Raw genomic sequence first — 257,060 nt, 5'->3', positions numbered from 1 at the left:
CTAGAAAACTTTATCAACTTTGCTTCCAATTTCCACCCTTCTCTCACCTTTACATGGTCCATCTCTGACACTTCCCTTCCCTTCCTCGACTTCTCTGTCTCCATCTCTGGGGATAGGTTGTCTACCAATATCCATTATAAGCCCACTGACTCCCACAGCTACCTCGACTACACTTCTTCACACCCTACCTCCTGTAAGGACTCCATTCCATTCTCCCAGTTTCTCCGTCTCCGACGCATCTGCTCTGATGATGCTACCTTCCATGACGGTGCTTCTGATATGACCTTTTTCCTCAACCGAGGATTTTCCCCCACTGTGGTTGACAGGGCCCTCAACCGTGTCCAACCCATTCCCCGCACCTCTACCCTCACCCCTTCCCCTCCCTCCCAGAACCATGACAGGGTTCCCCTTGTCCTCACTTTTCATCCCACCAGCCTCCATATCCAAAGGATCATCCTCCGCCATTTTCGCCACCTCCAGCGTGATGCCACTACCAGTCGCATCTTCCCCTCCCTTCCCCTGTCAGCATTCCGAAGGGATCGTTCCCTCCGCGACACCCTGGTCCACTCCTCCATTACCCCCACCACCTCGTCCCCGTCCCAGGGCACCTTCCCTTGCAATCGCAGGAGGTGTAATACCTGCCCATTTACCTCCTCTCTCCTCACTATCCCAGGCCCCAAACACTCCTTTCAGGTGAAGCAGCGATTTACTTGTACTTCTTTCAATGTAGTATACTGTATTTGCTGCTCACAGTGTGGTCTCCTCTACATTGGGGAGACCAAGCGCAGACTGGGTGACCGCTTTGCGGAACATCTCCGCTCAGTCCGCAAGCAGGACCCTGAGCTTCCGGTTGCTTGCCATTTCAACACTCCCCCCTGCTCTCATGCTCACATCTCTGTCCTGGGATTGCTGCAGTGTTCCAGTGAACATCAACGCAAGCTCGAGGAACAGCATCTCATCTACCGATTAGGCACACTACAGCCTGCCGGACTGAACATTGAGTTCAATAATTTCAGAGCATGACAGCCCCCCACTTTACTTTCATTTTTAGTCATTTTTAGTTATTTTTTCTTCCTTTTTTTTTACATTCCTTTTTACATTTTTTACAATGTTTTTTTGCATTTATTTCATTTCATCTTAGTTTGTTCAGTTTGCTTACCCACTGTTTTTTTCAGGTTGTTTTTCTTCAGGTTTGCACTTGCTGCTGTTCAATATTCAGTATATTCACACCTAATCTGTACTAAAGCTTTGTCTTTCAACACACCATTAACATATTGTTTGCCTTTGCTCCGTGACCTTTTGGTCAGCTATGTGGCCTGGTCCAACCTGCACCTTCTCCTTTGTTATCTCTTGCCCAACCCCCACCTCACTTGTTTATAATCTGTGACTTTTCTAATATTTGTCAGTTCCGAAGAAGGGTCACTGACCCGAAACGTTAACTCTGCTTCTCTTTCCACAGATGCTGCCAGACCTGCTGAGTGAATCCAGCATTTCTTGTTTTTGTAAACTCTTATAGACACTTATTTGGGTCCAAAGAATTGAACTAGCTTTCCCTCAAAGAAAGAAAACTAACAGAGAATATTACCATCTTTCAGACAACCTATTTTTAATATCAGTCTAAGTCATAGATATCCCAGATATTATAAGAGTCTGAGGAGCTCTCTTCAATACATATCTCTCCACTTAAAGAGACACAGAGAGGGGGTTCTTGTAGTTGTATACAGAATACTACATGAGATGATTTATTCACATATATATATATATATATATATATTTATATTAAAGAATTTAACATGTAATAAACTTCTTAAATGGATAAGTATATCACAATATCAAATATTACTGAGAGATGTAACACATATTCTTATTTCTAACATAGAATCCAAAAGTTTAACCCTGCTAATGTTACAGTAAAATATCGTAGAATATCCATCAAAATTTAAAGTAAACTTTTTACCTTAAATGCCCCTTAGTTGAGAAGCATTGTTTGAGGATTCAACATTTCTAAGTGTTTGCTTCAGAACCTCTCATGTTTATACTATTTCTAAGGTGTCATATGACCTCTTAGCATATAGGTGCTACCTTTCTATGTGTGTTTTTCTTGCTTTTAAAATCCATATTTGGTAGTATCATTAGCTAACTCTCCACTTAATGTTTTACCGAAAATCTCTTGATTTTGAAGTTGTGAGCATTTATCTGGTTAAAATGTTTATAATTGTGTTTACTTGACCTCTTGTTCCTGGAAGTCCATTTTCATTTGTTGTTTTATTATCTATAATTGCCTTTTTTATGGTACCTTAAAGCAACCTCCGAAGCCGATTTGTCTACATCAACAATCCCATAAACTAATTAAGTTTATTGTTACCTCTTACTGATGTCACACAGGATATTTCAATGCATGTGTTTATCTTCCAAATTCCCTGGCAACAGAAATTCTATTCTAACAGGGACCTTGAAATATTTAACTCCACCTTCTTAAATGGGAATTTCAGTGAGTTCTAAAAACTGACCATTTTTTCAATCTTTAATTCTAAAAGGTATAATATATTAACAATATCTAAATGCTACCTAATTAAGCCTATTATACCTATATCCCATCACAGTCTGTAGGCTTGAGGCTTTACCAGTTACAGCCGGGTCTTCTCTGGATCTTTACTGGAAATAGAGAGAGAGCTGCTCCGTAGATGTCTTTTCAGTTACCCCTCATTGCTTTCTATCTGACAAAGCTTACAGTCTCCCCAGAGCTGCACAAGCAGTAACATGACATTACCAAACCTCTTTGTGGTGTTAATGAGCTCCTTCTGGAATCTTCTCTGATATTCAAGGCTCGACCCCTCAAGCTGTCCAGTCACACTTGGTGGGGATTGGCTCTTTCAAAGTCAATGGGTGTCGATGGCCCCTGACAACCGTGTTGATAAAGCCATTTCAGGTAATGTAGTCAGAGACCACCCCATTGTTCTGGCTTGGTTGAGTCAGTCGTGTTGTCTCCAGTCTAGTCCCTTGGTGTTTCAAATGTAAATTGCAGTCGCCATCTTGGCTGCCAGTTTACTTTTTTAAAAAGTTATTTGTAAAGAATTTCCAGCAAAAGTCTAAGGCAAGGTTCCAACTAATGAAATTAATATTTCCCATTTAGCATATAGGGTTTCATGACAATATATTCAAGCAGAGTTGGCAATCCTGGGCTGGTTATAGAAGAGTTTGACAATTCAGCATTCACTGTCTAGACAGTGTCAGACCTGAACAAACTGTAGCTTTTACATCTGTATCATTCACTTCTCAAGAAGGTTCGCTGCAGATTATTTTTAGGGTTCATTTGATCTGCAATTGCAATCTCTTTGTCTAATAAATTGGATTATCTTTCAATTTTCTCAAAAATTTCACTATCTCAAACTTGCTCACACTGGCAGTGAAGTATTAAGAAGAGGAATCTCATCTGTGATAAGCTTAAAGATATAATTGCCAGTGGCAGGAGGTAAGCAGAGGACACCGATTTAAGATAATTAGCAAAAGAACCACAGGGGATATGAGGAGAATTTTCTTTTATGCAGCGAGTTGCTGGGATCTGGAACGCGCTGCCTGAAAGGGCAGTGGAAGCAGATTCAATAGTAACTTTCATAAGGGAATCGGATAAATAAAGTCATAGAGTCATACTTGAAGGGGAAACATTTACAAAACTAAGGGGAAAGAGCAGGCAAGTGGTACTAATATGATATATAATACTATTAATATAGCAGAGACATGATGGGCTGAATTACCTCCTTCTGTGCCGTTTCTATGATTCTCCGAGAACATAATCTTTGTCATAGTCTATTATGCTTCACAGGTTAATTTTCAGATGTGTTGCTTAGTATCTTTTGTTTTATTCATTCCTGGGATGTGGGTGTTACTGGCTAGGCCAGGATTTATTGCCCATCTCTAATTGCCCTTGAGAAGGTGGTGGTGAGCTGCCTTCTTGAACCGCTGCAGTCCTTGATGTGTAGGTACACCAAAAGTGCTGATAGGAAGGGAGTTCCAGGAGTTTGACCCAGCAACCGTGAAGGAACAGCGATATAGGTCCAAGTCAGGATGGTGTGTGGCTTGGAGGGGAACTTATATGATTTATATATAATTTATATGTAATATATAATTTAGACACTCAGCTACCCATCCTGAAAACATTTGAGGCCTCCGCATAGGCACCTCCTCAACACCTGAGGCCTCTTCATATATACCTTCTCAACACAATATCCAGGCTTGGGCTAATAAGTGGCAAGTAACATTCGCACCACACAAGTGCCAGTCAATGACCATCTCCAACAAGAGAGAATCTAACCATCATCCCTTGACATTCAATGGCATTACCATCACTGGATCCCCCACTATCAACATCCTAGGGTCTACCATTGACCAGAAACTGAACTGGAGTCGCCATATAAATACCATGGCTACAAAAGCAGTCAGAGGCTAGGAATCCTGCGGAGAGTAACTCACCTCCTGACTCCCCAAAGCCTGTCCACCATCTACAAGGCACAAGTCAGGAGTGTGATGGAATACTCTCCACTTGCCTGGATGGGTGCAGCTCCAACAACACTCAAGAAGCTCAACACCATCCAGGACAAAGCAGCCCACTGGATTGGCACTCCATCCACAAACATTCACTCCCTCCACCACTGACGCACAGTGGCAGCAGTGTGTACCATCTACAAGATGCATTGTAACAACGCATCCTTAGAGAGCACCTTCCAAACCCGCAACCTGTGCCAACTAGAAGGGCAAGGGTAGTAAATGCATGGGAACACCACCACGTGCAGGTTCCCCTCCAAGTCACACACCATCCTGACTTGGAACTATATCATCATTCCTTCACTGTCACTGGGTCAAAATCCAGGAACTCCCTTCCGAACAGCAGTGTGGGTGTACCTACACCCCAAGGACTGCAGCGGTTCAAGAACCACCTTCTCAAGGGCAACTAGGGATGGGCAATAAATGCTGGCCTGGCCAGCGATGCCCACATCCCATGAAAGAATTTTTTTAAAATCCTGACTGAGTGAGACCAGCGGTGATTAAAAAGAGCAGAGACAGCGGGAAAGAAGGAGACTGAGTGAGACCAGCGGTGATTAAAAAGAGCAGAGACAGTGGGAAAGAAGGAGACTGAGTGAGACCAGCGGTGATTAAAAAGAGCAGAGACAGTGGGAAAGAAGGAGACTGAGTGAGACCAGCGGTGATTAAAAAGAGCAGAGACAGTGGGAAAGAAGGAGACTGAGTGAGACAAGCAGTGATTAAAAAGAGCAGAGACAGCGGGAAAGAAGGAGACTGAGTGAGACCAGCAGTGTTTAAAACATGCTTCTTTAAAAAGGCAAACAGTAACGTCAGAGGAGAGCTGCAAGGTGATTGGTTGCTGAGTTGCAGCTGTTAGAATACCTCATAAAATAAGGGGAAAGTTGTTTTTGTTGTTAGAAAAAAAATCTCTGATGATAAGGTGAGTACCACTGAAGTGTTTATTTTTTAAGGACTTTGGATTGAAGTGGGTAGAACAAGGCCCCTAGTATAATTAGTATTTTTTTAATTAAGGGTGTAACTAATTAACCTAAGGGTTAGTCATGGCAGGAGAGCTCAGCCCTGTGATATGCTCCTCCTGCGCTATGTGGGAAATCAGGGACGCTTCCAGTGTCCCTGACGACCATGTGTGCAGGAAGTGTATCCATCTGCAGCTAGTGGCTACCCACATTACGGAGCTGGAGCTGCGGGTGGATTCACTGTGGAGCATCCGCGATGCTGAGGAAGTCGTGGATAGCACGTTTAGTGAGGTGGTCACACCGCAGGTAATGGCTGCACAGGCAGAAAAGAGATGGGTGACCACCAGGGCGTAGTAGGCACAGGCAGGTAGTGCAGGAGTCCCCTGTGGCATCCCCCTCTCAAACAGATATACTGCTTTGGATACTGTTGGGGGGATGACCTCCCAGGGGAAAGCAGCAACAGCCAAGTTCGTGGCACCATAGAAGGCTCTGCTGCACAGCAGGGAAGGAAAAGGGTTGGAAGAGCAATAGTGATAGGGGATTCTATTATAAGGTGTGCAGATAGGCGTTTCTGTGACCACAAACGAGACTCCAGGATGGTATGTTGCCTCCCTGGTGCTAGGGTCAAGGATGTCTCGGAGCGTCTGCAGGACATTCTGAAAGGGGAGGGTGAGCAGCCAGAGGTCGTGGTCCATATTGGTACTAACGACATAGGCAGGAAGAGAGATGAGGTCCTACAAAGTGAATATAGGGAGTTAGGCAGAAGGTTAAAAAACAGGACCTCTAGGGTTGTAATCTCAGGATTAATCCCTGTGCCACGTGCTAGTGAGGGTTGGAATAGGAGGATTAGGCAAATGAATGCGTGGCTGAAGAGCTGGTGTCGGCGGGAGGGCTTCAGCTACTTGGATCATTGGGATCTCTTCTGGTGCAGAGGTGACCTGTACAAGAGGGACGGGTTGCATCTGAACTGGAAGGGGACCAATATCCTTGCGGGGAGGTTTACTAGTACTACTCGGGAGGGTTTAAACTAGTCTTGCAGGGGGGTGGGACCCAAAGTAGAAGTCTCTCAGATGAGATAGTTGAGGCAAATGTAGAGGTTAAAGCAAGTAAGTCCAGTAGGCAAGCCAGGCAGGGGCAGGACAGGGAGCGTGGAAGGTCTGGTAGGCTAAACTGCATTTACTTTAATGCAAGAAGCCTTAAAGGTAAGGCAGATGAACTCAGAGCATGGATCGGTACATGGGATTGTGATATTATAGCTATTACGGAAACGTGGTTGAGGCATGGGCAACTCTGGCAGCTCAATGTTCTGGGATACCGATCCTTCCGGCGTGACAGAGGTGGAGTAAAGAGAGGAGGGGAAGTTGCACTATTGATTAGGGAGGACATCACGGCAGTACTTAAAGAGGATATCCCAGGGGGAATGTCCAACAAGGCCAATTGGGTAGAACTTAGAAATAAGAAAGGGGTGATCACTTTGATGGGATTATACTATAGGCACCCGAATAGTCAGAGGGAATTGGAGGAGCATATATGTAGGGAAATCACAGATAGGTTTAGGAATTATAGGGTTGTAATAGTAGGTGATTTTAACTTCCCTAATATTGACTGGGACTCCCTTAGTGCTAAGGGATCAGATGGGGAAGAATTTGTTAAGTGTGTCCAGGATAGTTTTCTGAAGCACTTTGTGTATGGCCCTACGAGAGAAGGGGCTACACTCGACCTCCTCTTAGGAAATGAGGCCGGGCAGGTGGTTGATGTGTCAGTGGGGGAGCACTTTGGGACCAGTGACCTTAACTCGATTAGCTTCAAGATAGTTATGGAAAAGGACAGGACTGGTCCTCAGGTTGAAGTCCTAAATTGGGGGAAAGCTAATTTCGATGGCATCAGACAGGAACTCTCAAAAGTTGAATGGGAGAGGCTGTTTACAGGTAAAGGGACGTCTGGCAAGTGGGAGGCTTTTAAAAGTGAGATAGGAAGAGTTCAGGACCGGCATGTTCCTGTTAGATGGAAGGGCAAGGTTGGCAAGTTTAGGGGACCTTGGTTGACGAGGGATATTGAGGGTCTGGTCAGGACAAAGAAGGAGGCATATGTCAGGTATAGGCAGCTGGGATCGAACGAGTCCCGCGAGGAGTATAGGGGATGTAGGACTACACTTAAGAAGGAAATTAGGCCTCTCCATAGCCACCTTCTCAATACCCAATGTCCCTCGTACAGTCTCTGAAAATATGAGACCTCTCCCCAGAAACCCTATCTGGCCCAAGTCCTCACACTCTGCAGACTTACGTTTCACCCGGGAAAGTTTCCTCATTGTCCCTTCTGCCTCTCTGAATACTTGAGAACCATCCACTGTCTATTTGTACAACAAGCTTGACCGATGAGCAGACTATCTCAAACTTGCCTCCGTTCTCCCCCAGTAGACTGCAACACAACACAAATACCAACAAAGAAAACCACAGCACAGACAAAACACAAAATTCTGTAGATGTCAGAAATCTGAAGTAAAAACAGAAAATTCTGGAAACTCTCAACAGATCAGGCAGCATGTGTGGAGAGAGCAGACAAACAGAGCAGAAAGTGTGGACCCTTCATCAGATCTGGAAAAAAATTACATTTAAAAGGTTCACAATATGGGCGTCGTATTTGACCCCAAGGTGAGCTTCCGACTACATATCCGCACCGTCACTAAGACTAACTATTTCCACGTCCGTAACATCGCCTCATTCCACTCCGCCTCAGCTTATCGACTGCTGAAACTCTCATTTATGCCTTTGTTACCTCCAGACTTGACTATTCCGACACATTCCTAGTTGGTCTCCCAAATTCTACCCTCTGTAAACATGAAATCATCCAAACCTCCTCTACGCAAATCCTAACTCACACAAAATCCTGCTCATCCATCTCCCCATTAATCGTGACCTAAATTGGTTCACAGTTAAGCAACACCTCGATTTTGATATCCTCATCGTCGGTTTAATGTCCCTCGATGGCCTCACCCCTCCATATCTCTGTAATCTCTTTCAGCTCTGGAATTCCCTCCCTAAACCTCTCCACCCCTCTCCCTCTCTCTCCTCCTTTAAAACGATCCTCAAAACCTACCTCTAACTAAGCTGCTCTAATATTTTCTCATGTTACTCGGTGTCAAATTTTGTTTCATAATGCTCCTGTGAAGCATCTTGGAACGTTATACAATATTAAAGGCCGCTATAGAAATGTAGGTTGTTGATGTAGTTACAAAGTTGGCAGACAAAGGAAAGGAGATGCCCAGAGACTGGAATTAATAATCCACAGTGAGTGAGTCCAAATACCTTCAAGTCAGTTTGGGAATCGTGCTATTAAGCTGTGCAGAAACGCCATTGTTGTGCTGTCCGTTTGTCTTGTAAAATTTTATTATGAATTTAGAAACATAGAAAATAGGAGCAGGAGTAGGCCATTCGGCCCTTCGGGCCTGCTCCACCATTCAAAAAAGACCATGGCTGATCGTCTAATTCAGTAACTTGTCCCCGCTTTCTCCCCATATCCCTTGATCCCTCTGGCATTAAGAAATATATCTATCTCCTTCTTGAATATATTTAATGACTTGGCCTCCACTGCCTTCTGCGGTAGAGAATTCCACAGGTTCACCACCCTCTGAGTGAAGACATTTCTCCTCATTGCAGTTCTAAATGGAATACCCCGTATCCTAAGAATGTGACCCCTGGTTCGGGACTCATACTAATTCTACAAAAATGTTGTTGTTTCCAATGATTGCTACATTTTGCTGAGATCATAGCAACAGCAGTTGGCCATTCAGCCCCTCAAGCCTTTTCTGCCATTTGATAAGGTCATGGTTGATCTATATTTTAACTTCATTTACTCTCCTTGCTTCTGTAGCCTTTAATACCCTTATCTAACAAAAATATATCAATCTCGGTTTTGAAATTATCAACTGACCTCCAGCCTCAACTGCTTTCTGAGGGACAGAGTTCCAGATTTCCACTACCCTTTGTGTGAAGACGTGCTTCCTGACATCACCCCTGAATGACCTGGCTCTAATTTTAAGGTTCTGCCTCCTTGTTCTGGACTCCCCCCAACAGAGGAAATAGTTTCTTTCTATCTATCCAAACATCAAGGCAGCATTTGACCAAGTGTGGCATCAAGGACAAAACTGAAGTCAATGGGAATCGGGGGGGAAACTCTGCTGGTCGGAGTCATACCTAGTACTAAGGAAGATGGTTGTGGTTGTTGGAGGCCAATCATCTCAGTCCCAGAACTTCAGGAGTTCCTCAGGGTAGTGTCCTAGGCCCAACTATCTTCAGATGCTTCATCAATGACCGTCCCTCCAACATAAGGTCAGAAGTGGGGATGTTCACTGACGATTGTGCAATATTCAGTACCATTCGCGACTCCTCAGATACTGAAGCAGCTCAAGTCCATATGCAGCAAGGCCTGGACAATATCCAGGCTTGGGCTGATAAGTGGCAAGTTACATTAGCACCACACAAGTGCCAGGCAATGACCATCTCAAACATGAGAGAACCTAAACACCTCCCCTTGACGTTCAATGGCATTACCATCGCTGAATCCCCCACCATCACCATCCTGGGAGTTACCATTAACCAGAAACTGAACTGTACCAGCCATATAATACTGTGGCTACAAAAGCAGGTCAGAAACTGGGAATTTCTTAGGCAAGTAACTCACCTCCTGACTCCCCAGTGCCTGTTCACCATCTACAAGGCACAAGTCAGGAGTGTGATGGAATATTCTCCAATTGCCTGGATGGGTGCAGCTTCAACAACATTCAAGAAGCTCGACACTATCCAGGACAAAGCAGCCGGCTTGATCAGCACCTCTTCCAGCAACTTAAACATTCACTCCCTCCACCACAGACGCACTGTGGCATCTACAAGACACTGCAGCAACTCACCAAGGCTTCTTCGACAGTACCTTCCAAACCCCCGACCTCTACCAACTAGAAGGGCAAAGGCAGCAGATGCATGGGAACACCACCACCTGCAAGTTCCCCTGCAAGTCACACACCATCCTGACTTGGAACTATATCGCCGTTCCTTGAGTATTGTTGCATCAAAATACTGGAACTCTCTTCCTAACAGCACTGTGGGTGTACCTACACCACATGGACAGTAGCGGTTCAAGAAGGCAGCTCACCATCACTGTCTCATGGGCAATTAGGGATGGACAATAAAAACTGGCCTTGCCGGTGGTGCCCACATCCTGTGAAATAATTTTTTTTAAATCCTTTAATGATAAAGTGGATGGGTCTTTCAAAGAGCCAGAATAGGAGCAATGGGCAGAATGTCCTCTCTCTGACCTGTTAGATTATGATTCTAACTCAGTGCAGACTGGACATTGAACCTGGGATTTTCCTGGAGGTGTGTGATTCAGAGACAAACTGGTGAAATTCTTCAGATGGAAATTTCTTCAGATCATTCGTCAATTCAAATATGTCTGAGTGACTCATGGCGAATGGTGTTTCTGCAAAGCAGGAAATCAGGCTCAGGAATGTAAGGCCTGAATTGTCTCATCTAATTAGATCTCCCCAAGGTGAGGTTGGGTGTTGCCAACACTTTGATGCTTTCACAGTATCCGAATCCCTGAAGTAAACAGGAAGTGGCTCTCCTTCACATTGGCAGATCTGAAGAGAAGCAAAAATGACCAGCTCCTACAAGCAGGATATTCTGTTGTTTCACTTAACCGTTATTTGCAGGCAGGAATTAATCCTGTCCCCTTGGTAAGTGGAACTGGTCATTGAAGGAGGAGCTGATGCTCTACAGAGGACAGTCCAAAACTAGCGGGCCATGTTACAGAGAAGTACAAATGCTTATCCCTGTCAGCATGGTGTTGTGTCTCTAAAGTATGGTACAAGATAGTCACTAATAAATCCAATAGGGAAATAAGGAGAAACCTCTTTACCTAGATAGTAGTTAGAATGTGGAACTCACTACCACATGGAGTGGGTAAGGTGAATAGCATAGATGCTGTTAACAGGTAACTAGACAAGCACATGAAAGAAAAGGGAAATGAAAGATATGCCGAAAGCTGTGAGATAAAGTAGGGGGAATGGGAGGAGACTCGTGTTGAATACAAACGCCAGCACTAGTTTCTATGTAGTTCTTTCTATGGGCTGGATTTTGCAGTGGGGGCGGGAAGCGGAAGTCAGGACCATTTCCCTGTCCTGAGCCATCCCCTGGGGGAGAAACATAAATGGGCCCCAGGTTTCACGGAGTGACCCCTTAATTTACATGGAGACGGGTTTGGTGACCAATTACTGGTGGGGGGGGGGGAGGAATGGAGGCGGGACAGCTCAGGTCTGGGCCCAATTTAAACTAACCATGGCAGCCATGACTGTAGTTATGTTTCACACCCTAAGCATGAAGAAACTAGACTCAAGATTTCTGTGTGTGTAGGCTTTTATTCAGATGGCTGCCCAGATCTGTCTTCGTTTCACTGTTGGAACGACGCCCACTCAGGGTTGACTGACAGCATAGTGAACAGTCTTACAAACACAGCACAGACGATCAATCACTGAGCAATCAAACACAACATATTTTCCCCCTTGTAGACTAATGAGCCTATTTTGAATTAAACCTTCATAAGCATCACTCAGATATCTATTGAATCATTTCTTAGAGTTGTCTAGGTACACAAATAATCGTCGAGATATGGAGGTCGCCTACAATGGTGCCAAGATCGTCTTGGTGAAGTAGATAACCAACATCACGATTGCTAATCTGAAAAGAAAATGTATCCTTGTGATCACGATCATTGAAATCTCCAGGTTTGCTCGCAATCAAGCGTCTCACTCTCCACTTGGTGTTGCCATCCAAGATGTAAGCGTTGGTACCGAGCATCCACTTGATCTGCTTAGGTCGCGATAGAGACGACACAAGCTTGTGGTTACGATTTAGATGTTTGACGTGAACCCAATCTCCGACTGCAAATCGTGGTTTCCTTGTGTGTGTTCACTTATCGCAGTGCGCTTTTACTTTGCCTGTCATTTCGTGATTTCTTCTGCTTTCACTCCGACATTCATGTTGGATGGCAGTGACAGCTAAAGAATGGTCAGTGGCATGCAAATGTTGCAAACAATAATAAGTTCGACCAATATCTTTCCAGTCAGAGAGTGTGGGGTGGATCAATATGTGCAACGTAAGATATGGATGGGTTGTTCAAACATTTTCCCCTCCGACTTGCGAGCCCTCAAATTCCTTGTTGAAACATCCAATGCATATTGTATTGCGATGTCAAATGGTGGTGAATTCCGTAGCTTGCTAGGAACTCCGTGAACTGACTGGAAACAAACTGCGGTCCGTAGTCTCAGTCAAACCCCACTTTGTAAATAACTTGTCAGAATGTCAATGACCGAAATGGGGAGTTTGGAATTTGTTGTAGCGATTTCTGGCCACTTGCTACGTAGATCATGAACAACAAGCAAAAAATGTTGATTGCTTGGGGCTGCATGGACATCTCCAAAAATATCTGCTTGGAGTTGTTGCCATGGTTTTGTTGGCCACAGAGTCGGCTGTAAAAGTGCAGGACATGATATGGCAGATTTCTCACTCAGTGTACATGCTACACAGTTTCTGATTGACTCTTCTATGCAGCGATTTATTGCTGGCAACTAGACTGCTTCACGGGATCATTGTTTCATCTTAACGAAATCTGGATGTCCTTCATGAAAAGGTGCAACACCCAGTGCTGTAACGTTTTCGGGATAACCACTTGAGTTCTGTGTGTGATATAGTTGTCATTGCGTACTCTGTAGTACAGGACCAGATCTTCCTATATTTCGTGAGGCCAGTTGGTTTTAAGGTACAGGCTCACTTTCTTCAGTACACCGTCTGCTGCCGATTCTGCCTTCAACTCTTCTCGCATCACAAGATTCACAGTTGCGTCTGAAATCACCACGATTCCATTGTCTTCCATGTTGCAAGGCGCGTCAATATTGCTAATGCTATCTGCGATAGTAGTGCAACTAAAACTGTCAACTACTCGAATGCTCTGACAATAGCTGAAGAATGGTCAGTGGCGTGCAAATGTTGCGACCAGTCATAAGATCGATTTTCCAGTCAAAGAGTGTGGGGTGGATCGATATGCGTGAAGTAGGATATGAATAGATTGTTCAAATGTTTTCCTTTCCGACATGTTAGCTTTGTTGCGTGAGCCTGTGAGATACTCGATCTCGAAGTTGTACTGATGAAGATAGTCAGACCATCAGCAGATGACCAGATCCTGACGTGGCGAACAATGTAGTTGGAGCTTGGTGATTGGTGCAGAGGGTGAACCTCCGACCATGGAGACACATGTGCCAAAGTTCACAAGCGTAGATGCAGGCTCGTGCTTCCCACTCTCCAGTGGAGTAGTAGCATTCAGTTTCTGACTATGAGTGTGAAGCATACACAATCAGTCATTCACTTCCTGAAATGTACTGGGACAGTACAGTTCTATTCCATTTCCTGATGCGTCTGTTGTGGCGTTTGTTTCCACATGTGGGTTCAATGCACGAGGACTGGAAGAGCTGCTCTCTCCACCTTTAACGTGTCAATTGCTGTTTGCTGTGCAATTGTCCATTCCCATTGTGTATCTTTGCACAGTAACATTCGGAAAGTCTCTCTGATCTCCGTGTACTGGGGAACAAATTTGTGATAAAAGTTGGTAGTGTCGAGGAACGATGCTAACTCTTTCACATTAGGCAGAGTCAAAGCGCATGTGGCTTTGATGTTGCCGTACGTAGGCTTTACTTCAGCCGCTGTCACTTAGTACCCAAGAAAGACAATCTCGGATGCCGCAAATGTGCATTTGTCCATGCTAAGCATCAAAATGTGTTATGTGAGTCGAGTGAGCACTGCAGATAATCGCTGATCATGTTCTGCTTTGTCCCTTCCATGGACGTCAACAAGAAGGTTGAGTGTCCCCTCGACGTCTGACAAGATTGAAGAGACAATCTTCTGGAATGCGCTCAGTGCTGAACTTAATCCATAGGGCATTCTGCAGTACTGAAACACACCATCATGTGTAACAAAGGCTGTAAGATGTCAGCTTCGCTCTGCTAGTGGTATCTGAAGACAGTTCCGTCACATTTCGAGTTTCATGGAGACTGTGCAGTCATGAAATGTTGCCGATAGTTCTTGGATCGTAGGGAGCGGGTATTTGTCTGGAATAATTGCTTTGTTGACCGACTTAAGGTCAAGGCATAGTCTAATTTCTCCAATTTTGTGTTGTGCAATGACTAGGCTCGATATCCATGGGGCTGAGTTAATTTGCTCAATTATATCGTCTGCTTCCAGTTGTTTCAGCTCCTGTGACGCTCTGGCATGGATTGCAAATGGCAACCGTCTCAAATTTCGCGAAACAGGCAGAATTGACATGTCGGCACAAGGCACATGACAGTACACCTTAATCTCTCCAAATCCAGAAATAAGGAAAGATACAGTTGTGCATACTCTGTACCATTGATCACATTAATGTGTGCTGCGGTGAGGTCCACAAGTTTGAAGCCAAGCTCATCAAACAGGTCTACCCCCATAAGGCTCCTGCCTTTGGCCACATAGAACATGAGCTTATCTAGGTTGAAATTTTGTGACGCATTGGAACTGTGATCATTCCAAAGACCAGGATAATCAAGTCATTGCAAGTTTGAAGAGTGTCTGTCGCAGGAGTGAGAGAAAGTTGCGCAAAATAGCGATGGTAGAAGTCTTCGCTCAATATGCACCCACAGCAATGAGGAGTGACACTGAAATGCCTGCGATCGCAACTGCGCAATCCTTGAAGTGACCCCCTTACATGGGACTGGGCACTTACTGTACACATCATATTTCACTCTCAGGAATAGCTCCTCCACGTGTCGAACTGACAAAGCCTTCTTCTTCGATGACTGCATACCTTTGCAAAGTGATTTATCTTTGAGCATGAGTTATACTTTTTCCTTCGCGGTGGACATGGTGTTTTGAATCCATGGCTACCCCCACAATTTGGGCACATTTTTGAGGGTGCCTGACCATGTTAGGGCAAGTGTTGATGAGCCTGCTGAGGTCTCTTTGTCCGTAACCTTTGCACATGAGCTGATGGGGCAAGCTGTGTCTGCACTGAGCCTTGAGCCTGAGGGTTTATTTCTGCGTAACATCTTCGAATCTAACATTGATTGTGTTTGATTTGGACAGCCAGGATCGTGACCTTTTCCAAAGTCAAACTATCATCCTCCATGAATAGGCTTTTCTCAATTCATGGGATTGAAGTTTTTTCAATTAGTTGTCTTGAACTAGTTCATTAGTTAATGTGACAAATTTGCATGCAGAAGCCAACTGCCACATACTGTTTTATGGACTCACCATTTCCTTGGCATCTCCGCTGGAACTTGTATCATTCAATCATCATGCTTTTCTTCGAGCCAATGTATTTCTTGAACATAGACATATTATCTGTTAGCTGCTTGAACATACACTGGCCCTCTGCTCCGAGACAATGCATGAGTATTGCCTTCTTGCAGGTGGCTGCTACATCCAGAACATCCACGCCCATTACGAACAAGTAGGTTTCAAACCCAGAAATCCGTCTGTCCCGCGGAATGGGAGGATTTCCAAGCGATGACAGGAAAGGCACTGGGGCTGGTAAATTTAAAATACTCATCACCTTCATCACCAGATGTTATATTTCATACTCCAACCATGAAGAAACTAGACTCACAATTTCTGTGTGTGAAGGCTTTTATTCGGATGGCTGCCCCGATCGGTCTTACTTTCACTTTTGTAACCAATCAGGGTTGACTGACAGCATAGTAAGCAGTGCAAACACAGCACAGGGCAATCAATCACTAAGCAATCAAACACAACAACTGTGGCTACTGGTACTGCAGAATGGGAGATCTCAGGATTTGCATAATGTCTCAGCCGAGCCAGAGGCCTGGACATACGAATTAGGAACAGAAATAGGCCATTTGGCCCCTCGAGCCTGCTCCACCATTCAATAAGATCATGGCTGATCTGTTTGTCTTTCGAATTCCACACTCCCATCTACCCCAATAACCTTTGATCCCCTTGCCTAACAAGAATCTCACTACCTCCACCTTAAAAATATTCAGTGACCCTGTAGCAAGCAGGGCAGCCCCTCTACTTTCAGATGCAGACCTGGAGGTCAAGCTGGAGGCCACGAGAAAGAGGAGGGAGGTCCTCTTCCCGGTGGGTGGCAGGAGGAGGCCACTCACCCAGACCAAGCAGACATGGCTGGACATTGTTGCCACAGTCTGTGGCAGAAATGTGATCAGAAGAACTTGGATCCAGTGTGGGAAAAGGTTCAACGACATGATACATTCTGGCAAGGTGAGTACAACCCCCAACCCTCAGGGCAGGTCTCTGGGTATTCACCCTCCAGCCAGGGCGCATGCTGCTCCTGAACATAGGAGGTGTCTGCGCTCACAGCATATACTCACCCCTCAGAATGGCTCAGAGCCATAGTCCTACTGAGGACCTGTAACCAGTGATACATGCAACTTCCTGCCCCTCATCCCTCTCCCCTGCCCTCCTGATGCCCGGCATTCTGGTCTTCCTGCGGAGGGTGTCACTACTCATCGCCACTGGGTCCAAGATCTGAGAGTCATGCCCCCATTGCCCCCTGCAGCCTTCCTTGTGGTGAAGGGGTCTCCCAAATATGTTTGGCAGCCTTGCCCCTTGCTGTTATGCCCCCGCAAAGCCAGAAGGGTGACGGCCCCTTGCCCACTCTCCCACAACTTGCACTGACCCACTGTCACCTGTCTCCCAATGGGACAGCCCCCTTTGCACCATTCATCCTTTTAAGGGGCCCAGCTAATTTCGTGGGGCCGCCATAGCTGGATCCCCACTATGTGTCCGCCTCCACTCAGCTGGTCTGCCACAGACAGCGGGTATAATCCATTCGCCTGGGTGAAATCACATTCCCCGTTAACTAACTCTTTATGAGCTCTTCAACAGCTTAATTGCCCTTAATCATGGACAGCCAGGATCACGGGGCTGCTCTGCACCCGCCCTGGTGAAAATAAAATGGAATTCAACCCAGAGAAGTGTGAGATGATGCATTTGTGAAGGTCAAACAAGGCAAAGGAATGCACGATTAATGGGAAAATACTGAGAAGTGCAGATGAAGTGAGAGACCTTGGACTGAATGTCCACAGATCCCTGAAGGTAGCAGGACAGGTCGATAAAGTGGTTAAGAAGGCATATGGAATCCTTTCCTTTATTAGCCAATGTATAGAATACAAGAGCAGGGAGGTTATGCTGGAACTGTATAAATCATTGGTTAGGCCACAACTTGAGTACTTGTGTGTAATTCTGGTCACCTCATTGCACTTAGAGAGGGTACAGAGGAGATTTACAAGGATGTTGCCAGGACTGGAAAAATGCAGCTCTGAGGAAAGATTGGATAGACTGGGGTTGTTCTCCTTGGAACAGAGAAGGCTGAGGGGAAATCTGATTGAAATGTACAAAATTTTGAGGGGCCTGAATAGAGTGGAGGGGAAGGGCCTATTCACCTGAGCAGAGAGGTCAGTGACAAGAGGATTTAAAGTGATAGGTAGAAAAATTAGAGGGGAGAAGTGGAAAAACTTTTTCATCTAGAGGTGGTGGAGGTCTGGAACTCACTGCCTGAAAGAGTAGTTGATGCAGAAACCCTCAACTCATTCAAAAGGAGTCTGGATATGCACCTTAAGTGTCGTAATCTGCAGAGCTACGGACCAAATGCTGGAAGGTGGGATTAGAATGGGTGGATCGTTTATCGGTCGGCACAGACATGATAGTGCCTTAATCTTTCTATGACTCTATCATAAAAGAACCAATCGGACAGGTTTTCTTGAGTTTAAACAACAGAGGTTAGTTTATTGTACTTAAAATCAAAACCCGATCTCAGTAAAAATAATAAACTATGCTCCAACTTTCACACACACACACACAAACACACACAAACACACACACACACAAGAATCACACACAAGACTGGAAAAATAAAAATGAATATACAATCTATGGAGTCTGGTAATTCAGTTGTCTTCCAGCTGAACTCGTGGACCTGAAGTTTCTGGCTGGTAGAGGTGGCCACCTAGTTCAGGGTTTTCTTTGAAACAGTGATGAAGATGGTTTTCTTCCTGGAGTCTCTGTCTGCAGCAATGATAGACTTGGATGTTTTGCAGCCCACAGGCAGGGTTTCAACTTACTGTTGCCTGGAGAGAGAGAGACAGACAGATAGACAGACCCACTTGTGCCCTGCAATTAGAAAAACTTAGAAAACTTGTCTGATGTGTCCAAAAGAAACTCCAAGTTTTCACACAAATGGAGAGACTGTCACATGATTATCCCAATGTATGCTCATTTGCACTTAAGTGAGCTCCAGGTCTAAGAATTCCAATCTCTCTCATGTCTCATTGTTTCAGTGCTGACTCTTTGAGGTTCGTCTCCACTAATGTTAATGTTCCAAGATGGCTTTGAATGTCTTGCTAATGCAGGTGATACCAGGTAGCTCATTCAAACTGCCCAAGCCATTGTTCTGGATGAGGGCTATTCAGACATGCACTTTCACCTTGGAATGTAAGGTATTTCAATGCAAATTGCGGTTGCCATCTTAGCTGCTTACTTTTTAAAAGTTTAGTTTTGGTTTCCAGCCGATGAATGAAATATCGTCATTCACCATAGCACATTCATGACAATACTCAATGACCGAGTATCCGCAGCCCTCCGAGGTAGATATTCCAAAGTGGCACTCCACTTGCCATCCCAATGGTGAACGATTTATCCCTCCTCTCTGCTTTCTGTCCAGTAACAAATCCCAAATCCATGCTAATATATGATCCACAATCCCAAGAGTCCTAATCTTATGTAACAACCTCTTGGGTGGCACCTCATCGAATGTCTTTTGAAAATCCCAGACTACTACATCTACTGGTTCCCCCTTATCTACCCTGCTAATTACACATCCAAAAAACTGTAATAGATTTTTCAAACACAACTTCCCTTTCATAAACCCCTGTTGACTCTGCCTAATCATGTTATAGTGTTCTAAGTGCCCTGTTAGCACATCCCAAATGACAGAACCAATCTGTGATGTTGGCCCATTAGCTTGAGAATGAAATCTCCATTCGCTCACTACCCAGACACAGGCCTGTCTGAAATCAATACAAGTTTTTCCTCACCATAGATTTTATTTTATTTTTATTTTGGTTAAAATAATATTCTGCATCCCTGTTTTATTCCTCACACTGCCTCTTCCAGTGTCTCCATTTTTCTCAAACTCTTTGCCACTGCCTCTTTTTTTGAAACTTTGTCTTATCTTGCACTTGCTTCTCAAACCTTTGCCCAATTTCTTTAGTTTTCAAACTCATTCCCATCACCCTTGCCAGTGACAAGATGATGGATTCCAACAAACAAAGGAATAAAGTGTTTCAAATGCTTCTCCGTGCATACAGCACCCTTTAAATATCAGAGACACACAAAAAACAGATCTGACATTCATGGCCTATAGCTAACAGCTTTATAATTCAAACTCATTTCACCTTCGTACCTGTCCTTTTATTAAAACTTTAAGTTTCAGCTGAGTGAGTAGACAAGAGGAGGAATCCCAGTTCTCCCCAGAGAGAGATCTTCTGGGATGTCAACCAAGAGCTTAAAACCACAGATGGAGACGTTGGAGTCTCACAGCCATTCAGGTGAGTGGCAGTTAAGGGAAGATGATGAGAGGTTTTGATAGAGTTGAGAAAGAATTACTATTCCCTTTGGCGAGTGGATCTATAACCAGAGGTCATAGATTTAAAATCATTGACAAAATATCTAAAGGAGAGATGAGGAGAAATCTTCCCACCTGCAGAGTTGTCGGGATTTGGAACACTCAATCTGAAACGGTACATGCGAGTTAGGAACAGGAGTAGACCACTCGGCCCCTCGAGCCTGCTCCGCCATTCAATAAGATCATGGCTGAACTGATTGTAACCTCAAATCCACATTCCTGCCTACCTCCAATAATCTTTCACCCCCTTGCTTATCAAGAATCTATCTACCTCAGCCTTAAATATATTCAAAGATTCTGCTTCCACTGCCTTTTGAGGGAGAGAGTTCCAAAGACTCACGACCCTCTGAGAGAAAACATTTCTCCTTGTCTCTGTCATAAATAGTCACCCCTAGTTCTAGATTCTCTCTCAAGGGGAAACATCCTTTCCACATCCACCCTGTCAAGACCCCTCAGAACATTATATATTTCAATCAAGTCGCCTCTTACTCTTCTAAACTCCAGCGGATACAAGCCTAGCCTGTCCAACCTCATAAGACAACCCGCCCATTCCAGGCATTAGTCTAGTAAACCAAATTCCATAAACAATTTTTAAAAAGAGTGTCACAGGTACTTGAGGAGGGGGAACCTACCGAGATCAGGCAAAAAGTGGGCATATGGGACTAAGCATGACTGGTCTTTCAAAGAGCCAGCACAGGCATGATGGGATGAATGGCCTCCTTCTGTGCAATAAGTTTCTATGATTCTATGTGAGAAGATAGGAGAGATAGCTGGGAAGGAAATGAAAAAGTTGTACATTTATATGGCACCTTGTCACTTCTCGTAGCACTCCACTTCCCATGGATTACTTTGGAATGCAGTGATTCTTGTCATTTAGACCAATGTAGCAGCCATTTTGTACACAGCAAGATCACAAAACACCAATAAGAAGAAACAATTCTTTTTTTTTGGTGTTGGTTACTAGAGGATACTGGAGAGAACATGTCTACTCTATGGGTTCACTAGCATCCACCCAAGTAAACAGAGGCCTTTGCTCAGAGATCCCTTACAGTACAGGACTCCCTTACTACCATGCTGAGCACCAGCCTAGAGTATGTGCTCAAGCCCTAGGACTAGGACTTAAACCCAAAATCTTTAGTGAATTAGAAACCCAACATTCGCTCCCAACTAAGCTAAACTGACATTTATAAACAAAGCTGAAAGTTAAATCTCTCTACAGCGATAAGGGCCCTAAGTCCTGAGTAACGTGGAGTGAAATAAGTTTGGTTCAGTCAATGGTGTGAGGCAGTCAACAGTAAATCCAAAGGGGAGGGGGCACAGTTCAAACTGGCAAAGAACCAACAGGAGGTTCTTCTTTATACAAAGTGCATGTGGAATGCACTTGTAGATAAAGCAGAGGCAGAAAAAAAACTGGTAATCGTTAAGAATGGGTTGGGAGATGGAAAGTCCTTTGGGATGAACGAGATAAATTGGCCTACCTCATCAGGATCATTTGCGTGATTTGAATCAGTGCTGTGACTCATTGCAGTAACTGGCCCAGAAACGTTACACCCATATGCTACCAATCTCCCATTGCCATTGTTAAATTCCTAAAGCAAATAAAAATGCTAACAAAGCACTAACATTTATTTCTAGAGGTGTAGTGAGGTTATGTTATGTTATTGTACAGGACTCTGGCCAGGCTCCATGTACAGTACTGCACACAGTTCAGGTCTCCAGGCTATAAAAAGGATATGGAAGCACTGTTGAAAAAAGATCGACAAGGATGGTAACAGAACGGAGAGCCTACAGCCATCAGAAAAGATGAAGCAGGTTGGGGCTTATTTCTTTAAAAAAAGAGAAGGCTTGAAGGAGATCTGATAGAGGCTTTTAAAAATTATGACTGAGTTGGACAGGGTGTTTATGGAGAGAAACCAGGAGCCATAAATAACAAGATAGTTCCTAATAAATCCATAGGTAAATAAGGAGAAATGTCTTTACTCAGAGACTGATTAGAATGTGGAACTCATTACCACGGGGAAGTGGTTGAGGCAAATAGCATAGATACTTTCAAATGGGAGGAGACCCATGTGGAGCACACGCTGAGGCCAAATGGCCTGTTTTTGTGCTGCATATTCTATGTAATTCTATGTAAATCAATGTTTATACCTCTTTTTATTCAACCAGAAGGTTGCCAATAAAGAGGAACTTAGTGACCCTTCTGAAAGGGGCACCACTAATATACTGTAACAAAAGGGCAAAGCAGCCCGCTTGATTGGCACCCCATCCATCATTTTCAGCATTTGCTCCCTCCAACACCAACACACAGTGGCAGCAGTGTGTCCCATATACAAGATGCACTGCAGCAACTCACCAAGGCTCCTTTGACAGCACCTTCCAAACCCGCAACCTCTACCACCTAGAAGGACAAGGGCAGCAGATGCATGAGAACACCACCACCTGCAAGTTCCCCTCCAAGTCACACACCATCCTGACTTGGAGCTATATTGCTGTTCCTTCACTGTCGCTGGGTCAAAATCCTGGAACTCCCTTCCTCACAGCATTGTGGGTATACCTACACCCCATGGACTGCAGCGGTTCAAGAAGGCAGCTCACCACCACCTTCTCAAGGGCAATTAGGGATGGGCAATAAATGCTGGCCTGGCCAGCGACGCCCACATCCCATGAACAAATAAAAAAAAACTTTAATGGAAACTTAACTAATCAAATTAAGGTGACATTTCCAGCAGTGACGATGCAGTCCAGCCACCACCCCCCCACCCCCCTTCCAAGTGCCCACCGTCACAGAAGGTCTCTCCAGGGATACACAGGCACAAACATAGCCGTGGAAGAGAGGCAGACAGTCGGGCCGAATGACAGACAGCTCGAAAGTCCAAAGGTGAGAGACCTTGAATACTGGGTTGAGAATATTCATGTTTATAATGGAAATCGCTTGGTATCTTGTCAATCTGCATCTTTTGTTGGGTAGCCATTCACCGTCTGCTTGTCAGGATAGGATTCTTGGATCTATGGTGACAGACAATCTGTCTATCGGTGAAGAGTCCGGCACACGCATTGGAAAGGCATTGACCAACTTTGGCCGACTAACAAACCAGACATGGAAAAACAACAAACTGACTCGCAGGACCAAGATGCTTATCTACAAGGCTTGAACCCTCAGCACATTGCTGTATGCAACAAAGCCTGGACAACTTACACCTACGAAGAAAAAAGGCTCAATAACTTCCATTTTCAGTGTCTATGATGCATCCTTGGCATCATACGGGAAGACAAAGTCACCAATGAAGCTGTCCTTTCTAGGGCAAACATGCCAAACATGCTAGCGTTAATCAAGCAAAGAAGGTCTCTCTGGCTTGGGCATATGCACAGGATAGAGGACATCATATCCCCAAGGATATGCTATACAGGGAGATAGCCCGTGCCCAGAGACCAACAGGGAACCCAAAGCTCTGATTCACGGATGCTGTCAGAGAGATATGAAAGCCCTCAACATCAATCATAACAAGTGGGAATCTAGCTGATGATTGATGCAGATGGCGACACCAGGTGTGGACAGGAACTCTCCACAAGATGACATGTAGGTTCAGAAGCTCCAACGCAGATACCAGTCCTGCAAACAAGGTGGCAGCAGAGATCATCCCACACCACCGGCAAGGGACAACTTTACCTGTGGCAGACTTTGCCTTTCCAGAATCCCTCTGTTCAGCCATCAAATGAAGTGCAGCAGATGATCTCGTCTGGCCTCACCAAAGTTCTGAGGCTGCATTTCCGTCATCTATCGCAGATGGAAGTTTGCCAATCAAACTTGTCAGGCTGCAATGATACCCTCCCACCAGTAGTGTCACTGCCCCTGGAGGTACTGCAGCACCACCCCCGGAGAGAGGCAGTAATTATAATGTCACCAGATTTTTAAAAAGTCACCATTATAAATACAGAACTAGGAAATTATAATAAACACAGCGACAGGAAATGCGCACAGATGTCAGATTTTTAAGATGAATAGTCACTTCCAATCTATGCAGGATCAGCCGTTTGGCAAAGAATCAAAACAAAAGAACAATGCAGTTCAAAGCAACCTGGATTTTTAAAAATATAAAAGTAAATAACTTGCATTTCTATAGCTCCTTTCATGACCTCAGGATATCCCAAAGCACTTTACAGCCAATGCAGTAGTTTTAAAGTGTCGTCACTGTTTTAATTCAGAAAATGCGGCAGTCAATGTTTGCACCGCAAGCTCCGACAGACAGCAATGTGATAATGACCAAATAATCTATTTTTCTGATGTTGATTGAGAGGTAAATATTGGTCAGGACACCAGGGCTAACTCCCCATTCTTCTTCAAAATATTGCCATGGGATCTTTTACGTCCCCAAGAGGACAGAAGGGCCTCGGTGTATTGTCTCGTCCATAGGCTGGGACCTCCGACAGTGCAGCACTCCCTCGGTACTGCACTGGGAGTGTCAGCCTGAATTATGAGCTCTCGTCTTTGGAGCAGGACTTAAACCCACAGCTTTCTGATTCAGAGACAAGACTGCTACCCACTGAACCACGGTTGACAATAAATAAGCCTGATTTTGGGGCATTGGTGTATTTATATTGCCATTACTTTGCATTCTTAATATTTCTTTCCCCAAGGCCTCTGGATCCTTACCTCTGTCCCACCTTCCCATTGGCATCAACCTCGATTCTCAGTGTTCAGCAGTGAGTGGCTGTCATGTAATTCCACTATTGGCCCAACAGGTGGCACCAATATCTGCTGGAGGAGTCGGGGCTTCACCAGCAGAAGTGGAATCATCTTTTACTCCTTAAAAGAGAACTTCCTTTCAGTCTACCTTTAGAAGAGCTCAAATTGCCAGAGGATCAAATTAATTTCTTTAATTTTCTCCCTAACACATTCTGCCCTTCCCACCACTCGCGTTTTATGGCCCACTCACAATGGAGAATGTTCAAGTTGCTTTTACAAGGCGATGCAGTGAAGTGGGAGGAGACCAAACAGGAGACCCAGGGATATTAAAGGGCGGGCGGAATTGAAAATGCGTTCAGACAGATTAATTTTTAAGTAGGTACTGAAGGAAAGGAGACAAGGCAAACGGGGAGAGAAATCCAAGAATGAAGGAGGCAAATGGTTTGAAGGCATTGTCTTCTGGTGGAATGCTATCCAAGAGTTCTTTTCTTACGTGTTAGCCAATGATGGCAGGCTATTCAGCTGTGAGGCATCACCAGTGATCTTCATCCTGCCCTCACCAGATCTCTGGATGGTAATCAGATGTAGGGACAATGGGAGCATTTAACATCTCTCACCGAGGAACATAGAAATATTTATCTGAACCACTGAATGTTCCAGCACAAGAAACCGGCCATTTGGCACATCCAGTTTGTGCTGGTATTTTACTCTGCCTGACTCACCTGCAGAGGGAAGGGGGAGAAGAACAGGTGACTGGAAAAATGGCGCAGGGCAAAGAAGGGATGGGGGAAATGAGCGAAAAAGGAAAAGAAGGAACAGAAGAAAAGAGTAAAGCAGTGGCAGTAGGGAAGAGAAAAGGAGAGTGCAGTGACGTACTCTTATTGTCAATGCTTCTGTCCGCATGTCCTGCGTCAGACTATTGGGTTTCAGTTTACACTGAAAAACAAACTGAATTGCAGAATGTGATTTCAAAACACCAATGAAAACAAATTATCTGGTCACTATTTCATTTCTGTTTGCGGGAGCTGACAGTGTTCAAATTGGCTGCTGTGTTTCCTACATTACAACAGTGACTACTCTGCAAAAAGTACATCATTGACTGTAAAGTGCTTTGGGATGCCCTGAGGTTGTTAAAGGCGTTATTGAAATGCAAGTCCTTTCTTCTCACTGCGGGTGACTCTTAACTACCCTCTGATGTATCATAACAGGTTACGTAGGGGCATCAAAGCCCAGGGCAACTTGGGGGTGGACAATAAACACCAGTCTTGCCAGCGATGCCCACATCCCGAGAATAAATAAAACAAATGTACTAGTATCTGAAGATTTGCATTCATTCAGCACTCTTAACCATAGTAAAACATCCCAAGGTGCTTCACAGGATCAGCATCAAAAACAACTGAGCCACATAAGGATTATTTGGGGGATATTAGGACGGGTTGGTTTTAAGGACCATCTTGGAGGAGCTGTTTTCCTCTTTGCAATAAAACAGCCTATGCAGATTATTGGAACAAATCTGGTTCTTTGCAGAAGCTGTACACGAACTTGTTAATGACCCTGAGAACTCAGATGTGCCCAACTATTGACTGTTCTGACGCATCATCTAACCAATGCGGAGAATTTTCACAATGAATTAACAACCGTTTGTCATTTGCCATGTGTTGAACTGAAAGCTACAGCCTGAATAAAACGCGCAGCCATGGCCTGTCAGGGACATTAGAAGAATCAGTGAAAGAACAAAAGGAAAGAACTTGCATTTATATAGCACCTTTCATGGCCTCAGGCTGTTGGTGGGTTAGGCGCTATGTAAATGCAAGATATTCTTCTTTCTTACCCTCAAGCTAAAAAGCAAGCTTCTTTGAGTAGTTATCTCTTTCAAATACAACTGGGACACTCTGATTGGCTCGATAGGGAGCACATAACCGAACATCCTGCCCAGCCCCCACCTCCACCCAGTATTGGATGAGTAGAAAATTCCTTCATTTATGTATTGGGAAGACCGAAGACATTGCCTTCCATCCCTGCCACAAAGTCATTCCTTAGACATTGCCTCCATTCCTCTCTCTGACCAGTCTCTGCGGCAGAATGAGACTGTTCACACCTTGGTGTCCTAATGGACCTGGAACTGACCTTACTCTAGTCCATCACCAAGACAACCTACTTCCACCTCTTTAACATTGCTAGTCTCCATCTCTGCCTCAGCTCATCTGCTACTGAAACCTTCATCCATGCCTTTGTCACCACCAGACTCAATGATTCCAATGCACTCTTGGCTGGCCTTCCATCTTCCACCATTTGTAAACCTGTACCCACAAAACCTCTGCTGCCTGTATCCTAACTTGCACCAGGTCCCGCTCACCCATCACCCCTTTTCTCACTGACCTACATTCACTCCCAGTCCAACATCGCCTCAATTTTAAAATGCACATCCACGGCCTCACTCACTCCCTATCTGTGTAACCTCCTCCAACCCTACAACCCTCCAAGATCTCTGCATTCCTCCAATTCTAGCCTCTTGCACATCCCCAATTTTCATCAGTCTACCATTGGTGGCCATGCCTTCAGCTGCCTGGACCCTAAGCTCTGGAATTCCCTCCCTTAACCTCTCTGCCTCTTTTCCCTCTTTAAGACAGTGGTTAAAATCTGCCTCTGTGAACAAGCTTTTGGTCACCTGTCCGAATATCTTTTTATGTGGCTCAGTGTCAAATTTTATCCAATAGCGTTCCTGTGAAGCATTATGGGACATTTTTATTACGTTAAAGATGCTATGTAAATGAAAGGTGTTGTTGATTTCTTTCTGTCAGTTCATCACCTCAGTGTTCAGTCTTTTTGGGACATTTGATCAGACATTACGAGTCTCGCTCTCTATTGTTAAAACCTCGGCAATAGCTCCTTTGAAAGGAAACTTCGCCCAGCTTGGTGTGAGCTGACCCATTGACCTCTCTCTAAATTTTTTTAAATTTTATATTTTTCTCCTTCCTGCCTCAGGCTGTTGTTTTTGCAGATGGTTCAGACAATTCTCAAATCTTCCCCTTTCTGTGGGGAGGGTTGGCCTCGATTGCTCAGGGTTAGACCTCCGCCCTGAAAACCTATATGCTGCATCTTTCTCTCTCAAGCCCTCCACTCCGAAACCCAAAGACTCTTGTTACTATACCCAAGCAGCCATTGCTGATGACGCTCCACAAAACTGTCTCCAAAGAGTTTAGTTTCCTCTCTTGTGCCAAACAGCATCTTGAATGGAATCCAAATTCGAATCATAAAAAAGTTAATTTCCCAGAATTTTGCTGGAGTGGGACATTTCATGGACTGTCTCTCCGACACCCCTTCACCCTCCTCTTGCAATAAGCGCGAGGAGCTCATGGATTTGTCACTAAGATCAAGATATCCAATCAGCTGCCTCTGCCACATCCCTCCCTTCCACTAGCCCACCTGCCCAAACCTCCTCCATTAATGCTGCCCCCTGCCCTAGCCCTAAACTCACATTTCTCTAGTTTCTCTCCTCTCTCCCCTGAGCTCATCTTGTCCATCAGACCCACCTCCTGTTCCATTGATCCTATTCCCACTAAACTGCTGATCACCCAACGTCCCCTCCTGATTCCCATGTTAGTTGATATTGTTAACGGTTCTCTCTCTTAAGATGCTTTCCCGCTCTCCTTTGAATCTTCCATCGTCACCCCCTTTCCTCAAAAAACTAACCCTTAACCCCACCACCCTTGCAAACTACCGTCCCATCTCCAGCCTCACTTTCCTCTCCAAAGTCCTTGAACATGTTGTCGCCTTCCAAATCGATTCCCATCTACCCTGGAATTCCATGTTTGAATTCCTCAATCCGGTTTCTACTCCTGTTACAATCCCAATATAATCTTATCAAAGTCACAAATGGCATCCTATGTGATTGTGACAAAGGTAAACTTTTCCTCCTTGTCCTTTTCGACCTGTCTGAAGCCTTTGACATGGTTGACCACACCATCCTCCTCCAACACCTCTCCACTGTCATCCAGCTGGGTGGGACTGCTCTCACCTGGTTCCATTATTATCTGTATGATCATAGTCAGAGAATCAATTGTATGGCTTCTCTTCCTGCTCCCGTACTGTTCCTATCCTTGGCCCCCTTCTATTTCTCATTTATATGCTGCACCTCGGCAACATCTGAAAGCACAGCGTTAGTTTCCAAACGTTTGCTGACGACACTCAACTCTACCTCACCATCACCTCTCTCAATTCCTCCACTGTTGCTGAACTATCAGACTGCTTATCCAACACCTAGTACTGGATGAGCAGAAATTTTCTCCAATTAACTATGAGGAAGACTGAAGCCATTGTTTTCAGTCCTCACTGCTGTTGTGGGACCACCTTAAGAGAGGGCCACCTTAAAAGGCTGTAAGTGAAGATCACCAAAGGAAGTGATGTCACGTCACACATGACCAGGGAGTTGTGGGTGTAGCCCAACAGAGTAAGATTTGTGTAAATGTGCTCATGTACTAACTTTGATATTATTTGGAGTCCTGTGAATCTTCACATACCAAAGGAACAAGTAATATTGTAGCTCCATACTCCGTTCCCTAGCTACCAACTCCATCCCTCTCCCTGGCAACAGTCTGAGATTAAGTCAGTCTGTTCACAACATTGGTATCACATTTGACCCCAAGTTGAGCTTCCGACCTCAAATGCGTGCCATCACTAAGACCACCTATTTCCACTTCCATAAAATTGCCTGAATTCGCCCCTGTCTCAGCTCATCTGCTGCTGAAACCCTCACTCATCCCTTTGTTACCTCGAGACTTGACTATTACAACACAATCCTGACTGGTCTCCCACATTCTACACTCCATAAACTTGAGGTCATCCAAAACGCTACTGTTTGTGTCTTAACTTGCAGCACGTCCTGTTCACCCATCACTCTGTGCTTGCTGACCTACATTGGCTCCCAGTCAAGAAATGTCTTGATTTTAAAATTCGCAACATTGTTTGCAAATCCCTCAATGACCTCATCCCTCCCTATCTCTATAATCTCCTCCAGCTTCTCCAGTAGAGGCAGTGGTGAAGTGGTAATGTCACTAAACTAATAACCCACAGCCCAGGCTAATGCTCTGGGGACACAGGTTCAAATCCTACCATGGCAGATGGTGAAATTTAAATTCAATTAATAAATCTGGACTTAAAAGCTAGTCTAATGGTGAGCATGAAATTATTATCAATTGTTCACTAATTTCATTTTGGGAGGGAAATCTACTATCCTTGTCTGGCCTACATATGACCCCAGACAACAAAGAACAAGACAGCACAGGAACAGGCCATTTGGCCCTCCAAGCCTGTGCCGATCTTGATGCCTGCCTAAACTAAAACCTTCTGCACTTCCGGGGACCGTATCCCTCTATTCCCATCCTATTCATGTATTTGTCAAGATGCCTCTGAAATGTCACTATCGTATCTGCTTCCACCACCTCCCCTGGCAACAAGTTCCAGGCACTCACCACCCTCTGTGTAAAGAACTTGCCTCGCACATCCCCTCTAAACTTTGCCCCTCGCACCTTAACCCTATGTCCCCTAGTAACTGACTCTTCCACCCCAGGAAAAAGCTTCTGACTATCCACTCTGTCCATGCCGCTCATAACTTTGTAAACCTCTATCATGTTGTCCCTCCACCTCTGTCGTTCCAGTGAAAACAATCCGAGTTTATCCAACCTCTTCTCATAGCTAATGCCCTCCAGACCAGGCAACGTCCTGGTAAACCTCTTCTGTACCCTCTCCAAAGCCTCCACATCCTTCTGGTAGACCTGCAGCAATGCCCTCTGAAATGGCCTGGCAAGCCACTCAGGTCAAGGGCAATAAATGCTAGCCTAGCCAGTGATTCCCACAAACAAATAAAAAAAGCTCCACAGCCCTCCAGGGTATCTGCAGTGCTCTAATTCTGGACTCTTGTGCATCCCTGATTTGAATCACTCCACTATTGGAGCCGTGCATTCAGCTGCCTAGGCCCCAAGCTCTGGATTTCCCTCCATACACCTCTCCTCCTTAAAACCTACCTTGTTGATGAAGATTTTGGTCATCTGACCCAAAATTTCTTTTTGTGTTTCGGTGTCGTATTTTGTTTTGTAACGCTCCTGTTAAGCGCCTTGGGATGTTTTATTACATTAAAGGTGCTATATAAATATAAGTAGTCATTTGGTAGTACAGAACTTGAGTATTGCTGAAAACAGAGACATTTTGTTGAAGCTTTTCATCTTGCACTCATCAGGACAATCGCAAGAATACCAATGTAAGGGAAAGCAACAAATTTAAACCGTATGGGAAGAGAGCGCTGATTAGTTGGCAATTGGACTCTACCATTGGCAACGCCTCTACCAATCAGAGTTCACAAAATGTCTCTATTTTCAGCAATATAAATCTAAGTTGTTTTTACACTTCAAAGGTGCTTCATTGACTGTAAATTGCATTGGGACACCCGGAGATTGTGGAAGATGCTATATAAATGCAGATTCTTCCTTTTCTTCTCTTATCCACCACATTTCCCAAGAAAAAATAGTCAGAAACACTCACATATGTCACCAAGTTGGCTCTGGTAAGCGTATGACTCTATAATCATATATTACTGACAATGTCCACCATTCATGTGTTCCTATCCACTAGACAAATGGGCACCATTCCCTGCTCACATAACAGAGTGAGTCCAGGTCTCATTATTCATCCCCAAGACATATTCAGGCACCAGGCAGAAGTGAATAGTTCACTATTGTTTAGTATAAACCTCACAGGAGCTGGCACAAACACACGAGCCATACAGTAATAGTCAGGAGCTGCTCTTTCACTGTTACTTTACTGTACAGTACCAGACTTAACGAAATCATGCTCTTTTACCCTCTGTGTACTGTAAATGTATCGGAGCCAACAGCGGGAAACACACGGGAGTGAATCATAGGAACATAGTAACATAGGAGCAGGGGTAGACCATTCAGACCATTCTGCCCCACCATTCAGTATGATCATGGCTGATCATCCACTTCAATGCCTTTTTCCCACACTGTCCTCATATCCCCTTATGTCATTGGTGTTTAGAAATCTGTCAATCTCTGCTTTAAACATACTCAATGACCGAGCTTCCGCAGCCCTCTGGGGTAAAGAATTCCAAAGATTCACAACCCTCTGAGTAAATAAATTTCTCCTCATCTCTGTCCTAAGTGGCTTCCCCCTTATTTTGAAATTGTGTCCCCTGGTTCTAGACTCCCCAACCAGGGGAAACATCTTACCTGCATCTACCCTGTCTATCCATTTAAAATTCTATCATATTATGATCACTCATCCCTAAAGGTTCTTTTACTTTAATTGTTCCCTTTTAACGACTATGTGTACAGGATTTGAGACCGTGATGTACAGGGGAAGTACATCCCAGGCAGGAGCGAATCAAAAGCTTGTGTCCAGTGAACATCGTGTGATTACTTTGGCAGAAATTTCCCGAGGTGTTTAATTTCTCTGGGTTAATCCTAAGGCGACTGGACTGAATTCATATTGCTAAAAAGTAATAAGAATGCCTTAAACTACAGCCAGGTGCCATGGATGTCCTCTGAAGAGAACTGCATGTCTCACAGTGGAGCTGGCAGTCAGCTTGCTTTGTGTCTATTTTTCACATGTCTTTGATGAGCTGAATTTAGAAATCTTGGCCAGTCACATAGGAAATTTTAAAATAAAATACCACCTCCAATTTTCTCTCCTAAAAATGCTGTCTGCCATCAAGCTGCAATTACCAATCACTCTCCAAGACCTCAATTAAATATCCATTCTTCATGTGCAAGGCTACACAGTGGCTGTCAAAAGCCTCTTTGACCATGGAAAGAGTCACAGTTACACCTCCTTCTGTTCTTCCCTGACATCCACACAAGTGCTCTTCCAGAAGGAGTTTCTCACAATGATGTAAACACGTAAACGAAACGTGACAGGCAGGAAAAGACCAATCAGTCCATCGGGTCTGCCGCACACACCACGATTAGTAGAGCATAGTGACTAAACGCAGTTCAAAACCCACCGTGGCAGAAGGTGGAATTTGATTTCAACTAATAAATCTGGAATTAAAAAGCTAGTCTAGCAATGGGCATGAAACCATTGTCAATTGTTGTAAAAAACCCATCTGGTTCACTCATGTTCTTTAGCGAAGCAAATTAGGGGCATAGAGTACAAGAGCAAGGAAGTTATGTTGAACTTGTATAAGACACTAATTCAGCCTCAACTGGAGTATTGCATCCAGTTCTGGGCACCGCACTCGAGGAAAGACGTGAGGGCATTGGAGAGAGTACAGAAAAGATTCATGAGAATGGTTCCAGGGATGCAGACTTTCAATTATGAAGATAGATTGGAGAAGTTAGGACTGTTTTCCTTGGAGAAGAGAAGGCTGAGAGGTGATTTGATAGAGTTATTCAAAATCATGAGGGGTCTGGACAGAGTAGATAGAGAGAATCTGTTCCCACTCTTGAAAGGATCGAGAACGAGAGGGCACAGATTTAACGTATTTGGTAAGAGAAGCAAAAGTGACATGAGGAAAATCTTTTTCACACAGCGAGTGGTTAAGGTCTGGAATGTGCTCCCTGAGAATGTGGTGGAGGCAGGTTCAACTGAAGCCTTCAAAAGGGAATTTGGCAGTTATATGAAAAGGAAGAATGTGCAGGGTTATGGGGAGAAGGCAGGGGAATGGAACTGAGGGAATTGCTCTTTCAGAGAGCCAGGGACACAATGGGTCTCCTTCTGCAATGTAATGATTCTGTGATTCTGATTTTCTGTGAAATCTGCTGTCCTTACCTGGTCTGGCCTACATGTGACTCCAGACCCACAGCAATGTGGTCGACTCTTAAATATAGACTGAAATGGCCTAGCAAGCCATTCAGTTTTATCAAACTGCTACAAAGTGGGTACGAAATCTAACAGCACTGTGGGTGTACCTATCCCACATGGACTGCAGCGGTTCAAGAAGGCAGCTCACCACCACCTTCTCAAGGGCAATTAGGGATGGGCAATAAATGCTGGCCTGGCCAGTGGCACCCACATCCCATGAACAAATGAAAAAGTGAAATAAAAACTTCTCCCTCTTCCACCCACCGCCTCCTTCCCCTACCCCATCCTCCCCTCCATTGTCCTGCTGTCGTGTAATCTCCCGGGAGAGGCAAAAAAAGAGAAAAAATCTCGGGCCAATAAGTAATATCGCTCTCCAACCAGTCAGGAGCTGGTCCTGTGACTTCTGACAAAAGGTTAACCAACTTGAAATGTTAACTCTGTTTCTCTCACCACAGATGCTGCCTGTCCTGCTGAGTATTTCCAGCATTTTCTGTTTATAGATCTGTCAGAATTCCTAATCATGATTACAATATGCATTTGCATTTAAATAGTGCATTTAATATAGCAAAACATCCAATGTTGCTTCACAGGATCGTTATCAGACAAAGATTTGACACTGAGCCAAAGAAGGAAACATGAAAACAGGAGACCAAAAGCTTGGTTAAATTGGAAAGTTCTAAGCAGTGCCTTAAAGGAGGAGAGAGAGGCTGAGAGGCTTAGGGAGAGAATTCCAAAGCTTAGGGCCTAGACAGCTGAAGGTACAGCCACTAATGGCAGGGCAAGGGAATGGGGGATGCACAAGTCCCATGTTGTCAAATAACTGAGAGATTTGTGAAACCCTCCATGTTCAAGGGATTCAAGGGATATGGGGATAGGGCAGGAAAGTGGAGATGATATAGATCAATCATGATCTTACTGAATGGTGGAGCAGGCTCGAAAGGGCATATGTTCTCATGGCCTAATAGCCTGCTAACGCACATACACACACACACAGGCTTGCAAGTGAGCAACAGAGTAGAGGAAATAAAGCAGACAAGCTGAGGGCACAGACAGAAATATGGCAGTATGATATCATAGCCATTACAGAAACATGGCTTAAAGAGGGACAGGAAATGCAGCTCACCATTCCCGGATACAAGGTTTTCAGACAAGATAGAGAGGGGGATAAAAAGGGAGGGAGGTCAGCAATTTTGGTTAGAGAAGCAATTACATCTGTGAGGGAGGGATGATTTGTGAGAAGGACCATCAATTGAGACCATATGGATTGAGCTTAGGAACAAAAAAGGGGCAGTCACACTACTGGGAGTGTACTATAGACTCCTTAACAGTCAGAGGGAGGTAGAAGAGGAGATATTTAGGCAAATCTCTGAGAAGTGTAAAAACAATAGGGCAATAATAGTAGGGGATTTTAACTACTCCAATATTAACTGGGATAGCTTTAGTGTAAAAAGAATGGAGGGAACAGAATTCTTAAGGTGTGTTCAAGAGAATTTTTTTGGCAAGTATGTAACAAGTCCTACAAGAGAGGGCATGGTTCTGGTCTTGATTTTAGGTAATGAAGCTGGGCAGGTGGAAGGAGTGGCACTGGGAGAGCATTTTGGTAGTAGTGATCATAATTCAGTTAGTTTTAACATAATTATAGGAAAGGACAGAGATAGATCATGAGATAAGTTCAAAATTAGGATAAAGCCAATTTTGCTAAGATGAGAAGTGATTTAGCAAAAGTGGGCTGGAAACAGCTACTTGAAGGTAAATCATTGTCAGAGCAGTGGGAGGCATTCAAAGGGGAGATTCAAGGGGTTCAAAGTAAACATGTTCCCAGAAAGACAAAGGGTAGGACGGCCAAATCTAGAGCACCCTGGATGTCAATGTGCTTACAGGGTATGATAAGACAGAAAAGGAAACCTTGTGTCAGACACCAAGAACTCAAAACTACAGAAAGCAGAGAGGAGTATAGAAAGTGGAGGGGTGAAATCAAAAAGGAAATTAGGAAAGCAAAGAGAGGTCATGAAAGAATATTGGCAAGTAAAATCAAGGTGAACCCAAAGATGTTTAATGATTAAGATTAAGAGGATAACTAAAGAAAGAGTAGGGCCCATAAAAGACCAAAAAGGTAACCTATGTGTGGAGGCGGAAGATGTGGGCATAGTTCTTGATGAATAGTTTGTGACTGTCTTCACAAAAGAGGAGGATGATGCAGACATTGTAGTTAAGGAAGAGGAGTGTGAAGTATTGGATGTGATAAACAGAGGGAGAGAGGAAGTATGAAGGGGATTAGCATCTTGAAAGTGGATAAATTACCAGGGCTGGATGAAATGTACCCAAGGCTGTTAAAAGAATCCAGGGAGGAAAAAGCAGAAGCTCTGACCATGATTTTCCAATCCTCACTGGATATAGGTGTGGTGCCAGAGGATTGGAGGTCTACTAACATCGTACCTTTGTTTAAAAAGGGAGCGAGGAATAGACTGAATAATTACAGGCCAGTCAGTCTAACCTCAGTAGTGGGCAAATTATTGGAATTAATTCTGAAAGACAGGGGGCTGGATTTTACAGTGGGCGGTGGGGGGACCTGTCCACCTGCCGAAAAGTCAGTGGCGATCCCGCCTCTGCTGGGCCTGGAGATCCAGACTGGATTTTACGGTCCCCAAGCCCTTAATTGATCTTGGGCCGGACTTCATTTGCGATAGTCAGCACGGTTTTGTGAAAGGTAGGTCGTGCCTCACAAACCTTATTGAGTTTTTCGAGAAGGTGACCAAACAGGTGGATGAGGGTAAAGCCGTGGATGTGGTGTATATGGATTTCAGTAAGGCGTTTGATAAGGTTCCCCACGGTAGGCTATTGCAGAAAATACGCAAGTATGGGGTTGAAGGTGATTTAGAGCTTTGGATCAGAAATTGGCTAGCTGAAAGAAGACAGAGGGTGGTGGTTGATGGCAAATGTTTATCCTGGAGTTTAGTTACTAGTGGTGTACCGCAAGATTCTGTTTTGGGGCCACTGCTGTTTGTCATTTTTATAAACGACCTGGATGAGGGTGTAGAAGGGTGGGTTAGTAAATTTGCGGATGACACGAAGGTCGGTGGAGTTGTGGATAGTGTCGAAGGGTGTTGTAGGGTACAGAGGGACATAGATAGGCTGCAGAGCTGGGCTGAGAGATGGCAAATGGAGTTTAATGCGGAAAAGTGTGAGGTGATTCACTTTGGAAGGAGTAACAGCAATGCAGAGTACTGGGCTAATGGGAAGATTCTTGGTAGTGTAGATGAGCAGAGAGATCTTGGTATCCAGGTACATAAATCCCTGAAAGTTGCTACCCAGGTTAATAGGGCTGTTAAGAAGGCATATGGTGTGTTAGCCTTTATTAGTAGGGGGATCGAGTTTCAGAGCCACGGGGTCATGATGCAGCTGTACAAAACTCTGGTGAGGCCGCACCTGGAGTATTGCGTGCAGTTCTGGTCACCGCATTATAGGAAGGATGTCGAAGCTTTGGAAAGGGTGCAGAGGAGATTTACTAGGATGTTGCCTGGTATGGAAGGAAGGTCTTACGAGGAAAGGCTGAGGGACTTGGGGTTGTTTTCGTTAGAGAGAAGGAGGAGGAGAGGTGACTTAATAGAGACATACAAGATAATCAGAGGGTTAGATAGGGTGGATAGTGAGAGTCTTTTTCCTCGGATGAGGATGGCAAACACGAGGGGACATAGCTTTAAGTTGAGGGGTGAAAGATATAGGACAGATGTCAGAGGTAGTTTCTTTACGCAGAGAGTAGTAGGGGCGTGGAACGCCCTGCCTGCAACAGTAGTAGACTCGCCAACTTTAAGGGCATTTAAGTGGTCATTGGATAGACATATGGATGTAAATGGAATAGTGTAGGTCAGATGATCGGCGCAACATCGAGGGCCGAAGGGCCTGTACTGCGCTGTAATATTCTAATTCTAATTCTAAAAATTCCATCTCATTAAGGCAGGAAGACCCGCCTACTGGAGCTGGTGGCCAATCAGCAGGCTGACAGCTCTTAGTCCCAGCAGCACCACCAGGAGCTGTGGCCACTGCTAGGACTACACCCAGCTGCAGGAGGAAGATGACACCCAGCCCCGGAAAAGAGGTAAGTTTTTGGGGCCTCGCCAGGGGCAATCGGATGGGCCCCTGCAAGGGAAGCGGGGGGGGGGGTTAGTTAAGGGAGTGGGGAGTGTTGTGTGGTGGGGGAGGTTAGGACTTTGGGGGCTGCCCTCCATGGGGCACAGGAGGGCCCCCCGCAGCCCCCCAGAAGGCCGCCCAGTTTTATTAGGTGGGTTTGCTGAGGCCTCAGCCTCCCTCCAGCCAACGTAAAATACCTGTGGTGGCAGATGGAGGCCCTTAAGTGGCAGTTAATTGGCCACTTAAGGGTCTTGATTGGCCTGGGGCGGGCTGTTGCTCGCCGCCACCCCACGTAAATTAGCAGTGGAGGCGGGAGCAGGTGGGGAAGGAAGCCCCCACCCCCTCCCCCACCCCCCCAGCCTCCCACTCCATTTTACAATTCCGCTCCCAGCCACCATCCCGCTCTTTTGGGGGGGGCGTAAAATTCCAGCCAAAATATACTGTCACTTAGAAAGGCATGGATTAATCAAGGATAGTCAACATGGATTTGTTAAGCGCAGGTCGCGTCTGACTAATTTGATTAATTTTTTTGAGGAAGTAACAAGGAGGATTTTTGAGGGTAGTGCAGTTGATGTGGTCTACGTGGATTTTAGCAAGACTTTTGACAAGGTCCCACATGGCAGACTGGTTAAAAAAAAAATTAAAGCCATGGGATCCAGGGAAATGCAGAAAGCTGGATACAAAATTGGTTCAGTGGCAGGAAACAAAGGGTAATTATTGACGGGTGTTTTTGCAATTGGAAGGCTGTTTCCAGTGGGATTCCACAGGGCTCAGTACTGGGTCCCCTGATTTTTGTAGTAAATATTAATGTTTTGGACATAAATGTAGGGAGAATGATCAAGAAGTTTGCAGCTGACACAAATATTGGCCGTGTGATTGATAGCGAGGAGGATAGCTATAGATTGCAGGAAGTTATCAATGGGCTAGTCAGATGGGCAGAAAAGTGGTAAATGGAATTTAACCCGGAGAAGTGTGAGGTGATACGTTTGGGGAGGTCAAACAAGGCAAAGGAATACACAATAAATGGGAAAATACTGAGAGGTGTCGAGGAAATGAGACATCTTGGAGTGTATGTCCACAGATCCCTGAAGGTAGCAGGACAGGTCGATAAGGTGGTTAAAAAGGCATGTGAGAGCCTTCCTTTATTAGCTGAGGCATAGTATATAAGAGTAGGGAGGGTATGCTGGAACTATATAAAACATTAGTTAGGTCACAACTTGGGTACTGTGTGCAGTTCTGGTCACCTCATTACAGAAAGGATGTAATTGCACTAGAGAGGGTACAGAGGAGATTTACGAGGATGGGGCCAGGACTGGAAAAATGCAGCTATGAGGAATGATTGGATAGGCTGAGGTTGTTCTCCTTGGAACAGAGGAGGCTGAGGGGAGATCTGATTGAAATGTACAAAATTGTGATGGACCTGAATACAGTGGATGGGGAGGGTCTATTTACCTTAGCGGGGAGGGGGGTGGGGTCAGTGACTCTAGGGCATAGATTTAAAGTGATTGGTAGAAAGATTAGAGGGGAGATGAGGAACATTCTTTTCACCCAGAGTGTGGTGGGGGTCTGGAACTCACTGTCTGAAAGGGTGGTAGAGGCAGAAAACCTCATCTCATTTGAAAGGTACCTGGATGTGCACCTGAAGTGCTGCAACCTGCAGGGCTACGGACCAAATGCTGGAGGGTGGGATTAGGCTGGGTGGCTCGTTTCTTTTAGGCCGGCGCAGACACGAAGGGCAAAGTGGCCTCTTTCTGTGTCATTAACCTTCTATGATTCTATGAATAGACACATTCTACTAATGTATCCCTTCATTAACAAAATGAACCTTAGCTCTCTCTTTGAATGTCTAAGGAAAGCTGCAGAGGGAATGGGAAAAACTCAATTACATCTTGGATCAACCTTTCCAAGCCTAAGGCTGCTCTTCCCACCATTGTAACTTGTAGAGCTTAAACCATTCACCGGTGACATGCAGTCCCTATAGTCTTTGTTCTAGTTTCTAGTTTGTATTCACCAGAGATTAGTAAACCTCACCTCTTCACTAATTGCCCCTTGTCTATCATTGTTATTATACATGGTTTCAGAGTCTCAGGCGGTCTGGTGTTTGCCTGCTGTCGCCAGATGGGATAACTGTATAGGGTAGACAAATATCTCCCCAATTCAGAGTTGCAGATGAACCTTACTCTAAGTGTGTATTCCCTCAGCTCCAGATCAGACTCAATCACCACAGGTAATTCTGAGCCATCAGCTACAGTTCTACATTTAACTCTATTGGTTAAAGTGTCATCCTTTATTTAGTGGATAGCTTTCCCTGTTGGAAGGTTGTGTGTTTAAGTCCCACTCCAGATATTTCAGCACATAGTCTAGACTGACACTTTAGGGTTAGAAACTGAGGGAGTACTGCACTGTCAGAGGTGTTGTTTCTTCAGATGAAACTTTAAACCAACACCCTGTAAAAGTTCCCATGGTACTACTTGAAGTGTTCTGGCCAATATTTATCCCTCAACAACATCATTGAAACAAAATATCTAGTTTTTACTTCATTGTAAAGGTCTGCAAAGGAAACCCGACTGAGCCCGAATGCCGGACCTGCAAGTGCGACCCGAACCGAACCCGACACATGTCGTTGGGTCCCGTTGGGGTCGGGTCGGGTAGCAGGCCTTTACTTCATTGTTGTTTGTGGGAGCTTGCTGTACACAATTTTAGCTGCTGTGTTTCACTACATTACAACAGCAACTACATCCCAAAAGTGTTTCATTGGCTGTGAAGTGATTTGGGATGTCCTGAGCTCATGAAAGATGTTGTAGAAATGCTAGTTTTGTTTTCTTTCAATGTAGAATCCTTGACAAGGCCAGGTTTATCAAAGGAAGTTGCAGTGTAACTCTCCTCCTCCTCTACCACAATTAGGCAACCTTATCCCAGAAAGGCCATCTATAACTATATCCTTCAGCCAATGCTATTGTTATTACCAGGTGAGAAAGGTGTCTAGGGTTCCCTCTCAGGCTTCACCTGGTCTTACTGTAACAGGGTTTTATTTTTAAAACACCGTGTTCTTCGCTCCCTTTTGGTGAATCCTTGTTCACCGCTTTCCAATTATAAGGCAAAGAAACCAGCACAAACAGGCTTTCTTAGGTTTAAAGAAGAAAAGTTGAAATTTATTAAACTTCAACTTAAACTCTAATTAGGTTAATGCCTACGGATACACAACGCACCCACGTTAGCATACATATGCGATACATACATACAAATAGAGACAAAGAGCAGAAGAAAAAAATAAAGTGGAAAAGTTTGAGGCAATATCTGAAGAGTTTTTGTTACTGTTCTTCGAGCTCACTGTAGAGTCCTTGATTGCAGGTACCTCTTGTTTTTCGTTGGGGCCCTGTATTCTTCTTAAACCTTGTTCACTGTAGGAGACTTTTCTCTCTTGGGGATCATGTGTCTTCAGTGGATTCAGAGGCTTGTGAGAAAGAGCTGGGAGCAGACAGGAGAGATCTTCTCAGTCCAGGAGCAAACAGACACTCTCAGTTCAAACTGTTTGTACAATTCAGAAAAACCCAGGTTGCCCAGCAGGTTAGTCATGTGACTAAAGATTTGAGGGGGTAGATACAGGTGGTCTGACCACGTCTTGGATTGTATCACCTTAGCAGTCTCTGGAATGCTCCTCTTACACACAATATCTGCACAACAAATGTGTCAGGGAATGTTCCTTTGTCCTTCCAAGCACGATCTGATAAAATGCAAATGTTTTTTCCAGCCACAGCTGATCTGTCTAACAAGTCCTTTCTTCACTCCAGTAGCAGTTTAAAATCCATGTTCATGACAAAATTAATGTGCCTCATTCTTGGCAGGCAGGGGCCTAGCATGACACTATTTTCCACACAACCTTTCTCAATCAAATTGCCACTTTTCATCCCTAATTTTGTCAAATGCTTCACCTCAGAGATAGATAAATATTATCAGCTTATTTCATTCCAGTGTGACATTTTCTGAGGCTCAAAATCAACAGGTGGAGTCTGAGAAAAGCTTCTTTGTTTCCTTTCGGGAATGTTGTGTTCATCAAAGCAAAGGATGGAAACACTAGGGAAATGTGAACATTTCAATTAGCAGACACTCAGTGTCTACCACTCCCAGGTCAGGTATAGTGCAGAACCAGGTGCATTATGAAGCTGGATCTTTGCTGTTCAAGTGACAACCCTCATACCTGCCATCTATGTGCTCTTTCTCAGAACATAAGGAGACCACTCCGCCCCTTTAGACTATTCCTCATTCATTTAGATCATGGCTGCTCCGTATCTCAACCCTATCTAGCCGTCTTGACTCCACATCCACCTCGTTCCCCGCTCTCCTGCCAGCCCCAGCCTCAACTTTTTTTGGAAGCGAGTTCAAGATTTCCACTTTCCGTTGTGCGAAGAAGTGCTTCCTGGCATGACTCCTAAACAGCCTGCCTCGAATTTTAAGATTATGTGTTGCTTTTGATTCCCCCACCTGTATCTACCCCCTCCAATCTTTTGATCATTTTAAACTCCTTGATGAAATAACCCCTCAACCTTCTATCCTTAAGGGAATACAAGCCAAGTTTATGCAGCATGTCCTCATAATTTAATTCTTTAGCCCTGGTACCAATTCTGTTGAATCTGTGCCCTCCAAGATCAATACATCCTCCCGAGGGGGCAGAGCGTAAAACTGAACTCCAGATGGGATCCAATCAAGGTTCTGTGCTACCAGACATTTTGAATTCCGACTCCCTTGAGATAAAGGCCAATTTGTCTTTTTGATTATTTTTAATACCCAGCATTGCCAACGTTAGTGCCAATCAACTTGCATTTAAATAGCACATTTACTGCAGAATAAAATCCTAAGGCACTTCACAGAGGAAGAAAAAAAGCAAGCGTGGAGACTTCATGTGCCCTCTGGTTATCAATCCTACAATCATTGGAAACAGTTTCTCTTTATTTACTCTATCTTATCCATTCATGGTTTGAAACATCTCCATGAAATATCTTCTTTGCCTTCCATGCTAAGCAACACAAGCCCAGTTTCTCCAGCCTATCCATTTAACTGTAATCCCTCATCCCTGGAATAATTCTAGTAAATCTCCTCTACATCCCCTCAAGAGCCTTCATGTCCCTCCCAAAATGTGGTGCCCAGAACTGAGCACAATACCCCAGCTAAGGCTGAACGAGCTCTCTATAAGGGTTTAACATAACTTCCCAGCTTTTGTACTCTATGCCTCTGTTTATAAAGCCCAGCATCCCACATACTTTACAAACTGCTTTGTTAACCATCTGCCCTCTCAGGTGGATGTAAAAGATCCAGTGGCACTATTTTGAAGAAGAGCAGGGGGGTTCCGCCCCGTGTCCTGGACAGTATTTACCCCTCAACCGACATCACTAAAAACGGATTATCTGGTCATTACCCCATTGCTGCTTGTGGGATCTTGCTGTGCGTAAATTGGCTGCCAAGTCTCCTACATTACAACAGTGACGACACTTCAAAAATACTTCACTGGCTGTAAAGCACTTTGGGACAGTCCTGCGAGGAGGTTAAAGGTTTAGCTGCATATGCAGGTCACTGACCTGAAACGTTAACTCTGTTTCTCTCTCCACAGATGCTGCCAGACCTGCTGAGTATTTCCAGCACTTTCTGTTTTTATTTCAGATTTCCTGCATCTGCAGTATTTTGCTTTTATTTTAGGGTTGAGTGTCACTTTAAAAGCTAGAAGTTGGAAAGTAGCTTGTATGTAATTAGTTATGTATAGATACTGTATCACATGTAGTTATTTTAAAGATGGATACATGGATGTGTTGTATACAATGTTGTCCTGTGTACTTTCCTTCAAGGTACACGTAGATATAAGGGGTAAAAAAAAAACATTCCCTGCCGCACACACTGCATGTCTAGTGTCCTCAGCAGAGGATAGTGGCGTAGAGCTCTCTTCAGGGGAAATTACTGCCTGTATTTGTACCACACGCGTCTGATGTTGAGAGAGAGAGAATGATTAGATAGGGCGGACTCCTGACTGTAGGGGGTACAGATTGTTTGTTGCATTTTCCGTGGTTGTTGGGACTGGTTATGAAGTCAAAGAGCATCTCTTGACACACACAGAGCGAGAGGCTGGTGAATCTGGTCTGGAAACTCTGAGGATTGCAGCTAATGGTAGCCTGGCCCAACCGAGACTCGAAGAGATGGTGTTTAAACGCCCTTTAGAAAAAATCCATCATCATTCCCCAGGGTTGAGACGCTCGAACTGAGTCACCCATCCCAGGATCGAAAAAAAAAAGACCAGAGAGGGAGAGACAAAGAAACATAAATATTTAAAATATATATTTCTCCAGCAAATGCAATCTTATGGATTGAGACCTGGCGCATGGAGATAATCGTATTCTTCTGTTCAGGTAAGAAGATATTACAAATAAATATCATTTTTTTTAGATTGATCAGAAACAAATTGTGTCTCTTGCACTTACACTCAAACTTCACCCCCGCCCCTGAGGCAGGAATTCATTTCTAATGTGGGATTATTCCCTGCTCTCATTATCTAAAAGGCTTTTTTTTAAATGAATATTAAATCCTGAAAAAACAAGAGAATGAGGTCGCAGTTTTATAATGAAATATTTCTTTTTTTTATATAAAAAAAACCCTATGTTTGCAATAAATGTGAAGGATTTGATCCCCACCTGCCCATGTAAATAAAAGCACGGTGTATTATTTTCTAAAGATTTAAAACTGCTTTGAATCCAAATAATTTCATGAATGGAGTCCTGGGACAGCGTGGGTGCTGGGATGTCTACAACCGGGAATTATTCCCGGGATTCGGTTTGTCAAAGTGCCCGGTCAATATGTCTGTCCCTTCTCCTCAATTATTTTCTTGTGGGTCAAATTGTTTTGTGGCTTTTTCTTTTCCTTGATGCAGGTGAAGAAGTTTAAAGGGGTATTCACACCGAGCACAGAAGCTTTACACGGGGGTTAAAGATTCCATTCGGCTGCCAGAACCTTGCTATTGAATGTCCAGATATTGAGTTCCGAAGAAGGGTCACTGACCCGAAACGTTAACTCTGCTTCTCTTTCCACAGATGCTGCCAGAACCTTGCTATTGAATGTCCAGTTCACAATATAATGCTGGGTGGTCGAATCACACATCTGACTCTGTTTAAATAATGCCATCAGCGACACACTTAAAATAAAAGCTCTTTCTGGGCATGGCAGCAAACAAACAGCAAGTGGTTAAAAATCCTGCATATCACACTCATAAAATTCTTCCGATGATCTGGTTTCATATTTTGGGGAAGATCATTTTTAAATATTGGTTTTGTAAGAAGCATCCAAGTATCTCCGAGGTGATTAGCCGGACTGCTGACCACTCACCAGTGGCATTTGTGATTTTATTAATGTCTTCAAACTGTGCTCCTGGACATGTACAGAGAGACTTTGGTTTGGAGAGAAAATGAGGATGACCAGGGCACTGCACCATTGGAGGGGCAGTACGAAGGGAGTGTTGCACTGTCACAGAGTCAGTACTGAGGGAGCACTGCACTGTCAGAAAGGCAGTACTAAGGGAGTATTGCACTATTGGAGGGTCACTACTGAGGGAGCACTGCACTGTCACAGAGTCAGTACTGAGGGAGCACTGCACTGTCAGAGAGGTAATACTGAGGGAGCACTGCACTGTCACAGAGTCAGTACTGAGGGAGCACTGCACTGTCAGAAAGGCAGTACTAAGGGAGTATTGCACTATTGGAGGGTCACTACTGAGGGAGTGCTGCACTGTCACAGAGTCAGTACTGAGGGAGCACTGCACTGTCAGAAAGGCAGTACTAAGGGAGTATTGCACTATTGGAGGGTCACTACTGAGGGAGCACTGCACTGTCACAGAGTCAGTACTGAGGGAGCACTGCACTGTCAGAAAGGCAGTACTAAGGGAGTATTGCACTATTGGAGGGTCACTACTGAGGGAGTGCTGCACTGTCAGAGGGGCAGTACTGAGGGAGTGCGGCAATGTCGGAGGGTAAGTACTAAGGGAGAACTGCAGTGTCAGAGGGTCAATATTGAGGGAGCGCTGCAGTGTCAGAGCGATAGCACAAAGGGAGCACAGTGTTGTCAGACAACAGTAGAGGGAGCATAGTACAGTGGGAGGACAGTACAGAGGAGCACTGTACTGTCAGAGAGCAGTACTGAGGGCGTGCTGCAATGTCAGAGGGGCAGTACTGAGGGCGTATAGCATTGTTAGAGGGTCAGTACCAAGAGAGTGCTGCACTGTTGGAGGGTCAGTACTGAGGGAGTGCTGCACTTTGGAGGTTCAGCCTTTCAGATGAAATGTTAAAATGAGGCCCCATCAGCCCTCACAGGTGGATGTAAAAGATCCCACGGTACTATTTTGAAGAAAAGCAGGGGAGTTCTCCCCAGTCTCCTGGCCAATATTTATCCCTCACCCAGCATCACTAAAAACAGATTATCTGATCATTATCAGATTTCTGTTTGTGGGAGCTTGCTGTGCACAAATTTTTTGCCACGTTTCCATTACAACAGCAATTATATTTCCAAAGCACTTTATTGGCTGTGTATCCCTTTAGGATGCCCTGCAGTTGTGAAAAGCACGACATAAATGTAAGTCTTTCTTTTGTCACCATTATGTTACACACAGGTCACATAACTTGTGCAATTTCCATCATTGTGTTGTGTGTTTGGCAGCGAGATGTAGGATAGAAAGGTTCAAAAATCACTCGTTGAGGAATACACTGCCCTTTAATCTATTCCTCGTGATATTCTTTCAGAATAAACTTACTGGAATCTTGTATTGAAAACTGAGGCAATGATAGTGATAATTTCAGCAGCTGAATGTTAACAAATAATCAATAACATAACAGGCGATGGTGCTCGGGAGTATTTTTATAGGAACGGGATGCATTAAAACCAACGCACAATGTAATTTTGTGCTACTAAAACGTAGCCATGTGTAACTTGGTGTGTAATTGCTTTGGCTTCCTGAGGTCAGTTAGAGACTAATTGCTTAATGGTATATCCTGAGGTCAATTAAAGGTCAGACTGGCTTTTGCCTGTCTTGCTTCACGCTACTTTTTCTTAATTCGAGGCCCCGTCTGTCCTCGCAATTGGAGGTTAAAAAAATCCCATGGCACTGTTTTGAAGAAGAACAGGGGGAGTTCTCCTCGGTGCCCTGAGCCCAATATTTATGCCTCAAGCTACATCACTAAAATACAACTTATCTGGTTATCACCTTGCTATTTTTGGGAGCTTGCTGTGCACAAACTAACTGCCACATTTCCAACATTACAGCAATGAACGCACTTCAAAAAAGTATTTCATTGGCTGTGAAGTGCTTTGGGATGTCCTGAGGTCATGAAAGGCATGATAGAATTGCAAGTTCTTTTTTTCTGAAATGTCTCAGCAAATTTATGTTGTGTGTTCCCTTAGTGTCTTTGTATTTCACAATGCAATAACAGATGTCTCTGTTTTCTCAAGCAAGTTGTGATTTTCTTGTGTGTTTTTTTTTTGTTTTACAGCTAGTCTTTTCTATCTTCCTCTCATCCTCGGGAGCTCCATCCGGATTGGTCTAGGAGGGAACTTCTCTAACCTCTGTGAGTGACTCTGGTGATGTGTTGAATGCTTTTGAGTTTGTCGGGGAACGAATTGTGGAAGGGATTTCCCATTGAACAGAAGAATGTTTAGCAACAGGAACAGACCACTACACTCAATCACTTTGTCCCTCGTGGATGGAATAACTCAATCCACCTATTAAATCCAGACATCCCCTACTTTCCATCTGAACGCATCCAGTTGACCTTTGAACCCAATTATAACATGCACTGCAATGTCCTTCCCTGGGAAGTTATTCCCAAGTTCCTTTTAGTGGAAAATTTCCCCTGAGTTCCCTTTGTACTACACTGCACAGTCAGAGGGGCAGCACTGAGGGAGTGCTGCTGTGTCAGCTGTGGCTCAGTGGGTAATACTCTCATCTCAGATTTAATGGGTTGTTGGTTCCAATCCCCTATCCAGATTTCAGCACAGAAATCTAGGCTGATACTCCCAACTGAGGGAGTGCTGCATTGTCCGAGGTGCTGTCTTTTGGATGTGATCTTTGGGGAGGTGGTGGCGTAAAATGTCACTAGACTAGTACAAAGAACAAAGAACAGTACAGCACAGGAACAGGCCATTCGGCCCTCCAAGCCTGCGCCAATCTTGATGTCTGCCTAAACTAACACTTTCTGCACTTCCGGGACCATATCCCTCTATTCCCTTCCTATTCATGTATTTGTCAAGATGCCTCTTAAACGTCGCTATCGTATCTGCTTCCACCACCTCCCCTGGCAGCAAGTTCCAGGCATTCACCACCCTCTGTGTAAAGAATTTGCCTCGCACATCCCCTCTAAACTTTGCCCCTCGCACCTTAAACCTATGTCCCCTAGTAACTGACTCTTCCACCCTGGGAAAAAGCTTCTGACTATCCACTCTGTCCATGCCGCTCATAACTTTGTAAAGCTCTATCATGTCCCCCCTCCACCTCCGTCGTTCCAGTGAAAACAATCCGAGTTTTTCCAACCTCTCCTCATAGCTAATGCCCTCCAGACCAGGCAACATCCTGGTAAACCTCCTCTGTACCCTCTCCAAAGCCTCCATGTCCTTCTGGTAGTGTGGCGACCAGAATTGCACGCTATATTCTAAATGTGGCCTAACTAAGGTTCTGTACAGCTGCAACATGACTTGCCAATTTTTATAATCTATGCCCCGACCGATGAAAGCAAGCATGCCGTATGCCTTCTTGACTACCTTATCCACCTGCGTTGCCACTTTCAGTGACCTGTGGACCTGTACGCCCAGATCTCTCTGCCTGTCAATACTCCTAAGGGTTCTGCCATTTACTGTATACCTCCCACCTGCATTAGACCTTCCAAAATGCATTACATCACATTTGTCCGGATTAAACTCCATCTGCCATTTCTCCGCCCAAGTCTCCAACCGATCTATATCCTGCTGTATCCTCTGACAATCTTCATCACTATCCGCAACTCCACCAACCTTTGTGTCGTCCGCAAACTTACTAATCAGACCAGCTACATTTTCCTTCAAATTGTTTATATATACTACAAACTAGTAATCCAGAGCCCAGGCTAATGCTGTGGGGAAATAGGTTCAAATCTCACCTTGGCAGATGATGAAATTTGAATTCAATAAATAAATCTGGAATTGACAGCTATTCTAATGGTGACCATTGTCAATTGTTGTAAAAAACCCATCTGGTTCACTAATATAATTTTTTAGGGAAGGAAGTCTGCTGTCCTTACCTGGTTTGGCTTACATGTGATTCCAGACCTGCACCAATGTGGTTGACTCTTAAATGCCCTCTGTAACAGCCTAGCAAGCCTCTCAGTTCAAGGGCAATTAGGGAAGGGCATAAAATGCTGGCCTAGCCAGCGATGCCCACATCCCACAAACAAATAAAAAAGAGTCATAACCTAAGGCCCTATCTGCTCTCAGATCCCATGGTACTATTTCAACATAGAGCAAGTAGTTCTTCGTGGTGTCCTGGCCAATATTTATCCCTCAACCAACATCACTAAAACACAACTTATCTGGTTATCATCACATTGCATGTGGGAGCTGGCTGTTTGCAAATTGGCTGCCGTATTTCCCTACATTTCAACAGTGACTGTCCTTCAAAAGTACTTCATTGGTTGTAAAGCACTTTGGGTCATCCTGAGGTCATGAACAGCAACAATAAAGTCTCTTTCTTCTTCTAAAACACCTTGTTTTTTTAACTTGTGTCCCTTGGGATTTGGGACCTTCAACACAGCAGCCAACTTACCTGGATCAGCTTTGCTAATTTCCTTCACGATCTATAAAGTAATTTATTTCAATATAAGACGGGCCTAACTTCCTCAACTTTTCCACATAATTTTAATTTTTTTACACTTGGGATCACATTTTTGTTCCTTCTCTTCCCTATAATTAAATAACCAAAACTGTACACAGTGTACCAAACAGGGTCTGACCAGTACTTTCAAGTGGCTGCCTTGACCCAGTGGCAGCCCTTTCACCTCTGGGTCCACCTCAGATGGCAGGCAGGGCCTTGGTCTAGCGAATTATCCAAAAGATGGCACCTCCAACAGTGTAGCACTCCCTCAGTACTGCACTAGAGTTTCAGCCTGGATTTTATGCTCAAGTCCTGGAGTGGGGCTTGAACCCATTACCATCTTACTTGAGATGAGAAGGTGACCCACTGTGCCAAGGACGATCACTCTTCCACTGTTTTGCATGAGGATTGTCCATGTTCGCCCGTTCCAGATGGCTGAGCAGGAAATCTCATTAGGCTTATTGACACATCCTTTATTATATTAAAATAATGCTGTTCCAAACTTTGCGAAAGGGGTATTTTTGCCCAACTGATAGACTGACGAGAAGATTGTACTTCATTAAGGAGCAGGGATTCAGTGAGAAAGATCCTCGCTGGTTCTCCAGGGACCTTCATGCCCCAGTGGGAGCTAGCCTCCTAATGGAGTTGAGATCCCATCATAGCTTTGAGAGCAAAGCACGAGTGTTAGATCAACAAAGGTGCTCCACCATCGAGAAAATGGATCAAAGAAGGAGAAATTATTAGGGATGATCAAAAGCTTAGTCAATGATTGGGTTTTAAGGAGTGGGGGTGGGGGGTGGGAATGGAGGTTCAAGGAGGAACTCCAGAGTGCTGGGGGCAGGGTTCGGCTGCCAATGGAAGGAAGGATGCACAAGAGGCTAGAGCCAATGGAACAAAGCATTCGGGGAGGGTTGTAGGGCTGGAGAAGGATATAGAGATCGCTAGAGGTGATTTAAACACAAGAGACTGGGGGATTTGAACATAAGGATGAGAAGTTTAAATTGGAGGTTCTGGTAGACTGGGTGCCAATGTAGGTCAGTGAGCACAGGGGTGATGGATGTGCAGGATTTGGTGCAGGTTGGAACACGGGGCAGCAGAATTGTGGAAGAGCTCAGGTTTACGAAGGGTGATGGATGAAATCTGGTCAGGAGAGCAATGGAGTAGTCAAGTATGAAGGTGACAAAGGCACGGATGAGTGATTCAGCAGCTGAAGAGAAGAGGTAGGAAGGGCAACCAGCAATGCTGCTGAGGTGGATGTAAGCAGTCTTTGCTTATAGAGATAGAGAGAATATATTTGTTTATCTCTAGGACTGCTAAGCTCCATAGAGGTGCTCCTAGACTTGTATTTTACACCTGTGATAAGTCATCCAGTTCCAATACAGCAAAGCTATACAGACCTCCCATTATTATCTCCTCACCATGGGACATATCAGTCAGGAAGGTCAGTGCAATGAGAAGAAAGGATTTTTCATGATGTTTCTAATGTGAAGCAACAGTCCAACACCTTTAAACAATTCGCCCCACCCTACCCTCACCCCTTGCATTTAATGGTTAGTATCAGGGCCACTGGCTTACTCACTCTGAATTAAAAGGTCATGGGTTCAAGGCCTACCCAGAGACTTGAGCACATAATATGGGCTGGCACTCCCAGTGCAGTACTGAGGGAGTGCTGTACAGTTGGAGGCGCTGTCTGCTCTCTCAGGTGGACGGGAAAGATCCCATGGCCACTACTTTGAAGAAGAGCAGCAATGTCCGGGCCCAGTATCCAACAAGCATTATTAAAAACAGATGATCTGATCAATATCACATTTGTGGGAGCTTGCTGTGCGCAAATTGGCTGCTGCGTTTCCCACAATACAATAGTGACTACAATTAAAAAAGTACTTCATTGGCTGTAAAGCACTTTTGGTCATTCTGAGGTCATGAAAGATGTGAAATGCGTGTTCTTTCTTTATAAGTCAATAAGTCTGGGACTGATATTTCCGTCCCCTGTAAGGAAACAGTGAAAGCTACACTGTACAGGTCCAAAAAACAACCGATTGATTTTCCAATTGATTTTTGTTTTCTCGGAACTGCCAAGCAATTCCATTTCCAGATTTCAGCAATGATTGTACAACAGCTGGCCTTAGACCAGTAAGCTGATTAGGCGAAAATAGTCAGCTTGTTGTTCCCAGTCCTCATAGAATCATAGAAGGTTTACGGCACAGAAAGAGGCCACTTGGCCCATTGTGTCTGTGCCGGCCAAAAAACAAGCCACCCAGAATAATCCCACCTTCCAGCATTTGGTCCATAGCCCTGCAGGTTTCGGCACTTAGGGCGCATATCCAGAGTTTTTAAATGAGTTGAGGGTTTCTGCCCCTACCAGCCTTTCAGGCAATGAGTTCCAGACCCTCTAGGTGAAAAAATATTTCCTGAGCACCCCTCTAATCTTTCTACCAATCACTTTAAATCTATGCCCCCATTCACTGACCTCTCTGCTAAGGTAAATAAGCCCTTCCCATCCACTCTATCCAGGCTCCTTAAAATTTTGTACATTTCAATCAGATCTCCCCTCAGCCTTCTCTGTTCCAAGGAGAACAACCCCAGCCTATCCAATCTTTCCTCATAGCTGCATTTTTCCAGTCCTGGCAACATCCTCGTAAATCTCCTCTGTACCCTGTATAGTGCAATTACATCCTTTCTGTAATGAGGTGACCAGAACTGCACACAGTATTCAAGTTGTGGCCTAACCAATGTTTTACACAGTTCCAGCATAACTTCCCTGCTCTTATATTCTATACCTCGGCTAATAAAGGAAAGGATTCCATATGCCTTCTTAACCACCTCATGGACCTGTCCTGCTACCTTCAGGGATCTGTGGACATTCACTCAAAAGTCCCTTACTTCCCCTACAACTCTCAGTATTTTCCCATTAAATGTGTATTCCTTTGCCTTGTTTGACCTCCCAAATGTATCACCTCACACTTCTCCATGTTGTCACTTTTCTGCCCACCTGACCAATCCATTGATCACAGTCTACTGATAACTGCTGAAAGAGGATGCGCATGTTCATCAGGACAAGGATAAGTTTGGCTGTGATGCTCTCCACAGTCCAATAGCATGCCAACACTCAGTTTCTAGACTTATACTTAAAAATATATAGCTATTGAGTGACTTAAGCATGGGGCAGGACTATCCACAATGACAGGAGACAGGTAGATTTAGCGATGGTAATGCCATTGAATGTCAAGGGGAGATGGTTAGATTCTCTCTTGTTGGAGATGGTCATTGCCTGGCACTTGTGTGGTGTGAATGTTACTTGCCATTTATCAGCCCAAGTCTGGATATTGTCCAGGTCTTGCTGCATTTCTACACAGACTGCTTCAGTATCTGAGGAGTCGTGAATGATGCTGAACATTGTGCAATCATCAGCGAACATCCCCACTTCTGACCTTATGATTGAAGGAAGGTCATTGATGAAGCAGCTGAAGATGGTTGGGCCTAGGACACTAGCCTGAGGAACTTCTGCAGTGATGTCTTGGAGCTCAGATGATTGACCTCCAACAACCACAACCATCTTCCTTTGCGCTAGGTATGACTCCAACAACGGAGGGTTTTCACCCTGATTCCCATTGACCTCAGTTTTGCTCGGGCTCTTTGATGCCATACTCGGTCAAATGCTGTCTTGATGTCAAGGGCAGTCACTCTCACCTCACCTCTTGAGTTCAGCTCTTTTGTCCATGATTGAACGAAGGCTGTAATGAGGTCAGGAGCTGAGTGGCCCTGGTGGAACCCAAACTGAGCATCACTGAGCAGGTTATTGTTGAGCAAGTGTCGCTTGATGGCACTGTTGATGACACCTTCCATCACTTTACTGATGATTGAGAGTAGGCTGATGGGGCGGTAATTGGCCCATGGCTGATATGTATCTCCATTTACCAGCCTTGATTCCATATCCATTAACCTTGCCGAACAAAATTTGAACAATCTCAATTTTGAAATTGTCAATTGACCCTCAGCCTCAACAGTTTTTTAGAGGAGAGAATTCCAGATTTCCACGATCCTCTGTGTGAAGAAGTGCTTCCTGACATCATCCCTGAATGGCCCAGCTCTATTTTTAAGGTAATTCCCTCTTGTTCTGGAGTGGCCCCCGCCAGTGGAAATAGTTTCCCTCTATCTATCCAAACAAATCCTTTAATCATAAACTGGATAGCTCTTACAGAACGGGCACAATGGGCCAAATGGCCTCTTTCTGTCCTGTTAAATGGTATAATTCTAATGCAGCACAGACTGGGCATTTAACCTGGGATTTTCCTGGAGCTGTGTGACGCAGAGACACTCTGAACAAACTGGCGAAATTCTTCAGTCAGAAATTGCCTCAGATCATTCATCAGTTCGAATATGTCTGAGTGAGTCATGGCAAATGGCATTACTGGAAAGGACGAAATCAGCCTCTGCTTTTAAGGTTCTTCCTCCTTCAGTCGCTCGCAAAACAACCTCAATGCATTGTTTTTAATTTGATGCTCCTCTGTCACAATTACTCTCCACGGGAACCCTTAATTAATTGTTTGGACTAATTAGAAATTTAAAGGAAGACTTGCATTTATATAGCGCCTTTCATGACCTCAGGACATCCCAAAGCACTGTAAAGTCAATGAAGTACTTTTCGAAGTGTAATCACTGTTGTAGGAAATGTAGCAGCCAATTTGCACATGGCAAGATCCCACAAACAGCAATGTGATAATGACCAGATGATGGCCGTAAGTCAACTGAATATTACCACAAGAATTATTGATAGTATCACCAGAAAAAAACAAAGCTAACTCCTCACAATTCCTAACTATGCACGAACGCAGATATCTCTGTGATCACTTACTTAAAGGAATACATTGATTCCCACATTGTGAGCCCAGTTTCACATGGTGAAATCGGAATTAAAGGGACGGTGACAACCTCATAATAGGGTCAATAGCCCCGGCCTCCCCATTGCAACCAACTCTGTAGCTCCTGCCATTTTGAAAGAGGCCTACCATTGGGAGTCTGAAGACCCTCTCTGTTTCAGGTGGTAGGCCCCTTTTAAGACACAAATCATGATCCCAAGACATACATAGAACCCCAATCTTAGAAAGAAAGAGTGAAAGAATTTACAAAATATTTGCAGCACAGAAACAGGCCATTCGGCCCAACAGGTCTATGCTAGTGATGCTCCACATGAGTCTCCTCCCACCGCTCTTCTCTAGCCCCATCAACATATTCCTTTCTTTCTCATGAACCCATCGAGCTTTCTATTGAATGTATCTATGCTATTCGCCTGAACCGCTGCCTTTGGTAGTGAGTTCCACATTCCAACCGCACTTTAGGTCACAAAGTTTCTTCTGAGTTCCCTATTGGATTTGTTAATGACTATCTTATATTTATGGCCCCTAGTGCCAGTCTGGGCCACAAGTAGAAACAGCTTCTCTGCGTCCATTTGCATTTATATAGCACTTTGCACAACCTTCGAAATCTCCAAAGGTGGTTGAAGTGTGGTCACTGTTGTAGTGAAGGGACACGTGGTAGCCAATTTGTGCACAGCAAGATCCCACAGAGCTGTAATGTGATAAATGATCGGACTAACGAAGCTGGGATTGTTCACCATAATGCAGAGAACGTTAAAGGGAGATTTAATAGACGTGTTCAAAATTATGTGGGGTTCTGATAGAGTAAGTATGGAGGAACCGTTTCCATTGGCAGGATGGTCGGTAACCAGAGCACACAGATTTCAGGTAAGTGGTGAAAAGAACTAGAGGTGAGATAAGGAGGAATTTTTACGCAGTGAGCTGTTGAGATCTGGAACGCGCTGCCTGGAAGGGCAGGGGAAGCAGATTCAATCGTAACTTTCAAAAGGAAATTGGATAAATACTTGAAGGGGAAAGATATGTAGGGATGTGTGGAAAGAGTAGGGGGGAGTGGGACAAATTGTTCAGTTCTTTCAAATAGCTGGCACAGGCATGATGGGCCAAGTGGCCTCCTGTTCTGTATGATTTGATGGTAATCTGTTTCAGTGATGTCAACTGAGGGCTAAATATTGGTCCAGGGTGATTTCCCCAGCTCTCCATCAAAATAGCGAAATGGAATCTTTTACATCCACCTGAGAGGGCAAACGGGGCCTTAATTTAATGTCTCATGCCAAAGACAGTGCCTCTGGCAGTACAGCACTCCCTCAGTACTGCACCAGGAGTGTCAGCCTGCATTTTCTGCTCAAGCCCATGAAGTGCAACCTGAGCCAATGGCAGCCTAACTTCAGAGGAGTGAGTGCGACACACAGCTGATAGTTCTAAGTTGGTTATTCCCATTCTGATAACATTCAAGGGCCATGGAGCCAAAGAGGCCCAGCAGAGAGAGGGTTGGTATTATTTCTGTAGGACTCGAAGGAGCAGGAGTGCTTTCCCAGAAACTAGACCGCTGCCACCCTGGGACTTCATTACATGAAGTGCTTTGAGATATTTCAACATGAAACAGCAACGTAAGTGCTGGCTTTATAATATTTTGAGCACAGTCCATTCAGGCATTTACTATCCTATGTGGATGAGATAATGTTGTGGTGCCTCGTTTGTCTACTTTTAGTTGTCCCCAGTTAATTAGTGGCCAGATCATCGTTGGGAATGTCCAACACATCGCCACTAAGAGACTGTGGTGTTTATTAGCACTGAGAAACAATAGATTGCTTCCCCAACTGCCAACCACTCTATTCATACCACTGAGCTTCACTCTCCCGGCCACTTGCTAATCAATTCCATCTCCTCCCCCATACTAAATCTCCATTTCCAGATCAGTCGTGATATTATTGAATGGCAGAACAGGCTCGAGGGGCTGAATGAGCTCCTCCTGTGCCTATCTCCCTTTTGATGTTCCTCAGGCCTCTTTCATTCCCCTCATGTTCCTTCAGTTTGCTTTGAGGTTCTCCCCGCCACCCTCCAATGATCTGTCCCTGACCCCACACGTGGGGCTGGATTTTGTTCCCAGCCTGACATCAGGTTCTATTGTCGGGGGTGGGGGAGGGGGAGGGGGGGGTGGAAACAGGAGAATCGGAGCGGCAGCAGCCGCCACGGAACCCGACCTTCCCGGGGGTGGGATAGCAGGATAGGCCATGTCGGCCTTCCTGTCCAGAGTCCAATTGAGGCCCTTAAGTGATCTATTGATGTCCAATTAAAGGCTTCTTCCCGCTGCTGCTGGGATCTTACCAGCGGCGGGGGGGAGGGTGGGCCTCTGCCACATGGGAAAGACACCTTGTATAACAAGGCACCCTCCCTGTGGGCTTGCGGGGGGGGCAGTGGTGTCCATCCTTCGTGGGCAATTCATGGCCCACGGGGGAGCCCCAAATGCCCACCTCCCCCATCCCCCGTCACCGGGGCCTTCCAGACTGGCCCCGACAACCCCACCTCACCTACCTATTCTCCGGGCCTCCAACGCTCGGCCTGGGCCCGAGGCCTCTGCAGTAGGGTGGCAGTAGGGTAGGCGGTGGCATAGTGATACTGTCACTGGACTAGTACTGCCGAGCCCCGGCTAATGCTATGGGGACATGGGTTCGAATCCCACCATGGCAGATAGTGCATTTTAAATTCAGTTAATAAATCTGGAATTAAGAAGCAAGTCTGACGATGACCATGAAACTATTGTCAATTGATGTGGAAACCCATCTGGGTTTAGGGAAAGAAATCTGCCATCCTTACCTGGTCTGGCCTACATGTGACTCCAGACGCACAGCAATGGGGTTGACTCTTAAAATGCAATGGCCCAGCAAGCCACTCAGTTCAAGCGCAAATTTGGGATGGGCAACAAATGCTGGACTAGCCAATGACGCCCACGAAAAGAAAAAAGTGGCCACCTCTCCCGGTGGTGCTGTGGATACTGTTGAGCTGCAAGCATTGTGATTGGCCAGCAGCTCTTGGGGGTGGGATCCCCATACCTATTAAGTGTTTAAACTTCAACTTTGACCCCAAAAGACCAGGGATCGTCCCGGGGGGGGGTCAGAAAAAATGCAGAGGCAGAGTTGCCCCTGTTCCCCACTGCGGCAGGAGCCCCACCTACTGCATAAAATGCAGCCCATAATGTGCTTCTGACTTCACTCTTTGCTCCATGGAGACAGAGCAGGATCCAACACCTTCCAGTACACCAGCTGGATTGGATGCTGCAGCATTTTCAGGTAAAGCTGTTGACCTCACAAATGCCCTGACTGATCCATCGAAAAAAAATCAGGGCACGTTTTAGAATTTCCAGACAAAAATGCTATGTTTTTCTCCACATGTTCAGTAGCTCAATCTAAATAAAGATATTTTAGAAAGTGGTAACCATATTCCTAACATATGGTGTCATCTCCAAGTCAGTCTTGATAGTGAGCTTTAGAAACTTGAAGCCTGTTGTATGCTTGGATCAATAATACTATATAGTTTGGTGCTTGATGGCCGGCACAGACACGATGGGCCGAAGGGCCTGTTTCTGTGCTGTATAACTCTGTGACTCTATGACTATACAATGGGAGTGAATGGGAAAGAGTTTAGTCCATTTGGATTCTTTACAATGGGAGTGAATGGGAGAGGGATTAGTCCATTGGGATTGATACAATGGGAGTGAATGGGAAAGGGATTAGTCCATTTTGATTCTTTACAATGAGAGTGAATGGGAAAGGGTTCAGTCCATTTGGATTCTTTACAATGGGAGTGAATGGGAAAGGGATTAGTCCATTTTGATTCTTTACAATGAGAGTGAATGGGAAAGGGTTCAGTCCATTTGGATTCTTTACAATGGGAGTGAATGGGAAAGAGTTAATCCATTTGGATTCCTTACAATGAGAGTGAATGGGAAAGGGTTTAGTCCATTTGGATTCTTTACAATAAGAGTGAATGGGAAAAGGATTAGTCCATTTGGATTCTTTACAATGGGAGTGAATGGGAAAGTGTTTAGTCCATTTGGATTGATACAATGGGAGTGAATGGGAAAGGGATTAGTCCATTTGGATTGATACAATGGGAGTGAATGGGAAAGGGATTAGTCCATTTGGATTCTTTACAATGGGAGTGAATGGGAAAGGGTTTAGTCCATTGGGATTGATACAATGGGAGTGAATGGGAAAGGGATTAGTCCATTTGGATTCTTTACAATGGGAGTGAATGGGAAAGGGTTTAGTCCATTGGGATTGATACAATGGGAGTGAATGGGAATGGGATTAGTCCAATTGGATTGATACCATGGGAGTGAATGGGAAAGGGATTAGTCCATTTGGATTCTTTACAATGGGAGTGACTGGGAAAGGGATTAGTCCATTTGGATTGATACAATGGGAGTGAATGGGAAAGGGATTAGTCCATTTGGATTCTTTACAATGGGAGTGAATGGGAAAGTGTTTAGTCCATTGGGATTGATACAATGGGAGTGAATGGGAATGGGATTAGTCCATTTGGATTGATACAATGGGAATGAATGGGAAAGGGATTAGTCCATTTTGATTCTTTACAATGGGAGTGAATGGGAAGGGTTTAGTCCATTTGGATTCTTTACAATGGGAGTGAATGGGAAAGGGTTAAGTCCATTGGGATTCTTTACAATGGGAGTGAATGGGAAAGGGATTAGTCCATTTGGATTGATACAATGGGAGTGAATGGGAAAGGGATTAGTCCATTTGGATTCTTTACAATGGGAGTGAATGGGAAAGGGATTAGTCCATTTGGATTCTTTACAATGGGAGTGAATGGGAAAGGGTTCAGTCCATTTGGATTGATACAATGGGAGTGAATGGGAAAGGGATTAGTCCATTTGGATTCTTTACAATGGGAGTGAATGGGAAAGGGTTCAGTCCATTTGGATTGATACAATGGGAGTGAATGGGAAAGGGATTAGTCCATTTGGATTCTTTACAATGGGAGTGAATGGGAAAGGGTTCAGTCCATTTGGATTGATACAATGGGAGTGAATGGGAAAGGGATTAGTCCATTTGGATTCTTTACAATGGGAGTGAATGGGAAAGGGTTCAGTCCATTTGGATTGATACAATGGGAGTGAATGGGAAAGGGATTAGTCCATTTGGATTCTTTAGAATGGGAGTGAATGGGAAAGGGATTAGTCCATTTGGGTTCTTTACAATGGGAGTGAATGGGAAAGGGTTCAGTCCATTTGGATTGATACAATGGGAGTGAATGGGAAAGGGATTAGTCCATTTGGATTCTTTACAATGGGAGTGAATGGGAAAGGGTTCAGTCCATTTGGATTGATACAATGGGAGTGAATGGGAGAGGGATTAGTCCATTTGGATTCTTTACAATGGGAGTGAATGGGAAAGGGTTCAGTCCATTTGGATTGATACAATGGGAGTGAATGGGAAAGGGATTAGTCCATTTGGATTCTTTACAATGGGAGTGAATGGGAAAGGGTTCAGTCCATTTGGATTGATACAATGGGAGTGAATGGGAAAGGGATTAGTCCATTTGGATTCTTTAGAATGGGAGTGAATGGGAAAGGGATTAGTCCATTTGGGTTCTTTACAATGGGAGTGAATGGGAGAGGGATTAATCCATTGAGATTGATACAATGGGAGTGAATGGCAAAGGGATTGGTCCATTTTGATTGATACAATGGGAGTGAATGGGAAAGGGTTTAGTCCATTATGATTGATTTTTTTTTTTAGAAATACAGCACTGAAACAGGCCCTTCAGCCCACCGAGTCTGTGCCGACCATCAACCACCCATTTATACTAATCCTACACTAATCCCATATTCCTACCACATCCCCACCTGTCCCTATATTTCGCTACCACCTACCTAACTAGGGGCAATTTATAATGGCCAATTTACCTACCAACTTGCAAGTCTTTTGGCTTGTGGGAGGAAACCGGAGCACCCGGAGGAAACCCACGCAGACACAGGGAGAACTTGCAAACTCCACACAGGCGGTACCCAGAATTGAACCCGGGTCGATGGAGCTGTGAGGCTGCAATGCTAACCACTGCACCACTGTGCCGCCCCTATACAATGGGAGTGAATGGGAATGGGATTGGTCCATTTGGATTGATACAATGGGAGTGAATGGGAAAGGGATTAGTCCATTTGGATTCTTTACAATGGGAGTGAATGGGAAAGGGTTCAGTCCATTTGGATTGATACAATGGGAGTGAATGGGAAAGGGATTAGTCCATTTGGATTCTTTACAATGGGAGTGAATGGGAGAGGGATTAATCCATTGAGATTGATACAATGGGAGTGAAAGGCAAAGGGATTAGTCCATTTTGATTGATACAATGGGAGTGAATGGGAAAGGGTTTAGTCCATTGGGATTGATACAATGGGAGTGAATGGGAATGGGATTGGTCTATTTGGATTGATACAATGGGAGTGAATGGGAAAGGCATTCGTCCATTTTGATTCTTTACAATGGGAGTGAATGGCAAAGGGATTGGTCCATTTGGATTGATACAATGGGAGTGAATGGGAAAGGGTTTAGTCCATTGGGATTGATACAATGGGAGTGAATGGGAATGGGATTAGTCCATTTGGATTGATACAATGGGAGTGAATGGGAAAGGACTTAGTCCATTTGGATTCTTTACAATGGGAGTGACTGGGAAAGGGATTAGTCCATTTGGATTGATACCATGGGAGTGAATGGGAAAGGGATTAGTCCATTTGGATTCTTTACAATGGGAGTGAAAGGGAAAGGGTTTAGTCCATTGGGATTGATACAATGGGAGTGAATGGGAATGGGATTAGTCCATTGGATTGATACAATGGGAGTGAATGGGAAAGGCATTAGTCCATTTTGATTCTTTACAATGGGAGTGAATGGCAAAGGGATTGGTCCATTTGGATTGATACAATGGGAGTGAATGGGAAAGGGTTTAGTCCATTGGGATTGATACAATGGGAGTGAATGGGAATGGGATTGGTCCATTTGGATTGATACAATGGGAGTGAATGGGAAAGGGATTAGTCCATTTTGATTCTTTACAATGGGAGTGAATGGGAAAGGGTTTAGTCCATTGGGATTGATACAATGGGAGTGAATGGGAAAGGGATTAGTCCATTTTGATTCTTTACAATGGGAGTGAATGGGAAAGGGTTTAGTCCATTGGGATTGATACAATGGGAGTGAATGGGAATGGGATTAGTCTAATTGGATTGATACCATGGGAGTGAATGGGAAAGGGATTAGTCCATTTGGATTCTTTACAATGGGAGTGAATGGGAAAGGGATTAGTCCATTTGGATTGATACAATGGGAGTGAATGGGAAAGGGATTAGTCCATTTGGATTCTTTACAATGGGAGTGAATGGGAAAGGGATTAGTCCATTTGGGTTCTTTACAATGGGAGTGAATGGGAGAGGGATTAGTCCATTTGGATTCTTTACAATGGGAGTGAATGGGAAAGGGTTCAGTCCATTTGGATTGATACAATAGGAGTGAATGGGAAAGGGATTAGTCCATTTGGATTCTTTACAATGGGAGTGAATGGGAAAGGGTTCAGTCCATTTGGATTGATACAATGGGAGTGAATGGGAAAGGGATTAGTCCATTTGGATTCTTTAGAATGGGAGTGAATGGGAAAGGGATTAGTCCATTTGGGTTCTTTACAATGGGAGTGAATGGGAGAGGGATTAATCCATTGAGATTGATACAATGGGAGTGAATGGCAAAGGGATTGGTCCATTTTGATTGATACAATGGGAGTGAATGGGAAAGGGTTTAGTCCATTATGATTGATTTTTTTTTAGAGATACAGCACTGAAACAGGCCCTTCAGCCCACCGAGTCTGTGCCGACCATCAACCACCCATTTATACTAATCCTACACTAATCCCATATTCCTACCACATCCCCACCTGTCCCTATATTTCGCTACCACCTACCTAACTAGGGGCAATTTATAATGGCCAATTTACCTACCAACTTGCAAGTCTTTTGGCTTGTGGGAGGAAACCGGAGCACCCGGAGGAAACCCACGCAGACACAGGGAGAACTTGCAAACTCCACACAGGCGGTACCCAGAATTGAACCCGGGTCGCTGGAGCTGTGAGGCTGCAATGCTAACCACTGCACCACTGTGCCGCCCCTATACAATGGGAGTGAATGGGAATGGGATTGGTCCATTTGGATTGATACAATGGGAGTGAATGGGAAAGGGTTTAGTCCATTGGGATTGATACAATGGGAGTGAATGGGAATGGGATTAGTCCATTTGGATTGATACAATGGGAGTGAATGGGAAAGGACTTAGTCCATTTGGATTCTTTACAATGGGAGTGACTGGGAAAGGGATTAGTCCATTTGGATTGATACCATAGGAGTGAATGGGAAAGGGATCAGTCCATTTGGATTCTTTACAATGGGAGTGAATGGGAAAGGGTTTAGTCCATTGGGATTGATACAATGGGAGTGAATGGGAATGGGATTAGTCCATTGGATTGATACAATGGGAGTGAATGGGAAAGGCATTAGTCCATTTTGATTCTTTACAATGGGAGTGAATGGCAAAGGGATTGGTCTATTTGGATTGATACAATGGGAGTGAATGGGAAAGGGTTTAGTCCATTGGGATTGATACAATGGGAGTGAATGGGAATGGGATTGGTCCATTTGGATTGATACAATGGGAGTGAATGGGAAAGGGATTAGTCCATTTTGATTCTTTACAATGGGAGTGAATGGGAAAGGGTTTAGTCCATTGGGATTGATACAATGGGAGTGAATGGGAAAGGGCTTAGTCCATTTGGATTCTTTACAATGGGAGTGAATGGGAAAGGGTTTAGTCCATTGGGATTGATACAATGGGAGTGAATGGTAATGGGATTGGTCCATTTGGATTGATACAATGGGAGTGAATGGGAAAGGGATTAGTCCATTTGGATTCTTTACAATGGGAGTGAATGGGAAAGGGATTAGTCCATTTGGATTGATACAATGGGAGTGAATGGGAAAGGGATTAGTCCATTTGGATTCTTTGCAATGGGAGTGAATGGGAAAGGGTTTAGTCCATTGGGATTGATACAATGGGAGTGAATGGGAAAGGGATTAGTCCATTGGGATTCTTTACAATGGGAGTGAATGGGAAAGGGTTTAGTCCATTGGGATTGATACAATGAGAGTGAATGGGAAAGGGATTAGTCCATTTGGATTCTTTACAATGGGAGTGAATGGGAAAGGGTTTAGTCCATTTGGATTGATACAATGGGAGTGAATGGGAAAGGGATTAGTCCATTGGGATTCTTTACAATGGGAGTGAATGGGAAAGGGATTAGTCCATTTGGATTCTTTACAATGGGAGTGAATGGGAGAGGGATTAATCCGTTGAGATTGATACAATGGGAGTGAATGGGAAAGGGTTTAGTCCATTGGGATTGATACAATGGGAGTGAATGGGAATGGGTTGGTCCATTTGGATTGATACAATGGGAGTGAATGGGAAAGGGATTAGTCCATTTGGATTCTTTACAATGGGAGTGAATGGGAATGGGATTAGTCTATTTGGATTCTTTACAATGGGAGTGACTGGAAAAGGGATTAGTCCATTTGGATTGATGCAATGGGAGTGAATGGGAAAGGGATTAGTCCATTTTGATTCTTTACAATGGGAGTGAATGGGAAAGGGATTAGTCCATTTGGATTGATGCAATGGGAGTGAATGGGAAAGGGTTGAGTCCATTGGGATTGATACAATGGGAGTGAATGGGAATGGGATTAGTCCATTGGAATTGATACAATGGGAGTGAATGGGAATGGCTTAGTCCATTTGGATTGATACAATGGGAGTGACTGGGAAAGGGATTAGTCCATTTTGATTCTTTACAATGGGAGTGAATGGGAAAGGGTTTAGTCCATTGGAATTGATACAATGGGAGTGAATGGGAATGGGATTAGTCCATTTGGATTGATACAATGGGAGTGAATGGGAAAGGGATTAGTCCATTTTGATTCTTTACAATGGGAGTGAATGGGAAAGGGTTTAGTCCATTGGGATTGATACAATGGGAGTGAATGGGAATGGGATTAGTCCATTTGGATTGATACAATGGGAGTGAATGGGAAAGGGCTTAGTCCATTTGGATTCTTTACAATGGGAGTGACTGGGAAAGGGATTAGTCCATTTGGATTGATACAATGGGAGTGAATGGGAAAGGGATTAGTCCATTTGGATTCTTTACAATGGGAGTGAATGGGAAAGGGTTTAGTCCATTGGGATTGATACAATGGGAGTGAATGGGAATGGGATTAGTCCATTTGGATTGATACAATGGGAGTGAATGGGAAAGGGTTTGGTCCATTGGGATTGATACAATGGGAGTGAATGGGAATGGGATTGGTCCATTTGGATTGATACAATGGGAGTGAATGGGAAAGGGATTAGTCCATTTTGATTCTTTACAATGGGAGTGAATGGGAAAGGGTTTAGTCCATTGGGATTGATACAATGGGAGTGAATGGGAATGGGATTAGTCCATTTGGATTGATACAATGGGAGTGAATGGGAATGGGATTAGTCCATTTGGATTGATACAATGGGAGTGAATGGGAAAGGGTTTAGTCCATTTGGATTGATACAATGGGAGTGAATGGGAAAGGGATTAGTCCATTTTGATTCTTTACAATGGGAGTGAATGGGAAAGGGTTTAGTCCATTGGGATTGATACAATGGGAGTGAATGGGAAAGGGTTTAGTCCATTTGGATTCTTTACAATGGGAGTGAATGGGAAAGGGATTAGTCCATTTGGATTGATACAATGGGAGTGAATGGGAAAGGGATTAGTCCATTTGGATTCTTTACAATGGGAGGGAATGGGAAAGGGTTTAGTCCATTTGGATTGATACAATGGGAGTGAATGGGAATGGGATTAGTCCATTTGGATTGATACAATGGGAGTGAATGGGAATGGGATTAGTCCATTTGGATTCTTTACAATGGGAGTGAATGGGAAAGGGTTTACTCCATTTGGATTGATACAATGGGAGTGAATGGGAAAGGGATTAGTCCATTGGGATTCTTTACAATGGGAGTGAATGGGAAAGGGATTAGTCCATTTGGATTCTTTACAATGGGAGTGAATGGGAGAGGGATTAATCCATTGAGATTGATACAATAGGAGTGAATGGGAAAGGGTTTAGTCCATTTGGATTGATACAATGGGAGTGAATGGGAAAGGGATTAGTCCATTTGGATTCTTTGCAATGGGAGTGAATGGGAAAGGGATTAGTCCATTTGGATTGATGCAATGGGAGTGAATGGGAAAGGGATTAGTCCATTTGGATTGATACAATGGGAGTGAATGGGAAAGTGTTTAGTCCATTGGGATTGATACAATGGGAGTGAATGGGAATGGATTAGTTCATTTGGATTCTTTACAATGGGAGTGAATGGGAAAGGGATTAGTCCATTTGGATTGATGCAATGGGAGTGAATGGGAAAGGGATTAGTCCATTTGGATTGATACAATGGGAGTGAATGGGAAAGTGTTTAGTCCATTGGGATTGATACAATGGGAGTGAATGGGAATGGATTAGTCCATTTGGATTCTTTACAATGGGAGTGAATGTGAAAGGGTTTAGTCCATTGGGATTGATACAATGGGAGTGAATGGGAATGGGATTAGTCCATTTGGATTCTTTACAATGGGAGTGAATGGGAAAGGGATTAGTCCATTTGGATTGATGCAATGGGAGTGAATGGGAAAGGGATTAGTCCATTTGGATTGATACAATGGGAGTGAGTGGGAATGGATTAGTCCATTTGGATTGATACAATGGGAGTGAATGGGAAAGGGATTAGTCCATTTGGATTGATACAATGGGAGTGAATGGGAAAGGGATTAGTCCATTTGGATTCTTTACAATGAGAGTGAATGGGAAAGGGATTAGTCCATTTGGATTCTTTACAATGGGAGTGAATGGGAAAGGGATTAGTCCATTTGGATTCTTTACAATGGGAGTGAATGGGAAAAGGATTAGTCCATTTGGATTCATACAATGGGAGTGAACGGGAAAGGGATTAGTCCATTTGGATTCTTTGCAATGGGAATGAATGGGAAAGGGATTAGTCCATTTGGAATGATACAGTGGGAGTGAATGGGAAAGAGTTTAGTCCATTTGGATTGATACAATGGGAGTGAATGGGAATGGATTAGTCCATTTGGATTGATACAATGGGAGTGAATGGGAAAGGGATTAGTCCATTTGGATTGATACAATGGGAGTGAATGGGAAAGGGATTAGTCCATTTGGATTCTTTACAATGAGAGTGAATGGGAAAGGGATTAGTCCATTTCGATTCTTTACAATGGGAGTGAATGGGAAAGGGATTAGTCCATTTGGATTCTTTACAATGGGAGTGAATGGGAAAAGGATTAGTCCATTTGGATTCATACAATGGGAGTGAACGGGAAAGGGATTAGTCCATTTGGATTCTTTGCAATGGGAATGAATGGGAAAGGGATTAGTCCATTTGGAATGATACAGTGGGAGTGAATGGGAAAGAGTTTAGTCCATTTGGATTCTTTACAATGGGAGATTAGTCCATTGGGATTGATACAATGGAAGTGAATGAATAAGTTTGGTTCAATGAGGTTAGTTAGTTAGTTAGAGATACAGCACGGAAACAGGCCCTTCGGCCCACCGAGTCTTTGCCGACCATCAACCACCCATTTATACTAATTCTACACTAATTCCATATTCTTACCACATCCTCACCTGTCCCTATATTTCCCTACCACCTACCTATACTAGGGGCAATTTATAATGGCCAATTTACCTATCAACCTGCAAGTCTTTTGGCATGTGGGAGGAAACCGGAGCACCCGGAGGAAACCCACACAGACACAGGGAGAACTTGCAAACTCCACACAGGCAATACCCAGAATTGAACCCGGGTCGCTGGAGCTGTGAGGCTGCGGTGCTAACCACTGCGCCACTGTGCCTTTGCAAAGTGAGTGAATATGAGTGGGTTTTTGCTCTATTGAGATTCTATACAATGGAAGTGAACGGGAATGTGTTGCGACATTACTGTTAGGGTGTGTTGATCAGGAGCTAATTTTGACTTGTCTTGCAGTGCAACTAATATCCACCTCCTTCAATTTAATCAGATGAACAAAACATACTGCCGTGTAAGAAGGAAGAGCTGCAATGCGGGAATGGCTTGTGCCTCCTCAACTGGCTGCGTTGTCACTACAGGAAGGACTGTGGCCCAGAGTACACCTCCATCAAGTTAATATGTTCAAGTAAGTTCTGCCTCTGAAATGACATCATGCAGTGTGTACCAGAAATAGCAAAATAAACACTGAATTGAGTCAATTCTGTTGGCCTTTCTCTCCCCATTCCTCTTCCCACTTTCCTCATTCGCACAAAGAACTCTTTTGTCTTCTCTTTTCCAGTATTGCCCCCCCCCCTCCCAAAAGTGCTGAGTGTTGCTGGCACAGGGGTCCTACGGGTGCTACTTGGAGTCAGTTCCTTAGCCAAGTAGCCATTCTTCATGCGTGAGTCTCATACGTGCAGATTGGCTATTCAACCATGCAGCTGGAGTGTTACAACCGAGCCCGATCCTGTGCTCAGAAACAGACCATTCGGCCCAACTGGTCCATGTAAGCATTTATGCTCCGCAAGAGACTGCTCCCACCCTACTTCATCTCACCGCTATCAACATATCCTTCTCTGTCATGTGCTGAAATAGATTGCCCTTAAATGCATCTATGCCATTCACTAATTCATTCCTTTTGATAGCAGATTCCAGATTCTCACCTGAAATTTCTCCTGAATTTCTTTTTAGATTTATTGGTATTTTATATTTATGACCCTCCCCCCAGTTTTGGACTCCCTCAGAAGTGGAAACATCTTCTCTACATCTACCCTATCAAACCTCTTCATAATCTTCTATTAGGTCAACCCTCAGTCTCCACTTTTCTGGAGAAAAGAGTGTAAGCTTGTTCAGTCCTTCCTGATAGTTATCACCTCTCAATTCTGGTATCATTTCTGTAAATCTTTTTTGCATCTTCTCCAGTGCCTCTATCACTTTTGTAATATGAAGACCAAAACTGTTCACAGTACACTTTTAAGTGCGGTCTAACCAAAGTTCTGTACCAGTTTACATAACATCTCTGCTTTTCAATTCTGTTCCTTTAGAAATGAGCCCAGTGCTTTGTTTGAATTTTTTATGGTTTTGTTAATCTGGTTTGTGTTTGTTGCCACTGTGGTTGGAACATTAGCATGTTTCATGTCAATGAATGTTGTTTGCATCCTGAAATAATTTCCAATGATCACTTGTAGGATGCATAAATCTGCATCCTCAGGGTACATAGATCCTCTCTATATGTAATATACAGAGTAAAAGAAAAACAGAATGCACTGTAAATACTCAGCAGGTTTGGCAGCATCTGTGGAGAGAGAAACAGAGTTAATGTTTCAGATCGATAACCTTTCATGAAATGGCCTTTGCCTCCATGCCCACTTCGTTGGCCAGGAGGTCTCCCCCTGCCCCCAACATGAACACTGTCTCCTATCTTCAGAGTTCTCGTTCCACCTGGACCCCCTCCCTACACCCACACCCTCTCATCCTCTCTCAATCTCTTCATTGGGAACTGCCAGTATGACGTCAGCTATCTCAATTTCTCTACTCCCTCACAAACTCTAACCTCCCTCCCTTGAATTTACAGCACTCCGTTCTCTCAGGTCCAAACTTGTGATTGTTGTTAAACCTGCTGACAAGGGAGGCACTGTTGTTGCTTGGGAAACAGGCCTCTACCTTAAACAGACTTAACGCTAACTCTTCGGCACCTCTTCTTACCTTCCCCTAGACTATGACCCCACCCTCAAACATCAAGTCATCATTTCCCAGACATCATCTCCTCTTGCGATCTCTCCATGGCCTCTAACCTCATAGTCCCCAAAACCTCACCCAGCCTGCTTCTACATCCTTCCCAAGATCCATAAACAGGAAGGCACTGTTGGAGCGGCACAGTGGCGCAGTGGTTAGCACGGCAGCCTCACAGCTCCGGCGACCCGGGTTCAATTCTGGGTACTGCCTGTGTGGAGTTTGCAAGTTCTCCCCGTGTCTGCGTGGGTTTCCTCCGGGTGCTCCGGTTTCCTCCCACATGCCAAAGACTTGCAGGTTGATAGGTAAATTGGCCATTAGCAATTGCCCCTAGTATAGGTAGGTGGTAGGGAAATATAGGGACAGGTGGGGATGTGGTAGGAATATGGGATTAGTGTAGGATTAGTGTAAATGGGTGGTTGATGGTCGGCACAGACTCGGTGGGCCGAAGGGCCTGTTTCAGTGCTGTATCTCTAAAACTAAAAACTAAAACTAAAACACTGGGAAACCGATCGTTTCAGTCTGTTCCTACTGGATCAGAACTTCCTATCCTGACTATTCCTTCTCCCCTTGTTCCGTCTCTGCCCACCTACATCTGTGACTGATCTGACACCCTACGTCACTTGAACCATTTCCAGTTTCCTGGTCCTAACCAGCTCCTTTTCATCATGGACGTCCAGTCCTTGTTCACCTCCAACCCCCATCAAGATGGTCTGACAGCTTTCCACTTCTTCCCCATCCACCACTATCCTCCTTTGCCTGGCTGAACTTGTTCTCATATTGAAAGACTTCTTCTTTAACTCCACCCACTTCCTCAAAATAAAAAATGTTGCTATGGGTTCCCACAGGGGTCCCAGCTATGCCTGCCTTTTTGTGGGATATCAGGTCCTTATCAGGCCTCATCTCAATATCCGTCACGCTGAAATAGAAAATTTCATCAACTTTGCTTCCAATTTCCAACCATCTCTCATTTTCACATGGTCCATCTCCGATTCTTCCGTTCCTCGACTTCTCTGTCCCCATTTCTGGGGATAGGCTTTCAACCAATGTCCACTATAGGCCCACTGACTCCTACAGCTATCTTGATTACATTTGCTCCCACCCCACTTTCTGGAAGGACTATTCCATTTTCCAAGTTTCCCCATCTCCGTCACATCTGTTCTGATTATACCACCTTCCATACGAGCGCTTCCGATGTGTCCTCCTTATCCCTTAATCAAGGATTCCCCACCGTCACCACCATGGTTGATAGGGTTCCCATGTCTTTACCTTCCACCCCACCAGTCTCCACATTCAAGGGATCGTCCTCCACCATTTCCACAACCTACAGTATGATGCCACCACCAAACATATCTTCCCCGTCCCTCTCCTTTCAGCGTTCCAAAGTAACCGTTCCCTCCACGACACCCTGGTCCACTCCTCAATCACCCTCAACGCCTCCATCCCTTTCCCAGAGCACCTACAATGGCAGGAGATATGCCTCCCTTTCACCCCCTCCCTTCCCACCACCCAAAACACTCCTTCCAGGTGAAACAGCGATTTGCTAGGACTTGCTTCAGTCTGTTGGAGTTCTGATACAAGGACATTGAACTGTTTCTCTTTCCATAGACACTGCCTGACCTGCTGAGTGTTTTCCAGCATTTTCTGTTTTATTTCAGATTTCCAACAGCCGCAATGTTTTGCTTTTATTTAAGTGCAGCAGAGGGTGTTGTACAACACTAATTATCAGCTTTGTTCAGTTGGCATTTCTGAGTCAGAAGGTTACTGGTTTGAAGTCCAGCCCAGGAGTTTCAGCAGATAAACCGAGCTGACATTCAGCATGGTAACGAGGAAGCATAGCCTTGTTGGAGAAGCTTTCAGACGCTGAATTGAGTCTGTATGTACTGAGTTGTATAAAGCTCTGGTTGGACCGCAGCTGCAGTATTGAGTTCCATTCTGGGGACCACTCCTCAGGAAGGATATTTTGGCCTGCACAGATTCACCAGGATGATGCCGGGGCTAAATGAGGACAGTTTGCATCGGCGGTGAGCTCAAAAAATGTGCAGCCCACACGCCAAAGAGACGGCGTGATGGCATGCACAGCGGCTCATTTAAATAGCCAGGGTGGCACGCGCGCCCCATCCCCCAATCACATGGAGGGCCGGGCTGTCTGTCCCTGACAATGGCATCAGCTGCCTGTGTGCAATCTCAATTTGAATTTTTAAAGATACACCCCCCCCAAAAATGTATTAAATAAATTTTGAATGCCTCTTTCCCAGCCCCAATAACAATTACATTAACTATTTGCCCTTCGCACCCCACCCCCACAGTACTTACCTTTTAATTCTGACCTTCCCGCCCCCAGACTGCACAATGTTTAAAGATCACTCCTTCCCACCATCCCCTACACCCATTACGTTTATTTGACACTGTCCACCAGCCCCCCCCAACAAAACTCCGCATTGAAAGTATTAACTCCTCCTCCCTCCCCACCAGTGTCACACCGGCTTTCCCCAGACGGGGAATTGAAGGTGCGGGAGTGCCAGCCACTGTGCCGACGATCACAGCGGGCCTGGAAGATTGAAGGTAAGTTCATTTAAATTTATGTCATTAATTTAAATATTGAAATCCAGGTCCCATTGCCCAGCGGTGGGGGGGGTGAGGGGGGGGGGGGTGTCGCCACGAAGCCTCGCCACTGCCGGGATCGAGCTGGGCCCTCCCAGTGTCGGCCTCCATGGCGGATTACTGCCGGCCCCACCTTCTCCCCCCATCCCCCCCACCTCCGCCACAGAGCCCAATGTCGAGGGCTTGGTAAAATCCAGCCATCAGTCTGAATTCCCTTGAGTATAGAAGATCAAAAGGATGAAACTAATTGGGATATTTAGGATGATTAAAGGAGTTCATCGGGTTGATATAGAGAAACTCAGTAAAACGCCCCAGGTCACATCACAGAAGTATAAAACAGGCAGAAATTTGACACTGAGCCACATAAGATGTTAGGGCAGGCGACCAAAAGCTTGGTTAATGAGGTAGGTTTCAAGGAACTTCTTAAAGAAGAGAGAGGTCGAGGATTTTAGGGAGGCTTAGGACCTAGACAGCTGAAAGCATGGCGACTAATGGTGGAGCGAAGGAAATTGGAGATGCACAACAGACCAGATTTGGAGGAACGCAGAGATCTTGGAGGGTTGTAGGGCTGCTTGCCTTACCAGGATATTGACAAGTAACATTGGTGCAGTGTCGGATTGTATCTACCTCTGTGTTCCCCAGATTCATAGCATAGAACAGTGTGCTACTGCAGGTGTATATATGTATATATATATTTATATATATATTAATGAAGCAAATTAATTTTAGAATCTCTAATCCTTTCTTGTGCTAATCAGTACAGCAGTGTGCATTTAATTAACCCATTTCCAATGGTATTTGACCTGAAAAGACGACAGATATCCTAGATGATTAAAAAACTTCAGTTAAAACACTGCTAATAAAATGCTGCTCAAAGTGGGTTAAGCACATTTTGTATTAGATTCTCTGAGAATTTGTTTACATTTGATATGTTTTGTTGCAAGCTTTCTTATCAATCATATTCGTAAGCTTCTAATGCAACTTCCAGTTAATTTTTTTTCTTGTATGAAATCCAATCCCTCCACCAGATTATCCATTTTTTTAAAAGATATACATTTCAGAAGTGTAAACTGTGGCACGGAATCAACTCCCCCTTGGCCCCTTTATTCCCTTCACCCACTTGATCCTGGCCGTCACGTGGGACTAAGTCCTCTTAATTCAGGCTCAGGCTGGGTGTTTGGGATATCGGGGTTACAGGAGAGCCACCCTCCACCTAATCCACCGGCTACAGTTAATGGCTTAGTACAAAGAGGAGGAAACTCAGTCCTTTCTTTAACTATCAATTTACTTTATTCACGTTGTTGTACAATGTAAGAATAAGGCTTATACACTTGGTTAGACAAAAGCATGCAACTCAAACTGGGTTATACAGTTAATAACAAAGCTAGCTAGAATCAATAAGCAAACCCATTAGGTTCCTTTGACCTTTCCCTGACCTAGTCACAAAAAACAAAGGATAATACCCAAGGAAGGGGAGAGCTGACGCTGGCCAGGCGTTCCATTCTCTCTCTCTTTTACGTCGTCGCCGCGTTGCTCACGCAGGGTCTTCCACTTCCACGATGGTTGGTCTCCGGAGTTTCTCACTGGCTCTATGTCTGAGATTCTCTATACTTATTCTCTTTCTTATCTCTTCAAACTGTGCTGTTTCTTTCCGGTTGGTTTAAGCCTGCTCACCTCGTTCGTATCTTCTCCTTATTGGCCCAGGCCCAAAGACCCCGGTATCACACTGTGTCCAAATAAGGCTCTATTCCTGTGATCTCTCCCTTGACTTGTCACATAAATTAATTAGTTCAAACTGGTTTTTACCAGCACAGGCCAGTGTCTGAGCTCCGGTTACTATAGTTCATGAGCTATGCAACAGTTTGTGACAGACTCTATACTTCTTGCAGCCCCTGGCCAACAGAAGGCTGCCTGACTTTATGTCAGTTCTCTGACATTTGAACCCAGCCTCTGTTAAACCAAATACGAACATACAAAAATTGAGGGATAGGAAAAGGTCAGCTGGTCCATTAAGACTGGCACACATCTCAACACATCTGGACACTTGAACTTTCTGAGCTTCTCACAGCAGGGTGAGGCTGATAGGTCAGGAAACCAGAAGTTTGGAAAACATGATTTTCAGTGGCTCTTCAACAAAGTTATGTCATTAGCATCCCCCTTCTGGGTTTCCCAAACGTTTAGCTTGGGCGGCTTAATGGCGGCCCACACTTGACTGTCAAAGGTTCACTATTTAAAGGGACCCTGCGTGGGCCAGAATGGAACTATTGGAGAACTGGCAAGACTGAGGCAGCTGCTTGAGTAATGGAGTCTCAACAAGCAACAGCTGCCCCACGGTTCTCTGATACATCCCTGGCCATCAGGCTGAAAACTGTAAGGGCCTACAGAGAGATTCTGTTCCCAGTGGACGGGACAAAGATGCCCACCTCAGAGAAGGCGCAGCAGTGTTTGGAAGTGGCAGCTTGAGTGTGATTCCTCGCCCCTGGATACAGCCTGAGTGTGATTCCTCACTCCTAGATACAGCCTGAGTGTGATTCCTCACTCCTAGATACAGCCTGAGTGTGATTCCTCACTCCTAGATACAGCCTGAGTGTGATTCCTCACTCCTGGATACAGCCTGAGTGTGATTCCTCACTCCTAGATACAGCCTGAGTGTGATTCCTCACTCCTAGATACAGCCTGAGTGTGATTCCTCACTCCTGGATACAGCCTGAGTGTGATTCCTCACTCCTGGATACGGCCTGACTGGGATTCCTCACTCCTGGATACAGCCTGAGTGTGATTCCTCACTCCTCGATACAGCCTGAGTGTGATTCCTCACTCCTGGATACAGCCTGAGTGTGATTCCTCACTCCTGGATACGGCCTGAGTGTGATTCCTCACTCCTGGATACAGCCTGAGTGTGATTCCTCACTCCTGGATACAGTGCAAGAGTTAATGGCTGCCTCATCCCTCTTTTTTGTCAAAACAGGCAAAAAGTTATTCATTCACAACCACACCCACATCTTCCACCCCCACACACAAGTTACCTTTTTGATCTCCAATTGGCCTGACTCTTTCCATAGGTATGCTCTTGCTCTTTATGCATTTATAAAACATCTTTAGGTTTTCCTTGACTTCAGTTGCCAATATTTTTTTATGTCCTCTCTTTGCTTTCCTAATTTCACCCCTGTACTCCTCTGGGCTTTCTGCAGTGTTAAGCTCTTGCCATCTGACATTACCATATCCTACTCTGTACTCTATACTCAAAGATTTTCTGCTACTGGTGCAGAATATTCCACTTCATTGATCACCAATGAGACCAGCTCCTGTGTCCAGCTGACCAGAGCTTGGAAGGTCTTGGGCCCTCCAACAGGGACTCTCCACTATTCCCCTTGTCTCGAGCACTCGCTCCTGCTCAAGTGTGATGTGTGCCTCATCATGTGACAACCTCTCTTCATGGCCCCATCAAGATGTGTGTATGTGAGCTGGTGAAGGCTGTTCATGAGTCCTGTGACAGTGCATCCTCAGAGTGAGTGACCTCCTCTGAGCAGTCTTCATCCTCAAGGACACTTGTGGGACCTGTGGGAGATGAAAGAAGTGAATTAGAATTGACACAGTGAGAGGGTTCTCATTGCACAAATGATCAATTTTCATTTCCCACTGGCATCAAGCCTGTATGAGTGAGTGTTGTACGACATGTGGCTGTATTATTTTTAACAGGTAGCTGGGAGACCCCCATCTCTCCATCTCCAGTGGCCGTACATTCCGAGACTCATCTTATCACCAATGTGTCTTCCTCTGCAGCTGTAAGGGGGTGATGACTGGAGAGCCACCCCCAGTTCTCTGCATCTCCCTGGGATTCTGTGCTAGCTCTTGAAAGAGAGAAAGAAGAGTGTTATGTTTGTAAGAAATGGTGTTTAGCATCTTTGAAAGTGGCTAATCACCAGGACTGGATGAAATGCTAAGGGAAGCAAGGGAAGAAATAGTAGAGGCTCTGACCATCATTTTCCAATCCTCACTAGCTACAGGCATGATGCCAGAGGACTGGAGGACAGCTAATATTGTACTGTTATTTAGAAAGGGAGGAAGTGATAGACCGAGCAATTACAGGTCAATTAGCTGGACCTCGGTGGTAGGCAAATTATTGGAAAAAAATCTGAGGGACGGTATAATTCATCATTTAGAAAGGCACGAATTAATCAAGTCAGCATGGATTTGTTAAGGGAAGGACCTGTCTGACTGACATCATTAAATGTTTTGAGGAAATAACAGGGTCAATGAGAGTAGCACATTTGATGTAGTCAACATGGATTTTAGCAAGACTTTTGATAAGGTCCCACAAGGCAGACTGATCAATAAGTTAAAAGCCAGTGGGATCCAAGGGAAAGTGGCAAGTTGGATCCAAAATTGTCTCAGTGGCAGGAAGCAAAGGGTAATGGTCAATGGGTGTTTTTATGACTGGAAGGGTGTTTTCACTGGGGTTCCGCAGGGCTCAGTACATGGCCCCTTGCTTTTCATGGTTTATACTGATGATTTGGACTTAAATGTAAGGGGCATGATTAAGAAGTTTGCAGGTGATATGAAAATTGGTTGATAGTGAGGAAGAACACAGTTTAAAAGTTACGGTCTCCCATTTAAGACAGAGATGAGGAGAAATTTTTTCCCTCAAAGTGTCGTTAGTCTGTGGAATTCTCTTCCTCAGAAAGTAGTGGAGGCAGGGTCATTGAATATTTTTAAGGCTGACTTTGACAGATTTTTGATTGACAAGGGAGTCAAAGGTTAATGCAGGTAGACAAGAAAGTTGAGTTGAGGCCGCAATCAGATCAGCCATAACCTTATCAAATGGAGGAGGAGGCTCAAGAGGCCGACCAGCCTACTCCTCCTCCTCCTAATTCACATGTTCATATGGAGAAAGCTGTAGACTGCAGGAAGATATCAATGGACTGGTCAGGTGGGCAGAAAAGTGGCGAATTGAATTACATCCAGAGAAGTGTGAGGTACTGCATTTGGGGAGGACAAACAAGGCAGGGGAATACACGCTAAATGGTAGGATACTGAAAATCATAGAGGAACAGAGGTTCCTTGGAATGCATGTCCACAGATCCCTGACGTTAGCAGGACATGTAGATAGTGGTCAAGAAAGCATATTGGATACTTTCCCTTATTGGCTGAGGCTTAGAGTATGAGCAGGGAGTTATGCTGGAACTGTATAAAACACTAGTTAGATTGCAGCTAGAGTACTGTGTACAGTTCTGGTCATCGCATTACAGGAAGAATGTGATCACACTAGTGAGGGTACAGAAGAGATTTAGGAGGATGTTACCAGGAATGGAGAGTTTTAGCTATGAGGAAAGATTTGATGGGCAAGGTTTGTTTTATGGATTGGAGGAGGTTGAGGAGAGATTTAACTGAAGTCTATAAAATTATGAGCAGCCTAGATAGAGAGGAGGAAGGACCTATTTCCATTAGCAGAGAAGTCAGTAACCAGGGGGCATAGATTTACAGTAAATGGTGGAAGGATTAGGGGGGAGTTGAGGAGTAATTTATTCACCCAGAGGGTGGTGGGGGTCTGGAACTCACTGCCTGAAAGGGTGGTGGAGGCAGAAAATCTCATCACATTTAAATAACACATGGATATGCACTTGAGGTGCCGTAACCTACAGGGCTATGGACCAAGAGTTGGAAGGTGGAATTGGACTGGATAGTTCTTTCTCAGTTGGCAAGGGCACGATGGGCCAAATGGCCTCCTTCTGTGTAGTAAATCTTGCTCTGTTCCATCAGCATTTCTAGCTGCTCTATGGACCATTGGGGAGAGATTGGGAGAGCCTGTCTCTACCATGAGTGCCATGATGTCTCAGGCTTTCACACTGATGTCTGCATCCATGAAAGGAGTGGCCACCTGCACGGAGCATCAGAGCCAGCAGTCTATCGACATGCTGGCCCTGACCAATGTTCTGCACACACAGTCTGCCAGCTTAAGTAGGATGGCGGAAAGTCTCACCTTGGCTGTTCAGTGCCTAACAGGGAGGTGCAGGTGGGCCATGAGAGGGACGATGGAGAAAGGGGACATGGAAGTTGGGAACTCCGCTCAAAGTACTCACACTGCTCACCACCTTGCTCACCCGCGGTCAGAGCCCCACACGATGTCCCCAGCCCCGATGGCCGAATCTGCCTCTGCACAGGTGCAAGTGGGTCATCTTTGCTGGGGCCCTCACAGGCTCCAAAACCCAGGCCACAAGCATCTGAACCGTCAGAGCAGGGGAACAAGCAGCCTGCACCCAGCTCTGCTGAAGCCACGAGGTAGCTTGACATAGGAGTAATAGGAAAAGGAAGAGAAAAAATTCATAATTACACAAGGGTAATCACTTGGGTGTTTAACACTGTGTTAAATTGTCACTTTTACTTTCCAATGTTCATGCATCTAAACTTTATTTTAAAGCTGCATTGTCCAATCATTCCCATTGTTGCCTGTTGCCTGCCAAGTGGCCTTCAGCCTTAAGCGAAATGGGACAACAAGAATCGAAGATGAGCAATGAGTGTGAGTAAGAGTAGACTGTTGACTGTGGGACTTCTTTGTGCTGGGGGGGGTGGGGGAGGTGAGCTTGTGAGGGGGCACAGTGGGTTCAGTGGTGTGCCAGATGGATAACCTGAGTCAGATTGGCTGAAATGTGCCTGAATGAGCCCATCCCGGGCATCCCTGGCAGCTAAGTGAGTGGCTGCAAGTACCCTGGCCACATTAGGCCCACCCCCCCTCCTCCCCCATTGCTCCTCCTCTTCCTCCTCCTCTTCCTGCAGCTCCAGTCCTCCCTGTACCGCGATGCACAGCAGACAGCTACCATTCCGGAGACCCTTGCTGGTATATATTGAAGGGCGCGCCCAGATCTGCCCAGGCACCTGAATCGCATCTTCAGCAACCCAATGGTCTGCTCAGTGACCATTCCCGTGCTCATGTGGTTCCGGTTGTCAGCTGTAGGGTGTCATCAGCCATGTTCTAAGAGGGTGGCTCTTGTCTTCAAGGAGCCAACCACTGACTCTGCTTGGAGATGCCAACATCTGTGGGAGACTTGACTAGCTCACGATGAAGCATCATGGCAGCTTCCTGAGTGTCTTGCACAAACATGTTTGATAATTTTTCAGTGGTTGCAGATCAGCTGAATATTAATGGACTGGAATCCCTTTTGATTGTTGAATACCGATGGATGATCTGAGGGTGTCTTAATTGTCACATGAGTGCAGTCTCTGACTCCCTGTACCTGTGGGAATCCAGAGAGAGCAGCAAATCTGAGAATCCTCTGTTTCTGACTGACCTCATCAATAGTGAAGCGATGCAAGTGACGGCCTTGGCAAACAAAGCCTCCGCCACCTGGGAGAAGCACTTGTGGGCAGCAGATTGTGAGATTCTACAGATGTCACCAGCAGATCCCTGGAAGGATCTAGAGGCAAAGACATTCAGGGCTGCGGTGACCGTGACAGCCACTGGCAATGCGTGCCCACCTGGACCACTTGGCAGGAAGCCACAAACGTCAGCAACATTGTAAGGCGAAACTCTAAGTGTCCTGAAGCCACTTCAGAGGGCAGTTAAGAGTCGAGCACATCGCTGTGGGTCCGGAGTCACATGTAGGCCAGACCGGGTAAGGACGGCTGATTTCCTTCCCGAAAGGACATTAGTGAACAAGATAGGTTTTTTTGTTTATAAACAACAATCGATGATACTTTCATGACACGATTACTGAGACTAGCTTTCCATTCCAGATTTTTATTAATTAATTGAATTTAAATTCCACCAGCTGCCGTGGTGAGATGTGAATCCATGTCCCCAGGGCCTTATTCTGGGCCTCTGGATTATTATCTCTGAGCTATGTGACCGCTACGCCACCGACTGGGGTTATTGCCTCTGCAGTCTGGCACTCTGTTGCTCTTCTCCTCTGTCCCGTGGAGCAGCAGGTGTTTGAGGAGAAGGATGCTGCTGTTCTTCCAGTCCCTCATCGTACTCCCAAGGTAGAGCTGCATAAACTGCTACCATACTGCTGTGAAGGCTGACAGCTGGGAGGTTTTAGACCAAAGTCAAAAAAACTCCGAGGTAACAGAAATGACATCCAAAGTCTCGGAAATCACTTGCCAAGCAGTGAAAGCAGGACGAACTCGTGAGCAAAAGCCTTTCACCTAAGCAGAGAAACGGCTGCCGTATTTTTGTGTTGAAAGGTTTTCCAGCCTGTCAGTTGCTCAGCCCCATTAATCCCCACTGTTCTTTCACCTTGTTCAACCTGTCGAGTAACCGGAAAACCAAGGAAACCTGCGCACTGGCACTTTCTGATGTTTTAATCTCCCACCCAAACCGACACCCGTTCACCCTGGAAGGTTAAAATTCTCCCACCTGACTAAACATTCCCTGCCCTCCCATTTCCCCCCACCCCCAGGTAATCTCCTGGGAAACACCAAAAAAAAAAAAGAGAAAGCCATGGCCAAGAACGGGAAAAAAACACTCCACTGCAAAAAAAAATCCATTCCAACCCCCTCAGGAGATCAAAACCAGTCCAGCAGATCACAGGGATCGGGCGTGATCTACAAAGCACTGAGCTCTGTCCCAGTCCGGAACCTGTCTTCCTCCATGAAGGCAGAGAGTCAGACACCAGCAGACCAGCCAGCAACACATTCCAGAGGCTCCCTACGACAAAGAACAGAAAACAGTACAGCACAGGACAGGAACAGGCCATTCGGCCCTCCAAGCCTGCACCGATCTTGATGCCTGCCTAAACTAAAATCTTCTGCACTTCCGGGGACCGTATCCCTCTATTCCCATCCTATTCATGTATTTGTCAAGATGCCTCTTAAACGTCGCTATCGTATCTGCTTCCACCACCTCCCCCGGCAGCAAGTTCCAGGCACTCACTACCCTCTGTGTAAAGAACTTGCCTCGCACATCCCCTCTAAACTTTGCGCCTTGCACCTTAAACCTATGTCCCCTAGTAACTGACTCTTCCACCCTGGGAAAAAGCTTCTGACTATCCACTCTGTCCAACTTTGTAAACCTCTATCATGTCCCTCCTCCACCTCTGTCATTCCAGTGAAAACAATCCAAGTTTATCCAATCTCTCCTCATAGCTAATGCCCTCCAGACCAGGCAACATGCTGGTAAACCTCTTCTGTACCCTCTCCAAAGCCTCCACGTCCTTCTGGTAGTGTGGCGACCAGAATTGCACGCAATATTCTAAGTGTGGCCTAACTAAAGTTCTGTACAGCTGCAACATGACTTGCGAATTTTTATACTCTATGCCCCGACCGATGAAGACAAGCATGCCGTTTGCCTTCTTGACTACCTTATCCACCTGCGTTGCCGCTTTCAGTGACCTGTGGACCTGTACTCCCAGATCTCTCTGCCTGTCAATACTCCTAACGGTTCTGCCATTTACTGTATACTTCCCACCTGCATTAGACGTTCCAAAATGCATTACATCACATTTGTCCGGATTAAACTCCATCTGCCATTTCTCCACCCATGTCTCCAACCGATCTATATCCTGCTGTACCCTCTGACAATCCTCATCACTATCCTCAACTCCACCAACCTTTGTGTCGTCCGCAAACTTACTAATCAGACCAGCTACATTTGCCTCCAAATCGTTTATATATACTACAAAGAGCAAAGGTCCCAGCACTGATCCCTGCGGAACACCACTAGTCACATCCCTCCATTCAGAAAAACACCCTTCCACTGCTACCCTCTCTTCTATGACCGAGCCAGTTCTGTATCCATCTTGCCAGCTCACCTCTGATCCCGTGTGCCTTCATCTTTTGTACCAGTCTGCCATGAGGGACCTTGTCAAAGGCTTTTTTGAAGTCCATATAGACAACATCCACTGCCCTTCCTTCATCAATCATCTTCGTCACTTCCTCAAAAAACTCAATCAAGTTAGTGAGATACGACTTCCCCTTCACAAAACAATGCTGCCTCTCGCTAATAAGTTCGTTCGTTTCCAAATGGGAGTAAATCCTGTCCCGAAGAATCCTCTCTAATAATTTCCCTATCACTGACGTACCACTACTCTCTGGGAAATGAAGACCTGTCCAACATCCAGTCTATTCCTGCTCTTACACTCTTTCAACTCCTATCTCCTGGCTCGTTCCTATTTGTTAAGCTGGAATAATTTATCAATAGGCACATTTTCCAACCCTTTCATTATTTTATACACCTCTATCAGGTCAATACTTTCTATGACAACGTGGTTATACCGAATGTAGCCCTCAGGCTTCATTCTGAAGGGTGTGGGTGCCAACCTGGCTACAGGTAGGGTTTGCCAACCCTCCAGGAATGCCCTGCTGTCTCCAGGAATTAAAGATTAATCTCCCAGACACCACTGCAAGGAAGGAAAATCATAGGAGCATTAAAAAATATATACTTTCTTCAAATGCTTTGTCTATTAAAACATTGGAGATGGGGAGAATAGGATTTCTGACTGTGCAGACTGGTTGGAGCTCATTTGATGAAACATCCAACCAGAGCTGCCAATTCTGGTGGAGTTTTGGCAGAGCAATAAAGCCACGTGAAAATCTCCCATCCCTGGAGATGAGTGCATCACCTAATGCTGCAGCTGAGAACTGAGAACATTTGTACCCATCCCACACCATCCTGCCACCCCTTCCCCACAGTGACCGGCATTCTTGGGACTTTAAACATTTCAATATGTTAACTGATGTTTTCTTCTTCTTTTCAAAAATGGCTGCCATAGGGAGACTGAAATTCCCCAGAGCTGTTGTCAGTCTAAGAGGTAATGAATTCTTTTAACTAATTGGGATGAAAGCCCAGGGATCCTGTTTGTTGCATTTTGATCAGAGAATCTGCAATTAATTTTCTTCTTTGATATCTATATAAACATACAGTACAGCTCTGTTCTACAAGGATCATTTCTGAGCTCCATATTACAAAAATGATATAGAGGCACTAGAGAAGGCACAAGAAAGATTTAGAAAGATGATGTCAGAACTGAGAGGTTATAACTATCAGCATAGATTGAACCCCAGACTGGGATTCTTTACTCTGGAAAAGAGAAGGCTGAGCAGTGACCTGATGAAAGGGTTCATTGGAATCGGCACAGAGAAGATGTTTCTATTTGTCAAAGGAGACCAAAACTAGGGACCATAGATATAAGATAGTCACTAATAAATCCAATAGGGTATTCAGGAGAACCTTTTTTTTTTACCCAGAAGATGGTGAGAATGTGGAACTTGCTACCACAAGGAGCAGTTCAGGCAAATAGCATGGATGCATTTAAGGGGAAGCTAGATAAACACATGAGGGAGCTAGGAATAGGGGGATATGCTGATAGGGTGAGATAGAGTGGGAGGGGGCTTGTGTCGAGCATAAACACGATCATAGACCTGATGGGCTGAATGGCCTGTTTCCATGCTGTAAATTCTATGCAATTTGGTATATTCGATACTGTTTATGATTTTGTTTGTCTCGGAATTGAAGTGAAGGGACCACAATCTGCCAGCATCAGGCATTCCCAATCTTTACTCAGCATTCCTGAGAAAATGTGACTTCATACAGGAACACCTCATAATTAATATTAGTATTTGCATAATTTAAACAAAGTCTCATACAACAACAATATGCCCTAGAATAGAATGATTATGCGCAGGTTCTGATAGAGCTCGTAACTCGATGGGGCTTTTTTCTGAGTGTCTCAAAGGGCCTTGTCTTTTTTTTGCGCTGAAATCTTTTGGCAATGTTCGAAAACTTAATGGATCCAACATAGAGGCCATTTGAAATAGATGCAGAGCGTAGTTATATTCACATTCTGTTCCATTTTATTGGACTCTCCAATAAAGAGATTGTCCTTTGACTACTCCTACTGACACCATTTACAACAGGAAACGAGAGAGGGGAAGGTTCAAAAAGAGTAGAGTGCCTATGGACATGGCACAATTTAGGTTTAGGGTGAGGAGTCAGTGGTTAATGTTAAGGTTCAATGGTTAAAGTGTTCGGGTTAAAATGCTAGTGTTGGGGTGTTAGGGTCAGTGCTTTGAGTTAGCGATTAGGGTTGGTGGTTAGGGCTAGAATGTCAAGGTTAGGGTTAGGGTGTTGGTATTGGGATTAGTGGTTTGGATAGTAGTAACTGGGAGTCGTGGCAACAGAAACCACGATTGATAACACCACTATGAATTAAAAGGAAATGGGTTGTGCACAGCAATGTGATAATGACAAAATAATCTGTTTTTGTGATGTTGATTGAGGGATAAAAACTGGCCAGGACACCCAAGTAAGTAGATTGGGTCTCACTTAAGCATAGATCAGTTGGAGACATGGGCGGAGAAATGGCAGATGGAGTTTAATCCAGACAAATGTGAGGTAATGCATTTTGGAAGGTCCAATGCAGGTGGGAAGTATACAGTAAATGGCAGAACCCTTAGGAGTATTGACAGGCAGAGAGATCTGGGCGTACAGGTCCACAGGTCACTGAAAGTGGCAACGCAGGTGGATAAGGTAGTCAAGAAGGCATACGGCATGCTTGCCTTCATCGGTCGGGGCATAGAGTATAAAAATAGGCAAGTCATGCTGCAGCTGTACAGAACCTTAGTTAGGCCACACTTAGAATATTGCGTGCAATTCTGGTCGCCACGCTACCAGAAGGACGTGGAGGCTTTGGAGAGGGTACAGAGGAGGTTTACCAGGATGTTGCCTGGTCTGGAGGGCATTAGCTATGAGGAGAGGTTGGATAAATTCGGATTGTTTTCACTGGAACGACGGAGGTGGAGGGGCGACATGATGGAGGTTTACAAAGTTATGAATGGCATGGACAGAGTGGATAGTCAGAAGCTTTTTCCCAGGGTGGAAGAGTCAGTTACTAGGGGACATAGGTTTAAGGTGCGAGGGGCAAAGTTTAGAGGGGATGTGCGAGGCAAGTTTTTTACACAGAGGGTGGTGAGTGCCTGAAACTTGCTGCCGGGGGAGGTGGTGGAAGCAGGTACGATAATGACGTTTAAGAGGCATCTTGACAAATACATGAATAGAAACAAAAACAAGAAATGCTGGATTCACTCAGCAGGTCTGGCAGCATCTGTGGAAAGAGAAGCAGAGTTAACGCTTCTTCGGAAGAAGGGTCAGTGACCCGAAACGTTAACTCTGCTTCTCTTTCCACAGATGCTGCCAGACCTGCTGAGTGAATCCAGCATTTCTTGTTTTTGTTTCAGATTTCCAGCATCCGCAGTATTTTGCTTTTAAATACATGAATAGGATGGGAATAGAGGGATACGGTCCCCGGATGTGCAGAAGGTTTTAGTTTAGGCAGGCATCAAGATCGGCGCAGGCTTGGAGGGCCGAATGGCCTGTTCCTGTCCTGTACTGTACTGATCTTTGTTCATTGCATCAGGAAAGACAGCACCTCTGACAATGCAGTGCTCCCTCAGTTCTATACTGGACCATCAGCCTCAACTTTTATATTCAAGCCCTGGAGTAGGAATTGAACTCAGAATCTTGAGACTGGGCAGTGAGAGCACAATCAACTGAACCACAGCTGACACAATAGATGGAAACATTGAATGTAAAAACAAGGAAGTATTATTGAATTTGTTTAGGCCACAATTGGAGCATTACATGGGATTCTGAGCAGACCAGTCAAGAAAATGTATTAGAGACATAGAATGGGACAGTGGAGATCCTCTGAAATTGAATCAGGAATAAGAGGATTATAGCTACAGAAAGGCTGAAAAATTGGTTCTCATTTTACTGGAACAGAAAGTTTTAAAGGAGAATCTAACAGACAAACATTGTTCCCACTGGTTGGTGAATCAGTAATATGTGGGCACAGACTGGGGTTCATCACTCAAAAGATAAAGGAGGAAGTTATTAAAACATGGAATAATTTGCCACAAGAGGCTATTGAAGAAGAGATTATAACATCATTTAAAAAGGTTTTGGATAGAATATAAAAGGATATAGGAAATAGCAGATAAATGCAATTAGAGCAGATTTCTGCAATTGAAGAGCTTCCACAGGAGTGAAGGGCTGAATGGCATCTTTCTACAACAATAATTTGCATTTATATAGCACCTTTGACATAACAAAACATCCCAAAGTTCTTCACAAGAGCATTATCGGACAAAACTTGATGTTGAGCCACATAAGGAGATATTAAGACATGAGCAAAAACTTGCTCAAAGAGGTAAGTCTTAAGGAGCGTCTTAAAGGAGGAGAGAGAGGTATTGAGGTGGGGAGGGAATTCCAGAGTTTAGGGCACAGGCAGCTGAAGGCATGGCCGCCAATAGTGGAGCAATGAAAATCGGGGGATGCGAGAGAGGCTGGATTTGAAGGAGTGCCGAGATCTCAGAGGTGCATGGGGCTGGAGGAAGTTACAGATACAGGGAGGAGCGAGACCATGGAAGGATTTGAAAACAAGGAGGAGAATTTTGACATTGTCAGACTGGGAGCCAAAGTAGATCATCAAGCTCAATGCTACCAAACATGTCAAACCTACAAAGCTCAAAAAAGCTGACAAACAGCTTCAAAAAAGCCAACCATTCAGACTTGGCTGCGTCTTTATGGTGGGGACATCTTCATCAAGTACTGAATGCGTACTGGATGTAAGTGTTAACATGCGGAGGAAAGAAATCTTACATGGGAATATCGGGGCAGGGAGACATTTCAAATGTAAAGGGGTTGAAGTTTGGCCAGCACTGCTGTGCCAGTGGAAGGCTGCTAGCTCTTGACTTTGGGCTCTGAGTGTGTGAATGAGGTCATTAGCCTAAAGGGGGTGGGCACCCACACAGGAGATAGTTGGAGGGAAGAAAGATACAGAGCAAAAACAGGACGTCAGTATCATTATTGACCGTGGCTCTGTGGGTAGTGCTCTGGGTTATAAGGTTGTGGGTTCAAGACTCACTTCAAGGACTTGAGCACATTATGTAGGCTGGCATTCCCAGTGCAGTACTGAGGGAGTGCTGCACTGTCAGAGATGCTATTGTTTTGGATGAGACATTAAACCATCTCAGTTGGATGTAATAGATCCCATGACAATATTTCAAACAAGAGCAGGACAGTCCCCTCCAGTGTCCCAGGCCAATATTTATCCCTCAAACAACATCTCTAAAAAAGCACCATCTGGTCATTTATCTCAATAGCTGTTTGTGGGAGCTTGCTGTGTGCAAAATTGGCTGCTGCATTTCTACACTGCAACAGTGACTACACTTCAAAAGTACTTCATTGGTTGTAAAGTGCTTTGGGATGTCGTGAGATAGTGAATGACGCTGGGAAATGTAAGTTCTTTCTTTATTTTATCTGCCATAACACATATCCCATTTCTGCCATGCTCCATTGAATGCACGAGGGTCTGATTGCCAAAACTCTCAGTCCTCAGCCCGACTGGGGAATCAGCTGCATGGCTTCTATGGAAATTAAGGTGAGATGGTCTCTGTTGATTTTCAGAATTTTAATTCAGCCTCTTTAGTTAGCTAAAAGTGTACACCAACAAGCAAACTGGAGAAAAATAACACAATTGATTTCAGCAATCATGTTCAAAGTTTCCTGAAAGGCAAGGCAGCCAGACCTGAGCTCCCTCACCGCTATGAAGCAATTAGTGATGTCTTGGTACAGACACCAGATGTCACTTAAATTCTCACCGCGCTCTTCAAAAGAAATCCAATTTTAATCGTAATTAGTGGCTCTCTTTAATTACCATTGAGGGTGACGGCTGATCTGAAGTGAGAAGGCAGTGAGGCAAAATCTGCCTTTCATAAACACAGGGCAAAATATTCACCGCTGTTAACCCCGCCACTTTTATTTTCTCTCTCTCTCTCTTAATTTTGATCTTTTAGTTGTTGGGAAACCGTCACTATGAAAACACTGTAACCTCATCTGTTTGCATGGCGTACTGTGTGTGTAATCAGAATAGGTGAGGAAAGGAACTCAGTGAGGAATATTACATCTTCAGTCTGTAGAGAGAGAAAATTAAATGAGCAAAAATTAGTGTGTGAATGTTTAATGATTTGATATTAAATCCATTAGCCTCCCTGTTTAAGAGGAGGCATTAAAATTGTTTGTTTTCAAACACGCTATCACTTCCATTATAATTCAGGATTAATGAATTTAAAACCAGTGTGCATAGCATTAATTCAGCACAATCTTTGCACAAAGGATTAAAAGCAAATAAATAGGTAGCTACTTCAGGAGTAACAAGGGAGGAGAAAAGCAAGAACATGCATTTATATAGCACCTTCCACAACCTTAGGATGTCCCACTACACAGACAGGGCCTTGGTTTCATAGCTCATCTGAAAGATGGAGCCTCCAGCAGTGCAGCTCTCCCTCAGTACAGCACTGGAGTATCAGCCTAGATTTTGTATATAAACCTCCAGAGTGGGATTTGACCCCACTACTTTTGATCGAAAAGGTGAAAGCATGACCCACTGAGCCACATGACAGCAACATAGCACTTCCATTTAGTTTGGATATGTTCTGGTCGATCTCCAGTGGAATTTCTCATGGCGAGTCCAATGATTTGCATGTTTTATATTCACGTGAAAGGTATACCTTATAATGCACAGTGGTATTATTCTACTGCTACGGTGGAGCTGTGTTTAAGGTGGCCTGTCTGTTTGTATGCAACATAATCTATTTGCTGTCAATCCTATGGTTAGTTAGAGATTAATTGTAGTCCAGGAGGGAAGTTTGCAGAGTGGCAGGTGCTTGAAAATTCCCAATTAGAAGAAACTGGTATACAATGGTTATCTTTCTTTCTCTTGGCAAGTTGAATTGTGACACCAGAAGAGTGATGAATGCGCCATAGATGCAGAATTTTTCTTATCTATATCAGTTATCATGTGCCACTGTTTGTAGCTCAGCAGAGGAGTCCTGTTCCACAAGTTCAGGGACATTCGACCATGCAGCGAGGAATGGATCATTCTGTTCTGAAGCAATGGTGTGGGCCTTCTTAATGCAGGCATGTCCAAGTCTTTAACTTCAAGGGACCCATAGGTTTACACCATGACGTCTTAGGGGCAGTATTTAAAGTTTCAGTCTATATTTGCATCCGTGTGACAGCCAGCTTGTGACGTCTGACATGTGACATTCAGAGTGTGACATGCATCATGTGACATTTACCATATGATAATAACATAAGAAATAGGAGCAGGAGTCGGCCTTTCGGCCCTTTGAAGCTGCTCCGCCATTCAGTAAGATCATGACTGACCTTCTACCTCAACTCCACTCTCCCCCACTATCCCCTTATCCCTTAATTCCCTTAGTACCCAAAAAAATCTATCAACTCTGTCTTGAATATACTCAACAACTGAGCATCTGTAGCTCTCTCGAGTAGAGAATTCCAACGATTTAGAATCCTCTGAGTGACAAAATTTCTCATCTCAATCTGAAATGGCCACCCTCATGTCTATGTCACCTAGTTTTAGACTTGCCAGGCAGGAGAAAACAGCTTCCCAGTCAAGCCTTCTAAGAATTTTAGACATTTCAATGAGATCACCTCTCATTCTTCTAAAAGCCAGAAAATATCGGCCCATTCTACTCAATCTCTCCTATAGGACAGCCCTCCCATCCCAGGAATCAATCTAGTGAACCTTCATTACATCCCCCTCTAAGGCTAGTATATCCTTCATTAGGTAAGGAGACCAAAACTGTACACTTTACTCCAGGTGTGGTCTCACCAAAATCCTATATAATTACATCTGTATGCTGATGTCCACCAAGATGGTACATCGTTTTTTTTAATGTATTCTACAGATAGTAAATGCCTTCAGTTGAGGTTGATGTTTATTGTGGGGCTATCAGTGGAAGCTTTTTCCTCTTGTGGAATCCATTTAACTGTGTGCAGCTCAGGTTTAACATGCTTTGATGCAGCGTAAATCTCCCTCTACTCAGCCCCAACAACAAGTCCTTAATCGCAGCCTCAGAAGCATCTGAATGCAGGCCACAGGATGTTCATAGGACTGGGAATTACTGGCACCACTGTAGCTTTCCCTGATTGCTTGGAGCAGTGGACTTTCGGGAAGAAGCCACAAGTTCACATCTGTAAACCACTGCAGTTTAGTTCTCCATTCGCACCTTATCACTTCGCTCAGTACACATCCCAGACTCATTCAATCCTTAATTTTCAGTGCATTGGCAGTTGTTACGTAGGCAAATGTGACAGCCATTTTGTACGTGCCAAGACCCCATGATAGCAATATGGAAAGTTCATCAGTGATGGTTGAGGGGTAAATATTGTCCAGGACATTCAGAAGACCTCCATTACTCTTTTCAAATAGTGTCACGGGATCTTTAACCTCCACCTGAACAGGCAAACAGGGCCTTGGTTTAATGTCTCACTTCTGAAGGACAGTAAGTGCTCAGATTAAGAGAGCAGGGTGCAAAAATAAAATTATTCATTACCATGGGAGACTCTTCCCCTCCCCCAGCCAGCATAAATATGGGAAATTAATTTACAGGAAATTAAAACCAGGAGGACAGGAGAGTGATACAGATGTTCGTTTGATGCTTTGGGAATATAGAATCAGTGTGCTAGCCTGGGTCCTGTCATTAAATACCAATTAGGCATATCTACCACTTTATTTTACGTATTATTTTCCAGGATTAATTTTGGCCTGGTGGATTCTATTATTGACCTGTTGACCAAAGTTGTGTATTGAAGTGTTATGTAATGGTGGCAGTGATTTTCTGGGAGTGATTATTGATCGATGACTGAAGTTCAAGGTCTGCTCAAGGTTTGAAACTTTCAGATTATCTGTTTGATGGACACCTCCTTCATTCCTTTTCAGTATCAGCAGCTGCATCTGCCGACTGTCTTCTCAAACCATCAACTGGCTCAGTCATGTGAAGGACAAGACTGAAAGTTAATGAAGTCAATCTTCGTCTCTTGGTCTGCCACAAGACTTTGTGCGTGTGTGTCTGTCTCTCTCTTACCCACACAATCACAGATATATCTGTGTGCAAACTCGTGTATATGCACAGATATATGTGTGCGCACACGTATGCAGATTGGGGTCGTAAAATTTAAGGCGATTGGCAAAGGAAGCAGAGCTGACATGGGGAAAATCTTATTTATGCAATTGGGGGAGAAAGCAGGACAGTGGGACTAACTGGATTGCCCTTTGATAGCGACAGTGCAGACTCAATGGGCTGTAAGGTCTCCTTCGGTGCTGTACTATCCTATGATTCTATGATTCTAAGGGATTATAATTAAAGCTAGGCTGTCAGGCGTGAAGTCAGGATGCACTTCTTCACACAAACGGTAGTGGGAATCCGGAACTCTCCCAAAAAAGCTGTTGAGGCTGGGGGTCAGTTAAAAATTTAAAAACAGTGACTGCCCTTGACATCAAGGCAGCTTGACCGAGTATGGCATCAAGGAGCCCGAGCAAAACTGGAGTCAATGGGAATCAAGGGGAAAGGTTAATCATCTGAAGGTCAATCATCTCAGCCCCAGGACATCGCTGCAGGAGTTCCTCAGCGTAGTATCCAAGGCCCAACTATTCTCAGCTGCTTCATCAGTGACCTTCTCTCCATTATAAGGTCAGAAGTGAGGATGTTCGCTGATGATTGCACAATGTTCAGCACCATTCGCGACTCCTCAGATACTGAAGCAGTCTGTGTAGAAATGCAGCAAGACCTGGTCAATATCCAGGCTTGGGCCAATAAGTGGCAAGTAGCATTGGCACCACACAAGTGCCAAGCAATGACCATCTCCAACAAGAGACAATCTAACCAACTCCTCTTGACATTCAATGCATTACCATTGCTGAATCTATCAACATCCTGGCGGTTACCATTGACCAGAAAATTAACTGGACTAGCCACATAAATACCGTGGCAACAAGAGCAGGTCAGAAGCTGGGAATTCTGCAGCAAGTAACTCACATCCTGACTCCTCAAAGCCTGTCCACCATCTACAAGGTACAAGTCAGAAGTATGATGGAATACTTTCCACTTGCCTGGATGGATACAGTTCCAACAACACTCAAGAAGCCCAACACCATCCAGGACAAAGCAGCTGCTTGATTGGCACCCCATCCACCACCTTAAACATTCACTCCCTCCACCACCAATGCACAGTAGCAGCAGTGTGTACCATATACAGGATGTGCTGCAACAACTCACCAAGGCTGCTCCAACAGCACTTTCCAAACCCACGACCTGTACTACCTAGAAGGACAAAGGCAGCAGACTAATGTCCTTTAGGGAAGGAAATCTGCCATCCTTAACTTGGTCTGGACTACATGTGACTCCAGATCCACAGCAATGTGGTTGACTCTTAACTGCCCTCTCAAATGGCCTAGCAAGCCACTCAGTTCAAGGGCAATGAGAGATGGGCAACAAATGCTGGCCTTGCCAGCAACACCCACATCCCATGAAAGAATAAAAAAAAGACGCATGGGAACACCACCAGCTGCAAGTCCCCCTCCGAGCCACACACAGAATCACAGAATTGTTTCAGTGCAGAGGGAGGCCATTCGGCCCATCATGTCCACACCAGCTCTCTGAAAGAGCAACTCCCTTGGTTCCATTCCCCTGACTTCTCCCCATAACCCCGCACATTCTTCTTTTTCATATAACTGTCTAATGCCCTTTTGAATGCTTCAGTTGAAGCTGCCTCCACCACGTTCTCAGGCAGCGCAGTCCAGACCTTAACCACTCACTGCGTGAAAAAGTTTTTCCTCATGTCACTTTTGCTTCTGTTACCAAATACGTTAAATCTGTGCCCTCTTGTTCTCGATCCTTTCACGAGTGGGAACAGTCTTTCTCTATCCAAACCCCTCATGATTTTGGATACCTCTATCAAATCACCTCTCAGCCTTCTCTTCTCCAAGGAAAACAGTCCTAACTTCTCCAATCTATCTCCATAACTGAAATTCCTCTTCCCTGGAACCATTCTCATGAGTCTTTTCTGTACTCTCTCCAATGCCCTCACGTCTTTCCCCAAGTGCAGTGCCCAGAATTGGACAATTGGCAGTACTCCAGCTGAGGTCAAACTGGTGTCTTATACAAGTTCAACATATCTTCCTTGCTCTTGTACTCTATGCCCCTGTTACGACCAGGTGAAAAAGAGGTCTAGGGTTCCTTTTCAGCCTTTATTTGATCTTATCGTAACAGGGTTTAATTTTAAACACACCATGTTTTTCACTCCCCCTTGATGAATCATTGTTTACTGCTTTCCAATTATAAGACAAAGAAACCAGCACAAACAGGCTTTCTTTGGTTTAAAGAAGAAAAGTTGAAACTTATTAAACTTAAACAAACTCTAATTCGGTTAATGCCTACAGATACATGACACGCCCCACACTAGCATGCACACATGATACACACATGCAGATAGAGACAGAAAATGGCAAAAGAAAAATAAAGTGGAAAAGTTTGAGGCAATATCTGAAGAGTTGTTGTTACGGTTCTTCGAGCTCTCAGTAGAGTCCTTGATTGTTCTTGCTTTTCGTTGGGGCCCAGTATTCTTCTTAAACCTTGTTTGCTGTAGGAGACTTTTCTCTCCGGGGTTTATGTGTCTTCAGTGGATTCAGAGGCTTTTGGGAAAGAGATGGGAGCAGACAGCAGAGAGACCTTCTCAGTCCAGGAGCAAACAGACTTTCTGCCCAAACTGTTTGTACAATTCAAAAAACCCAGATTGCCCAGCAGGTTAGTCATGTGACCAGCTGGTTTGACCATGTCCGTTTGTGTATTCGGCCATCTTAGCTGTCAACTTGGAATGTGAGCTCCCCCACCTTCAGTGTCTGGTGATCAAAAGTCCATTGTGGGTTGAATGTGTCAAGGAATGGCTGATTGGTCCTTCCAAACACTGTCTGTTAATATGAAAATGTCTTTTCCAGCCACAGAAACAGTTTAAAAATCAATGTTCATGACAAAATTAACATGCCTCATTCTTGGCAGGTGGGGGCCTAGCATGACAGCCCCTATTAATAAAGCCTACGATACTGTATGCTTTATTAACTGCTGTCTCAATCTGTCCTGCCACCTTCAATGACTTATGCACATATACATCCAGGTCCCTCTGCTCCTGCACCACCTTTAGAAATGTACCCTTTATTCTATATTGTCTCTCCATGTTCTTTCTACCAAAATGAAACACTTCACATTTCTCTGCATTGAGCTTCATCTGCTACCTGTCTGCCCATTCCACCAACTTGTCTATGTCCTTTTGAAGTTCTATACTATACTCCTCACAGTTCACAATACTTCCAAGTTTCGTATCATCTGCAAACTTTGAAATTGTACCCTGTACACCAAGGTCTAGGTCATTAATATATATCAGGAAAAGCAAGGGTCCCTGGGAAACTCCACTACAAACCTTCCCCCAGCCTGAAAAACATCCATTAACCACTACTTTTTGTTTCCTGTCACTCAGTCAATTTCATATTATCCATGTTGCTAGCTAAAGCCTGGCGACCTGACCCGAACCCGACTACATGTGTTGGGTTTGGGTGGGGTCGGGTCTATATGCTGTGTCCAGCATTCGGGCTGAGGTTGGGCGGGACTGTACTGGCTCTGTGTTTTATAAATAAATGCATTATTACATTTTAGCGATATTCAGTTCAGGTTGGGCATGAAAAATAATTAAAGGACTCAGGCTCCCATCAGATTTCGTTTGGCTGTGGTCGGGTTGGGACTGGGTAGGGTTTTAATTTTATACCCGAGCAGACCTTTATTACTACCGTCCCTTTTATTCCATGAGCTCCAAGTTTGCTCACAAGTCCGTTGTGTGGCACTGTATCAAATGCCTTTTGAAGGTCCATGTTCACCACAACAACAGCATTGCCCTCATCAACCCTCTCTGTTACCTCCTCAAAAGACTCCAGCAAGTTAGTTAAACATCCTGACTAGGAACAATATCGCCGTTCCTTCACCGTTGCCGGGTCAAAATCCTGGAGCTCCTTTCCCAACAGCACTGTGGGTGTACCTACACTAGGTGGACTGCAGCGGTTCAAGAGGGCAGCTGACCACCACCTTCTCAAGGGCAATTAGGGATGGGCAATAAATGCTGGCCTGGCCAGTGATGCTCACATCCCATGAAAGAATAAGAGACAATTCCTGCAAGTAGTAAATTATTGTTGAGGATGTTTTTTTAATTTCATTTTATTTACCTTACTTTTCGTTTTTACCTGTGTTTTCTCTCTCTTAATTCAATCTTTTTTTCCTTGTTTATTTCACGTTCTGTACCTGATCTGACTCAATTCATCCTATTTCCTTCTCTGTTGCTCCTCTGTTTCTTTCTCAATCTCCTTGGTTAAGGGGATTGACTGCCTTGTTCACCAAGGTCCCTTGTGCCCCATTGCCCTCACTGTGACCAGTATTAGCTCCCATTTCCAGAAACTTACAGGTCAAAGTACGTTCGAACTGAAGGATGAGGTAAAAAGACTAGCCAATGGGGCACACAGCGAGATGCCCAGCCACAAGAAATTCTGGGCCATTTTGACATTTCTTGCTTTTAACTAGACATTAATCATAGATCCCCAAAGACACATTGTACAGCGAGCTTGCCACTGGTATCAGACCCACTGGCCGTCCATGTCTCTGCTTTAAAGACGTCTGCAAATGCAACATGAAGTCCTGTGACATTGATCACAAGTCGTGGGAGTCAGTTGCCAGCATTCGCCAGAGCTGGCGGGCAGCTATAAAGGCGGGGCTAAAGTGTGGCGAGTCGAAGAGACTTAGCAGTTGGCAGGAAAAAAGACAGAAGCGCAAGGGGAGAGCCAACTGTGCAACAGCCCCGACAAACATATTTTTCTGCAGCACCTGTGGAAGAGCCTGTCACTCTAGAATTGGCCTTTATAGCCACTCCAGGCGCTGCTCCACACACCACTGACCACCTCCAGGCCCTTACCCATTGTCTCTCGAGATAAGGAGGCCAGGGAAAGAAGAATCGTAGATTCATACAATCATACAGAAGGAGGCCATTCATCCTATCATGCCTGTGCTGGCTCTTTGATAGAGCTATCCAATTAATCCCAAACCTCTGCTCTTTCCCCATAGTCCTGCAATGTTTTTCCCTTTCATGTGTTCATCCAATCTCTTTTGAAAGTTACTATTGAATCTGCTTTCACCTCGCTTTCAGGCAGCGCGTTCCAGATCACAATAACTCACTGTGTAAAGAAAATTATCATCAACTCTGATTTTTTTTGTCAATCATCTTAAATCAGTGTCCTCTGGTTACCAGCCCTCCTGTCAGTGAAAAGTGTTTGACCTTATTTACTCCATCAAAACCCCATATAATTTTGAACACCTCTATAAAATCTCCCCTTCTCTGCTCCAAGGTGAACAATCACTTCTCCATTCTCTCCACATAACTGAAGTGCCTCCTCATCCCTGACACCATTCAGGTAAATCTCCTTTGCATCCTCTCCACAGCCTTGGCATCCTTCCTAAAGTGTAGTGACTGGATTAGCTGGTCTCAACTAGGACAGCATTATGACTCTACAGTTGTCTCAGCCTAAGGGAGAACATAGGAACATAAGAGAGGGGGAAATCTGCCAGGACACCTGCTCCTGATCACTATCCAGTGATTCCAGTCAGAAAGTCTTTGTGTGTTGGGTTTGGAAGAGGAAAAAAAAGAAAAATGTCAGGCCTGGAGGTGATTCCACTACATTCAAAACATCTTTGGACATTTTTTTAGGCAAAGCTGGACAAAACCAGAACCACAGAATTGTTGCAGTGCAGAAGGAGGCCATTCGGCCCATCATGTCCGCACCAGCTCTCCTCATGAGCATTTCACCTGGTGCCAATCACCCGCCTTCTCCCCATAACCCTGCACATTCTTCCTTTTTCATATAACTGTCTAATTCCCTTTTGAAGGCTTCAGTTGAACCTGCCTCCACCATGTTCAGCAGGCAGCACATTCCAGACCTTAACCACTCGCTGCGTGAAAAATCTATTCCTCATGTCACTTTTGCTTCTTTTACCCATTACTTTAAATCTGTGCCCTCTCTTTCTCGATCCTTTCACGAGTGGGAACAGTTTCTCCCTATCTACTCTGTCCAAACCCTTCATGATTTTGAATACCTCTATCAAATCACCTCTCAGCTTTCCCTTCTCCAAGGAAAACAGTCCTAACTTCTCCAATCTATCTTCATAACTGAAATTCCTCATCCCTGGAATCATTCTCATGAATCTTTCCTGCACCCTTTCTAATGCCTTCACATCTTTCCTAAAGCGAACTAGGGCTCAGAAATATAAGCCAGTCACTAATAAATCCAATTAGCATTTCAGGAGAAACTCCCTTACCCAGACAGCGATGAGAATGTCACTCCCACAGGGAGTGGTTGAGGTGAATAGCACAGATGCATTTAAGAGGAAGCTGGATAAACACATGCGGGAGGAAAGGATAGTTGGAGATGCTGATAGGCTTGGATGAAGTAGGATGGATTGAGGCTCATGTCGAGCATGAACGTCAGCATGGACCTGTTGGGCTGAATGGCCTGTTTCTGTCCTGAAAAGTACTTTGCAATACAAATGCAAGTTGTTGTTGTTGTTGACAGTGTGGGATCTTGCTGTACACAAATTGGCTGCCTTGTTTCCAACATTACAACAGTAACTACACTTTAAAAAGTGCTTCACTGACTGTCAAGCACTTTGGGATGTCCTAAGATCCTGAAAGCTGCTGTAGAAATGCCGGTCTGTCTTACTGTACATCTGCCAAAGTGGGATTTTAACACATCTCTACATCTAACACATCTAAGACATTGTGCTTTGGCGTTGAGAATGCAGAGAGATGGAAATGTGTTGCAGAAAAGATGAGTCTGCAGTGAGTAACCCAATTTCCCTAAATACTGCATTCAACTTACATCTTCCAGAATCACTTGAACTGAACACAGGCATTCCATCAAGGTGCCTTCTGTGATAGCAAAAGCAGGATAAGGGCACAGTGAAAAGCCTTTTCCCCCACCCTCTACTCCTGAAAACTATGTTGATGTTCAGAACACCAACAACTTACAATTATGTAGTGCCTTTAATGTGGCAAAACGGCCCAAGGTGCTTCAACAAGAGCAATTATCAAACAAAATTTGACACCGAGAAAGAGAAACATGCATTCATATAGCACCTTTTACAACCACCAGTCATCCCAAAGTGCTTTACAGCCAATGAAGTATGTTTGAAGTCCAGTCGCTGTTGTAAGGTAGGAACCACAGCGGCCAATTTGCACACCGTGAGCTCCCACAAAGAATAATGTGATAATGATCAGATAATCTGTTTTTGTGATGTTGGCTGAAGGGGTAGCTATTGGCCAGGACACCGAAGAGAACTGCTCTGCTCTTCCACGTAGTGCCTTGGGACTTTTATGTCTACCTGGGAGGGCAGACAGGGCATTGGTTTAATGTCTCATCCAAAAGACAGCACCTCCAACAGTGCAGCACTCACTCGGAGCTACATTGGAGTGTTAGCCTAGATTTTTGTGCTTAAGTCTCTGGGGGTGGGGGTGCTGGGGGGTCTTAAACCCACAACTTTCAATCTCAGAAGCAAGAGTGCTACCCACTGAGCCACAGCTGACACCATGAGGCAAGATTTGCAGGTAACCAAAACCTTGGTCAAATATGTAGGTTTTATGACGAGTCTTAAAGGAAGAAGGAGTGGTAGAGAGATGGAGAAGTTTAGTGAGGGAATTGCAGAGCTTAGGCCCTAGGCAGCTGAAGGCACGGATGCCACAAGTGTGGATCCACAAGAGGCCATCATTTTTTTTTATTCATTCAGGGGATGTGGGCATCGCTGGCCAGGCCAGCATTTATTGCCCATCCCTAATTGCCCTTGAGAAGGTGGTGGTGAGCTGCCTTCTTGAACCGCTGCAGTCCATTTGGGGTAGGTACACCCACAGTGCTGTTAGGAAGGGAGTTCCAGGATTTTGACCCAGTGACAGTGAAGGAACGGTGATATAGTTCCACGTCAGGATGGTGTGTGGCTTGGAGCGGAACTTGCAGATAGTGGTGTTCCCAAACATCTGCTGCCCTTTGTAGAGGTTGTAGGTTTGGAAGGTGCTGTCGAAGGAGGCTTGGTGAGTTGCTGCAGTGCATCTTGTAGATGCCACTGCACGGTGGTGGAGGGGATGAAGGTTTAAGGTGGTGGATGGGGTGCCAATCAAGTGGTCCTGCTTTGTCCAGCTTCTTGAGTGTTGTTGGAGCTACACTCATCCAGGCAAGTGGAGAGTATTCCATCACACTCCTGACTTGTGCCTTGTAGATGGTGAAAAAGCTTTGGGGTGTCAGAAGGTGAGTTACTTGCCATAGAACTCCCAGCCTCTGACCTGCTATTTTAGCCACAGCATTTATATGGCTGGACAGTTACATTTCTGGTCAATGGTGACCCCCAGGATGTTGATAGTGGGGGATTCAGCGATGGTAATGCCATTGAATGTCAAGGGGAGATGGTTAGATTCTCTCTTGTTGGAGATGGTCATTGCCTGGCACTCGTGTGAATATTATTTGAATTGGAGAAGCACAGAGATCTAAGCAGGTTGTTGCGCTGGAAGAGGTTACAGAGATAGGGAGGGGCAAGGCCATGGTGGGATTTGAAAACAAGGATAAGAATTTTAAAATTGTGGCGTTGCCATACAGGGAGTCAATGCCGGTCAATGAGCAAAGGGGTGATGGGTGAATGGGACTTGGTGCGAATAAGGTTATCAAGGAGATAATGACCAGATAATGGGAGGAACCTTGCTGGGAAGGTAACAGCGACTTCACAAAGCATGTAGTTATCAATGCTCAAATCAGTTAGCAAGATCAGGGGGAGAAAAATCACATCCGTGAGTTGCAAATCTCCAGAACTTGCTGAGAATTTACTCCGCCCCAATGATTGTTTTGCACAAATATAACTTGCCTTAGCCTCCCACTTACCTTTAATAATTTACTGGATTTGTACCTTTAAATCGCTGCAGCAAGTTAGAGCTGGTGTGTAACAGTATATAAATACCTTTTTAACAATGTGATCATTGTTAATGCAATGTCAATCAACCTCTCTGACCCAGAAAAGGGGCAATTTAAATTTTGAGTGTTATTACTAAATTTACTTTAGAGATTTAAACAATTTTACATTAAAATGTTTTTCTTACTTTTCTTTTCTGTCTCTTTTTCTCCCTACCTTAATCCAATCTCTCTTTCCTTCCCTTTATTTCTCTTTCTGTACCTGATCTGACTCTAACTCACGCTATTTCCAGCTCTATCTTTCCTGTTTCTTCTTCAATCCTTACATTTTATTGTTTAAGAAAATAGTCTGTTGGTCCCACTGTTACTCTACTTCCCGATGCCCTGTTGCCCGAACCATGTCATTATCAGCTTGTATTTCCAGTGAGTTACAGCAGAAAAATCATTTGAGCTGAAGGGTGCAGGAGAAAGTCTAACTAAGAGCACACCGTGAGATTTTTGCTCTGCCGAGTTTAGGTATTAGTTGGGGGATCAATATTGGACAGGCACTGGGGAACAACTCCCCTGCTCTTCTTTGAAGTAGTGACATGAGTTCTTTGAGGTCTACCTGCGATGGCAGATGGGGCCTCGGTTTAATGTCTCATCCAAAAGACGGCACCTCCGACAGTGCAGCGCTCCCTCAGTATTGCACTGGTGCTAAATATCACCAGCACTTAATAGGATCAGTCGAGACTAACTTGAACTCTGATAGTTAAATGCACTGCACTCTCACGGTGTGAGATGAACCTATTGATTAAATAGGAAAGCTGCCAGATAATCTCAGCAGGAGATAAAGTCGGCAAAGAGAAAGAGAGATTGCTGGATGTGAATGTGCATTCATTGATTGCAATCTTCTGTTACTGAGGAAAAATTACAAGCTTAGATTAATTGGATCAGAAGAAATAGACTTAATTTGAAAAATTCCCTTTGGACTGATACTTTCACCTAATTGGTATTTTAGAACCAAGTCCCTGAACCATTCCTTATCATCATGAGGTATGTTTTGCAAATTGACACTGCGGGTGCAAAGCTTAGCAAGACACAAGCAGGAGAGGAATCACTAAATTGCATCTGAAACACAGCCCATCATTGGATTATCGAGATGCAGTCAGTTCACACTACAATCAACGATTTCTACACCTGTCGCTCAAAGCTGTGCACCATGAGCACTAGTTTGTGCGAACACTATATATAGAATAACACATACCCGGGACTATGTTACAGGCTGGAATCTAATCAAGAGATTTGGAGGGGGTTTTATATATAGAATAACAGCTACCCAGGAGTGTATTACAGACTGGAATCTAATTGAGGGGTTCGGGGGTTTTATATATAGAATAACAGATACCCGGGAGCGAGTTACAGACTGGAATCTAATCGAGGGGTTCGGGGGTTTTATATATAGAATAACAGATACCCGGGAGCGAGTTACAGACTGGAATCTAATTGAGGAGCTCGGGGGCTTTATTTATAGAATAACTGATACCAGGGAGTGAGTTACAGACTGGAATCTAATCGAGGGGCTCAGGTCTTTCCTATACTAATTAACAAATCTGTTATCTGTTATTCTATATACAAATCTTTCAGGTGGATTTAAAAGATCCCATAGCACTATTTTGTAGAAGAGCAGGGGAGTTCACCCCAGTCTCCTGGCCAACATTTATCTCTCACCAACATCACTAAAACAGATTATTTGATCATTATCAAATTGCTGCTTGTGGGAGCTTGCTGTGCACAAATTGACTGCCGCATATCCTACATTGCAACAGTGGTCACTTGGGGAAAAGTACTTCATTGCCTGTAAAGAGTTTTGGAACATCCTGTGATTGTGGAAGGTGTGAGATAAATGCAAGTCTTTCTTTCAATACACTATTCCGCAATTAAAAAAGGAATGTAAAACAGCAAGAGAGGGATCAAAGTAGGGAACAGTGTCCCAAAACCGGGCTACTTGGGGACTAGCAGCACAACTCTTCCATGACCTATCCTAATCGTCTTTTCATTAGGCAGCAGGGGTAGTAGGCGGGATACAATTGACGCAGTTTATTGAGACTATAAGAACAGTTTATTGTGAGACAAACTGCTCTGTTGAGATTGAGCCTCTTTCAATAGTGAGGCATCTTTCAGTAGACTTCCGTTAGCATGCTGTTCAGTAAAATAACTCGGTTCCATCCATGGTAATGTTTTCAATGTATAGCACACATATTAAACACTGAAATCCCTGCAGTCCAAAAATATGAGCAGACGAGTAGGCTTGGGTTCCAGAGAGCAGAGTTAGTCCAAATTACATCCCAATGGCTCACCTCTGGCCATGCAATATAGCCAATTGCCAAAGCTCAAGTGACTCAGTTCTGCAAGTTATGTTTTGGGATTTTTGATAAACTAAATAGGGAGAAACTATTTCCACTGGCAGCAGGGTCAGTGACCAGAGGAGTCAGATTTCAGGTAATTCGCAAAAGAACTAGGGGGAGGAGTTGAGATAAAGTTTTTTACGCAGTGAGTTGTTGTGATGTGGATTACGCTGCCTGAAAGGACGATGGAAGCAAATTCAATAGCAATTTTCAAAAACACTGGAATACTCGACAGGGAAAATTTGCAGGACTATAGGGAAAGCGCGGGGGGGGGGGGGGAGTGAGACAAAATGGATAGTTCTTTCAAAGAGTCAGCACAGTCACAATGGGCCGAATGACCTTGCCCTGTGTTGTATCATTCCATGATACTTCTTAGTCCCTTGTTTGGCATGCTTGAAATCGATGGAGATGGAGATCGGGGAATCGGACTGTTCTTGTTGGTTTTGCCTATTTGAATAAATCCTCAATTAGACTGCCAACATATGTTCATATGGGCAACATAGGGCAGAATTGTACCAGCCTCAAATGGATGTGGCTTTGGAGGTGAGGGGGTATGGAAATGTGTTCTGAGCCCTGTAAGGTCCACTCCCTGACACATTCCCATCTCCAGGAGATTTTCCCAGAGGCAGGCTTCCTGCGGCAGCAGCTTCCCACCGGTCCGCTGCAGGTAGCCAATAAGGAACTTGATAAGGCAATTAACCCTTAATTGTGCACCACGCTGTGTCATGTTTCCATTTTGAGGCCTCCTCGTGCTTTCCCTCTGCCTCAGCAGCGCCCACCTCTCCCAGTGGCCTTCTGGCTGGCCAGTCCTGCCAGCCCGCCCTTTGGGCTCCCTGTGTCCGTGTTCCAACCACCATCCTTAATTGGGCGGTGAACGCGAAGGTGGCCTGTTAATTGTCCGCCGCTCGTAATGTCGTGACGCGGGGCACACCTCCGACACGAGCAGGGTCAGGACCCACAAATGGACCAAACACCTGAAAATTTTTAAAGTGGAGAAGATTCCGCCCATAATGTTTGTACATTGATGGACCACACAGTTCCATGCAATGCACCCTAGTTACCCGCAAGGACCAAAGCTTGGACACTCCTGAGTAGAGAAAGAACAAATCAGTGGCCCTGGCAATGACATTTTTACTATCTGATAACAGTTAGAGATAGGGCTTACCAACACTCCAGGATGGCCCTGGAGTCTCCAGCAAGTAAAGTTTAATCTCCAGGAGACTGCTGTGAGCAAAAAACTAGGAGAAATCAGAGGGAGCATTAGACAAAATTGTGAGTTTCTATTTCATTTTTCCGCTCAATCTTGTTAATTAGCTATAAAAATGTTGGAAATGAGAGAAGAGGTTGTTTGAAGCATCCAATCACATAACAACGAGTCTGTTCACTTTCTAATTGTTTGGGGGAAGGTGGAGCATCGTGAAGGTTGACATGTTGGGCAACCAGTGGTGGCAGGGTAGTTGGAGGTTAGAGGTAAGGTCACAAAACCTCCAGGAATATGTTATGATCAGGTGAGGAAGGGTCACAAGGCTCCCCTTTTGTCCTTCCTCTTACTTGGCCGTGACAGGGTTTATTCTTCCTTTAGACAGTGGATGTGCTTACCATTTCAGTGAGTGTTTTACCTTTTACCTTTGCTGTGATCATAAAAGAACCAATTGGACAGGTTTTCTTGAGTTTAAACAAGAAAGGGGCGAGTTTATTATACTTAATAATCTAAACCCAAGCTAAATAAAATAACAAAATTACGCTGCACATTCATACACACACTCGCACAAGAATTATGCGTACACAAATAGATTTCAGGAGTAGATTTGTGGTTGGATTAGAGCTCAGAGCAAATAAAAATTAATACAGTCCGTGGGCTTGGGTGATTCTGTTGTCTTCCAGCCGAAGTTGTGTTCTTGACGTCTTTTGGCTGGTAGAAGTGTACTTTGTGGCTGGCCCACCTGGCTCAGGATTTTCTTGGAGGCAGAATTGTAGGTGGCTTTCTTCCCCTGATGTCTTTGTCTTGGTTCCATCACCCAGCAGCTAGGCTTTGCACGCCTCACCAGGCCTTCTGGAGAGAGAGAGGGGGAGAGACAGCCCTTCTGGCTTCTGACCAGAATGAGTCACTCGCTTGTCTGCTTTGTCTAAGGAAACTCACAGCTTTCACAGAGATGGGCCGACAGTCACATGACTACCTCTGTGTATTGTCTGGAAGCTTCTAATGAGATTCAAGTTTAGGAATTTCAGTCCCTCAGGCCTCAGGATGTTAACATATACACCTGGACAGGTTGGCCCTTTCAAGAGTAAAGTCCCAAGATGGCTTTGAATGTCCTGCTAATGAAAACAATTTCTTGTGGTTCACTCAATAGAGCAAGCCATTCTTTTGGGTACAGGCTCATCAGACATGTGTCTCCTCTTTGAGGCCTTGGAATGTGCAAAGTTTTCAAATGCAAATTGCTGTGGCCATCTTGGCTGACAGTTTTTTTTTAAAACTTAACTGTAGAATTCCAGCTCTTTTTGTATCATTAAAAGTTTAATGTAGGTTTCAATCAATGAAATAAAAAATCCTCCTTTGGCATAGCAGGTGTTTTTTGACAATGTTGAACTAGAGTTGGCAACTCTGGGGGTGGGTGTCTTGGGGAAGGCATACACAACGGACTTACTGTGCTGTTGGATGTCATGTCAATCAGGCGATGTTAGGATGGCCCCTTTACAAAGATCGTTTCCTCTCAAAGGTGCTTTCCATCTCCATGGTAATTGGTGACATCAACCTAAAGATTCAGATATCACAGAGTGACATTGATGGATATGTAATTGGTTTCCAGCCCCTGAAGTGGACCAAGAAAAATAAAGACTGGCATTTCTAAAGAGCTTTTCACAAACACCAGATGCCTCAAAGCACTTTACAGCCAATGAAGTACTTCTGAAGTGCAGTCACTGTTGTAATGTAGGAAATGCGACAGCCAATTTGCACACAAGCTTCCACAAACAGCAATGTGATAATAACCAGATCATCTGTTTTTGTGATGTTGATTGAGGGATAAATATTGGCCAGGTCACCGGGGAGAACTCCCCTGCTCTTCCTCAAAAATAGTGCTGTGGGATCTTTTACATCTAAGTTTAACGCCTCATCTGAAAGTACATTTGATGGAGTGTCAGCCTTGAGTTTGTGCTCAAGTTCTGCAGAGGGTCGTGAACCCAGAACCTTCTGCCTCAGAGGTGAGAGTGCTACCAACTGGGCCACAGCTGACACACAGTGACACACCTGACTGCAGTGTTTCCGATGTGGCTGTGTCCTGCTAATGGCTGGTTTGAAACACAATGGTCTACCAACAGAAAATGTCTTTTTCCTTTCTCCTTGAGATGAAGTTGAACAATTGTCATTTTCATTTGCTCTATTATGGTTTTCCTTTGTACCATTTTAACACCTGCCTTGCTTCTCCCTCCCCTACCCAATATGGAAACTGAAATGAATGAGAAGCTATTGTAAGCTCCCAATAGAAATAATCTGCCTTCCAGTCATCAATTTGGCTTCAAAATAAATCAACCAGTTTTATTTTCGTTCAGTTTTTTGCAGAGTGATAAACTCCAATGTCATCCCAAAGCCCGATCAGTTGCCTTCATGAATGCAGGTATGAGACTAGACAACTTGATGATCTCAGTATATCTAGTGAGATGTTGACAGCAAGAGGTGTCACCCATAGCTCGGTGGGTAGCACACTTGCCTCCGAGCCAGAAGGTCAAATCCCACTCCTGAGATTTGAGCCCATAATCTCGGCAGGCACACCCAGTGCAGTATTGATGGAGTGCTGCACTGTCAGAGGTGCCGTCTTTCAGCTGAGATGTTAAACTGAAGTCACATCTGTCCTCTCAGGTGGATATAAAACATCCCCTGGCCTCTATTCATAGAAGAACAGAGGCGTTTCCCCGGTGTCCTGACCAATATTTATCCTTTGACCTACATTACAAAAACAAATTGCCTGGTAATTCTCAAATTGCTGTCTGGGGCCTTGCTGTGTGCAAATTAGCTGGCATGTTTCTGACATTGCACCAGTATCTGTACTTCATTGGCTGTAAAATGCTTTGTGACAGGCGTGATATAAATGTTAGTTTTTCTCTCCCAATATCCCTCGATATACTTAGCCAACAAAAATTCTCACCCGAGTGCTGAGTGTAGTATAAGGATGTAAAGGGTTAATGTTGAAGACAGAGCGAGCAACCCCTCCCACTGTAAGAGTGATGATGTAACAGTCACATGAGGTTAGGCTTGGGAGAAGAAGAGGTAGCAGCACGAAGGTGTCAGTTTAGGAGGCTTGATGAGAGTGTATATAGTATTATGTAAAGCGTTCTTAGTTGACCTTATCTTGAGTCTGAGACTTTCTCCAAAATGTCCCAGCTATGCTACAAAATACAACAACAACACACAGCACTGACAATCAGCCTGGCTGCTTTTGCACTATCAAGATGGGAAAATTAACCATTTTTTCCACTCCCAATGCCCTGGGAAAGGTGTGTATGGAGGTCATGAGAACATGGTTGCGCTTGGCTATGCCGCTTTTTTATTATTATTCGTTCGTGGGATGTGGGCGTCGCTGGTTAGACCAGCATTTATTGCCCATCATTAATTGCCCTTGAGAAGGTGGTGGTGAGCTGCCTTCTTGAACCACTGCAGTCCATGTAGGGTAGTCATCCTTTACTTTTTCATCAAACAAGTTATTCGACGCATTTAGAAATCTCTCAACAGGCGTCTCCTGAACTGCTGAGCAATTCACACAGTGGCTGGATTTTAAGTGCCCGCCCACCGGGAGCTGCGGTGGGTGAAAGAAATGGCGGCCCGCATATGCAGGCCACACACCGCAATGCCGCTGCGATCTCCCACACGGCAGCTCATTTAAATACCCCAGTTGGCCCACACCCCCCCAGTCGTGTGGAGGGGGCGGGCTCTCCGAACCCGCCAATGGAGTCAGCTGCCTATACGCAGGTGCTGGCATCATCTTTAAAGCGCAGACAGCCCTGCCAACTAATTTAAGTTTTTAAAGGGAACCACCCCTCACCCCCCTCCCCCACCCCCACCCCACTGTTCAAATCAAAATTCGCCCCTTTCCCACTGTCCCCAATGACAATAAAATTAAGTATCTGCCCTTCCCCCACCCACCCAGCACTTACCTAAAATATGACCTGCCCCCTCAAACTGTACAAAGTTCACAGTTCACCCCTTTCCACTATGCCTTACACTAATGACAAGAGTTTGACCCCATTGCCCCTCCACCACCCCCCCACCCCCCGCCGCCGTACTAAAAATCTCACGTTCCCCCTTTCCCCACCACTGTGGCGCCTGCTTTTCCCAGATCGCAGCCTGACTGTAGGATTGCTGGTAAGTTTATTTAACATTGTGCTCATTTCAATACGGTAAGCTGGGTCCTGTCACCCAGCAGCGGGGGAACTACCACAGAGCCTCACCGTCACCGGGAGGATCGAGCCCGGCCCTCCCGGCGTCGGGCTCCATGGCAGGCCACTGCCGGAACGATCTTCCAGCACCCCCTGCCATGTAGCCCAACATCGGGAGCCCTGTAAAATCCAGCCCAGTGTTTGTCCAAAATGGAGAGCACACGCATTCTCCCCAAGGAACCCATTTATCTCAGCCCAGGAAGTTTTGGCACAAACTTAGAGATTTCTGCTCTTCCGGCAAACCTCCCATCTTACACCCTCCATAAACTTGAGCTCGTCCAAATCTCGCACCAAGTCCTGTTCACCCATTACCCCTTGTGTCACTGATATACATTAGCTCCCAGTTGAACATCTTGATGGTGACCCAACTGAACTCACCATCTAGACATTCACAAGAATAGTGCCTTGTTTAGCTAAGGGCTAACCCCAATGGTAAAGAGTCAATCTCTTCGGGAGATACAAAAGTGGGACAGGATTGGCACTGAGAAAAAAAATCCTTGCGTTCTGACCTCACTGTCGTGTGATTGCTGTTTATTGATCTTATCAATGTCTACATGCTGAAGAAAAATGAATTACTGCAGAAACTGCTTCTGAGAATTAAAATTTTGTACAACAACTACTTGCAGTTATATAACACCTTTAATGTAGTAAAACGTCTCAAGGTGCTTCACAGGAGCATATGCAGACTAAATTTGACACCGAGCGCTATAAGGAGATATTGGGACAGATGAACAAAAAACTTGGCCAAAGAGTTAGGTTTAAGGAGTGCCATAAGGAGGAAAGCAAGGTAGAAAGGCAGAGAGGTTTAGGGAGAGAATTCCAGAGCTTGGGGCCTAGACAGCTGAAGGCACAGCTGGCAATGTTGGAGCGAAGGAAGTGGGGGATGCACAAGGGGCCAGAATTGCAGTGTAAAACGTCCGTGTCAAAGTTTTTTTTATTCCTTCATGGGATGTGGGCGTTGCTGGCAAGGCCAGCATTTGTTGCAGTTAAGAGTCAACCACATTGCTGTGGGTCTGGAGTCACTTGTTGGCCAGACCAGGTAAGGACGGCAGATTTCCTTCCCTAAAGGAGGTCAATATCATTGTCAACATGACATCATTGAGTACACATTGAGATTGTTACTTACACCCTCATCTCAGAATATTTAATTGTTTCTCTAATCCTTTGTAACTTCCAACCTAATTGAAATCCTCTTCCCATGGTTCAAGGGTGGCCAGGTAGATTAGTTCACCCAACCCTCTGCTTTTGGCAGAAGGTGAACAAATAGGCTTTGTTCTTCCTTGATCTGGCAACACCTATGTTCCGGTGAGCGTTCTGATGCCTGGGAGCAGTGCATGGCAAGTTCGCGTGCCCTGCAGAGAGAAAGTTGGGTGGGGGATATATTTTAGCTGACACCTTTTGATCACAAGAATGATAGAAGATTGAGTATTGAGTGCACAGTGTTGAAACTTGTGCTACCCAATTTCAGGCTCTTTCATTCAAAGCTCAGACAGCAACAGGGAGTGCGTTGTTAGATTATCAGCTGACAGAAAAAGGGGAGAGAGGAAAAAGTCTGCAGTTAATTCAAAGCACAGACGTAGCTTTACTGCTCAAGGTCACAGAATGATTTTCAACCGTCTGAAAGTTTTCCTTTGCTCTGAAAATTTCTTCTGCTCTGAAGATCCTATTTTACTGAGGTTTCTCCCGCACCATCCACATTTGGAGTTGCTGGGCATATTATGTTACAGCAATTACATCATTTTGGATGTTATGTGATGTGCTGGTAATGAGTCTATTCACAGCCAGCAATGAAGGTAATATCTGGCCAGAATGGCATTATCACTATAATCAATCTCACTACTCTGGGTGTAATTTTCTCAGCTTTGTTACATTGCCAATAGGTTACTCTCACACTTCCTGTGATATGGCAACAATGCTTAGGAGAAAAAACAAGCTGCCTTGTCATTATTTTGCTTTTTGTGCTGATCGAAGTGAAGAATGTCAACACTGAGAAAGGAAGGTTTGAGCAACCTGGCAACCAGCCAGACAACCTCCAATCAGGTACAGCACGGGGTTAGATACAGAGTAAAGCTCCTTCTACACTACCCCATCAAACACTCCCTGGACAGGTACAGCACGGGGTTAGATACAGAGTAAAGCTCCCTCTACACTGTCTCCATCAAACACTCCCAGGACAGGTACAGCACGGGGTTAGATACAGAGTAAAGCTCCCTATACACTGTCTCCATCAAACACTCCCAGGACAGGTACAGCACGGGGTTAGATACAGAGTAAAGCTCCTTCTACACTGTCCCCATCAAACATTCCCAGGACAGGTACAGCACGGGGTTAGATACAGAGTAAAGCTCCCTCTACACTGTCTCCATCAAACACTCCCAGGACAGGTACAGCACGGGGTTAGATACAGAGTAAAGCTCCTTCTACACTGTCCCCATCAAACATTCCCAGGACAGGTACAGCACGGGGTTAGATACAGAGTAAAGCTCCCTCTACACTGTCCCCATCAAACACTCCCAGGACAGGTACAGCACGGGGTTAGATACAGAGTAAAGCTCCCACTACACTGTCCCCATCAAACGAAAAAAAAAAACAAAAAAAAAACAAAAAAAAAAAAAACGGGGTTAGATACAGAGTAAAGCTCCTTCTACATGTCACATCAAGCATTCCCATGTAAGCCAAGTAAGATATGGACCTACCATAAAGGAATTGCATCAATTACTATTTGGTAGGGATTGATGAATGTTGGTTTCTACAAGATATAAATATCAAAGCAGATTCCAACACAGGACCCAGATATTGGGAGAGTGGCACTTTAGCTAATTTTATGAAATGTTTTGTCTCAACTTCTTCTAATTTCCCCAGAATCAGCATGGTCTACCTAATTTTTGGGTGGAGTGTGGAGGGTGTTTGTAGCCTCATGGAATGGGATAGACTTGTTCAATCCCTGGGAAGGATATGCATTATCTTTCCCCAGTACTCTTAACAAGAAGGAGGGTAGGAAACCTCACATCAGCCTACCATCCTGCTATGAAGTCTGTATCACAGAGACCCATCACAGCTGAATAAAGGAAAATCATGTAAAATATTTGTTGAAGCAAGATTGAAGAGTTCAAAGTGTGTCAGGTTTTTAATTCAAATATTTTTATTTATTGATTCATTCTCTGGATGTGGGTGTCAATGCCATATATTGATGTCCCTCAATGCCCTGAAAAGGTGCTGCAGGTGGGTATCTCCTTGAACCCCTGGTAGCAGCTTTAATACAACTGATTGTCTTCAGAGGGTGATTAAGAACCAACCTCATTGGTGTGGAACCGGAGTCACCTATAGACCCAGACCAGGTAAGACAGGTCAAAGTAAAAGCAAAATACTGCAGATGCTGGAAATCTGAAATAAAAACAAGAAATGCTGGAACCACTCAGCAGGTCTGGCAGCATCTGTGGAAAGAGAAGCAGAGTTAACGTTTCGGGTCAGTGACCCTTCTTCAGACAGGTCAGAGGCTGGGAATTCTGTGGCGAGTAACTCACCTCCTGTCTCCCCAAAGCCTGTCCACCATCTACAAGGCACAAGTCAGGAGTGTGATGGAATACTCTCCACTTGCCTGCATGGGTGCAGCTCCAACAACACTCAAAAACTCGACACCATCCAAGGCAAAGCAGCCCGCTTGATTGGCACCCCATCCACCACCTTCAACATACAGTCCCTTCACCACCAGCCCACAGTGGCAGCAGTGTGTACCATCTACAAGATGCACTACAGCAACTCACCAAAGCTCCTTTGACAACACCTTCCAAACCCGTGACCTCTACCGCCTAGAAGGACAAGGGCAGCAGACAAATGGGAACACCACCACCTGTACGTTCCCCTCCTAGCCACACACCATCCTGATTTAGAATGATATCGCTGTTCCTTCACCATTACTGGGTCAAAATCCTGGAACTCCCTTCCTAACAGCACTGTGGGTGTACTTACCTCACATGGACTGCAGTGATTCAAGAAGGCAGCTCACCACCACCTTCTCAAGGGCAATTAGGGATGGGCAATAAATGCTGGCATAGCCAGCGAAGCCCACATCCCACGAATGCATTTTAAGCCCTATTCCAGGACCAGAGAATTGTACATAATCTAGGCTGGTGCTGCAATGCAGTATGGAGCGAGTGGTGCACTCTTAGAAGATTACAGAAGCACCGTCACCACAAGTACCACAGAAGTTTAAGGGGAAGATCTACCACTCCTTCTCAGGATAATGAGGGGTGGATAATAAATGCTGGCATTGCAATGATACCCACATCCCAAGAATTGATAGAAAATCGTGCCTTTCTTTTGGATGAAAATAATGTCCACCTGTTTTGATGGTTTAGCTTGACACTAAAGGATCCTGTAAAACTACTGAAAGAACAACAGGGAATTCTTTCGATCAGCATTCCCCTCCATTGATCAACAGGAGTGGACTCATCCCAAAGTAATTAACTGGCTGGATTTTTACCCTACCCCAGCAAGCCAGATGGTGGTGGGGGGAAGGGGGGGGGGTGGCATAAAATGGAGCAGGAGGCTCCAGGGGGCCTTCCAGATCCGCTCCCGCCTCCACCCCACTTTATATATAGTGGCGGGAGCGAGAAACGGGCCACCTGCCCAAGGCCAATCAAGGCCCTTAAGTTGCCAATTAATGGCCACTTAAGGGCCTTTGCCCGCCTCCACATGGGGATTTTACAGGGTGCCCAATTGAGGGCCGCCCCCGATTCCCCAACCACCCCCAGGACCCAAAATGCCCCCCTTCCCCCCAAATGACCACCCTTGCCTCGCCGGGGCCCGACCAGTTACCCCCAGCGAAGCAAACCAAGCTTACCTGCACTCCTGGCTCCATGTCCTCGGCTTGGCAGCAGTCCCAGCAGTGGCCACCACTTCCAGTGGCGCTGCTGGGACTCAGAGCTGCTGGCCTGATGATTGGCTGGCAGCTCAATGAGGCGGGACTTCCTCCCTCAAGTGGTTGGAAGTCCCGCCTCAGAACAATTAAAGTCCAGGGACCTGTAAAATGCGGGACGGATTCCCGGGCTAGGCGGAAGCGGGTTCGCCACTGACTTTTCTGTAAAATCCAGCCCATTATATCTGAAACTATGTCTTCAGCTGCCTAGGCCCTATTCCCTCCCTAAACCTCTCCACCTCTCTTCCTCTTTTTCTTCCTTTAAGATAATCCTTAAAACCTACCTGTTTGGCCAAGCTTTTGGTCATCTGTCTGAATATCTCCTCACGTGGCTGAGTGTCACATTTTGTTTGGTAATGCTCCTGTGAAGCAACTTGGGGTGTTTTACTATGCTATATAAATGCAAATAGTTGTTGTACACACAAATCGTCAGATAGCAGCTCATTTTGTTTTCATTATTCTCAGGATGTGGGCTTCTTACTTACCCAGAGAGCTTGGTACAAGTGGGTTTGGTACAGCAATGAGATAAATGACCACATAATCTATTTTTAGTGATAAATATTGGCCAGGACACCAAGGAGAAAACCCGTGTTCTTCTCCAAAATAGTGCCATGGGATATTTGATATCCACCTGGGAGGGCAAAGCGTGTCGTCCAAAAGTAGCACCTCCGACAGTGCAGCACTCCCTCAGTACTCTGCTGGGAGTGTCGGCCTAGATTATGTGAACATCCCCAGTGTCCTGAGCAATATATATCCTTCAACCAACTTCAATGAAACAGATGATCTGCTCATTTATCACATTGCTGTTTGTGGGAGCTTGCTGTGCACAAATTGGCTGCTGCGTTTTCTACATTACCAGTGACTACACTTCAAAAAAAAAAGTATTTAATTGACTGTAAAGCAATTTAGAAAGCTCTGTAGAAATGCAAGTTCCTTCTTTCAATTCGGATTTGTCTATGCTACATTTGCACTTGTTGGTCTGTGAATAGACTATCTTTCTTTCGCTGTTCCTGTCAGATCTTCTATCAGATATAAGAGTGTGAGAATTGCTGGTGGGATTCTCTGTGGGATTGGAAAATATACTGCTGTTTTTCTTGTTTCTCTCAGTCAATGACAGGATTCTGAAGTAGATCAAATGCTGAGATATCCTCCAAATGTCAGCTGGAAATACAATTTAACCTCATCACATTTGGTGGATTAAAAATATTGGGTAATCTTTGAATGCTCACTTTGGATTTCTTCACTCTGCTAAAATGCTGACCGTCACCCTTCTCTATGTTCAGAGATTCATTCGAACCAGAGCGGCAGCCACACCGGATACCCACACTACAATGAGAGCAACAATGATACCAACTTGCTGGTGTCGCCGCTGGTTGTGGCGGGCATTGTGATTGGACTGGTCCTCTTCCTCTCCTGCATGACCATCATTGTAGGCAGCTTGAGAAAAGACGGCCGGCTAAGAAACTCTCATCTCAGGACTGAGGCTAGTTACGGTGAGTCCCTTTCACTCTGTCACCTCATTCTTGGCGCTCGGAGTAGAAACCGCATCTTAAACCTTGCACGCTAAAGAAAGACATCCCTCTGTTGTGGAAATATTGATCAGAGTATTTTCTAAATGGTAAGAAGTTAGGAACAGTGGAGGAGCAGAAAGAGTTAGGGGTCCAAATACAAAAATCACAAAAAGCTAGGGGACAGGTTCAAAAAATAATTCAAAAAGCTTTTGGAATGTTGGCCTTCGTCTCAGTGGAGCTGGAATACAAAGGGGTGGAAGTTATGTTACAGCTTTACAGAGAGCTTGTGAGACCACATGTGGAGTAATTGTGTTCAGTTCTGGGCACCACACCTCAGGAAGGATATAGTGGCCTTAGAGATGGTGCAGTGCAGATTTACTAGCATGGTAAATTATTGGTCAGGTTGCTTAAACTAGGCATGTATTCCATTGAATGTAGAAGATTAAGGCCCGATCTAATTGAGGTGTTTAAAATGATTAAAGGATTTGATAAGTTAGATGGAGAAAGACTATTTCCTCCCACTGGGGAGTCCAGAACAAGAGGTATTAGCATAAAATGAGAGCTAGACCATTCAGAGGTGAGGTCAGGAAGCATTTCTTCACACAAAGGGTGGAGGAAACCTGGAACTCTGGCCAATAAAAAATCCCTCAAGGCTGGGGGTCAATTGAAAATTTCAAAACTGAGACTGATAGATTTTCTTTAGGCAAAGATTCTGGAACCAAGGCCAGTAGGTGAAGTTCAGCTACAGGTAAAGGCAGAGTAGCACGGTAGCTATGTTACTGGACTAATAATCCAGGGCCCGAGACATTCAGTATCATTGCCATCACTGAATCCCCCATCATCAACATCCTCGGGATTACCATTGACCAGAAACTTAAGGACCACCCATGTAAATACTGTGGCTACAAGAGCGGGTCAGAGGCTGTGAATTCTGTGGTGAGTAACTCACCTCCTGACTTCCCAAAGCCTGTCCACCATCTACAGGGCACAAGTCAGGAGTGTGATAGAATACTCTTCACTTGCCTGGATGGGTGCAGCTCCAACAACACTCGAGGAGCTCGACACCATCCAGGACAATGAATTGGAGGCACATGGGAACACCACCACCTGCAAGTTCCCCTCCAAGCCACACACCATCCTGACTTGGAACTATATCACCGTTCCTTCACTGTCGCTAGGTCAAAATCCTGGAACTCCCTTTCTAACAGCACTGTGGGTGTCCCTACACTACACAGACTGCAGCAGTTCAAGAAGGCAGCTCACCACCACCTTCTCAAGGGCAATTAGGGATGGGCAACAAATGCTGGACTAGCCGGCAACATCCACATCCCATGAACGAATAAAAAAAAGCCTTGATCTAATTAAATGGCAAAACAGGTTTGAGGGGCTGAATGGTCTCCTGCTGTATCTATGTTCCACTAAATATCATTCTGGCTAAATCAGTGCAGTCAGAACATCTGCATGCAACCCAGCTTTTGGGGCTGGCATGGGTTAGAACAAAGAACAAAGAACAGTACAGCACAGGAACAGGCCATTCGGCCCTCCAAGCCTGCGCCGATCTTGATGCCTGTCTAAACTAAAACCTTCTGCACTTCCAGGGACCATATCCCTCTATTCCCATCCTATTCATGTATTTGTCAAGATGCCTCTTAAACGTCATTATCGTACCTGCTTCCACCACCTCCCCCGGCAACAAGTTCCAGGCACTCACCACCCTCTGTGTAAAGAACTTGCCCCGCACATCCCCTCTAAACTTTTCCCCTCTCACCTTAAACCTATGTCCCCTAATAACTGACTCTTCCACCCTGGGAAAAAGCTTCTGACTATCCACTCTGTCCATGCCTCTCATAACTTTGTAAACCTCTATCATGTCGCCCCTCCACCTCCGTCGTTCCAGTGAAAACAATCCGAGTTTATCCAACCTCTCCTCATAGCTAATGCCCTCCAGACCAGGCATCATCCTGGTAAACCTCTTCTGTGCCCTCTCCAAAGCCTCCACGTCCTTCTGGTAGTGTGGCGACCAGAATTGTACGCAATATTCTAAGTGTGGCCTAACTAAAGTTCTGTACAGCTGCAGCATAACTTGCCAATTTTTATACTCTATGCCCCGACCGATGAAGGCAAGCATGCTGTATGCCTTCTTGACTACCTTATCCACCTGCGTTGCCACTTTCAGTGACCTGTGGACCTGTACGCCCAGATCTCTCTGCCTTTCAATACTCCTAAGGGTTCTGCCATTTACTGTATACTTCCCACCTGCATTAGATATTCCAAAATGCATTACCTCACATTTGTCCGGATTAAACTCCATCTGCCATTTCTCCGCCCAAGTCTCCAACTGATCTATATCCTGCTGTATTCTCTGACAATCCTCATCACTGTCCGCAACTCCACCAACCTTTGTGTCGTCCGCAAACTTACTAATCAGACCAGCTACATTTTCCTCCAAATCATTTATATATACTACAAACAGCAAAGGTCCCAGCACTGATCCCTGCAGAACACCACTAGTCACATCCCTCCATTCAGAAAAGCACCCTTCCACTGCTACCCTCTGTCTTCTATGACCGAGCCAGTTCTGTATCCATCTTGCCAGCTCACCTCTGATCCTGTGTGACTTCACCTTTTGTACCAGTCTGCCATGAGGAACCTTGTCAAAGGTTTTACTGAAGTCCATATAGATAACATCCACTGCCCTTCCTCCATCAATCATCTTTGTCACTTCCTCAAAAAACCCAATCAAATTAGTGAGACACGACCTCCCCTTCACAAAACCATGCTGCCTCTTGCTAATAAGTTTGTTTGTTTCCAAATGGGAGTAAATCCTGTCCCGAAGAATCCTCTCTAATAATTTCCCTACCACTGATGTAAGGGTTACCTGCAATCTTCCTGGATACGTTTGAAGACTTAAAAGACATAAGGATAAATTTTGCGAATGTGCAGGAAGATCAGGAAGCTCGTCTGTAACACTGGAGCTAGCACATATTGATAGCAGTAGTCATAACCCTGTGCAATTCTTTCTACTTTAAGCTAAGAACAAAATGCAGATGACTTGCCAAAATCATGGGCTTTTAATGGCTTGATTGGTAGTCTTCGTGAACTTGTGTCCTGGTGCTAAGTGAGCACCTAAGGACAGGAGGAGGCCTTTCAGCCCCTCGGGCCTCCTCTGCCCTTTTATTAGACCATGGTTGATCTCCACTACAACTCCATTTACCTGTCTTTACTCCATATCCCTTAATGCCCGTAGCCAACAAAAATCTATCGATCTCAGTCTCACGTAGAATATACAGTGCAGAAAAGGGCCATTATATGCAGTGCAAAAAAGGGCCATTTGGCCCAACCAGTTCATGCCGGTGCTTATGCTCCACTCAAGCCTCTTCCCATTATCCAACCCTATCAGCATAACCCACTATTCCTTTCCCCCTCATGTGTTTCTCCAGCTTCCCCTTAAATATATCAATACTATTCACCTCAATCACTCCCTGTGGTAGCGAGTTTCACCTTCTCACCAATCTCTGGGTAAAGAAGTTTCTCCTGAATTCCTTATTGGATTTTATTGTGTTGACTATCTTATATTAATTGCCTCTAGTTTTGCCCTTCCCCACAAGTGAAAACATTCTCTCTGTGTTTGTTAAAACCTTGCCTAATTTTATAGATATCTATTAGCTCAGCAAGAGAAATGTCCCAGCCTGTTCATCCTTTCCTGATAGTTATAACCTCACATTTCTGGCACCATCCTTGTGAAAAAAGTTTTGCACATTCTGCAGTTCCTCAATATCTTTTTTATAACATGGAGACCAGTTTTGAAAGCTCCATTGTCCCCAGCATCCATAGCCTTTTATGGGAGAGTGTTCCAGATTTCTGTTTCCTTCATGTGAAAAATTGCATCCTGATTTTGCTCTTAAATGGCCTGGCTCTAATGTTAAGCTGAAGGTATAAAGTCTTTTAACCTTCCTGTTCTGAATGAAGAGTAATTCCATTGGGCAGTCAGTAACAGTTTACTTTGCTGAATCCATGATTGAATGAGCAGAAATTTCCTCCAATTATATATTGAGAAAACAGAAGCCATTGCCTTCAGTACCTGCTACAAACCCTATTCCCCTGCCACCGAATCCATCCCCCTCTCTGCTTAAACAGAATGTTCCGAGCACATATCTTCTCCATCACTAAGACGACCTACTTCCACCTTTGTAACATCGCGCGTCTCCACCCCACCTCAATTTTTCTGCTAAATTTTCATCCGTGCCTTTGTCGCCGCCATATGTGACTATTCCAAAGCTATTTTGGCCGACCTCCCACACTGCACCCTCCCTAAACTTCAGTTCACCCAAAACTCTGCTGGCTCTAACCTAATTCGCACCATGTCCTGTTCAACCATCACCGTGTTTGTTGACTTACATTGGTCGTTGGTCTGGCAACACCTTGATTTTAAAAGGTTTACTCTCGTTGTTTAATCCTTCCATAGCCTCACTTCTCCCTCTCAGTAATTTCATCTAACTCTACAACCCTCCAAGGTATTTGTAATTCTGGCCCCTTTGCACATGCCCTGTCACTCCACCATTGGCAGCTGTGCCTTCAGCTGCCTAGGTCCAAAGCTCTGGAATTCCCTCCCTAAACCTCTCTGTCTCTCTATCTCTCTCTTCTCCTTAAAGACACTCCTTAAAACCTATCTCTTTTACTAAGCTTTTGACCATCTGTCCTAATATCTCCTTAAGTGGCTCTGTGTCAAATTTTGTTTTGTAATGCTCCTGTGAAGCACTTTGGGTCATTTATTTTCACAAGAAAAGTGCTATATAAATGCAAGTCACTGTTGCTGTTAGTGACAATACTTCCCTTGACCTCCAAACTCTCGTACCAGCCTGTGAAAATCAGCCAAGCTTCCAGCTCCTAATCGCAATGCAGTTCCCCAGCTGGAAAGTCTATGAGCATAATGAGAAAAAGAGCTTGCATTTATATAGCACCTTAGGATGTCCCAAAGCACTGTACAACCAATGAAGTCACTGTTGTAATGTAGGAAATGCAGCAGCTAATTTGCAGTCAGCACAATCCCACAAACAGCAATAACCAGATGATCTGCATTTTTTAGTGATGTCACTTGAGCGATTAATATTGGCCCAGGCTACCCCCCTTGATTAGTGTTATGGAATCTTTCACATCCATCTGAGAGAGCAGCAGGCAATGTAATGTCCCATCTAAGACAACACCTTGAACAGTGCAACGTACACTCACTACTGGCGCTGGGAGCATCACCCTCAGTTAAGGAATTGAACCCACAAACTTCTGACTCAGATACCAAACTGAACCACAGCTGATATCGTAGAACATTGCTTGCCTTGACATCAAGAACAGAACTGTGCTGAGAAGAAGGCCTTTCATGGTCATGAATCCTACTGAGTCACTCTGAGATTCAGTTGTTGGGTGTGGTATTGCAGGACAGCCAGTAACAGTAGCAAACCCCCAGGGAGGATCTGGCTGTGTTTGAGCATGGGGCAAGGGGTAGGAAATTGGAGGAAACAAAAGTGACTGCTGAACCTATATTATGAACAAACCAACCAATTGCCAACTGCATATTACAAAAACATCTTTCATTTATATAGCACCTTTAACATGCCAAAACATTGCAAGATACTTCACAGGAATGTTATCAGACAAAATTTGACACCTAGGCACATAAGCAGATATTAGGACCAATGACCAAAGGTTTAGTTAAAGAACACCTTGAAGGAGGGGAGGTGGAAAGGCGGAGATGTTTGGGGAGGGAGCTTAGGACCTAGGCAGTTCGAGGCATAGCAGCCAATGGTGGAGCAATTAAAATCAGGGATGCGCAAGAGGCCAGAATTGAAGGAGTGCGGAGATCGCGGAGGGTTGTAAGGCTGGAGAAGGTTACAGAGACAGGGAAGGGCCAGGCCATGAAGGGATTCAAAAACATGGATGAGAATTTTAAGATCGAGATGTTGCTGGACTGGGAGCCATCGTAGGTTAGCAAGCACAGGGTGTGATGGGTGAATGTGATTCTGTACGAGTTAGGATACAGGCAGGAGAGTTTTGGATGAGCTCAAATTTACAGAGTGTGGAAAATGGGCAGCCAGCCAGGAGAGCATTGGAATTACAAGCAAAGCAGCCAATCACTGACCATGTTTAGAGGGAAACAGTGTACCCATCGGGCGCATATGACAAAGCCTCATAAATAGGCCGAGCAATTAGACTTGCACGGGACTCTACACAAACATTGTTTAATGCAGCTTTCAGCCCCGGGCACTGCACCTTTAGATAAATGTCCCAGAGGGAGTGAAAACCAACAATAAATCATTTGCCTTGGCCATAAACCACAAGCGTTGAATACAAACATAAACCTGGTTGAACCATGAGACCATGAAACACAACATCAGGGGACTGTCAAGCTGTGTAATATATGCAGTGCCGACCCTCATTTGAATTTGCAGAGGTCATGTAGGATCAGCTCAATTGGTCACACTTTGTCGCCCTGGAGCTCCTGGGCTGCTGCTCTGCAAGTCCTGACTGCGAATGTGATCACCTCTGATGGTTCAAGGTCGCAGACGGGAGCCGTTCTGAAGGTTCTCTGGACCTCCATTTCCCCAATCGTATTTATAATGCAGCCCGTGCTGTTTGGAGATTATTGTTCAGAAAACCACAAGCTTGATTTATATCTGCTGCAAAAAATCATATCAATGGGCTTCTTCGTTAACGTGTGGCTGGAACAGGGGAACAATCTTTAACCTCATGACAAGGACCTAAAGAAACCCATTCCTTTTCATACATCATTCACTCCTTCCTGCCTTCTCATCATGTCGAGTGATCCCTTCTCTCTCCACAAACACGTCCAGTGTGCTAGAAATTGCAGAATGACACACTGAAGGAGTAGCAATTTCCCTTCTGAGATTGAAACTGAGCCATATTGTTGCAAACGTACGGAGGGAGCTTTACTCTGTATCTAATCCTGTTTTTTTTTTTCTTTTTTTAGCTTTACTCTGTATCTAACCCCCGTGCTGTACCTGTCCTGGGAGTGTTTGATGGGACAGTGTAGAGGGAGCTTTACTCTGTATCTAACCCCGTTTTATTTTTTCGTTTTTTTTTAGTGTTTGATGGGACAGTGTAGAGGGAGCTTTACTCTGTATCTAACCCCATGATTTACCTGCCCTGGGAGTGTTTGATGGGGAGAGTGTAGAGGGAGCTTTACTCTGTATCTAACCCCATGATTTACCTGCCCTGGGAGTGTTTGATGGGGAGAGTGTAGAGGGAGCTTTACTCTGTATCTAACCCTGTGCAGTACCTGCCCTGGGAGTGTTTGATGGGACAATGTAGAAGGAGCTTTACTCTGTATCTAACCCCATGCTTTACCTGCCCTGGGAGTGTTTGATGGGGACAGTGTAGAGAGAGCTTTACTCTGTATCTAACCCTGTTTTTTTTTGGGGGGGGGAATGGAGAAATGTCATAGTGATGTAGATCCAGGGTTAGATTAGATTAGAGATACAGCACTGAAACAGGCCCTACGGCCCACCGAGTCTGTGCCGAACATCAACCACCCATTCATACTAATCCTACACTAATCCCCTATTCCTACCAAACATCCCCACCTGTCCCTATATTTCCCTACCACCTACCTATACTAGTGACAATTTATAATGGCCAATTTACCTATCAACCTGCAAGTCTTTTGGCTTGTGGGAGGAAACCGGAGCACCCGGAGAAAACCCACGCAGACACAGGGAGAACTTGCAAACTCCCCACAGGCAGTACCCGGAATCGAACCCGGGTCCCTGGAGCTGTGAGGCTGCAGTGCTAACCACTGCGCCACTGTGCAGGACTGAGACACACTCAGGGACAGTGTAGCGGGAGCTGTACTCTATAGATAAGCCATTTTTTTTTTTGTCTTTTTTTTTTCTCTTTTTTCTTTTTTTCAAAGTGGCCTTCATAACCCAGGCCCCTTTTATATTTTTCATGTCGAGGGGGAGTATCTAACCCTGTGCAGTACCTGCCCTGGGAGTGCTTGATGGGACAATGTAGAACGAGCTTTACTCTGTACCTAACCCTGTGCTGTACCTGCCCTGGGGGTGTTTGATCAGTGTAGAGGGAGCTTCTACATTGTGGAACTTCCCCAGAATTGACATGAGACTTATGGCACATGATTTAACCCATTTTATTTCTGGTATCATTATGTAGAGGTGAGAGGAGGCTGACGTGGGGAGTATTGGAGCAGGAAAGGCTAAAAGGAGATTTGATGGAGCGGTTTAAAATCATGAATTGTTTAGACAGAGTGAATAAAGAGAAACTCTTCCCCTGGCAAAGGATCGATAACCACATGGTTCAAAGTTAAGGGGACTGGTAGAAGAAGTGACATGAAGGAAAGCTTTTTTATACAACAAGTGGTTCGGATTTGGAATGCACTGGCTGAGAGTGTAGTGGATACAGATTCAGTAATAGCCTTCAAAGAGGAATTGGATAAATACTGGAAGGAGAAAAACAATCAAGGAAAGAGTGGGGATCTGGGACAAATTGGATTCTCTTTGAAAGAGCCAGTATAGATTCAATGGGCCAAATGGTCTCATTCTGTGCTCTACTATTCTATGATTCTATTCTAATCGCTTTACTCTGTACTTAACAAATTGGACACGATTGTGGAATCTTGCTGTGCAAAATGATTTGTAATGTTAATTCCTTTTTGAACTGTACTGCTTTCAATCTCGTGTTTTATGTTCTAGTTACTGTTAAACTGGAGCATCTGCTTGGAGCATATCCTAGTGATGGGTCAGTGAGGAGCTGGGAGACGTTAATGGCTGGATTAGTCTTTATATGTAAATCTGAGTATAAATCCCAGCACACTGCTGCATCATTCACTGCCCAGTGAAAAATTAGACTCTTTAATTGCTAACCAGACTGCCCAGGGTAAAAACAGACTACCCATTCCCAAACTGTGTGCAATTTCCCGTTTAAAGGTCACCCCGATGCTGACTCAGGGGCAGTCTGCAGGAGTACAGGTTGCGTCCAATTAGCTTCTCATCCATGTGGTCTTGACTCCATTGATTTTTCATGTTTATGTACTCCAGGTAGTCAGTGGTTACCATGGAGAATCGGTATGAGGTCCCACAATCCTGATTAAAATTGCCCTGTCATTTTCTGGATTTTATTGGCATTTTCCGGATTTTATTGGCATTTTCCATCATGTGTGACAGTTTTCTCTACTTTGAGCAATCTCTTATTTTGTTTCTCTTCCTATTGCACAGCACAAGGCACACCTAACTCACACCAAGTTCCGTACATCCATCTCCCCCTGTGCTTACTGACCTACATTAGTTCCCAGTCCAGCAAAGCCTCAGTTTTAAAAGTCTCATCCTTGTTTTCAAATCCATCCGTGGCTTCACCCTTCCCTATCTCTGTAACGTCCACCAGCCCTACAACCCTCCCAGATCTCTGTAACGTCCACCAGCCCTACAACCCTCCCAGATCTCTGTAACGTCCACCAGCCCTACAACCCTCCCAGATCTCTGTAACGTCCACCAGCCCTACAACCCTCCCAGATCTCTGTAACGTCCACCAGCCCTACAACCCTCCCAGATCTCTGTAACGTCCACCAGCCCTACAACCCTCCCAGATCTCTGTAACGTCCACCAGCCCTACAACCCTCCCAGATCTCTGTAACGTCCACCAGCCCTACAACCCTCCCAGATCTCTGTAACGTCCACCAGCCCTACAACCCTCCCAGATCTCTGTAATGTCCACCAGCCCTACAACCCTCCCAGAGCTCTGTAATGTCCACCAGCCCTACAACCCTCCCAGATCTCTGTAACGTCCACCAGCCCTACAACCCTCCCAGATCTCTGTAACATCCACCAGCCCTACAACCCTCCCAGATCTCTGCACTCTTCCAGTTCTGGCCTCTTGCGCATCCCCAACTTTAATAACTCCACTTAGGCCTGGGTCTAAGCTCTGAAATTCCCTCCCTACACCTTTCTGCCTCTCCACCTCTTTCTCTTCCTTTAAGACACTTGTTAAAACCTACCCCTTTGACCAAGCTTTTGGTCACCTGTCCTAATATCTCCTTAATGTAGTTCGTGTCAAATTTTTGTTTGATAATTGCTGCTGTGAAGCACCTTGCGATGTTTTGCTGTGTTAAATGCACCAGGGACTCGAGTGTGGCGAGTTGAAGAGACTTAGCAGTTGGCAGGAAAAAAGACAGAAGCGCAAGGGGCGACCCAACTGTGTAACAGCCCTGACAACCAATTTTATCTGCAGCGCCTGTGGAAGAGTCTGTCACTCTAGCATTGGCCTTTATAGCCACTCCAGGCGCTGCTTCACAAACCACTGACCACCCATTGTCTCTCGAGACAAGGAAGCCAAAGATGACTCGATGGCCAAATGGCCTCCTTCTGTGCTCTCTATGACTCTATGCTATTTGAATGCAAAAGATGAACAGAAGATCCTGGAAATACTCAGCAGGTCAGACAGCATCTGTGGAGAAAGAAACAGAGTTAACATTTCAGGTGGATGATCTCTCATCACTATAAATTCAAATTGTTGTCTCTTCATAGAAATAAATAAATATACACTCAGTGGCCCGGTTTTAAAAAGTTGGGCAAGGGTAGGGTACGAGCAAGCCAACAAAGTACAGGATTGTGAATTAGTTGATGCTCAATCGATCCTCCTCTAAAGAGTTAAATTATGAGAACAGGTTGCCTAGACTAGGCTTGTATTCCCTCACGTATAGAAGATTAAGGGTGATCTAGTCGAGGTATTTAAGATGGCTTAAAGGAGTTGATCGGGTAAAAAGAGAGAGAAACTATTTCCTCTGGTGGGAAAGTCCAAAACAAGGGAGCGTAACCTTAAAATTAGAGCTGCTGTTCATACAATGGTTACAGCATGGAGTCAGGCCATTTGGCCCATCATGCTCATGCTGTCTCTCTGCTAGAGCAATTCCGCTGGTTCCACTCCCCCCCCCCCCCCCCCCCCCATAAGCTCATGGCGAGAGGTGATGTCAGGAGGTACTTTTTCACACAAAAGGTAGTGGAAATCTGAAACTCTCCCCCCTCCACCACCTGCACCCCCCCAACTACTCCCCAAAAACCTGTTGCAGGGCCGATTGAAAATTTCAGACTGAGATTGATAGGTTTTTTTTAAGGCACGGGTATTAATGGATATGGAACCAAGGTGAGTGGTTGGAGTCTGGATAAATATCTGTTTGGGAATAGAGTGCAGACTGTACAGAAAAGGAGACTGAGTTGATCAAATATTCTACAAGATGTAATTGTTACTGGGGTAATGGACTGCTCCTTGGAAGTTACATATTTTTTACAATAAACTTGCATTGGAGAGCTAGTTTAAGGTCAGTTTATTCATCAACAGTAAGACAATATGCACACGAGCAATGGTTTTCTTATTACAAAGTTTCATTCTCCTAATAATGTTGAAATACTTACAAACCCAGCAAACCTGATTTGGGGAGACAAGGTCTCATGAGTATACAGCTCTTGAGCTCAAGCTGTCCCAGGTCAAATCCAGCGTATGTTAAAATATGAGCTGAAATCTGTTAATCTAAATACCCTCATTAGGCTTGTGACTACCTCTCTAAGTTACAGGAACAGAGTGATACGTGGGCAGTGAGTTGTTGTGATTTGGAATGTGCTGCCTGAAAGGGCGGTGGAAGCAGATTCAATAATAACTTTCAAAAAGGAATTGGATCAATAGTTAAAGGGGGAAAATGTGCAAGGCTTTGAGGAAATGGACTCATTGGATAGCTCTTTCCAAGAGCTGACACAGCACAATGGGCTGAATGGCCTCCTTCTGTGCCATAACATTTTATGATTCTATGTGTGTATGCGCCAGATAATGTTTTTTTTTAATCATTCACGGGATGTGGGCATCACTGGCAAGGCCAGCATTTATTGCCCACCCCTAATTACCCTTGAGAAGATGGTAGCGAGCTGCCTTCTTGAATACAACTCAGTGACTTACTCAGTCATTTCAGACGGCAGTTAAGAGTCAACCACATTGCTGTGGGTCTGGAGTCACATGTAGGTCAGACCAGGTAAGGACGGCAGATTTCCTTCCCTAAAGGACATTAGTGAACCGGATGGGTTTTTATGACAATCCAGTAATTTCATGGTCACCATTACTGGTACTAGCTTTTTAATTCAAAATTTATTTAATTAATTGAATTTAAATTCCCCGTGGTGGGATTTGAACTCATGTCTCCAACTCATTAGTCTAATCCTCTGGATTATTAGCCCAGTAACATAAGTAGTACGCTACCATACACCTAGGTTAATAAACACATTGATCAATTCTCCGTGTTTCTATCCCACAGCCCCAGATGGCTTCTCATTTGGAGGATCCGTTGGAGAGCTGCAATCGACTTGTATCGAGGAGTATCCCCCCACTTTTGATTTCGACTCCTATATTGAGACCCTATCACAGATCAATGTAATGTATCAGGATTCCCCCCCACAGTAAGTATCTTCCAGGTCTGGTGCCTGTTCCTGCTTCTTGAATCCTGCAACCAGTAACAACAGAAAGGAAATAAAATGTACTCATGGAGACTGATTTAGATGTGCTGCAATAAAAACAGAAAGTGCTGGAAATACTCAGCAGGTCAGGCAGCATCTGTGGAGAGAGAAACAGAGTCAACGTTTCAGGTCAATGACCAAATGGGCAAAGGTTAGAAATGTAATAGATCTTAAGCAAGTAAAACGGGGGTGGGGGAAAGAGAACAAAAGGGAAGGTGTTGATAGTACAGAGGTTCACAGAGAACAACTGACAAGGAGGGCTTGGGGCAAAGGCAAAGAGAGTGTGTTAATAGTGTAGTGAAATACAAAGTGTTAGTGCAGAGAGGGTGTTAAATGACAGAATAATGAAAGCCCTAGCCAAAAGCACAAACATGAAAAAACACCGTGGGCAGGCACATGGTGAAAAAAATTGAAAGATGAAGCAAACTATAATAAAATAAAAATAAAAATAAAAAAGGGGGGCCAGTCATGCTCTGAAATTATTGAACTCAATGTTCAGTCCAGCAGGCTGTAGTGTGCCTAATCAGTAAATGAGGTGCTGTTCCTCAAGCTTGCGTTGATGTTCACTGGAACACTGCAGCAATCCCAGGACAGAGATGTGAGCATGAGAGCCGGGGGGGTGGGGGGGGGGGGGTTGTTGAAACGGCAAGCGACAGGAAGCTCGGGATCATGTTTTCGGACTGAGCGGAGGTGTTCCACAAAGCGGTCACCCAATCTGCGTTTGGTCTCCCCAATGTAGAGGAGACCACATTGTGAGCAGCGAATACGGTTTACTAAATTGAAAGAAGTACAAGTAAATCGCTGCTTCACCTGAAAGAAGTGTTTGGGGCCTTGGATAGTGAGGAGAGAGGAGGTAAATGGGCAGGTATTACACCTCCTGCGATTGCAGGGGAAGGTGCCATGGGAAGGGAACAAGGCTTTGGGGGTAATGGAGGAGTGGACCAGGGTGTCGTGAAGGGAACAATCCCTTCAGAATGCTGGGAGGGGAGGGGAAGATACATTTGGTTGTAGAATCATGCTGGACGTGGCGGAAATGGCGGAGGATGATCCTTTGGATGTGGAGGCTGGTGGGGTGGAAAGTGAGGAAAGGAGAGGGAGGGGAAGGGGTGAGGGCACAGGTGCGGGAAATGGGCCGGACACAGTTGCGGGCCCTTGTCAACCACAGTGGGGGGGGAATCATCGGTTGAGGAAAAAGGAAGATACATCAGAGGCGCTGTTGTGGAAGGTAGCATCATCAGAGCAGATCGGAGATGGAGAAACTGAGAGAATGGAATGGAGTCCTTACAGGAGGCAGGGTGTGAAGAAGTGTAGTCGAGGTAGCTGTGGGAGTCGGTGGGCTTATAATGAATACGAGTAGACAACCTATCCCCAGAGATGGAGACAGAGAAGTCAGGAAGGGAAGGGAAGTGTCGGAGATGGACCATGTCATTGGCAAACAGGATTAAGGAAAATCCCAAGGCTTTTTATACATATATAAAGAGCAAGAGGGTAACCAGGGAAAGGGTTGGCCCACTCAAGGACAGAGATGGGAAATTATGTGTGGAGCCAGAGGAAATGGGCGAGGTGCTAAATGAGTACTTTGCATCAGTATTCACCAAAGAGAAGGACTTGGTGGATGATGAGCCTAGGGAAGGGAGTGCAGATAGTCTCAGTCATCTCATTATCAAAAAGGAGGAGGTGTTGGGTGTCTTGAAAAGCATTAAGGTAGATAAGTCCCCAGGGCCTGATGGGATCTACCCTAGAATACTGAGGGAGGCAAGGGAAGAAATTGCTGGGGCCTTGACAGAAATCTTTGCATCCTCATTGGCTACAGGTGAGGTCCCAGAGGACTGGAGAATAGCCAATGTTGTTCCTTTGTTTAAGAAGGGGAGCAAGGATAATCCAGGAAATTATAGTCCGGTGAGCCTTATGTCAGTGGTAGAGAAACTATTAGAGAGGATTATTCGGGACAGGATTTACTCCCATTTGGAAACAAACAAACTTATTAGCGAGAGTATATGGACTTCAGTAAAGCCTTTGACAAGGTCCCTCATGGCAGACTGGTACAGAAGGTGAAGTCACATGGGATCAGAGGTGAGCTGGCAAGATGGATACAGAACTGGCTCGGTCATAGAAGACAGAGGGTAGCAGTGGAAGGGTGCATTTCTGAATGGAGGGATGTGACTAGTGGTGTTCTGCAGGGATCAGTGCTGGGACCTTTGCTGTTTGTAATATATATAAATGATTTGGAGGAAAATGTAGCTGGTCTGATTAGTAAGTTTGCGGACGACACAAAGGTTAGTGAAGTTGCGGATAATGATGAGGATTGTCAGAGGATACAGCAGGATATAGATCGGTTGGAGACTTGGGCGGAGAAATGGCAGATGGAGTTTAATCCGGACAAATGTGAGGTCATGCATTTTGGAAGGTCTAATGCAGGTGGGAGGTATACAGTAAATGGCAGAACCCTTAGGAGTATTGACAGGCAGAGAGATCTGGGAGTACAGGTCCACAGGTCACTGAAAGTGGCAACGCAGGTGGATAAGGTAGTCAAGAAGGCATACGGCATGCTTGCCTTCATCAGTCGGGGCATAGAGTATTAAAGTTGGCAAGTCATGTTGCAGCTGTACAGAACCTTAGTTAGGCCACACTTAGAATATTGCGTGCAATTCTGGTCGCCACGCTACCAGAAGGACATGGAGGCTTTGGAGAGGGTACAGAGGAGGTTTACCAGGATGTTGCCTGGTCTGGAGGGCATTAGCTATGAGGAGAAGTTGGAAAAAATCTGATTGTTTTCACTGGAACGACGGAGGTGGAGGGGCGACATGATAGAGGTTTACAAAGTAATGAGCGGCATGGACAGAGTGGATAGTCAGAAGCTTTTTCCCAATGTGGAAGAGTCAGTTACTAGGGGACATAGGTTTAAGGTGCGAGGGGCAAAGTTTAGAGGGGATGTGCGAGGCAAGTTTTTTTACACAGAGGGTGGTGAGTGCCTGGAACTTGCTGCCAGGGGAGGTGGTGGAAGCAGATACGATAGCGACGTTTAAGAGACATCTTGACAAATACATGAATAGGATGGGAATAGAGGGATACAGTCCCCGGAAGTGCAGAAGGTGTTAGTTTAGGCAGGCATCAAGATCGGCGCAGGCTTGGAAGGCCGAATGGCCTGTTCCTGTGCTGTACTGTTCTTTGTTCTTAGTTCATGTAAAGGTAAGAGAAGGGTGGAAATTGGAAGCAAAGCTGATAAAGTTGTCCAGTTTGGGGTGGGAGCAGGAAACGGCACCGATAGACTCATCAATGTACTGGAAAAAGAGTTGGGGAAGGGGGCCTGAGTAGGACCGGAACAAGGAATGTTCGACATATCCCACAAAATGAGCTGCAACATCTTCCTAACCAAGATGCTAATGTGCTTGTGTTTCCAAGTCTACACCTGTAATTTTTGTTTCAAAGTTATGCAGCTCTCCTCCTTTCAAATAAACATAAGGCAGAAATTGCCCAGGGGTTCAAGTCTCAACGAGGGTTGAAAGGTTTCTGTGATTCAGTATTCATCTCTATTTCCATTGCAAAACTGGATTCGATAAATACTTGAAGGGGAAAACATTTGCAGGGACGTGAAACTCATGGGACTGCTCTTTCAAAGAGCTGCAGTGGCACAATGGGCCAAATGGCCTCCTTCTGTTCCTTTTGATTTTATAATTTTATTTCCATTGACAAATAGCCAAGAGGAAGTCAATGTTCCACAAGCTCCACCTGTCCTGCAGTCTCCTGCTTCCCCCCCACCCCCCCCACCCCCGCACAACTTCCATATACATGTAACAGCTAGGTTCTTCTTTCTGTCTTCCTTTCTGTTTCTTTCTCTCCTAATTCTGTCTCTCTTTCCTCTCTTTTATCTCACCATTCTCTTTTTCCTCTCTTGCTGTCACCATTCTTTCTTTCTCTCCCCATTCTCTCTAATTTTTCTCATTCGCCACCTCTTTCCCCATTCTCTTTCTTTTCTTCTCTCCATTCTCATTCTCCCCGTGCTCTCTCAATCTATCTCTTCTCTCTTTCTCTCGCCATTCTCTCTCACCTATCCCCTCACTTTTTTTGATCTATCTTTTTCTTTCTACGGAGTTCATTTTTATCTGCTCACAACGAGTAATGGCCATGACTTCAGCCTAGTTCTTAAGTTCAGGAATTCCCTCCCTTAACCTCTCTCTCTGTCCTCTAAGATGCTCCTTAAAACCTACCTCATTGACCAAGCTTTTAAGTCACCTGTCCCGATATATGCTCCTTTGGCTGGGTGTCAAATTGTTGATTCATTCTTGTGAAGTGCCTTCAGATGTGTTACTACGTTAATGACACTATCTGTTTTAAAATATAGGCTTGCATTTAAATAGCATCTTTTATAACCACCAGACGTCTCAAAGCCCTTTACAGCCAATGAAGTACTTTTTGAAATATAGTTACTGTTATAATGTAGGAAATGCAGCAGCCAATTTGTGCACAGCAAGCTCCCACAAACAACGATGTGATAATGACCAGATAATCTATTTTTTGTGATGTTGTCTAAAGAATACACATTGGCCAGGACACTGGGGATAACTCCCCTACTCTTCTCTAGAATAATGGAATGGGATCTTTTACATACATTTGAGAGGGCCTCAGTTTAAGTATTTTATCTAAAAGACTGGTAGCACAGCACTCCCTGGGTACTGCACTGGAGTGTCAGCCTAGATTTTTGTGCTCAAGTCACGGGTAGGAGTGCTATTCACTCTGTGATAGGAGTGCTATTCACTAAACCACGGCTGACATTGATGTTGAAGACTTGCTCATGAATAATAACAACATGGGCCAGGAACCAGGACCAGCATCTATGAAACTGTTGGCAGAGGGCAGAAAGCTGGGAGGTGGAAAATTGGCAAGCGGATAAAAAAAAATACATAGCATGCTCAGAATGAATGCTAGAATTATCCGACAGACATTTTGAGCTGTTTGAAGTAGGAGAACGTTAAGTGTGTTTATCCACTCAAATGCATGTAAAACTGGGCTAGAATGGGCAGCTGTCTGGTTTCAGAGCATCAGTGTATCTCTGCTTCCAGCGCTGTAATAAGATGCAATCAGATGAAGCACCCAGCAGCAGTGATGTGGTGACCTACTAATGTCACTTTGCAGCGAGTTCCCAGAATTTGTGTTTTTGCATTTCTGTGCAGTGAAGACAGACCATAATCTGTGCAACAACAGCTAACCGCTGTCCAACTGCCTCCTACTCTGTCACCAGTTGTTAATTATTTGGGAAATTCATTTTTTTTTACACACATATATTGCACACAGCAGCTGTGACGCAGTGGGGGTAACACTCATGTCTCTGAGTCAGAAGGTCATTGGTTCACCTCCCACTTGTGAGCCTTAAGCACAAAATGCTACACTGGCACTCTACAGTACAGAACTGGGGGAGTAGTGAAGTGGTACCCTGCTCAATACTTCTTCCTCAACCAGGACCTAAACAAAACAGACCATCAAGTTTCCTTTGCAGTTAGTGGGAGCTTGCTGTGTGCAAATTGACTGTTGCATTAAGCAGTGACTACACTTCCAAAAGTTCACTTCATTGGCTGCAAAATGCTTTGGGACAACCTGAGATTGGGAAAGGTGTTACAGAAATGCAGGTCTTTCAATAAGACTTTGACTATATTAGTGCAATGACAACTGCACTCTGATACAAGTTGTTTCTAGGTCAACAGTTAACAAATCTTAGTTTCATTCTATTGGAAGCTTCACTGTCATGAGGGATTCACTGAGAAATTCCATTGTGATAATTAGCTCTCAGTCGCTTTTATTATAGGTTTAAGAGAGAAGGAGTAATATGCTGTCACACTGTGCAATAAATAGGTGCAATGTAAAAATGGCTCAGCTTCATCCAGGTTATGTAAGAAAGAAAAACTTGCATTTCTATAACACCTTTCACAACCTCAGGACATCCCAAAGCACTTTTCAGCCAATTAAGTACTTTTGAAGTGCAGTCACTGTTGTAATGTAGCAGCCAAATTGCACACAGCAAGCTCCCACAAACAGCAGCATGATAAAGGATCTGTTCTTACAGAGATAAATTAAGAGATAAATATTGCACAGGACACTAACTCCCTTGCTCTGTTTTGAATAGCGGCCATGGGATCTTTTACATCCACCTGAGAGGGCAGACAGGGACCTCAGCACTTCCAGCAGTGCAGCATTCTAACAGTAGTACAGTGGAAGTGTACATATGAACATACAAATTAGGAGCAGGAGTAGGCCACTCGGCCCCTCAAGTCTGCTCCACCATTCAATAAGATCATGGCTGATCTGATTCTAACCTCAACTCCACATTCCTGCCTACCCCTGATAATCTTTCACCCTCCTGCTTATCAAGAATCTATCTACCTCTGCCTTGAAAATATTTAAGGACTCTGCTTCCACTACCTTTTGAGGAAGAGAATTCCAAAAACTCAAGACACACAGAGAAAAAAATGTCTCTGTATCTCAGTCTTCAATGGGTGACCCCTTATTTTTAAATAATCACCCCTAGTTCTAGATTCTCCTACAAGGGGAAACATCCTTTCCACATCCACCCTGTTAAGACCCCTCAGGATCTTATATGTTTTAATCAAGTCGCCTCTTACTCTCCTAAACTCCAGTGGATACAAGCCTAGCCTGTCCAACCTTTCTTCATAAGACAACCCGCCCATTCCAGTTATTAGTCTAGTAAATCTTCTCTGAACTGCTTCCAACACATTTACATCCTTCCTTAAATAAGGTGACCAGTACTGTACACAGTACTCCAGATGTGGTCTTACCGATGCCCTGTATAACTGAAGCATAACCTCCCTACTTTTGTATTAAATTCCCCTCGCAATAAACAATAACATTCTATTAGCTTTCCTAATTACATGCTGTACCTGCATACTAACCTTTTGCGATCCATGCACTAGGACACCCAGATTCCTCTGTATCTCAGAGCTCTGCAATCTCTCACCAGTTAGATAATATGCTTTTTTATTCTTCCTGCCAAAATGGACAATTTCACACTTTCCCACATTATACTCCATTTGCCAGGTCTTTGCCCGCTCACTTAACCTCTCTATATCCCTTTGTAGCCTCTTATGTCCTTTTCACAAGTTACTTTCCTACCTATCTTTGTGTCATCAGCAAATTTAGTAACCATACCTTTGGTCCCTTCATCCAAGTCATTGATATAAATTGTCAGCCTGGATTTTGTGCTCAAATCTTTGTGTTAGGACTTGAGCCGACAAACTTGTGACTCAAAAGTGAGAGTGCCCACTGAACCATGGTAACAGACATCCTGTGAACTCTCTCTCCTCCTTACTTTGCCCCTCCCATGTATGCAATGTTACCAGACATTCAAAGGAAAACCCCTGATGTATTAAATGCGATACCTAAAAGCCATCACGGGTCCATTTCTAATGTAACATAGATCTCAGAACAACTACGATATCATCAAGAAGTGTAATGAATCAAAAGTATGTCATAGGGATGTCCTTGAAAAAATCTTCATTCCCCCTCCTCCACCACCTCAGCTCCTGCATCTCTCATTCCCTGTGCTCCACTTGTAATTTATGAACGGCCAACAGTTAAACAAGCCTTTTTTTTTTGGTTTGGTCACCATGGCAATGCAGCTATCTTATGCAATAAGCTATGATTGCAATATGATCTGACAAGGTGGAAAATTCCCCTCCTCACACTTTTTTAAATGTGTGATGCTGTGCTGTACTTTTAACAATTATTTCCTTTGCGCTGCCAATGCTTTAGATATTTATAAAATGAATTTGCCCTAGTGACAGGGTTTTGAAGCCTGGAGTATGCCATAGTTCAAGAGGCTTTTTGTACAGAGAGCTTTATAATAGCATTATGATCTGGTCATTTAAATTGGCCCTTGTTCCTGTACAGTCAAGCAGACTGTGAATTGAACAGTAATGAGAAAATGAAGGTGTGAATAATTTTTAAATTATCCTCTATCTTGATAATCCATTGCAAAGCAATCTTTATTGATGTGGAATCCAGATCTTGCCTATTAGTTTTGTGTCCACTGACCTAAATGTTAAATTCGTTGAAACTTCAAGGAATTAAATATTAATCGTAAAAGGAAATAAAAGCCTACTTAAACCGAGAGGTGTGGGCAATAGTTGCTATATTGCAAACCTTCTTGGGTTTTCAAAAGGGTAGATGTGAAAATATGTCCCAATGATCTTCATTTGCAAGCATTCAACACCCGTACGTCAAATTTAACAATATAGGGATCTGCTCATCACATAAAAATATTCTCTAGCCATCTCAATGTTTTCCAAAGAGTAGGTTTAGCCTCCTTCACTACTAGGTGGTGAACTCAACAACAACAAAAACAACACTGCAATTATGTAGTGCCTTTAAAGTGGTAAAATATCCCAAGGCTCTTCACAGAAGTGTTATCTCATAAAGTTTGACACTGGACCATGTAAGGAGATATTAGGACTGGTGGCTGTAAGTCAGCGAGCAGAGATGACACGTGAATGAGACTTGATGTGAGTTAGGATACAGGGCAGTAGAGTATTAGATGAATTTGAGTTTATGGAGGATTGACGGGGGAAGCCAGGGCTGTGTTGGAATGGTCAGGTCTAGGCGTAACAAAAGATTAGATGAGGGTTTCAGCAGCAGATGTAACTGAGGCAGGGATGGAGTCGGGAGATTTCACAAGGGGTGGATGTAGGTGGTCTTGGTGATGGCGAGTCCTGTGTTACTTCATTAGACTCCATAAATGGTGAAATAACTGGTTCCCCATCCTCCTGATGAATGGTGAGTGTTATTCTTTAAAGTTAGCTGCTTTGACTGAGAGAAGCAGTGGCTATATTTTGTAGAGATATACTTGAAGGTAGAAAGACTTAGAACCATAGAACCATAGAAAAGTTACAACCATTACAGAAGGAGGCCATTTAGCCCATCATGTCTTCGCCAGCTGAAAAAACTAGCTGCCCAATCTAATCCCACCTTCCAGCACCTGGTCCATAACCTTGCAGGTTACAGCACTTCAGATGTAGGTCCAGGTACCTTTTAAATGAGTTGAGAGTTTCTGCCTCTACCACCGATCTGGGTAGTAAGTTCTAGAAACTCACCACCCTCTGGGCAAACAGTTGCATTTCTATAGCACCTTTCATGACCAGAAGACATCCCAAAGCGCTTTACAGCCAATGAAGCACTTTTGAAGTGTAGTCACTGCTATAATGTAGGGAATTGAACAACCAATTTATGCACAGCAAGATCACACAAACAGCAATGTGAGAATGACTGAGAATGTGTTTTTAGTGAAGTTGATTGAGGGATAAATATTGACCAGAACACCGGGGAGAACCCCCCCACCCCCCGGCTCTTCTTCCAAATAGTGCTGAGGGAACTTTTACATCCACCTGAGAGGGCAGATGGGTCTCGGTTTAAGGTCACATCTAAAGAACGATACATTTACAGTGAGTTGGGTGAGCACACCTGAAGAGTTCCCAGTCTCTATTAACCCTCGAACGTAGACTCAAACCTCAATTTGCCAGTTATCTAATGAGCCTTGGAAAGGGGAGGAGTTGAGTTGCCTCCAAGACAACCACCATCAATGAAGGATCAAAACTGTGTCATTCCTTTCTTGGCAGGCCTGGTGAAATGTGCCAGGCAATATTAATGACTATTGCATCAACTACGGCTCAATGGTTTGCACCCCTTCCCCTAAGTCAGGAAGTTGTAGGTTCAAGCCTTTATGGCATGTGAGCATATTTAATCTGATGGACCCAGTGTAGTACAGAGGAAATGCTGTACTGTTCGAGGTGCCATTGTTCAGATGAAATATTAAACTTAGGCTCTGTTCACCTCTTAGGTGAACCTATAAGATCCCACTGTGTTATTTGGAAAAGAGCAGAGGAGTCCTCCTTGGTTTCATAGCTAATATATATCCCTCAACCAACATCACTAAAAATAACAGATTGCCTGGTGATTTACCTCATTGCTGTGTGTAAATTGGCTGTTGTTTCCAGGCATCGCAACAGTGACTACACTTCAAGAAATACTTCCTTCATTGGCTGAGGTTGCGAAAGGTGCTCTGGAAGATTGAAGGTTAAGGGGAAATTTAATTGAGGTATGCAAAAGCGTGAAGGATTTTCAGCAGATAGAGGTGAAACTGTTTCCAGTGGCATGGGGGGTCAGTAACCAGAGGACACAGATTTAAGGTAACTGGTAAAAGAAGCCAGAGGGCAGATGAGAATTTGTTTCAACCACAGAGAGGTTTCATGATTTCGAAGGCGGTGGGAAGCAGATGCAATAATAAGTTTCAAAATGGAATTGGATAGATACTTGAAAAAGAATAAATTGCAGTGATATGGGGAAGAAGCAGGGGAGAGGAACTAATTACATTGCTCTTTCAAAGACCTGGCACAGGCATGATGGGCCGAATGGCCTCCTTCTGTGCTATGCGTACAATTGGAAGATAGCTGACACACGCAGGAATCAGGACCATTGTGGCGTTAAATTCAATTGGGGCCGTAACACAAAACAACAACAGAATCATAGATTCGTACAGCAGGGAAGGAGGCCATTTGGCCCATTGTGCCCCTGCCGGCTCTTTGAAAAAGTTGTCTAATTAATCCCACTCATGTGCTCTTTCCCCATAGAGCTGTAACTTTTCCCCTTTCAAATTTATACCCAATTCCCTTTTGAAAGTTACTATTGAATCTGCTTCCACCGCCCTTTCAGGCAGTGCGTTCCAGATCACAAAAACTCACAGCCTAAAAAACAATTCTGCAAATCTCCTGCCTTGGCCAATTATGATGGCGAATCAGTCACCTGTATTACAATCCCGTTAGGGACCATTAACTATTAAAAAGAGAATGTCAAATTCCCAGTTATTACAGAAAGAATTATGCCACAAGATTTCACATTGTAAACAAAAAGCTTTACTGTATAAGAGTTAAACAAAGCAAAACACTACTAACAACATTCCAGTTTGGAAACACATATTTGAAACTTAAAATCTTAACAGAACATGAAAACGAATATTTAAATTCTAAATCTCAACATAACACTCCTGTCTGGCTGTTAGTTACACCCCACAAGTTCCCCTATACATTACAAGATCTTGGCAATTTGTTCACTTCTACTGGGACCAGTCCAAAGTGCACCACAGCTCTTAGGAATTCTCAGCTGTCTTCTGAGGTATCAGATCTCCCGAATCTGGACTTCTCAGCTTGAGCATGGGCCTTACTCAAACAGAAACATCCCTGGTTCCCAATGGCCTCTTTGCTCCTGAGTCCAGCTGTTTTCAAAGACAACAGCTTTCCAAAAGCTAACAGTTTTCCAAAAGCCAACTGCTTATCCAAAAGCAAACTGCTTGTCTATCTGCAAAGACACAGATCAAAAACACCAAAAGGCACCCCCTGCATCATCTATCTGGTACATGTGGGATATCCCAGATAGCAGTTTAAACTAATTATTCCCAACTCCAAATCTTCTCTTTGTTCTGGGAAATCATATGAATAATTTAAACCTCTGATAGAGGCAGCTGCAGACACACCATCTCCATCAAGAAGTTCTGAGAGGTTCCCATTGTTTAGGGCATTCACACTTCCCATTATGACCTTACTAAATAAACAAGGGAGACCCTTTGATTTGGGTGGTGAGTGCCTGGAACTTGCTGCCGGGGGAGGTGGTGGAAGCAGGTACGATAATGACGTTTAAGAGGCATCTTGACAAATACATGAATAGGATGGGAATAGAGGGATACGGTCCCCGGAAGTGCAGAAGGTTTTAGTTTAGGCAGGCATCAAGATCGGCGCAGGCTTGGAGGGCCGAATGGCCTGTTCCTGTGCTGTACTGCTCTTTGTTCTTGATTTGTAACCATCCTAGGTTTATTTGCCAGCTTCTCAAAGCTTGCATTAAAAAAATATCAATTCCCAAATTCAAAGTTACCTCTAGAAAATTAATGTAAACCACAAAGCAGGTGATCGTAACACCTGTTTTTACGCTCCAACTGAATTTCTTTTCCCCCGAGATGGATTTCATCTGCAGGATATCATTGAGAAAAAAGTAAAAAAAAAACAATTAAACCTGCTTCGTATTGTCCCAGTTATGCCTTAAAGACAAAAGAGCAGACACAGGCATGTCATATGTGCCCCTGCTTAGATACTCAAAGTGTCTAATTTCCAGGCATTAATCATTGTTTTCAATGAGAACAAATGGAGCCTCTTGGATGCTCTCCATCACTTTGTAATCTATTTCAATCCTTGCTGCTTTCTGTATTACTAACATTTGATACAATTTACTTGCTAATAAACAGATTAAGTAAAAAAAAATACGCAGGAGATGGAGCCGGGGAGTTTATTGAATGACTGTCAAGGGAAATTTAGACTTTCTCGGACAGTGTCCTCCTGGCCTTTAACTCTGGAAGGTTTGTGTACATTAAGCTTTTAAGCTTTCAATGTGTTTTTCCCATCAACCCTGTGCCCTTTTATTAAAGGTAGCCTGCACACAGTGAAGCTCCATCAATCACTCGAATAGGTACAATCCATGCTGAGTCATACTGCCTTTAAATTATTCATGGCTGCAATTAAACTATCCTAAAGGCTTCGACGGCCATTTTACTTTATATCCCCTTGCCAGAATAAAAGCCCTTTTCTATTTTTACATGTTCATTCATGGGATGTGAGCGTCGCTGGCCAGGCCAGCATTTATTGCCCATCCCTAATTGCCCTTGAGAAGGCGGTGGTGAGCTGCCTTCGTGAACTGCTGCAGTCCATGTGGGGTAGGTACACCCACAGTGCTGTTAGGAAGGGAGTTCCAGGATTTTGACCCAGCGACAGTGAAGGAACGGCGATATAGTTCCAAGTCAGGATGGTGTGTGACTTGGAGGGGAACTTGCAGGTGGTGGTGTTCCCATGCATCTGCTGCTCTTGTCCTTCTAGTTGGTAGAGGTCGCGGGTTTGGAAGGTGTTTCTTAACACCTTCCTTACTTGAAAAGAAAGACTTACATTTATATAGCACCTTTCATGACCACCGGACGTCTCAAAGTGCTCTACAGCCAACAAAATACTTTTGAATTGTATTCACCATTGTCATGTAGGAAACACAGCAACCTATTTGTGCACAGCAAGCTCCCACAAACAGATATGTGATAATGACCAGATAATCTGTTTATGTGATGTTGATTTAAATGGAGAAAGAACTTGCATTGATACATTACTACTTATTATCCCAAACTACTTCCCAATTGATGCATTGTTTTTTGAGGTGCGCTCACTATTGTTATGTCGCATAATTTTATCGACAGCAAGCTCCCAGAAGCGGTGTGATGGAATACTGCTTGCCTGGATGGGTGCAGCTCCAACAACACTCAAGAAGCTCGACACCATCCAGGACAAAGTAGCCCGCTTGATTGGCACACCATCTACAAACATTCACTCCCTCCACCACCGGCGCACAGTGGCAGCAGTGTGTACCATCTACAAGATGCACTGCAGCAACTCACCAAGGCTCCTTCGACAGCACCTTCCAAACCCGCAACCTCTACCAACTAGAAGGACAAGGGCAGCAGATGCATGGGAACACCACCACCTGCACGTTCCCCTCCAAATCACACACCATCCTGACCTGGAACTATATCACCGTTCCTTCACTGTCACTGGGTCAAAATCCTGGAACTCCCTTCCTAACAGCATTGTTGGTGTACCTACCCCACGTGGACTGCAGCGGCTCAAGAAGGCAGCTCACCACCACCTTCTGAAGGGCAATTAAGGATGGGCAATAAATGCTGGTCTAGCCAGTGACGCCCACATCCCAGGAATGAATAAAAGAAAGTTACATAATTAAAAAAAGACTTGCATTTATATAGCGCTTTTCATGACCATCAGACATCCAAAGCACTTTGCAGCCAATGAAGTACTTTTTGAACTGTAGTCACTGTTGTAATGTAGGAAACAGAGAATTATATAGATGTTATAGCACAGAAACAGGCCATTTGACCCAACTGTCCATGCTGGAGTTTGTGCTCCCACCTTACATCATCACCTCCTTCAATTCTTTTCTCCTTCATTTGTTTATCTAGCTTCCCCTTAAGTTCTTCAATGATATTCACCTCAAATATGGATTAATCAGGGAGAACCAGCATGGATTTGTGAAGGGCAAATCGTGTTTCACTAACTTAATGAGGTAACAGAGAGGGGTAATAAGGGTAATGCAGTTGATCCGGTGTACATGGACTTCCAAAACGCATTTCATAAAGTGCCACATAACAGGCTTGTCAACAAAGTCAGAACCCATGGAACAGGACAGTAGCAGCATGGATACGAGTGGCAGGAAACAGTGTTGGTGTAAACGGTTGTTTTTCAGAGTATATAGTGGGGTTCCCCAGGGGTCAGTGTTGTGACCCCTGCCTTTCTCGATATGTATTAATGACCTATATTTGCGGATGACACAAAACTTGGAAATATTGTGAACTGTGAGGAGGATAGTGAATTAGAATTAGAACATTACAGCGCAGTACAGGCCCTTCGGCCCTCGATGTTGCGCCGACCATCTGACCTACACTATTCCATTTTCATCCATATGTCTATCCAATGACCACTTAAATGCCCTTAAAGTTGGCGAGTCTACTACTGTTGCAGGCAGGGTGTTCCACGCCCCTACTACTCTCTGCGTAAAGAAACTACCTCTGACATCTGTCCTATATCTATCACCCCTCAACTTAAAGCTATGTCCCCTCGTGTTTGCCATCATCATCCGAGGAAAAAGACTCTCACTATCCACCCTATCTAACCCTCTGATTATCTTATATGTCTCTATTAAGTCACCTCTCCTCCTCCTTCTCTCTAACGAAATGATAGTGATAAACTTCAAGAGAATGGAGGCTGGTGGAATGAGCAGACAAGTGGCAGATGAAATTTAATGTAGCAAAGTGTGAAGTGATTCATTTTGGTAGGAAGAACAAGGAGAAGCAATATAAAATAAAAGGTGCAGGAGCAGAGGGACCTGGGGGTATATGTGCACAAATCATTGAAGGTTGCAGGGCAGGTTGAGAAAGTGGTTAATAAAGCATATGGAATCCTGGGCTTTATAAATAGGGGCATAGAGCACAGAAATAAGGAAGTTATGATAAACCTGTATAAAACACTGGTTCTGCCTCAACTGGAGTATTGCGTCCAATTCTGGGCACCGCATTTTAGGAAGGACATTAAAGATTCATGGGAATGGTTCCAGTGATGAGGAACTTCAGTTACATGGATAGGTTGGAGAAGCTGGGTCTGTTCTCCTTGGACAAGAGGGGATTTGATAGAGGTGTTCAAAATCATGCGTGGTCTGGACAGGATAGATAGAGAGAAACTGTTCCCATTGGCCGGAGGATCCAGAACCAGAGGACACTGATTTAAGGTGATTGGCAAAAGAAGCAACAGCGACAGGAGGAAAAACTTTTTTATGCAGTGATTCGGATCTGGAATGCACTGCCTGAGAGTGTGGTGGAAGCAGATTCAATCGAGGCTTGCGAAAGAGAATTGGATAATTCTCTGAAGAGAAAAAATTTGCAGGGCTTCAGCTTACAGGCAGAAGAGTGCGATTAAGTGAGTTGCTCTTGAAGAGAGCTGGCATGGACATGATGGGCCAAATGGCCTCTTTCTGTGCTGTAACCATTCCACATTCTCGCCAGACTGAGCGGACCTGTGAGGAGACAGGCCCTGGCGAGCGGAAGTTCCCGCGAGGCATACTCTCACAGACTCTCACAGGGACAGCGAGAGGGACTGACGTCACAGTTCAGAAAGTGACGCATTGCACGAGGAGATAGCTGATTGGTAAGTAGGAAGAGGTGAGTATTTCTACCCTTTTTTACTATTTTCAATAGCTGAAGTAAAAGTAAAGGTAGGGAATTTAGATTGTAGTAGGTAGTGTTTGGAGTAGAATAAGGTCCCTATCGTAATTCTCTTCTTTGGCCTCCTTATCTCGAGAGACAATGGGTAAGCGCCTGGAGGTGGTCAGTGGTGTGTGGAGCAGCGCCTGGAGTGGCTATAAAGGCCAATTCTAGAGTGACAGGCTCTTCCACAGGTGCTGCAGAAAAATTTGTTTGTCAGGGCTGTTGCACAGTTGGCGCTTCCCTTGCGCTTCTGTCTTTTTTCCTGCCAACTGCTAAGTCTCTTCGACTCGCCACACTTTAGCCCCGCCTTTATGGCTGTCCGCCAGCTCTGGCGAACGCTGGCAACTGACTCCCACGACTTGTGATCAATGTCACAGGATTTCATGTCGCGTTTGCAGACGTCTTTAAAGCGGAGACATGGACGGCCGATGGGTCTGATACCAGTGGCGAGCTCGCTGTACAATGTGTCTTTGGGGATCCTGCCATCTTCCATGCGGCTCACATGGCCAAGCCATCTCAAGCGCCGCTGACTCAGTAGTGTGTACAAGCTGGGGATGTTGGCCGCCTCGAGGACTTCTGTGTTGGAGATACGGTCCTGCCACCTGATGCCAAGTATTCTCCAGAGGCAGCGAAGATGGAATGAATTGAGACGTCGCTCTTGGCTGACATACGTTGTCCAGGCCTCGCTGCCATAGAGCAAGGTACTGAGGACACAGGCTTGATATCATAATTAGTACTCTAAATTAAAGGGAGTAACTAAGGAGCTTAATCTAAGGCAAGTCATGGCAGGAGAGCTCAGTCCAGTGGCGTGCTCCTCCTGCACTATGTGGGAAATCAGGGACACTTCCGGTGTCCCTGGCGACCATGTGTGCAGGAAGTGTGTCCAGCTGCAGCTACCAGCTGACCATATTGCGCAGCTGGAGCTGCGGATGGATTCACTGCGGAGCACCTGCGATGCTGAGGACATCGTGGATAGCACGTATAGCGAGGTGGTCACACCGCAGGTAATGGCTGCAGAGGCAGAAAAGGGATGGGTGACCACCAGGAGGGGTAGTAGGCACAGGCAGGTAGTGCAGGGGTCCCATGTGGTCATCCCTCTCTCAGACAGATATATCACTTTGGATACTGTTGGGGGTGATGGCCTCCCAGGGGAAAGTAGCAACAACCAAGTTTGTGGCACCACGGATGGCTCTGCTGCACAGGAGGGGGTGAAAAAGAGTGGGAGAGCCATACTGATAGGGGATTCAATCGTAAGGGAAACAGACAGGCGTTTCTGTGGCCACAAACGAGACTCCAGGATGGTATGTTGCCTCCGTGGTGCTAGGGTCAAGGATGTCTCGGAGCGGCTGCAGGACATTCTGAAGGGAGAGGGTGAACAGTCAGAGGTCATGGTACACATTGGTACCAACGACATAGGTAGAAAGAGGGATGAGGTCCTGCAACAAGAATTTAGGGAGCTGGGTAGCAGATTAAAAAGCAGGACCTCAAAGGTTGTAATCTCTGGGTTACTCCTGGTGCCACGTGCTAGTGAGTATAGGAATAGGAGGATAGAGCAGATGAATGTGTGGCTGAGGAGATGGTGCAAGAGGGAAGGCTTTAGTTTCCTGGATCACTGGGTCTGTTTCTGGCAAAGGTGGGACCTGTACAAGTTGGACGGGTTTCACCTGAACCAGAACGGGAACAACATCCTTGCTGGGAGGTTTTCTCGTGCTGTTGGCGGGGCGGGGGGGTGGTTTAAACTAATTTGGCAGGAGGATCCGGAATAAATGGAATTTAAATACAGAATATGAGTCCCAGAGTCCTCAGTGAAATTGAAGTCCTGAAGTCCTCGCTGGGCCACGTGCACGGTGGCGGGCTTGCTTGGCATGGCTCCTGAAGGCAGAAGAAAGGGTTTGATTCTTATCCCCTAGTTGTTGGCTGTGGCAGTCTGTAGGCTTGAGACTTTACCAATTGCAGCCGGGTCTTCTCTGGATCTTTACTGGAAATAGAGAGAGAGAGAGAGAGAGAGAGCTGCTCCCTCGATGGCTTTCAGTTGCTATTCTCTGCTTTCTGCGTCTGATAAAAGCTTGCTGCCTCTCCAGAGCTGCATAAGCAGTCACATGACATTACCAAATCCCTTTGTGTTTTGTGATATTCAAGGCTTTACTCCTCAAACTGTCCACTTACACTTGGTGGGCGTTGGTTCTTTCAAAGCTATTGGGTGTTGATGGCTCTTGACGACCGCACTGATAAAGTCACTTTTGGCTGCCAGGTTACTCTTTAAAAAAAAAAGTTATTTGTAAGAATTTCCAGTAAAAGTCTCAGGCAAGGTTCCAACCGATGAAATTAATATTTCCCATTTGGCATGTAGGGTTTTCATGACATTCCTATAAAATTCTTTGATGCCAGGATTCTAAACTTAAACAGTGTGCTGGAACCAGGAAAGGAAACCAAGGGTTTTCTGTGAATGTGTGTCTTCCATCTGTTTAAAACAGATCCAACTTGGTCTTATAAGCCTTAAGGAACAAAGTGAATTAGCAAGAGAAGAGATTGTTAACCTTAACCACTCAATGCCCCCCATACAGAGACGCACAATCACAAAGACGAAAACAAGCTAACAGGTTTAGAGAGAGTGAAGAAGTTTAAATGAGCCCTTGATTTCCGGCCGAGATTATAATTGGATTTTACTCTCATATTCACAAGGCTTCAAGGGACAATTAATCTTCATGCAAATTCATGTCTCATGATCCATTGCATTAATGGGGTGTGATAAAAGAAGAATTAACCACTGTGTGTCAGAACAGTATCAGTACCCCAGACATTAACATCCAAGACCATGGCTCAGAGTGTTTGATAGGATAGTGTAGAGGGAGCTTTACTCCGTATCTAACCCCGTTTGTTTTTGTAGAGGGAGCTTTACTCTGTATCGAACCCCTTTTTTTTTCTAGGTGGCCTTTATATCCCAGGCTCCTTTTATATATTTTATGTCGAGGGGCCTTTATTCCTCTAACCCCCTTTATATACATATTTTTAAAATAACTTTATAAAAAAGATAAATAAACCAAAAAAACTCAAATTAAAATGCCATTCTCGGCGTCAATGATGCACTCCAGTCCCTGTGGTGCCCACCGGTCGCAGAAGGCCTCGAGAATACCGGCAGACACCGCATGCTCCCTCTCCAGGGACACCCGGGCGCGAACGTAACTGCGGAAGAGGGGCAGGCAATCGGGGAGGACGGACCCCCGATGGCCCACAGCCTGGATCTGTGAATTGCCACCTTGGCCAGGCCCAGGAGCAGACCGACGAGGAGATCCTCCTCCCGGCCCACGCCCCTCCGCACCGGGTGCCCAAAGATCAGGAGCGTGGGGCTGAAGTGCAACCAAAACCTGCAGAGCAGCCCCTTCAAATACTCAAACACGGGCTGCAACCTCGCACACTCCATATATACATGGAACACGGACTCGTCCAGGCTGCAGAAATTACAGGCAGCCTGAGAGTCCGTGAGCCGACTTAAAAGTCTATTGCACAGAACTGCCCTGTGCAACACCCTCCACCCCAGGTCCCTGCGTAGAGAGACCTCCACCGGGGTTTCCCCTCGCCGCCAGATGGCATCACGGACCGCCAGGGCGTGTCCGGCCGGCGACAAGGGTGCGTAAGTGGAGAGTGTGCAGGAGCAGCCCGTACAGGAAACCCCTCCGCACCGATTGGAATGGCACGGAGGGCATTTCCGAGAGACGGCTCAGGTTGTGCGCGACCAGCTCTCGGGGATGGTTTCGGGGCCTGGGTCTGATGAGCAGTTCCGACCGAGCAGGTGTCAGCTCAGCCGGGAGCGCTCCACACTCCAGAGCCCCCCTCGCCACCCACAGTGAGACACGCCCCAGGGGCTTCGGCTACTCCTCCGCCCATCAGTCCGTCCCCGGAGCTGGCCGCCCGGACAGCCGAAGCGCTCTCCTCCACCGGCAGGTGAGCGCCCTGACTGGAGGCGACCATGTTCCAGACTCAGTCCCTGTAAAAGACAGGCGACTCCCTCAGAGAGGCGCGGCTAACGGACTCCACCGGGAGCTGCGTGTCGTCTTGAAGGCAGTGACACTGGTGGAAAAAAAACAGTCGCCAGCGCACACCATCTGGGAGGACGCTCGACGTACAGGTATCTCTGCAGGGTCCGAAGGCGGAGAGTCGCAGCCTGGGTGCGGACGCACACCAGCGACTGGCCGCCCTCCTCGCTCGAGAGACTCAGGACCGCGGTAGAGACCCAGTGTTTCCTCTTGCTCCAGAAGAAATCAACGAGTTTCTTCTGGATCTTGGTGGCAAATGAAGGGGGCGGGGCAAAAGGGACCAACCGGTACCACAACATGGAGGCCACCAGTTGGTTTATGACCAGCGCTCGGCCCCTGTAGGAAAGCACTCGGAGCAGTCCTGTCCAGCGCCCCAGCCGAGCGGTGATTTTCAGCTCCAACTCCTGCCAGTTTGCCAGCCAGGCTTCCTCAGCGGGGCTAAGGTGGACTCCCAGATAGAGGAGGTGCGTGGTGCTCCACACAAAAGGCGTCAACTCCTCCAGCAGGGAGCCCACCCGCCACTGACCCACCAGGAGTCCGGAACATTTCTCCCAATTGATCCTCGCGGAGGACACAGCAGAAAAGGTCTGCTGGCAGTCGCGCATCCTCCGCAAGTCAACAGGATCTGTGACCGCGAGGAGCACGTCGTCGGCGTAAGCCGAGAGGATGACCCACATGGCCGGCTCACGCAGAGCCAATCCCGTCAACCTCCTGCGAAGCAGGCACAGCAAGGGCGCCACGCAGATGGTGTACAATTGGCCGGACATGGGGCATCCCTGACGCACTCCTCTCCGAAAGCGAAGGGGCGCCATCAAGGACCCGTTAACCTAAACTAGACACTCTGCAGCGCCGTATAAAAGTCAGACCCGGGCCACGAAATGCGGCCCGTGTCTGAAAGTGCAGAGTCCTGAAAAGGTATTCGTGATCCACCCTGTCGAACACCTTCTCCTGATCGAGGGAGAGAAAGGCGACCGACTGACCAGTCTTCTGGGAAAGATGGATCAGGTCCCAGGCCAGGTGGATGTTGTCCTGGATGGACCGGCCTGGGACCGTGCAGGACTGGTCGGGGTGGATCATGTGGGCCAGCACGAAGCCCAGGCGGGTAAACATAGCCCGGGTAAAGATCTTATAATCCGTGCTGAGGAGGGAGACCGGACGCCAGTTTTTAAGCAGGTGGAGATCGCCCCTCTTCGACAGCAGGACGATGACCGCCCTGTGCCACGAGAGGGGCATCTCCCCGGTCGCCAGGCTTTCCCCCAGGACCCGCGCGTAATCGTCCCCCAGGACGTCCCAGAACACCCTGAGGAACTCCACGGTCAACCCATCCAGCCCTGGGGATTTGCCACTTGAGAGCTGGTGGAGGGCGCCAGTCAGCTCCGCCAACGTGAGCGGAGACTCCAATCGTTCAGCGACCTCTGGGCTGACCTGCGGCAGGTCCTCCCACAAAACTCTGCGTGCGTCCTTGCTGGACGGATCCGGAGAGAACAACGCACTGTAATAGGTACGGACCAGGAGGCCCATTCCCTCCGGATCCGTGATGGAGGATCCGTCGTCGGCCAGCAGCTCAACGAGCTGCTTACGGACCCCCCGCCATTTTTCCAGCGAGTAGAAGAAGGGTGAGGCGCAGTCCAAATCTTCCAGGATCTGGATCCGCGACCTCACGTACGCGCCTCGGGACCCTATGAGCTGCAGGTCCCTCAGCGCACCCTTCTTCTCTTTGTACGCCTGCCACAGGGCCGGGTCCGCGACGGCATGACCGAGGCGGGATTCCAAGTCGAGCACCTCCCTCTCAAGGCGCCCGATCTCGGCTTCCCGCCTCTTGGTCGACCCCTTCGCGTACTCCTGACAGAAGACGCGGATGTGAGTCTTGCCCACATCCCACCATAGCCTCAAGGAGGGGAAGCCCCCCCGCTTCCTTCTCCAGTCGGCCCAGAATCGAAAGAACGAGTCCCGAAATCGCACGTCCTCCAGCAGCCGGTTGTTAAAGTGCCAGTACGCGGAGCCCGCCCGCGTGCGGAGCGGAGTGAACTCCGCCCACACCAGGCGGTGGTCCGAGCACGGCACCAGCCGCATGGAGGCCGCCGAAACGCGGGAGACGTACGCCTGCAAAATGTAGAGGCGGTCGATTCGCGACCCCCCTCCTCCAGACCTCCACGTGAAGGCGCTGGAGTCGGGATGGAGATTCCGCCAGACGTCCACCAAGTTAAGGGAGCTGATCAGTCCCCTCAACTTCTCCACCGACGCTTGGCCGCGCTGGGGACCGGAGCGATCCCCCACCTCGAGGGTGCAGTTAAAATCCCCCCCGAGGATGATGCACTCACCGCTATCGATGGAGCTCAAGAGAGCGGACACTTCTTCAAAGAAGCGCGCTTGCAAAGCGCCGGGCTTGGGCGCATACACGTTCACAAAGTGGAGCGGCACGCTACCCAGGCGAACGGCGAGGTGGAGCAAGCGGCCCGGCACTAGCTCCTTGACCCCCAAGATCTCCGGCTGAAAAGTCGGGGCCAACAAGATAGCCACCCCACGAGAAATAGGGGTGAGGTGACTCATGTAGACCCCACCCTGCCACTCCAGGAGCCAGGTGGCTTCGTCTCCCGGAACGGTGTGGGTTTCCTGCAGAAAGCTCACCGCGTATCTCCCTTCCCTAAGGACTGAGAGATTGTGAAATCTGCGGTGAGCCCCTCTGCTGCCGTTGATGTTGAGGCTGGCTATGGTTATCTTCATGTCAAAGGTACTTAAAACCCGTCACCAACACCTCACTGTGAGGAGGGAGTGGAAGTGCACCTGGCCCTCCACTCCCCCAGCAACCCATTGAGGAACACATTAAAACGGCGCCTCTCAACCAGTTTCACGTCCGCGCGCTTGCCCGCTATCTTAAGGGCGGCACGGACGGACTGGATGATCAGCGCCAGATTCGACCAACGGTCGAGGGCCAGCTGAACTTTATTGCGGCAACCTCTGCAAGCCGCGAGGAAATCCCGGAGTTCCGCCGTGGGGATGAGAGGAGATTCGGTGGGAGGCACGAGGGACTCCACCACCTCACTGGCGATGGAATCAAGATCATCCTCCGTGCCCCGCACCGAATCCCCATCCTCCTCCGGGTCGTCACCGCCAGCGGCCGACACATCCACCACACACTGTGGGGCAGACGTCCCGACCGCGCCAGCTGGTCCCGCCTCCGTCACGATCCCACCCCCAGGATCGATGGCGGAGGAGTCCTCTCTGGGTTCTATTGTGAAACTGGAGCCTGTAGGGACCAGCGGTTCAGGACCCCCCTCCACCTCCATCCCCAGGCCAATGAGTGGTCCAGGGGAGACAGAAGTTCCGGACTCCGGGAAACCAGCCGGAGCCGAGACTGGAGGCGGCGAGAGGAGGCCATCTCCCGCTCCGCCAGCACCCACAGGCCCAGCAGATGGGGCAGCATTCTCAGTTATAACTGGGTCGGGTGTCTCCTGGTTGGTGGTGGACTCCGGCTGGGAGGCCCGACCCTCTGGGGCCTCACCCTCCCCTTCATTCAGGGCACCCGACCCAGTAGCAGTGGCGGAATGGGCGGTTTCCCCAGGCTCCCCCACCACAAGCAGGGCCCCACTTACTCCTTCAGGAGGGGCCTCACGTACCGGGGCCATCCCCTCCCCTCCATCCTGAGGAATAGGGAGCACCTGCCCGGACTTTGCAGCCTTGGTGGTGGCGGTAGGGGGAACCTGAGGACCAGAAACAGGAGGCAGCTCCCCTCCAACAGATGGGCCCTGCACCTCAGGGCCCTGTGTTATTTCTGTGGAGGGGTGCCTTCTCCTCTTTTTCGCACTTGGGCGCGGAGACTCAGAGACCTCCATGTCATCAGAGGCCTCCACCTCCACACTCTCCTTTTTTTTATTCACCCTGGGCCTGAGCCCAGCCCTGGGGCAAGTTGACTTCCCGAGATCGGGCCTTGGGCTGAGCTCAGGCTCGGGTAGTGTCACGATATCCAGGGGACGCGCCTCTCGATGTTTATTTCTCCTCCGCGCCTTCCTTCCACTTGGACGGTCACCCCCCTCCCTGCCGGAGGCCGTGAAAACCACAGCCTCCGGTACCGACTGAATGGTATCTGGTGGTGGTGTAGTGGGGGTGGGAGGAGGTGCAGCGTCGCCACCCTGGGCCGCTGAGTTGGAGTTGGCAGCCGGGAGGTTGGGGCAGTTCTTACGAACATGCCCCACCCCCTTACAGACATGGCACCGCACCCCATCCAAGGTCCAGAAGACGCGGTAGGCCGTCCCCTGGAATTCTACATTGAAGTGGCCCTCTGTCACCTCCTCCCGCGCCAGCTGCATGAATAACTGGCGGCGGAAGGAGTACACGTGTCGGAGGCTGTTCTCCCGAAGACCGAGCGGGACTGGGGTGAGCCCCGTCTTTACCTCCCCCAGATGGTGCAGGTGGGGAAGGAGGAGCTCACCAGGAATGAAGGGCGGGACATTGGATAAAATGAGCCTTTGCGCAGTGGCCTCCAGGGGGTCCACTGGCAGAAAGGTCCCGCCCATGGTGAGCCCCTTGCTCAGAGCCAGGGACACCGCCCGCTCGGTCTTCAGGAAAAACACTGCCTTCCCGTACATTTTAGAGGCTGCAACAATGGCCGAAGGGCCGATAACCTCGGCCATTGCTTTCACGCATGCCTCTATAGTCATGTTCGGGTGGACGTAGCTCTTGACCCCATGCTTCGTTGTTAATAAAGCAAACGGTGACGGGGCAACAGGTGCAGCTGCAGCAGCCGCAGCAGCATAAGAACGGGAAGGCCCCGCCACCGGCGAAGAGGGGCTTGCCATGGGGTCTAAGAGCTACGCCCACCCCCAAGAAACAAAACAAAATTGCACAATTTTTAAAAAAAGCAAACTTTAAACAAGATGGAGTGGGAGTAGAGGAGGATGGCGTAGGATGGTAAAGGAAAAGGGGAGGATAGGTGATTGAGGCGACTGAGTGGAGGAAGGGAGAGAAAGGCTGAAAAGGATGTTTGTTCCAACTGCCAGTTGGAGCACCTTTATCACAATTAGTCCAAACTTGTTTGTTGTCTTCCAGTTGGGGGAGGCTTCTTCGCCCGGGACAGCTGGAGCCGCCCGGTACTCTCCTCTTCTGATTTTAACAAGACAGTCTTCACCAGGGCAACTCCAGCTGTCCCGAGCAGGCAGTTGGGGTGGGGAGGGAGCTCCCTGTGTGCAAACACCAATACAAACACAGGGGCCCCTACTGGATTTGGCTGCCCCACCCCTGAGTCTTCAGGCCTCTTCTCCCTTCCCCAAACAGTTTAAACTTAATAGTCTTTCAGGTGCCCTGACACCCACCTCTCCAGAAAAATTGCAGCCTTCCTTGATGGTTTCCCTCCACTCTGTATTCACCTTTCTCCAGTTGCTGCAGTCTCCAGTCTCCACTCTGCAATTGCTGCAACACAGGTGCAGCTGCTCCCCCTGATTGCAGGCAGGAAGTGCTCCAAATTGACCAGCCAATCCCAGTGCTGTACCTGTCCTGGGAGTGTTTGATGGGGACAGTAAAGAGGGAGCTTTACTCTGTATCTAACCCCATTTTTTTTTTTCTTTTCTTTTTTTTTCTCTTTATTTTTTTCTTTTTTTTCTTTCTGTATCTGACCCCATTTTTCTTTTCTTTGAACGTGGCCTTTATTCCCCAGGCTCCTTTTATATATTTCATGTCGAGGGGGCCTTTATTCCTCAGGGCCTCTTTATATCAATTTTTTTAAAATAACTTTATTAAAATAAAATAAACAAAAATTCAAATTAAAATGCCATTCTCGGCATCGACGATGCACTCCAGTCCCTGCGGTGCCCACCGGTCGTGGAAGGCCTCAAGCGTACCAGCGGACACCGCATGCTCCTTCTCCAGGGACACCCGGGCGCGAACGTAACCGCGTAAGAGGGGCAGGCAATCCGGGAGGACGGACCCCCCGACGGCCCGCAGCCTGGACCTGTGAATTGCCACCTTGGCCAGGCCCAGGAGCAGACCGACGAGGAGATCCTCCTCCTGGCCCACGCCCCTCCTCACCGGGTGCCCAAAGATCAGGAGCACGGGACTGAAGTGCAGCCAGAACTTGAGGAGCAGCCCCTTCAAATACTCAAACAGGGGCTGCAACCTCGCACACTCCATATATACATGGAACACTGACTCGTCCAGGCTGCAGAAAGTACAGGCGGCCTGGGAGTCCGTGAACCTACTTAAAAGTCTATTGCACGGGACTGCTCTGTGCAGCACCCTTCACCCCAGGTCCCCGACGTAAAGGGGGAGGACTCCCGCGTAGAGAGACCTCCATCGGGGTTTCCCCTCGCCGCCATGAATAGCTGCATGAATAGCTGGCGGCGGAAGGAGTACACATGCCGGAGGCTGTTCTCCCGAAGACTGAGCGGAACTGGGGTGAGCCCCGTCTTTACTTCCCCCAGATGGTGTAGGTGGGGAAGGAGGAGCTCACCAGGAATGAAGGGCGGGACATTAGATAAAATGACCCGGTGTGCAGTGGCCTTCAGGGGGTCCATTGGCAGAAAGGTTCCCACCCATGGTGAGCCCCTTGTTCAGGGCCAGGGACACCGCCCGCTCGGTCGTCAGGAATAACATTGCCTTCCCGTACATTTTAAAGGCAGCAACAATGGCCGAAGGGCCGACAACCTCGGCCATTGCTTTCACGCATGCCTCTATCGTCATGTTCGGGTGGACATAGCTCTTGACCCCATGCTTCAATGTTAATAGTGCAAACGGTGACGGGGCAACAGGTGTAGCTGCAGCAGCATATGTACGGGAGGGCCCCGCCACCGTCGAAGGAGGGCTTGCCATGGGGTCTAAAAGCCACGTCCACCCACAAGAAACAAAACACATTTACACAGTTGAAACAAAAAAAAAACTTTAAACAAAGTAGTTTGGGAGTAGAGGAGGATAGGGGTAGGAAGGTAAAGGAAAAGGGCAGGATAGGTGACTGAGTGGAGGAAGGGAGAGAAAGGTTGAAACTGATGTTTGCTCTAACTGCCAGTTGGAGCACCTTTATAACAATTAGTCCAAACTATTTGTTGTCTTCCAGTTGGGGGAGGCTTCTTCGCCCGGGACAGCTGGAGCCGCCCAGTACTCTCCTCTTCTGACTTTCACAAAAAAGTCTTCACCCGGGCAACTCCAGCTGTCCCGAGCAGGCAGTTAGGGTGGGGAGGGAGCTCCCTGTGTGCATGCACCAATACAAATACACGGGCCCCCTACCGGATTTGGCAGCCCCACCCCTGAGTCTTCCGGCCTCTTCTCCCTCCCACAAACAGTTCAAACTTAGAGTCTTTCAGGTGCTCGGACACCCACCTCTGCAAAACAATTGCAGCCTTTCTTGATGGTTTCTCTCCACTGTGCAATCTCCTCTCTCCAGTTTCTCCAATTACTCCAGTCTTCTCTCCCCAGTTTCTCCAATTACTCCAGTCTCTAGTTTCTCCAGTCTCCTCTCTCCACTCTGCATTCACCTCTCTCCAGTTTCTCCAATTACTCCAGTCTCCAGTCTCTCCAATTACTCCAGTCTCCAGTTTCTCCAGTTACTCCAGTCTCCTCTCTCCAGTTTCTCCAATTACTCCAGTCTCCTCTCTCCAGTTTCTCCAATTACTCCAGTCTCCAGTTTCTCCAGTCTCCTCTCTCCACTCTGCATTCACCTCTCTCCAGTTTCTCCAGTCTCCTCTCTCCAGTTTCTCCAATTACTCCAGTCTCCAGTTTCTCCAGTCTCCTTTCTCCACTCTGCATTCACCTCTCTCCAGTTTCTCCAGTCTCCTCTCTCCAGTTTCTCCAATTACTCCAGTCTCCAGTCTCTCCAATTACTCCAGTCTCCAGTTACTCCAGTCTCCTCTCTCCACTCTGCATTCACCTCTCTCCAGTTACTCCAGTCTCCACTCAGCAGTTGCAGGTGCAGCTGCTCCCCCTGATTGCAGGCAGGAAGTGCTCCAAATTGCCCAGCCAACCCCGTACTGTACCTGTACTGTGAGTGTTTGATGGGACAGTATAGAGGGAGCTTTACTCTATCTAACCTGCACTGTACCTGCTCTGGGAGTGTTTGACGGAGCTTTGCTCTGTATCTAAGACACGATTTAGGACGCTTGCTGTCCTCTCTTCATAAATGGGACTGGGTGTTGCTCCAGACAGCTTCTCACTGTCCATTTCCAGCCTCAAGACAACTTCAGCACAACTGCATTCACGATCTTGGAACCCTGTTAGCGGTGATCAAATCCTATTGGGATACCAGTTAGAACAGAGGAAGTTAAAAGGAATTGCAAGTGGGGTTTGAGGGGGGAGGGGGCGTCGGCTCTGCTCAAAGGTGGGACGGAGTTGTGGAACAAACAGGTAAATGGTACTGAAGTATAAAAGGAGCTGGCGAGAATATGAGTAGCAAAGAGATAGAGGGGGTGAGAGGCTGAGTCAGTGGGACTGAGGTGCACTCTGATTAGTCAAGAACTCTATTGTACCACACAAATACCAATGGCAGATGGATAATGAGATGGATCTTCCGATGATCTGATTGAATGGCAGTACAGCCCGGAGGGCCTGTCCCTATGTTGGTGTGTGTAAATTTGGCTGCTGCATTTGTCAACATAACAAAAGTTAGTGCACATCAAGAGCAACTCATTAGCTATAAACAACAGTAACAACGTGCATTTATATAGCACCTTTAACTTAGTAAGATGTCCCAAGGTACTACCCAGGAGCGTTATCAAACAAAATTTGAGAGGCAAGGCCATGGAGGGATTTGCAAACAAGGATGAGAATGGGACCGGGAGCCAAAGCAGCTCAGTGAGCATAGGGGGGATGATGGGTGAACAGGACTTGAGGCGCGTTAGGGCATGGGCAGCAATGTTTTGGATGGACTCGAGTTTACGAAGGGTGGAATGTGGGAGGCCGGGCAAGATGGTAGAAGACGAACCAGAAGGACGTTGGTCATTTATCATCTAGAAATTTCTATGTATTTCTATAGATTGGCCTTGTCCTGAATGTTTGTGCTCTTCCTCCCTTTCTGTGCCAGCTATGAAGACTGTGTGGGACACGGCGTGCCGGAATTGTATCTCCCGGAGGAAGACCCTCCACCATACTCCCTGACTGACCCATGGCAGAGAAGCAATTCCACTCACCGGACCCCCTCCGAGGCAGAAACCAACAGCCAGAGAATGGGGGATCCCGCGAGTGGTCCGACTACACCCCCCGATTCCCAGCAGATGGTCTCGTCCATCTCCTCGACCTCGCAGCCCCTGGACCAGGCACCCCCTTACGAGCAGGCGGTCCATAGCAGACAGGAAGTGGCCCTCCCACTGATCCCACTTGCTGGGCTGAAGGACACGCCCGAGGAATGCAGGCCCTTCTCCCGCACCATCGTGTAAAAGCCAGTGCGGACCGGAATAAAAAAATCCACAAGGAAGGCGCGACACACACCCCCCGCCCCCAAACACCTCCTACACGCCTACCCTTCCCCCGATACAATGGAGCGTGAAGGAAGCTCGGAGGACGGGGGCACTGGGAAAGTGCGTCGTTCTTAGCCAAGAGAGACTCGCACAGTGTGTGGAAGTATTTTAAATGAGGAAACATAACCAGCACGAACTGGGATGTTGCTCGAATGCTGCAAGTTAGCGAGTTAAAGCAGCTGTAACTCAGTGGGTACTCTTGTCTCTGAGTCAGAAGGTTGTGGGTTCAAGTTCCAGTCAAGAGACTTGAGCACAGAATCCAGGCTGACACTCGTATGAGTACTGAGGGGGTGCTGCACTGTCGGAGGTGACTTTTTTTTTTGGTTTGAGTTGTTAAACTGTGGCCCCATCTGCCATCTCAGATGGACCGAAGAGATCCCACGCCATTATTTGAAAAAAGGGAAGGAAATGTCTCCCCTGTGTCCTGGCTAACATTTATCCCTCAACCAATATCGCTGAAAAACGTGATGATCTGGTCATTTATTTCATTGCTGTTTGTGGGATCTTGCTGTGCACAAATTGGCTGGCTGCCGCATTTCCTACAACAGTGACTACACTTCAAAAAGTATTTCATTGGCTGTGCAGCGATTTGGGACGTTCTGAGGTCGTGACGGGCACGATAGAAATGCAAGTTTTTTAAAGACGTGTCAATTATACACACTCCCTCCTCACATTGATGTTTTTGTGACAGCTCCTCCTATCTCCTGCTCGTGAAGTCCCTCGTGTCGCAGAAGTCCGGAGTTATAAGATCCACTCTTTGTACCTTGCATTGTATACTGTGCTGTACATAGAACTGAATTAAACATAACTTGTGCACACAGTGCTTGTTTGTACTCTTTCAAATGTCTGTCAACCTAAAAAACAATTCTGCGAGCAACTTTTAATTCTTCAGTTCTTATCCCCTCCCCCTCCTCTTGAGACATGAACTTCTTGCTTGTTTGGTGCGATCCCAGGGCCAACAGTTGCCCCACAGTTGCTAAGTGCATTTGGCCATTCTACTCCTGTGTTCCATGCAACATTGGTAGGCTGTTCCACCATGGGGGGGGGGGGCCTCACGTCTGAGCCCCACACTGCCTGATCCGATATCTGATTGTGCGAAGGAGAATTCATTGGCTGCGATTGTGAGCCTAATTTTCTCCCCACCCCCTCCCCAGCCAAAGGGCACTGAGGCCAATTGCAGTGCAGCTGCCCAACTGAAACGAGCTGTCTCAGTACAGACCAGGGATTGAAGCCAAAGTCTTGGCTGCCCGACTGTTAGCAAGAAATAAAGGGACAGAATCCCAGAGTCTCTATGATAGGTTTAAATTCTTATGATTGCAAATATTTAAAACTGTGCAGACTTTTTCCAAAACATGAATTCCAATATACACCAGCGGGGGGCAGATCTCCCATTAGGAGCACCAGCTGTTGGAGCTTGCTGTGCACAGATCAACTACTAGGTTTCCTGGAGCATCCAACTCTGTTTGAGGGGAGGAGGGGGAAGGGAAGAAGGGGGTGGGAGGAAGGTGGGAGGAAGGTGGGGGGAAAGGAAGAGATTGGGGGAAGTGGAGAGGAGGGGAAGAGGTGGGGAAAGAGGGTGGTAAGAGAGGAGGAAGGGAGGGCGCAGTTGAGGGGAGGAGCAGAGGGGATAGCACGGGGTAGGGTAGAGGGGTTAAGAATGGAAGGAGGGGGAGGGGCAGGTGGAGGAGTAGTGGGAAGGGGTGAGGGGAGGAGGCAGAGGGGCTAGGGAGGGGCGGGAGGAGAGGGGAATGGGGCTGTAGGAGGGGGAAGGGGCGTGGAGGAATAAAATCAGCCAGGGCTTCGCACTCCTCATCAGGATGCAGTGATCCTTGCTAGGGATTGTGTAAGTGTGAACATCAGGCTGGACTCTGATACAGATTGTGTATTCACTCTGAACTCTGGGTTCCAGGCTCTGCCCCAGTCTGTGCTGACCTTAGCCAGTGCAATAGTGGGGTGAGCTACAGTAGACCTGAGTGCCAGTGGGGCTACGGAGTGGGGGGGGAGATCAGCCAAGTCCCCTCCCCTAACCCTCCACCTTTTAACCTCTGGCCTCTCCAGGACAATGAATGCAGCTGGACATCAGTTGAGGAAAAAAAAGGATACAAGTGTGATGCCTTCCGTAGGCGAATAACCACCTGACACTTGGTGCCTAGGCTCACACATAGAGGTATTGGAGGAAAGTGAGCAGCAGCGGTGGGACCCCAGCCCCTCCAGGAGAACAGTGGCAGGAGGCAGGGGTATATTAATTGCCAGGGACACAGGGGTTAAGTAGGAATTCAGAGAATTCAGAACACTGGTAACTAACCAGTCTCAGTTTGCTGCAGACTTCAGTTCCCATTAATACTGACTGGGCTACTAATGGGTTTGGAGAGTGAATTACTGGCTTACTTTTATTTAATACCTTGGGGAAACTCTGAACAAATATAAATGGAAGTTGAATAGATCCATTTCAGCACAATTATCATCAAACGCTTCTCAAAAAATAGAAAACATATTGAACCTACATTTCTATAGGACCTTTCACAACTTCAGGCTGTCCCAGAGTGCTTTACATCCAATTAAGCATTTTTGAATTGTGGTCACTGTTGTAGGCAACACTGCAGCCAATTTGAGCATAGCAAGATCCCACAGACAGCAATATGATAAATGACTGTTTTTCACGATGTGGCTTGAGGGTTAAATATTCCCCTGCTCTTCTTCAAAAAGTGATGTGGGATTTTTTACATCCACCTGAGAAGGCAGACGGGACCTTAGCTTAATATTTCATCAGAAACCTCTGGCAGTGCAGCACTCCCTCAGTACTGACGCTCCGGCAGTGCAGCGCTCCCTCAGTACTGACCCTCCGGCAGTGCGGCGCTCCCTCAGTACTGACCCTCCGGCAGTGCGGCGCTCCCTCAGTACTGACCCTCCGGCAGTGCGGCGCTCCCTCAGTACTGACCCTCCGGCAGTGCAGCACTCCCTCAGTACTGACCCTCCGGCAGTGCAGTGCTCTCTCAGTACTGACCCTCCAGCAGTGCAGCGCTCCCTCAGTACTGACCCTCCGGCAGTGCGGCGCTCCCTCAGTACTGACCCTCCGGCAGTGCGGCGCTCCCTCAGTACTGACCCTACGGCAGTGCGGTGCTCCCTCAGTACTGACCCTCCGGCAGTGCAGCACTCCCTCAGTACTGACCCTCCGGCAGTGCGGCGCTCCCTCAGTACTGACCCTCCGGCAGTGCGGCGCTCCCTCAGTACTGACCCTCCGACAGTGCAGCGCTCCCTCAGTACTGACCCTCCGGCAGTGCAGCACTCCCTCAGTACTGACCCCCCGGCAGTGCAGCATTCCCTCAGTACTGACCCTCCGGCAGTGCAGCACTCCCTCAGTACTGACCCTCCGGCAGTGCAGCGCTCCCTCAGTACTGACCCTTGGCAGTGCAGTGCTCCCTCAGTACTGACCCTCCGGCAGTGCAGCTCTCCCTCAGTACTGACCCTCCGGCAGTGCAGCGCTCCCTCAGTACTGACCCTCCGACAGTGCAGCGCTCCCTCAGTACTGACCCTCCGGCAGTGCAGCACTCCCTCAGTACTGACCCCCCGGCAGTGCAGCATTCCCTAGTACTGACCCTCCGGCAGTGCAGCGCTCCCTCAGTACTGACCCTCCGACAGTGCAGCGCTCCCTCAGTACTGACCCTCCAGCAGTGCAGCTCTCCCTCAGTACTGACCCTCCGGCAGTGCAGCGCTCCCTCAGTACTGACCCTCCGGCAGTGCGGCGCTCCCTCAGTACTGACCCTCCGGCAGCGCGGCGCTCCCTCAGTACTGACCCTCCGGCAGTGCAGCGCTCCCTCAGTACTGACCCTCCGGCAGTGCGGCGCTCCCTCAGTACTGACCCTCCGGCAGTGCGGCGCTCCCTCAGTACTGACCCTCCGGCAGTGCAGCGCTCCTTCAATACTGACCCTCCGGCAGTGCAGCACTCCCTCAGTACTGACCCTCCGGCAGTGCAGCACTCCCTCAGTACTGACCCTCCGGCAGTGCAGCACTCCCTCAGTACTGACCCTCTGGCAGTGCGGCACTCCCTCAGTACTGACCCTCCGGCAGTGCAGCACTCCGTCAGTACTGACCCTCTGGCAGTGCGGCACTCCCTCAGTACTGCACTAGGAGTGATAGCCTAGATTTACATGCTCAAGTGGGTGTTGGAAGTTGAGACGATCAATAATTTTAAAAGGAAATTGGATGAGCATTTGAGGGAAATGAAGTTGGGAATAGAGCAGGGAGCGGGACTGATTGTATTGCTCTCAAGAGCCAGCATGGAGTTGATGGGCTGAATGTACTTCTGTGCCATGATGACTCTCTACGTCTCTAGAGTGGGACATGAACCTACAATTCTGAGATGAGAACACTCGGCACCGAGCCACCCCTGACCCCTAAAGGATTAATTTTGTAGCTCCGTTCCTCTGATGATTCGGTTATGTGGAACAATGCAGAATAGGAAGATCCCAGGATCCATTTGAGATTCAGTTAGCTGATCACAACATAGGGTGAGGGTAGGGACAGCACTGTGGGGTTTAGGGGAGTGCAGGGAGTGGTGGTGGGGGAGAGTGGGGGGGAGTGGGGGTGACCAGCCAGGCCTCCTGTTCCTGTTATTCAGTAATCATTACTGAAGATGTATTTGCACATCAGGTGAGGAAAGGGCAAGTCAGGATATGCCTTTCATGGTCGAATAGCCCATCAATACCCATTGCCCAGCTGGCACTGGAAGAATGATCTGGTGAAGTACCAGAGGGAGGTCCGTGCCTGTGGGAACGTATCCCATTCCTACTAAATAAGACAAACTCAAGGGAATGGGAAAAGAGGTCGATGTGTAATTGCTGCAGTTGGTTTAGAGAAAGCTGGGTGGAGGTATGGTCAAGAATGGTGACTCAGTTTTGAGACCAATGCAGAGTGACACAACAAAGCACAGCTCCATCAGGCAAATTGGATCTTGCCACCTTTAAACCAGCCTGCCATCGCTCTCCTAAATAACCTACTGTGCCCAGTGTTTTTGAATCATTCCTGCAATGTGGGCATTGCTGGTGTGATTGGCATTTGTTGCTCAATCCTAAACGGCTTTCTTCTTGAACCGCTGAGACTGTATTTACTTTCTCGTGGTTTGACACGCAACCGAGGGGCTGGCTAATCCACTTCAGAGGGCAGTGAAAGGTCAACACTCCGGGAATGTCCTTGAGTTTCCAGGAGTTGAAAATTATAGGGTTACAGACTGTGGGACTGAGCACGACTGCTCTTGCAAAGAGCCAGTATAGGCACGAAAGGCTGAATGGCCTCCTTCTGTGCTCTAAGTTTCCACACTTCTATGAACCTCCTCGACAACTAAAATCAGTTTTTAACCAATTTCCATTCAACAAGTTCCTGGAATTCTTTTTTGGATGGGAACACCACCACCTGCAAGTTCCCATCCAAGTCACACACCATCCTGACTTGGAACTATATCGCCGTTCCTTCACTGTCGCTGGGTCAAAATCCTGGAACTCCCTTCCTAACAGCACTGTCGGTCTATCTACCCCAAATGGACTGCAGCGGTTCAAGAAGGCAGCTCACCACCACCTTCTCAAGGGCAATTAGGGATGGGCAATAAATGCTGGCCTAGCAAGCGACACCTGCATCTCGAGAATGAATAATTGAAAAAACAAGCTGGCATATCTAAACCTGTGCTCATGTTGCCAAGAGGCCAGTGCCCAAACTCCTGCCAAGATGGTCAGTGTCAGGTTGATTGACCAACGTGCATGGGGAGGAGGCAAGCAGAGGGAGGGTCCACGGCACTGCCTATCCTGACCTTGTGCAATGCCCACATGGCAGTAACAGGATAGCAATCAGCAGCAGAACCCTACCTGATTTGTGTTTGCATTCCCTCACCTCAGGCATTGAGATCAGTTGTGGTGCCTCACTGTAGCCCAGCAAGAGATCATAAGGAATAGATAAGGGAGTGTCTACATAAGGGATGTTAGGACGGAGATCAGCCATGAGCTAAATGCATGGCGGAACATTTTTTTTATTTTTATTTATTTTATTTTATTGATACAGCACTGAAACAGGCCATTCAGCCCACCGAGTCTGTGCTGACCAACAACCACCCATTTATACTAACCCTACAGTAATCCCATATTCCCTACCACCTACCTACACTAGGGGCAATTTACAATAGCCAATTTACCTATCAACCTGCAAGTCTTTTGGCTGTGGGAGGAAACCGGAGCACCCGGCAAAAACCCACACGGTCACAGGGAGAACTTGCAAACTCCACACAGGCAGTACCCAGAATCGAACCCAGTGCTAACCACTGCGCCACTGTGCCGCCCATGCTGGAGGGCTGGACCTTTCTCCTCCTGTTCCCATGTCCCTATAGGAAGAAACAGAAGAACAGGAGGGAGGACATTCAGCCCTTCGAGCCTGTTCCATCATTCAATTAGATCCTGGCTGATCCATGCATAATACCACTTACCTGCCTGAGCTCCACAGAGTTTAATCCCCTTACCTAACAAAAATCTACCAATCCTCAGTTTTGAAATTTTCAATTGATCCCCAGGCTCAGCAGCTTTTTTGGATGAGTGAGTTCCAGGTTTTCACTGCCCTTTCTGTGAAGAAGTGCTTCCTGACGTCACCCCCGAACGGCCTGGCTCGAATTGTAAGGTTCTGTCCCCTTGTTCTGGACTCCCCCCCCCCCCCACCCCCCTACCAGAGGAAATAGTAACTCAGCACAGGCCGGAGATTGAACTTGGCAGTGACCTGCTCTATACAGCCCAGTGTCAGACCAGGTGATACATTTAACTACAAAGATTTTTGTTGTTGTTATTTGGAGAAACTCGGATTACTGATGTTTGTTCTGTGCCGGCCGTCATTCACTGATTTTCAACCATAAAAAAATAAATAAACAGAATGTGATTGAAAAGCTCAATTTCTAACTTACTGAGGTGGCTCAAGCTACTTTAAGCTATTTTAATCATTTATATTTATATCACTAACTGCGAATGAAATGTCATCCTCAGTTCAGCTGGTAGCATTCTCAATATAAACTCAGCATGTAATGGGTTCAAACCTCACTCCAGAGACTTGAGCACATAATCTACACTGACATCTTAATGCTACACTTTCAGAAGTTGTTGCCTTTTGGGATGAGATGTTAAACCGAGTTCAGGCGGGTGCAAAAGATCCTACAGCACTATTTGAAGAAGAACAGGGGAGGTCCCTGCAGTGTCCTGGTCAATATTTATCCCAACATCATCAGAAACAGACTCGAAACAGAATATTTATCGACTATCGCACCTGGGAGTCACTAGCTGGCGAAAGAGGGAAATGGCGAAACATCCTGTGGACTGGTGTGCGCCACCAAGATGACCAGTTGCTACAGCAGCTTGGCAACAGGTGCCAACGTCAGAAACAACCACGCACAGTGACACTTGGCAGCTTCATGTGCAGCACCTGTGGCAGAACCTGCCTTTCAGGGATTGTACTTCACAGACATCAGCAAGATGAGGTCGAGGCAGGGAACCCTCACAACATTTAAGAAGTATTTAGATGAGCACTTGAAACACTGTAGCATACAAGGCTACGGGCCAAGTGCTGGAAAATGGGATTAGAATAGGTCGGTGCTTGATGGCCGGCACAGACACGATGGGCCGAAGGGCCTGTTTCTGTGCTGTATGACTCTATGACAAAGAGAAGACACCCTTCCTAAATGCAGCATGTCCACCAGCTTTCTTGGCTGGAAGGATGCCAACCATTTGCCTACACAATAGCCGTCAATGAAGTAAATCATTATGTGGAACATTTTCATGTGCTAATACGATTTATAAGTTTATTTTGAAGTGAACTTTATCTTCCTTTATGAAGCTGCAAAGCAACTCCATTCCTGCTGGTGGCGCTGATGTGCTATCAGAGGATGGGGAGCTCAGCGTCGCCCCCTAGTAGCAATGTTGTGGTACTGCAGACCTTCAATGCCTACACGGACGGGGTGCAGGCACGGGAGGGTGGTGGAGCATAAGAACACAATAGGAGCTGGAGTAGGTCATTCAGTCCCTCGGGCCTGCTCTACCATTCAATACAATCATGGCTTATTTTCTACCTCAACTCCACTGTCCTGCCCGCTCCCCATATCCCTTAATTCCTTTAGTGCCCAAAAATCTATTAATCCCAGCCTTGAGTATACTCAATGGCTCAGATTCCACTGCTCTCTGGGGTAGAGAATCCCACAGATTCACAACCTTCTGAGTGAAGACATTTAGAATTAGAATTAGAACATTACAGCGCAGTACAGGCCCTTCGGCCCTCGATGTTGCGCCGACCTGTGAAACCATCTGACCTACACTCTTTCAACTTCTCTTCAATTTCTCTTCAACTCAGTTCTAAATGGCCGACCCCTTGTCCTGAGACTGTGAGACCTAGTTCTCGATTCTCCAGCCAGCAGAAAACAGCCTCTCAGCATCTACCCTGTCAAATTGTCAACAAATTGGGCGGCACAGTGGCGCAGTGGTTAGCACCGCAGCCTCACAGCTCCAGGGACCCGGGTTCGATTCCGGGTACTGCCTGTGTGGAGTTTGCAAGTTCTCCCTGTGTCTGCGTGGGTTTTCTCCGGGTGCTCCGGTTTCCTCCCACAAGCCAAAAGACTTGCAGGTTGATAGGTAAATTGGCCATTATAAAATTGTCACTAGTATAGGTAGGTGGTAGGGAAATATAGAGACAGGTGGGGATGTTTGACAGGAATATGGGATTAGTGTAGGATTAGTATAAATGGGTGGTTGATGTTCGGCAGACTCGGTGGGCCGAAGGGCCTGTTTCAGTGCTGTATCTCTAATCTAAATGTTATATGTTTCAATGATATCACCTCTCATTCGTCTAAACTCCAGCGAATATAGGCCCAATCTACTCAATAGTACTTTCTTTGTATATGTTTTTAGAATGTCACGGGGGCTACAGCAATTCTCCCGATGTTGGAACACAGTACAAGGTTCTTCCCTAATGTCTGGATGCTGTTGTTAAGCTGGGTTTATCTCACCAACCCCATATTGTGGTGAATTCTTCATCATTTCAGTCTGTAGAACACCCAGACACGGTTTTATTTCCAATACAGGCAAATCTCTTTCACTCAAACAATACATTAGCATGTGTTAGAGGGAGGCTGTAGTGTAGTGATAATATCACTAGAGGACATGGGTTGGAATTCCACCACAGCAAATGGTAAAATTTAAATTCAATTAATAAATCTGGAATTAAAAGTTATTCTAATGGTGACCATGAAACAATTGGAGCTTTGGACTAAACATGGACAAAGGAACTGAATTCCACAGGTGAGGCAAAAGTGACTACCCTTAATGGCAAGGCAGCATTTGATCAAGTGTAGCACCAAGAAGCCCTAGTAAAATTGAGGTCAATGGGAATCAGGAGGAAAACTCTCCACTGGTTGGAGTCATACTGAGCACAAAGGAAGATGATTGTGGTTGTTGGAGGCCAATCATCTCAGTCCCAGGATATTCCTGCAGGAGTTCCTCAGGGTTGTGTCCTAGGCCCAACCATCTTCAGCTGCTTCATCAATGACCTGCCCTCCATCATAAGGTCAGAAGTGGAGATGTTCACTGATGATTGTACAATTCAGAATTCCACAGATAATGAAATAGCATGATGTGAACAACATTGGGTTGAGAAGTGGCAAGTAACATTCATGCCATACAAGTGCCAGGTAATACCATCTCCAACAAGAAGCTAACCATTTCCCCTTGACATTCAATAGTATTAACATCGCTGAATCCCCCACCAAACATCCTGGAGGTCACCATTGACCAGAAACTGAACTGGAACAGCCACATAAATATTGTCATATAGAGTTATACAGCACAGAAACAGGCCCTTTGGCCTATCGTGTCTGTGCTGGCCATCAAGCACCTGTGGCTACAGGAGCAGGCCAGAGGCTGGGAATTCTGTCTCCCCAGTGTCTGTCCATCATCTACAAGTCAGGAGTGTGATGGAATACTCTCCACTTGCCTGGATGAGTGCAGGACCAACAACACTCAAGAAGCTCAACACCATTCAGGACAAAGCAACCCACTTGATAGGCACCCCATCCACAAACATCCACTCCCTCCACCACCGACTCACAGTGGCAGCAGTGTGTACCATCTACAAAATGCAACTCGCCAAGGCTCCTTCAACAGCACTTCTCCAAATCTGTGACCTAGAAAGACAAGGGCAGCAAATGCATGGGAACACCACCACCTGCAAGTTCCCCTCCAAGCCACACACCATCCTGACTTGAAAATATATTGCCGTTCCTTCACTGTTGCTGGGTCAAAATCCTTGAACACCCATTCAGCGAGGTGAGCGGAAGCAGAGTTGTTTCTTTTTAAAAGATGGAGAGCGAACAGGAAGTTGGAAAGGAGTTAAGGTTGCGGTGATGTCCTTCACGGTTGAATATCCCGCGATGCTGACTCCTGAAGAAGTGCAGCAGAAAGCTACCGCCTTGTTTTTGGTGCGGGTGTGTGACCCGTCTCCATCATGAAGGAGAGAGTGGCCAAGAGAAGAACAAGAAAGAAAACGTGTGATAAAAACAAGAAATGCTGGAAATACTCAGCAGGTCTGGCAGCATCTGTGAAAACGTGTGCCCTCCGGAGCGAGTTCGCTGAACATTCCCCTCAGTGAAACAAGCAATCAAAGACAAACTGCAGCACTGCGCATGAGCACTTTCACTTTCCCATTGCCTCGCAGATTAAAAGAAAACTTCGGGCCGGTCTCAGCCTTTAATTCACTGGAAACTTGAATGAAACTGACCGACTGATACATTGTTGCCGGAGAAGAAACTGATACATTTCAGGAGGCTGGAAATTGACACGTGAAATTGACACATTGTATCCAACTCCCCGGGGACTCCCCTCGCCTGCAGCAACATGGGGACCTGCAGCAAGGAAGAAGTTTATCAAAAGTTCCTAGGTTTTTACCAGAAGGATTTCGTCTCCGGCAACGTGTCGCCCTGCACCGTGGAGGATCAGGTCCGCCAGGGCAAGGACTTCCTGGATTCCGTCCCCACTTCGTGCCAGAGGTTTCAGCTCCTGGATTTCTACCGCCTCGCCCAGGACTTTCTTGAAGCCGAGTCCGGCCAGGAGCGCAGGCAGGAGCTTTTTCAGGCCCTGAGCAAAGCTTTCGAGGTGCTTGAGCTGATTTCTGTCAACCTGTATCTGTGGCCCTGGCGGAAGGAGATCAAGTCAATCAAGGTTGGTGTGTTCAGGAGGGGCAGTGGTGGGTTAATGGCAGTCTCTGCACGCTGCTGTCTGTCTGCAGTGACATTGTCAAATCAGAGGTGATTCACTTTGGAAGGAGTAACAGGAATGCAGAGTACTGGGCTAATGGGAAGATTCTTGGTAGTGTAGATGAACAGAGAGATCTTGGTGTCCAGGTGCATAAATCCCTGAAGGTTGCTAACCAGGTTAATAGGGCTGTTAAGAAGGCATATGGTGTGTTAGCTTTTATTAGTAGGGGGATCGAGTTTCGGAGCCACGAGGTCATGCTGCAGCTGTACAAAACTCTGGTGAGACCGCACCTGGAGTATTGCGTGCAGTTCTGGTCACCGCATTATAGGAAGGATGTGGAAGCTATGGAAAGGGTGCAGAGGAGATTTACTAGGATGTTGCCTGGTATGGAGGGAAGGTCTTACGAGGAAAGGCTGAGGGACTTGAGGTTGTTTTCGTTGGAGAGAAGGAGGAGGAGAGGCGACTTAATAGAGACATATAAGATAATCAGAGGGTTAGATAGGGTGGATAGTGAGAGTCTTTTTCCTCGGATGGTGATGGCAAACACGAGGGGACATAGCTTTAAGTTGAGGGGTGATAGATATAGGACAGATGTGAGAGGTAGTTTCTTTACGCAGAGAGTAGTAGGGACGTGGAACGCCCTGCCTGCAACAGTAGTAGACTCGCCAACTTTAAGGGCATTTAAGTGGTCATTGGATAGACATATGGATGAAAATGGAATAGTGTAGGTCAGATGGTTTCACAGGTCGGCGCAACATCGAGGGCCGAAGGGCCTGTACTGCGCTGTAATGTTCTAAAAGAGGAAGGATATCAGATGAAGACTATGATTGTTAATATCACAAATACATCCACTGTAACCTCTCCATAAACAGTACACTGAGGATAATTTTTAACAGTTTCAAAATACAACTATCATCCAAACATTCTGCTTTGTAACTCATTATCCTTACAAGTTTCCAAATGTTTCAATTTAAAAATAGGGTCCCATCCACACCAGGGGAGGGGAGAGGGGGGAGGGCAGATCCTCTGCTTTATTTATTTATTTTTTTATTTTATTTTTATTTAGAGATGCAGCATTGAAACAGGCCCTTCGGCCCACCAGGTCTGTGCCGACCAAGAACCACCCATTTATACTAACCCTACAGTAATCCCATAATCCCTACCACCTACCTACACTTCTTTCTTTTGGGCCTCCTTATCTCGAGAGACAATGGATACGCGCCTGGAGGTGGTCAGTGGTTTGTGAAGCAGCGCCTGGAGTGGCTATAAAGGCCAATTCTGGAGTGACAGGCTCTTCCACAGGTGCTGCAGAGAAATTTGTTTGTTGGGGCTGTTGCACAGTTGGCTCTCCCCTTGCGCCTCTGTCTTTTTTCCTGCCAACTACTAAGTCTCTTTGACTCGCCACAATTTAGCCCTGTCTTTATGGCTGCCCGCCAGCTCTGGCGAATGCTGGCAACTGACTCCCACGACTTGTGATCAATGTCACACGATTTCATGTCGCGTTTGCAGACGTCTTTATAACGGAGACATGGACGGCCGGTGGGTCTGATACCAGTGGCGAGCTCGCTGTACAATGTGTCTTTGGGGATCCTGCCATCTTCCATGCGGCTCACATGGCCAAGCCATCTCAAGCGCCGCTGACTCAGTAGTGTGTATAAGCTGGGGATGTTGGCCGCTTCAAGGACTTCTGTGTTGGAGATATAGTCCTGCCACCTGATGCCAAGTATTCTCCGAAGGCAGCGAAGATGGAATGAATTGAGACGTCGCTCTTGGCTGGCATACGTTGTCCAGGCCTCGCTGCCGTAGAGCAAGGTACTGAGGACACAGGCCTGATACACTCGGACTTTTGTGTTCCGTGTCAGTGCGCCATTTTCCCACACTCTCTTGGCCAGTCTGAACATAGCAGTGGAAGCCTTACCCATGCACTTGTTGATTTCTGCATCTAGAGACAGGTTACTGGTGATAGTTGAGCCTAGGTAGGTGAACTCTTGAACCACTTCCAGAGCGTGGTCGCCAATATTGATGGATGGAGCATTTCTGACATCCTGCCCCATGATGTTCGTTTTCTTGAGGCTGATGGTTAGGCCAAATTCATTGCAGGCAGACGCAAACCTGTCGATGAGACTCTGCAGGCATTCTTCAGTGTGAGATGTTAAAGCAGCATCGTCAGCAAAGAGGAGTTCTCTGATGAGGACTTTCCGTACTTTGGACTTCGCTCTTAGACGGGCAAGGTTGAACAACCTGCCCCCTGATCTTGTGTGGAGGAAAATTCCTTCTTCAGAGGATTTGAACGCATGTGAAAGCAGCAGGGAGAAGAAAATCCCAAAAAGTGTGGGTGCGAGAACACAGCCCTGTTTCACACCACTCAGGATAGGAAAGGGCTCTGATGAGGAGCCACCATGTTGAATTGTGCCTTTCATATTGTCATGGAATGAGGTGATGATACTTAGTAGCTTTGGTGGACATCCGATCTTTTCTAGTAGTCTACCTACACTAGGGCCAATTTATAATGGCCAATTTACCTTTCAACCTGCAAGTCTTTGGCTGTGGGAGGAAACCGGAGCACCCGGAGGAAACCCACGCAGACACAGGGACAACTTGCAAACTCCGCACAGGCAGTACCCAGAATCGAACCCAGGTCCCTGGAGCTGTGAGGCTGCGGTGCTAACCACTGCGCCGCCCAAAATCACAGTTTTTACCCCACTCCTCCCCTGAAGGTATCTGGCATATGGCTCTCGGGTCCCTGAGCAACCTTCAGTCCCAAACCCCAGTGACCATTCCTTACATGAGAACCAGGCAGTGAAGGTTGTCTGGAAATGCAACTGTGTGGGGCATCATAGTCACACCGAATGTGTTTTTTTTATCTTATTCATCCCCAGGATGTAAATGTCACTGTTTATCGCCCATCTCTAATGGTGCTGAAAAGTTGGTGGTGAGATTCCTTCTTTAAAGCCACTACAGCAACTTATATTTATATTGCACTTTTAATGTAATAAAACGTCCTAAGGCTCTTCACAGGAGCATTATAAAGCAGAAGGCAGTTAAGAGTCGCTCATGTTGGTGTGGGACTGGAGTCACATTGAGGCCCAGACTGGGTAAGAATGCCTGGTTTCCTTCTCTAAAGTGAACCAGTTGGGTTTCTGTGACAATCCAATTTGTGAAAATGTGGAAGTTTTTAAAACGGTATCAGTAAAAGTGACCATGAAGCTGTCGGGATGTGACTCCAGTCCCACACTAATGTAGTTCAGTCTTAACCGTCCTCTGAAGTAGCCTAGTATGCCATTCCGTTTGATCAAAAACCTTTACAAATTGCAGCGGTTACATAGAATTACAGAGAATATAGAGCACGGAAGCTAGGCATTCATCCCAAGTAGATTGTGCTCATGTTTACAGACTACACGATTCTCCCATTCCATCTTCCTCATCTCAGCATTTCAACATATCTTTCTATTCACTTTTCTCTCATGTACTCGTCTAGTTTCCATTTGAGAGCATCACTGCCATTTGCCTCATCCACTGGTAAGCGAGTTCCGCATTCTCACCACTGTCTGGATAAAGATGTTTGTTTGAAGGCTGCCTGGCAGCTTCTCAAGGCAGTAATTGGCGGCTTTCTCAGTGATGGCTGCAACCCAAGAATTATTTTTTTAGATGAGCAATTTTAAAAATTTGGTAAAATATCCACAATTGCTCCTTTCTTTTGGAGAGAAAAGGATGAAAATCCCCTCAATTCGCACTGCAGAATTCCTGGATATGGCTTGGCCAGCTTGTAGCATCATACAAGCCCATTCTGGCTGCAAACGACACTCAGTGTGGGCAGTCCTAGGCCCACAAAAGGGATGTGCAAACGCTGGAGAGAGTACGGAGATGACAAGGCAATTGATTCCAAGTGTTGGCAGGGTGCTGGGGGGAAATCCAACTAATGAGCAAACATTGATAAAGGTCAGGCTGCAGTGTAGTGAGACCTTGCAGCAGAGAGATGCTGACTTGTGCTTTAAAGTAAGGTCAAGGAGCAGCCTCCGAGATCTGAAATCTAAACTAGAGACAAGTAAACTTTAATGAAAAACCAGCAGAGATTTTTCCCACAAATTATAATAAGTGTCTGTCAGGCAGTGAATAGAGACACAGACTTTGTTGGAATGGGTCCAGGCACAATTGAAGACTTACCTAACAATCCGGTGACGTTTTGCCCCTCTGCCCTGCTCTTACTGGCTGTGTATTTTGAGCTTCTTGTGGGGTGTGCAGATAAACTCCTAGTTTCAAAATAACAAGTTTGAAGACTGTGCCCCTCTCTCTGACCTTACTGTGCTCTCTGCAGTCAGTCAAGAGAGAGAGAGAGATGTGAATATGAGAAAGAGCACGAGTGTTTAAAGTGTGCATAAGAGAGGAGCATGGATATGTGAGAGTGTTTGTGCAAGAGAGTGAGCAACAACTTGCATTTATATAGCACCTTTCACATAGTAAAACGCAGATACGCTCACTGATAGGTTGTTAAACAGAAAGCTGCTAAGACAAGCTTTCAACCAGATCCTGAAGGTTCAGGGGCAGACGGCTCACTAGAAATTATCTCCTTTAAGTCGAGTAGGGCAACCAACTAATATGAGGAAACATAATCTGTTCGTTTTTAAAAAAAAATTGTGCTAAGGTAAATTGTACCGCATGAATTAAGTGATTCCGATCATAACAGGCGCTTTGCATGTTCACTTTCACACCCCTGTGTTTCATTATCATGTAGTTCAGTATTGGGTGGTACAGGCACACTCCTGAACATAAGCTACTCGGACAGCTTACTTACGAGGTGACCAGCACTGTTACATCAAAGAATATATCTATGTGAAGACCCTAACCTTGTAATTAACGCAATGCTGTGTGTTAAGACGACTGTCCCATTGACAAACAGACACAGAATTACAACACGTGCCACTTTTAGCTGTTTTCGTGTCAATTATGAGTGTGTACAGGTCAGGAATGTTTCAGGCTCCCTCCCCAGTTTGTGCTGAGTTTCCTGATCTCAGCCTGGCCGTCAGTGAAGATGTGAGAGTTGTCCCTCAGAAACACTATCTAGAGAGGGGAAGGATCAACCGGAACTCTCTTTCCAGCCAACTATCAACTGACCCATCCTGGAGTGCAAAGGCAGAAATAGGGTCAGTCTTGATGCCCCCTGCACTGTCAAATGGCTTGCCAGCACTCACATACGAGATGGCTGGTGAAGAATTGCCACCTATACGAGGTATTGGAGGGCATCCTATGTCAGTGGAACCATACCTCATCACCGGATGGTGCCTTAAAGGAGAAAAAAAATATTTTAAAAAAATATCCAACATCGGATAACTCACACCAAGTCCCGCTCATCCATTATCCCTGTCCCAGTTAGCCTACATTGGCTCCCAGTGTGGCAATGCCTTGATTTTAAAATTCTCATCCTTGTTTGCAAATCTTTCTATTGCCTTGACCCTCCCTATCTCTCTAACCTCCTCCAGGATATCTGCACACCCAATTCCGGCCTCTTGCACGTCTCCTTTTATGATGCTCCTTAAAACCTACCTCTTTGATCAAGCTTTTGGTCAGCTGTCCTAGTATCTCATCATGTGGCTCAGTGTCAAATTCTGTTTGATAATTGATCGTATGAAGTGCCTTGGGATCATTTTTACTGCATTAAAGATGCTATATAAATGCAAGTAGTTGTTGAGTTCCAAGTATTAGGAGAGCAAGCAGACAATTTGATGTGTGAAGAGGCTCCAATTGCCCATCTTAATGCACCTTTACTCTGGCATACAGCCAGGACATTTCTGTTTACTCAATAGAGTGAAGTCTGATGGCAGATGCTGAGCTCTGTGATGTTTACAGCAATTCCTGGGCACAGGACCCAGTGACTAAGTACCACCTCATTTGCCAACTCCTGGAATGTGGACATTGCTGGCGAGGTCGGCATTTGTTGCCCATTCCCCAGATGTCTTTGAGAAGTTTAGTTTAGTTTAGTTTAGAGATACAGCACTGAAACAGGCCCTTCGGCCCACCGAGTCTGTGCCGACCATCAACCACCCATTTATACTAATCCTACACTAATCCCATATTCCTACCACATCCCCACCTGTCCCTATATTTTCCCTACCACCTACCTATACTAGGGGCAATTTATAATGGCCAATTTACCTACCAACCTGCAAGTCTTTTGGCGTGTGGGAGGAAACTGGAGCTCCCAGAGGAAACCCACGCAGACACAGGGAGAACTTGCAAACTCCACACAGGCAGTACCCAGAATTGAACCCGGGTCGCTGGAGCTGTGAGGCTGCAGTGCTAACCACTGCGCCACTGTGCCGCCACAGTGTGCCACTAGTTGGTGTGCCTCCTTTTGAATCGCTGGTAGCAGTTTTGACACAACTGAGTGACTTGATGAAGTGACTCTTAACCAACAAAAAATTGGTTGGAGGCGAGAAATGTAATAGGTCTTAAGCAAGTAAAGCGGGGGTGGGGCAAGAGATAACAAAAGAGAAGGTGTTGATAGGACAAGGTCACAGAGATAATCTGTTTTTGTGATGTTGATTGAGGGATAAATATTGGCCAGGACACCCCTTGCTCTTCTTCAAAATAGTGCCTTGGGATCTTTTATGTCCACCTGAGAGGGTAAACGGGGCCTTGGTTTAATGTCTCATCTGAAAAATGGCACCTCCGACAGTGTAGCACCTCCCTCAGTACTGCACTGGAGAGTCAGCTTTGGTTTTTGTGCTCAGGTCCTGAACTGGGACTTGAACCCAGAACCTTGTGACTCAGAGGTGAGAGTGCTACCAAGTGAGCCATGACTGACAAACATCTGCTGAAACAAAAACATTGAGTACTTCACACTGACCTACATTAGCTCCCAGTTGTCAATGCTACAATTTCAAAATTCTCATCCTTGTTTTCAAATCCCTCCATGGTCCTGCCCCATCACAATCTCCATAACCGTCTCCACTCCCAAACCCCTCCGGGATCTCTGCACTCCTCCAATTCAGGCCTCTTACCAACCTGGATTTTAAACGTTCCAGCATTGGCACACATGCCTTCAGCTGCCTAGGCCCGAAGCTCTGGAATTCACTCCCTAAATCTCTCTGCCTCTCTCTCTCTCTCTGCCTTTTAAGACCCTCCTTAAAACCTGCCTCTCTGACCAGGCTTTGACCTGTGTGGTTCAGTGTCAAATTTGTGTTTGATGACACTCCTGTGAAGCACCTTGGGATTTTTTACTATGTTAATGTTTATGGGCGGCGCAGTGGTTAGCACCGCAGCCTCACAGCTCCAGGGACCCGGGTTCGATTCTGGGTACTGCCTGTGCGGAGTTTGCAAGTTCTCCCTGTGACCGCGTGGGTTTTCGACGGGTGCTCCGGTTTCCTCCCAAAGACTTGCAGGTGATAGGTAAATTGGCCCTTATAAATTGCCCATGGTGTCGGTAGGTAGTAGGGAATATGGGATTACTGTAGGTTTAGTGTAAATGGGTGGTTGTTGGTCGGCACAGACTCGGTGGGCCGAAGGGCCTGTTTCAGTGCTGTATCTCTAAATAAATAAATAAAGGGCTATATAAATGCAAGTTGTTATTGTTGAGTGGCATCCTCCTTCCACCTCTCCCCATAGCTAAGTGGAAAAGGCTCCACCCACCCGATGGGCCGAATGGCTGCCTCCTATGCCATAAATGACTCTGACTCAGTGTGGGTTTGTTCATACAGAAGAGGAAAATCCCAGTTAGCAGACTGCAGCAGCGACAATAATTCAGGTACTACAGTCGGGCCTCAGGAACTCCAAGCTATGGAAGAGAGCAGAAATCTCAGCCAGGGCTCCCGTTGGAGTGAGTGTGTCAAACAAAAACAGCCTTGGGTCTCGGATATGATGCTTTCCATGGTCTATCTGCCAGTCCCCATCTCCTCATTGCGCTCACCTGTGATCAGGTGTAAGTAGTTCCTAGGAAACACTGATACTCAGCGTCTAAGCAAAGCAAAATCTAGAGTTCAGAGGCACCAGCTCATGAGACTAAATATTTCCCTCATCATAAAAGTCTTGTGTCCAAAATGGCTAGCTGAACTGCTTTAAAAAAAAAAATAATTTGTATGTCATGGGGTTGCCAGTTCTTGGACATATTCCGGGTTTCATCATATGACCTCTACACTTTCGCCATTGGTCACCTGACATGTCAATCTTCATGGTGCCTTGCCTTCCCAAGGCCAATTGGAAAAGCCAACAGACTCTTGGGTTAGTTGATGGGATGATTTTTGACTTTCAGACAAACCATCTTTATTCCCCCATTTCCAATATATATCATATCAAATAAAAATGTTGAAAAAAAAATGGAAATCTAACAATTTGTTTTATTGCCCCTATGATTTCCCCCACCCCACACCACCAATTTGTTTGTAGCAGGAGCAGTTTGTCCAGGAGAGGAATCTTTAATCCCTGGAGTCTCCAGGACAATCCTGGAGGGTTGGCAACCTTTGATCCTAGTTAAGTGCTAGTGTAGCGCAGTTAGCCAAATGAGTTGTGGGCTTACACCTTAACTCCAGGAGTTGAGCATCATGACTTCGGCTGTACTATAGAGTCACAGAGTCATTTATGACGCAGAAGGAGGCCATTTGGCCCATTGAGTCCATGCTGGTTCTCCATAGAGCCATGCAGTCAGTCCCACTCCCCGGCTCGATCCCCGTAGCCCTGCAAGTCTAATTCTCTCAGGTGGCCATCCAACTTCCTCTTAAAGTCATTGATCGTCTCCGCTTCCACTGCCCTTATGGGCAACGAGTTCCAGGTCATTACCACCCACTGCGTAAAACATTGCTTCCTCGTATTCCCCATGCATCCTTTTCCCAAAATCTTCAATCTATTTCCCTAGTCTTTGTACCATTTGTTAATGGAAGCACTTTTTCCTTGTCTAACTTTTCTAAGCCTGTCATAATCTTGTATATGATGATTCTAATATGGAACTCTGTACCACAGGGAGCGATTGAGGTGAATAGCATAGATGCATTTCAAAGAAAGTGAGGTAAGCACATGAGGGAGAAAAGAATAGGAATAGTAGGGGCGGGAGGAGGTTCATGTGGAGCATAAAAACCAGGGCCTGTTTCTGTGCTGTACAATCTGTGTAATTCTATTTAGCTACATAACAGCAGTGACTGGACTTTAACATAATTCACTGCTTGGGAAGGGCTGTGGGACATTTGTCAGAAATGCAATAAAATGTTGTACAGTGATGCGATTCTCTTTGAAGTCACCAAATTTAGCAACAACGGAATAGAATGGTTATTCCATCCCAGCGTGCTGTTGCCATAGAGAGATTCCGTGCACAGGAGTGGGGGTCTGGATCTCGGGCGACATGCTGAGTGGGGGCAGAGGGCTGGGTGAGTGATTGGGGGCTACAGTGCACGAGGAAGAAGAGGTTAGAATCCGACCTCCTCTAAAGACAATCTATTAAAAGTCTTTTTGTAGAGCTTGCTGATGTCACAGAATGACCCAGTTAAACATCTGATGAACTCCCACCCACACAAACACAGATAGTGAAACGGCGGGGGGGGAATGGGGAAATTCCCCACCTATTCTTCACATCACCAACAGGTTTGGTTTCAAGAGGTTACAAGCAGTTCTTGGAACTGAGCGAGGGGCCCACGGAGGGAAGAAATTGCTCCATCTAATGGCTCAAACCCAGGAGGAGCTGAAGGGCTTCTCGCCAACATCCCCTCTCCCTCCTACTCCCCAATGACACTTGTAATTACGGTCAATAGCACCCTGACTGTGGAGCCTGAATCAGCTGGAATCAAGCCCTCTCGCCTCACTGACAACTATTCAACTCTTCAGTAAGAACAGGCAACGTCTCTGGGGAGAGAAATGTAGGGTTAACCTTTGCAGCTCGATGACTTTTCACTATAACCCAGTTCTGAAAGGAAGGTCATCGACCTGAAACATTAACTCTGATTTTCTCTCCACGCAATCTGCTTAGCAGTTCCCAGCATTTTCCTGATCCTATTTAGGATTTCCGTCATCTGCAGTGTTTTGCTTTTTTTAATGGGCGGCGCAGTGGTTAGCACCGCAGCCTCACAGCTCCAGCGACCCGGGTTCAATTCTGGGTACTGCCTGTGTGGAGTTTGCAAGTTCTCCCTGTGTCTGCGTGGGTTTCCTCCGGGTGCTCCGGTTTCCTCCCACATGCCAAAGACTTGCAGGTTGATAGGTAAGTTGGCCATTAGCAATTGCCCCTCGTGTAGGTACGTGGTAGGGAAATATAGGGACAGGTGGGGATGTGGTAGAAATATGGAATTAGTGTAGGAGTAGTATAAATGGGTGGTTGATGGTCGGCACAGACTCGGTGGGCCGAAGGGCCTGTTTCAGTGCTGTATCTCTAAACTAAACTAAACTAATCTTGCTGTTTATCTCTTTAATGTTTTCTGTTTTGGTTTTCCCCACACAAGCGCTTTCCCTGGGAGGTCATTGAACAAGGATCTCACTCTCTGTCCGCACACAAGGACGGTTGGTGAAAGAAAGAATGTGCATTTATATAGCACCTCAGGACATTCCAAAGCACGTCACAGCCGATGAAATAGTTTTGAAATGCTGTTACTGTTGTAATGTAGGAAGCATGGAAGCCAATTTATACACAACAAGCTCCCACAAGCAGCAATAGCCCCGATGTTGTGGTAAGATTAGCAATGAGGCTATTAGCTCGCCATTATTCCGACAGCAACTTCTGGCATCCGCACATGTGAAGCTAAATGCAGAAATCAGGAAGTTCCTGGCCGTGTTGTCCTGCTCATTCACAAACCTCGCAACACCGAAAGACTCAGCATTAACACACGTGGAATGCATTGAAGTTGGGGTACTTACCCATTAGGTACCCATTAAATATACCAGAAAAAGTTGGTGCTTATCCATTCCAGTGTATGTGAATTTTTAATGACAAGTCCTAATTACTGACAAACAACCTCCCTGACACTATAAAATTAACTTTTACTTTAATTATTGTTAGATATGTTTTAAAAATAATCTTTTTTTCTACTTTTTCTTTCTGTCTCTTTTATCTCCCTCTTAATCCCATCTTTCTTTCCCTCTGTGTATATTTTGCTTTCTGTACATAAATTAAATATCCTAACTGACACTTCCTGGTTTACACTTTGCGTGTCTCCTGGGATATCCACATGGCTAATTCAAGTGGTTAATGTTTCGTGGGAGTCAGTTGCCAGTGATCGCCAGAGCTGGCAGACAGCCATAAAGGCGGGGCTAAAAAGTGGCGAGTCGAAGAGACTTAGCAGTTGGCAGGAAAAAAGACAGAAGCGCAAGGAGAGAGCCAACTGTGTAACAGCCCCGACAACCAATTTTATCTGCAGCGCCTGTGGAAGAGTCTGTCACTCTGGAATTGGCCTTTATAGCCACTCCAGGCGCTGCTTCACAAACCACTGACCACCTCCAGGCGCTTACCCATTGTCTCTTGAGACAAGGAGGCCAAAGAAGAAGAAGAATGTTTCAGTGTTTAATTCTAGAACATTCTATCACAACTTTTGATAGGGAAACTTTATCTAAATACACACTTTCAGTTTATTGGATAAACTACAAAACTTAATTACATTATAAAATGCAAGTTGTTGTTTTTGTAATTTATTCAGTGCCATTATCAAAGAAACAAAACTTGATGCTAAGCCACTTAAGGAGATAATAAGACAGCTAACCAAAAACTTGGTCAAAGACGTAGGTTTTAAGCACCATCTTAAAAGAGGAAAGAGAGGTGGAAAGGTTTAGGGAGGGAATTCCAGAGCTTAGGGCCCAGGCAGCTGAAAGCACAGGAGAGATGGAGAGTATGGAGGAGCAAATACATTGTGGAACCAACCAGGGAAGAGTCTATTTTAGATCTTGCTTTGTGTAAGAAGATAGGGTTAATTAGTAATCCCATAATAAGGGATCCTCTGGGAAAGAGTAATCATAATATGATAGAATTTCACACTGAATTTGAGAGTGATGTACATAAGTCCAAAACTAGAATATCCAACTTAAATAAAGCCAATTACATAGGTATGAGGGTGAGTAGATTGGGGAATTAGAAGAAAAGGTATAAAAGAAATATTTAATAATTCTCAAATCTACATTCCATTGAAAAATAGAAACTCTACAGGAAAAGAGATCCATCAGTGGCTAGCTAAAAAGGTTATGGATATTATTAGATTAAAAGAAGAGGCTTAGAATGTTGCCAAGAAGAGTAGTAAGCTTGAGGATTGGGAGATTTTAGATACCAGCAAAGGATGACAAAAAATTGATAAAGAATAAAATAGAATCTGAGAGTAAACTAGCAAGAAATATAAAAACCGATTCTAAAAGCTTCTACAAATATCTAAAAAGGAAAGAGCAGCAAGTAAACATGGGTCCCATAGAGGCTGAGACAGGAAAAATATAATGGGGCATGTGGAAATGGCAGTGATTTCAGCTGCCTGGGCCCTAAGCTCTGGAATTCCCTCCCTAAATCCCTCCACCTCTCTTTCCTCCTTTAAGATGGTCCTTAAAACCTACCTCTTTGACCAAGCTTTTGGTCACCTAACTTAATATCTACTTAGATGGCTGAACATCAAGTTTTGTTTCTTTGATAATGGCACTGTATAAAATACAAGTTGTTTTTGTAATTTATTTGCTCTGTAAAAAGAACATACCAAAAATAATGGGGAACCAAAGGTCTAATGAGAGTGAGGAACTTAAAATCATTAATATTAGTAAAGAAAAAGTGCTGGAGGAATTAATGCGACTGAAAGCTGACAAATCCCCTGGATCTGATGGCCTAACATCTACAGTTCTAAAAGAGGTGGCTGCAGGGATAGTGGATTATAATTACAAAATATAATTACAAAAATGCTTAAGTTCGAGAATGGTCCCAATAGATTGGAAGGTAGCAAATGTAACATCACTATTCAAGAAAGGAGGGAAAGGGAAAACAGGAAACTATATGGTTAGAACCCATTATTAAGGAAGTGGTAACAGGGCACTTAGAAAATCATAATATGATTAGGAAGAGCCAACATGGTTTTCCGAAAGGGAAATCGTGCGTAACAAATCTATTGAGAGATCTTGAGACTGTAACTAGCAGGGTAGATAAAGGAGAACCATTGGATCTAGTGTATTTGAATTTTCAAAAGACCTGTTTCAGTGCTGTATCTCTAAACTAAACTAAACTAAACATTCGAAAAGTTGTTGCACAAGATAAAGATTCATGGAGTTGGGGGTAATATATTAGAATAGATAGAGGATTGGTTAAAGGTCAGAAAATAGAGAGTGGGAATAAACAGGTCAGTTTCAGATTGGCAGGCTGTTACTCATATGGTGACAAATGATCAGTGCTGGGGCCTCAGCTATTTACAATCTATATTAATAACTTAGATGAAGGAACTGAGTGTAATGTATTCAATGTTGCTGACAATACAAAGCTAGGTGAGAAATTAAGCTGTAAGGAGGATACAAAGAGTCTTCAATGGGATGTAGATAGGTTAGGTGAGTGGGAAATAATGTGGCAAATGGAGTATATTGTGTGGAAATGAGAGGTTATTGACTTTGGCAGGAAGAATAGAAAAACTATTTTTTTTACACAGTGAGAAATTATTAAATATTGGTTCTCGGAGGGATTTGGATGTCCTTGTATAAGAAGCATGCAGGTATAGAAAGCAATTAGGAAGGTGAATAATATTGCAAGGGGGTTGAAGCACAAGAGTAAGGAAGTCTTGTTGAATTGTACAGGGTTTCAGTGAGATGATGCCTAGAGTATTGTGTACAGTTTTGATCTCCAGACCTAAGGAAGGATATACTTGCTTTACAGGGGATGCGACGAAGATTCACTAGATTGATTTCTGGGCTAAGAAGGTTGTCCTAGGAGGAAAGATTGGGTAGAATGGGCCTATATTCTCTGGAGTTCAGAATAATGAGAGGTGATCTCATTGAAACATCTAAGATTCTGGGGGGCTTGATATGATAGACACTGAGAATCTATTTTCCCTAGCTGGAGAGTGTCGAACTAGAGGGCACAGTCTCAGGATAAGGGGTTTAGGACTGAGATGAGGAGAAATTCTTCACTCAGAGGACTGAGAGTCTTTGGAATTCTCCACCACAGAGCGAAGTGGATTTTTACCTGTTGAGTATAGTCAAGGTTCTGATCTATTTTTGGACTCTGAGGGAATCAATGTACATGGGGATTGGGTGTGAATAAGGTCATGGATCAGCCATGATCTTATTAAACGGTGGAGCAGGCTCAAGGGGCTGAATGGCCTCCTCCTGCTCCTGTGTAACAGACTCAATGGGCTGAATGGCCTCCTCCTGCTCCTGTATCTTATGCTCTTATGTTAAAATTGTGGGGGGGGAGGGGCTGTCAGGAGGTGGAAGGGAAGATGCTGGAGATAAACTTTGATTCTGTTGCATGAAAAACTAATGCAATCATATTTACTTCAGACTTTCACAGGGGCCTTTGTCTACTTCATCCAGCCGGTATTTCCTCCTGATGTTCTTCAAGGGATTTTGGAAAAGATGGGATACACTCAAAAAGGAACCAGCGAATACGTAATGTCAAAGCAGGTCAACAAGGAGGAAATTGGCCAACTTGGGTTTGAATTTTTCTTGGCCAGGGCTGAGTGTGAACTGATGCAGGAAATGCTGGACCAAGTCATGCATAGTGGGTGTAAGGACATTGTGCAATTGAGGTCTAGGATGCCCTATAAGCAGGCCGACTGCATCAAATGTTTGAATGGCATGGAAACTGGATCCGGAAAACTAGGGGAAGGGGCCTCTCTAGGAAATGAAGGGGCCTCAAAGTCAGGTCTGCATTCCAAAGAAGGCCCCGCCAAGTGCGAGTTACTCAATATGCCCTTGCCACTCACTGATGCCAACCGCGAAGGAGTCCACAGGCTGCGGGTAGAAGCACTCATGGATAGAGAGTCTGATGCCACAAACGATCCGTTGTCCACCTCCTTGAGATTGCCACCAGACAGCATCGACCTGTACCGTGAATACAACGATATTGCCATCAGTACCAACTACCCAGAAGGTCAGAAGCTGGTTGAAGCTGCCTGTCCAGGTGGGGAACTGGAGCAGTGTGATTCGCTTCTCATCCTGGATGAGCTGCTGATGCAAAAGGCCCGAGCAGAATCTCTCGTGCAACTGTCTCCGGGTCAAACTGGACCTCTCTCCTGGAGTCCCTTCTCCAATTCAACTCTCAATGCAACCTCATCAGATAATAAGAATTTGAAGAATAAAGACAGGACAGCTTTCGATAGCGTAGACACAAAATGCTCACTGAAACACAGTGTATTAGATGCTACCAGCCAGAAATATGCAGAGGACAAGTGGTCTGGTAAAAGCTATCAGAAGTTGGACAACATCTTGTCTATAAAGTATGGGAGCTTCCTGAATGGCAACAGCCGGAAAAAGGATTACGTCTCTGCTGTAGAAATTGAGCTGAAGAATATAGATAAGGAGAAATTGCCCTATCCAATAGCCGAGACAGCAGGACCAGCTCCCTTCCACCAGGCTAACCAATCCCGAGCCTCAGAGTGCCAACATGTGGGATTGCGCCACCCTGAAACAACTGCAGCAACACCACTTCGACAGAACCAAACAGCCCAACAGATATCAGCTTGTCAAACCCCCAGCATTCCCGAGTGCTGTGTGTGTTCCCCAACAGAGCTCCTCGGTGTGAGACCACTGTCGGACAACCCCGAGCTCACGGCCAACACGTCACAGGAGAGCGGGGGCCAGGTTGTCCGAGAGCCCCCGCAGTCTTTCTACATCCCGCCCGACAGCCTGGAGGGCAGGTCATCCTTGGCGATGACATGTGACGTATGCGGGTCTCTGATCTGTCCTAACTGCAGTTCCGAGCTCACTGCAGGTGAGTGCCAGGCCCTGCCCAGGGAATGCCTTCATATCCAGGAGCTGGTGGTTGGAGAAAGTCCTGACCCTTATCTCCTTGTGAGCAAGTTGACAGATAGGAGTGCTGACCTTGATGATGACAAGTCCATGAGATGCAATCGCTGCAAGGAAGAGGAAGATCTATAAAGCCCGGCCATTGATGGGGCATCCTTGGTGCTTGAATCAGCAAATGAGCCAAATTGACTGGTCAAGTCTCGGAGTGTACAGAGTCAGCTAATCTCAGCCTGCTTGGTTGTCGAGATACTACAATTGGCCCCCCAGGGTAGGGAGGGGAAAATTGGCCAGCGTTCCTGCTCCTGCTCCCGACAAAGTTGAACCCTCTTTGGAAAGTGCATGCATACAGTTGTCAATTGGAGCCCTATTAGAGGCAAATTGCCTACTGTCTGATCTTGCACAAGAAGAATGGCCACTGGGTTGAGGCACCAGGGACATCTGGGAACCCAGCAAGAGTTGACTCCTTCAGGAGAGGAGGGGAGATAATAAATGACAAGGAACTGCTCCAAATATGAAAGCCATTTACTATTGAATACTTCAGTGAGTGCATCCCTCATTTATGTCCATTTCTGCCAAAAAGGTTCGTTGCCTCAATGATTCCTTCTTTCAATTTGTGCTAACGAGGCAACCTTTTATGTTTTTATTGAGAAACCCAGACAAAACAGCATCCAGGTTGAAGAGAGGAGAAAAGGATGAGTTAACTCAAGTGTAACTACTGATCAGTGAGGGAGATGAACCTTTTGATTTTAATTCGTTCTTGGGATATGGGGGTTGTCGGTAAGGCCATCATTTATTCCCCAGCCCTACTTGTCCCTGAAAAGGTGCTGATGGCCAGCTGCTGCTGCCTTTTGTAGCGGTTTGATATAATGGAGTGTCTCGCTCGGCCACAGAGGGCAGTAAAGACTCAGCCACGCTGGTGCGGGACTGGAGTCAACTATGGGCCCAGATCGGGTGGGGTCGGCAGGATTCCTTCCCTACAGTATATTAGTGAACCAGTTGGGTTTTTATGACAAACCAACACCTTCATGGTCACTTTTACTGGTACCAGCTTTTATGTCTAGATATTTATTTAGAAGCTGAATTAAAATCCTCAATCTGCCAAGGTGGGGATTTGAACTCACATTGTCTGGATTACAGGTCCAGTAACAGAACCACTTGACCAACAGAGATGGGCAATGGACCATTCATGGTGACAGATTCTTCTAACCTCATCAGATTGGTGCCCCTATTTAGTGAACAGAGTCATCACCTTTTGCCCAGCCCAAGTGCAGCTAGGGAGTTTGGGGGGAGGGGTGGAAAGAGTAAAAAGGGGTTGGACAGCAGGCGAGTTCATGAAAACTAAGCCAGGTTTGCTCACTAGAATGGAACTAGAACTAGAATGGGTCGGTGCTGTGGCCATAATCTTGTAGGGTCAGTGCCGTGACATGCGCTCCCATCTATCGAGACTAATCACTAGGGAACAGCCTCACAAACTCACCCCTCTGGTCTTTGTGAATGAAAAATCATCAATGGCCTTAATTACTAAAAGTCACCATGTCCCAAGACTCAGAAGTGACCGCCTCCATACTTCCTTCAACCCCACTGCAGCTAAAACCCCTCATATAGACTTCCGGTCACCTCCCAACTAAACCTCTCCAGTGAGTTCCTTGCCGGCTTCCTCACTCCATAATACTCAAACTCCAACTCATCCAAAACTTCACTGCCACATCCTATCCCATACAGACTGTGCCCCACCCTCTCCTCTCCCCCACCCCATCCACATGGGCATTGTGTGCAATTTTTGTTTTTTGATATTTATTTCCTTTGTATTTTACCATTTGTTGTTCAAATTTTAGGAAGTTATTTTGGTTTGGGATCCTGCCCTTCATGGAAATATTAGTTGTATTGCCCATCACCCAACCCCTACCCCTCCACCCAACAATGATTCTGTTTGAGGGCCCCAACATTTTACTACACAATGATACTAAAATACTACCTGCTCAGTCTGCATACATGCAATCATTACAATCATGAAAAGACGTAGAATCTTACAGCACAGAAAGAGGCCATTCAGCCCATTGTGGCTGTGCTGGATCTTTGGTACAGCTAGCCAATTAGTCTCACTATCCCGTTCTTTTCCTGTAGCCCTGTAATTTTTTTCCCTTCAAGTATAACCAGAGTTAACGTTTCTGGTCTGTGATTGTGTTCTGCTCTCCACAGATACTGCCTGACCGTCTAAGTATTTCCTGCATTTTCTGTTTTTATCTCCTCTTAACTTTCACTGCCCGAAAGAGAATAACCCCAAATCCTCCAGTCTCTCTGTAATTGAAGTCCCTCATTGCTGGGACATAGAAACATAGAAAATAGGAGCAGGAGTAGGCCATTCGGCCCTTCGGGCCTGCTCCGCCATTCAAAAAAGATCATGGCTGATGGTCTAATTCAGTACCCTGTTCCCACTTTCTTCCCATATCGCTTGATCCCTTTGGCATTAAGAAATATATCTTTCTCCTGCTTGAATATATTAAATGACTTGGCCTCCACTGCCTTCTGCGGTAGAGAATTCCACAGGTTCACCACCCTCTGAGTGAAGAAATTTCTCTTCATCTCCGATCTAAATGGCATTCCCCGTATCATGAGATTGTGACCCCTGGTTCTGGACTCCCCAGCCATCGGGAACATCCTCCCTGCATCTAGCCTGTCTAGTCCTGTTAGAATTTTATAGGTTTCTATGAGATCCCCTCTCATTCTTCTAAACTCTAGTGAATATAGGCCTAGTCGACCCAATCTCTCCTCATACGTCAATCCTGCCATCCCAGGAATCAGCCTAGTAAATCTTCATTGCACTCTCTCCATGGCAAGAACATCCTTCCTCAGATAAGGAGAACAAAACTGCACACAATACTCCAGATGTGGTCTCACCAAGGGTCTGTATAACTGCAGTAAGACGTCCTTGTTCCTGTACTCAAATCCTCTTGCAATGAAGGCCAACATACCATTCGCCTTCCTAACTGCTTGCTGCACCTGAATGCTTGCTTTCAGCGACTGGTGTACAAGGACACCCAGGTCTCGTTGCACCTTCCCCTTTCCCAATCTGTCACCTTTCAGATAATCTGCCTTTCTGTTTTTACAACCAAAGTGGATAACCTCACATTTATCCACATTATACTGCATCTGCCATGCATTGGTCCACTCACTCAACTTGTCCAAATCATATTGCATCTTTGCATCCTCTTCACAGCTCACTTTCCCCTCCAGCTTTGTGTCATCTGCAAACTTGGAAATGTTACATTTAGTTCCCTCACCCAAGTCATTAATATATATTGTGAATATCTGGGGCCCAAGCACTGATCCCTGCGGTACCCCACTAGTCACTTCCTGCCACCCGGAAAAAGACACGTTTATTCCTACTCTCTGTTTCCTGTCTGTCAACCAATTCTCAATCCATGCCAGTATATTACCCCCAGTCCCATGTGCTTTAATTTTGCACACTAACCTCTAATGTGGAACCTTATCAAAAGCCTTCTGAAAATCCAAATACACCACATCCACTGGTTCTCCCTTATCTATTCTACTGGTTACATCTCGAAAAACTCCAGTAGATTTGTTAAGCATGATTTCCCTTTTGTAAACCCATGCTGACTTTGTCCAATCCCATTTATGCTTTCCAGGTCTTCTGCGATCACATCCTTTTATAATACTCTAGCATTTTCCCCACTACTGATGTAAGGCTCACTGGTCTGTAATTCCCTGTTTTTTCTTTCCCTCCTTTTTCTTTCCTCCTTTTTTAAATAGTGGGGGTTACATTTGCCACTCTCTGTATGAACTGCTCCAGAGTCTATAGAATTTTGGAAAACCATTCTAGTAAACTTCCTCTGCACACTGTCAGTAATTCGTAAAAAGAAAAAGTGAAGTTGTTTTGGAATACAGTAAATGAGACATGATGTGGTGTGTGGTATGCTTGGGAAGAATAGGTGACACTGGACTTGAGATTCCCAAAGCTCTCCACCACTGGGGTTTTCCTGCATGGTCTTGTGTCCCCCACCCCCCTCCCACCCCACTGCTATCTCCACCGCTTTCCACCCTCTCCAATCCTGTTCAACTTTATTTGACTGAATGTTTCTTCACCCCACCACCCCCCCCCCCCCCCCCCGACCTTCCCTACTTCCCAAATTGTTGGCAAACCCCCCACTCTGCCCCACACTCTGGAATTCCTTTCCTCAAACTTTCAGATGAGGTATTAAACCAAATCTTCGCCTGCCCCCCTCAGGATGATGACAAGTTCCTTTGGCCACTATTTCAAAGAGCAGGAGAGTCCTCCAGAGTGTCCCAGCCAATATTCATCCCTCTACTGATGTCACGATCTCATTGCTGTTTGTGGGAGCTTGCTGTGTGCAAATTGGCTGCCATGTTTCCTACATTACAACATTGATTACACTTCAAAAAGTGCTTAATTGACTATGCAGCACATTGGGAGATGCTATGGTTGTAAGAATCATAGAAAGTCTAAGGCACAGAAAGAGGCCACTTAGCCCATCATGTCTGTGCCGGCAGAAAAATGATCCACCCATTCTAATCCCACATTCCAGCATTTGGTCCGTAGCCCTGCAGATTACAGCGCTTGAGGTGCATATCCAGACTCCTTTTGAATGAGTTGAGGGTCTCTGCCTCAACTACCCTTTCAGGCAGTGAGTTCAGACCATCACCATCCTCTGGGTGAAAAAGATTTTCCTCATCTCCCTTCTAATTTTTCTACCAATCACTTTAAATCTATGCCCCCTCGTTACTGAACTCTCTGCTAAGGTGAATAGACCCTTCACCTCCACTCTATCCAGGCCCCTCAAAATTTTGTTCATTTCAATCAGATCTCCCCTCAGCCTTCTCTGTTCCAAGGAGAACAACCCCAGCCTATCCAATCTTTCCTCATAGATGCATTTTTCCAGTCCTGGCAACATCCTCGTAAATTTCCTCTGTACCCTTTACAATTACATCCTTTCTATAATGAGGTGACCAGAACTGCACACAGTACTCAGGTTGTGGCCTAACCAATGAGTTATACAGTTCCAGCATAACCTCCCTGCTCTTGTATTCAACACCTCGGCTAATAAAGGAAAGGATTCCATATGCCTTCTTAACCACCTTATCGACCTGTCTGCTACCTTCAGGGATCTGTGGACATTCACTCCAAGGTCCCTCACTTCCTCTACACTTCTCAGTATTTTCCCATTAATCATGTATTCCTTTGCCTTGTTTGACCTCCACAAATGCATAACCTCACACTTCTCCAAGTTGAATTCCATTTGCCACTTTTCTGCCCATCTGACCAGACCATCAATATCTTCCTGCAGCCTATAGCTATCCTCCCCGCTATCTACCACACAGCCAATCTTTGTGTCGTCCGCAAACTTCTTGATCATACCCCCTACATTTACGTCCAAATCATTAATATACACCACAAAAAGCAGGGGACCCAGTACTGAGCCCTGTGGAACGCCACTGGAAACAGCCCTCCAGTTGCTTAAAAAGCCCATCAAAAATTACCCTTTGTTTCCTGCCACTTTTGTATCCACCTTGTTGCATTTCCCTGGATCCCATGGGATTTTATTTTTATAACCATTCTGCCATGTGGGGCCTTGTCAAAAGCTTTGCTAAAATCTGTGTAGACCACATCAACTGCACTACCCTCATCTATCTTCCTTGTTACTACTTCAAAAAATTCGATCAAGTTCGTCAAACAAGACCTTCCCTTAACAAATCCATGCTGACTATCCTTGATTAACCTGTGCCTTTCTAAGTGACAGTTTATCCTGTCTCTCAGAATAGATTCCAATAATTTGCCCACTACTGAGGTTAGACTGACTGGCCTTTAATTATTCGGTTTATCCTTCGCTCCCTTTTTGAACAGAGGTACAATGTTAGCAATTCTCCAATCCTCTGGCACCACACCTGTATCCAGTGAGGACTGGAATATGATGGTCAGACCCTCTGCTATTTCCTCTCTGGCTTCTTTTAATAGTCTAGGATACATTTCATCTGGCCCTGGTGATTTATCAACTTTCAAGGATGTTAATCCCATTAATACTTGCTATCTCCCTGTGTTTATCACATCCAGTACTTCACATTCTTCCTCCTTAACTACAATATCTGCATCGTCCCCCTCTTTTGTGAAGACAGACACAGAGTATTCATTAAGAACCATACCAATATCTTCCGCTCCTACACATAGGTTACCTTTTTAGTCTTTTATGGGCCCTACTCTCTTCTTAGTTATCCTCTTACTCTTTTAATGTATTGATGAAACATCTTTGGGTTCACCTTAATTTTGCTTGCCAATATTCTTTCATGCCCTCTCTTTGCTTTCCTATATAAATGCAAGTCTTTCTTTCCTGGGCACCATGAAGAATGTGAAGCTGACCGTCTCCAGTCGCACGATTCCCTCGTAGTGGCGCAGGTGAGAAACTCCCCCTGCCCCCAGCTTACTACCTTCGCCTCACTCTGAACAAGGGACAGGGGCAGAAATTATCATCTGACCCTTTCCCAATTTCCCATCCTCTCCCGCCCAGCCGTTTGATTCTGGGAGAGCTTTTAACCATTGAAACTTGGGACAGCGATGGTCAAGTTCTAGAGAACTGCCTTTTAAACAAGGCTATTCATAGGCACCAATCAAGTTTCTAAAGCACATAGAAAACCCCTGCCTTTGAAATGTTCTGTCCAGTCAGGTCCTGGCCTGAGAAATCAATACAGTGTGTAGCCTGATTACCAGCACAGACCATAGTAACATCGAAAATAGGAGCAGGAGTAGCCCATTCTACCCTTCGAGCCTGCTCTGCCATTCAGTATAATCATGGCTGATCATCCAACTCAGTAACCTGTTCCCACTTTCCCCCCCATATCCTTTGATCCCTTTCGCCCCAAGAGCTATATCTAACTCCTTCTTGGAAACGTACAATGTTTTGGCCGCAACTTCTTTCTGTGGTAGTGAATTCCACAGACTCACCACTCTCTGGGTGAAGTAATTTCTCCTCATCTCAGTCCTGAGAGGTTTACCCCATATCCTTAGACTATGACCCCTGGTTCTGGACTTCCCCCATCATCACCATAGACCCTCAGAGCTCAATCTTTTTTTTTTGGGTGTGTCTTCAACCATTTAATAAATTTGTCCGATCTTCCAATTAATTTTTTTGTGAATTTCTGCCCAGTTAAGTCATTCCAGGTGCTAACTTGAGACCGTGTGTTGGCGGGGATTAGGTGTGTCCATGTGTAAACCACCACAAGGGATTGAACTCTGCTGAAATGCTCTGTACATTTTTAATGCTTATTTTATTCAATAAAGCCAAATAAATATTACAATGTGATTCTTGTTTTTGGTGCTCCTCAAAATCTGATCGGGGCAGGGACCATGAAGTGTCCCTCGCGCCCCCTTATAGAAGGCACTCAAAATACCACAGGTTGGACAGGGTGAATGATGGGTTAAAAAGTCACAATTCAATTCTGCTGCATATCTTACTGTCAGTTTCTATACATGTACAGCAATGATTCTCTCCCATCTGGTACTGTACAGAGCAAGTTTGTCTCACATCCAGTAAGTATAGTGCACCATGATTCTGTTAGCTCAGTTGGTTAGACAGCTAAAGTAAGATGCAGGTGTTCTGACCAGGTGGGAAGGGGGTCTAGGGGTTCCCTCTCAGCCTTTGCCTGGTTTAACCATACCAGTGTTTAATTTTAAAAAGTGTTTTTAGCTCCCCCTCAATGAATCCTTGTTCACCGCTTTCCAATTGTAAGACAAAGAAATCAATCAGATAGGTTTTCTTAGATGTAAACAAGAAAGGTGGAAGTTTATTAATCTTAAACTCGAGTTCCGTTAACGAATACGCGACACCACACGAGCATGCATATGCAATAAACACACGCGCAGATAGGAACAGAAAAAATAGAAAGAATAAAGGGGAAAAGTTTGAGGCAATAGCTGGGTTCCAGTTACAGTCCCTTTGAGTTCGATGGAGAGTTTTTAGTTGCCGGTAAGTCGTCCTGTTTCGTTGGGGGCCCAGCGCACGCTTTGAATCCTGTTTCGATGTAGGAGTCTTTTCTGTGGAGGTTTACATGACTTCAGTGGATCCAGAGATCAGTGAAAGAGAGAAAGCCAGACAGGAGAGAGGCTCTTATTCAAAGTTCAGTTGCAATCTGCAGTCTGACCCAAGCTGTCCTGTGAGCAGTTCAAAACCAGAGCTGGGCCAGCAGGTTAGTCATGTGACTCTTGTTGAAACAAACTTCTGCGTTTGTGGATTCCAAAACACTCAGTGGGGTATGGGGGGGGAGAGGGGGTGGGGTATGGGGGGGGGAGAGGGGGTGGGGTATGGGGGGGGGAGAGGGGGTGGGGTATGGGGGGGGAGAGGGGGTGGGGTATGGGGGGGGGGGGGAGAGAGGGGGTGGGGTATGGGGGGGGGGGGAGAGGGGGTGGGGTATGGGGGGGGGGAAGAGGGGGTGGGGTATGGGGGGGGGGGAAGAGGGGGTGGGGTATGGGGGGGGGGGGGAAGAGGGGGTGGGGTATGGGGGGGGGGAGAGGGGGTGGGGTATGGGGGGGGGGAGAGGGGGTGGGGTATGGGGGGGGGGGAGAGGGGGTGGGGTATGGGGGGGGGGGGAGAGGGGGTGGGGTATGGGGGGGGGGGGGAGAGGGGGTGGGGTATGGGGGGGGGGGGGAGAGGGGGTGGGGTATGGGGGGGGGAGGAGAGGGGGTGGGGTATGGGGGGGGGGGAGAGGGGGTGGGGTATGGGGGGGGGAGAGGGGGTGGGGTATGGGGGGGGGGGAGAGGGGGTGGGGTATGGGGGGGGGGGAGAGGGGGTGGGGTATGGGGGGGGGAGAGGGGGTGGGGTATGGGGGGGGGGGAGAGGGGGTGGGGTATGGGGGGGGGGAGAGGGGGTGGGGTATGGGGGGGGGAGAGGGGGTGGGGTATGGGGGGGGGGAGAGGGGGTGGGGTATGGGGGGGGGGAGAGGGGGTGGGGTATGGGGGGGGGAGAGGGGGTGGGGTATGGGGGGGGGGGGAGAGGGGGTGGGGTATGGGGGGGGGGGAGAGGGGGTGGGGTATGGGGGGGGGGGAGAGGGGGTGGGGTATGGGGGGGGGGGAGAGGGGGTGGGGTATGGGGGGGGGGAGAGGGGGTGGGGTATGGGGGGGGGGGAGAGGGGGTGGTGTATTGGGGGGGGGAGAGGGGGTGGGGTATGGGGGGGGGGGGAGAGGGGGTGGGGTATGGGGGGGGGAGAGGGGGTGGGGTATGGGGGGGGAGAGGGGGTGGGGTATGGGGGGGGGGGGAGAGGGGGTGGGGTATGGGGGGGGGAGAGGGGGTGGGGTATGGGGGGGGGAGAGAGGGGGTGGGGTATGGGGGGGGAGAGAGGGGGTGGGGTATGGGGGGGGGGGAGAGGGGGTGGGGTATGGGGGGGGGGGAGAGGGGGTGGGGTATGGGGGGGGGGGGGGAGAGGGGGTGGGGTATGGGGGGGGGGGAGAGGGGGTGGGGTATGGGGGGGGGGGGGAGAGGGGGTGGGGTGGTGGGCGGTATAGCACTGTCTCTAACACTGACAAGATGTGGATCACTGTTGCCCACACCAATCTCTGTTAATTGAATCAGTGAGCAGTTCCCATTGTCTTTTCCTATGTGACTGTCTCTTAGAATGCAAATTTTTTGCCAGCCACTGCTGATCTCTTTAAACAAGTCATCTCTCCAGCAACCATTTAAAATTAATGTTTAGATGACAAAATTAATATGCCTCATTTCTGGCAAGTGGGGGTCTTTATGACACAGGATAAATGCCAATTCAATTCCCATACCAGCTATGGTAGTTCATGAAGGCCTGGCTCCTTGCGGGGTAGTGCCCCTTAAACTATACATTACCAACTAGTCCTCTATGATAGAGAGAGATTCCATAGGGACTACAACAATGTGGCACAAACTTTGTATTCAATTTTGGGTCTGCACTGAGTGCTGGTGCGGGGTTTTAAGTTAATTTCTATCTAAAGTCTAGTTTTTTCCTTCAATTTAGCAGTTAACTAAAAATTACCACTTAAGTTAAGAGAAGTTGAGTTTTATTCCAGCCTTAAAACAGGTATACAAGCTCTCTGGGAGCAGCTGCAGCTAGTTAATTAGGTAGCTGGCTTAAACTGGTTTTCAGAAGCTTTAATCAGTTGTTTTTCAAAGTATAAAAGCAGGGCTTCCTCAGTGCTGCAGTGTGTGCCCTGTGCGCACAGTGTAAAGTGGGAGTTTGGTGAGCGAGGGAGTTTGATGTAGGAGGTGCTTTCTTCTACCATTTTTCAGCCTCCCGAAGTTGGCTCTCACTTCTAGACAGGGGAAGAAGTTGATTGGTGAGTAACTATAATAAATAGTTTTTAAAGTTATGGTATGGCAGGTCAGTTCAGCCAAATGGAATGTACATCCTGATGTATGTGAGAAGGCATGGATGCATCATGTGTCCTAGAAGAACACATCTGCAGGAAGTGTCACCTGTTGCAGAAGCTCGAGCGGCAGCTGGAGTCATTGCTGTGCATCCGCAAGGCGGAAGACTATGTGGATAGCACATTTAGGGAGGTGGTCACACCGCAGGCAGAGAGGGAATGGGTGACCCCCAGGCAGTCCAAGAGAACCAGGCAGGCAATGCAGGAGTTCCCCGAGTCTCTCTTGCTTGCTAATAGGTTTTCCATTTTGGATACTGGTTCCTCAGGGGAGTGCAACCAGAGCAAAGCCTGTGGCACCATAGGTGGCTCAGCTGCACAGGAGGGGAGGAAGAAGAGTGGAAGAGCAGTAGTGATTGGGGATTCGATAGGGTATCAGACAGGTGTTTCAGCGGCAGTAAACGTGACTCCAGGATGGTGTGTTGCCTCCCTGGTGCCAGGTCAAGGATGTCACAGAGCAGCTGCAAGGCATCCTTCTAGGAGAGGATGAACAGCTAGAGGTCATGGTCCACATTGGTACCAATCACATAGGTAGGAAGAGGGATGAGGTCCTTAAATGAATGAAGGATGAACTTCCTTCCTAACAGCATTATGGGTGTACCTACCCCAAATGGACTGCAGCGGTTCAAGAAGGCAGCTCACCACCACCTTCTCAAGGGCAATTCAGGATGGGCAATAAATGCTGGCCTGGCCAGCGATGTCCACATCCTAAAATCTGCTTTTTTTTTTTTCCAATTCATTCATGGGAAGTTAGGAAGGAATTTAAAAAGCAGGACCTCAAAAGCAGTAATCTCAGATTACACCCAGTGCCATGTGCTGGTGAGCATAGGAATAGGAGGACTGATCAATTGAACACATGGCTGGAGAATTGGTGTAGGAGTGAAGGCATCAGATTTCTGAGGCATTGGGACCGGTTCTGGGGCAGGTGGGACCTGTACAAGATGGACGGGCTACACCTTAACAGGACCAGGACTAACATCCTTGCAGGGAGATTTGCTGCTGCTGTTGGAGAGGGTTTAAACTAGCTTGTGAGGGGGATGGGAACCTGAGGGGTAGCTCAAATTGGAAGGAAGTAAAGCTGGTAACAGGAGGTAGAAAAGTAGCAAGCGACATTCGAAGGCAGACGAAACAAAGGCAAGTATCAAATAGACTTAGAATGCAGAATAACGCCAAGACGACAAGGTTAAGGGCACTCTACCTGAATGCAAGCAACATTCGCAACAAGGTAGATTATTTAAAGGCACAAATAGAGGTAAATGGGTATGATCGAATTGCTATTACAGAAACATGGCTACAGAGTGACCAAGACTGGGAACTGAATATCCAAGGATATTCGACATTTAGGAAGGACGGGCAAGGAGGAAAAGCAGATGGTTTTGCATTGATGACAAAGGGTTGGGATCAGTACATTAGTAAGGGAGGATCTCAGATCGGAAGAACAAAATGTGAAAACTGTTTGGGTGGAGCTAAGAAGTAGCAAGGGGCAATAAACGTTGGTAGGAATCAAAACAAGAAATGCTGGAAATACTCAGCAGGTCTGTCAGCATCTGTGGAGACAGAAGCAGAGTTAATGTTTCAGGTCAGTGACCTTTCCTCAGAACTTCATCCAGCTACCCCTGGAATTCCCTCCCTAAACCCTCTACCTCTCTATCCTCCTTTAAGAGGTACATTCCCACTAACTGGTTTGCTTTGTGCAGCTGGCTTGTTGGACTGCACGGTCCCTCTAAAATTGACGAGACCACATACGCAGACAACTTAAAAGGATCCTGTTGCTTGCGTGTGACCTGTTTGTTCCCTACGTGGCACACTCAATTGCTGCATAGCCAAGCATCCTTGCAGTCAAGAGGGAACATTGGCTTTGCAGGAGGAGGAGACGACACGTGAATCTGGACTGGATTTGAATCCAATTCCCAGAGTTGAAGCACAATGTTGCACTGTACCAATTTATACCTTCATTTCTTTGGTGCCATCCCCAAATAAATCACACCTAAATCCTGAAATCACCATCGCTGCTGGAATACTTTATTTACAGTTTAACATAAGGTACACAGTCTTGAGAGAGATGAGATTCAGAATATGACATTGTCCCCCTGAGAGTACAAAAGGAATGTTTATAAAAATAACCTCCAGTGCCACAGATTCGCTGTCCTTTACTTTGTGCTCCTTTTCTAGTTCTACATGAAAGATACTGCTCCACCACTCTCCCACTCCTGCTCAGAAATGCTCGGATAACTTCAGCACTTGCAGCTCCACACTGCAGGATCAAGGCTCTTTGTTAAGTCACACTGGCAAGTGAAAGAGTTGGGGGAGGGAGTACAGATGAGGGCTGCTCGCCAGAACCCCTCTCCCCTACTTTCCCATGCACCCATGCCTGCTGCAGCTCCAGCTAGTGTCCCACATGATAACTGACGTGTTCAAACAAGTTGGAGGTTCTCAAACCCAGGGTCTCACAGCCACTGGCCCTCAACCCTCCCACACAAAAGATAATTTCCCTCTCCCCTCCTGAAGCCACTAACTCTTTCCACCAGACAGCCCAATTGCTCCTAACCAATGTATATGTAGTACTGCTGAACCGTGCACCCCACTCAAAAACACTCCAGAGCAGGAATCGAACCTGTAGTCTGCTGGTCAGTGAGTCTCGATACATCAGTGACCTCAGTGTTAAGTGGAGAAGACTCATTCTTTGGAAAAATACAAGCTTATGTAACAGTTGGTAATTAAATACTTTACAATAAATTATGTAAACAATATCCAACACCAAAAAATATGAATCTTAGGAGGGTAAATACAATGAGTTCAGGAGTTATAAATATCCATCCCTTACTGTTATGTTCTCCCTCCCCTCTCCCTGGTGTGCTCTCAGGCTAGAGTACAGTCCAATGGGAGCCAGCCATCCGCTCACTATCTTGCCCTTCCTTTATTGGTGTTGGAAGGCTATTTACTGTCAGCTGTGGCTCAGTGGACAGCAACCTCTCACCAGAGTCACGAGGTCATGGGTTCAAGTTCCACTCCAGTGACTTGAGCACAAAATGTCTGCTGACACTCGCAATTGCAGTACTGCAGGAATGCAGCACTGTTGGAGTTGCTGGGTTTCAGATCAGCTGTTAAGCCAAATCCCCGTCTGTCCTCTCTAATGGATGTAAAGGATCCCATGGCACTATTTAAAAGAAAAGCAGGAGAGTTCTCCCCAGTGTCCCGGACAATATCCCTCAACCAACATCAATTTTTTTTTTTTTTTAAAAAGATTATCTTGTTATTATCACTTTACTGTGTGTAAATTGTCAGCCAAGATTCCTCCATTAGAACAGTGACTACACTTCAAAGGCATTTCATTGGCTGTAAAGCACTTTGAGACCTCCTGAGGTTGCAAAAGGTGCTACAAAAATGTAATTTCTTTCCTTAATAGCAGTGCTCAGGGAGCAAACAATTCCTGATCTACATAGCTCAGCACCTCACTGCGAGGTCACTGTACGCAGACAGGAACTTGTTTTTTTAAAAGAAAGATAATAATTGCACCGGCACTCAGCACTGTTCATAGTTTATACATCTTAGAGGAATAGAGGAGTCCAAAAATAGGGGCCATAAATACAAGATAGTCACTAATAAATCCAATAAGGAATTCAGGAGAAACTTCTTTACCCAGAGAGTGGTGAGAAATGTGTAACTTGCTACCACAGGGAGTGGTTAAGGCAAATAGTACAGATACATTTAAGGGGAAGTTAGATCACAGAACAGGAGTTCAATCAGACCACCGCGTCTGCTCATTTAAAGAACAATCCAGTTAGTCCTACTCTCCTGTCTTGTCCCATATCTCTGCAACCTTCTCTCCTTCAAGTATTTATCAAATTCCCTTTTGCAGGTTACTACTGAATCTCTATCCACTGCTCTATCAGGCAGCACGTTCCAAATCCTAACCACTCATTACATAAAAATATTTTTCATGTCACTTCTGGTTCTTTTGCAAATCACCTTAAATCTGTGCCCTCTCGTTACTGACCCTTCAGCCACATTCGAGCAGATAAGAGGAATTTTTTAATCTAACAGTTCAAGATTTTAATAAAAGCAAAATACTGCAGATGCTGGAAATCTGTAACAGTTCAAGATCTATCAAAGCTCCTCTTAACCTTATTTGCTTTAGGAAAACAACTCCAGCTTCTCCAAATAATCCACAACCCTGGAACCATTCTAGTAAATCTCTTCTGCACCCTCTGCAAAGCTTTTATTAAAGTGTGGTGCCCAAAATTGGACACAATACTGCAGCTGGGGTCAAACTAGTGTTTTATATAGGTTTAGCATAACTTTCTGACAACCATCCCATTAAATATTAAATTCCGTTTGCCAATTATAACATTTTGGACCAGTTGGAATAACCCCCAGTTGCTCAGGCAACAGTTTAGAACTCACTTTATGGGAGGCTTAATTAAAACGTCTCGTCTGTTTGTCGTTTCTTCTGACTCACTTCATCCTCAATTTCGGCTGCAGATGCTTTATTAACCTGTAGAGGAGAGAGAAAGGGTATGGGTGGGCTGAATGGCCTGTAATTTAATTTTTTTTTTTAATGTTACATGATACTTGCACCTGACAAACTGCTCTCACAATGTTACTTAAAAATACTTGAACCTCCCAACCCCTAAATGTGTATGTAACATTTCCTGGTGGTGGGAATACCAAGGGAAAGATGCAGTAACAGGGCAGAAAAATGAATGGCTACTAGCCCAAAAATCAGCCAGAAAAAAATCACAGCCAAAATTGAGAATGTAGTGACTCAGAAGAAGCAACAAACAGACGAGACGTTTTAATTAAGCCTCCCATAAAGTGAGTTCTAAACTGTTGCCTAAGCAACTGGGGGTTATTCCAACTGGTCCAAAATGTTATAAGTGGCAAATGGAATTTAATATTTAACAGGATGGTGGTCAGTTTTTGGTCACGTGGCATAGATTGTTGTTTGGAGGGTTTAAGTTCTGGTCCTCCTGTTACATGCAGTTTCCAGAGGATTTTGTGCAAATGGCAGACAGAATCTTCTCCCTGTGGTCCTCGTATTGTTTCAGCATCTTCTGGAGATCGTGGTCTGCAGGGATCACCTAGAACAGAGTATTAAAAATGAGAAGAGGACACACTGTACAACCAGGTGTGTGACACTCCCCACTCAACACATCTATTGTTCAACAAAAGCCATTACAGCCAGCTCCACTCTCCACGTGCCACATTACATCACGACAGGACATCAGGCACCACAACACCAGCTCCACTCCTCACTCATTATACTTTGAGTTAATGGATAAGCACTCACCAGCACTGGGGCAGGTGCTTTGAAGGAAGTCTGTCTGATCAGCCAGTCTTCATAAAGCTGATGAAGAGCTTCTAAATACTCCTGACAAATAGGACACAGCCAGCAGTAAGAGAAATCCACAAAATGGAACAAGTTTGCTCTCCACCTTCCAATTTTCACCCATCCTCTCCAGCAGCTGCTGAATCCTTTCTGAAGTCCCAGCATCAGGCGCTCTCTGGTACCTTGCCAGAGTGGCCACCATTCAGGTTAGCTATTCAACTGTGATGAGCGTCACAGCTAAGCCTGCCCTGGTTCTCACCTAATGGCAGCGCACACATACATTCCGGTGGCTATGGGGGTAGCCGACAGTCATAAGGAGCACAAACCCTGGCTCATTTCCACCCCTATGCCCTCCTTAAGCCCAAGTGTTCTGAGGCCAATTGTATTTTGTGCCCAACACAGACAAGGGATGGAACCTGGGGCCTGCTTGATCCATATCGCTCAGCATCTCACTAACCACCATTTCCTCCAGCTAAGCACTCAAGAATATCTAGACAACTGAAGCCATTGGTTTTGGTCCAAATCACAAACTCTGTACTCTCATTACTGATTCTATCATCCTCCTTAGCCAAAATTACAGGCTGAACCAGAATGAATTGCAATTTCAGCATCCTATTCAACCTCAGATCAGAGGTCAGCTGGCAAGATGGATACAGAACTGGCTCGGTCATAGAAGACAGAGGGTATCAGTGGATGGGTGTTTTTCTGAATGGAGGAATGTGATTAGTGGTGTTCCGCAGCGATCAGTGCTGGGACCTTTGCTGTTTGTAGTATATATAAATGATTTGGAGGAAAATGTAGCTGCTCTTATCAGTAAGTTTGAGGACGACACAAAGGTTGGTGGAGTTGCAGATAATGATGAGGATTGTCAGAGGATACAGCAGGATATAGATCGGTTGGAGACTTGGGCGGAGAAATGGCAGGTGGAGTTTAATCCGGACAAATGTGAGGTAATGCATTTTGGAAGGTCTAATGCAGGTGGGAAGTATACATTAAATGGCAGAACCCTTAGGAGTATTGACAGGCAGAGAGATCTGGGCGTACAGGTCCACAGGTCACTGAAAGTGGCAACGCAGGTGGATAAGGTAGTCAAGAAGGCATACGGCATGCTTGCCTTCATCTGTCAGGGCATAGAGTATAAAAATTGGCAAGTCATGTTGCAGCTGTACAGAACCTTAGTTAGGCCACACTTAGAATATTGCGTGCAATTCTGGTCGCCACACTACCAGAAGGACGTGGAGGCTTTAGAGAGGGTACAGAAGAGGTTTACCAGGATGTTGCCTGGTCTGGAGGGCATTAGCTATGAGGAGAGGTTGGATAAACTCAGATTGTTTTCACTGGAACGACGGAGGTGGAGGGGCGACATGATAGAGGTTTACAAAGTTATGAATGGCATGGACAGAGTGGATAGTCAGAAGCTTTTTCCCAGGGTGGAAGAGTCAGTTACTAGGGGACATAGGTTTAAGGTGCGAGGGGCAAAGTTTAGAGGGGATGTGCGAGGCAAGTTTTTTTTTTTTTTACACAGAGGGTGGTGAGTGCCTGGAACTTGCTGCCGGAGGAGGTGTGGAAGCAGGTACGATAGCGACGTTTAAGAGATATCTTGACAAATACATGAATAGGATGGGAATAGAGGGATACAGTCCCCGGAAGTGCAGAATGTTAGTTTAGGCAGGCATCAAGATCGGCGCAGGCTTGGAGGGCCGAATGGCCTGTTCCTGAGCTGTACTGTTCTTTGTTCTCAGCCTGAGCTTCCAACCTCCCAACATCCTCTCCATCCAACATTCCACCTCCATCCCTGTCTCAGCCCATCTGCTGCTGAAACACACTTCCACCATATTGCCATCTCCATACTTAACTATCCCAATGCTCTCCTGACTGGCCACCTTGCACCCTCTGTAAACATGAGCTCACCTCTGCTGCCAGTATCCTAACTCACACAAGTCCCGTTCACCCATCACCCCTGTGCTCGCTAACCTACACTGAACCCCAGTCCAGCACATCCTTGTGTTTAAATCCCTCCACATTCTCGCCCTTCCCAATCACTGTAACCTCTCCAGCACAAAAACACCCATCTCCAAATTCTGATCTCCCATGCACCATAGCCCTCCTTCACCTGACCATGAGTGGCCAAGTCTTCAGCTACCTCAGCCCCTCTGCCTCTCTACCTCCCTCTCTAGAAGACCCTACTTAAAATCCAACTATTTAAACAAGCCTTTGCTCACCCCATCTCCTCTGATCTTCTGCCCATTCCTCATGCCTCTATGAAGACACTTCAAATATTTTTTCTACATTAACAAGCACTGCATGAATATGTGGAGATGATCGATGATAAATACAAATGAGGATGAATGAACAGATGATGAGCCCTCATCATGAACTCTTCAATCAGAGGAGATAGCCTTTTCCTGCCCTTCCACCCCCATCCAAACACTTCAGAATTTTCCCTCTCACCAAGGGAATAACTTTCTCCTCATTTCGACACCTGGTTTTCAGTCTCTGGTAACAGGTCTCAGGAGCAGTTTGAAGATACACTGAGAAGGAAGGAGATTGAAGAGTTAGCATTTGTTAAGATGATCACAACGTAATGAAGGGCCTCTTTTTTTTTTTACACCCACACCCCACCCCCTGCACTTCATCGCTTCACCTTCCCACCCCCGACCAGCTCTATTTTTTTTTTACCTTTTGCAGGGTGTACATTTCCAGAGGTACCTGGGACACTCGCTGTCTAGACTTAATGCATGGCTGTTCTTCATGTGTAGAGGTGAGTCAGTGAGAGAGATTCCACCACAGAGGCCATCACAGCTCAGCTCAATCCTCCCCCTACACGTACATTTTGCAGCAATAGTGGGGAGGGGGGCAGGTTTAACTGAAACAGAAACTATTTCTAGTAACAACTAGATTTATTTATTTATAAATAACTGGGAGATTTCCTAACCTAGGTCACTGAGGCCAGCTGTAGATCTCCTACCACTGTCCCGGTCGAGATCCCCTAATAATGCTCTCTAACAATTGAGGCTTACTACTAATGCCGAGTTCCAAATGATGACCTTTTATGGTCATAGAATTATTAAGCACAGAAGGAGCTTATCTGACCCACAATGCCTGTGCCATCTCTGAAAAAGCTATCCAATTAGTCCCACTCCCCTGCTTTTTCCTCATAGCCCTGGAATTTATTCTTTTTCCAAGTATTTATCCAATTCCCTTTTGAAAGTTACTATTGAATCGGTTTCCACCGCCCTTTCAGGCAGCGCATTCCAGATCACAACAATTCGCTGTGTAAAATAAGTCTCCACTGGTTCTTTTGCCAATTACCTTAAATCTATGTCCTCAGGTTACTGACCCTCATATCAGTAGAAACAGTTTGTCCCCAACCATCCACAAAACCCCCCCAAAATTCTGAGCACCTCCATCAAATCTCCCCTAATCCCTCTCTGCTGTAAGGAGAACAACCCCAGCTTCTCAGGTATTTCTACAATGTTCCACAGTGTTCAACATTTGGTGTGCAACTTAACTTAGAAATCTTAAAAATCTCTCCCTTCACATACAATACCCAAGATAGATGATGAATATAAGGGCTATAATGTGTACATTATGGACACAGGACCTAATATACATTGTACATTATAGATACGGGCAGCTATTCTTTATACACTTATAAATAAATCACAAAATAACATATACATTACAAATACCAATGCTTACATTCCCTGACGCTCGTCAGCCCAAACCTGAGTGTTATCCAGGTCCTACTGCAGGCTGGAGTGGATTGCTGCATTCTCTGAGTAGTGAACATTGATCTACATATCATTGGAGGACAGCCCCACCCTTGACTTTATATTGGAGGGGAGGTCATTGATGAATCAGGTGATGAAGATAGTTGGGCCTGGAACACTAGGCTACGATGGTTAGCCTCAGACCAGTATAACCATCTTCCTTTGTGCTAGGTATGATTCAGCTGGTGAAGGGTCCCTATTGGCCTCAGTACAGAGAGGGTGCGCTGATGCCACACTCAGTCGAACACTACCCAAATGGGCAAATAGTTTTGCCATGCATTTCATAACTACACATAGCTGGTCACAATATTTTGTAAAACGCAGTGAGTACATAATAAACACATCGCATTGTTTACATCACAAGCACACAGACATTATAGGGTGCTTTAGTTGTACTGAATGGTACAGCCCCTTTCCCCCATTCCTGAACTTCACCCCGTTTGTCAGTGGCTCTTACCAATCAAATCGATTGGAATGTTGGTGTTCGTCACGATCCAATTAAACCATTCAGACAGCACGGCATAATCCACAGCTGGCATGATGGAGCTGGGTAGGGGAAAGGCAAGTGTTATTCATCTTCCCTCTGGTAGGGCAGTCCAGAATAAGGGGGAGCGGGAGGGGATCACAAACCTTAAAATTTGAGCTAGGCAGTTTAGGAGCGAAATCAGGCAGCAAAGGGTAGTGGAAATCTGGAATTCTCTCTCCCCTCCCAAAAAAGACTGCCGAGTCCAATTGGGAATTTCTAAACTGAGAATCAATAGATTTTTCTCGGGCAAAGCTAACAAGGGGTATAGAACGAAGTCGGTAAATGGAGTTGAGGAACAGATCAGTCATGATCTGATTTTAGGCCATTCAGCCTGTTCCGCCATTCATTGGGTCCAGTTTTGATATCACTCTAACACACCTCCCTGCAGCGAGCCCTTGGCTTAGTGGGAGCATTGAGCATTGAGAATCAATCATTATTCCAGACAATCCCAGCGAGTGGAGGCTGGAGCTCCAGCTCGGAATTCCAGACTGGCATCCAGCGGGATACTTGTATCTTGTGGTTGCCCCATCATATGGGTTGTGGGTGCCCATTAAACGCTATAAGGATTAACCCTCCTAGGGGCTGGTATAAAGACAGTTATGACCACGGAAGGAGGGTTTATGTTGCAGCCTGTCGGACTGTAAATCCTCCACTACTCACATTATTCTCCAAGGGAAGAGCAAAAAGATACATCCAGCTCACTTGCATCCTCACGGTGTTGAAACCAATCATTGTTACACCAACTCTAACTCTCTTTCCCAGGCTTCCAGACCCATGGGATCCCTCACCTGCAATTTTAAAAGGTTCAGCAGTGCCAGCTCAGGACTAGTTGATCAAATCTATGCTGGTGTTTCTCTCCACATGATCCCGCCAGCCTAATCCTACTCTACTGCTCCCTCACTACATCCCATTTGAAAATAATTCTTAGACATTTTAACCTCCCTTCTGTAATTTGAACCCTTCAGGACAGTGAACTATCGTCTGGATTAAATTTGTTGACACTGAGCCACACAAGAACAGGTAAACGTCAGCTTGCTACAAGAGGTAGGTTTTAAAGAGCGTCTTAAAGTCAGAAAGACGGGGAGAGAGACGGAGAGGTTTAGGGAGGGAATTCCAGTGTTTGGAGCCTAGACAACTGAAGGTGCAGCCAACAATGGAGCAAAATAAGAAAGGCATGCATTTGTATAGCGCCTTCCATGTCCTCAGGAGGTCCCAAGGCACTTTACAGCTGATGTAGTACTTTTGAAGTGTAGTCACTGTTGTGATATCGGAGTGAGCAGGGCACAAGAGAGCAGAATTGAAGGATTGTAGGAGTTCCAGGAAGTTTGGAGGTAGCAAAGATAAGGACAGGGAGAGGCCATAAAGAATTTGAACAAAAAGATTAGCATATTAATCTAAAAAGAAGTGTATTACATAATCCCACAATCACCTGCCCTCCAAACTACAGAGAATGACCTTTTTATAACCTCCCCTCTTCGCTCATTCCCCGTCCTCTTTTACTTGGAGGTCCAAACTACAGGACAACAAAACACATGATTATTTTTCCCAGAATATTGGGGGGGGGGGGGGGGGAGAAAGAGTCATGTCAACACAAGCAGTAAATGAGGGATGAGAGTTTAAATAAGTGCTGGTTTTGTTGGCCACACCTGACAGTGCTCACCTGCGGTAATGATTCTCCACGAAGACATACTTTGCGCTGTAAATGGACCTCTCGATCATTCGGATTGGCGCCGTCTTCGAAGGACAAACGTCACAAAGAATTAGAGAGAATTGAGAGCACAGATACAGGCGATTCGGCCCAACAAGTCTGTGCCAGCATTTACGCTCCACACGAGCTTCCTCCCACCTTCATCTAACTGTACCAAAATAACCTATTCCTTTCTTCCTCAAGTGTTTATCCAGCTTCCCCTTAAATGTATTTATACCATTCACCTCAAGCACTCCCTGTGTGAGAGAGTTCCACATTCTCACCACTCTCTGGGTAAAGAAGTTTTTCCTGAATTCCCTGTTGGATTTTTTTTAGCGACTGTCTTATATTTATTTATGAGCTCCTACTTCTGGATTCTTCCACCACAAGTGAAAACAACATCTCTGCATCTACCTTATCAAAGCCCTTCATAATGTTAAAGACCTCTACCAGATCACCCTCAATCTTCTCTCTTCTAGATAAAAAGAGACCCAGCCTATTCAGTCTTTCCTGATATTTGTAACCTCTTAGTTCTGGTATCATCCTCGTAAGCCAATGTTTTTCTGCACATTTTTCAGTGCTTCTATATCCTTTTTGTAATATGGAGATCAGAACTGAACACGTTACTCCAAATGTGGTCTAACCAAGGTTCTATATAAATTTAAATGTTGTGTAAATTCTCAGCACAGAAGCTGTCGTTGAAAATCACTTGTTTAAAATAAAGATGTTCTTTCCGTTCCATGTAGTGTCCATACCTGAGGCAGAGAGTGTTGCTGCAACATAGTGAGCTGTACATAGGACTGTAACGTAATCGTCCAACGCGAGGGATCTTCATACATCAGTGCCTGCCAACAAAATTATTTAGGCATTGATAAATCTTGAAAGCTAAGCCACCCCAATGGCTCATTGAGTCGATGCACTTCCATTGCTGATCTGTGCTGGGTTACTGCTCTCAAGAGGGGGCAATAGCGCAGTTCGGGAGGAGAAACCTTCGCCGGGTTCCCGATTGGAAAATGAGGTCCAAGGAAAAAAGAGAAAGTTTGTCTGCCTCCATAGTCAAATAGCCCATTACTGCTCAGCAACTAGAATCTAGCATGATGATTGGCCAGTTGGATGAGGCACTCATTACCGCTACCACCAATAGAAATTGGGATGGAGAGGGGATTTTTTTCCTCTAGAGTAGATCATGGACTAATAATCCAGAAAAACCAATCAAATCCGTCCATGGCAATTTGAGAATCTGAATTCAGTTTCAAAAGAAGCTGGTCTCAGTAAAAGTGAGCACAAAGCACGATTGTCGTAAAATCCCAACTGGTTCACAAATGTCCTTTAGGGAAGGAAACCTGACGTCATAACCTGGTCTGGTCTATACGTGACTCCAGTCCCAGACCAACCTGGTTTTCTCTTGACTGCCCTCTGATGTGGTCTCACAAGATGAAACCTCACCACCAACTTGTCAGGGCAACTAGGAACGGGCAATAAATGCCATCCTTGCCCACATCACAGGAATTAAAAGTATTGCTCATTTAAATGAACAGGCCAGGCACAATGACAAAAAATTAGAGGGGACATTGCTCAGGGTCCTGCTCAACCTCAAAGCACCCAACACCAAGGCCACTTTGTATTATCCCTGTGACATGGCTCACTCCTGGCCTCCCCTTCCCTGTCTGCTGCCTTTGGGGACAAGGTGGCCTGTTATCCTTAACTAGTCTGGGCCTATATGTGACTCCAGTTCCACATCAAAGTGGTTGTCTCTTGACTACCTTCTAAAGTGGCCTAGCCTTTATTACCTTGAGGCCCCATTGCTCTACTTGCTGGCCTCTGGCTCCACAAACCACAGCTCCTCCTAGATTATGGGCGGCACAGTGGTGCAGTGGTTAGCACCGCAGCCTCACAGCTGCAGCGACCCGGGTTCAATTCTGGGTACTGCCTGTGTGGAGTTTGCAAGTTCTCCCTGTGTCTGCGTGGGTTTTCTCCGGGTGCTCCAGTTTCCTCCCACAAGCCAAAAAACTTGCAGGTTGGTAGGTAAATTGGCCATTATAAATTGCCCCTAGTATAGGTAGGTGGTAGGGGAATATAGGGACAAGTGGGGATGTGGTAGGAATATGGGATTAGTGTAGGATTCGTATAAATGGGTGGTTGATGGTCGGCACAGACTCGGTGGGCCGAAGGGCCTGTTTCACTGCTGTATTTCTAAAAAGAAAAAGTCTTCAAATAGTTACACGATCAGGTGTAAAGAGCAGAATTTACCATTTGAGACATTCGCTCAAAAACATAAAACAATTTTGATCCAGTGACAGTGAAGGAACGGTGATACATTTTCAAGTCAGGATGATGTGGGAACTTTGCCCTTGTGCTTCTCATGTATTTGTGAGTTGCAGTTGAAGAAACCTCGGCAGGTTGCTGCAGTACATCCTGAAATTCTCATCCTCACCTTCAAATCACTCCGTGGCCTCACCCCATCTTAACTCAGAGTCACTCCAGTTGCAAGACCCTGCACCCAGGCTGTTCCTCTCTGACACTCACATAGTCCAAGTTCCAACATCAGTAATCACTCCCTCAACCACACTGCTCACACCCCATCCTCTGGAACTCTTTCCCTCATCTCCTCCTACATTCCAGAACCCTTCACTCTGACCCCTAATCCCTCTCTCTTCCCCTCTGAAACCCTTTTTCCTGCTCCACCTCCCACAAACTCAGACACGTCCCACTGCACACGCCTTTGAAATAAAGTCTTTGTTCTTACCAGTAGATTGTGGTTCCAGATGTTCCTCCACTTTCTCACAGGCTCTGTCAGGGTCTGCAATGAGATAGTAAAATAAAGCTTTCTAGGACAGACACAGCAGAAGCTCAGCGGGTGACCGCGCCCGGCTGTCTCAGCGGGTGACCGCGCCCGGCTGTCTCAGCGGGTGACCGCGCCCGGCTGTCTCAGCGGGAGGGTCAGGTAAGGAAGGCTGGTGTTAAATTGTGAGACAGCTCCTGCTACCAAAAGTCAAGTCCACTGCAAACAAGTATAACATTTCCAAAATCACTATCGGGAAAAAGCATCAGTGATACATTGGCCTTGGAGGGGGTGCATTGCAGATTCACCAGAATGCTACCTGGGGCTAAAAGGATTAATTTATGAGGACAGGTTCCATAGGCTAGGCTTGTATTCCCTCGAGTACAGAAGATTAAGGGGCAATCTATTTGAGGCATTTAACATGATCAAAAAGAGTTGATAGGGTTGATGGACAGAAATTATTTCCTCTGGTGGGCGGGGTCCAGAATAAGGGGGCAGAACCTTAAAATTCAAGCCAGGCCATTCAGGGCTGGTGTCAGGAAGCACTTCTTCACACAAAGAGGACTGGAGATCTGGAACTCTCTCACAAAAACATCTCTTGAGACTGACCGAGACTGATGGATTTTTGCTAGGCAAGGATATTAAAGAATATGGAACTAAAGGGAATAAATGGAGTTATAATACAGACCAGCCATGATCTTATCGAGTGGCAGAACAGGCTCGACTCTGTGACCTCAGGACAACTAACTAGTGTCACCAACAGCAAAATAAATGCAATGATTGATCTCCGATACGCTTCATCTACAGACAGGACATAGGAACAGGAGTAGGCCATTCAGCCCCTCCACCACTCAATTAGATCATCGCTAATCTGCACCTCAACTGCATTTGCTCAGCTTAGCTCCACATCCCCCAATACCCTAACCTAACGAAAATCTAATCAATCTCAGTCTTGAAAACCGCCATTGATCCCAGTACCCACAGGCTTATGGGGAAGAGGGTCCCATTCATGCCACACAAGTGCCAGGTAATGACCATCTCCAACAAGAGAGAATCTAACCATCTCCCCTTGGCGTTCAATGGCATTACCATCACTGAATCCCCCACCATCAACGTCCTACGGGGTCACCATTGACCAGAAACTGAACTGGACCAGCCACATAAAGTACTGTGGCTAAAAACGGTCAGAGGCTGGGAATTCTGCGGCGAGTAACTCACCTCTTGACTCCCCATCTACAAAATACAAATTAGGAGCGTGATGGAATACTCTCCACTTGCCTAGATGGGTGCAGTTCCAACAACACTCAAGAAACTCAACACCATCCAGGACAAAGCAGCCCTTTTGATTGGCATCCCATCCACAAACATTCACTCCCTCCACCGCTGACACAGTGGCAGCAGCGTGTACCATATACAAGATGCACTGCAGCAACTCATCAAGGTTCCTTCCAAACCCGTGACCTCTACTACCTGGAAGGACAAGGGCAGCAGATGCATGAGAACATCACAACCTGCAAATTCCCCTCCAAGCCACACACCAACCTGTGACGGAAAGCACACATGCCCAAATGGAAATATTAATTGTGTCATATGGAAAACTGCCTGAAAGTTTTACTGGACATTGCAAATAACTTTAAAAAGTAGAACTGAACGGTTTAAAAAAAAAATAGCCAAGCATCTTTGCATTTTTGATAAGACAAAGGCTGGCAGAGAGACAGAAGGAAATTACCCAGTCTAGCTGGAACAATGGGGGTGCTCCCTGATTTAATTAGCGAGACTGGTTTTGTCAATAGGGGCAATCAAAAACATCAACACCCCTTTGACTTTGTAAGAGCCATACCACCCCACACCCCCACCCCACCACCACCCAGTATGTCTGGAAGCTTTTGAAATTCAAACAACCCCAGGAACTGCTATGTCAAACAAAGATGGTCACTGACCTATCTGCTGGTGTAAGACTGAGGTTTTTGGATTGTGCCTCAGAAAGTAAAGAGACTGCAACTGGTCCGGAAGAGAAAAGTCCCAGGGAAACCACAGTGGCTGCTTTTAAGCTTCAAGACTACAGAATTTTACAGGCGGCCACCAAGAAGTAATTGAAACCTCCCTTAGGCCTTCTGGAACCAGAGAAGGAAGCCTGAAATTGTGCACGTGGCCCCCAGTGAGGACTCCAAGACTTTGACTTCAATTAAGGATATTACAACCCAGTATTTGCATTCCATTTATTACCAACTCACTTCAACCTCCTGACTCTTTCTTCCCCTCTGTATCTCTGTGCGTGTGTGTGTCTTTCTCTCTCTCATATGAATGTGAGCATGGATGCATCGCATATTTTAGTAATTCTAACCGGTTTAGAGTGATAAGGTTAATAAACTTACATCTTTCTTGCTTAAACTCAAAAAAAACCTGTCTGATTGGTTCATTTGTAATTATATTCGAGGAACAGTGAGCAAGGGCTCACAGAGGTGGTAACCTAAAAACCACCGTGTTTAAAAGATAAAACCTGTTACAGCCAAACCAGAGAAGGGGCAAGAGGGAAGCCCGAGACCCCTTTCTCACCTGGTCATAACAATCCTGACTTGGAACTATATCGCCGTTCCTTCACTGTCGCTGGGTCAAAATCCTAGAACTCCCTTCCTAACAGCACTGTGGGTATACCTACACCCCAAGAACTGCAGCGGTTCAAGAAGGCAGCTCACCACCACCTTCTCAAGGGAAATTAGGGATGGGCAATAAATGCTGACCTAGCCAGCGACACCCACATCCCATGAACGAATAAAAAATTTTCCAGACAGTGCTACCTGATTTCACTCCTGAATGGTCTTGCTCTAATTTTAAGATTATGCCTCATTGTTCTGGATTTGCCACCAGAAGTAATAGTTTCCCCAAATCTAGAAAAACAAACTGAACTTGTTTATCAGACTTAGTGCGTTTGTCAATTCGCTATTTTTAGATCTGAACTCTCGCTTGATGGGACAGGTCAGATTTAATCAGGCTTATTCAAATTCATCGGGTGCCGATCAACCAAGTCCTTTGTTCCTGCTAAATGCAATTGTAGGGGTTTGAATGTGAGGCACTGCCTCACGGGAATCCAAAACAAGCCTCACATGCAGGCTCCTGATATTCCAGTGATCCTCCCATTTACACAGCTCCAGACCAGACAATACCTGGAGTCAAGAAAGCCAAGAGCTAGAACTGGTGGGAATCTGAGAGGGTCTGGCCCACGAGGTCTCTGCAATTATGAAGCAGTTACATTAGATAATGTTTCCACTGTAAGAGACCAAAACTAGAGGCCATAAATGTAAGATATTCTCAATAATTCCAATAGGGAATTCAGGAGAAATTTCTTCACCCAAGCTCCATACAGTATCAGTGAATGGGAAGGGGATTGGTCCATTGAGATCCTACATAAAGGGAGTGAATGGGATTGATCCATTGAGATCCTGTACAATGAGAGTGAATGGGAAGGAGATTGGTCCATTGAGATCCTACACAATGAGAGTGAATGGGAATGGGATTGATCCATTAAAAGTTTTCATTAAGAGTAATAGCCTAGCAAACCACTCAGCTGGACCAAACCATTACAAGAATAACCACAAGGACTGAAGTGGTTCAAGAAGCCAACTCAATACCACCTTCACAGGGCAACAAAGGATGGGCAATAAATGCCAGCAACACCCAGATTCCAAGAATCAATTTAAAAGATTTACACAGGCTGCTATTTACCTCAATATTACAAGATTTTGCAAAGTACTCCAGGCATGTAGTCTTTCCACTTGCAATGTTCCCTTCGACACAAATCTGAAATGAAATACAATCAGACAAAATTTGGTTTCCTTCTGCAAAAGCCAGTTAATTCCTCTGTACTTAAGAGAGTTGAAATCTAAGAGGAGTTTGGGAGACTCTCAGCTTGCATTGGGCATGGAACCCAAACATATGTGACCATAATGGTCAACCTCACTCAGAGGTTCTAAGATGTGGGAAGCAGAAGACTATCAGACTGGATGGGTGAGAATACAGATTCGCTTTGCGAGTTGGGAATTAAAGCATCTTCTTGACTCTGGCTTTTCCTGAAAGTGCTTTAGTGCTGCACCATCTTAACTCACCTCAATGAGTTTGCAAACTCCACCCATCGTGTACTGGTCCAGGGACTTGTTTTTTTGAGCAGAATCAAGATGTAAATTAGATACTGAAAGGAGCATGTTCCAAATCTCTGCTACAGTCTTGTCTGATGTACATGATTTTACGAATATTTACAATGATGTTGTTCAAATGTCTGTTTTGTAAAAATAAACATCTATTTTTGTAACTTCTCAAGACTAATGTGCAGGGGGAAAGGGTAGGGTTAGATTTAGCAGCAGAACAAGCAACAAACTCCAACCTTGAACCCACTTCTGTTTTAGTAATAAAAACAGCAAGTGCTGGAAATATTCAATGGGTCTGTGGAAAGAGAAGCAGAGTTAACGTTTCAGGTCAGTGACCTTTCATCAGAACTGGCAAAGGTTAGAAATGTAATAGGTTTTAAGCAAATAAAACAGGGGTGGGGAAAAAAAAAAAGAGAACTAAAGGGAAGGTGTGTGATAGGACAGAGGGACACAGATTAACTGACAAGGAGGTCGTGGGGAAAAGGCAAAGAGAGTGTGCTAATGGTGTGGTGTAAGACGAAGCATTATTGCAAAGGGAGTGTGAATGACAGAATAATGAGCAGCCCTAGCCAAAAACACAAACGTGAAAAAAAACAAACAGCGGGCAGGCAAGGAACAAAATAAAAGATGGAATAAAATTTTTTATTTATTTTTTAAATAATTCTGAAATTATTGAACTCAATGTTCAGTCTGGTAGGCTGTAGCATGCCTAATCGGTAAGTGAGGTGCTGTTCCTCAAGCTTGCGTTGATGTTCATTGGAACACAGCAGCAAGCCCGATCAGAGACGTGGGCATGAGAGCAGGGGAGTGTGTTGAAATGGCAAGCGACAGGAAGCGTGGGGTCATGCTTTCGGACTGAGCGGAGGTGTTCCGCAAAGCAGTCACCCAATCTGCGTTTGGTCTCGCCAAAGTAGAGGAGACCACATTGTGAGCAGTGATACAGTATACTAAATTGAAAGAAGTACATGTAAATCGCTGCTTCACCTGAAAGGAGTGTTTGGGGCCTTGGATAGTGATGAGAGAAGTAGTAAAAGGGCAAGTATTACACCTCCTGCGATTGCATGGGAAGGTGCTGTGGGAAGGGGACGAGGTGTCGGGGTAATGGAGGAGTGGACCAGGGTGTCGTGGAGGGAACAATCCCTTCAGAATGTTGACAGGGTAGGGGAGGGGAAGATGCGTTTGGTGGTGGCATCACACTGGAGGTGGCGGAAATGGCGGGAGCATGATCCTTTGGATGTGTAGGCTGGTGGGGTGGAAAGTGAGGACAAGGTGAACCCTGTCGCGGTTCTGGGAGGGAGGGGAAGGGGTAAAGGCAGAAGTGCAGGAAACAGATTGGACACGGTTGAGGGCCCCGTTAACCAGGGAAGAGTTTTCGATTGAGGAAAAAGGAGTTCATATCAGAAGCGCTGTTGTGGAAGGTTGCATCATCAGAGCAGATACGTCGGAGATGGAGAAACTGGGAGAATGGAACGGAGTCCTTACAGGAGGTAGGGTGTGAAGAAGCGTAGAAAAGGTAGCTGTGGGAGTCGGTGGGCTTATAATGAATATTAGTTGACAGTCTAACCCCAGAGATGGAGACAGAGAAGTCGAGGAAGGGAAGGGAAGTGTCAGAGATGGACCATGTAAAGGTGAGAGAAGGATGGAAATTGGAAGCAAAGTTGATAAAGCTTGCAAGTTTGGGGCGAAAGCAGGAAACAGCACCGATACAGTCATCAATGTACCAGAAAAAGGGGGAGAGGGCCTGATAAGCAATCTCTTTTACGGGAAGGAAGTGAGTGGAGTTGAAGGAGAAGTTGTTCAATGTGAGAACAAGTTCAGCCAGGCAGAGGAGGGTGGTGGTGGATGGGGACTGGTTGGGCCTCTGTTCAAGCAAGAAGAGGAGAGCCCTCAAACCATCCTGGTGGGGGATGGAGGTGTAGAGAGATTGGATGTCCATAGTGAAGAGGAGACGGTTAGGGCCAGGAAACTGGAAATTGTCAAAATGGCATAGGGCGTCAGAAGAGTCACGGATGTAGGTGGGAAGAGACTGGACCAGGGGAGAAAAGATAAAGTCAAGATAAGAAGAAATAAGTTCAGTGGGGCAGGAACAGGCTGAAACAATGGGTCTGCCAGGACAGTCTGTTTGTGGATTTTGGGAAGGAGGTAGAAGCGGGCTGTCTGGGGTTGTGTGACTATGAGGTTGGAAGCTGTAGAGGGAAGATCTCTGGAGGAGATGAGGTCAGTGACAGTCCTGTAGACAGTAGCTTGATGTTCAATGATGGGGTCATGGTCCAGGGGGAGGTAGGAAGAAGTGTCTGAGAAGTGTTTTGGTGATGTTGATTGAGGAAAGCAAGTTAGCCAGAACTCCCTGCTCTTCCTTAAAAGGTGTCAAGGGGTCTTTTATGGGCAAAACCCAACAAGATAAAGCCTCAGTTTAACATTGCATCCAGAAGATTAAACCTCAGATGATGCCTCATTCCCTCACTACTGCAATGAAGTGTCAGCCTGGATAATCAAGTCAAGCAGTTATCTGACATAGAGGTGAAAGAGTACTCAATTAACAAAATCCTCTCAGGTTAACTTTCCAATTCAGTGTCGTTGGAGATTTTAGTTTTCCTAATTTTTCTCGTATAATCCAATTCTATATTTCTGGGGCTGCATCAGGTTCACTGGAGCTTATTACAGTATTCGATCCTACACCTCCAAAAAATAAAATAAAATTACTTGCCAACACCAGTGTTATGTATTTAGGATTTTTACACCATATATAAACTTCTTGGGTTCAGCAACAGTCACCATTTTCAAAAGCAGCCCTCACGTCCCCTACAAACTGGAGTGTAACCTGTCCAACATCCAGGAAAATTGAGCAAGATCCCAGGATTAAATAAAGACCACTTGTCAGTTTATTCTAGTTTAGTGCAATATATCACATGCTGCCATGTAATATATTCTAACAGACAAGGACACTTCAGTTAATTACATATTTATACAATATACAAATATCCATTACTCCTGCTCCTAATTCATATGTTTGTACATTAATATGCTCATATTCAACTCTGATACATACCACCATCTTCTTCCCCTCCTTCGATCTACTACTGAACAGCCGAGCTAGAAACAAAATGAAAGTCCATTATTAAAAGAATGCAAGGGGGTACAGAGGGGGAGACACACACACAGGGACACAGCGAGGGGGAGACACAGTGACACAGTGAGGGGGTACAGAGGGAAACACACAGGGACATAACAAGGGGATACAGAGGGAGACAGGACACAAGGGTTAGAGATGGCCAGGAACCCAACAAGAGGGGGCAAAGAGAGAAAGGGGAACATAATAGGGGCGGGGAAGAGAGGGTCAAGAGTGATATAAGGACCTATGCTACAGTATAATGCCATTTCACAGCAGACTGCCCAGCACTGAGCCAGTTCAGAGGAAGGACAACTGAGACCAGGGCTCTGTGAACAGAGGGGCTAACGGTATCCCAGCCCGTCAGTGCAAATGAACTTCTTCACCCCGGCCCAATCTGGCTACATCAATTCACCTCAGTTTCTAAATTTACAAACATTTTTGACTCACGCACTGTGAATAATAAATTAGGTGGGAAGTATCTGAAATCATTTCCCAATGTCGATTAAGTGGTGCTGTGTAAAGTTCTAGCCAGACCCGGAATTCCAAGTTTAGTTTCACAGTGAATCCCTCGCTTGTTGCTTAGTTGCAATCTGTTTGGGTTTTGCTACACAATGAGCTGAAGTTGCTGCTACAATGAATGGCACTGATGCGCTCGCCAGGAGCCCCTACCTGCCGAGCAACGCCGGCCCCTGGTCAATTTCAGCAGCCGGTGAAACTGATTCCAGCACCAGGCAGACAAACCCAGGAACCCCCAGACCGACACCGACATAACGGCGTCCCTGCAGACGGAACGTGAGCCCTGACTCGGAAATGTTTCAATCCGTCCCGCCCCCTCATTCACTGGCTTAAAATGCAACTTCCTGAATTGTATCTTTTTTCTCCCTTTAAAGGGGCAGTGTCCCCAAAATAAATTGTCCCAAATTCGTTTGCAATGTTGCTATGTGTGGCAACCAGAGGAATTGTTACCTAGCAAGGAAACATTGTACCCATCAAGTTATCCATTGATACTATTTGACTGAAGTTAAATGTTAGTAAATGCATAATTAATATGCCCTGCAAACTAGGTTATCTGTCTCTAGAAAAGGGAAGGTTGAGGGGTGACCAAATAGAGGTTTTCAAAATTATGAAAGGATTCGGTAGAGTAGTTACAGAGAAACTGCTTCCACCAATGGGAAGTCCAAACTACAGGTCAAAAATATAGTCACTAATAAATCCAATCGGGAATTCAAGAACTAGACATTACATTTCTAACTTTTGCCGGTTCTGCTGAAGGGTCGCAGACCTGAAATGTTAACTCTGTCTCTCTCTCTCCACAGATGCTGCCAGACCTGCTGAGTATTTCTGGCACTTTCAGTTCTCATCGGGAATTCAGGAGAAATGTCTTTGCCCAGAGAGTGAGAGTGTGGTGGAGGCAGTTCAATCATGGCTTTCAAAAGGGAATTGGAAAATTATCTGGAGAGAAAAAAATTACAGGGCTACAGGGAAAAGGTGGGGGATTGGGACTAGGTGTAGAGGTGGCATGGACACGATGGGTCGAATGGCCTCCAGTGTTGTAACCATTCTATGATTCTATGGTGAGAATGTGGAACTTGCTACCACATGGAGGATTGAGGGGAATAGTATAGATACATTTAAGGGGAAGATAGATAAACACATGAGGGAGAAAGGAATAGAAGGATATGTTGATGGAGAGAGATGAAGTGGAATGGGAGGAGGCTTGTGTGGAACATAAGCACTGGCATAGACAAATTGGGCTGAATGGGCTGTAAATTCCATGTAATTCTATGTAAAAAAAAATCTCTGGCAAAAAATTAATAATAATTCTGACCACAAGAGGGCGGCACTTGCTAATTTCCACTTTGCTGCTGACAGAGACAACACTTAGAGCCCAGTTCGTCACATCCCCATTCCTGTTTGTCATGTAAACAATCTGGCTAGCTTCAGTCACAAGAAGCAGATTGGGCAAGGAAAGTCCTGAATATTTACTATATTTACCATAAATATTCACTACCATGCTTACTAAATAAGGAAACATGAATAAGAACAAAGAACAAAGAACAAAGATAATTACAGCACAGGAACAGGCCCTTCGGCCCTCCAAGCCTGCGCCGATCCAGATCCTCTCTCTAAACATGTCGCCTATTTTCTAAGGTTCTGTATCTCTTTTCTTCCTGCCCATTCATGTATCTGTCTAGATACATCTTAAAAGACTCCATCGTGCCCGCATCTACCACCTCCGCTGGCAATGCGTTCCAGGTGCCCACCACCCTCTGCGTAAAGAACTTTCCACGCATATCACCCCTAAACTTTTCCCCTTTCACTTTGAACTCGTGTCCTCTAGTAATTGAAACCCCCACTCTGGGAAAAAGCCTCTTGCTATCCACCCTGTCTATACCTCTCATGATTTTGTACACCTCAATCAGGTCCCCCCTCAACCTCCATCTTTCTAATGAAAATAATCCTAATCTACTCAACCTCTCTTCATAGCTAGCGCCCTCCATACCAGGCAACATCCTGGTGAACCTCCTCTGCACCCTCTCCAAAGCATCCACATCCTTTTGATAATGTGGCGACCAGAACTGTACGCAGTATTCCAAATGTGGCCGAACCAAAGTCCTATACAACTGTAACATGACCTGCCAACTCTTGTACTCAATGCCCCGTCCGATGAAGGAAAGCATGCCGTATGCCTTCTTGACCACTCTATTTACCTGCGTTGCCACCTTCAGGGAACAGTGGACCTGAACACCCAAATCTCTCTGGACATCAATTTTCCCCAGGACTTTTCCATTTATTGTATAGTTCACTCTTGAATACAAAGAAAGACATGAAAAATTGTCCTTTTCTGTTAGAATAATAACTGATGGCGCCTTTAACCCAGTAAAAGATCCCAACAAACAAGAGCGTTAGCAAACAAAATTTGACACTGAGTCACCTAAGAGATATTAGAATAGGGGACCAAAAGCTTGGTCAGAAAGGTAGCATGTAAAGAGCATCTTAAAGGAGAAAAGAGGGAGGGAATTCTAGGGCTCAGGGCCCAGGCAGCTGAAGACACGGCCACCAATGGTGGTGCGATTAAAATCAGGGCAATCAGGGATGGGCAACAAATGCAGGCCTAGCCAGTGACGCCCACATCCCATGGACAAGTAAAAAAAAACAAGAGTCCAGAATCGAACAAGCGCAGAGTTCGCAAAGGGTTGTGGTGCTGGAGGAGGACACAGAGATAGGGAGGGGTGAGACCATGAAGAGGTATGAAAACAGGGAAGAGAATTTTTAAAATAACAATGCAAATTACATGGCAGTGCTACTGAAGTGTTTAAAATTATGAAAGGATGAGACAGCGTAGAGAGAAGTAGACGATTTCCAATTGTTCTGAGCCCATATATTTTCATAGAATCTATAGCACAGAAGGAGGCCATTTGGCCCATCGTGTTTGTGCTGACTCACTGAAAGAGCTATCCAATCAGTCCCATTGCCCCTTGCTCTCTCCCCATAGCCCTGCAAATTTTTCTTTTTCAAGTATTTATCCAATTCCCTTTTGAAAATTACTATTGAATCTGCTTCCACCGCCCTTTCAGGCAGCGCGTTCCAGATCACAACAACTCACTGTGTAAAAAAACAATTCTCCTCATCTCTCCCTCTGGTTCTTTTGCCAATTACTTTAAATCTGGGTCCTCTGGTTACTGACCCTCCTGCCACTGGAAACAGTTTACTTTATCAAAACCCCTCATAATTTTGAACACCTTGATTAAAGCTCCCCTGAACCTTCTCTGCTCTAAGGAGAACAAGCCCAGCTTCTCCAGTCTCTCTACATAATTGAAGTCCCTCATCCCTGGTACGATTTTTGGTAAATCTCTTCTGCACCCTCTCCAAGGCCTTGTCATCCTTCCTAAGGTGTGGTGCCCAGAGTTGGACTGAGGTCGAACCAGACTCACAAATGTTTAGCATAACTTCCTTGTTTTTGCATTCTGTTCCTCTATTTATAAATCCAAAGATTCCCTATTTTTTTAAACAACTATATCAACTTGTCCTGCCACTTTCAAAGACTTGTATATTGCATGAGGAAGGGTATTGCACTTTTGAAATCCTCAATCAAAATCAGACTTATTGAAGTGATTTGAGATTGATTGGAATTCAGCATCTTTATTGCTGATCTTGAGTTTACGACCACATAGCCAGTGTCATCCATAATTCAGTGGGAAGCACACTTACCTCTGATTTGTGTCAAGTCCTACTCCAGAGACTTGAGCACAAAATCTAGGCTTACACTCCCAGTGTAGTACTGAGGGTGGGCTGCATTGTTGTAGGTGCTGTATTTGGATGAGATATTAAACCAAGGCCTCTCATTTTTTATATTAATTCCTTGGATGTGGGCATCACTGGCTATGCCAGCATTTATTGCCCATCCCTAATTGCCCTTGAGAAGGTGGTGGTGAGCCGCCTTCTTGAACGGCTGCAGTCCATGTGGGGTAGGTACACCCACAGTGCTGTTAGGAAGGGAGTTCCAGGATTTTGACCCAGCGACAGTGAAGGAACGGCAATATAGTTCCAAGTCAGGATGGTGTGTGACTTGCCCTCTCAGGTGGATGTGAAAGATTCCACAGCCCAATTTTGAAGAATTTCTGGAGAGTTTTCCCAGTTTCATGGCCGATATTTATCCTTCAACCAACATCACTAAAATCTGGTCATTTGTATCATTGCTGTTTGTGGGATCTTGCCGTGTGCAAATTGGCTGCTGCGTCTCCCATATTACAACAGTGACTACAGGTCAAAAAAGTACTTCATTGGCCATAAAACACTTTGCAACAGCCTGAGGTCATGAAAAGCACTATATAAATGCAAGTTCTTCCTTTCTTTCTGACAAGGACACAGGGCTGATTGGATTCAAGGTCAGAGGTGTTTGGGGATGATTGTACACTCCTTCTGATGCGTCACTCCCTCCAACATAAGGTTGGGGCCTGGGGTTTTAGGGTCCCAGTGGAGTTTGTTGCTGTAAGTTATGACGGGAATGGCTGATGAATTACTTCCTGTTATTTTTCCTAAAATTGTTTGTCTAAAGAGGAAGGGTGTGTGTATTATACACAACTGCATGTTATAATCAGGGAATTATGGTAATTGCTCAGTTTGTTTCAGTTGTGCAACCTTGATGAAATAAGTTTAATTTGGCTCATGAAAGGGGCTGGAGGAGTGGAAATATTTTCACACACCTCCCCATGGATTAAGCTGCCTCCAGTCAGACATCAGGCGAGTGCACATTTCAATCAGAGACAGACTGCCAGTCAAACCACAGGCTGTAGAAAGTCAGTCAGGGAAGGAATGAAGGAAGTTTCACAAGCAGGAACTACCTAAGCCCTGCATCTGCTGAACACAATAAAGAAACCCCGTACTGTAGCAACCAGGAAACAACCAGCTTCCTGTGTGCAAGAAAACCTAGGAATGGAGGTTAATTTACTTTTTCTGAAGTCCAAACGGAGTATACTGAAGATTGCAGAGATGGTAAGAGAGTGGAGAAAGTGTTTACAAATCAACAGTTTAAAAAGGGCTTTCTGTTTATGAGAGATGTGTCTGTGTGTATGGCTGCACACTCCACACCCTTCTCTGATCGGTCAAGGTTCTAACAGGCTCGTACCATACGGTTACTGGGTTGAAGGGACATCAGTATTACATACATTGCACCTACTCAGAGGTCCCAAGTTTGAGCACTGATCATCACTTCGATGCGTGCAGATTTTTAAAAATTTATTCATTCATGGGACGTGGGTGTTGCTGGCGAGGCAAGCATTTATTGCCTCTCCCTAATTGTCTTGGGAAAGCAGGGGTGAGCCACCTTCTTGAACCGCTGCAGTCTGTGTGGCGTAGGTACAACCACAGTGCTGTTTGAGGGAGTTAATTGAATAGTTGTCTATCTTGAGTGTTGTTGGAGTTGCACCCATCCAGGCAAGTGGAGAGTATTCCATCACACTCCTGACTTGTGCCTTGTAGATGGTGGACAGGCTTTGGGGAGTCAGGAGGTGAGTTACTTGCCGCAGAATTCCCAACCTCGGACCTGCTCTTGTAACCACAGTATTTTTGTGGCTGTTGATAGTGGAGGATTCAGCAATGATAATGCTATTGAATGTCAAGAGGAGATGGTTCAATTCTCTCTTGTCAAAAATGGTCACTGCCTGGCATTTGTGTGGAACAAATGTTACTTCTCAGCCCAAGCCTGGATATTGTCCAGTTCTTGTAGCATGTGGGCACAGACTGCTTCAGTGTCTGAGGAATAATAGTGACTTGTTCAGGAGAGGAAGGGAGAAAATTGAACGTAAAAATGCAAACAAATTTTTTTTAAATTTATTCATGGGATGTGCGTGTCACTGGTCAGGCCAGCATTTATTGCCCATCCCTAATTGCCCTTGAGAAGGTGGTGGTGAGCTGCCTTCTTGAACCGCTGCAGTCCATGTGGGGTAGGTACACCAACAATGCTGTTAGGAAGGGAGTTCCAGGATTTTGTCCCAGCGACAGTGAAGGAACGTCAATATAGTTCCAAGTCAGGATGGTGTGTGACTTGGAGGGGAACTTGCAGGTGGTGGTGTTCCCATGTGTTTGCTGCCCTTGTCCTTCTAGTTGGTAGAGGTCGCGCGTTTGGAAGGTGCTGTCTGAGGAGCCTTGGTGCATTCCTGCAGTGCATCTTGTAGATGGTACACACTGCTGCCACTGTGCGTCGGTGGTGGAGGGAGTGAATGTTTGTAGATGGGGTGCCAATCAAGCGGGCTGCTTTGTCCTGGATGGTGTCGAGATTCTGGAGTGTTGTTGGAGCTGCACCCATCCAGGCAAGTGGAGAGTATTCCATCACACTCCTTACTTGTGCCTTGTACATGGTGGACAGGCTTTGGGGAGTCAGGAGGTGAGTTACTCGCCTCAGGATTCCTAGCCTCTGACCTGCTCTTGTAACCACGGTATTTATATGACTACTCCAGTTCAGTTTCTGGTCAATGGTAGCCCCTAGGATGTTGGTAGTGGGGGATTCAGCGAGGGTAATGCTGTTGAATGTCAAGGGGAGATGGTTAGATTCTCTCTTGTTGGAGATGGTCATTGCCTGGCACTTGTGTGGCGCGAATGTTACTTGCCACTTATCAGCCCAAGCCTGGATATTGTCCAGGTCTTGCTGCATTTCTACACGGACTGCTTTAGTATCTGAGGAGTCACGAATGGTGCTGAACATTGTGCAATCATCAGCGAACATCCCCACTTCTGACATGATTGAAGAAAGGTCAATGATGAAGCAGCTGAAGATGGTTGGGCCCAGGACACTACCCTGAGGAACTCCTGCAGTGATGTCCTGGAGCTGAGATGATTGACCTCCAACAACCACAACCATCTTCCTTTGCGCTAGGTTTGACTCCAGCCAGCGGAGGGTTTTCCCCTGATTCCCATTGACCTCAGTTTTGCTAGGGCTCCTTGATGCCATACTCGGTCAAATGCTGCCTTGATGTCAAGGGCAGTGACTCTCACCTCACCTCTTGAGTTCAGCTCTTTTGTCCATGTTTGAACCAAGGCTGTAATGAGGTCAGGAGCTGAGTGGCCCTGGTGGAACCCAAACTGAGCATCACTGAGCAGGTTATTGCTAAGCAAGTGCCGCTTGATGGCACTGTTGATGGCCCCTTCCATCATTTACTGATGATTGAGAGTAGGCTGATGGGGTGGTAATTGGCCAGGTTGGACCTGTCCTGCTTTTTGTGTACAGGACATACCTGGGCAATTTTCCACATTGCAGGGTAGATGCCAGTGTTGTAGCTGTACTGGAACAGCTTGGCTAGGGGCGCGGCAAGTTCTGGAGCACAGGTCTTCAGCATCATTGCCAGAATATTGTCAGGGCCCATAGCTTTTGCAGTATCCAGTGCCTTCAGTCGTTTCTTGATATCACGCGGAGTGAATCGAATTGGCTGAAGTCTGGCATCTGTGATGCTGGGGACTTCAGGAGGAGGCCGAGATGGATCATCAACTCGGTAATTCTGTCTGAACATTGGTGCAAATGCTTCAGCCTTATCTTTTGCACTGATGTGCTGGGCTCCCCCATCATTGAGGATGGGGATATTTGTTTGATTGTCCACCACCATTCACGGTTGGATGTGGCAGGACTGCAGAGCTGAGATCTGATCCATTGGTTATGGGATCGTTTAGCTCTGTCTATCGCATGCTGCTTGCGCAGTTTGGCACGCAGATAGTCCTGTGTTGTAGCTTCACCAGGTTGACACCTCATTTTGAGGTATGCCTGGTGCTGCTCCTGGCATGCCCTCCTGCACTCTTCATTGAACCAGGGTTGGTCTCCTGGCTTGATGGTAATGGTAGAGTGGGGGATATGCCGGGCCATGAGGTTACAGATTGTGGTTGAGTACAATTCTGCTGCTGCTGATGGCCCACAGCGTCTCATGGATGCCCAGTTTTGCATTGCTAGATCTGTTCAAAATCTATCCCATTTAGCACGGTGGTAGTGCCACACAACACGATGGACGGTATCCTCAGTGTGAAGGCGGGACTTCCTCTCCACAAGGACTGTGCGGTAGTCACTCCTAGCAATACAGTCATGGACAGAAGCATCTGCAGCAGGCAGATTGGTGAGGACGAGGTCAAGGATGTTTTTCCCTGGTGTTGGTTCCCCCACCACCTGCCGCAGACCCAGTCTAGCAGATATGTCCTTTAGGACTCGGCCAGCTCGGTCAGTAGTGGTGCTACCGAGCCACTCTTGGTGATGGACATTGAAGTCCCCCACCCAGAGTACATTTTGTGCCCTTGCCACCCTGTGCTTCCTCCAAGTGCTGTTCTACATGGTGGAGTACTGACTCATCAGCTGATGGAGGGCGGTAGGTGGTAATCAGTAGGAGGTTACCTTGCCCATGTTTGACCTGATGCCATGAGACTTCATGGGGTCCAGAGTCGATGTTGAGGACTCCCAGGGCAACTCCCTCCCTACTGTATACCACTGTCCCGCCACCTCTGGTGGGTCTGTCCTACCCAGGGATGGTGATGGTGATGGCAGTGTCTGGGACATTGTCTGTAAGGTATGATTCCGTAAGTATGACTATGTCAGGCTGTTGCTTGACTAGTCTGTGGGACAGCTCTCCCAACTTTGACACAAGCCCCCAGATGTTAGTAAGGAGGACTTTGCAGGGTCGACAGGGCTGGGTTTGCCGTTGTCGTTTCCGGTGCCTAGGTCGATGCCGGGTGGTCCGTCCAGTTTCGTTCCTTTTTATTGACTTCGTAGCAGTTAAGTGCAACTGTGTGGCTTGCTAGGCCATTTTTCAGAGGGCATGTAAGAGTTAACCACATTGCTGTGGGTCTGGAGTCACATGTAGGCCAGACCAGGTAAGGACAGCAGATTTCCTTCCCTAAAGGACATTAGTGAACCAGATGGGTTTTTACAACAATCGACAATGGTTTCGTGGTCATCATTAGACTAGCTTTTAATTCCAGATTTATTAATTAAATTCAAATTCCACCTTCTGCTGTGGTGGGATTCGAACCCATGTCCCCAGAGAAATACCCTGGGTCTCTGGGTTACTAGTCCAGTGATAATACCACTACGCCACCGCCTACCCCTAATTCTACAACAAGAGATTGAATTGCCTAGACTGAGTGAATAATGTTTGCCTTTTCCACCCATTTGCAGGTTGGAGCTTTTGTGGCTTTTGTCTCATTTGCTGCTTCCACCTCAGGGGTTTTCATAGCCGTTCCCCTCATGGAGTTACTCATCACACTGGCCTTCTATCTCTTGTATCTGCTCAAACTCGACTCCAAATTGACCATACTGTTTTTGCCACTGATGGTAAGTACAATCAGTCGCAAGTTAATATTATGGGCTGGGACAGACTTGCTCAAACATTGGCAAATCCTTTAGGAGGACCCAATGTGTTGAGGTATTGAGTGTCAAAACTCAGGCGGTGAAAGATAGAATACTGAATTCGAGTCTTTATTCACAAGCGGCGCTTGAGATGGCTTGGCCATGTGAGCTGCATGGAAGATGGCAGGATCCCCAAAGACACATTGTACAGCGAACTCGCCACTGGTATCAGACCCACTGGCCGTCCACTTCTCCGCTTTAAAGACGTCTGCAAACGCGACATGAAATCCTGTGACATTGATCACAAGTCGTGGGAGTCAGTTGCCAGCGTTCGCCAGAGCTAGCGGGCAGCCATGAAGGCGGGGCTAAAGTGTGGCGAGTCGAAGAGACTTAGTAGTTGGCAGGAAAAAAGACAGAGGCGCAAGGGAAGAGCCAACTGTGTAACAGCACCGACAAACAAATTTTATCTGCAGCACCTGTGGAAGAGCCTGTCACTCTAGAATTGGCCTTTATAGCCACTCCAGGCGCTGCTCCACACACCACTGACCACCTCCAGGCGCTTACCCATTGTCTCTCGAGATAAGGAGGCCAAAGAAGAGAAGATTCACTTATTACCTTGTATTTGTAGAGATGCACATTACATATCACGCACCTTGAGGAGCTCATCCTCTTTCAGACTGCTCCTATATATATGAGCACAACTGAGTCCCTAATTAATATTAATTGGGTATTAATACCCAATTTATCTACAGTTAACATTGAGATAGGAGTCAGTAACGTCAAAAGCTGCAGACCAATGAACTTCACAGTGGTTTGGCTGTGCTGGATTTTCCCTAGGAGTATTTGATGGGACAGTGCAGAGGGAGCTTTACTCTGTATCTAACCCTGTTTTTATTTCTTTTTTTTTGCTTTATACCCAAGGCCCCTTTTATATATTTTATGTCGAGGGGTCTTTATTCCTCAGGCCACTTTTATATACATTTTTTAAAATAACTTTATTAAAATCAAATAAATAAACTAAAAACTCAAATTAAAATGCCATTCTCGGCATCGACAATGCACTCCAGTCCCTGCGGTGCCCACCAGTCACGGAAGGCCTCAAGCGTGCCGGCGGACACCGCATGCTCCTTCGCCCGGGACACCCGGGCGCAAACGTAACCGCAGAAGAGGGGCAGATAATCAGGGACCCCCACGACGGCCCGCAGCCTGGACCTGTGAATTGCCACCTTGGCCAGGCCCAGGAGCAGACCGACGAGGAGATCCTACCCCTGGCCCACGCCCCTCCGCACCGGGTGCCCAAAAATCAGGAGCGTGGGACTCAAGTGCAGCCAAACCCTGAGCAGCAGCCCCTTCAACTACTCAAAGAGGGGCTGCAACCTCGCACACTCCATATATACATGGAACACGGACTCGTCCAGGCCGCAGAAATTACGGGCGGCCAGGGAGCCTGTGAACCTACTTAAAAGTCTATTATACGGGACTGCCCTGTGCAACACCCTTCACCCCAGGTCCCCGATGTAAAGGGGGAAGACTCCTGCCTAGATAGACCTCCATCGGGGTTTCCCCAGATGGCCGGCTGACGAGGGCGAGGAAGTGGAGTGTGTGCAGGAGCAGCCCGTACAGGAAACCCCTCCACGCTGACTGGAATGGCACGGAGGGCATTTCCGAGATGCGGCTCGGGTTGTGCGGGATCAGCTCCCAAGGAGGGTTTCGGGGCCTGGGTCCGATGAGCAGTTCCGGCCGAGCAGGGGTCAGGTCGGCCAGGAGCGCTCTGCTCTCCCGAGCCCCCTCGCCACCCGCAGTGAAGGGCGTCCCGGGGGCTTTGGCTACTCCTCCACCCACCGGTCTGTCCTCAGAGTCGGACACCCGGACAGCCGAGGCGCTCTCCTCCACCAGCAGGGGAGTGCCCTGACGGGAGGTGACCGTGTTCCAGACTCGGAATAGATCCCGATAAAATTTAGAATTATTTAGAACATTACAGCGCAGTACAGGCCCTTCGGCCCTCGATGTTGCGCCGACCTGTGAAACCATCTGACCTACACTATTCCATTTTCATCCATATGTCTATCCAATGACCACTTAAATGCCCTTAAAGTTGGCGAGTCTATTACTGTTACAGGCAGGGCGTTCCACGCCCCTGCTACTGAGTAAAGAAACTACCTCTGACATCTGTCCTATATCTATCACCCCTCAACTTAAAGCTATGTCCCCTCGTGTTTGCCATCACCATCCGAGGAAAAAGACTCTCACTATCCACCCTATCTAACCCTCTGATTATCTTATATGTCTCTATTAAGTCACCTCTCCTCCTCCTCCTCTCCAACGAAAACAACCTCAAGTCCCTCAGCCTTTCCTCGTAAGACCTTCCCTCCATACCAGGCAACATCCTAGTAAATCTCCTCTGCACCCTTTCCATAGCTTCCACATCTTTCCTATAATGCGGTGACCAGAACTGCACGCAACACTCCAGGTGCGGTCTCACCAGAGTTTTGTACAGCTGCAGCATGACCTCGTGGCTCCGAAACTCGATCCCCCTACTAATAAAAGCTAACACACCATATGCCTTCTTAACAGCCCTATTAACCTGGGTAGCAACTTTCAGGGATTTATGCACCTGGACACCAAGATCTCTCTGTTCATCTACACTACCAAGAATCTTCCCATTAGCCCAGTACTCTGCATTCCTGTTACTCCTTCCAAAGTGAATCACCTCGCACTTTTCCGCATTAAACTCCATTTGCCATCTCTCAGCCCAGCTCTGCAGCCTATCTATGTCCCTCTGAACCCTACAACATCCTTCGGCACTATCCACAACTCCACCGACCTTAGTGTCATCCGCAAATTTACTAACCCACCCTTCTACACCCTCTTCCAGGTCATTTATAAAAATGACAAACAGCAGTGGCCCCAAAACAGATCCTTGCGGTACACCACTAGTAACTAAACTCCAGGATGAACATTTGCCATCAACCACCACCCTCTGTCTTCTTTCAGCTAGCCAATTTCTGATCCAAAGCTCTAAATCACCTTCAACCCCATACTTCCGTATTTTCTGCAATAGCCTACCTTGTCAAACGCCTTACTGAAATCCATATACACCACATCCACTGCTTTACCCTCATCCACCTGTTTGATCACCTTCTCGAAAAACTCAATAAGGTTTGTGAGGCACGATCTACCCGTCACAAAACCGTGCTGACTATCTCTAATGAACTTATTCTTTTCAAGATGATTATAAATCCTGTCTCTTATAACCTTTTCCAACATTTTACCCACAACCGAAGTAAGGCTCACAGGTCTATAATTACCAGGGCTCTCTCTACTCCCCTTCTTGAACAAGGGGACAACATTTGCTATCCTCCAGTCTTCCGGCACTATTCCTGTTGACAATGACGACATAAAGATCAAGGACAAAGGCTCTGCAATCTCCTCCCTAGCTTCCCAGAGAATCCTAGGATAAATCCCATCTGGCCCAGGGGACTTATCTATTTTCACACTTTCCAAAATTGCTAACACCTCCTCCTTGTGAACCTCAATCCCATCTAGCCTAGTAGCCTGAATCTCAGTATTCTCCTCGACAACATTTTCTTTCTCTACTGTAAATACTGACGCAAAATATTCATTTAACACTTCCCCTATCTCCTCTGATTCCACACACAACTTCCCACTACTATCCTTGATTGGCCCTAATCTAACTCTAGTCATTCTTTTATTCCTGATATACCTATAGAAAGCCTTAGGGTTTTCCCTGATCCTATCCGCCAATGACTTCTCGTGTCCTCTCCTTGCTCTTCTTCGCTCTCCCTTTAGATCCTTCCTGGCTAGCTTGTAACTCTCAAGCGCCCTAACTGAGCCTTCACGTCTCATCCTAACATAAGCCGCCTTCTTCCTCTTGACAAGCGCTTCAACGTCTTTAGTAAACCACGGCTCCCTCGCTCGACAACTTCCTCCCTGCCTGACAGGTACATACTTATCAAGGACACGCATAGCTGCTCCTTGAATAAGCTCCACATTTCAATTGTTCCCATCCCCTGCAGTTTCCTTCCCCATCCTACGCATCCTAAATCTTGCCTAATCGCATCATAATTTCCTTTCCCCCAGCTATAATTTTTGCCCTGCGGTATATACCTGTCCCTGCCCATCGCTAAGGTAAACCTAACCGAATTGTGATCACTATCACCAAAGTGCTTACCTACATCTAAATCTAACACCTGGCCGGGTTCATTACCCAGTACCAAATCCAATGTGGCATCGCCCCTGGTTGGTCTGTCTCCATACTGTGTCAGAAAACCCTCCCGCACACACTGGACAAAAACTGACCCATCTAAAGTACTCGAACTATAGTATTTCCAGTCGATATTTGGAAAGTTAAAGTCCCCCATAACAACTACCCTGTTACTCTCGCCCCTGTCGAGAATCATCTTCGCTATCCTTTCCTCTACATCTCTGGAACTATTTGGAGGTCTATAAAAGACTCCCAACAGGGTGACCTCACCTCTCCTGTTTCTAACCTCGGCCCATACTACCTCAGTAGACGAGTCCTCAAACGTCCTTTCTGTCGCTGTAATACTCCCCTTGATTAACAATGCCACACCCCCCCCTCTTTTACCATCTTCTCTGTTCTTACTGAAACATCTAAATCCCGGAACCTGCAACATCCATTCCTGCCCCTGCTCTACCCATGTCTCCGAAATGGCCACTACATCGAGATCCCAGGTACCAACCCATGCTGCAAGCTCACACGAAATGCGGACCGAGTCCAAAAGCGCGCAGAGTCCCGAAAATGTATTTGTGATCCACCCTGTCGAACGCCTTCTCCTGAACGAGGGAGAGAAAGGCGACCGACTGACCAGTTCTCTGGGAAAGATGGATCAGGTCCCGGACCAGGTGGATGTTGTCCTGGATGGACTGGCCCGGGACCGGTCGGGGTGGATCATGTGGGCCAGCATGAAGCCCAGGCAGGTAGACATAGCCCGGGCAAAGATCTTTTAATCCGTGCTGAGGAGGGAGACCGGACGCCAGTTTTTAAGCAGGCGGAGATCGCCCCTCTTCAGCAACAGGACGATGACCGCCCTGCGCCACGAGAGGGGCATCTCCCCGGTCACCAGGCTTTCCACCAGGACCCGCATGTAATCGTCCCCCAGGAAGTCCCAGAATGCCCTGAGGAACTCCACGGTCAACCCATCCAGCCCTGGGGATTTGCCCCTCGAGAGCTGGTGGAGGGCGCCGGTCAGCTCCGTCAACGTGAGCGGAGCCTCCAATCCTTCGGCGCCCTCCGGGCTGACCTGCGGCAGGTCCTCCCACAAAACTCTGCGCGCATCCTCGCTGGACGGATCAGGAGAGAACAACGCACTGTAATAAGTACGGACCAGGAGGCCCATTCCCTCCGGATCCGTGATGGAGGATCCGTTGTCGGTCAGCAGCTCAACGAGCTGCTTACGGACCCCCCGCCATTTTTCCAGCGAGTAGAAGAAGGGTGAGGCGCGGTCCAAATCTTCCAGGATCTGGATCCGCAACCCCACGTACGCGCCTCGGGACCCTATGAGCTGCAGGTCCCTCAGCGCGCCCTTCTTCTCTTTGTACGCCTGCCACAGGGCAGGGTCCACGACGGCATGACCGAGGTGGGACTCCAAGTCGAGCACTTCCCTTTCTGGGCGCCCGATCTTGGCTTCCCGCCTCTTGGTCGACCCCTTCGCGTACTCCTGACAGAAGACGCGGATGTGAGTCTTGCCCACATCGCACCATAGCCTCAAGGAGGGGAAGCCCCCCTGCTTCCTTCTCCAGTCGGCCCAGAATCGGAATGAGTCCCGGAATCGCTCGTCCTCCAGCAGCCGGTTGTTAAAGTGCCAGTACGCGGACCCCGCCCATGTGCGGAGCGGAGTGAACTCCGCCAACACCAGGTGGTGGTCCGAGCACGGCACCAGCCGCATGGAGGCCGCCGAGACGCGGGAGACGTACGCCTGCGAAAAGTAGAGGCGGTCGATTTGGGACCCTCCTCCTCCATACCTCCACGTGAAGGCGCTGGAGTCGGGATGGAGATTCCGCCAGACGTCCACCAAGTTGAGGGAGCTGATTAGTTCCCTCAACTTCTCCACCGACACTTGGCCGCGCTGGGGACCGGAGCGATCCCCCCACCTCGAGGATGCAGTTAAAATCCCCGCTGAGGATAATGCACTCGCCGCTATCGATGGAGTTCAAGAGAGTGGACACTTCTTCAAAGAAGTGCAGTTGCAACGCGCCGGGCCTGGGCGTGTACACGTTCACAAAGTGGAGCAGCATGCTACCCAGGCAAACAGTGAGGTGGAGCAAGATAGCCACCCCACTAGAAATAGGGGTGAGGTGACTCGTGTAGACCCCACCCTGCCACTCCAGGAGCCAGGTGGCTTTGTGTCTCAGAACGGTGTGGGTTTCCTGCAGAAAGCTCACCGCGTATCTCCCTTCCCTGAGGACTGAGATTGTGAAATCTGTGGTGAGACCCCCTGCTGCCGTTGATGTTGAGGCTGGCTATGGCTATCTTCATGTCAAAGGTACTTAAAACCCGTCACCAACACCTCACTTTGAGGAGGGAGTGGAAGTGCACCTGGCCTTCCACTCCCCCAGCAACCCATTCAGGAACGCATTAAATCGGCGCCTCTCAACCAGTTTCACGCCCGTGCCCTTTCTTGAGGGCGGCACGGACGTACTGAATGATGAGCGCCAGCCTCAACCAACGGCCGAGGGCCAGCTGAACTTTATTGCGGCAACCCCTGCATGCCACACGGAAATCCCGGAGTTCCGCCTTGGGGATGAGAGGAGACTCGGTGGGAGGCACGAGGGACTCCACCACCTCACTGGCGATGGAATCAAGGTCGTCATCCGTGCCCCACACCGAGTCCCCATCCTCCTCCGTGTCGTCACTGCCAGCGGTCGACACACCCACCACACACTGTGGGGCGCACGTCCCGGCCGTGCCAGCTGGTCCCATCTCCGTCACGATCCCACCCCCAGGATCGATGGCGGAGGCGTCCTCTCTGGGTTCTAAGATGGAACTGGAGCTTGTGGGTCCCAGCGGTTCAGGACCCCCTTCCACCTCCGTCCCCAGGCCAATAAGCGGTCCAGGGGAGATGGATGTTCCCGACTCCGGAAATCTAGCCGGAGCCGGGACCGGAGGCGGAGACAGGAGGCCATCTCCTGCCCCATCAGTGCCCACAAGACCAGCAGATAGGGAATTACACAGATTGGCCTCTGGGTCGGGCCATCCCGGGCAGGACCGTCAGGCTGTTGGGAGGGCGGCCCCTCACAGGTCTCGCTCTCACCCAGGACACCCGACCCATCGGCCAAAGGAATGATTTCTCCCGTGGGGTCTACAGGTTCCCATACCAAGGGCGGGCCCCCCACCTCAGGAGTTGACAAGATCACAGGGGCATCTCCCACACCTCCGTTCTGAGGGGTGGAGGGCTCCCGCCCAGGGCTTGAGGCCCTGATCGTGCTGGTGGCAGGGGGAGCCTGAGGACCCACGCCAGGAGATGGACCCCGTGGGTCAGGGCCTTTGTCAGAGGAGGGACGTCTCCTCTTCTTATTTCGGGAGGGGCGAGGAGGCTCAGAGACCTCCATGTCATCAGGGGCCTCAGCCTCCGCACCCACCTTTTGTCTGGTTACCCTGGGCCTGAGCCCAGTCCTGGGGCAGGTGGGTTCCCCAGGAGCAGGCCTTGGGCTGAGCCCAGACTCGGGTAGTGTCACGGTGTCCAGGGGACGTGCCTCTCGATGTTTATTTTTCCTCCACGCCTTCCTTCCACTTGGACGGGCACTCCCCTCCTTGCTGGAGGCCGTAAAAATCACAGCCTCTGGCACTGACTGAACGGTATCTGGTGGAGGTGTGGGGGGGGTGGCGGGGGGAGTGGGAGGAGGTGCCACTCTGGGCTGCCGAGGTGGAGTTGGCAGCCGGGAGGTTGGGGCAGTTCTTACGAACATGCCCCACCCCCTTGCAGACATGGCACCGCGCCCCGTCCAAGGTCCAGAAGACGCGGTAGGTTGTCCCCTGGAACTCTACATCAAAATGGCCCTCCGTGACCTCCTCCCACGCCAGCTGCATAAATAGCTGGCTGCGGAAGGAGTAGACATGTCGGAATGTCGGAGGCTGTGTTCCCGAAGACCGAGCAGGATTGGGGTGATCCTCGACCTTACCTCCCCCAGATGGTGCAGGTGGGGGAGGAGAAGCTCACTGGGAATGAAGGGCGGGACATTTGATAATATTATCCGCTGCGCAGTGGCCCCCAGAGGGTCCACCGGCAGGAAAGTCCCACCCACTGTGAGCCCTGTATTTAGGGCGAGGGACACCACCTGCTCAGTCTTCAGGAAGAACCCAGCCTTCCCGTACATCCTTGAGGCTGCCACAATGGCCAAGGGGCCGACAACCTCAGCCATTGTCTTAACACAAGCCTCAATAGTCATGGTAGGGTGGGTGTAACTCTTCACCCCATGCTTTGTTGTTAAGATTTTAAATGGTGACGGGGCCACAGGAGCGGCTGCCGCAGCTGCTGCAGCACAGGAGGGCCCCGTCACCGGAGAGGACTGAGATATCATGGGGTAGAAGAGTTACACACACTGAGTGTGGAGAGCAAAAAAAAGAGCAAATAACAAATCAAAAATGTAAACACTTAAAGGATTGTAGCACAGGGGAAGAGGCTGAGGGAGAGGGAGGCCAGGAGGAATTAGTCTTTGTTGGTATTTTAAAAGAAGTCTTTTAGCTGGTCTTCCAGTTGGGAGGGCGGGGAGATGTCTTCACCTGGGTGAAAAATAAACAAAAAACTCAAATTAAAATGCCATTCTCGGCGTCGACAATGCACTCCAGTCCCTGCGGTGCCCACCGGTCGCGGAAGGCCTCAAGCGTACCGGCGGACACCGCATGCTCCTTTTCCAGGGACACCCGGGCGCGAACGTAACGGTACCTGTCCTGGGAGTGTTTGATGGGGACAGCGTAGAGGGAGCTTTACTCTGCATCTAACCCCGTGCTGTACCTGCCCTGGGAGCTGATACTTGGTCCCTGGTCTGGCGAGGGGTCCTTACCCCAGCAATGATAAAAAACAGAACTATTTTATTTAAAAGAAAAATATTAATTGAAAAATTTGAACCTTTTGCAGGATTCTGTAAATTCTGCCTTTGCAGCAGTGCTGTTGCTGATTGTTTGTATTGCTGCTCTGGTCGGCAAGGTCACTGCTGGTGTCATAACCGGCTCGGTAAGTGCACTCAAATAACCTTCATAAATCTGTGTGAGACTGTCGCCTGATGAGACTGGACTCAGATCATTCATTGAATGACTAAATAAAAGATGTACTGTGCTCTCTGAATCACACACAGACTCCATCACACCTTGATAATCTTGCAGAAAAGACCCCAATGTAAATTTTTTCCCCACTCTCCCAATTGTCCCTCTCACTGCAACCTGCCCCCCCCCCCCCGCCCAGGGTACAGGGTCCTTACTGGGGTACAGTAATATTGTTCAGGAGGTTGTGGAATCAAGCCCCATTCTGGAAATTGAAGAACTCATTCTGCAGCTGATGTGCCAGTGCAGTCTACTGGGGGAGTGTCCACCTTGTTTATTTTTATTCATTTTCTGGGATGTGGGCATCACTGGCAAAGCCCGCATTAATGATCCATGTCTAGTTGCTCTTGAGAAGGCGAGCCGCCGTCTCGAACCGCTCCGGTCCATGTGAACCCACAGTTCTGTTAGCGAGAGAATTCCAGGATTTTGAGCCAGCAACAGGATGGCTGTTCCTCTGAATTAAGCCCATTGTGCTGGTGGCAACAGGATCCACTCGTCCCCCATGAATTTTTAGGGGGGGGGTAAGCCGGGGAGTTGCGTGATCCTAATTCCTACCTCTACCCAGAGTCCGTGTTCACAAGAGCCAATGGGAGTTAGAACCTAAAGGTGCTGATTCATATTGCGGTAATGAAACCCAGGACAAATCCTCGAACTCCCCAAAGCAGGAGAGCAGGTGGGATATCCAGCCACAGAAAAGCATCACAACCCATCCTGATACTGTTTTCACTCAACGCCTGCACCCTTTACAGTAAGAGTAGCAAGTAGGATGAATGTCCCTCTCCCTATACCACAGGTATTAAGACTAATTACAGCTCCCCGACTGAGATAAATCTACACAGCAGATGAACCAAGTGTGGAACCTTGCTGGTCCAGGTTGGAACCACAGGTCGGCCAGTGTGTAAACAGCCTGAGCCATCAAGTAAGCAATAGAAGTTAACATACAAATTAGGAGCAGGAGTAGGCCACTCGACCCCTCAAGCCTGCTCCGCCATTCAATAAGATCATGGCTGATCTGATTGTAACCTCGACTCCGCATTCCCACCCACCTCCAATAACCTTTCACCTCCTTGCTTATCAAGAATCTATCTACCTCTGCCATAAAAATATTCAAAAACTCTGCTTCCACCGCCTTTTGAGGAAGAGAATTCCAAAGACTCACGACCCTCTGAGAGAAAAAATTCTCCTCATTTCTGTCTTAATTGGGCGACCCCTTATTTTTAAACAGTGACCCCTAGTTCTAGATTCTCCCAAAAGAGGAAACATCCTTTCCACATCCACCCTGTCAAGACCCCTCAGAATCTTATATGTTTCAATCAAATTGCCTTTTACTCTTCTAAACTCCAGCGGATACAAGCCTAGCCTGTCCAACCTTTCCTCATAAGACAACCCGCCCATTCCAGGTATTAGTCTAGTAAATCTTCTCTGAACTGCTTCCAACACATTTACATCCTTCCTTAAATAAGCAATACTGTACACAGTACTCCAGATGTGGTCTCACCAATGCCCTGTATAACTGAAGCATAACCTCCCAACTTTTGTATTCAATTGCCCTCACATAAATAATAACATTCTATTAGCTTTCCTAATTACGTGCTGTAATTAGGAAAGGCTGTAATTAGGGGAGGCGGTGGCGTACTGGTATTGTCACTGGACTAGTAACCCAGAGACCCAGGTATTGTTCTGGGAACATGGGTTCGAATCCCACCACAGCAGAAGGTGGAATTTGAATTCAATTAATAAATCTGGAATTAAAAGCTGTTCTAATGATGGCCATGAAACCATTGTCGATTGTTGTAAAAACCCATCTGGTTCTCTAATGTCCTTTAGGGAAGGAAATCTGCTGTCCTTACCTGGTCTGGCCTACATGTGACTCCAGATCCACAGTTGACTCTTACATGCCCTTGAAATAGCTTAGCAAGCCACTCAGTTCAAGGGCAAGTAGGGATGGGCAATAAATGCTGGCCTGGCCAGTGACGCCCACATCCCATGAATGAATTTTTAAAAAACCTGCATACTAACCTTTGGTGATTCATGCACTAGGATACCTAGATCCCTCTGCATCTCAGAGCTCTGCAATCTCTCAACATTTAGATAATATGCTTTTTTATTCTTCCTGCCAAAATGGACAATTTCCCACTTTCCCACATTATACTCCATTTGCCAGATCTTTGCCCACTCACTTCACCTATCTATGTCCCTTTGTAGACTCCTTATGTCCTCTTCACAAGTTACTTTCCTACCTATCACTGTGTCATCAGCAAATTCAGCAACCATACCTTCGGTCCCTTCATCTAAGTCATCTTTAGAAATTGTAAAAAGTTGAGGCCCCAATATTGAGTGGAACACCACTCGTTACCTCTTGCCAACCAGAAAATGACCCATTTATGCCTACGATCTGTTTCCTGTTAGCCAGCCAATCTTCTATCCATGCCAAAATGTTACCCCCTACACCATGAGCTTTTATTTTATGCAATAACCTTTGATGTGGCACCTTATCAAATGCCTTCTGGAAATCTAAGTTATAGTACATCCACCGGTTCCCCTTTATCCACAGCACATGTTACTTCTTCAAAAAACTCCAATAAATTAGGGTGGCACAGTGGTGCAGTGGCTAGCACTGCAGCCTCACAGCTCCAGCGACACAGGTTCAATTCTGGGTACTGCCTGTGCGGAGTTTGCAAGTTCTCCCTGCGACCACGTGGGTTTTCGCCAGGTGCTCCGGTTTCCTCCCACAGCCAAAGACTTGCAGGTTGATAGGTAAATTGGCCATTATAAATTGCCCCTAGTGTAGGTAGGGGAATTGAGGAAAGGTGGGGATGCGGTAGGAATATGGGATTAATGTAGGATTAGTATAAATGGGTGGTTGATGGTCGGCACAGACTCAGTGGGCTGAAGGGCCTGTTTCAGTGCTGTATCTCTAAATATAAATAAATTGGTTAAACGTGATTTCCCTTTCACAAAACCATGTTGACTCTGCCTGATTACCTTGAATTGTTCTAAGTGCCCTGCTATAAAATCTTTAATAATAGCTTCTAACATTTTCCCTAAGACAGACATTAAGCTAACTGGCCTGTAGTTTCCTGCTTTCTGTCTCCCTCCCTTTTTGAATAAAGGAATTATGTTTGCTATTTTCCAATCTAATGGAACCTTCCCTGAATCTAGGGAATTTTGGAAAATTAAAACCAACGCATCAACTATCTCACTTCCTCTAAGACCCTAGGATGAAGTCCATCAGGACCTGGGGACTTGTCAGCCCGCAGCTCCAACAATTTGCTCAGTACCACTTCCCTGGTGAATGTAATTTTCTTGAGTTCCTCCCTCCCTTCCATTTCCTGACTTACAGCTAATACTGGGATGTTACTTGTATCCTCTATAGTGAAGACCAATGCAAAATACCTGTTCAATTCATTTTCCATCTCCTTATTTTCCCTTATTCATTCCCCTTCTGTAGGACCAACACTCACTTTGTTCTTACTATCTGTTTTTATATTTCTCGCCAGCTCTCTCTCATGCTCTAATTTTTCCCTGATTAATATTTTAGTCATTCTTTGCTGCTTTTTATATTATGTCCAATCTTCTGACCTGCCTCCCATCTTTGTGCAATTATAGGCTTTTTCTTTAAGTTTGATTCTATCTTTAACTTTTTTAGTTAACCACGGATGGTGGGTCCTCCCTTGGAATTTTTCTTTCTTATTGGAATGTATTTATGTGTATTCTGAAATATCCCCTTAAATGTCTGCCACTGCATCTCTATTGACCTATCCCTTAACCTACAACACAGGAACAGGTCATTTTGCCTAACCAGTCCATGTCAATGCTTACCCTCCTTGTAAGCAAATAGTCCCAATCACATTTACCCGTCCCATTTCTCACATCCCTTCAACTCATTTTCCTCCATCCACCTCTCCATCTTGAATGCTGACATATTTCTGCATCAACTACTGATCTGGATGTGAATCCCACATCCTCACACTCACTGTCTGAGGAACCTTCCCCTGCCCTCTGTCCTAAATCTGTCCCATCTAATCTTGTATCTTTGGCCTTCGCTCTTGACCCTTCAGCCACTGGAATATTTGTAAATACTTTTAGTACACCACTCCATACTCTGCATTGTTCCAATGAAGTAAGACAATACTTTTCAAGCTGAGTGAAAGTTGAGTGTAACTAGGACCCACTTCTCCGTGGATACTAACTGTCTTCTGTCTAACTTGCAGGTCTTTGGTTTCATAGCCGTTGCCCTGTACATTGCAGACACTGTCATAATGTACAGGCTTATAACATTCAACCAGTCAAAGACTCCCAGCAGGTAACGCCACGGAAACCGGTCTCCGTGACAAGTCAGCCGCCGATTTGTCAGTCTGACCCATCCTACAATGGATTTACAACTTCAGCTCTGGGCCTCTTGGGCCATCATCGTCTTGCATTCCTAGAATGACGCGTGCTGTTTTCTCGTGGCCAAACATGCCCCATGGCCTTCAACCTGGTAGGATTCACAATGGTGGAAGAGCACAGTGCTGATTTAGCAAAGAAGGGAATTTACCGTTAACGCAGGGGAGCAAGCTCCCACTGAGCTTTGTCACTGGAACATTCCTCAACAGCAGAGTTTCCTTAAATAGAATTAAAGAGAATTGAGAGCACAGAAACAGACCATTCAGCCCAACTAGTCTGTCCTGGTGGTTTTGCTTCACACAAGCCTCCTCCCACCTTGCATCATCTCACCCTCTCAATATATCCTTCTATTTCTTTTTGTCATATGTACCTATCTAGCTTCCCCTTAATTACATCGTTACTATTCGCCTCAACCACTGCTTGTGGTAGCGAATTCCACATTCTCACTACTCTCTGGGTGGAGAGGTTTCTCTGGAATTCTTTATTTTTTCCATATCTACCCAGTTTAAAGTGGTTGCCTTTATGGTTGTGCCAGAGATAGTAAGCAGAGGAAATCCGCAGAAATATATTTACCAAGTTGCCTTACACTGTGAATGAAAAGACTGCTTAACCCACACATGCTACCAGCTGTGACTGCTTGAATAACTGGGTAAAGGGGCCAGTTCTGTGCACCCAGAGTTTGGTCACTTTAAGATGCTGATATTGTGCTTGCTGTAATTTACAGATCAGTTAACTATCATTTCAATCACTCCTACTATGAAAGCACCATTGCCACGTGACTCTGATAGATTTTCCTGTGTGTCTAAGAATGTTCTGGAAGTCAACATGTTGCTCCTTTAATAAAAAAAACTCCAAAACAAGTCTTAACTTATTCTTTATTTGTAGAAAGAAAGACCTGTAGTTATATAGTGTCTTTCAAGGCCTCAGGATCTCAAAACACTTTACAGGCAATGAAGGACTTTTGAAGTGTCATCGCTGATGTGATGTAGGAAACACAGCAGCCAATTTTGTGCACAGCAAGCTCCCACAACATCAGTGAGATAATGAGCAGATAATCTGTTTTCGTGATATTGGTTGAGGGGTAAGTATTGGCCAGGACATCGGGGTGAACTCCCCTGCTCTTCTTTGCAATAGTGGCTGTGGAATCTTTTTTGTCCATCTTAGAGAGCAGACAGAGCCTCAACTGAAAAGCGGCACCTCCAACAATGCAACACTCCCTCAGTACAGCAATGGAAATGTTGACCTCAAGTCTCTGGAGTGGCACCTGAGAGCTACAACCTTCTGACTCCGAGGCGAGAGTGCTCCCTACTGATCTACAGCTGACACCCTTGCTCATTTATTCTTAAAGGTTCCCCCAATTTTCGCCCTCCTTGTCTGGCTCCACTGTCCCTTCCCAGGGCCAGCATTTATTGCCCAACCTTAATTACCCTTGAGAGGGTGCTGGTGAGCTGCTGTCTTCTTGAACCACTGCAGTCTGTGTGGTGTAGATGGTAGAGAGGGAATTCCAGGATGACCCATCGGCAGTGAAGGAACGGCGATATAGTTCCAAATCACGATAGTGTGTGATTTGGAGGGAACTTGCAGGTGGTGGTGCTCCCACGCCTCTGCTGCCTTTGATCTTCTGTGTGGTAGAGGCAGCGTGTTTGGAAGGTGCTGTCGAAGGAGGCGTGGTGAGCTGCTGCAGTGCATCTTGTAGATGGTACACACTGCTGCCACTGCATGGTAGTGGTGGAGGGAGTGAATGGTGAAGATAGTGGTTAGGGTGCTAAACGGGTGGGCTGCTTTGTCCTGAATGGTGTTTAGTTCTTGAGTGTTGTTGGAGCTGCACCCATTCAGGCAAGTGGAGAATATTCCATCACACTACCTCTTCGATCACTTTGCTGATGATTGAGAGCAGACCAATGATGGGGTGCTAATTGGCTGAATTAGATTTGTCCTGCTTTTTATCAACATACCTGGGCAATTTTCCACATTGCCAGTGTTGTAGTTGTACTGAACAGCTTGGCTCGGGGCACAGGTAGTTCTCGAGCACAAGTCTCCAGCACGACATCTGGGATGTTGTCAGGGCTCATAGCCTTTGCTGTATCCAGAGCATTCAGTGAATCAAATTGGCTGAAGTCTGGCATCTGTGATAATGAGGTCCTCGGGAGGAGGCTGAGATGGATCATCAACTCAGCACTTCTGGCTGAAGATTATGCAAATGTTTCAACCTTGTCTTTTGCACTGATCTGCTGGGGTTCCTCATCAGTGAGGATGTGGATATTTGTGGAGCCTCCTCCTCCTATTAGTTGTGGGATTGCTCAGCCCTTCAATCGCATGCTGTTTCCACAGTCTAGCATGCAAGTAGTTCTGTGTTGTAGCTTCACCAGGTTGACACCTCATCTTTAGTTATGCCTGGTGCTGCTCCTGGTATGCTCTCCTGCACTCTTCATTGGACCAGGGTTGGTCCTCCGGCTTGATGGTAATGGTAGAGTGGGGGTTATGCCGGGCTGTGAGGTTACAGATTGTGGTTGAATACAATTCTGCTGCTGCTGATGGCCCACAGCACCTCATGGGTGCCCAGTTTTGAGTTGCTAGATCTGTTTGAAATCTATCCCATTTAGCACAGTGGTAGTACCACACAACACGATGGAGGGTATCCTCATTGTGAAGATGGGACTTTGTCTCCACATGGACTGTGCGGTGGTCACTCCTACCAATACTGTTATGGACAGATGCACCTGCCACATGTAGACTGGTGAGGACTAGGTCTAGTTGGTTTTTCTCTCTTGTTGGTTCCCTCACCACCTGCCACAGACCCAGTTTAGCAGCCAGGTCCTTTACTACTCGCCAGCTCGGTCAGTAGTGGTGCTACCAAGAGTGCTGCTATTGGTGATGGACATTGAAGTCCCCCACCCAGAGTACATTCTGTGCCCTTGCCACCATCAGTGCTTCCTCCAAGTGATGTTCAACATGGAGGAGTACTGACTCATCAGCTGAGGGAGGGCGGTAGGTGGTAATCAGCAGGAGGTTTCCTTGCCCATGTTTAACCTGATGCCATGAGTTAATATTGACTCCCAGGGCAACTCCCTCCTGACTGTATAACCACTGTGCCGCCACCTCTGCTGGGTCTGTCCTGCCAGTGGGACAGGACATACCCGGGGATGGTGACTGTGGTGTCTGGGACATTGTCTGTAAGTTATGATTCCGTGAGTATCACTATGTTAGGCTGTTGCTTGACTAGTCTGTGGGACAGCTCTCCCAACTTTGGCACAAGCCCCCAGATGTCAGTGAGGAGGACTTTGCAGGGTCAACTGGGCAGGATGTGCCTTTGTCGTTTCCGGTGCCTAGGTCGATTCCAGGTGGTCCGTCTGGTTTCATTCTTCTGAGACTTTGTCAGGGGTTTGATATAACTGAGTGGCTTGACAGGCCATTTCAAAGAGCAGTTACGAGTGAACCACATTCCTGTGGGTCTGGAGTCACACGTAGGCCAGACCAGGTAAGGATGGCAGATTTCCTTCCCTAAAGGACATTAGTGAACCAGATGGGTTTTCATGACAATCCAGTGGTTTCATGGCCATCATTACTGAGACTAGCTTTTTAATTCCAGATTTAATCAATTTCAATTCCCTATCTGCCAGGGTGGGATCTGAACTAATGGGTCCAATTTTAACTCTCTGCAAGTGGATTGGTTTTGAGTGAGTTAAAATCTCAATGGGCCCAATGTTAACTCACTCAAAACCCATTCACTTAGACAGAGTTAAAATCCTGCCCAATGTCTCTGCATCATTAGTTCAGTAAAATAACAACTATGCTACCATACGCCAAATTTAAAATGGTAAAAGGATTAGGGTAGATAGATGAAAACAATTTCCTCTAATGCATGAGCCCATGACAAGAGGCAGAAGAGGAAAACGGAACTGAGGTGCAGATCAGTTGTGATCTATTTGAATGGCCAAACAGGTTGGAGGGGCTGAATGGCCTCCCTCTAGTTCCTAATATAGTACTTCACCCATTGCACCACCAGAGGGGGCTTTAACTCTTTCTTACAAAGAGCAGCAGAACTGAAGAAATAAAAACAAGAAATGCTGGAAAGACTCAGCAGGTCAGACAGCATCTGTGGAGAGAGAAGCAGAGTTAACGTTTCCGGTCGGTGACCCTTCATCAGAACTGGCAGATATTAGAAATGTAAAAGATTTTAAGCAAAGCAGGGGTGGGGTAAGAGATAACAAAAGAGGTGCCGATAGGACAGGGTCAGAGAGAATAAGTGACCAGAAGGTCATGGAGCAAGGGCAAACGGTATGTTAATGGAGTGCTGAAAGACAAAGTATTCGTACAGAGAGGGTGTTAATAGACTGTAAAGCACAAAGCACTACAAGCACAAACTTTTTTAAAAAAAACAGAAACAGTGGGTAGGCATAGTAGAAACAAACTAAAATAAAATAACCAAATAAAAACGAAAAAAAATAACAAAACATAAAAATGGGGCCAGTCATGCTCTGAAATTATTGAACTCAGTGTTCAGTCCGGCAGGCTGTAGTGTGCCTAATCGGTAAATGAGATGCTGTTCCTCAAGCTTGCGTTGATGTTCATTGGAACACTGCAGCAATCCCAGGACAGAGATGTGAGCATGAAAGCAGGGGGGTGTGTTGAAATGGCAAGCAACCGGAAGCTCAGGGTCCTGCTTGCGGACTGAGTGGAGGTGTTCCGCAAAGCGGTCACCCAGTCTGCGCTTGGTCTCCCCAATGTAGAGGAGACCACATTGTGAGCAGCGAATACAGTATACTACATTGAAAGAAGTACAAGCTAATTGCTGCTTCACCTGAAAGGAGTGTTTGGGGCCTTGGATAGTGAGGAGAGAGGAGGTAAATGGGCAGGTATTACACCTCCTGCGATTGCAGGGGAAGGTGCCCTGGGACGGGGACGAGGTGGTGGGGGTAATGGAGGAGTGGACCAGGGTGTCGCGGAGGGAACGATCCCTTTGGAATGCTGACAGTGGAAGGGAGGGGAAGATGCGACTGGTAGTGGCATCACGCTGGAGGTGGCGGAAATGGCGGAGGATGATCCTTTGGATATGGAGGCTGGTGGGGTGAAAAGTGAGGACAAGGGGAACCCTGTCACGGTTCTGGGAGGGAGGGGAAGGGGTGAGGGTAGAGCTGCGGGAAATGGGTCAGACACGGTTGAGGGCCCTGTCAACCACCGTGGGGGGGGGGGGGGTATTCTCCGTTGAGGAAAAAGGAAGACATATCAGAAGCACCATCATGGAAGGTAGCATCATCAGAGCAGATGCGTCAGAGACGGAGAAACTGGGAGAATGGAATGGAGTCCTTACAGGAGGCAGGGTGTGAAGAAGCATAGAAGAGGTAGCTGTGGGAGTCGGTGGGCTTATAATGGATATTAGTAGACAGTCTATCCCCAGAGATGGAGATGGAGAAGTCGAGGAAGGGAAGATAAGTGTCGGAGATGGACCATGTAAAGGTGAGAGAAGGGTGGAAATTGGAAGCAAAGTTGATAAAGATTTCCAGTTCGGGGCGGGAGCAGGAAACGGCACCGATACAGTCATCAATGTACCGGAAAAAGAGATGGGGGAGGGGGTCTGAGTAGGACTGGAACAAGGAATGTTCGACATATCCCACAAAAGGACAGGTATTACTGTGACCCATGCAGGTACCCATAGCGACACCTTTTACTTGAAGGAAGTGAGTGGAGTTGAAGGAGAAGTTGTTCAATGTGAGAACAAGTTCAGCCAGGCGGAGGAGGGTGGTGGTGGATGGGGACTGGTTGGGCCTCTGTTCAAGCAAGAAGCGGAGAGCCCTTAAACCATCCTGGTGGGGGATGGAGGTGTAGAGAGATTGAATGTCCAAAGTGAAGAGGAGGCGGTTAGGGCCAGGAAACTGGAAATTGTCAAAATGACGTAGAGCGTCAGAAGAGTCACGGATGTAGGTGGGAAGAGACTGGACCAGCGGAGAAAAGATAGAGTCAAGATAGGAAGAAATAAGTTCAGTGGGGCAGGAGCAGGCTGACACAATGGGTCTGCCGGGACAGTCCTGTTTGTGGATTTTGGGAAGGAGGTAGAAGCGGGCTGTTCGGGGTTGTGGGACTATGAGGTTGGAAGCTGTAGAGGGAAGATCTCCAGAGGAGATGAGGTCAGTGACAGTCCTGTAGACAGTAGCTTGATGTTCGGAGGTGGGGTCATGGTCCAGGGGAAGTAGGAAGAAGTGTCCGTGAGTTGGCGCTGACGCAAGAATTGGTTTGAAGTTTTAGGGAGATTTTCCACCCCCTTTCAAGTTTAATTTCATTGCATAATGGGGTCAGGTAACCCTTTATGGAAGCAATTGGGGCAAAAGCCATTTACAACAGTTTTCCCTTCCTGAAATCGATGCCCTGAATTTCCAGGGCTTTCCGGACATCCTAAAGTGATTTACAACCAATGAAGTATTTTTGAAGTGCAGTCACTGTTATAATGTAAGAAGCATGGCAGCCAATTTGCACACAGCAAGCTCCCACAAACAGCAATGTGATAATGACCAAATATTCTGTTTTAGTGATGTTGCTCAGGGTACCGGGGGAAAGGAAGGGGAAAGGAGGTGAGGGAGGTGGGGGGAGTCTGGGTTTGAGGGGCTGGGGAGGGAAGGATCAGTGGAGGTGGGGGATGGAGGGGTGGAGGAGGGAAGAGGAATGGGGAGGAGTGGAGAGGAGAGAGAAGGGGTGAGGAGGACCTCAGAGGCAGGGAAGATGGGTGGGAGAGGATGGGGTGGATAGGGAAGTTGAGGGAGGGATGAGGAGGATGGATGGGGAGGGCTGGGGAAGGGATAGGGTATGAAGGTGTGTGTGTGATAGCAGGTTTGCTGCCTGTAGCTCTGGCTTAGAATTCAGATGAGGATGAGTTTCAAATGAATCCAGCACTGATATTTCCATGGAACAGTTGTGCCGATCTGACCTGCACTGAGCTGGGGAGAATTAACATCCGCAGGCATCTGTGTGGACTGTGACTGTTCCAGGAAACAGTGAGAAGGAACAGTGTGATCGGGTTGAGGACAGTTTGCACATGACAGACGATGCATTAAGCAACTAATGCATCTGGACTTGCACAATGACTTAACAGCTTTTATTTTCTAATCCGCAGTGAGACCTGGCAAAAGAGTCGCAGCTAAACACCATCTGTTCAGGACTCAACCATTCAGCTCTCCATGTAGTCAGTGTTGCTCCGACATTACTTCCATGTAAATTCTTGCTCCCTCAAAGCATTGGAGCCCAATTTTCCCCAATCCTCTCCCACACTCACCCGTGCTTGGGTCAGCTTCACAGTCGATCAGCCTCTCCCCACCATGTTAATTATACATTAATTGGATGTTTAATTGTATTCAGATGGTGGACATTAACAGGGGGATTCACTTGTGCTCCTATCAATCGGAGCAGACTGAAACTGTGGTTGTTGGGTGTGGAGGTGCACGTCTGTAATGTGTATCTCTCCAAATAGAAGCTCATAGATTGTGTAAAGATTAGGCTGCAGTTCCATCCTTCATTGCCTGGTTATCTGGAATAGAACATCCCATCCCCTGCTGGTGTAAACCTGGACAGTGAACGGACAGGCTATGCAACTATGGAACTGATAAATATAACAGATATCTGGGTGTGAGTTACAGGCTGGAATCGAATTGAAGGGTTCGTGTGGTTTATATATAGAATAACAAATATTGGGGATTGAGTTACAGGCTAATTGAGGGGTTCGGGGGCTTTATCTATAGAATAACAGATACCCAAGAGTGAGTTACAGGCTATAATATAATCAAGGGGTTCGGGCAGGGGGGCAAGGGGAAGGTTAGCGACTAATACGGGAGAGTCACCCACCCTCTCCAGTTTCTCTCCTGCTGCCCAGCACCCAATACTATTTCCTCCTTAAACGCTCTTACCTCTGAGTCAGAAGGTTCTGGGTTCAAATCCCAATCCGGAGGCCTGAGCACCGAATTCAGGCTGACACTCCCAGTGCAATGCTGAGGGGGTGCTGCACTGTCGGAGGTGCCGTCTTTCAGATGAGACATTAAACTGAGGGCCCCTCTGCCCTCTCAAACAGATTCCAGGCATTGAGCTTGTGCAAGTCGCTATATAAATGCAGATTCGTTACTTTGAGACTTCTGCTATACTCGAGGGGTGGCTACCAGCGTGGAAGGGAAGGATTTTGGCGAGATGCTACAGTGACAAGGAGGACATCAGTGCTACAAGCGTAATGGCAAAGAACTCGCCCTTGTTTTGCAAGATTTTAAAACAGTTTGTTAAAACAGCAGAATATCACAGGAAATAAACCTGTTAACAACCTCATCATGGGCGATGCAAAGGACTGGTTACTGCAGTCTTGCAACCTCTGGGTGGATATTTGAGAGCCCACTGCAATGGGCGTAGCTACTAAACTCTATAATATTCCCCACCCCTCAAAGTTATCGAGAAGGCCGAGTGGAGCATTTAACGTCTGCAACTGGACATGAATCAGTAGTAGGAGCAGGAGCAGTAATCATAGAAAAATCTGCATGAAACATCATCTGTTCCGAAAATATCATTTTGCATCCGTTTCTTTGCCGTTATATTTAGAAAATAAGCTTTTGCAAAGTCCTTTACAATTTTTTTCGCGAAGTTATTTGCAAAACTTGCATAACGATTTTTGCCAAGTTTTCAATACCATCTGGTATTTGCAAAGATTTTTTGGAAAGTCATTTATCAAGTTTTTTGCAAAGTTTTAAAGATTTTTTTGCAGTTATTTGCAAAGACATTTGGCAAGTTATTAAGTTTTTTGCAAAGTTTTAAAAGATTTTTTTGCAGTTATTTGCAAAAAAATTTGGGAAGTTAAGTTTTTTTTGCAAAGTTTTAATAACTTTTTAATAGTTTATTTTCAAAGTTTAAAGGCAATTGTCTGAACTTTGACAAATCTGAAACTGATCTATCTCACTCGTTAGTTTTTTTTCTAATTTCCTGTCTGTATTGCTGTTCGTTCCATTGTCTGAAGTCCTCACATTACGGATTCCAAGTTACCGCAAAATTACGATTTCCGTTTCCCGCCGAAGGCGCCCCCCCCTAAAAAGTTCTTCAATTTCTAAGTTCTTTAATTTCCCTAAGAAACAAAATCGCTAAACTGAATTTCCTTGGCCCCTTTCTCCTTCTTCCTCTCTGCCTCCCCTGATCTGGTGCTGTGATGGGAGAGACAGATTTACCGGAGACTGCTGCCCCTTCCTCGCCGGGGCTGAGTGCTCTGATCCCGGACAAAACTTTCTTAACTTCTCGGAAGGGACTGCTGCTCGCAGCTGAATTGGTGAGTCTGTTAAAATCTGCATTCTTCTTTCAGTTAACACCTCGCCCCCATTACTTGTGGACCAGCTGCTTCAGCACTGCGAATAATTGAATTTTCACTTACCATGTCCAAATAAACGAGAAGGCACTGTTTATCTAGGAATTTACTTGTTTATTTTGGCAAGAGGAGTCCAGAATTTCAGTTGATAGCAAACAGGGGAGCGTGTTGGCAGTGCCTGGTCTGGTGTTCGTGTAACTGTACCAGGAGAGATCGGTTTCTCTGTTGACCGCAAAATGCCAGTCACCCCTGCCCATGCTTCACCCACTTCTCACATATGTGCAGGGATGCTGTTGTTCTTGTCGGGCTGTTGGACCATGGAGGGCATCACAAGTCTGCCCTCACTCCATGTCTCAACACTGGTCAGAAACACTCAGCTGGGGAACAGAGGACAATTGTAGCACCACCTCCCCACCCCCGGGTTCCCCCACCCCCATAACCACTGCTCCAGTTCACAGCAACGAGAGGAGAGGTGCAAAGGGGATACAGATACACAGATCACTAAGAGTTGTGACACAGGTTAATAAAGCCACACACAAAAACAAAGCACTGGGGTTCATTTTTAGAGGGAATGGAATTGAAAAGCAGTGAAGTTATGTTAAACTTGTATTGAACCTTGTTTGGTCCAGACTGGGAATACTGTGCACTGTTCAGATCTTCATATTACAAAAAAGATACAGAGGAATTGTTCTCTTTAGAGCAGAGAAGGTCAAGAGTAGATTTAATCGAGGTTTTCTAAATTATAAGAGTCAATTAGGAGAAACTGTTTCTATTGGTGGGGGAGGGGAGGGTCAGTAACTTGAACCAGAGGGGGAGATTAGGAGAATTTTTTTACACAGTGAGTTGTTGTGATCTGGAATGCGCTGCCTGAAAGGGCGGTGGAAGCAGATTCGATAGTAACTTTCAAAATGGAATTGGATAAATACTTGAAAAGGAAAAAAATTATAGGGCTGTGTGGAAAGAGCTGGGGAGTGGGACTTATTGGATAGCTCTTTTAAAGAGCCAGCACAAGGACAATGGGCCAAATGGCCTCTTCCTGTGTTGCAAGATCCTATAAATAATCAGGCCCAACATGAGGGGGGGGGGGGGGAGGGTGGCAGGAGGGATTTTGATTAACAGGTGTGCTTGAGGATAATGGTCGTTGACCATCGCAGGCTCACAAATCAGTAACCTGCTACCAGTGCAGACTCAACTACTTAACATTACTCTCCATCTCGCTCCAGGTGCTGTCCTTCATCATTTTCATTTGTTACCTGGCATCCTCCTTGGCATCTTTCATGGCCGCTCCACTCATCGAGTTCCTGCTGGCCCTTTGCGCCTATTATGTATACGTGACAAAGTACATTGACCATTTCTCGGGTTTCCACTGCCCTCTGATTGTAAGTATCACCTCTCACTTCCCCTGGATGTAAAAGGTACGGTGTTGGCAGATGACACATGGTGTTGGCAGATGACAGTGGTGTTGGAGGTGACACATGGTGTTGGCAGGTGACACATGGTGTTGGCAGATGACACATGGTGTTGGCAGGTGACACATGCCAGCTTGGCTCAGCTGGTACCACTCTAACCTCGAAGTCATACATTTGTAGGTTCAAATCCCCACTCCTTGAGACTTGAGCACAGAATAGGGACAGACAGACAATCTTCAGCCCCTCGAGCCTGTTCTGACGATCAGTGAGGTAATGGCTGATCTGTCTCGTAACACCATTCACCTGCCTTGTTTCCGTAACCCTGAATACACTTCCTGAAGATAAATCTATTAATCTCAGTTGTGAAATTTCCATTTGACTTCCAGCATCAGCAGCTTTCTGGGGGAGAGAGTTCCAGATTTCCACTCCCCTTTGTGTGAAGAAGTGCTTCCTGACATCACCCTGAATGGTCTGGCTCTAATTTTAAGGTTATGTCCCCTTGTTCGGGACTCTCAATCTACCCTATCAAATCCTTCAATCTTCTTAAACAATTCAATTAGATCACTTCTAAATCTCCCAGAATTTTGAAAGGATATATATGAGCCTCTACATTTCCCCTGCGTCAGCACTGCCACATGTTGGAAAGTCCAGCAGCAATTTACTTCCCCCACCTGGCCTGCTCATGGGTTCAAGTCCCACTCCAGAGATTTGTGTACATAATCTAAGCTGATACTTCCAGTGCAGTACTGAGGGAGTGCAGCGCTGTCGGAGGTGCCATCTTTCAGAGTGATGCTAAACCAGGATCCCGTCAGTCCTCTCAAGTGAACAGAAAAGATCCCATGGCACTATTCGGAAGAAGAGCAGGGGAGTTCTCCCTGGAGTCCTGACACCAATATTTATTCCTTTACCAATCCTTAAAAACAAATTTCCTGGTCACTTTCACATTGCTGTTTGTGGGAGCTTGCTGTGTGCAAATTGGCTGTTGCATTTCCTTCATTACAACAGTGAATACACTTCAAAAGTACTTCATTGGCTGTAAAGCACAATTGGGAGATCCTGAGATAATGAAAGGCGCTATAGAAATACAGTTTCCATCTTTTATTGTAATAGGCCCTGAATTCTCTCGAAACCCTTCAGATACATTGCATTAGCTTGCAGTGCAATGCCTGTGACTCACACTGACTGCCTTGCACTAACCACTGCAGCGGGTTCATTCGATAAGTTTTGCTAACTCTGTTTTAATGAGTAATTTCTTTTAACACAATTCAATTATTATGTTTTGAAAAAATACTCCAGGATTTCCTGCGATGTGTAACTGCTGCTGTCATTTTCTTCGCCATCTCGATTTACGCCATTACAAAAAGTGCAGCAGCTTCGAAAACGGCAGGAGTGAGTAACTTCAAATCTGTTGTGAAACCCATCTATTGATCAGATTCCATTTTCACCTGCTGCCATATCAAATCAGTAATTTTATTGTATTCCTCCTCTTCCCCTTTTTTAAAAGGTCTTTGGTTTCATAGCAACTGTTGTGTTTGCCTTCGATTTCTACTACATCTGCAACAACTTGATCAGCCTCATAAACCCTCAGGATCTACCCACCCACACTGCAACGATCAAAAAATCCACAGGTAAGGAGAGAAACTGAACACTTCCTCATCATTAGCCCTCCGACCTCACAGTACAACTCAACAACTTGTATTTATATAGCAACTTCAACATCATAAAACATCCCAAGGTGCTTCACAGAAGCATCAAACAAAATTTGACACTGAGCCACATGTTGAAATATTAGGACCATGTGCCCAATAACTTACTCAAAGAGGTAAGTTTTAAGAAGCATTTTAAAAGAGGATAGAGAGGTGGAGGGGTTTAGGGAGGGAAATTCCGAAGCTTAGGGTCTAGGCGGCTGAAAGCACGGCTGCCAATGGTGGAGCAAGTTAAAATTGAGAACGTGCACAAAGCCAGAATTGGAGAAGTGCAGATATGTCAGAGGGTTGCGGGGCTGCAGGAAGTTACAGAGATAGGGAGGGGCAAGGCCATGGAGGGATTGGAAAACGAGGGTGAGAATTCTAAAATTGAGGCATTTTCAGCCCAAGAGCCAGAGTAGGTCAGTGAGCTCAGGGGGTGATATCTTACATCGGTGACCCCTTATTCTGAAGCTACGCTGCCGAATTCTAGATTCCCACATGAAGGGAAACGTCCTCTCAGCATCTACCCTGTCAAGTGACCTCAGAATCTTGTATGTTTCAATAAGATCACCTCTCATTCTTCTCAACTCAAATGAGTATAGGCCCAACCTGCTCAATCTTTCCTCATAAGACAAACCCCTTCATCCCAGGAATCAGCCTAGTGAACCTTTTCTGAACTGCTTCCAATGCAAGTATATCCCTCCTTAAATGAGAGAAAAACTGTACACAGTACTCTCGGTGCAGTCTCACTAATGCCCTGTACAGTTGTAGCCATACTTTCCTACTTTTATACTCCATCCCCCTTGCAATAAAGGCCAATATTCCATTTGACTTCCTCATTACTTGCTGTACCTGCATGCTAATGTTTTGTGTTTCATGTACAAGGACACCCAGATTCCTCTGTACCGCAGCATTCTGTAGACTCACTCCAGTTAAATAATATTCTGCTTTTCTATTCTTCCTATCAAAGTGGACATCACATTTTCACACATTATACGCCATCTGCCAAATTTTTGCCCACTCACTTAACCTATGTGTATCCCTTTGCAGATGCTTTGTATCCTCCTCACAACTTGCTTTCAGGATACGTGAGTTCAGATCCCACCATGGCATCTGGGGAATTTAAATTCATTAAATAAATCTGGAATGAAAAGCTCAAATCAGTAATGGTCACCATGAAACTACTGATTTGTTGAACTTGCAGGTGGTGGTGTTCCCATGCATCTGCTGCCCTTGTCCTTCTAGCTGGTAGAGGTTGCGGGTTTGGAAGGTGCTGTCGAAAGAGCCTTGGTGAGTTGCTGCAGTGCATCTTGTAGATGGTACACACTGCTGCCACAGTGCGTCAGTGTTGGAGGGAGTGAATGTTTAAGGTGGTGGATGGGGTACCGATCAAGTGGGCTGCTTTGTTCTGGATGGTGTCGAGCTTCAGGAGTGCTGTTGGAGCTGCATCCATCCAGGCAAGTGGAGAGTATTCCATCACGTTCCTTATAGATGGCGGACAGGCTTTGGGGAGTCAGGAAGTGAGTTACTTGCTGCAGAATTCCCAGTCTCTGACCTGCTGTTGTAGCTGCAGTTTTTATATGGCTGATCCAGTTAGGTTTCTGGTCAATGGTGACACAGACAATATTGATGTTGGGCGATTCAGTGATGGTAATGCTACTGAATGTCAAGGGGAGATGGTTAGATTCTCTCTTGTTGGAGATGGTCATTGCCTGGACTTGTGTGGCACAATTGTTATTTGCCAATTTCCCGCCCAAGCCTGAATGTTGTCCCAGTTGTGTTGCATGCAGCCACAGACTGTTTCATTAAGTTTAGGTTTCACTCTAGAGACCTGACTACTTAATCCATTGCGGTGCTGAGGGAGGTCTGCACTGTCAGAGATGCCGTCTTTCAGGGTGAGACATTAAACTGAGGCCCCGTGGATGTAGAAGATCCTGTGGCACTAATTCGAGAAAGAGCGGCAGAATTCTCCTGAAAGGGCAGGCGTGGGGGCCTCGTTTTAACATCTCAGCCAAAAGACAGAACCTCTGACAGTGCAGCACTCCCTCAGTACTGCACAGGGAGTGCCAGCCTGGAGTTTGTGCTCAAGTCTCTAACGTAGGACTCAAACCTATGATTTTCTGACTCTGAGTGATACTGACCGAACCAAGCTGATACCATGTAGAATGAATGAAGTATTTTCCTTAATGTTTGTATCCATTGTTTCTCTCCCTCTCTCTCCAGCTGAAGAGGAAAGTTCAGACTCCGATTGTGATTGAAACTGTGTAAGGAAGATGGAAGATTCCATGTCTTGCTTTTCTGCTGGTCACCCCACTGCCCTGTGATTCATTATTTTCATACTGACCTGCATTAATGCTTGTGATGCCATCTAAACCTCTCTTTGTAAAACAAGAGATGGAGATGGAGAGAGAGATCCCACCAACATCGAACAGCGCCAGAGATTTGACCAAAATGGAAAATACTGCGGATGCTGGAAATCTGAAATAAAAACAGAAAATGCCGGAAACACTCAGCAGGTCTGGCAGCATCTGTGGAGAGAGAAAAACAGAGTTAACAATTCAAGTCGATTATCCTTCTTCAGAACTGGAAAAAGTTAGAAATGTGTCAACTTTTAGGGAAGTACAGAGGCAAAGTGTGGGGGGGGGTGGGGGGTGGGGGGGAGGGGGGACAAAACAGAAGGTATGTGATCGGGTGGAAGGCAGGAGAGAGTAAATGACAAAAGGGATGATGGTACAAGACCAAAGCAGATGGTAATGGGACAAGTAAAGAATCAAAAATGGGGCTAGAGGTGTAAATGGGAAATAGCAGAAACAACAGCTGCCATCTGAAAAAATGGGGGCAGAGTTTCGTGATGGAAAATTGTGGAACTCAGTGTTGAGTCTGGAAGGCTCTAAAGTGCCCAGTCGAATGGTGAGGTGCTGTTCCTAAAGTTTATGTTGAGCTTCATTGAACAGTGTTGTAGGCCAAGGATGGGAAAGGACAGAGCGTGAGTGGGTTTGAGAATGAAACTGACATACACACCTTCCCCCCCCCGCCTCTGCACTTGCTTAAAACCGGTAACATCTCTAACTTTATCGAGTTCTACCAAAAGGTTATCGACCTGAAACGTTAACTCTGTTTTTCTCACCACACTGCCTAGTATTTCCAGCATTTTCTATTTCGACTCCAGAGATTTAACAGTAAGCTTCACAGACACCAGTTGAACCACTGGGTTCATTGGAACAGAGTTAACATCACTTGGTACATGGGATATCCCTACTTCATGTCATGGAGTTTAATAACCGGATTACCCCATCCCCCGTATCCTGCTTTTAACCCTTTCCTCACTGCTTTTTGTTCCTGCTACATAGATATCTCTCCCAACATGAACCAAGTCCTCCTTCTTAAATAGCTTATTAGCTAGGAAGTCAATTTCCCCCATTTATATACAAAAAAATTCCTTGCTAAAATTTAGATCAACCTTCAGTGCAAATTTCACTGCTGTCTCCTGACCTGCCATTTATTTGCATCTATGAAAATTCAGACAAATTACACTAAAAAAAAAAGCAAAATATTAGTTGTGAATCTAAAATAGCTTGTATTTATAGAGTGCATTTAATGTAATAAAATGTCCCTATTTGCTTCACAGGAGCGTTAAACACAATTTGACACTGAGCCGCATAAGGAGATATTAGGGCAGATGATCAAAAGCTTGGTTAAAGAGGTAGGTCTTAAGGAGTGTCTTAAAGAAGGAGAGAGATGTGGAGCGGAACAGGGAGGGAATTCCAGAGATTAGGGTCTGTGCAGCTGAAGGCACATGTCATCTCGATGGGAAGGCTGTTCAAACTGCACAGGTGAAGGAATAATCTTAAGTGTGACACGTCTTCGCATCTTTGGATCTGAAACAGGATCTGCCCGATCTGAATGACCAAGGGAGAACAGAGTTAACATCACTTGGTATGGGAAGGATCACCTTGGACAGAGCTGATGCACAGCATCTCTCTCCCCATAGTAACATGTATTTTAACCTCTATCTTAATGTAACCTGCTTGCATATGTCAAATGGATTTTTTCTCCTCCTTGCTTGTTGAGTGTCACGGTCTGTACTCATCCAGGAATAGAGGAAGTGCTTGCATTTCACTCGCGCCTTTCACAACCTCAGGTCTGCTTTACAAACAACAAAGTACTTTTGAAATGTAGTCACTGTTGTCGGAGATTTGGCAGCCAATTTGCACACAGCAAAATCCCACAAATTGTGAAGGTATAAACAACCAAATAAACATTTTTTTTTTTAAAAAAGGTGATTTTGACTCGGGGATAAATATTGGTCAGGACACCAGGGAGAACTCCCGTGCTCGTCAGACTCATGGGCGAGGGCAGACGGGGCCTGAGTTTAACGTCAGATCCAAAACACAGCACCCCTGACAGTGCAGCACTCCCTCAGTACTGACCCTCCGACGGCGCTCCCTCAGTACTGACCCTCCGAAAGTGCGGCGCTCCCTCAGTACTGACCCTCCGACAGTGCGGCGCTCCCTCAGTACTGACCCTCCGACAGCGCTGCGCTCTCTCAGTACTGACCCTCCAACAGCGCGGCGCTCTCTCAGTACTGACCCTCCGACAGCGCGGCGCTCTCTCAGTACTGACCCTCCGACAGTGCAGCACTCCCTCAGTACTGACCCTCCGACAGCGCTGCGCTCTCTCAGTACTGACCCTCCGACAGCGCGGCGCTCTCTCAGTACTGAACCTCCGACAGTGCAGCACTCCCTCAGTACTGACCCTCCGACAGCGCTGCGCTCTCTCAGTACTGACCCTCCGACAGCGCGGCGCTCTCTCAGTACTGACCCTCCGACAGCGCGGCGCTCCCTCAGTACTGACCCTCCGACAGTGCGGCACTCTCAGTACTGACCCTCAGACAGTGTGGCGCTCCCTCAGTACTGACCCTCTGACAATACAGCACTCCCTCAGTACTGACCCTCCGACAATACAGCACTCCCTCAGTACTGACCCTCTGACAATACAGCACTCCCTCAGTACTGACCCTCCGACAGCGCTGCGCTCTCTCAGTACTGACCCTCCGACAGCGCGGCGCTCTCTCAGTACTGACCCTCCGACAGCGCGGCGCTCTCTCAGTACTGACCCTCCGACAGCGCGGCGCTCCCTCAGTACTGACCCTCCGACAGCGCTGCGCTCTCTCAGTACTGACCCTCCGACAGCGCGGCGCTCCCTCAGTACTGACCCTCCGACAGTGCGGCACTCTCAGTACTGACCCTCAGACAGTGTGGCGCTGCCTCAGTACTGACCCTCCGACAGTGTGGCGCTCCCTCAGTACTGACCCTCTGACAATACAGCACTCCCTCAGTACTGACCCTCTGACAATACAGCACTCCCTCAGTACTGACCCTCTGACAATACAGCACTCCCTCAGTACTGACCCTCAGACAGTGTGGCGCTCCCTCAGTACTGACCCTCTGACAATACAGCACTCCCTCAGTATTGCCCCTGTGAATGATGGGCTCCTTTAGTACTGCCCTTTCACAATGCCGCACTCTGCCTTTCAGTGTTTACTATAGGTAACGTGCAGCATTTGGCAGGATAGACTCTAGTTTTGTTGATCTGTGTAAAAAGTCTCCATGTTTTCTGATTCCAAGGGTTGAAGAATAAGACAGAGGCATCTGCAGAGCAAGCAAAAGAAAAAAACAGAGTTTGCTAAAATTATCCCTTGTGCCAGGCAATAGTGGGAAGTGATATAAACAGAGAGTGAGGCTCTTGTGGGGGGAGGGGAATGAGAAGTTTCAGCTCTCTTTCCGTTTTTAAATGAGGAATAAAACATGAAGAACTGAGAATTGAAAAGTGAAATTAACATCATAATATTTGAAATGGCTGACTGGAGTTACCCAATACAGAAACACTTGCATTTCCATAGCGCCTTACACAATCTCATGATGTCCCAAAGTGCTTTAAACAATACAGACCTTTTGGAAGTGCAGTCACTGATATAGAAAACAGGGCAGCCAATGTGTGCACAGCAAGATCCCACAAACAACAATGAGATAGTGATCATGTCATTTATTTTTTGAAAAGTGATATTGGCTGAGGGATAAATACTGACCAGGACACCAGGGAGAACGCCCCACTCTTCAAAATACATCTGTTACATCCACCTGACAGGACAGACAGGGTCTCAGTTTAACATCTCTGATAGTGCTGCACTCCATCAGT

At 46.1% G+C, this 257,060-nt stretch overlaps 5 protein-coding genes across 10 annotated transcripts; 4 read left to right on the top strand and 1 right to left on the bottom strand.

The window, feature by feature from the left end:
* Nucleotides 1–43,814: 43,814 nt before the first annotated feature.
* Nucleotides 43,815–156,802, top strand: bean1 (brain expressed, associated with NEDD4, 1). Of its 2 annotated transcripts, XM_068049863.1 has the most exons (7): nt 43,815–44,255; nt 47,379–47,453; nt 67,801–67,935; nt 71,997–72,086; nt 113,974–114,183; nt 126,521–126,662; nt 155,608–156,802. In XM_068049863.1, exons 1-7 carry the CDS (start codon nt 44,228–44,230, stop codon nt 155,957–155,959), a joined length of 1,032 nt encoding a protein of 343 aa, XP_067905964.1. In that variant the 5' UTR covers nt 43,815–44,227; the 3' UTR covers nt 155,960–156,802. The 2 variants fall into 2 exon arrangements, with proteins under 2 accessions (XP_067905964.1, XP_067905965.1); XM_068049864.1 differs by lacking the exon at nt 71,997–72,086.
* A 9,932-nt stretch (nt 156,803–166,734) lies between these two features.
* On the top strand, nt 166,735–190,484 carry si:ch211-189a15.5 (uncharacterized). The gene is made up of 2 exons (XM_068049067.1): nt 166,735–167,262; nt 181,711–190,484. The coding sequence occupies exons 1-2, from the start codon at nt 166,939–166,941 to the stop codon at nt 183,307–183,309; spliced, it is 1,923 nt and encodes a 640-aa protein (XP_067905168.1). The 5' UTR covers nt 166,735–166,938; the 3' UTR covers nt 183,310–190,484.
* On the bottom strand, nt 170,301–215,736 carry tk2 (thymidine kinase 2). 4 transcript variants are annotated; one of them, XM_068049071.1, is made up of 10 exons: nt 215,609–215,736; nt 214,877–214,920; nt 211,409–211,483; nt 207,650–207,703; nt 205,659–205,748; nt 204,877–204,950; nt 203,148–203,236; nt 201,369–201,448; nt 197,993–198,083; nt 170,301–170,920 (listed from the first exon to the last, which is right to left on the bottom strand). In XM_068049071.1, the coding sequence occupies exons 1-9, from the start codon at nt 215,706–215,708 to the stop codon at nt 198,009–198,011; spliced, it is 681 nt and encodes a 226-aa protein (XP_067905172.1). In that variant the 5' UTR covers nt 215,709–215,736; the 3' UTR covers nt 170,301–170,920; nt 197,993–198,008. The 4 variants fall into 4 exon arrangements, with proteins under 4 accessions (XP_067905172.1, XP_067905169.1, XP_067905170.1 ...); XM_068049068.1 differs by lacking the exon at nt 170,301–170,920 and adding an exon at nt 198,879–198,959 and having other exon boundaries at nt 198,010–198,669; XM_068049069.1 differs by lacking the exon at nt 170,301–170,920 and having other exon boundaries at nt 198,010–198,669.
* Nucleotides 215,737–220,154: 4,418 nt separating this feature from the next.
* Nucleotides 220,155–239,309, top strand: LOC137379147 (chemokine-like factor). Its single transcript, XM_068049862.1, has 4 exons — nt 220,155–220,435; nt 224,589–224,744; nt 233,879–233,974; nt 238,275–239,309. Exons 1-4 carry the CDS (start codon nt 220,376–220,378, stop codon nt 238,368–238,370), a joined length of 408 nt encoding a protein of 135 aa, XP_067905963.1. The 5' UTR covers nt 220,155–220,375; the 3' UTR covers nt 238,371–239,309.
* Nucleotides 239,310–247,281: 7,972 nt separating this feature from the next.
* Nucleotides 247,282–255,145, top strand: cmtm3 (CKLF-like MARVEL transmembrane domain containing 3). Of its 2 annotated transcripts, none has more exons than XM_068049066.1 (5): nt 247,282–247,729; nt 248,989–249,144; nt 250,471–250,563; nt 250,679–250,802; nt 254,491–255,145. In XM_068049066.1, exons 1-5 carry the CDS (start codon nt 247,613–247,615, stop codon nt 254,508–254,510), a joined length of 510 nt encoding a protein of 169 aa, XP_067905167.1. In that variant the 5' UTR covers nt 247,282–247,612; the 3' UTR covers nt 254,511–255,145. The 2 variants fall into 2 exon arrangements, with proteins under 2 accessions (XP_067905167.1, XP_067905166.1); XM_068049065.1 differs by lacking the exon at nt 254,491–255,145 and adding an exon at nt 253,086–253,497 and having other exon boundaries at nt 247,286–247,729.
* The last annotated feature ends 1,915 nt before the right edge of the window (nt 255,146–257,060 follow it).

Source organism: Heterodontus francisci, chromosome 17 (genome assembly GCF_036365525.1).
Source record: "Heterodontus francisci isolate sHetFra1 chromosome 17, sHetFra1.hap1, whole genome shotgun sequence".
Lineage (NCBI taxonomy): Eukaryota > Metazoa > Chordata > Chondrichthyes > Heterodontiformes > Heterodontidae > Heterodontus > Heterodontus francisci.
This window is presented reverse-complemented; position numbering and strand designations above follow the sequence as displayed.

Excerpts from the sequence above, each read along its gene's own strand:
- bean1 (XM_068049863.1), top strand. The coding sequence starts at position 44,228 with ATGGAGATAATCGTATTCTTCTGTTCAG. Across the intron at positions 67,936-71,996 it reads CATCAAGTTAATATGTTCAA|TGTCACACCGGCTTTCCCCA; the intron begins GTAAGTTCTGCC and ends CCTCCCCACCAG. Across the intron at positions 114,184-126,520 it reads CAGGACTGAGGCTAGTTACG|CCCCAGATGGCTTCTCATTT; the intron begins GTGAGTCCCTTT and ends TCTATCCCACAG.
- tk2 (XM_068049068.1), bottom strand. The coding sequence starts at position 215,708 with ATGTCGGTGTCGGTCTGGGGGTTCCTGGGTTTGTCTGCCTGGTGCTGG. Across the intron at positions 211,484-214,876 it reads AGGAGGGGAAGAAGATGGTG|ATTTGTGTCGAAGGGAACAT; the intron begins GTATGTATCAGA and ends ATTTCATTTCAG. Across the intron at positions 207,704-211,408 it reads CAAAATCTTGTAATATTGAG|ACCCTGACAGAGCCTGTGAG; the intron begins GTAAATAGCAGC and ends ATCTCATTGCAG.
- cmtm3 (XM_068049065.1), top strand. The coding sequence starts at position 247,613 with ATGGGAGAGACAGATTTACCGGAGACTGCTGCCCCTTCCTCGCCGGGG. Across the intron at positions 250,564-250,678 it reads CAGCTTCGAAAACGGCAGGA|GTCTTTGGTTTCATAGCAAC; the intron begins GTGAGTAACTTC and ends CTTTTTTAAAAG. Across the intron at positions 250,803-253,085 it reads AACGATCAAAAAATCCACAG|CTGAAGAGGAAAGTTCAGAC; the intron begins GTAAGGAGAGAA and ends CTCTCTCTCCAG.
- LOC137379147 (XM_068049862.1), top strand. The coding sequence starts at position 220,376 with ATGGAGGTTAATTTACTTTTTCTGAAGTCCAAACGGAGTATACTGAAG. Across the intron at positions 224,745-233,878 it reads TACTGTTTTTGCCACTGATG|GATTCTGTAAATTCTGCCTT; the intron begins GTAAGTACAATC and ends AACCTTTTGCAG. Across the intron at positions 233,975-238,274 it reads CTGGTGTCATAACCGGCTCG|GTCTTTGGTTTCATAGCCGT; the intron begins GTAAGTGCACTC and ends TCTAACTTGCAG.
- si:ch211-189a15.5 (XM_068049067.1), top strand. The coding sequence starts at position 166,939 with ATGGGGACCTGCAGCAAGGAAGAAGTTTATCAAAAGTTCCTAGGTTTT. Across the intron at positions 167,263-181,710 it reads AGGAGATCAAGTCAATCAAG|ACTTTCACAGGGGCCTTTGT; the intron begins GTTGGTGTGTTC and ends TATTTACTTCAG.